Genomic DNA, 288,358 nt, shown 5'->3' with positions numbered 1-288,358 from the left:
GATTTTTTTCCCCCTCATTTTTGTGTTATGTTCTCATTGGTTTGGTGCAGTCTGGCCCTGCCCCACCCCCCCTGCAATAACTCGGCACTACATAATTAATATACACTATGCAACTATATTACTTTCTGTTGGGTTCTAGACAAGGCAGCAATGGTACACTCAAATTCTGCCCCTTTATTCAGATTCCTGAGGCAACTTACAGTTCCTTAAACTTGATAATTTACATGCAATATAACCCACAGGTGCTGCAAACCAACCTAAAAAAAATAAGTAAATCAGAGTTCGTGTTCCACACGTTAACAATTTAAAAATAGGCAAGACTCTACATGCTATCTTACTGAACATACACACAAAAAAAATGGTCCGACAGCTTTACCACCATTGGAAATCTTCAGATCTTGATTTCTAACACTGAAGCTTTGGTTCCTTGAAGGTTCACTGAATCCTCCCATCATTTATTTGTATACTGGTATTAGCAGTTTAAATTGTGATGGGTAAGCCTACTATCTCCCACAGACCTCAGGGCAGTGAAAGTGTGTAGGCTCCTGTCTTGTCTGGCAGTTAGTGAAATGGAATCCTCTCTTGTTCCCCGGGGAGCAGCAGGGTGTAAAGATTTGGTGAGTGCACATTTCCTGCTGTCACTGAGGGCACAGCTAATGTTTGTTATAAAGACAGTGACTCGCTCCCATCAAAATAATGAGCCTCTTACATGGACTGACCCCTCACCCTCGTGAGGAGAGCATTACGGGGGCACAGCTTTGATGCCAGTATGGCTGTAATATTTACCGGAAAGATGACTAAAATTAGGCATGGCATTTGAGATAGAGTGACGGGAATGGTGTGTTGCACTTTAGAAGCTGAAAGTTTGAAATAATTAGTTGACCTTGACTTATTTTCACCCAATCCAAAGGGAGACCTTGGAAGTCTGAGACATGCAGCTGGCACGCTAGTAGCACAAGATGCATCCCTGTATTTTTGTTAAATTTAACCCAAAGGGAAAAGCGGATTCTAAGATTTGAGTCCTCTAAAAAGTGAAAAAAAATTTAATAAACACAAATAACATTATTATGGGTAAATTATAAACCACATTCCTTCCTCAGGCACCAAGACTATGAAATTCTGTGCTTCCACAGTTCACCGTCTTGACTAACTTACTCTCCTGTTAAAATATTAAAGTTACACAGAAGGTCTCGCAATGGGATGTGAACCCTTTCACCTACCACATCTGATTGAAGTGCATTTGAAGTCACTAGAAGTACACTGCATTCAGTGTTTTTTCAAGGTCATGTGATACTATTGCCAGGTGAGGCTCTGCATACTACAGCACCACTACTTACACTCTCCTTCAAAAAGCAAATAATTAGACAAGGATCCCACTCATGTCCCTCACCTCCAGGTGACAGTTCCTCTAGGGCACAATGTATCTATTAACTGTAGTTATTTATTCAATTTGGGGTCTCTCATAAATCCCTTGAGCTGCAAGAACTGGTTTGCAAGGGGATCCCAGGAGAGATGGGAAGGGGAAACAAACATTTCATAGTGTAAAAACCTACAGTTAGAAATACATGGTATCAGAGGAGAGCAGATTGAAGTCCTGGCTGTGCGCTCCTGTCAGTGAGGGAGGCTTAGCCAGCCGGGACTGTTTCTCCTGTTTTCACCTGCAGAGCTGGCCTTTGTTCTCCATATGCTGGAAATTTGCGGCTATCCGTTCCAGTTCTTGGGTAAAAAAGAGGAAATTGGCCTGTTTGTGGGACCTGAAGACACCCACTGAACCTTCAGTTATCCTGAGCTGTGTGGGGACACTCTATACAAAGGCACCACCACTTTATAACAGAGGTGTTGCAGTTTGCCAAATGGCTCAATGCGAAGGGGTTGCAGCCAACAATGACAACATGCAAATCAACACCCAGCGACAAGGGAATGTCTTTTTTGTATAGTGGTCATTTCCTGCGGTTTAAGGGAGGGTAAATGATGTTATAAAATTGAATCTCAACATTTGGAATTGAAAGCTCCATGCCACAGTTTACATGATGCAATTTATTCGGGTTCTTCCCTGCTAAAAAGAAAAATGAGGCCAGGAGGTTAAAACGCAGGCATTATTTTCTTTATTATTTCATTTTGGGAAGCCATTACTGTAGGACTGAGCGCAGATGTGTCATAGCACAATTGTTAGCCTGAAATTCAACACCCACATCATAATCTAATTTCTGATGGACCAGAAATGGTCTTTTAGAGGTATTATGTTTTTAGTGATGTGAAATCGCTGCTGTCCATTTCTGGTCATCTTGCTAATACACACCTGTAAATTAGGACTCTGTCTCAATGTTTTTTTTTTTTTTTTTTTCACTGGTTAAATTAATAAATGCATTTTAGATACATGCAGCTTGATATTACAGTCCAATCTACTTTAAAAGACCACCTACCTATATTGCCCACTCCAGTTAGTAACTACAAAAAAATATGCCTCTCGTGCTTCTGAATCACTAGATAGTGAGGAACTTGTATAAAGTGCACCAAAAGATTCCAAAATTGTTTGTAACAGATACTGTATACAGTAAAACCTAAATATTCAACAGAACAGAGAACAGTGAAACAATATACAGTATATTGATTTAATAGTAAGCTGTTTCTTCACACAGTAAACACAAGATCATTATTTTCTTTAGAGTTGTAACAGTGCAGGATATACAAGGTTTTCTTCAGCTTTAAAGAGTAAAATAAAAATGCACCAACGTAACAACTGCATTGTTTACATGGAGTCGTCTTTAGCTCTGCAAACACACACTTATAAGGCACTGTGTGTAGTAAATGTACGACCAATTAAATTATGCCAATTAATTCATATTTGCTGATAAAAAAACAGGTGAAATATAATTGCATTTTCCAAACACTACTTCTAAATTGTTTAAATAAGCAAACACATACAGAGAGGGGTTATGAAAAACAGGGTGGGAAAAAAAAACAAACAGCTCAACACATCAGAGCAACCTAATATATGCCAACTTTGCATACGATGGGTCAAAGGGCAACAGGAATAAAGCATAATGCACTTACAATGCTAGTGGAAACTCATTACCAAAATGCACTCAGACATCACCACAATCAACTGCCCAACAAGACAGCAAGCCTTTGACATCTAAAGAGCTCAATTTTTAGTCATTTGAAAATGGATTGATTCTGGACTTCAACAGTCTATGTAATAGGATGGCAATTTTGAAAACAGAACAGGTAAGGATAAGTTAAAAAAACTAAACAATAAGCTTTCACTGCATTCCAAATAACATTTGCAATGCCTATTTTCATTAGTCTTGCTACAGAAGGCATCTAGAAGTTATAAACATTCTATAATCCCAAAACAGGATTATTATGCTAGTTTCATGCAGTTCATACATTCACATCTCATTTGCAGGACCTTATTATCGTAAATACTGGATATGATTGGTTATATTTTCAGTGGTAATATTATTTTACTATATTCATATTTTTTTCATTTTCTATAACTTAGTTGTATTTTAAGCGATGCAGGGATATACAAACTTGTTGAGTAAGCAAAAGATCATTTTTGAAATGCTTCTCAGCCTTAATCCTGAAATAAATGAAAAGCTATTCCTCGTAAATAAAATGGTGCCAGTGCTTTTGGAACCAAACTCAGCCATGCTAATTATACTTTAAATGAAAGAAAAGAAGTAGCTGTGCTGTGTAAAGAGATTTAAACAGTCATGGTTTGTTGCACTCTTCCACAGCAATGATAATATAGAGTTTCTCCCACTCTTCAGTCTTTGAATAAAGCACTGATCCCCATTGATACAGAACACGCTACCATTTGTTAGTTTGCACAGCAGAATTAAAACAGATTTCAACAGAATACTCCTAATAAGGGACAACCCCCCTTTTAACTGTGTGATTCTTTATACTTGAGTGCTAAACTAAGTCATAGAGTTACATTTTTAACTCCCTAATTAGTGCAAAAGTTATCCAATTATGTTGGGATGAAATAGTTTTAAGAAGAGCGTTATGTTAAAACGGAACCCTCAGATATTAGTATAATCTCTACTAGACTCTGTATTTCACTCTAAAACTGGGCAGGAAATAAAATAGCAAATATTCCTGCCTCTACTCCTTGAAGATTAAATACACCATAGCTATGAGAAGCTATGCTATTTTGAGATCAATGTGCACTTAAGACTGTGCCAAGCATATTCATATACTGTAAAAATAACTACTGTAATTCGACACAATTATTCACAACAGACAGCTCAAAATGTTCAGGATTCTTTTTTTTTTCTTTACTTGACCTAAATCTCAAATGAAAGGAATATTTACACAGAAAAAATATATATTATTGTTGGACTAAAATGTCACTATTGTGCTGTAAGATTTATATTCTCTGATTGGTCACTTCCATAGCTGCTTCCGGGCTCCTTTGTTGACTGCGCTGCTTCTGTTCCCAGGCCTTCAGTTTTAAATGTAGCACGCCTCCCGACCAAACAGACCCAAAAAAACTTGGGAATTTGAAAGCAAACCTAAGCAAACCCAAAGTATTGGCAGAACAAGATGTTAGCAAAACATATAAAATAAAAAGGAATTGCAAAAAAAAAAAAAATAATAAATTGGTAGTAGACTAGCAAGGGTAAATGCTTGGTAATCTCGTGAAAAGTAAATGCTTGGCATCCTAGCTCACATTTTTTAAAAGTATTCTGCTAAAATTTAGGTCACCCCTTATTGACCTAAATAGTGGCTTTGTGTTTCGCCAGTCTATGTCAGTTTGTGAGCCCTGTGTACTGACCCTGTAACGTCAGGGTGCAATACAGTAGTCTTGATCTCTGTCTTACTGCTTGGGTGGAGGGGTGGAGGGGTGGCTGGGTGTGTGGGGGAATCTTTGTTGCAAGCAAAATCTAAGACATCACAAGTTTACAATAAAAAGCTAGGGTTTGGAGTTTCCCCATACTTCTACCAGGTGTATACAGTATATTGTTATCATGGTTTACCATGCTAATAGTTTGCCATAGTTATGCTTTACCACACCTTTCTGTGACTGTCTATGCTTGGTCATGTTATGCTAAACTTTGGTATGTTTTTTACCATAGTAAATGTTCAGATGGGCAACTTTATCACATATTAGTCGGAACTTTGGTTAAAGCTACTGTACATCTGCTACTGTCTGAATAAGCCCTATAATTGAACCAGAGGATGGAATGAGGAGGGTCTGTCCATTAGTATTACATTTCAGTTTGCTAAGTGTTTGAATGGAAACAGATTAGAAAGAGTATCCTGCATCAAATATATACTTCCTGGTCTGACACCAACACACTCCTGTGAGCAGGCCCTGCAGCTATCCATATGTCACTCAGACCTCTAGCTGTTCCCAGACAGTACCAAAACATTAGCAGTGTCTATACTGGTGAACCAAAACAGTACCTCATTGTAAATTCCCAGAGCATGCTTCTAGGGACAGAAGGAAAGCTATCAATAGGAATTGTGCCCTCTAGGGGCTGAACTATGGATTAACTTTGCACTCCCCTTCCCACTGAAGACACTAAACTAATTTCATTAGCAATTTGGTTGCAATGCTAGGACTGGTATGATAGCAGTATAATAACCAACCGTCAATGATCTAAGGCCACCAGAGCTATCACCGAGTAACAACTTTGTTCTGCAGTTCTCAATGTTTTCACTTGTCAGCTGTCAGCGCCCCCCCAGCGTAGTCTGAAGATCGCATGTGTCTCTGTACTAGAAACGGAAATGCATCACTTCCTTAGCAATGGTCTTAACAACCACGAACCTGGTTCTACACAAACACCACCATAGGGTCGCCAGTTTGTTATTATTATGGCATACCTATGTCATTCGCTTCCCCTGCAGTGTGCATTGCTTATTTATTTATTCGCTCCTGTAGCCTTTAGGACCAGCACTATTATAAACGTAATTAAATCTAAAGGCACGTTTGATAACACTGATTAAGCACCTGTGTAATAAAGGTAAACTAAAACATTACAACAGAATAGACAACAAGTAAGAAATTCATTTATAAGAAAATGCAAATAAACGGCCATTAAAATTCACCATCATGAACTACAAGAAAATTATTTTGGCTCTTAGGGAAACAGAAGAATTTTCTTTTTGCTAACTATATAGATGGAAATGCGACTAGGTCTTTCTGAATGTGCTTCAAACCATTAAGTCATTGCATCCACGTTTGTGTTACGATTATTTTCAATCCATGCTTTTTTACAATACCAATCAGTGATTATGAGAATGCCACACATGAACTTTTTTAAAAGTTATATATACACAAGGATATTAGAGATAATAAAGGATTTTAAGGGTCAGTGTGTCTGTTAAAATAATCATACATTAGTTTTTATTGATTACAGCGACACTGCTAAAATTCCACAAATGCATGCAACACTGACCAAGTTTTAATTTGATCAGAAAAAAAGAAAATTTTGATCGCCTTTATTATAAGCACATAGCTTAACCTCTGCCGTAGCTCTTACTGTTGAGTCAAAAACTAAACTGCAGTCCTGAGTAACAAAAAATGACCATACGTTAAATAAATTCATTATCATTGGTTGGTACTGAAAATGGGTGGATTGAAGATAATCGTAGAGGCGGGAAATCCAACCTTGCAGTTAACACGTGTTAACATCCATTTCCATTTTAAGTCTTGTTCCCTTCAAACATAAGGAGAGATTCTGAAATACATTAACAATACGTTAATCAAAACTATGAAAGTTGAGCAAAAAGAAAAAAAAAAACAGGATGTGGCGCAAATATGATTGCCTGCCCCGGGCGCTAAAATGCCCACTTCTGACTCTGAAGGCCACCACACACATTAATTTGCAATATGGCCCCACATTAAAACAGCTAACAAAAGTTTAAATATAATGGTTTCCCCAGTCGCACTGGATCTAATGAAGTCACAATATGCAAAAGCAGTGGGTGGATTTTAGCTAGATATGCCTTTGAGCCTGCCCCAGGTTTTCTTCCCATCAAAATGTCCTCCTTCATTTTGTTCAGACAGTTCTCATTTTGTTTCTAATTATACTGCACTCCAAGAATCGGTCTGCTACACGTTTATGTATATCCCTATCTGCAGTGTCAGCTCTGGGGGAGCAATATATGAGCACCAAGAAAGAGAATATATACCATCTTAAAAAGCATTGCTTTAAAAAGGATAAAACATAGAATCCCAGAGGGTTTAGGAGTTTATTGCTGTGAAATTGCACCTACCAGCAAAGAGTGTGTTAAAACACTCTTCCCACAATAGGCATGACAGTGTCCTGAGGCATATTTCATCATTAGCTCTTAGCAGTTAATCCCCTGCTCCAGCGGTTTCTGTTCCTGAAACAATTTAAATAATCTGCATTGTGTCGAGTTGCTCCACTGCCATCACACATCAACAGATGAGCCAAGCCAGACTTAAGATTTGTAAAAAAGGAGGGAAAAGAGGAAAAGGATTCCTAAAAAAATGATAAACAGTGTGCCCTAAAAGTAAAACCTGTTCAATAATGCAGCATATCTTTATGGTTTTGATGGGTATATACAAGTTATTTCCTTCAGGGTAATATTTTGTTTTACCCTATAACACTTACGGGAAGAAAGGTAAAATGTATCTAATGACGTAGGTGGATGTCTTTTTTAAATTATTTTTATTAGGAACAATATATTGTACCGTGATACTTTTTAAACTTACATAAGATTTATATACCTGTATAACTGTATATAAAATCAGTATCTCAAGATGCAATTGTATATAACATACAATTTATATGTATAGTATTTCATTAATATAAAATTGATAATAATTCCTGACAGAAGTAACCATAAAAACCTGCAGTAGAATGTAAAGTTTACCCTAAAACTAGAAAAACAAATATGTAAAACAGAGATGCATTTGGATTGTTTTCTGACCCTCTGGCTAGTATTTTTCAGGCTCCGCTATCATGTTCCTATCCCCCTGTTTGCCTCTTAAAGCAATAGCTAACACCCATACTTCCTGTTTTGTTTTTCTAGGTTTACTGGTCAAATTAAACCTTGTTCCTTTGACTTCGTCAGTGCATTAGTAGACCAGCGTGACATCTTATTCAAGTTAGTTGTATCGTAGTCAAACCGATAAAAGTGTTCAGGCATTACTAATTGGGAATAAACTGTATAACAAGAACTGTGGAAATTGTCTCAAAGTTTACCCTGGGCACTAATGACATGCCGAGTGCAATTAGAGGTTTTCTAATGTTGGAATGGTCGATGGGTCACGAGGAAAGCATAGTAAGCATATTTTGCTGAAGTGTGGTGTAATAAAGATTAATGTTGTGTAAATGCTCATTCTGAAATATTCTCAATATTGAAGCCATATGTGGTCTAGGGCTAGCCGCAACACAGCAATTTGTTATACAAACATTGAGGTTTAAGTTGCTTACTTTACATTATGGTTTTATGAAAATGTAGCATTGCACATTTTCTCCTGGGATTTCAGAATCTATTAATGCGTATTGCTCCATGGTATAGCACCATAAAAAGGATAAAACTGGCACTACTGGAGCATATAATTGTATACATAATTTAATTCCCTTATGACTCTTACAAAACATGGTCTTTAAAACTTATTAAATTGATTACTTTCTTTCAGTAGTTATTTTGTTTATCAATGTATTTGTTTATTTCTTTGCTTGCATTAAATCATATACCCTTTTTGTTGAAGAAATATGCTCAAACCTATATTCATATAGCAAATCAATAAGAATCTGTCTTCTGGAACTTTGTCCTTAACTTAGTTAACTTTACGATTCATAACGGATTTAATAAAACTGGAATCTAAACTGACAGATTCATTCTCTTTGCATGACAGTCGGACTTCAAGGACATAATGGCATTATTGTTAGGTCAAGTGACTGAATAATGTGTTTCTCTCCTAGTGGAATAGAATGAAGCCAACAGAACATCCAAGAGGGGATTGACCACTAAACTTGGATCAGATGTTCTCCTTTTTGTAAAATGGTGGATGTCAATTTGTCATGATCTCAGAAGTCTTTGGAAACGGAATTGCCCCCAATTTTAAAACAATCTGTCCAACAAAAAAAAATATATATATTTTTTTTTACACAAATAATTAAAACACACCTACTGTAACCTGTCACTTTGAGAATTAGGCGCCTCAGTGAACAGACCGCACGTACTGTAGTATATCAAACTGAACTGTTCATACTGTCCTCTGGTATCAGGGCTCAAAGCAGTCATTAAAATTACTGCATTCCACCCATCGGATTGACTGCACTACATTTTTTAGATCTATATTGCATAGCAGTCTGCTAAGTTCAGTCGATCTGTACATAACCTATACTTGACACTTTACACAAACATCCAACTCCTGATACAGTAAATATGCTCCTACCTTTTTCAACTTGCCACTCCTGGTTCCTATGAAGGCCAGCGAGTGATTCTTGTAGACGTATGCAATGACTGAAGTCATTCTGTCTGAATCCTCCGTGAAGACGGGAATACCCCTCACCAACTCAGAAACTCCCAGTGGTGCATTCATATCCAACCCACAGAAATTGTCATCGATAGTTAAAAGCTGCAGAGAAAACAAAAGGCATGATTGCATTTCCATGCCTGTGTCTCAATCACAAAATTCCTCAGAAATATGTGACTTAACTGGAATTAAAACAATCTCCCCCACCAAATTCAACCAGACCATCATTAAAGAAAATAGCCCACTCAAGTCTTGAACTTCAGAAAATATTCACCAGTATGATAACTGTATCTTAGAGTGATAAGATTCATGGCTTATATACACACACAGATGGATTTATGTTTAAACAGGAAAAGACCAATTGAGACCAAAGCATCATTACAATAGTGACCTGGTAGACCACAATGACAATGCTGAGGAGCCAAAATGCAGCAGAACTTAGTTGTCCAAAATTCATGTAGTAGACCGCATGTGTTTGAAGCAAAAAGCTGCAATGACTTTGACATGACTTCTATGTTCCAAGTTAATTTATTGATACTAGATCAGCAGTACTCACTCTACGTATGTTTTCACTAACGTCAGTGTAATGAATGCCATGGTAAAGTTTTGATAGTCACGTCTAAGGATGGCGCACATAATACACAGTCATGGAAGAGATACAGTATGTGTTGTACAACAAATAAAGGGGGAATGGAAAGGTGGGAAATGAGGAAGGAAGCAGAATGGAATAATAATTTCAACTGAAAACAGGAACTGGCGATTTTGTTTTCAATGTCTGACCTTTACAAAATGCTTTGCTGTCAAACAGAGCTACGCCCAGTAGACACTGCGTGCCAAGCCAGACTAATGGCGCTCATTTGGGGCATTGTTAGAAATGTAGCTACATGATGTAGCTCCTTCTGCTATGTTAGTCTTTTTTGCTTGTCTTACATTATATGAGGAGGCTACATAACAGGACTCCATGCTAGTTGTATTACCGACTTTTTTTTTTTTTTTTTTTTTTTTTTTTTTTTTGAGGGCCACATTGATTTTGGTTCACAATACTACAGATTTTCACAAATATTACATTGAATTGACACACAAAAAGAACAGCATTGCTCTGAACCTCAGGCAAACCAATGCACTGATCCCCTATTAAGCTCCCCAATTAATGGACGAACTAGAGTTCCCACCTCTCTGAACTGTTGCGGATTGCCCAAAAGATCAGCGTCTTTCTACAACAGCAAAAATGTACTGACTGACCTAATATCAGTCTTAGAATGATAGGCTTTAAAGATTTTAGTTGAAAAACGCGAGTGCCTTGTTAGCATGGGCAAATTATTACATTCTCCTAATAGCACAAGGAGCTACAGCAGATAGAGGTGCTGACTAACAAAAGAACCAGCTCCACCTCACAAATCTATTCCATCATTCACAACATGAAACGCCCAATCTGAAATTTGAAGCATTTGAACATTAAAGCAGACAACTTCAGTTAACTTTACAAGGGAAACTATTTCATACACTGATCTTGCATATCTCCCAGTGTTTTTCAGCCAAACATAGGAAAGAAATTAAAAACTCATGAGGCGAGAGATCAAATATTAAAGGTATAGCAGGGAGTTTGTATGGAAGTATACAACAGTCCATGGTCATCGGCCAGAACTCTCCTGCCCAGCTCTCTACAAACATTATCCTGAGCCTTAATCTTTACAACACAGCAGCATAGTTTCTGTATTCTTCAGTGACGGTGTGAATGACACTATTTTTGGAAATGTGAAAATGTTTAAGGAGGTTTTAAAATAAATAAAGCTTGTTAGTCAGTGGGTACTCATTTTATCCTTGATGCAGCTGGCAAGCCCCAGAGTAACAAAACACCACCATTACTCCATTTACTGACAGCACATTTGTCAGTTTATGCAATCACAGAAGGGGTTGGGAGGAGGGTGGTATTTAGATTTAGAAAAGCCAACCTGCATACTACATCCAGATTACTAATCAGATTGGAAAGAGTTGGGATTGTCAATGCACCTTTTGTGTATTCACTTGGCTTTAGTCTGATTTGGTGCATAGTCATATAATCACACTGCTTAACTGGATTGTACTTTTGACCACTCACTTCAAAAAAATGAAAATTAGCTAAATCTTTATATTAAGACTCACTGTTAACTACAGTAGCCACCCTAGATGAAGTCCTTCCTTCAGCAAATGCTGGTACTGTATTTATATCTGATAGTTATACAGGATATCCAGCTTCAAACAGCAATTCTAGCAAAGGACATTTCTCTGCCAAATGAGGGTAATGAAAGACAGCCAGTGAAAATCAATTCAGAATGAGCTAAAAACTGATTTGTGTTCCAGAAAAAAAAAAGAGCATGCCCCTTAAGCATGTTCAGTCTGCCAATGATGTCATCTTGCACAGACATGCGATCATTCTGATTTAAATAGGGGCTGCAGTAACTAAAGCTGAAAAACCCTGGGAGTCGTCCTAGCACAATAGAATACATGTGTAGGTATCTGTTCATATACCGTATAATACAGTAAAAGGGTAATTTTTTTTTTTTTTTTTTAAACACACACACACACACACACACACCCCTGTTTTTGCTCGAGTAAGTCGACCCCCCCACTGCGAGGGCGAGATTCAGGTATAAATTATTTTTTCCTAAATATAGATATTAGATATCCTGACGGCAGCTGGGCAGCAGATTTGCAAAAATAACAATTTTATAAGCATTTCTACCTAGAACCGCTAGACGTGTCATTTTGACGCATATTACAATACATATGACAATGTTCTAGAAAAATAATGGTATAATGCTACAGCTGTTTAAATAAATGCACCTGTAATTTGTTTTCATTGTTAACATCCTGAAAACGTTTTACACCTATAACTTTGAAGTCTGTTTCAAAGCTCTTTTCAAAATGGACGTGTAACACTAGATTTTTCAGAATCCTGCTACTTGGACTCTTTAATGAGCTGCATGAACAGTAACCTTTAAAGAGGGGAATCTGAACTGAAAAAAATATAATTGTTAAAAAAAACCATGAACCTATTTAAGAGACAGCACTAGTTTTGAAATCTAACCTTTTGGATACTGAAGACTGACATACAGAATATAAAGCAGCACTCCATAAACAAACAATAGTTAGTCCAACAACAAGACCCTATTTAAGAGACAGCTGACTGTATGTCTTATATTTCGTCGTATAGGTAAAAGCAGCACTCCATAAACAAACAATATGTCTGGGTCAGACAGACCAGGTCTATATATTCAGAATATATATATATATATATATATATATATATATATATATATATATATATATATATATATATTCCTTTTTCTTGAAAGATCCTTGTGTTAGTTAAAAATCTAGTATCAGTTTCTGTCAACAATAATACTTAGCGAAGTAAATTTGGTAGACATAATTCAATTTATATTCAACTATTCAAACTAGTTTTTTGTGGTGCAAGGTTTTCAATTTGACTTCTGTAACTAAAACAACTTGAACCATATGCTGCATCTACTGAATCTGAATTCAATATTTTGAAATTGACTTTTCCTAGTAAAGCTCATTAACAGTTCATTTTTGTGACTTTTCTAATAAGCTAATCATTGTCTACTGTACTTTCATTAAGCAGGAAACATCACTAAGTCAAAATACTGAATATTTTTATTTCTTAAAACAGGAGTTACAAATACATTCTTAATACGTGCCTTTATTCCAAATGGAGCCCAGTCTGGGAATGCCTGACCTAAACTATAACGTAACAGAATATTAACCCTAACTATTCAAGTCGTCCAAGTCATGAACTCTACACAGCCCTAGAATTTTTTTGTAAAAGGAGGAAATGTATGATGAAGGGCAACTTACTGCACTGCTACAAGGAATATCCTTGACTTTAAGCCAGGCCAAATCCAAAGTTCCTTCTCCCTTGTAGCAAGACTGAAGCCTATCCTTAATTCGGTCATTAATGTTTTTTAGAACAAAGACACAAAGGGCAGATTCCTCAGGAGACTTGATCCTCCGTTTCTGCCCTTTGGAGAAAATGGTGTATAGGACATCATCATCAGGACTGACGCCCAGTGACCTGGCTAAAATAGAACCAGCTTTAGACAAGTAGGCAGCCTGAAGTAACCGGTACTCAATTCCATTCTTCTCACAGCCAATGGGAACCTCAACATATGAATTAAATGCTGTGTCCTCTTTGCAGAGTCGAACCAGTTTGGATGTGTAGACCTGTTCCTTGGTGATGGAACCAGTAGGACTGGTCATTTCCGGCTGCAGAGTCAAGAAGTAAACAAAGTTTCCACTGTTGAAACCATAGATGTAATAGATGTCAAAGTCTGGAATAATAGTAAAAGTATCTGAAGGGATTTTGATCATGGAAGCCACAAACTCATCATGAAACACATAGGCAAACATCCCATCAGCTTCAGAGTTCCTGGTTAATTTCCTACTGGATATGGTAGGGAAATACTCTGGCTTGCCATCAACAGCAGTGGCAATAAAAAGCTTATCATCCGAGTCCTTGTAGGAGACAATTACCCCAAACACTGAGGCACTGTCATTCACCCCAGACAGGTAGTGCTCCTTCTTATGGGATGGCTCCCCAAGCTTGAAGAGGTCTTCTAGTCTTAGCAGCTTGCAGATCCCCTGGTTAAGACCACCACACGCCAGCAACCTATTTTCTTTGTAATCTATCAACAGCATTTTGTTAATGTTGTTGGTTATGGTTAGCGGCTCATTGCAAGGCTGAACTACCCTTGGAGGATAACACTTAGGGTTGTCCTCATCTGGTCCAGTTTGGTGGGATACCTGGACTTTCAAGTCAGCTGAAAGTTTGTAGATTCTATTTACAGCACCCATGTAAACATTTCCATTTCTTACATCCACAGCCAAGTGGTTGAAAGTCCATTCAGAATTTTCTAAATGGAAAGTGCTGAATTCCTTGTTGACGTGCACAGATTGCCTAGAGGCAGACACAGTTGTTAGAAATGGCATGAAGTAAAAGGTCAAACAAGTCAATTTCCACAGAACAGATGCCATTTCTACAATTTCAATACAGTTTATTTTCCCAGGATGAATACTCAGTCCAATAGTTTTAACCAATCTTGACCCAAGGTTGTTCTTCCACTTGTAAAATTGTAGACCTACAATAGAGAGAAAAAAAAAGGATTAAGATAACATGTCATGTTTTAATTGTATTCTTATACACTATGCTCCCCGCATATAAACGTATGAGTAAAGAATCTGAATTACAGATTACCCAGTCTGTGATGGGGCGAAGTAGTGGCTTTTATTTCCCTACAGACCAAGTTATTTTTGTTAGATTTTTGTTGTATTATAATTAAAATAAATCTCACCCAACAATTAAAACATTAAGTGAGCACCAGAATATCTTTGCAAAAGGCTATCCAAGGTTAGTATTTCCTGAGTCAGTTGTCTGATAAACACCTGTGCTTTGCTTAAAGAATAAGAAAACTGCATCATTCAGATCTTGAATCTCTGCCACTCGTTTTATTTCATAATCTCAGGAGTACTACTCAATTAAGCAGGTATATCTTAAAAAAAATGTTGTAACCTTTATTGTCTAAGCATTGTTTATGAGCCAAAGTGGGCCAACATATTCTTCAAATGAATAACAGTATGTCAGTGTGACCCTGTTGTTGTATGGTGAGTATAGTGCTAGGGAGTGATTCAGGGGTTCATAGAGTGGATGGTAAATAGGCTGCTGTTCATGGTTCCAACATCTTTAAAAACTCATCACTGTTACTGAGCTGTGTAGTTTGTTAGAAGCTTTGACCAATGATGTTATTTTTAAGTAAGCTTCGTGATCATTTATACCAAAATAAGTAATTGTACAGTGGCAGGTTGAGCTTAAAGGTAGTTCAATGAAAGAGAATTGAGATTCGCTCGTTTAAATAAACATATCGAAGGCTGCAATTTGTTTCCAAAGCGGTTCCACCTCTCTCTCTTGAATTGTACCAGCTTGCAAAATTCATAAAAGCCAGGAAATGAAAAGTCTTATTGTATGTACTGTATGACAAGTACATTAAATTAGTTCAATCGAGTTATATAAATAGCTGGCAAAAACTGGGGCATGTAAATTCATTTGTACTCATTGCAATAGATCAGTGGTCCTCAAACTGGGTGGTGCAGACTGTATCCTCAGGGGGCGTTAGAAGGTTCAGGATTCTTATTTTATTTTGTAGAAGTACAATGCAAATCTTAACCTATACCAAATAACTGACAGATAACTTATTTTGGCGGTTTTGATTGGCTCGCCAGTAACACTTCCACTAATCAGAGGGTTGCATACTATGCTCATAGCGATCCTGCCCTCTGGTATACAGAACAGGTTAAAGCAGCGCTGGACAAAAGAATGTGTAAGACCATGTCAAAGTGGATATGAGAATGGCAGTGATGAAGCCAATTTGCTTGAAAACATTAAAAGTAAACCGATATTTCCATCAATTGATTAAAAAAAATCTGGAATTGATGCGACAAGAAACGCAGAGGCAGTGTAAACTGTGCCTGCTACTGTAGTAGGACTGTTCTTATGGTTTTTTTGTTTATGTTTTTTTTTTTTTTTTTTTTTTTTTTAATAAGGGTTTAATTAACAGCCAGCATTGTTTGTCAGATTTGTTATAAAGTCTTTAACAAAATAGTTGATTGTTTTTGTCGACGTTGTAGCTATGACTACTACTGAAGACACCCACCGTAAACAAAACAAAAACATTAAAATAAACTAGTTCTGCACCATATAAAACTGAGCTGATTTTGCCAGAACTTGTTAATCTATTAACCTGTTTGAAATGATTTCAAAGCAAATGAAAGCATTTTTGTTTCAGCTGTTGTTAGTTTTCCCATGTAGCAATACTGTCCTACAATTACTACATGATACTGTGATCATTCCACTGTGCTATGTTGTGAACCATAGCGAAGTTTTAAAATGGAGAGATAGCAAATGCTTATCATAAAAGTTTACTGGTACCTTAAAAATGAAGGGCCATGTAAGAACGATAAATACTGTAACCGATTTTTAGAAGGCCGCCTTCATTGTTCTCAAAGTTGCCACAGTGACATTTTAGATGCTATAATGAGTTACTGTAAATTACACTAAGATACGTTTCATTAAGTAAACCCTTAAAAACAGCAATTCAAAAGCTGTCAATCCCCTAAAGTACCAAATCCACTGAATTTAATACCAGTCAATTTCCCGTTATACGGTATTATCTTTCTGCCGACACCTTCAGGCATGTCAAGGTTTCTAGATGGTGCCGTGCATCTGACTGCTGCCTTTTAAGTTTGCATATTTTTGGATGAAGTCTGCTGCCATCTGGTAATGTATGTTGTTTATCAGCTTAGTACGTGGTGTGCTCATTAGTAAGCATTGGTCACAATCGGTAAACTGAGTTGCAGTGTTACGTTTGCCATTAACATGGATCAGTGGCTGGTTCATGCAAAAAAAAAAAAAAAATCAGGGGGGAGAGACAAGGTCCAAAAAGTTTGAGAACCACTGCAATAAACAACAGTATATCTGAAATTTACATTTTTGTATGCGTTCTGTATTTTATCGAATAAAGCAGATTCACCAAAATAGTGCAAACAAAAAGTACTATACATGTTAGTTAACTTCAAGTCTGTTCCATATGGGCAAATGCTTTTTCAATGGATTTTATCAGTAAGGAGGCTCTGCATGCCACCTTCTCTATGCAGCAAGCCTTTTTTTTTTTTTGGAATTGAAATGTGCATGCTACCATCTCTACGCAGCAAGCCTTTTTTCTTTTTGGAATTGAAATGTGCATGCTACCATCTCGAGTCCCATATTTTTGGTGCATCTGTGAAAAGCTGCTGGATAGAATGGAAACTGAAAGTTAGAACCTTTTATCCAGATCAAGACAATCCAAAAGCCTGATCTTGCACTGTCAATTTCACAGTGAAATGCACAACTGAAAAACTCTGTAGAATGCAGTAAAACAGCAAGAATTTGTTCTTGAATCATTTATCAAACCAAGGAAACAATCCTGCTGCATTCACATACTAGAAATGAATTTAATGCTTACTCACAGACAGGCTTGACAAGTATACATGGATTTGCTTCCAATCAGTTTTGCATGTATTTGATGAAACACTTCAAGTCTTCAGACTCTTATTTGCCAGGTGTAAATTGAACCGTAAAATGTCAATATCAAGGTATCAAGAAGACCAGAAGTCAATTCCTGTATCTGTTTTATAATTCATAAATATCCCTGAATGCATTCATTGTTCATCAGCTTCAAGCATCTACTTTACAACAAGTGTGGCGAGTACAGCCAGTCAATGCAGCAGGCCATATAGGAGAGGCACCCACATTTCATCAGTGGTGAAAAAAAAAAACAAACACATGTATTAAAATCAGCAAAGAAAATTCGTACTAGGTACTTAATCTTTGAAATGAACCACATTAGCTCTCATTTATCTTTGTACTGTAGGTCTATCTGTGTTGTAATTACATTCTGCACCACACACCAAACATGCCATTTCCTACAACATGTGTCTTGTTCAAACATAGTATTTATTTACAAAAACAAGGAGCTGACACTTCCAGCCTCTCTTCATGCTTAAACACTGGATAGGAGGATTATGCACCCCTGGCAGGAAAAGTAAATTTATCTATGATTGTCCAAGATTGTTTTGCATTACATTTCTTAGCCAGACATATCATTATGCAGCATTGTGAATCTGAATTAATTTTTGTTGTTGGTTTTTCGTTTTTGTGAAGGATATGCTGTTCAAGTAAGGCCAGAGTAAAATGCTAGTGAGCTACCTTCATTTAGGTCACAAAACTATGTACAGCCATATCCACTACCTTTAAAAAAATAAAGCTTAAATTAGTGATTTTCTTTTTTTTGTTTACTATGGTGGCATGTGTAGTTAAAAAGGAAAAGAAAGAAACCGGCTAAAACACAGACAACCCAAACAAATGGAGCGTTAGGAGTTACATCTCTGATGAAAGGAAATCCAAACCATTTGCATTTGCAGATCCATGCTTCTACCACACAACACTCCACCTGATATCAATGAAACTGTCTTTCAAGAACAAAATTACATTAACATTTCTAACTAGGATAAACCAAATGAGATGCATTATCTCATTTAGAGTGCTGGGCTCCTGGAGGCATCACAAATTATTGCAACATCAACATATGCAGAGCAAACCAGACCGACAAGAACACAAAAATATCGCTCTTAACTCAAACAGACTCATAAGAAGCATTCCATGAAGGTGGACACTCCTGCTGCAGTGTGCCTCACTGTGATGAGCTGGGATTCGAAGCCAGGATCTCCTGGTTCTTTATTTCATAATGCTCTGAACACTGGCCGCACTGCCCTTTTGTGGTGTGTATATCAACTTGTTCCATCTGCATTACCTAAAATCGCTTTAGGACACCATTTGCTCGGATCACAGCCTTGACATGATGTGGCTGGGTGCTGGAATGTGGCTCAAGAGATGTTAATTCCTTCAGTCAGAGGATCACAATGATTGAGATCCAGGAAATATGGTGTCATGCTCCTCAAATAATTTCTTCACTCATTTGGCACAGTGGATGGGTGCATTATGGGGTTGAAAGCAGACCTCACCATCAGGGTACAAGTGCAGCACTGTTGGCTGGACTTGATCTGCATCAATGCCTGAGTAAACTACAGCAACTTTGTAGTTCTACAGGGATCACATGCCACATTACATGAGCAACACAATTTGATTCTCTAATCCGGGGCGATATGAAACCTAGACAGGAAGACAGGTTATTAAAGTGAACAGGCAGCGTACAGAGACTATTGTATATAATGTACCTAATTACAAAAAAGCATTTTAAAAATAACCCACAAGATGAAGATTTTAGAATAAAGCCCAACACAGTTCATCTCCTGGTTTTTTGGGGGGTTTTTTGTGTGGTTGAAATGTACATCCGAGCCAATGGAATTACCCAAAATCCATCTGACAGAATATTTTGTCCAGCTGCTGTGTGCATGTCTTTCAGATTATCATATCTGATGGGTGATGAGTTCACTAGAATGTCCCCCCCCCCAGGTGGTTGTATCAATCCATCAACAAAATCTACAGAAACAGAAGCACAGAAAGCAAGCATGGCTTTGCATTTATAGGAGGCAGTGTGGTCCAGTGGTTAAGGTCCAGAGCTTATAACCAGAAGGTCCCCAACTCAAATCCCACACTGTGTGACCCTGAGAAAGTCACTTAACCTCCTTGTGCTCTATCCTGTGGATGAGATGTTAAATCAATGTCCTATTGCAAGAGACTCTGCATATAATGCACTGTTCACAGCCTACCCCTGTAAAGTGCTTTGTGATGGTGGTCCACTATGAAAGGCTCTATATAAAAATAAAGATATTACTATTATTACTTAAAATGCCTGGTAAAATACTACTTTGGATTAAAATCTAATATGATGCTAAATGTTCTACATTTTGGCAAAATTAAAATCAAATTGAGAGATAGCAGAAAAAGGACACCAACATTGCTTTTGTTATCCTCAGAAACATACTGTACAGCAATCTTAGAAACATACATCCCTTGCCTGCCAGGAATACAAATACAAAATTTGAGCCATAAGTAATATAAAAAAAGAAGCAGATCAACCCACAACCTACGGTACCTATGTGTACTTAAAAAGTCCCATATGGATGGGCGGGCAAACAGACCCCTTTCATCTCCACTCCAGAGTGTGTCACTCACACTCACAGGCACTGCCAACAGATCCCCTTTGGACAGGGATATGCATACTTAGTGGAGGATAATAATATTCTTACCATTGCATTATTTACTCAAAAAAAGTTTTCATTAACATACACTCTCTTTCCCTAAACATTTATCCCAAGCCATTTTAAATCTGCAGTGGAAACTCACTATTTGTTAAACACACTCAGTGATACATTACCATCAAATTCCAGCTCACTTCCATTCCTTGGTTTTATTTATATTGATTTTCTGAAATGTTATTCACATTACAAAACACTTAAATGTCTCTTTAGCTCAATATCTGAATTGGTCTTTAATTAGCATCCCCATTGCTGAAAACACATTCGGGTACATACAATGTCTATGCTTTATAAGTATTTAAATACAAAGCGAAGTTGTTTTTTTTTTTTTTTGGTTTTTTTTTTTGTTTGCTTTATTTTTTTATAATTTTGCATTTTTTTTAAGTTGTCTTTTTTTACTAGTCGTATCACCGGTTTTCAATGTATATCAACACCTCATCACAATACCAGTCATTAACTACACGAGCATCTATAAATAGCAAAATTCCAAACTTTTAGGAGGGAATGGCAAAAGTAAAAGGTACTTATTTATTTTATATATATATTACTTCTTCGTCATTCACACTGGTATTGCTTTAAAATAAGTTGCTTTCAGGAGAGCTAACAGTAGGGCTGTGTCCGAAGGTTCGTTCGGCAGCCAGGGATGCAAAAATGTTTTAAACCTTTGAAGGTTCGTAATGGACGGGTTCACGCACTGTATTTAATTTTTCTGTTAACAGAAACTATTTGACAATGTATGAATACTACAAATCACACGTTATGTGTCACTCAGAAGCAAAATTCGATCTTTTGATTTGTATAATGCATATTACGTAAACGAAAGCTGTCAATAAAATCCGCTACCAAACTGTTGCGTTGCAGTGTATGTGTACTGAATACCTACCGTACAAGACAGTGTAAGAGATGTGCTATGGTAGAATATGTTTGAAACATACAAAATATACACTAACACTAATAATTTTAATTTTGAAAACTGAGCACCGTCCGCCCCTCTCCGCTCCAGCTCGTGTTATCCAGAAGCAAACCTTTAACTTCCTTGGATTGTTGTAGCGTTTCAGGCATTCTAAATTGGGTGGAAAATACAGCAGCTTGGTGTCTTAAAATATCTTTGCAGGATTTTCCCGCCTGAAAGTTGCAGAGATGCAGGAGCAACTTGGAAAATGCATGATTCCCGCAATCTCACGCTGAAATTCAAGCCCTGATTAGCTGATGCTGTTTTCTAGTAGGGAGTCACTTTTTCTTAAGGCAGTTAAGCACAACAACAACTTGGATAGATAACCTAAAATCAGATGCAATGAACACAATCCTGCAATTATATAAAAGCTACAGTCCTTTTTTTTCAGAATGGGAGGTGGCGGGGACAGGTGTTAGATAGCTTACTGTGGAAAAATCAACTAGAAATCATACAACACATATACATAAAGCAACAAGACACATTGCCTAGCATTACAATCTAGATCTTGTACCTGACCACTATGAAAGGCGATAGGACACAAATGGACTGAACATCTTGTGCAGAACGACATAAATTTCCCAGTACAGCCAATGTTATCTTTTACTTTGATCAAATGTTAAAAAGGAATACTGTAGGGGATTGTCCCTAAGACGGCTGAGGGGAGACGTCAGAACCAGGAAACGAATACATAAAGACAGGACAGGAGGTGAAATGATGAAGACGCTTGCTTGCGCCGGTTTATTGCAAATAAAAGGTTTAAAACAGACAAAAGGCAGGACACGGCACTTTACGCCAAAATAAACAGACAAACAAAAACGGACTACACTAAACAAACACGGTGAGCAAATCGACACACTAACAAACACAGTGAGTTTAAATAAACAAGTATCGTGCTGGTCCCACCAGCACGCTTAGCAATTGATTTATAACTAACTTGGTTTCTCCTCCTCTCTCTCCCATTTCCTACTCACTGAACACCCAACAACGAGTGAGTAAAACGTGCATCTATTTATACTGTTGTGCTGGGATTCAATTACCAATTAATTATTCACTTGAATCCCAGCACGTGAATTAATTATGTGCAACCTTGTGCTCACATATTAAATACTTTAAATGCACATGAAGGGATGTACAATCCCGTGCCTAAATACAATTATACATTTTTAAACACATGTTAAACACAAACCCGTTTATATCCCGTGTACCAATGACTATAAACCAACATATAACAGAAAATACACACAGGGCGTGCACTCTGTCACAGGGATTCACTTTTAAGTAGCAACATAAAATGATATCCCAAACCACTCCATTTCTAAAAATCAACAGCAAGATCACAAATAGGTTACTATTTGCACTGGAGTGCATGGGGGTGGAGTGCATGGGGGAGGTCTGGGGGGGTGGGGGGGGGGGGGGGGGGGGGGGGGGGGGGGGGGGGGGGGGGGGGGGCTGGGGGGGAGAAAACGGAAAAAACACAGAAAGGCTGCCAGAAACAGAAAATCACAGAAAAACAGAAAATCCAGCCACAGGATGGACACTATACTCCAATACATTTACCTGATAAACAGAGTATTAATGACTTTAATCAAGGACATTGGACTCAGCGTTTTATTGTGTGGTTCATATGTTGTCACTCATTTCTAATTGCGAATGGTTTAAGTGTGTTAATTGCATGGCTTGTTACACAAGGGCTTTTTGTTGGCACTGCATCATAGGTTTGATGTGTGTTCATGCTCACATGTATTGTGTATGCCGAAAATTAACTACCAGCTATACAACGTTCTAGAACGCTATTCGCGTGCTGAAACCAACTTGTTAACAGTCGAAAATACTGCCATGCTGTAATTTGTATTCTTTTGACTGCGTAGTATAATATGAAACAATGCAGTGTGCATAACTGAACAAATCTATTGGTATTGCTAACACATTAATGTATTACTTTTATGTAAGAAACTGGCCATGTACTGTATTTGTTTATTGTACCTTTAAATGTATGTATATGTACTGCATTTAGTTTTAGTATATCTTTGTTCTATAAAATCATGCATTATATTATATGCAACAATTGCTGTTCATTAAATTATAAACAAGAAAAAAAAAAGGTCAACCCTGTTTCTCATTTGCATATCATAGCATATGTAAAGTCTCTCAGCTGAATACTGAATTTATTTTTCATTTCTGTCCAAATTCAACATACAGTATAATAGATTTGACTTGCATACCTTGTTACAATTTTTTATTTTTTTTATTTAATCTGCTTGCGTGTTGTTGCAATCCAGCAGTACAACAAGTTTGGGTCTATTCATTGCCCAACAGTAATTTTAACTTAATTATTAACCATGTGGCATAACACTTCTTTAAAACTGCATTTCAAAAGTGTTTATTCAGCAACCAGAATGTACTTGTTCAGTATGTGGTTTGTAGTTCAGACAAAAAAGTTACTTCATGTCTATACAAATAAAAAAAATAAAACAAACATTTGAGCGTGTGCTGCACATACACGAAATGGTTGAGGGTAACTGCTGTTGAATCCTATCTATATGACACTATGTCTAGACCGTCAAAGCAGTTTATAATACACCTGCAATTAAACTGAATCCTCTCTTTTAAACACAGATTGTAATCCGGTAACCATAACTCATACGATGCATTTTAAAAGGCGAGCTTTACCAAAATCAGTTGTGTTGATATTGAACATTACCAATCGACAATAGTATTATTTGACCTTTCAAATTAATACATTATACATTCCCAGGAAAAAAAAAACAAACACTACAGCATTTACCCCCCCACCCCACATTATGCTTTTGGATCAGCCATGTGCTAATAATCCATTTCTTATCCAGAGTGGTGCCTGACAATGCAGTGACATATCCTCTATGCTAAAGTACTTTAAAGGTCTACAGACTCTGTTATAGTATGCAACTACAGACCGTTAGTTCTCTTTTTTTTTTTTTTTTTTTTTTGGACAAAAGACAGAAGTATAAACCGAGAAAGTGCTGGATTTAACTGGACAGTGTCGCACCTCCAAACATAAAACGTATATTGTTAGCCAAGCAAGGAATATGTCCTTCCCGTCTGTTGAGTGAGGGTCTGTGCCTGCTTTGGCAGGTTTTCACGCATACTCTTTATAATGGCCTATAAATGGTCCGTTATGATAATATGGGAATGTCATTAGGCAAGTTAATGACTGTAACACTGTAATTGACAGTGCTATTATTGCTATATTTCAAAATGAACCAAATACTTTTTTATTTTATTTTTATTTTTTTTTATATATATAATTATACACACACACATACACGAGACAAAATTATCAGCTCTGCTGGAGAAGAGCTCTTTAGCTTATCTTGTAGGAAGCTCGTCTTCCGACCAAGTGGTGAGCAGTTCAGTTCATCTCCAGCCATACATTAGTCTTAATAAAGAATTCTCTCTGATTGTTGGCCTTGATTCGTTAATCATCCCAGTGCTCATTAGATTGGCAGGTCTTTTCCATCTGCCATCACTTTGTACCACCGAAGCATGAATACAATCTTCTGCTATTTTTGACGCTCGTGACACATTGCTAATTTACTTGTATTAAACCAACAAGCTGAGCTGCGGGTCAGATCCTATTTCCTTACATTGGCACCATGATGCTCTGAGGTCGTGAATCAAAGCAACCAGGCTCAAAACTAAGCTGGTTTTTCAAATCCACTGTCAAACAGCTGATGTGACCAACACAAACTGTCAGGTATCACGTGTGTGCCACCAGCTACCTGAACAAGATGCACGGTTTAAAAAAAAAAAAAAAAGGAATAAGTAATTTCTGCCTCTAAAGGAATATATTATATATTATTAGGGGTGACTATGAATATTTGTGTAATTAATCTAAATACAATTACTACTGAATACCTTGTTCAAGTTTCAAATACTCGTTAATTTCTAAAAAATGCACTGTCTACACCCGCTCAAAGTTGGCAGGTATTTGAGAGAGGAGGAAGTTACTACAATTATCACCTTACTTATACAGGAGGTGGACACACTTCATACCTAGCTCTCTCATTGGCTAATGGAGTACATGAGCAGTGAAATTGGTATCTTAAAAAAAAAACGTGGAAGCATTTTGAAAAGTTAAACGAGACCACCGTGTAATGTAATCTTTGCAGCAAAAGTATTTCATATTGTAAATCAACAAGTTCAATGCTCCATCATCTAAAATGCAAGTACCCATCTGCTACTTTGGAAGAAAACAAAGAATGTGACAAAAACAAACAAGCATTGCATCTTTTACTGTGTGCAGCGGTCGGGCTGGGGGAAAAAAAAAAAGTGGATTTTGACTGCAAACTACCTGGGCAACGTTAAGCCTTTTTGTTGTTTGAGTTCTGCTGTTATCGATCTCCTATCGGCTTGATTCTGGAATCAGACTTTATTTATTTATTTATTTTTTAATAAATATTTTATTATGGAATCGTCAGTGCAGGTACCTCTAGTTTGTATGGTCTATATTATAGCATAGGTGTTATTGAACAAACGTATTTTGTTGTGCTTTGTTAGTAAGGGGTTGGGTTGTGTGTCAAAGGGAGTTTTAAAAAAGCAGTTGAAAGTTTTGAAGGTCCATTTTATAGTTAAAACCCCTCTGCTATGTATTCTTATTTCTTACTTATAGTTTAAATCATTTTTTACTTTGAATACATTAGATGCCTTAGTTGTTTCTTCACTTTTACTGTTGATGCATTTATCTATATGTCCCAATGTTTGGTTGCTGCTGATACATTCTAAGGACCTCTGTTATGAGTAATTAGAGGTTGAGTATTCGGGTATTCAAAACTTTTATTCTTGGTATATTCGAATATCACCTTATTCGAAATTCCCACCCCTAATTATATATATATATATATATATATATATATATATATATATATATATATATATATATATATATAATGAGTTGTGTGACACAATCAATAGTTATAAGTGTTTTACAAATAACCTCAAATAGTGGGAGTTTTTTTTTGTTTTTTTTTGTTTTTTAATGCAGAGAAGAAATAACATTTATATAACAATATACTTAATTTGTCTAAATTTCTATTCTTACATATTTTCCTTTATTAGGTACGATCATATAATTGTGTATAATTAATATGTCTACAATATAGATTCATTCAGAAAAAACATTCATATTTTTTAATAAGCAGAAATAAACATTGTCATGTACTTGACAAACAATAGTTAAGGCACATCTCAAGAGCTACAGTTGTACAGTTGAGTGCACTGGAAATAAAGGAATTGAAGCTTCGTATGAATAATCTCAGATCATTCTTGGTAGAAAGTACATAAGACCATTTTATATCCAATCAGAATTCTTCTAATCACTCTGAGATACTGCAGCTCAGCAACACATTTCAGTGTAAAAATTTGTTAATCATGAAACCCATTATTTCATACCGCAGCGTCCTAGGTTCCAAATACATCCATTTGTGTTCAGTCATTCTATGAAACCTTTCATTTTCAACTTTTTATTTCATTTCCGAACTCAAGTATGAATATTTCCTAATCTAACTGCATATCTTTTAGCATTGCAATCTAACCTGATCTTCCGTTGCTTACAGTAAGGTAATACTTAGGTATTATTATAAACACGAATATCTTATTGTAGGCGGCATTCTTACTGATATACTGGATTATCATTGTGGTTGACTGAATGAAAAGGTTGCTGCAGTTTGAATCGACTTTAAAACTTCACCTGCATTACTGCACATGGACGAATTGCTTCGACGATACATACTGTCGCTACAATGGTCATTTCTTACCCGTTAAAATGGCTTTTCTAATAGCAACACTTTAAAAGTCAATAAAACAGGCCTGGATCTCATATTTTGGGTAATTTACTATTTCAGTACTAATTGGTGCGATTTTCATACAGTACCCTATGGTATGATCTATATTGTGCGTTGACAGGATAAATTATTATCGGTAAACATTGCTCAATTTCAGCCCACTCATGGGGAAAAAGGAAAATAGCAAATCTCACATTGTTTGCACAATTCTTCAGCAATATTAATCCATACCTTATACTCAATGGCCAGTGAAAGAATGCGCATTTTTCAATACTGGCAGCGTGCATGAGCTTTTCCAGTGATGTGCATTTAGCTTCATCTGTGTATGAATTGCAAGAACGTATTGCGCATTAAACAAAATCGCAGTACAAAAACCTATTTATTTTGATAGGTAAAGGTCTTCTATCGGGACTGTTCTAAAATATTCACACACACGGGAGTCACTGTACTTAAAGATTTAAAAAAAAAAAAAAAAAAAAAAAAACAGTCGCCAAATCAGCATAAAGTGGGTACAGTACGCAAAACTGCTCACAGCTACTTCTGAAATAACAGTTTGTTTGTGAAAATGTGCCTATTCTTGTGGATATTTAAGTCTAAATAATAATCACAATAATAATAATAATAATAATAATAATAATAATAATAATAATAATAACAAACAACAACAACAACAACAACAGTCTATACAGAATTGTGTTCATACCGACAGCAATACACACTCACCGCAGCATTGCAAATTATTATACAAAACAGTATTACGGTGTTACAAAGAGCTTGTTCACGAACCTTTCTTTAAAAAATAGATCCATTTAGTCCACGTTTAAAAAAGGAGTTACTGTGTTCTGTACCAAGTTAGCACCAATATAAACTGCTGTAAATGTACAATAACTTATCCCATATCAGTATCACCATTCCTCTGGGGACCTTACCCAGGTACAGTCCGTACCAGAAAATCCACACTTCAATATCTGACATTCATTTTACACACGGCTTTTCAGTGCTCAGATCAGATACGAAAGACATCATAAATTAATTGCAAAACGGGAGAGTATTGCTGTAAAATTGTCAACCGCCACACTGTACACTGTCAGATAGGAGGGAAGACATGGTGCAATAACACTACGTAAATACTAGGAAATGCAACATGACTGATATAACAATGATCAGACTAGCATTTGGTAAATTGTGGGGGAGTTTATACCTAAAAACTATACATTTTATTCCCAGTTGGTGTAAAATAAACCCCCCTCTGTCCCTTACCTGTAATTGCTGTTTTTTTCCTACTTCACTGCAGCCGCATTGGCACTGCAGATGGTGTGTATACAGGAATCCGAATTCACCAATACTCCAAAATTACAATTAAGATCTGTGAAAAAAACCAAAACGTTCTGAAAATAATGCAGCAGTTCGCTACATACACACCCCCTTTGTCTTTTCGTAATCTGTAAATTGCAAAAAACAAAAATTAAAAATACAAAAAAACGTGTCCGATACAATTTTAGCAGCAGATCTCCATCTACGCGCTGATCAGCGAGTCTTTCTTCCACAACTATACCGCGTTTAGCACTCTCAACCCCGGCTTCCTCATTCAGCTCCCTACCCTCTAACAACAGCTTTTCTCCTTAAAGAATTAGCAGTGCATAAAGATTCTGAAATTGTTGCGTTCGGGGCAAATTTCTTGGTATTTCGACTGGTCTGCAAGGTGCTGAGTAGCTGCGTAAAGTTTACAGGTTCACAGCTGACACCAAGTGTTGTGTTTTGAATTGATGTTTTGCCAGACCACGAAGACATGCAGCCAACCCGCCCAGCGCTCTCCACTGATTCTACTCAATAGTGACATCTAGGAACTAGAAGCTGATTGGGCTAATTGTAAAATTTCATTGCCAGCAATCAGAAACGCACTGTTTCAGTGAATGAGATACATATGCTGCACCTTGAAGACTGCAGTTCTTTAATGTTTATCTAAAATACTAGCTCGATATGTATTAATGATGCTAATCGAAGTTCTGATGGAACCAAAATCCAAGTCAGTTTTATTGTACGGTAAAAAAAAAAAAAAAAAAAAAAAAAAAGTATCGTATTTTTTTTTTTTCTCGAGAATGAGAAAAACTTGTTGCAAACATTACAGATGATTTGTTCCATTTATATGATCGTGATTCTTTTCCCAATCACTCATTAATGGTGGTTTATTTAGCCGACCTTTGCCTGCAGGACTAGATCACTTTCCTTGCTTATAAAAACCGTGCATGTGATTCGGGAATACTAAGGTTGCTTTTCAGATCAGAAAAACTCGTCAATAATAATACATAGAAAATATAAAACCAGAAAGAATACAATGCATTCTTTGGACAGTATGTTTCCTTTAGACTATACTGGCTAAAGCATTTTAGCCTTTGCAGTTGCCCGATGCACTTAAATATGACTTGTTGACATTTAACCCTTTGCTGCTGTAAAATGTTTTATTGGGTTTCCCCTTTAAACATTATAATATGCTTTTTACATAAGCTGGTTTATTTACGGAGCTGTTAAATAATCCCAAATAAATAACAGCACAATTAAATGTAATACTAGCTTTGACGTGGTGGCACTGAATACGTGATATTAAACATTAGCTAAAAGTGGTCAACACGTACATAATAATAGTACAAGGTAGGCATCTCTTTACTGTTTGAGAAAGATAGATAAATAGATATATATACACACACACACACACACACACACACACACACAGTATATATTAGCTATGCATGGAATATGGTGGGCATCTTACAAATTTATTCATACGCTTTGAAAAATTATTAGTTACTAGAAATGCAGAGGTTTACACAGTTTCAATATTCCATGCGGCGCATTGTCACCCTGGCTAGTTATTTACATATCCTGAACTTCAAATTGTGTTTTATCATTTTTGTATCTATTCCATTGAATCGACTTTGCATGGCTTGAGCCCACAGCAGCAAAAATAAATAAATACAAATAAATAAGTAAAAACCGAACATAATCATCGTGGAAGGTCATCTGCAAGCATATGCTGTAGTATTTTTCCTTAAACAATGGGAGACTCTATAATAAAACAAATGAAAACACCTATTAATCCGCAATTTATCATAGTAATTTTACCACTGCCCATTGTGTTAATTATATACATTCCATGAGCAATACCTATGGTTATTTCCTTTACTGACATGTATAGTAAAGGAAGAATAAAAGTTTGTTTTGATAGATGCTGCAGTCGGCCATTTCAAAACTGAGGATACAAGCAAAAGGAATAGACAGCAAGCTTCTAAACCCTGCATTGTAGCTCCACCTGCAGGTAGCTTGAGTATTGCAATGCAACAGGGTTCACTTTCTTCTAATTAGTTATTTTAGTTACTTTGTTCTGGAGTCATAACCCAAGCAAACTTCATTCACAGTATACAAATTACACTACCAGCCAAATTAAAAGGGAGCTCATGTATGGGGAAATTAAACTGTGCGGTTCTACTGACATTGCATGGATATGAATCCTTTACAGCCAATCAGGGAGCTTGTCCAATGCGTTTTATAAAGTACATCAATATATACTTATGCAGTAATGATACTGTTGTTTTATTGGTCATTAAATGGCATTGCTCCTGTCTAGCTACTAATGGCAAAAGTTGCATTCATTAGTCATACCTTGGTGTCTCTATGTTAGTCTGCTGTGTCATTTTCGGCTGGTCTCTCATTAATCGTTGCATGAGGTTAATTAAACTAAGGGTACCATTTTTAATGGGAACTCTTAAAAATATACTATAGGTTTCACAGGTTTAAATTGTAAATATACAACAATGACACCAACATGTAGACTATAAATAGAGTAAATGATGGCTTCTCATGTGGGGCATAAGAAGCAACGTGTACCAGATAATGTCCCATATTTAAGATTTTCCACAGACTCTGTTGTGCCCCCAATTAACCCTTTTAAACTCACATGGTGTAGACTGTAATGAGAGATGGAAACAAATTACATGCAGCTACTGAAACATGTGAACTGTGTTTTTGATGAAAAGTTTCCTTTACACCCAGCCACCAAGTAAAGCATTCATTGGTCAACAGTGATCGGCCTACTAGCATTAATTCTAATTAGTTTAGGGTTACAGCCCCTGATGTAAACAAGACCGCAGCCCCAAGCTGGACAGTGTTTGAATAGGGTCTTGCCCGGTCTTGGAACGGCTTGGAGAAGTACTTTACAGGGAATACAAAAAAACATAACACTTAATATCTGTTGACAAGCTCTTATACAAGTTACCAGTGGTACTGTGTGCCATAATAAAAGCATACAAAAGACTTGTAAAGGCATAACATGGTAAAGCACAGTCAATCAAGATACAAATGCTAAAGCATTAGTAAGAACCACAGGAAGTAAGGGAAAAGCATTGGTAAAGTGCTACAGTGCTGTGAAAATGTACCAGGGTATAAGAAATTGTCTGTTTGTTTTTTCCTTCAGAACAATGAATGTTGATTTTTTAAATGTATTTTTAGAAAACTTAATGCCATTAAAGTTGCAATGCTAAATGTGTTAATTTTGTATTGAACTTTAATCTACTGTAAGATGTAATTTCTTAACCTCCAACCAGTGGTCACATATGTGCTTGTTCAGAACCATGCAACAACAGCATCAATCTGCAAAGCCCCTGTATCTACAGTATCTAGGTAAGCCTGTGTGCAGCTTGAGGACGGCATGCAGTAGGTACAGTGGTTAAAGGGACCAGGGGGCTGCAGCAGACACAAGCCTTTCCTGATACACTTTAACAGGGGGTGTGGGAAATCGTTTTTTTTTTCTATCTTTTATGAACATTGCCAGCATTATTTCTGGTGTCCCTTTTCTTGGGCTTCAGGTAGCTGCATTAAAGGAAAATAGTATACAGCCTATACTGTAAATCCTGCATCCTCAGTCAGTCTCAATCCAATGGACAATGTGCATTAACACCCTATGATCTACAGATGTGATTAGCTAGCAGAAAGCAGCATTTAAAACAACCAAAATATCTATAGCACAGAAGAAATGGATCTAATATAAAGCTTCCCATTTTATTAGACAAACAAATCATATCCCCCCGCCTTATAGATTTGTTTGGTACACACATTCATCTTTTCTCATTAATCTGAGGAAAAATACATTTAAATATTATCTGAAGGGAGTTCACACCTACAAACAGCAATGCAGATGGACCATACTTAAATCAACGACAATTATCTTTACAAACAGAATACAAACAATTCTATTTAAAATGTTCCATATTGCATGCATAATTATATTTACATGAATGCTAAATTAGTGAGGAGTCTATGAAAACAGAATTAAGACTGTCAACATTCACTTCTATTTGACTTGCACCTCCCTGTTTAATCCTTTGATGGGGTTGTTGCTATCTGATGTAAGATTAGCAAGTCAAAGGTCCGACCTACTTTGAACATGTGTGTTGACTTATCCAGACTATATATTCAGTTACTCCAACACCCAAAAAGGAAAACTATACTATATTAACTATAAAAATTCTGATATTAAATTCAGAATTATTTATTTATTTATTTATTTTTGCTAAGCCTGCTTTAGTTTTCTACATTGTGTAAATGAAAATTGTCTTTAGAAGTCACATAATTAGTTGAATGGAGTCCACCTGTGTGCAATTAAGGTGTTTCACATGATTTCAGGCTAAATACATCTGTCTCTGGGAGGTCTCACAGTTGGTTAGTACATTTCCTAACAAAAACTACATCATGAAGACGAAGGAACATTCAAAACAAATCTAGAATAAGGTTCTTCAAAAGCACCAATCAGTGGTAGTATATAAGAACATTTCCAAGGGATTGAATATCCCCCGGAGAACAGTACAGTCCATTATTAAGAAATAGAGAGAATATGGCACAACTGTGAATCTGTATAGAACAGGCCATCCTCAAAAACTGAGTATCCAGGCGAGAAGGGCGAGAAGTCAAAGAGGCCACCAAGAGGCGTATGGCAACTCTAAAGGAGTTACAGTCTTCCACGGCTGAGCTAGGAGACACTGGGAATACAGCAACAATAGACCGGCTGCTTCAGAAAACCGGCCTTTATGGGAAAGTGGCAAAAAGAAAGCCATTGTTGAAAAAAACGCACATCAAATCTCAGTTAGAGTTTGCCAGAAGGCATGTGGGAGACTCTGAGACCAAGTGGAAGAAGATTCTATGGTTTGATGAGACCAAAATAGAGCTTTTTGGCCTCAATGCTAAGCACTAGGTTTGGTGCAAGCCTAACACTGCACATCATCCTGAGAACACCATCCCTACTGTGAAGCATGGTGGTGGCACATGAAGATAGAGGGCAAAATTGATACAGAAAAGTACAGAGAAACCCTTCGGGAAAACCTGCTGAAGTCTGCAAGAGACCTGGGACATGGGAGAAGATTAATCTTCCAGCAGGATAATGACCCCAAACATACAGCTCAAGGGGGTGAATACTTATGCAATCAATTATTTTCTGTTTTGTATTTGTAATTAATTTAGAACAATTTGTAGATTTTATTTTTCACTTTGACATTATGGACTTTTTTTTGTGTTGATCAGTGGCAAAAACTCCTAATTAAATCCATTTTGATTTCATGTTGTAACAATAAAATGTGGAAAAGTCCAAGAGGGGTAAATACTTTTGAGAGCCACTGTATACACACACACACACACACACACACACATATATATATATATATATATATATATATATATATATATATATATATATATATATATATATATATATATATGTTACCACAACCCTTGGGTTTCTTTTAGTTGGTTTGACCTGTTTTGTCAAAATTGCCATAACGGATGTCCTGCAGCATTGATTGAGACAAATGGTAGCTCACCAAAAAAAGTACACACATGTTGCAGGTCTTTTTTCTGTAAGACATAGACATTGCAGTGTTGTGTCAGTGTGCTAATCCATTGCTTTGAGTGCCCTTTTCAGAGAACACATCTTTGCAGAGCGGCTCCTTGTTTTTGTAAACCTGTCCCTCTGTGTAGATATCGCATATTTCTTTTTTCTAGCCCTTTTGTAAAAGTGAAATGTTTTTGATTGATTGATTTACTCAGCCTGCCAGAAAAGTATCCTTTGGGATACCATTAACGTTACCCTAACATAACAGAACTGCTGGCTCATGTTATCCCTTCTGGATTTGTTTCTACAGCCTCAGGATGTTCACTCCCCTGGCCTTCTGGTAAATGAATACTACAGAACACACAAACACAATATCCTAAAAAATACCCTAACATCTGTTTATTGTGCGCACACAAGTTGAAACATCACAAAATCATGGAGTTGCTACAACGACATCAAAAATGCTGTCTCTTTAAAGAAACCCAAACACTGTCTGATAATTCAAAGTTGATATAACAGGAGTTAAGCATCTTGTCTTACAGATTCAGCATTGCAATTTAAACCCGCGGAGGGCTCAGCATTACCAACAAAATTAAACGCAGAAAAAATAAATAAAACTATATTTTGAAAGGGGACGAAAGTCCCACAAGAAGCTATAAACCGTTTTGCTTTCAATAAATCTGATTTCAACAATAAAAAAGGTTTTTATGTATTTATTTGAAGGATTTGTACAAACAGAAATAACAGAAAATACAAAACATACGTTTTAGACACATCTTCATTCTCTGTACTTAGTTGTGTACACTGAATATTTGTTTGAAGAAAAGATTAATATTTCGTAACAAAAGTTAGTTGTTTTTTTACCTTTAAATTCTGCAGATGATCCAGCTTCTGCCAGTCACAGCACCAATCCCTATAGCTGGCAGTAAACAGATGAATACAGTCTCTAAGAAAGCATTACCACTGTAGAAAGAGACCAGACCTGTTTTCATGGGCATTTAATAGCACTTACGGTTATACCTATATGCACCTATCTGTTACCTAACCATATGTCAGTGTCACTTACCATGGTAGATTGCTTCCCAGATAAATGCATTTTATTTCCCCTGTCTCAAATCTTTTTTTTCCTGTATATTTACTGAATTCAGTGAGGTCAATAAATAACACCTACAAGAGTCAATGAAACACCTACTTACACAGGGTTAGTGTCCTGTTATTTTTGTTATACAGAGCTAGAGCAACTTGACTCCCCCCATCCCCCAATTGAACTAACACTGTGCCAAACTACATATTTATTAAACATGAAGTATGTGCACACAGGAACTTGTCACCATTATTTGCAGTATGCATAACGGATTCCAGCCTTGCAATCGTGTCTTTGTTGGTCACACACACATTTGCCAATTACCACAAGCAAACAAAAGCAAAAAATACTGTAGTATTCACTTTTTCCAGCACTGTAAGGGAGGAAATTGGCACAGTATCTCCACCGGACATCTACATCTGATAAACGCTTTGTATTAAAAATCACTCAAAAGGGGTTTAGGTATTATTGTATTTCAATGCAGGGTTTAGGATTTCAAATGTTTACTATACACATCTGTGAATGGAACTGTTTGAGCAGTGTATATAATAGGTATTTAATTGTGTTGAATAAAAGAAGGTCATAAAATGATTTAAGTCAGGAGGTAGCTGTTAAAAATGTGAAGCTTTCCTTTTAAAATACAGAGTAGTCTTAATATGTATAGACTGTGAGTGTGTATGTCTGCTCACCCCTTCCCTTACTTACTTACTGCAACTTCCAGAATACTAATGAGGATGGATTTCTGGCAATATGCATTGCTTTTCATAGCCATACAGTGGATATTCCTCTGGTAGTGGGGAAGTGTGTCTTATAGTGACTGCAGGGCACCTCTCAGGAAATCCAGTGCCTTTCCCATAAAGATAACTTTATCAGGATTAATAATATCCCAGGGGGTTGTGCCTTTGCCATGGATGGCTTAAAAAAGATCTGTCAAAAAGTCCAGCATGAGTGACATTAGGTAGCTGAACTGGAATGCATTCTGAACGCAATAATTTACATGATGGATGAATGTTTTCTAAATTTGTAAAATAGAGCCAAGGGGAAAGCAGTATTTCTCTTAGGGTGCTGAAACTAGGGAGAGCCGGATAGAAGTGGTTCATAATTGTAAATACATTGTTGTTTGTTTCTGAGACTGTATCGAGGTGTGTTAGGAGGCCACGTTCTGTATATTTATAATGTTTACAGTAATCTGAGTTTTGCCTTTAATGTCCTTGATAAAGTATTTACGGCCCCTAGTTAATGGCATTTATTAAGAATAGTGAGATGACTATTAGAATGTCTTGTTATTGATTGCAAAGATGGAACGATATTACGATCTGCTGAGATCATAACCTCAATGTCAAATAATATGGTGTTTGTTTTAGATGAGCCATCACTAGCTAGCCCTAAATTACTCAATAGTGCATGTTACTGTCAAACACGTGTTCTTTGTTGTTTTCTTTGTATGCTTGTATTCATTTATGTATGTATTTATTAAACTGTTTAATATGCCTTAGCATAATGTCAGTACAACAGAATAACTGGTTAGATATTTTAGGGAATGTTTAAAGCAAAGTCTGGAAACAGTAAATTGTTTCTAGAAAATCTAATATAAATCTAAAACAAATCATCAAAAAAAAAAACAAAAAAAAAACAAAAAAACACTCCAACTGGAAATCCAGTTAATCTGTTCCTGTGTTTTTTATTTTTTTATTTTCTTAGGGTGACATCTGCATACATTCTGTTGTATTTTAAATGATGTGGAATCTCATTTTATACAAGTTGAGAACAATCGGTTGACGTGGGAGCAGGTTGGTACCCTAGTTAACTGCATTCAAGCAGCGATCGCTCCTTTTTTTAGGACCTATTGTAGCTTTGGTTGCTAGGCACAGGGTGCAGAAGCAAAATTAATGACCCATAAAGAACACACTACCCTTTAAGGACTGTAATATTTCAGCACCTTTTCAGTTGAAAAGCCATTGTTAGATGTGTAGAACTGATTTTCCAAAGCCTTTCCCCTGTTAATGGCTTTGACATCTCCCAGTAACAACTGATAGCCAGCCTTCAATTAGACTGGCAATGACCCTTTCCAGTTGCAGCTTTTGACACTTGTTAGTTTTACAGAAGTCTATTTGTGTTCAATCATTTTTAGGGTGAACTTGTTGACAGGATTAATTTTGAGGGAACTGAGTTTGAATAGTTTATCCCATACCTTGTTGTCTAGTGCTCAGCAAAGTCAAGCAGTGAAACTTTAAATGAGAAAGATTAAAACCGACATCACTACATCATGTACATTAAATTGGCAATAAATGTTTTGGTGAATGTGACAAGGCAGGTTTGCTCAGAAAAATGGCACCAATAACGACCTTAAAAGTCTTGCCTGCGGTTTGGTTTCCAGGTTCTCTTTTCACTGTGGTGGACCCTTACAGTTTTATACCCTGCCACACAGCATTGTGTAGTAAAAGCACTCAGTTACCCGTGCCTCACACTCACTTTAAATGCAACCTCTTATTTGAATTCTACATTTACCAATAATTCATTTCCAGGCAATCTCAGCCCTTAACTTTCATGAACCCTTAGAAGATGCTATTTATCTGATGGGGGTTTCATCCATGGAAGAAGATGGTCTTTTGGAATCCGACTTACCTGTCCATGTTAATGAGGATAAAGTGGCATCACTCCCTGCTGCAATCCAGGTTGTTGCGAGCAATTCAGAGTCAATTGAGTGAGAAGAAATAAATAAGTAGATAATACAATTTACGCATGGCTGGGTCCAGCCTGCAGGCAGTGATTAAAGGAATAATGTCCCCTTCTCAGCCTGCAGCAAGAATATTTTTACACATCCTTCCCAACGTACGTTTAAGGTGAGTGATGAGGAAGTTTCGTTGGCAAAATAAAAAAAAAAAAAAAAGACAGCAATGAAAATCTAGATACATGAAAAGAAAAATTGTTGTGATAAAAAATAAAATTCTCCACTGTATTTGATTAGCCTTCAAATACAATCTGTTTTAAAAGTATGAGTTTAATGAATAGGAGCCCAACATCCAAGTTCATTCTCTAGGAGTTAAAAATAAACAAAACGTAAAAAAAAGAAAAAAAAACCATATCTTTACACATTAATAGGAAGATGCAATACAAGTTTGGTATGTACAGCTATGGTCAAAAGTTTTGCATCACCTAGAATTTTAGGATATTTTATTTAACATCATGTAATCAAATACATTACAAAATAATACTGCAAAAGTCCACCAGAAGCCTTAATAGTGGTATAGTATTTCATGTTAGATTTAAAAATGTCACATTATTCAATTTTTTGCGAGTTTCATTGTTAAATACTGTATATGGGAAAACTACAAAGCGGTGTGTAATTCACTATGTTAAAGTAACATTATTCAGCAGGTTTTCGTTCGACTTAATGAAGCAAACTTTGTTAATTCTATAGGGTGATGCAAACCTTTGACCATATCTGTAGAATTAGTTTATATAATTTCAAGATTTCTTCTTCAAACAGTTACATGATCTGTTACAAGTCGCAGTGTGAAGAACATTAAAATTATCTTTTATGTTACGTCTTGTTGTGTTGAGACAGTAGTATCATACAGTATACTTCATGGTCTATGTATGATGTTATTCCAGGCAGACAGTGCAATAAAGTTTAGGGCTAATGAGGGATCACAATTTTAGGGTTACATTTTAGCGTCCAATTTGATTTAAAGGTTATGATGGAACAGCTTTTACACAGATAAATACTGTAACTCCAAACCCACACATTTTTACTACGAAATATTAACATGTTCCATACATTTATAGACCTTTAAGGTTTTCTTCTGGGTCGCACATATAAAGAACACTTTTAGATCTTGTGCTTAAGAAGGGATGCTAGGGATTTCAATGTTAGTATTGGTGTATCAGTGCTTTACAGTAGTAAACCAGTCTTAACTGGTACTCTTCTTTATATGCATAATTTAGATTTCACTATTCATTTTATTTTGCTGCTCCATCACAATCCTGAACAATAACACACTGAAATATATCAAGAGTAGAGCTAGCTGCTGAGTTATCAACACTGTGCCAAAGTCTACACCGTTTCCATCTTCCTTCACTTACAACCAGATAAGTGAAATCCTTACGAACCATTTTGGTGGCATAATGTGGTTATTCTATTGTTTCTTTTTAACATTACAAAAATATGAATACTCAGAGAGGGTTTCGTACCACTTGGTAATTTTGTGTAAGTCAACACTCAATGTTTATAGTACATAAACAAACTAGCAATCGTTTTGCACAGTTCAACCATAAAGACCTGCAAATTAGAATGACGTTCATAATATTACAATAGAAAATAATTTTGTCTGGTTTAATAAATACTTGAAAACAAAAATATATGTTTGAAATATATCTTAAATGTTAAAGTTTCTCCATAAATCAATTCACTGAACATATGTGTCTTTCATTTGCATGTCTTTTGTTTTCTGTGTATGCTATTCATTCTGCCACATGTGACTTTAATGTGTTTTCTAAATTATGCAAAATAATGAAAAGCATGCAGTAGTTAAGGGAACAGAAACATTAATCTTAATCCTCTATTTTCTTTGGCTGGAGGAAAGTAGATACTTAGAAAGACAGTGAAAAAATGAATGATGACCTTATGTGGCTTATTAGGGCAATGAAACCCAGTAATACAATTAAATACATTTGTATGGTAGGCACGCCAGTCATTACTGTCCCTTCTTCAAGTGCAGTAGCAGATGTAGTGGAACAATCAACAATAACTGCCAAATACTGGGGCACAGTGCAGCTGGCCCTTCACTTCGAGAATAGGGTCTCACTCAACCCTTAAAACCAGCTGTCTCAGCATAGGGTGATCAGGTTGCATTGAGGTTTTATATGTTTTCAGTTCATGCTTTAAAAACAGCTGAGCCTGAGGCCGTTTTTCAATAATTTGTTATAACCAGCTTTTAAAATCTTTTTTCTACCTTCTATTAGCACTGTCATTGACCCCACACCCTCTCTTGATCTTTTTGGTTATTCTTTTAGTTATACTGCTATTTGGAATATGCATCTGGAAATGCAATGCTATAGATCAGTGGTTCTCAATCCTGGTCCTGGAGGATCACTGCCCTGCTGGTTTTTGTTCCAACCAAGCACTCAATTACATAATTGAACCCTTAACGGAACTAATAATTTGCCTAATCTGAGCTTTTTAATTATTTTAAACAGATAGAGATTTCAATTTAGGTATAAAATTGTTTAAAGAAAAATTCTCCCAACTTGTTATAAGCTACACTATTTAATAAGTCAAATTAAGCTAATGATTAGTTCAATTAAGGGTTCAATTAAGTAATTGAGAGCTTGGTTGGAACACTTTTTATGCACAGGTCAGAAATAGGGATAGTTTTCAAATGTTTTCTAAAATCTTGTTTCAGCTGCATTAAGGATGAATTTGTCCCCTTGCTCTTATTTGAACAAATCAACATTGAAACCAGTAAATTAACAACCATCCCTGCAAGTAAAGCCACCATGGCACATGAATATGCCATGAGATCTATCTGTATTTCTATTTATTTATTTAACTTTACAACTGTTGCTCATGATCCACAAGTGGGGTTATCACTTCAGTTGCTGTACCTAACCCACATTTTGCTAGGTTCTGGTTTACTTGAATATGAAAATGCAATGTTCCATCAATTTCTAATGCAGTTGTGCAAAAAGTTTATTCTACTGTACATCTGCTCTTACCTATGACCACCTCAAACCCGATACTGCAGGAGGAAAATAAATTAACAATTCACAAGAGATCTACAAAAATGTGATGAATATAACAAAATTTCAACCCAGACCAGACTTCATAGCCAGCGGGAAGGGCAACATTGGCTAAAACAAAGTCAGTGAACAGAGACAGCCAATACAGCAATGGATTTGCAATCAATAGTTTACAGTAGAACCAAACCTCAATAAACTTGTTCAGGACAATAAGAATGACCTCATTACTAAAAAATCAAGGCATCAAGACTGGTTGGTAACACAGAACTTAATGACTTAAAGGGGGAAAAGGATAGCAACTATTTTTAGACTATTTCTACAGTACCTTCACTAACTGTGTGTGTCCTTCCTGCAATACTTGCAATTAAAACATTTAATTGATATTCAAAGTATTACTTGTTTGCTAAATTTAAAAAATTTAACAGTCTAAAACTTATGTACATGAAAACGTATTGTATGTAAGCAGACGAGAAAAAAAATCTTTAAATAAATGAGTTAAAGCAAGCTTTGTGAATTGTACTCTCACACTATGTGCTTTTTCAAAATGGTTCTGAACACAAAAGAGGTACCACTGCTAAATCAGTAGTTGCTTGGTAACATCAGGAGTAGAATCAGAAGGTATACTTTCTTTGTGTTCTTTATGTATTTATTCGTTTCACTTTGGGCTCAATTTAATTAATGTTGCAGCTCTAGAGAAAATCAGATACAATTTATAAGTTCATTAAATAAAATGGAGCAAATGTGAAACAGTATGTTTTTGGATTCAATAAATACAATCACCCATTATCTGAGAATTGCATCTAAATAGCTACTGCTCTTCTGAAGTCACCCCTTTAATTATATGAACTTGCAATTTCCTTAAATGTTTCCCTGCAGCTTAGAAGTTAATAGAATTAGCCTTTTTTGTTGAACTACAAATTGTAATAGTGGCTTAAGAAGAAATGTTTTTAAAATGAATGCGGATGTGTGTGGGTGTGTATGTATGTATAACTGACTTGACAGTTACATTAATGTATTTATTCGTTCATCTATTTACATCACACTTCAAAACATCTGCAGTGTCCAAGGGTGAATGACCATCCAAGCTTTTACATAAATATTTGTATTAAAACATGTGGCAAATATTAACATACAATAAACAATCACAGACATGGTAGGGTAGGGTAGGTTTACATTTTTTAATTTGTTAGATTTTGAATGTTGAAGAGCTATAAATGAAATGTTTTTAAGGATGTTGCGGTGTGATGGTTCGAGACATCATCCTAATTGACTTTCAAAGAGGTTGCCATCTGTTAAGCCATTACAATAATGAACTATTTTTGCCAAATGGCATGCTTAAATAGCGCATAAAGGATTGAAGAGGACATTTGTTACCACTGAGCAAAGATCTAGAGCCATTTCAGTGTTGGTGTAGTGTAAACTACAATGCATTCAGCCCATAGGGCTAAGTGTTACTTGCTAAAAACTAAGTGTACAAAACAAGGCATAACCATGCATAGTGGATGTAGAAATTGAGTAAAATGGAAGCTCTAAAACCATAACATGGAACAATGCGATCTGAAGGTTCTCTGGTGGACAGTTTTATTGCTTACATTTACAATATCCCCTTTGGGCTAAACATATTATGTATACAAAATCCAGTAGAATAGAACCTGTTGAGGAAATGTGTATTCCTTGCTTTTGCTGCAAGGCATGTGCTGTATCATACATTTAGCCAATATACAATTTACAATAGTCACATACAAACAGGGCTTTTTTTTTTTTTTTTTAAATGTGGTTTTGAAAAAGCAGCTTTAAATATAGTAAAGCTTTTTAAACTATCTATCTATCTGTCGCATGACTTCCCTGGAATAATAAAGAAAAGCCTCCTCCAAGCCAGCTTTCACTACACAAAAATAATTTTTGTACTGCTGCATATATAATATCATTAAGTGTTCTACAGTTTTGATGAAGCTTTCCATTTAAAAACAAAACTGTTGGAAATAATTAACCACAGGATAAAAAAAGTAACAATATGGCAAATGCAGTTTTTTAAGGCTGTACAATAATTAGGGAAACCTAGTCCTTTAAATCAGTACACAAGTGGCTGGGTAAGTGCAATACATTTTCCCAATCAAGAGACATATATAAAGAGTAGGTGATATCCTGGACAACACATTTAACAAGCCAAAGCCATTTTCTCAGAGGTTTTCCAATTTACAAATGTTAAACTTAAACAGAACAGACAAATTGTACTCAGACTTGCTTATTCAGGCATCTGTTTTGGGGTGTTGTGGCAATGTTGCCCCGCCCGTGTGTATTTCTGTGTTGTATGTTGCGTGTAGTGTGTTAATGTTGGTGTATTGTAGTTGGTACACAGGATATAATGTGGGTTATGCCCACAAGTGTTAAAAAGGCATATTTGTATTTAGGCATGAGGATAGCACAGCACTTCACGTGCAGGCAAAATGTAATATGTGAGCACGGGAAATTGCACTAGATTAATTCACGTGCAGTTGTACCGAGACTCCAATTGAATGATTGATTAGCAATCGAGTCTCGGTACAGCTGCATAAAAGCAGTGTGTTTTCACTCACTCAGGGTTGTGTGTTCGGGAAGTGGAGAACGGGTGAGAGGAGATTTAATTTAAAATATAATAACAAATGCTACTCGTGTGAGAGGGCTCACATGATACGTGTTTAGTGTTCGTCCACTCTGTCTGTCTGTCTGTCTATTTGTTTGGCCACCATACCGTTTTGTTTTTCAAACCTTTTATTTTCTGTTTGTTTCCTAATAAACCGCGCAGCAGCGCATTCAATTCACCACATCACTAGTACTGTCTGTTTTGGTTTCATTTCCTGGTTCTGACGCACCACTCAGCCAGCCTTGGGGCAGGTATGTAATAAGATTTTCTGGTAGGCCGATTTACAGTCTGACTTGTATGTTTTTCAAAACCTAGTGTCTAGGAAACAGGTTGAACTAAACTGAAGAAATTACATGCATTACTATGGATGGACACCACATTGTGTTTTGGCTGCTGCTTATACATTTATTTTCAGTTATTCATGAAGTAGGCGTGGTCCTTTTACTCTTGTTCAATAGTCCACTAATGCAAGTTGTTGACTCAGAAATGTCTTCATCTAGACAATGTGGGGAAGCTAAAAAAAAGGCTAACAAGATGCTCGGATACATTGTGAAAAGTGTTGAATTTAAATCAAGGGAAGTAATGTTAAAACTGTACAATGTACTAGTAAGACCTCATCTTGAATATTGTGTGCAGTTCTGGTCACCTCGCTATAAAAAAGATATTGCTGCTCTAGAAAGAGTGCAAAGAAGAGCGGCCAGAATTATTCCGGGCTTAAAAGGCATGTCATATGCAGACAGGCTAAAAAAATTGAATCTGTTCAGTCTTGAACAAAGAAGACTACGTGGCGACCTAATTCAAGCATTCAAAATTCTAAAAGGTATTGACAGTGTTGAGCCAAGGGACTTTTTCAGCCTGTAAAAAGAAACAAGGACCAGGGGTCACAAATGGAGATTAGACAAAGGGGCATTCAGAACAGAAAATAGGAGGCACTTTTTTACACAGAGAATTGTGAGGGTCTGGAATCAACTCCCCAGTAATGTTGTTGAAGCTGACACCCTGGGATCCTTCAAGAAGCTGCTTGATGAGATTTTGGGATCAATAAGCTACTAACAACCAAACGAGCAAGATGGGCCGAATGGCCTCCTCTCATTTGTAAACTTTCTTATGTTCTTAAGTAAGGTTTCTTAATACACAGTGTGCCCCTGGTAACTCATTTGTTTGAAGAATAAATGTGTTGATACCATTTTTAATGTGCTAAGGTCGAGTAGTGCAGTTGCCCTTTTTTCAGACATCCACATATTGTGTCACTACCTAAACTGGACAAGTGCATTAGTGAGAAGGGACAAAGTTGAAAAATATAAATCTGCATTATGGCTACCATGTGGTCAATAATGCAAAAATATGTTTGTGTGTTACAGTCATAACACACAAACACATTTCATAAATCCATCCAGTGAGGCATACAACTTGGATTAAAAAAAGTTCAAATAAAAGGTTATTGAAGCTTAGACAAACCTCGTTTTGGGTTTGACTGTGAAAATCAAAATGACCCCAGGCTCAACCAAGCTTATCTGCAGATGTATTACAGTAACTGCCTTTTTTCTATTTTCTCTTTAAAATGGCTTTATTGGAATCATTTCTCATCACCACTGCTGGTGATTAAGTAAGTTGGCATTTGGATCTTAGGAATAATCTATTATTTCACCAAGCAGTTCAATCAGTCATTAAAAGTACATCAAATACTAGTCACATGGGAAAATTAAGTTCGTAAACTGTATTTCACTTTCCATTGCATTAATAAGCTCTGCAGGCCTAAAGATGCCAAGCGAAGGTGTAATTGTACAGAAGACAGACAACAACTTGTTATTAAAATATATTTTAGGTATAATATGTTCCGACACAGTCGTAGGAATCCTGCTGGACATATTGGACTTGGAGGCGCTCACATTTTACAACATCAGTGTATCCAATTCTTCATAACGCACATGCAAAAACAAAATGATCTTCAAACACTATTAATGTACTAGTGGTGACAAAACAAATACCTTTCTCTTTTTATGGATGCAAGTATCAGATTGCTATCCCTACTATAATAATCCCTGTTGTGATGCTGCTGCCAGGTTCCCATTTAAATAACACACACACACATATATATATATATGGAGTTTGTTTGCACTTCAAAAACAAGAATACTGTTTAACTACCATTGTTTAGGCATGTTCAGTTGGTTTGCTCTGTTACAATCTGTTACTTTGATTATAGTCAAATTTGGATGTGAATTAAATGTAGATGAATCTTTTTGGCTGCTGCCGTGTCTTTACTTAGTCCTGACTGTTATTAACTGTTTTGTTGCTCAGGATAAATAATGTTGCCAAAGCAGAAGATAAGGGTTTCTTGATGCACAAGTTAACCTCCTTTCCTCAGCATGCTCTGAAACAGCAAAAAAGAAAAAAAAAATGCAATTCAATGTTTCTGTTAACTGCAGTTACAAACCCCAAACATGTACATTTACAAAGTCAATAATAATTTGATATAGGCTACTGCATTTGATAGGGGGAATAAAATACCTATAAAGCCATCCAGTTTAATGGGAACATTGTAGAAAGGGAAATGAAAATTAGTTTGTTGTTGAAAACAACAACTGCAATGTAACTACTTAATGTATTAAATTTATCCAAGTCAATTAATCTAATGTTGTAATCATCCAGAAATCTATTTAATTTACTTAAGTAAACATGTAAAAGGACACAATGCAAAGCCCATTTTTATAAGAATCACTGCCTTTGTCTCATGGCAAATATAAGATTCAATCTTAGATAGCTAAAGGTAACAAACGACTACTGCTATCATGTGCCATGCTGGTGTGGAAGTATTAAACCAGAGGATAAGGGCTGTGTAAGAAATAGAGAATAGACAGGAAAAAGCACACAGATAAGGAGCTTTAAACTTTTTCAAGTTCAGCACTCAACACTGTATGAAGCTTGATTACATGGTACCTGTTCATCAACAAGTAAGGCATGACCAGATGCTCAAAAACAACTGTATTTAAAAGAGATAAGCAATAATGTGTATAGTGTATGTGTAAAACTTGTAAAATGATGCTAAAACAGATACATACAATGATTTCTAAAATAACATCATTAATCAATCAAAACCTTTATTTATACAGATGAGTCAATTGAGAACAAATTCTCATTTACAATGACGACCTGGCAAGAGGCTCACACCACCACAGCAAACAACATCAAACAATAAATAAGGAGTTAAAAAAAAAAAACTCAAATCACAAAAAAAACTTAAAACTCAGCAGCAACTTAGCAGGTGTCGGTCAATAATGAGTCGACCCTATGGCTAAAAGTTACCTCAGATGTGAATCATTCCAATTTGATCTTTCATAATATTATATAACTATAATATCTGACAAACACTCATTGTCATTAAGTTGCACTCAGAAATGACAACCACTGAGTGCGGACTTAAATGAAAAATGGGTAGTGGTACTGTATTTCAAATATTACATTTAGGAAAGAATGTAAAACCTTTTAAAGGACCTGGTCGTACCTTGTTGGTTGGGTGTTGGGATTATAGTTGGATATGCCTTAATGTTTTTAGCACTTATTTTAAATGAGAGCAGCACAGTTTTGACAAATACTTGTAACAGTAAAACACACTTTTGCTTACAATGTTTCAGGCATTCTTGGGGGAAAATGTTTATTTTAAAAACTCATTGTACCTATTTAGGTATTTGAATAAACAATTACTTCTCAATCATCCTGCAGTAGATTTCGCATAAAAAAACAAAACAAACAAACAAACAAAAAAACGGTTGAATAGGATAAATCCTGTTAAATATGCTGGCTTTACATAGGTCTTTCTTCTAATTAAAAGACAATTCTAATGGATCTAAGTTACTTTGACTAGGCTGGCATACACAATACGTCATTCCTTTGTTGTATACCACATGTAGTATGTTAGCCTGTGTTTGTACAGCTTACTACAGGTTGGATACTATCTATTTTTTATGGACTGCAGGAGAGACTGTGCTGGATTACAAAGTTACTGTAAAAAATCTAATATTGTACCTCAAAGGTAAAAAAAAAAAAAAAAAAAGATTACTGAACATACAATAATGTCTCAGAAATCTTTACAACACAACAATGCACCATCAAAATATTTACCTGCTATTAGCACAAGCCTGTTTAAACCATTCCCATATAAAGGCATTCACTTTTTCATACTGTACCTCCATACATTTTCTGCTGGAATTCAGGTTTTCTCTCTTTTCCTTTCAAGTACTGTAGGTATCCTCCCCCTCCCCCTCCCCCATAGGTAGAGGTGCTGGATTAATCAGGTTTTACTGTAGTATATTTATGTGGTCAACTATTCAGCAACAGTCATGTGCAAGCAGAAAGATCTAAAGGACTTCACAAAGGACATGGTCATGGGTGTCTGGGCAACTGGTTCATCCTTCATAGAGGGGATACATTGACCAACATGTACACCAAGACAGTCTCCCAAGCGTTCCTGGAATGGCAACATTTGCAGAAAACCACAGCTGGAATGCACAACAAAGGCACAAGAGAAGTAGCCCCCATTGCTGAAAGTTTCTCACCTGTTTAGCATTGTTAACGCACTGCAGGTACTGTCTAGCCAGTGCAGAGCAGCTGAGAGTCTGCCCATTGCTCTCTTGGTAACAGCGTAGGATCTCACCCTGGAGGTCAGCACACACAGGATGGGACTCATACCTCCTGAAATCAAAGAAGAATGTATCTATCAGTCATTGAGATCGTCTTATGCATTTTTGGTCTCTAAATGCAGCAAATACACATCTTTGGTGATTTCTGACAAACCAAAATAAATGTATTTAAAATTACCAATAACAATACATATCTCAAACAAAAAAAAATGTAGGTAATTCTTATCTTCAGCTATGGGACCAGGAAATAGTATTCCCTCTGCTTTGTCATAGATATAGACAATAGATATAGAAATGGACACCCTGCAATTCCCCACTTTACTACCCCCCTAATCCACTATTGACGGATGTTACATTTTAATGGAGGAGTAGTTATTTAAAAAAAAAAAGAGAGAAATAAGATTTTATTTTTATGTTTTTCAAAATCATATCAACTGCAGGGTAAAATAATAATCTTTTATGAAGTATCAATAGTTTCCCACTGTCCCTCATTTCTATTCTAACCAACAAACAACCAAAGCACTTTTAGAAGTGTGTGACAGGAAAGGTGATGTCAGGCCAGAAACAGGAACAAAAACAAAAAGGCAGCACTGCAGGGCGAAAGACGCTGCTGCACCGTTTATTTGAATAATAAAACAAAAATAAATATTTAAAACATAAAACACTGCTCACAGAGCAAAATAAAGGTTTGAACAAAAACAAATCACGAACACAATAACATGACCCTAAAAGTCCGGCTGGGAGGTAGCCTTCACGGATCCTATAAGTTTCAGTTTCGTTTTCCTCTCTCTCCAGTACTCTCCTCTGTATATGCACCCGGAGTGCAGAGAGCGGAGGGTTTTTATAAAGGTGACCATCTCCTGATTAGCAACAAGTTAATCACTTAATAAAATAGAAGATGGGCACCTTCTGCACAAGGTTTCTAAATAGTGGATGGGGCTTCCCATCCACACTACCAAACTGTACGGAACATACGGCTCTTCATTGTCGCATTTAATAAAACAATAACAAAACAACACGGCTACGCAGTCATATAAATATATAATAAAAATAATAATATTAATACAAAACAAATATACTTTATTATTAAATTCTAGCCCTGCTACAGAGCCCTTATCCACTTCCTAGTTTTCACAACCTTCAACTCACTGAACATTACACCAATGGGCCTTTTCTCTTCAGAGTAAATGGCTTTCCTTTTTCAAAGTTCATTTATATGGATTACTCTGCATAGGGAATTCTTGCAACGACAATATTGATCACTTTCACTTATTGTACATCCCCCTAATGCAGTCTTACTTTTGTGAAAACTCCTAATGAGATTACTACCATAAATTACAAGGCCATAAATTACTGGAACATGAATGCTCAGGTCTAAAAGGTTTCAAGAGTACTTCTCTTTTACAAAATGGCAAATGATTAAAGTGTTATTGTCACTGACTGAACAATACAATACATACGGTATATGTATTACATAGAACATTGCTGTAAGTTTATATATACCGAGCATCAAAAGAAACATATCACTATTATAACACATTTATTTTCTAAAAAAATATGGTATATAAATGATGGGCATTGACTAAATGTTTTTGGTTTCTTTTTAAAATCACTCAATCACTGCCATGTGTCTTTTGCAAGTGTATTGATACCACACGTGAACACCTTGTTGGCGAAAATAAAAATCGCTTCAGCAAGTAGATATTTAATTTCCTTCGTGTCATTGTGCAATACGTGTGTATACGATTCATAAAAATGATTCATAAAAATATATTATGAATGAATGACTAAAGAAAGGAAAACAAAACGAACATATAAAAAAAAGCATTTGACAGCAATAATGAGCCGCTTTGTGAAAGCTTATCTTGGATTTCACTAATGTTCACATCAACAGCCAATAAATAATTCTATGGAAAGCCCTGAACGCCCACTACTTCAGCCCAGTGTGTTCCTTCATGCCTTTGGCTGTGCTTTTTGACACCTGCCTTTATTTATAGTTGAAAATCCCAGCAGCCTGGCACAATTCTTCATTTCAAGAGGACACAACTAACTACACTAACAAAAGCTATTATAAAAACAGTGATGGTAGACAAGTCTAATTTCCTTGCTATTAGTGCCTGTAATCTCACAGTGATGAGGTAATACTATATTAATGACTTGGTCACATTATGACCTTGAATACAATTTGTTCTGCCCACAACCATAAATGAAACATTCCTAAACTAATAGATAGCAGGCAGCACAGGAAACTGACACAATCAGACTGTGCACAAATCATTTAAGTTGAAGTGACTGTGGAGAATTTTAACTTTGCTTTGGTGTTATTAAAAATTAAAATTTATGTTGATAAGATTTGTTTTACTATATATATATATATATATATATCATTAGTTATAGTAATCACACAGGATGTTTTACTAAAAAATGTCATTGTTTACAGTAACAATATCTATACATAGTGATGTCATACAGACATTATAAACACACACATATATATTATATATATATATATCTATATATATATATATATATATATATATATATATATATAATATATATATATATATATATATAACTTTTCGATTACATTCGATACATTGGTAGAGAGTTGTGTTTGAGTATTGCCAATTATATTGCGTTGTATTCTGAAAATGACTATTAATAATTAAATACCATTTAATTAAATACTGACTGGTTACGTTTGTGATTCAAAGGTGGTATGTGTTATGATTTATGTATGTTATTTATGTATTTAGTTCCCTTTCATTCCAATAGCATTTTTGAGGAAACAGTGTCCCCCTTTACAACACTAACTATTCTGTTTGAAGTGGTATTATAAGGACACTTTCACTGAAAAGCTGTCATATAATATCTGATGTTGCACAGATTTTTACCACTATGCATAAATGAAATTAACCAAGCAACTTGCTAAAACAACACAGCTCTGTCAAGCCATCGCATCCTTTTTTAATCACATGAACACATAAATTACACAGATTTTCAAGTCAAAGCGAGTCTCCATCATTCAGTGGGCTTATACTGCTGCAAGAATCTCTCTCAGGAAACATATTTAGGGAAACTTCAGGAAAATTAATACAAATTATGGTTTCAGATTGAGAAGGAAAAATGCTTAAAATTAGGAAACTTGGATTCAGTTCCTCTGGTATATGTAGGTAAAATGTTTGCAATTTTTCTTCAGGATACAGACTGCTAGGGAAGGACTGCATTAAGTGATTAGAGATTCTGTGTGCTATTACTACACATATGCTTTAAGCAAACAAATGGCAAAAGCTATGGTTTTTATATGATGTTTCTTCAGGAGAAGCAACTTTTCATATATCAATGCTTATACCAATTGAAATGATATTTAAAAGTTCACGATGAAATCCAGACAATGTCATAAATCTGACTGGAATTACAACCTCCTCATTGTTTCAGCTGTGGGTTATAATATTATACACGTTACCCATGAACGTAATTGTCTTGAAAAATAAAATTATAAAAATCATTCTTTGAATGGGTAGACATTCAAATGTAACTGGAATGTAAAAATAGGGAGTTGTCTGATGTCTTAATCTTAAAGATGTACAGCTAACACTGGATAGAAACATCACATATATTACGATATTTCATTCTCTGACTGTATCCTGGGGCACTTAAGAGCCACGACTGCCAAGAGTGGGGACGGTATGTTTTAATATTGGGACCAAATGTCTCATCTAATTTCACTGCTGTCACATCAAAATGATTTTTAGTTACACTGGTCTGGAATGGATGAAGATACAGACAATTGTGTTGATGCAATAAACTGTACATTTGTGTTGAGGCAATGAAATGTCATAAATCTGTGATATTATATGGTGACATTTACTTATTTATTGAAGTGTACTGTATCTCTAATATTTCTGTTGTGGTAATACGTCAATGAATGGATGGGTAGTCACAAGCCAACAACAATACATATTTGGACCTTTAACCTGTGAAAGAAGGATTTGGACCATTAAAAAAAAACGAGTCTATTTAAAGAATGCAATGTGTTTTGACAAAGCCTGGCCAGTGGAAACCACAGGTGTATTAGAATAATACTTATTCACAAGGTCTCTCAAGGTGAATACATATTATGAAACTGGTTCTGGGATCATTAAACTTCCCAAACTTCAGATCTGCATGGCACGATTCAGCCATTTTCATAGTAAAACTGCATCTTCAGCTTCACATCTGATGCAAATGGCATTTATTTTTGTCAATGAAAAAATGTGTTACTCATATGCCAGAGGTTTTCTACCTATAATAATAAATAAATAAAAACCATGAGACCCGCCCATTAGAAAAAAAAAAAACCACCACAAAGAAATGTACCCTTTTAGCAAAGCACAGCCCTGTATAGATCTGCAGATGCAGAAGAAAGCTAACCGCCATTGACGTAAGGTGGTAGACTGACAAGCCATCCCTTGTGTGATCCAAGGCCAATGTAGCCATAATAGGAACAAGCAATGCTCAATGGATCAATCAGAAAAGAAGTCCAAAACAAAATCAATATAAAAACAGTGCAGTAAAAGTAACAGTAACCCAGCTTCTCTATCAATAACCATTTTCCAAAAGGAAATCTTCATTTATCTATTTTTTTTTTTTTACTAGAGATATGCCATCCTTATAAAAATACATTCCACCCCCTACCTCTTTTCACATTTTAAACGCTTTCTTAAATGTAGTTTTCAAATACAGTAGCATGACCAAACTTTCTATGATAAATTACCACAGCCCATCTTTATTTTAGGAAGTCCTAAACCATGTGGTTTGGGAATTTCATCTAGTTACAATTTGTCAGAAAATAGAGCAAAAGCACAAAAAAACCCAAAGACAAATTAAATACACATTGATGTAGTAATGGAAGTTTGAGGAAAAGTATCTGATTTAGGAGTCAAAACAATCTGTGTGACTTTGTCTTTACATAACTAAAATATTTCTAATATGTATTTTCGTGGGTAGACTTAATATCCTTGGTAATCCAGATTAAATATGAACACATCAGTCATGGACTCCCGAACACGATAAACTGACAAATACTCAATTTCAGGAATACATTTTCAAGCGCAAATTAAATAAAAACTGAAAGCTTGTTTTCACAAATCAATAATAAAAGTTTAGCTGGGATGAATTACACTTTGTTTCTGGGCTGGTAGCATAACAATGCATTTTAAATTAATAAAGGATATGTTTGAGGGAAAATACTGTGTGACAGCAAAAATAAAAATACATACATACATACATATATACACAAGCAAGCAATAGCGGACGAAGTTAAAGCAGCACTAAGAAACACTGATCAAGATGGGTTTAAAAGAAAAATCACCAGAACATGGTCGTTGCAAGGTCTCAGAATGCTAAAACAGTATGCCTTAGTGTCCCATCTCTCTGTACTCTAGTGACATGACTCAAAGCCTCAAGAGGGCACTTAAATACGTGATAAAAATATCTATAATCGAGGTCTTTGTTGCAATGGCTTAGGGGTCACATTTCTGCGTAAAGAAGATAATGGTAAGGAACTGGTAAAGCCAATGCAAGCTACTAATCCAGGGGCAGTCAGACAGGTAGGGTCTGCTGCTGAATTCTTAATACAGAAGCTTCAGACTTGCATCTCCCAGGAGACAATACAAATAAGCAATACCGGTTCTAACTGAAAAATATCTACGAAATGGCAACAGCAACAACAAAATGTGAAATGACTTGCTCCTTCTTTGAATAAGGAGGCAGTTCTCTGTCTCAAATATGAAAATAACAACCCCCCCCGCTTTCCATTTTGCTCTGTGCTGGGTAGAGATGAAACCTAGCAGGTGTCAGCTGGAGGAAGGCCTTGAACCAACTGTTGGCGAAGGACAGTTCTGGAAATGGGACATGAGTTGAATGATGTGGTGGACAGGGGTGTGAACAAAAACAAAAACCTTTTATAAGAATAACCAACGGAAGTGGATGCTACTTCTCAAACTCTGTCAATTCTGTCTTGCTGACCTCCCATTGTACCAAATGTTTATTATGCAGATAATAAGACTGTCAGTTTCGTGCGATTGTAGGACTGTCAGGAACAAAAAATGGTTAATTGTATGTCTGGAGCAAAATGAGCTGTAATGAATGTAGATCTGTGCTATTTAATGCGGTGGCAGCAGCATCTGTGTATACATCTCGCGATGTAACGAGGTTGTGATGATGTACTGGCATCCTACTTTGATTGCTTCATCTTGCCAAAAGCTCTGCTGGGAAAACAATAGGGCAGCTGAACTGACCTCCTCTCTAGTGATTTACTAATGCAGAGACACGAATATTAACTGATTAGGGAATCAGCTACCACTGTCTCGCTGCTGAGTGGTTTATAAGAGGGGTGTCATGTCTAATCCCAAAGTAAAAGGCTTGCCTACTAAGGATCATAATGTACAACAATTCTCTTGGGATAGACAAAATAAAGATGTGTTTTAATTACAGTATTCATATGTTTAAGGAAACCTTTGATTAAGTTGAATTTTTTTTGCATTTGCCATCGTTTTGGGAATTTCATTTCTGGTATTTCAGATTTTATATCTTGTTGATTCGAGTCCAAGACCAGGTAGATTAAAACAAATTAATTCAAAGACCAGCATATGGCAGAAATGACTTAAACTTGACAAAACTTTTTTTTTTTTTTTTAACTGTACAAAAATGTAATAAGGATAACTACAAGTGTTACTTGAAATGCTTATACAGTAGTCTGACTTGGGACTGACAACAATGAAAGCGTGTGTATCACTTTTTGTTTTGTGAAGGAGAACATGTTCAACAAATAAAAAATTAATGCCTTTTTGTCTGCCAACAGCCAAAAAGAGATGCACCTGCCTTAAAATAACCCATAACAGGTTGTAGCTGTAACCTCGCGGGTCTTTGGCAGTGTAGTTTACATGCCCTTAGAAGAATTTATAGTATAAGAGATTTGTAAACATGGTTGCTATTCTGCAGGAGAATCAGCCTCTAACCAACACGCCATCAGCAAGTGCATAAAAGCTCTGTGTGTTACTCTCTCATGTTGCTTCTTTTGTTTCGGCAGCTCAGTCAAGCATTGGGTGGCCAAAACAGGAGTTGACCACTTAGAGTGAGAGGAAGGGCTGCACTCAGCCACAGATTCCTTGAGGTTTCCCCCCACTTCCTAGCTGCGGCAATGGGATGCATGTAACTGTTCACGTTTTTCCAGCCGGCCTTATGCAGGCAGCCTTTGCACACCCATGGATGAGGCCTCCGGCCAAATTTATTATTCACTAGGGCCTTGAGCACCCATCACAATTTACAATCTACAATTGCAATCAATAAATCTAACCCATGGCAGATTCTCAATGCTGAATTATGAAGGATCTTGAGCAAGATGGGATTAGACCATCAGAAACACCATCATATCTGATCATGTTTATTTAAATACTTATAAGAAACCAAATTAAACCAAATTAAAATGATAAATGATTTGACTATAAGTCTTTTTCAATGTCTTCAAAGACACTGAAAATTATTTCTAGTCTAAACTTTTGCAGTATTTCTAAATAATGCAAACTCTATTGAGTGTTTGACAATTATGGATGATGCTTATGTATTTAAACCAACTTATAATAAGTCAACAGGGAATGGCAACATTCAAACACAGCACAAGCCAGAACATTTAGGGTGTAATACAGGTATAAAAATTCACATACAATTCACATATGTGTAGTTCATCTTATCTTTTTATTTTATATATCTCACGAACAGAGATTTGGAGTGAGGTGTAAGTTATTTCCTGGGTTCAGCCAACAAATAGGACAATAGCATATATATGTACAGTGCTGTTAATCACAGTGTCAAAAAAGAAGGCTGTTTGCCTTACTTTACGTGTGGTTACATTTTAATCAAGTCACTCAAAAGAAAGAAAAATGTAATATCTCTTACTTGAACTTTGCCTCCACTTCAGTGACAGATTTTTGATACTGTTCAGTTGTGACTTTATAGAACTGGGCACTCTGGAAAAGAAAACACAAGCAAAATGGATGAATAACATGAAAATGAAATCGTTTCCACTCAAAAGCCCCTTCACAAGCAGCTATCTAAAAAATCAAATTAACGTCAGGAACAGGTTAGGGGGTTTAAATAAACTCAATAGGTGTGACTGGACAGCAGTATGAATCTGTATGCACAGGGGTAGGTCACTGAGATGATGAATGGCCCTCAATCAAACGGTCAACCAGAACACACTAACATCTGCTGTAATCTTATTTGGGGTGCGATTTAGCTTTCTTTTACCTGATCAATACAAAATGAAAATAACAGCTGTAAGGATCAATAGTCATTTTTGTATGGTTTTAGGGCTGACAGCCTCATTTGTGACACAGAGACTACACTTTCGAGAAAGCAGATTTGCTCTTTTGACTGCAGATGAAATGATCAGTCAGGCTTGCTTTATGCTGTGGGTTTATAATTTCAATGCTCTGCAATTTTATCCTCACGAAATCATTTATCATCTCGGCTTAGATTTATAATTTTGTTCTGGTATTACACTTTCACTATGAATTACTCATTACCCTTTTTTCTTTCACCTCTATCTAATTCCTTAACCCCATAATGAAGCAAAAGACTGTAAAAGACATGTTCAGTAGCCTTTCTCAAAGGATTTCTCTTATTCACGAGCACCATGGCAAATATTTGTTTAGTGGAACCCAGAATGGCTACTGCAACTTAACTTGGAGAGAATGCTTCATTTAAGACATATGCTGGGGCTGCAATCTCCATAAACCATGTACACTCTGCACAACGGTGATCTGAACATAGATTTATTAGATCTCTTATTTTAATATGTATACAGTAGAATAAACTAGTATAACATTGTGAGGGTTGTGTTTGTTAATATTATTGTTTTTCTACTGCTGATAGAGCCATGGGTTATGTACCGTACATGCTGGTGAGCAAGTGTATTTTATATATGATGGTATATTGACTTATTTAGATTAGGGCACTTACCTTATGAAGTTGCCATAGCTTTACATGTGGGACGTGTTTTGTTATAGCCATATGTTCGGTACTCTTCCAAGAGATGGGGTAATGCTAATGTTCAGTTTTTTACTGATAAGAGTTATGGACTAAAGAATAATAATACTAATAATAATACTAATAATAATAATAATAATAATAATAATAAACGAGTAAACACAGAATAATGGAATATCGATCGTCTGTTTGTAAACAGACGATATTCATGCAGGTTAAACAAAAACGTGTAAAGGAGAAGAAACAAGTTCATTGTAAAATATCTGAGTGTTTATTGTAAATGGAATGAATGTTAAATGTATTTTTGTATTAAACTATTCCAGGTGTTTACCGAATAATTGATCCTGCTAGAAGTAGGCAGGGCTGGGGCTTATTTATTGCCGTGTCTTTCCTGTGCTTGGGGCATTTTGGGTCATTCGTGATCTTGTCTTTGTGAACGTCAGTCATTTTGTGTACAGCTTGTTAGTTTGTGTGAATTATCCAGTGCGACAATAAATATTTATGCCTGTGAACACTACCAAGTTGGTTTTTCATGCATTCCAAAAACCTCAGCGTTCCTGAGGTGAATAATGTGATTGTGGGTGGGGGTAAGATCGGACCATCACTGTATTACAAACATTAATAAAACAGCAACTAACTATACTACTGACCTAAAAGTTTTTTGCATTCATTATTATTTTAATCTGTACTCAATGTTATTCAAGTCAGATGTGTTCGTGGCACCCTAACAGTCCCAGACAGGTTTCATAGTAATTTATAGTGAACTACATCCTAATTGGAATAGAGTAGCAGTCACTCCATGCTAATTTACATCAAGATGGAAAAATATTCTTGTTACCTTATGAAGTCTTATATACGGTATTCGGAGGCATCACATTCAATGTCCGACACTAAAAGTCCTACCACTCATCACAGTGCAATTTATTTTCATAACCTGACACTGTGGTATGGAATGACCCATTAGAATATTTGTTACACTGTGTCTCTACTTTTCCTTTTAAGTACTGCTCTTCTCTCCACATCAAATTGCAACCTTTAGCTCCCCAGGAGCATTTACTGGTATAAACTACCATGTTCACTTTAAATGGCAAGAGTAAATTTACCAGTCATGGATGTATGGACCTCCAGAAGCATCTTTATTAACACTGGATAGGCAAGAATGACCTTTACCATTTAACATTTGGATCCTCTATTTTGTATTTAAAACACACAAAGGTACTGGCTTAACTCAGGCACAAAAATGTCTTGCTCAGACACACATGTAGCGGTAGACTTAAACACAATACCCACCAACAACACCAAAAATCTCAAGTCATGTGCCAGTGCATTTAAATCGCATTACAATTAAGAATATTGTGTAAAAATAATTTTAATTATGGTACAAAACCATTTAAAAAATGTATTTTAAATTATTTTTATCTGATTATAATAATATAATCAGCCTTACTTGGAGAGCCATGATGCATGATTCAGCTGAAAATCATCATGTGTAACATCTGCAACAAGGAAATTACTCATATAACTCGTCCACGAACTGGACGGGACAAGTCATGAGTGTCCCATCATTATGCATTTATTCATTTATTGCAGATAGCAGGAATACACTAAGCGGGGGTAAAATTAATTGCTACCAGGTGCTTTTGCATTGTTACTAAATGGACATGTACTTGAAGATCAGGCGATCATCTTTTCAAGCTTACCAAGATATTTAGTATATCAACGGATCTGAGAGGAGTAAAATGCCCACTACCTCACAGTCAGTCATATGACCCAAGACTTGTTGGTTGGATTTCGCATAGAATGCCTGCAAGGAAAGCTACAATGCCACCACCTATCATCTCAGATTTAAATGTATTGTTTGTTTCTTTGTTTCATTCTTCACCATTTAGCCATTATACACCTTTTCTTTTTGGAGGAAGAGGCTTATTACTTCCTACTTACACAGCAGTTGGACACAGGAAGATCAAGATGGGAGTTTGAAAATGAAACCATCATTCTTATTTTTGTCTACAGTAGTGAGGGGATCATTTGAAAGAATCAAGCCATCGATATTTTAGCCCCTCTTTGCATTATTAGCAACCCATGACTCACTGTGCGATTTCCAAAGCTCTACAGGACTTTGCAGAATCTACACTTATCAGTTAACTGAGGCAGATCACAGCAGGTTATTGATTACAGAATTATGTTTATTTTAAAAAAGCAACTTAAAGTTTTCAGTACTTTGCCAAAAAAGGTAGGTGAGAAAACTGTCTTAGCTGTCTTTTTATCTAATATCTTTTACTTAAGAAATACATGCCTTTGATTTTTATTGTCAAACATTTTTTTGACATTAACGAGGATGGTAGCAAATAGCACATTTAAGCAGTGGCTTATCATAAACTTGAGGGCACAGCACTGTAAACACAGCAGCTAGATGCTGATACTGCAACCCTGCTTCTTGGTTGGAGACAAACAGTCCAGTCTGATAATGGGCCAAGTTATTAAGAAGTCATTTATCGTCTTAGATTGGATTCAGCATTTGTTTCTTGTGTTTCATTCTGCCATCATTTAGTCATTACACGCCTGTTCTTGACGGAAAAGGACTCCTATTACCTTGCTTTTTATCAGAATGAAAAACATAAGCCTACTGCTGGAAGTATTAGGGCTCAGTAATTTATTAAATAAAACATTAACTTTCACACTTATGATGTGGTGTTGTGTGTGTGTGTGTGTGGGGGCAGTATAGACAAATTGTAGGCAGATATTTGCTTCCAAAATTGGAGGCTGATTTGAAAATTGTGTACTGTTTAAAAAAAGTCTGTTGAAGCAGTTTAATACTGTTAATAGCAAATGGTTTTAAAAATAAAGAGGGCCCTTTTCACAAACCTTAAATCACACAAGCTATTTAAAGAACAATTGTGTCTTTTTTTGTATTCAACTGTTTTGATTGACTAAAAAAATGGGGGATTCAGTATGGGGTCCTTTTATTATTTATTTATGGAAATTTTTTCAGCAATGTATGTTCATGTGTAACAAGCACAATGCTGCCTTAACAAACCTGTTCTTCCACCTTGTCATCTACCCACCCCCCCAGCAACAACGCCTGATTTGAGTACCTAACATAATCCTATTTTTAACATGTGTGTGTACAAATGTGATACTAAATGCACACAATTCATAAAATGCATGTTTGTTTTTCCTTTTGTAAACAGAACAATTCTTGAATTACTTCTGCAGTGCCTGCCTTATGTGATGTCTGTAGCTGATGACAGATTGTCAAAGTGGTCTGGAAAGATTTTGATCTGTACATTGACAAGAACATGTACAACATTTTTTTTTGCTGTGTGATGCTCCATATACCGGATTACAATGCATTGTATGTCAACATTCAACAGTGTGTTTATAAAATCAAAACGTTGCTGAGATGGAAAAAAAATCCCTAACTGAACTGAATGACACCCATATCATATATGTGTCCCATTGAGGCCTTTTATAAATCCCCCTGTATTTTATGTGGTTTTCATGGGATAAACTCAAACAAGATCCCATAAACCAGAACAGGAAAACTGACAGTATACATTTTGAACTGTATGCAGCCCATGATTGAGCATGGTGACTATACTCCTAAATTGAATGGAGAGTTAAAGATAGATGGATGGCTTTAAGCGTTTTTGTAATGTTCATGTTCCGAGACGAAGCTTCTTTCAACAGACCACACAGGATGGGCAAGGGCAAGGCAATGTTGCCTTCATTGGGATTGAATTGAAAATTCAGGGACGCCAAGGCAATTCTAGGAGGTAAAAGAAATCCAACCCAAGGGCACCAAAGCGATTTCATAAAACAACAAAAAAGAAATACAGAGCCTATTATGCTGATGAAATTTTAATTCAAACAAAACAATGTTGTCTAAGTGATTCACACACTAATTGCTACAAAATACAATACAGGTCACTTTTCCATTGTCAAAACAAAATTGTATAAAAAAAAATCTAATTTATAAACAACAAACTTTCATAATGAAAAACATAAAAGTGTAGTTTGGCAAAAAATAAATATTTAGAAACCACTGACTAATACATGGATTAGACTAGAGGCTACATACAGCCTTAGTGATACAACAGCACAAATAAGCTATGTCAGTGAGGGAAAGTTTAAAAAAAAAAAAAAAAAAAAAAAAACAACAACTTCAGGCAGTCTGGCTGAAGATTTACCCATGGCTGGAGTTTTATAACGATAATGGTCAAATGAGTTGTTCGGTTTGCAGTGTCTGCTCTACTGTAATTTGCTAACCGCTGTTACAAAACCAGTACAAACAACACGGCTTTGAGAAAAAAAAAAAAAAAAATAGAAACTTCGTCAGGCAATGGAGAGTGCTCTGCATCACAATGATGAACAGCTGAATGTACATGTTAGATGTTTACATCCAAAAAGCTTTATATAGTTTCACAGTTCTTGGAATGTATAGGTTTTGTTATGGTGCACTGCTGGATACTCGATTCAGGAAAATAAACCGTATGCTGTTTAAGAATACACATTCTATCACTTTTCGTGAAAGCACGTGTTTTACTAGTTAAAAAATAAATAAATACACATAAATCGATGCACTTCAAGATTGTGTTTTGTTCACTATTATGTTATCTCTCCTACTCATTTCATAAACACAGAGAGCTGCTACTTGAACCATGTCACAGCTACTTGCTCAGTTTGGTTTTTTTTGTTGGTGTAAGAATTTGAGAAAAACTAATATTTATGTATGTATTGTGTGTTCATTTTTAGCGTCTGTGTTTTGGGAGGAATAACAATGAATAACAAAACAGCAAATGTCATTGAAATGTCTATACAAATTAGCGATTTATATTCACTGAAGAAATGAAAGGAGTCACAATGTGTATTGTACTGTTGCATTTTAAAGTATTGCAATGTTCTGTCACAATTCAGTTTCATACTGTCTAATCTCATCCTTTGTGCAGTACTGTATTTGATAACTGTAAGTTCACATTATTATTATTGTGGTCGGGGACGAATTGTGATGCACCCATTGCTTACCTGAACATCAAGTAAATCCTAGAACATTTCGCTGCCACTTTACAGCTCTTCTTCCTTTTTAAACTTTTTTGAGCTCACAGATGAAAAAAATCAGAGTGATTGAAAATTGCTGGAAGCACGGTCACACTGAGCTCAGTCTAACAGCATCCCTCCCTCTGTTTGCCCATCATTAACCAATGATACAGTACGTTTTTGTCATGGCTTAGTCCTGGGAGGTGCACAGTAAAAAGAACGACAACAATAACACATTATGAAAATGACTAATTTTCTTGCAGGATGAGATTAGACAGAATTAAATTTAATTGTTACAGAACAAGTTTGTGAATGGGTTGTAGATCAGATCTGCTGGTGCTGAAGGCCACCGGCAGCAATGGCAGGCAGGCTTAAAGGCAACTTTGCCAGAAGTCTATTAATAATTTGAGAGGCACCAAGGCAAGCAGCTTTGGCACTGCAACAATTGTTGCCGGTGTCGCCGGTTATTTCGTGCCACGGCCATGGCCAAAAGTTTTGCGTCATCAAATTTTAGGATTGTGACGTAATTAAAAACAAATAAATAAATAAATAAATTTTAGATAATTAATAGCATAATTTAGATATTTTATTCATCATGTAATCAAGAGAAACTGCAAAATTATATTGTAAAAGTCTACCAAAAGTCACAATAGTAGTACAGTATTTCATGTTATTTTATTCATTTCAAAATGTCACATTTTTTAATTTTTGTCAGTTTTTTGCCAAGTATATGGGAAAGCTACAAAGCAGTATGTAACATAATATGTTAAAGTAACATTATTCAGCGGGTTTCATTCAACTTTATGAAGCAAAACGTGATGCAAAACATTTCGCCATAACTCTACATGGAAAACAGTAATGTTTATCTCACAAGAAAATGGATGTGTGTTTACCTCCTTCTCAAAGGGACTGGGACTTAACAGGGTTTAGGGACGACTATGTAAAGAGGTCATCAGCAAATCCAGACTGATGCCATCATTAGAAACAATAGTGATTTTTTTTTTTTTTTTCTGTATACATTAAAATGGATTGAAAACTATTTCTTGCAGGGGTCAAGAAAGAATGGTACCTCAATCAACTTGGCCTATAAAGTTTTCTTCAGAAAATTAAAAAAAAATAGACAAATAGTTTAAAAAACTAATACACCTACAAATTTCTCACAGAATGTAAGTAAAAAGCTGCCCAAAACTGTTTAATTCATATTTCGAACCACCAGGCAATCACTGCCATGGCATAGCATTCTATCCTCAGCATACTATAAAAGGATATGGGTTGAGCTCATTAAATTATTCCATTGGTTGATTGTTCCCAATAATTTCAACCAATGAGATCAGTATGCAAGTACATTCCAGGAATAAACACCTCTGTAGTGAATAGTTTAGTTTAAATTGGATTTCTCTTAAAACCCTGACACATCACAACAGTGAAATTCTATTTACTGCGTCAAGCGGGATGAATAATACCATTTAATACACGCTACCACTGACTCACAGCACTGTGATCCAAGCTCACACAGAGGTTAGTAATCCTTGACATTCAAGATAATATGTAACAGAAGATTTACCTGGGGGGTGAAAAATACATTCAATATAACACAGTGTGATGTATGTGTGTGTTGTTTGGGGGGTTGTATGGCAACTACAGGGTTTAATGCGATTTTGTTTAGGAAACTAAAGAATTGTCATCCACATCGTACAAAATATCTTTGACAGAATAGCCCCAACCAACTCTATGTCAGGGAAGCAAAGTACTCTACTCTTTAACAGCTCAAATACACATATGTTTATAATAAGCTATTCATTTTCTTGTTTTTAGTAGGCAAACCCAGTTGTGTTTCTTAGATTTTATTTTCAAATTATTTACCATTCATGACGGGGAATCTCAGAACCTCTAATATAGTTCCAAACCTTTAGCCAAGATAAAGATTTGGAGAGAATGAAGCAAAGGGCAGGGGTACAGGGGCTTGAGCATTACTACCTACCTGCCTCTAAGATGTTGGATAGAAGCTAGTTTAGACTTTGTCACTTCTAAGCTATCAACACATGATCACAGGACATTGCACAGTATTTGGAAGACTGAGTTCTACTTTGCAAGCCAGCCACCATTAACTGCGATCATGTCAGACAAAGCAATGAACAGGTTTTGCAACACAAACAATCTAGCCAGACTTGTGGCCTCCATACACTCTTTGTTCTTTCATTTACTGCAAGACTGACGAGACACTACATTAAACTGCAGTCAACTACCCTTGGTCTGGTTGTCCATCTAGATCAAATGCTAGGCGGTTGTAAAGTCACTTGGAGGCAAAATAGCAATGGTGGACAAAAGGTATTAATGTCACAGAACACGGAAAGTTAGGTAGGTAGGTAGGCACAGTCTCTTGCTTCTTGTCATAACTTTCACTGTGACCTGACATTACAAGGGCCCTGTGGCACTCTTCGAATGTTAGAAGCATTTTTTAAATTAAAACAATACAAAGCAGCTCACCCTCTCCTCCAGTCTGGCTAATTGTTCTTTGTAATATGCATCCTGCTTCCTCAGATCTCGATCCTTTTCTTCCAGTTGTTTGGCCTGCAGGAGGGAAAACAGTTGTTTTTTTTGTTTTTTTCTTTTAAGATATCCTTCTCTGTGTAACATTACAAAATCTGTATGGAATAAGACAAGTACACAATGCAGGAATAAAAGATTGGGAAATATTAATTTGGACATGTACCGGTATGCTGTAGTGATCATGCAAGCCTTTTCTTTGTTATATGCAGTGCATGGTGGTTCTTTCATCATTCTAGTCTCAGGCAACTGATATATTCTTTCCCAGCTATCATTAATAAATAAGGAGAGATCAAAGCAACAATATAAAATGCTGCTATGAATTTGGGGAACAAAGAACTCTAAGTATTTCACCTCTAGCTTACAGCTGAATACCAGTCCATGTTGGTAGACTGGTGACCAAAAATCCATGTGAAGGCTGTACTGCAGCACAAGAGACACGTCAGGCCTGAAAAGCCCAGTTTCCAGGAAACCAGATTATATTTAAAAAAATAAACAAAAAAAAAACTTGACATTAATTGGCACTACAGGAGCCTGGTGGCTGAACTGTATTCGCCACTTGATTGAGGAACGGCCTTCTAGAGTAGACTGGAAACACACTTACTGATGAAGAACAATGTAAAGTATGTTTGCATTGTGGCTACCTGTGACTTATGGGGCTAGTGCTGTCATTCAGCACCTTAAAACTAGAAAGGAAATTTAACTCCATTCATTTTAGTATTCAAGGGTATGATTATTAAACTTATATTCCTACTATCTGGTAACGCATCAAAACATTAAAGTACAGCAAACAGGTTTACTATTATATCTTAACACACGGTTTTATTAATACTATCAATAATGGCTGTAATTTAGGAAGGCTTCCCGCTAACCACAACATCTGCAGCATTTTGCACATTTGAAATGAAAACATGTATTTTTAGTGTCATAAAGTAGTTTTATAACATATCAAAATCATTATAACAATACAAGAACCCTAAGAAACAAGATAGTTAAATAAATGTGTATAGCTGTATATGGAAAAAGGACAACTTAATTTGCTAATAGTTTACGTTTATTTATTCTTGCACACTCTATGAATTCTTAACAAAATTAAAATATTTCTTCTGTCCTTACCTTTGTTTCAGTTTCCTGAAGCATGCAAGCAAATAGATCAAAGTTATTGATCCTAAACAAATACATGTTCAGGCTTTGCACACAGATATTGATTCAACCAACTAGCTTATATTGTATAGTAGATTTAGTTACTACAGGAGCTCAAGGGCATGTCATTCTTTTTTTTTTTTTTTTTTTTAATTCAAGGACTACAGAGAAGCTGGGGTTACATTATGGAAGTAAAATCTACCTGACCGGCTTAAATCACTTGATAATAAAAACAAACATTTTTATTAAAATACCTATAAATATGCAGATTAAATAAACACAGACTGATTCAGTCTGGCTATCGACATGCTATACTGCAATTTTCTTTTCAATATTTAGTGAAAAATGTGGGCTTCTATGTTTAAACTATAACAGAGTTCATAAAGAAATAAGCAAATAGACATTCAGTTCATTAATAAGCAGGGTTTCCTGTGTAGCAGAATTAAAATACATGCTTACAAAACATTAACTCTATCTATAAAGTCTAGAAGTAAGTCTGGAAATGCATTTATAACAAACAGTGTCATTAGACAGCCTTCATGGGATTCCTGGAATCTGATGCAAATATATTTGTTTCTTGCATTAATTAGCGAGATTAGAGCACTAAATAAATACAAAATATTTAAGATCACAACTAAATCCTCCTTTTAAAGTTGTTGGCTTTTCTCCAGATACAAAATAACCAAAAACAACACCTTATTACAAAAATGACCCCACTGAAGCAGTGCATTAATCAAGGCTCTCCTGATGACAATTTCTAGCAATCAGTCAATAAGCTTTGCAATGGCACTGCCTTCCTTATTTTCAGAGATTGTGATACTACTGTGACCTTGACAGCTTTACTGAACTTGTATTGTGTTGTTCCATTATTGCCCGTTAAGAAACCTTTTACAATAAAATAAAGACTTAGAGACCCTCACATTATGCCCATTCAATAAAAGCACTAAAATAGCATCCACTGACTACAGTATTATGCTTTTACTATGCAGGACAGAAATGTCAAACTCTAAAATCAGGAACATTCCATCTTTGTAAGGTCCTAAGAATATTTCTGCTTTATAGGTGACCCTACAAGCACTGAGGCGATATTGACATGGTGGCTCTTCATATTTCCAGGTAGTTTTCTCTTTAAATTCATTCATATTTTCACTTCAGGGTGCCAATGCCAGCACAGCAGAATAAACACCATGCCTTCGACTGCTGATTGGGGAATGACTTACAGATTTGTAAAAATGTGCAAATAAAACAATATGCTCTTTCCTGGTTTATGCAAAACCATGCAGTTAGTTTTTAAAAAGAATTACACACCATTAAGAGAAAATGCACACCTGAAGTGTAAACTAAGGCGGAGGTGATGCATCGATTTGGTAACTATCGATATTCAAGCCTGTGCATCGTTTTTGTGTAAAGGGTTTAAGCAAAATCATTTTTTATGTGTTAAATTTGGAATCAGCAATTATTTTTTGCATTAAGCGCAGAGCTTCTCTGCTCCCCACAGGTCAGACTCACTGAATCTGCATGCGATTGAGCTCACCGTTTCCCCCTGCCCCGCCCCCTATTAATAGCATTGTGCTATAATTACAAATACTGTGCTGACCGAGCTACAATGCCTTCCGATGTTCGGCAATTATTTTCTAAAGACGACAAGAAAGTAATGTTTGGGATACTCCGGTAATACAACTAATTTGCGTGACCATATAATGAGATGGCACCCTACAGTAACGCTGGGCAGATTGATACTAAACTGCCGTGGACAGTGATAACTTTTTTAAAATGAGTTGTTTTCTCTTGATTGGTTGTTACTCTGACTTGTTATGGATTCAACTGGTTCAAATCAACACAAATAAGGTAAAAGAAAACTTTTTTTTACCTAGTGTGTGTGTGTGTGTGTGTGTGTATATATATATATATATATATATATATATATATAAAAAACTGATGTAATCAATTTAACATGCATACTAGTTTTTAAAGCGTTACTAGCAATGTTACACAGTAATCCACAGCTCCACAAGTATTACTGTATATTTTTTTTTTCCCATTTCATAACGTCGATGAATCGATGCATCAGCTTTTTTGTAGAACGATATATCGATAGTGAAGAATTAAGCATCGCCCTAACCTTAGTAAACTTGATGGAAAAATTGTACATGGTCTCTAACATGTCACAATTGTTTTACTAAACCCATAATTAGACAATTTAATAGGTTGGGAACAGATGAGTAATAGTGCAGAAGATAAAAAGATTTTTGGTCTTAGAGGTTTGGATGAAATCAATGTTTATTACATACATTTGCATACTTCCATTACTGGGTAGTGCAAACACTACAATGCCTGCATAAGGACTACAAGTCCTTCTGTTGAAAAGCTGAAAATAAAATCACAATGCATTTTAGCTAACTGAAGCCTAGGTTTATATTAATCCCCCGAGCAGAACTAAGCAATTCAGAACCTTAATCTGATACTAAACCTTTTTAAAAACAGAATAAAACTCATCCACCCAAAAGCGATTGACAATTACAGTATTGTTACATTGCGTCGGACGAATAGTTTGTTTTTGGTGTAAAGAGCCATCCAATTATAGAGTATCACTAAACCTTCATCAGATATTGCACAGTTGTCAGACTATTTTTAGGGTCATAATACAGTAGTAGCAACATTATTAATGACGCCAAAAGAAAACAGTACCCTTTGGTTCAAGGTGGCGATAAACATAACTTTGTTGAGGATTACATTACTTTTGCCAAGATTTCCAGTTGCTATCCCAAATTAAATTTGTAGATTTCAGCAGTGGAAGATTAGCAGATGTATGATGGAAATGTGTAAATCCCTTTAAAAGTTATAATTCTGAACAAGCTCCCTCTGTATTCCAGTCACAGAAACTCAGAAATTCTGCACAGTTGCATAATTTTTAGATCGAATGCTGTAATGTAATTTTTATAGACTTTTGTAAAAATGTGCTGCGTTTATGTAATACAGTTGCCATCTTAATTAACAAGTTTATTACAAATGTCTTGAATTGTTGGCACACGCAATCTGAGAAAAAAAAAATTAACCAACACTAAATATGAAATTCCTTCTATTTACATATGTAGAGATAGCAGTACTATATCAATGTGTCTTGATATAGTCAGTCTTCTGTGATCATAGCGAAAAACTACATAAGCATTTACCAGAGCATTTGCCTTTGATAACACAATTTCATTGATGCAGTGCATCAGACATGTGCCTAAAAGGCTAAATAACTCAGAGAATTAAGGTAAATTAGTACTGGCCACATATGGATGATACTGGGAAGGTCAGCTTTGCTACAACAATATGGGTCACTTGTTACTGAGTGATCTGCAAAAGGTCAATAAGGTCTTTGGGAGATGGGCTCTATTCAGGGAATTAATCATAAATATAGAAAATGAAAAATGACTGTTTAAGGCAAATGGTACACAGATTTAATCAGCGTTATAAATCGAGATTAAATTAATTTAAAAACACAACTGATTATTTTCGGCCAAAGTCGCGAGATGAGAAAGAATGCATTTTTCAGAAGATTTGTGTTCCTGAAACTATAGTAGGATAGCATCTGAAATGAGATTATGAGAGAGGCTGGAAAGCTGCAGTGAAAGCATTGTTGCACACATTTAGTAACAAAATAACACAAAAAACGGGAACAAATGAAACAAGCACAAGGGCCAAAATACTGTAAAAGTTTTAAACAAAAACACTACAAAAGAAAAAAACTACTGTTCAGGCTGGTCAATGGCCTTCACTGAACAGTCTCTAAAATAGTTTCATAAACCCTACATTCCTTCGCCAAACAAAGGATTCTTCTTCCTTTATATACATGTGGCCATTCCCTAATTAACACTTACTCATATAAATTAGAGAATGGCCACATTCAACCCCATCCCTGCCAACCTTACACCCCACCAGACACTATTTACACATGTAGGACTTTCACTCTGCCAGAAACCGATATCATTAGACTCACAAATGTGTCACATGGGGTCAAAGTACAGAACGGGGTCCTTTTCTCTGCACTACTATCAAGCAAATACATTCCTCAAAACACATCTTTACCTCTAAAAGGAGCAAAGGGCTTACAGTACATATACAACCTCACAGCAGGATTATGGTGAACACACATCCACAAAAACTGATCATAACTCAACCATGCTTTTCTTTTCTTCACATAGAATGGCTACTAGAAAGGACAGTATTATAATGGTGTGAGGAGATTAGAAATAGGCTTTTTTTAGTTTTAAGTTTCAGGTGACAAAGGCAAGATGATCAACATATTTAGCCTACTTTCTGGTTCAAGGCTAAATGATTCCTGGTTTTATTTTATTTTTTGATAGACACCTGACACTAAATCTGCTCCTGCTTTACAGTATAATCATAAATCTCTCATAAAAACTACTCACTTCTAAATCTTTTGTAGTCATTTTTGTATTACTTTAGTATAAATACATGTTAATTTGGATTCATATGTTGTTTTTTTCTGACTATGTGAACGAAAAGACACACATTTGCCCGTTTTACCATTGGAAATAGTGATATTTTGAAATATCACTGTCCTGGTCACAAAAGCAAAGTCTGTGGGGAATAATAGCCATTTTCTGTACTTTTGAGGCATAAGCAATTAGGAAATAACACTTACTACCCAGGAACAAAAAAATAAAAATAAAATGTTACACGGTGTTATCTACTAGCTGGTTGTGCCAGGACTGACAGCATAGAAATTGATAAGAAACAGAATATTCTCAAAAACAGCTAAACCAATTCCACAACTGCTATGAGAAGCTGTGGACTAGCAAATGGACATAAACCGCGGGTAAGGTACACTTAAACACACACTCGGAAACTAAAGTCTACCAAATTTCCCATCCTCAACCTTTATTATATTAATATAAAAGAAAAAAAATGTGAAAAATAACAATTATAAAATTATTTACAAAAATATCGTAAAACAAAATACAGCTGTACCATACTTACAACTACGGCTCTCGTTGCGCTCGCACAGCTTTAAAAAAAAAAAAAAAAAAAAAAGCACCCAAACAAAAAACAACTCTAGAAAAAACAAAAACTATCCTTAAAATGGGGTATCTTTGGAAAATCATTTTTTTAACCCCCCCCCCCCCCCCCCCCCCCTTCAACAGAAGAAACTGCAATATAAATCAGTAAAATGTGTGGACTATAAAGAAATGCCTAAATATATTTAAAACATATAGCAATATCAGATACAGCTGTATCGTTGGTCTATTAATTTTTGAACACCATTTGTTATCGAATCTTTTGGCAATCTGAGATAATTAATAACAAGAACTGTCTTTCGTTGCATGTGACATCAGTAGCACAGCTCGGCTCTGCAGTGGAAAAACCACCCAGGACCTCCTTAACTGTTTGTAATTTGACTTGAGTTACATGCATTCTCTTAACGACATGTTTAGGCCTACAGTGGTTATTTCTATCAGACTATGTGCACTTTGTGAATGATTTGTTCTTTTTGAACGACTCATTGCGGTGAATCATGGAAATCGGATCAGAGTCACGGCCGAATCGGTTCTTTTGATTCACCCAATGAACGAATTGTGTGACACGCACGAGTCAAGTTACCAGACTATCAAAACCCATGAAATGACTCAAATGCTCAAATCTGGCTGATTCGTTGTAACAAGGAAACCGGGTTGTCTATCAGCTCGTTGGAGTTATGAAACTGAACGGTATACACCATACTGTCGTGTGCAGAGGATTAACGGTTTTGTTTACCATATAGTTCATATTTTATGTAAATCTAAGTATAGTACTGTAAAGCCCATAACAAACAAAAAAAAAGAGCAAGATCATTTCAAACCGCAAACTGAGGTTTTGCCATGCTTAAAGTTTTTTTTTGTTTTTTGTCAAGGTGACAGAGAGAGAGAGAGAGAGAGAGAGAGAGAGAGATTTAAAGCTGAAGTAATATTGAATTGTATTTTGTGTTGTATTTATAAATAATAAATTCAAAATCAATTGACTTATTATTTATTTATAATTTAAAAAAAAAAAAAAAAAAAAAAAAAAACAGATCCGTTTTTGTAAGGTTGCAGATAGTGCTTAATTTATAAATAAAGAGTTGCCAGGGCGCAAGCAATGACAATAATACTGTTCTTAAGAACCGCACGTTCAAAATCATGCACATTTATTTGAAAGAGTATAGTATGTACTAGTGTTAGATGTTACAACCATGTATTCTACATTATTCATATATAAAGTAGTAGTACGTGCAAAAAAAATTATTCAAGGCAACCACAGGACAATAAATACATAAATAAGCCTAAATAAATAAAGCGCTTGCATACATCGTAGGGTTGCCACCTTTGAAAGGGCTACATGTCTGATATGTATGTTAATAAACAATATTTACTTATTATGCCAATTATATATACTATAACAGCGACTTACAATAGCACATAGACATGTATAGATAAACGGGTAGTGATATATAGATACAGAAGATAAATAGATAAGATTTGACATTTTTCTTAAAAGAGTTCTAGAACTTGAATGTGAACCGATGTTTCAGAACATTGTAGCCTACATTATATCCTTTGAGTCTATTTTTTGAATTTGTACTTGCCGTTTGATTTTGCCGTTTCCAACAATTTATTATTTTAACAGTGACATTGTAGAATTCCACAGGAACAGCTGAGGTTGCATTTAATGCAAAGTTCTCTCTTGACCAGTCCAACAAATTTTCACTTCCCTCTTCCCTCGCACATCTCCTCACTCTCGCATGATTTTCAGACTCACACGCGTGGTGCGCTTGCGTGTTGGTGGACAGACAGACAGTCAGCTGCTGTATTTTCAGCAGTTTTTAATCTGTTATCACTTAAACCGGGCAATTGGCAATACTGCAGCAATTATCTTAATGTTCATATTGAAGTAGGCTACAATATTTATTTCATTAAAACTTGTTATTTGATGAAATTAATGGTCAACTTTCATATTTTGTTGTGTACTCATTTAATCAAACAGAGTAGTTTAAGAAGATGTTTTTCAAATCAAGTAAGCTTATTTGTGAATAAAAAACACCTGTGTCACAATCCTTGTTGTGCTGCTGGTGTCATTAAAGACACTCAGGTAAAATCGTAAAGTATAAAAGTACGAACTTGGCAGCAGACTGCCCCTCTTTAGTGCGGACGCAAGAACTGTGATGAGAATTTTAAGAAAACGAATTTGAGAGCAAAAAGTTGTATGAGATTTTGAACTTTCACAACTGAAGAGGTTCCAGGGCTGAACCCGGCACAAATTAAGCACTGGTTGCAGGCTATTAAATTGACTGCACACTGTTGACTAAACAATGTTAAATAGTTCATACTCTTATGTTTCACCAGGATTCTTACTAAAATGTAGTGTTGTTTGTCAAACTAGATTTCATTTCATGTTTAAGAACCCAGACAACCAACTGTAGATTCTAGCTAGCTATTTCTGATAAGTGATGTGCAGTTCGTGAACGATTCCTTGTTTTCCATTCAAATAAAGCTTTGTAACCAAGTGATTCGGTCTACATTGATTGGTTTTGTTTCATTGAATCAGTGAATCAAATGAACAAATCTTTTGAATCGACACCAAACTGAACTGAATCAAGTGAATCGAGTCATTAAAAAGAATCGAACTGCCCAATAGCCTTCATAGATGTATAAGTTGCACAGTCAACACATCCTGGATAAATTACAAGTACTGCTTCTCGATTTTACACTAACTCAAACCTGGCAGACCAGCTAGTAGATAGATTTTATATATATATATATATATATATATATATATATATATATATATATATATATATATATATATATATATATATATATATATATATATATATATATATATATATATATATATATATATATATATATATATATATATATATATATATGTTTTTTTAGTTTTTTTATTTATGTATTTACTAATTTATTTCGATTATGTATGTATGTATGTATTTATTTATTTTTGGCACAAATTATCCTCCATAAAAAAATCAGCTAATGGGAAATCCGGTCACACTTTTAAATCACTCAGTGTGGAACGAATTTGCCATTGATTTGTACTCGATTGTAAAGCTGATGGAAAGGCATATTTTCATGTTGTGCAATTAACACTAAAATTAATAGGGTTATTTGGTTTCATTTAATGCCTGCCAACAAAAAATATTATAGGGAATTATTTGGAAAATACAAGTAACTGCACACCAGCACTTTCTATAACCTCCTGCAAAAGATCTAATCAAATTACTGTACAATTATTTTGAACAACATTTTGCATTTCACTTAACGAATTCTTCTGAGCTAATAAATATAGAACAAAAAAAATGGCAGATACATCATTGAAATGTTCGTCTGTCTTCACTATAACAATTTTTGTAAATATTAAGTCTGAAGTTATGGAACTGCAAAACAGACCTTACTCGAGTTACTATACTGTTTATTAGTGTTTTGTTTTTTATATATATGTAAACAAAACAAAACTGTGCTATCAACAATAAATGCCTTTAAAAATTAATGAACACCAATAAAAAAAATCACACAAATAAATATTAAATTGTACATACACTAAAGTAACCAAACCATTTGTCAACACAGACCTGTGCTACAAGATGTCACATTCCACATAAAAATACAGCTTCACATTGGCAGACAATGGTAGGCACTACGTAGGAAATTATTTTAGTTGTCTACCGATTTAGCTGGGCGTTAAAGTTTTCTAAATGGAGCATACGCATTTTAAATTCACCACAAGCACAGCTGTGCTCTTGCTTGCGTAGCAAAGATGGTAATTTATTAAATATATTTCACCAAAATCGAGTCCCTGACAGTAATTTGTATAATTGTGGTAGCCTATTACATTTATTGGAGAAACAAGTCATTGTATTCTCAGACTATAACATCTGCAAGGGCATTATATGTTTTTAAAAGTATTAAAATGCATAAACATTATACAAATCTGAAATTTGATTTATTTATTTTTTTCTTTAGAAATGCTTGGAAACTATCTTGGTTTGCCCTAAAGTTGTTAAATCTTTGTAAAATAAAACGTAAAGTGGATGTGTTGTGCAGTTGCTAACTAGTGAGCTTCCACATGTAGGGAGTGTTCTTTATTATATTTATTTATAAAGGAATAAAGGAACACAATTTGGAAGCTGGCCATTTCATTATTTATTACTGTATATTTTGAAGGTATGCTTAACCCCCTTGTAATTATTTCCATTATAATACAAAGTAGCATTACATGCCTGTAAAATTTTTCCCTTCGAAAGGCATGCACCCGATGCCTAGACAGGCTGGAATTCATGCACCCCCACACGCACAAATTCACTGTATTATTATTATTATTATTATTATTATTATTATTATTATTATTATTATTTCACACAGGTGTAGGCCAGACATACAGGCTGGGAACTGTTTCACTTCTGATAAGTCACGCATGATGTGGTACAAAAAGGTCGTGTTTTTGGTAGGTGTGGTCCATGATCAACATTAATCACATTTTACTGGCCTATAAAATGTGTTTATTTAAAAAAATAAAAATCTAATATTCTTAAACATTGCTGCATCCATTTCAGTGATTAAAAAAACCCTGCAGATACACTTCCAGTAGAAACTTCTAATATATAACCTTTGGGCTTTAAAAGCTCTAAGAAGAAAAAGAATGGATTAATCATGCATGGTACAATTGTTGAAGTTACACTGCAGAACAGTGCTTTCTTTAATTGCCTTATTTGTACCAGTTTTTCAGATGAGATTTACACCATGCCAAATGTTGCTTTTGTTCTGCTGATAAACAGTTTCAGGAAGAACTATATAATTTTAAATTACCTTACAAATACCTAAAATGAGAGAGAATTCAGGTCTATAAGATTTGAATTGAATGTTGTTACTGTTGCCTTTGCTTTACTTAATATCTGTTACTTAATTAATTACGCTAAACCATCCCCCCTCCATCCCCCCCCACCCCCCCCCCCCCCCAAAAAAAAATGATGTGTCAAGTTAAAGTAATGGTTCAGGCGGGCCGTCCGCAGCAGCAGCGGGGCCCCCCCCCCCCTCCCTCCTCTCAATGTTTCCCTCCTCTCATACAAAACAGAATGACGACTTTACAAACTGAAATTCAGACGAAGAAGGATGCATTAAAACATGTTTTATCCCCCCCTTTCTCAGTTGTAAATTGACTGCCAAATGCAGCTTTTCTGACTGTATCTAACGATCAATCCACTTCTGCTATGTTTCAAGGTGTATTGGCAGCAGCCAGTGCCAATTAAGAACCTAGATAAGCACCCCTCTCTTCCAGGTTATGGCACTGCCAATTAGAGCACCTGCTTTACTTCTTTTTGGGTCAGGCTGACAGAAAGGAGCAAACTCCATACACATATCAGCTGAATCCAAATGTCAATGAGTACTGTAGATATTTTATTTAAATAAATATTTAGGGTTAAAACAGTAATTTGGTATGGGTCTGAAATACCAGTTACAGTAGCTTGTTAGAGATTTATAGAGGCCACAACTTATTAGTTTTAAAAGTCCAGATAACAGTTAAGATAATTGCAATGTTTAAGAAATCAACATGTCAGTATTTTATACCTTCTGCCATGTCACAGTATACATGGATATATGCACAGACTGGTGAAATGATACGACTTGAATTTTAGCTGAACTTTATGAAAGACTGATCACAAGTAAGAGTTGGTTTGCTTGAGCACAAAAGTTGCTATTTTATTTTAAAAAGAGAGACAATCTATTCTAGAGCCTATGTCAAAGACACTCATCCTAAATGGCTTTCAATGTGCACCCCTACTGAGGAGAGCGCTATGCAAGTTGAACTTACGCTGCTGAACACCTGAGTATTTTAAAGCTACAACAATGCACTGGAAAATTATCACTGGTAAATCATACATCTTTTTCTATTTGTTTTTTTTACACATAACCCCCCCCCCCCAGAAGTAATGTTTTATTTGACAGGATTCTTGTCTGTTGTTTGTGCAAAAGGCTCTGAAGAAGCCTGTACTATTATAAATTATTTATATTGATTTATGCACCCTTTTGCAAGCAATTTTTACTTTTTATATCAATTCCTAATATTAAAAGGTCCCTCAATACATGGGTCTACATCACGCTTTACTCACTTCCAGTAAAGCATTAATTGTAATGAGATTGGCCGAGGTTATAAATGTATGTATAATGCAATTCCCCTATTTTGACATTGATTTAAATATGAGCTTGCGCTGGGTGTTGCTGTAGGTTTCTACTGCCACTATAAATTAACTACATTAGTTAATACAATCTATACATATGAACAACAATTTACCTCTAATATGAACGTTTTGTAACAATGGAACTACATTATTAATTGACTTGGATATAATGAAAGAATAGTATGTATAAAAAATGTCTACATTATGAAAAAACTATTAAAATAATAATAAAAAAACATTTATGTGCTGCTTACTGAAAAAACACAAACAAATGCTTGTGGACAGTTGTGAAAGACATGTTTTTGCTTGTAAGACTTTTAAATACATAAAATAAATAAGGTGCCAACCCCTTACCAAGTTTTATCAAATGCATCTAAAAATCACCATAGTTTAGATTAATAATAAAATGGACCCTTTGCGTGAATACATACATTTCCAGGGAGGGTCCGAAAGCAATTTAACAATTAAAAGAGCAGTGTTTACTGTAGTTCACTTACAACAGCAAATTTCATAAAGGAAAAACAACAGGTGTAAAATTAGGTTTTTATTTGTCAGTAGTGTTACTTCACGTTTCTGCATAGGCGGTCTATACTTTTGTTATTTTATCAACAGCAGTAGTAAGCAGTCAAATACACCCACTAAAATAAAGAGTTTGAAACAACGCTAAACTTATTGCAGATTTTGTAGCTGGGTAAAAATATGCTGAATAATTGTTTACAAATCCAGAATTTCAACTATGCTTTTGTAATTAGTGCAAGTTCATATTTATGGCCTACTGTAAACCCCACTGCTTCACTGCTTCTTCTGAAATCAATGAAGCGTGTATAGTAGGGCTCCTGATTTTCCATTCTAGGAATGGAAAATTCAGTTTTTTCAAAATGACCAATTTAGTTTTTTTCAGTTTTTCAAAATTACTAATCCCGTTTTTCAGTATTTACCAATTTATTAAGAATTAACAACGTAACTTGAACATAAATAATATTTTTACACTAAAAAATCAATTGAATTTGGCGCATCCAGTAAAGGTGCTCTGTGTGAGTGCAGGATGCACCCTACAGCCTGGACGTCGCCGTTTCAAGTCTGGGCTATTCCACAGTTGACTGTGGACAGGAGTTCCCAGGAGGCGGCGCTCAATTGGCTGACCGTCGCTTTGGGGGGGGGGGGGGGGGGTTAGGTCAGCCAGGGTGTCCTCGGCTCACCGCGGACCAGCGACCCTTGCAGTCTGGCTGGGTGCCTACGGGCTTGCATGTTAGCTGCCCAGGAGATGCGTTTTTTTTTTTTTAATTTAAGAAATTGTAGTTTGCAGGAAAAATCTCTTAAAAGCAGTCCACTAGTAACAATGTACTGTAGGTCAATCAACAAATACACAGCTTATTGCTGGCATTACATTATACAGACTAGTTGAGGGGTATTATTACAAAAATATACAATTTTCATAAAATTACAAATTAAATACATCGTTCTCTCCCATCTGTAGTTTCATCAGCAACAACGCAGACTGGTTTATTTGCTGTAAAACGGCTTGCATGTGTTTTTCATATACCCTGGACAGACAGAGTTGCCTTAGAGCAGGGCTCTTCAACTTGTTTTTTTGTTTTGTTTTGTTTTTTAAGGGGGCCAGAATGGAAAAAGTTAGGAGTAGGTGGTCCTGAGTATTTTACTCTGCACATTTTTTAAGCAATAATAAATATTACATACCTTAATGTTCACATATTGAACAAGACTTACACATTTGACTAGACACTTATTTCCAAAAGCTCCTTGTTTGGTTTCAAAATGCCTTTTCATATCGTATTCCTTAATTACAGACACACATTCATTGCACAATAAACACACTGGCTTTGCGTTCAGTACAGTTGGTAAAATTAAGTTTTTATCAGTCCACTCATTGTTGAATCTACAATTTTCACCATTTCAGTTCTTACTAGCTAGAGTAGAGAGCCACGTTATAGCAACACGTAAAAAAAAAAAAAATCACCGAGTACGTAGTATTAAGGAGTTAATGATAAATTACAAATAAGAAGTTATAAAACTAAAGGTTTCACCTCAACCACATGTCGTTTCCTTGTGTTGAGCGAGTGACGGAGAAACGGATTTGCAATAACTAAATAAATGAATACATAAATTCAATTAAGTTTTTTTTAGATCGGTTGACGATCATTTTTTTCAGGTACTTTTCACTTTTCTGTATATACAACTCCAATAATAATAGATAATATCTGTTAATACATTACTTTATTGTTTTACATTGTGCCTAACTGTATAATACATTGGTATGATAACACTGTATTGAGGTTACTTGTCAACAATGCGTGTAATAATGGTATGTCCCGTTCATGTGGCTGCATAAATGCAGTTCTGTGTGGTGTATTATTTTGTATTTGTATTTGTTGTATTACTTTAAACTTATGGTTTAATTTGTAAAAACACAATGTTTGTTATTGTTATTTTGCAGCATGGATGGGATTAAAATTCCCCACCCATGCTAAACTCATGTAGAACGTGACCATCTCCAGATTCATTAATGTATTGCTAATTTGGAAACGGCCACATGTACAAAAACCTGCAGCTTGGCTGAGTGTGGTGGTGTGTTCAGAGGTGGAACGAGAGCCGCGACTTAGAGAATTAAAACATAAAATAATAACAACTGCTACCCATGCAGGGTTTACAGCTACTGCATATTGATTTATTTGACCTGTTTGTTTTGGCCATTGTGTCATTTTTCTTTGCATCAGTTTTCTGGGTTTTTTTTCAACCCTTTGTTTTGTTTATTTAGAATTAAAACACGCAAGCAGCGCATTCATAACCCAGTGCTGTCTGTGTCTGTCTAATTCTAGGTCTGTGACATCACACCACCCAGCCAGCCTTTCGCAATGCCCAAAAGAGAACGTCTATGCATGCAAGGGTGAATAACACTTTTTATTAAATGTAAACAAAATGTGTTTATCAAAAATCTTTTCATAATCATACAGGAGTAGCCGCCCGCCAAACTGGATATGTTTGTCTGACATTAGGTGGTGTCAGGGTTTAGAAAAATAAAAATAAAACATTCACACACATGCATTTATAATGCTCAATGTATTTTAAATATATAAGTCATTACTTAACAGGAGGACAGTCAATTCTCGTTAATACGAATTTCAAGGGACCCGCAACACACTTAGCATTATACCACTAATTTGTATTATCATGAGTACACTATAAGCCAAATGTATACTGTCCGTTTTTATTTAAGTTAGTCAGTGGTGCAGTGCTAAATTGTGCACAACTACAAACCACCTGCACATTAATAGAAAAGATGTGTCCTATTCCTATACAGATATTCAGAATGAGCTGGAGGGGTTAGAAGCACATACGTGCAGTCTATTGCTCCTTGTTTTTTATAGGTTTTAAAATTGGTATTTCACGGTTCACCTCAAAAATGAATTGAGCACAACTGGCAATGCATGAGAAAAGGTGGACTGGGAAATGCCAGCAACAATTGCAACTGTTTAAAACTGGTTTGTGACAGGCACAACACTTTAGTAAACCTACCCCTATATGGGTATAAGAGAGAGTCTTTCTCAGGCAGGTGCCACTGCTAAAAACATTTGCAACAAAAGGAACTCAAAAACCTTAGCTTGGCTGAAGCATATTCATATTTTTTTGTAATACTGTAAAATTCTCTTTTGCTTAAACTTTTACTGATACACACACTGATTTTTGTGCAAGTGTTTTCTACTGCATTACAACACCTTTCTTTCTTCCACAATTACCACTGCTATACTGGCTCTTAAAAATCTGTAAAGTATGCTAATAACTATTGAATGTGACAGATGCTCAGGAATCCACTTATTTTTAGCATCTTATGCCCATTAGCCGATTCTCACCACCAACAACTATCTATTGGCAATGTATAGTACTCCAAGGCTACAATGTTACCAATTGTTCATGCTGCTCAACATTACCTGCTGTGTCTGCACAGTAATCAGGTCAGCTACCTGTAGCTAAGAAAACACCAGTGGGGTTTTTAAAACTGGATTTTTTTTTTTTTTGATTGAGACTGCATTGGAAATCATAAAGCTCTCAAAATGATGTGAGGAGGAATTCCATGATGGACCAAGAAACGTGCTTAATATTTTTAATGAAACTTTTAGTAAGCTTTAAAATTGGTGGTCCCCTCCCAACTCCAACATAAAAATAACGTAGAAATAAATATTATATTACATATTGTACATCAACAAAATAAAAATCGGAAATAAAACTAAATAACTTATGGAACTTAATAACATGAAAACAACCCCCATTACTGACAGGAAAATTGTATGGTCTTCTGTTCATGCAAATCATTTTTTAGACCGATAGTAAAATGCACACAGAATCTTGATTGCAGCACAAACAATATTTCAGTGGATCAAAAAACAAAAAGCACTCCAGAACACTGTAGAAACAGTGCTCTGGAGTGCTTTCTCACAAATTTGTATTGTGTCAATGACAACATCCAACAACTTTACTTTCAGCTTTTGTTGTAATGCTTGACAAGAACAATTTCCTAACAAAGCCCCAGTAGTAATCTAAGTAAAGACTTGTGCAAGTGTCTTACACATACAATTTATAGCATACTACATGCTCAAATTTAAATTTTCAGTTGGACCAAGGCGGTATGTATATATATATTATATATATATATATATATATATATATATATATATATATATATATATATAATATATATATTTTAAAAATTTTTTTAGATTTAAAAATAATAAGTTCTTAAAATATTTATGAAATACTTTATATAACATCATCAATATATAAGTGATTTAAAAAAAAAAAAAAATGAAGACGCAAAATTGTACATTTAAAAAAAATAGGAACTCCGAAGTCAATATCTGACAAAGCATGAAGGACTTCACATCAGAAAGCAGCATACTTTCAATTAAAATGGAGAGAACTGACAGCTTTGCCTATTGCCTTCTATTGCCTACCATGGTGATACTCTTATCCAATATATTTTAACTATATTTTTATCCAATATATTTAAACTAACCCTTTAAAAAGGTAAATGTATTAAGTAAAATCTAACAAGTTGACTTGTTATACCAAAAGTGTACTATGCAGGCCTCTGATTTACATTTATTCTATTCATGTTCTTTCCTCTAGAAAAAAAGCTCTGAAGTGCCTAAATCCCACCAGAGACCTTATTATATTTGCTTCAAATAGTCAGACAGAGAATAGACTTAAGAAAAAGTGGGATTTTATTTCATATGCCGTCATAGTAATGGGATGCATTCACAACACTTTTGTAGATCCCCATTCTGTTTGTCCTAATCTGGTAACTTTATACAAAAATAAATAAATAAATAAATGTTTGTGTGTGTGTGTGTGTGTGTGTATGTATATATATATATATATATATATATATATATATATATATATATATATATATATATATATATTTTTTTTTTTTTGTTTGTTTGTTTTAATATACATAATCTAGTGCCTTTCAACTATTGAACATAGGTTATTTGCTACATATTTGATGAAAAGTATGCAACACGCCAATACATTATGTGTGCAATGGATACAGGCTTTTAGCTTGTTCACGTTTTATTTTCATCTGTAATACTTCCAATAACTGTATGGACTAGCTACTAATTTGATAAATACATACGTTACTTAATGCTATTACTAGACGATTTCAAGATAAATTGCCATGTAAGCTGCCAATAAAACAACAAATAATTGATGGTTATGTTTACACTCACAGATAGTGAGCTGAAAATGTCTACAGTAATTCAATCCACAACAAACTCCAGTATTGTGTGTGAGGCAATCAAGATGGGGCTAGAGACTTGCTAGCATGGTTTATTAAACCATAATCAGCCACAAATTATTAAATTAACATAATCCAATAAAATACGTTGCAGGCTCATGCACCTCTGCTATATAAATAAATGTAACGACAGAATGCTCATTACTTAAGTCTGAAGGTGCTATTCCCTTAGATGCACACGACACAAAAATATTACAGAGCACTTTCCACCTCAGTCTGTGGGCCTGGTATTTCAGCACCATCTAAAATCTATGTAATTTTTTTTGCTATTAAAACGATGAATGAGCGAAATGAGGTATGTAATCAACACTCTTGTAAAAACACTGAACTCTGCTCTTTGTCTCCTCTAGTAATTCAGCCCCCTAGTTTAGAAAAGCTACACTTGACAATACAACTTAAAAACAGGTGTCAAAACTTCAACTTAAAACATTACTGAGGTACTGTACACCTTTTATACAGTAACTTGGACTGGAGTGTCTTACGGTAACTATATTTGTTATTACTACAGTGAGACCTATCAGCCCTACTTTGACCTATTAATAGTCTACATCTTGGCAGATATTTGATCTCCAAGGGTGAAGATGATACGTCAAATCAGGCTGCTGCTCCAGATTAGTAATGTAGCTACTCTATTAAACAGTAATTGAATTAGCTTCTCTTGTTCCATACATGGTCTTGTTCCCGCTTTAATTCCTTAATACCTACTGCATTACAAGTTTTAAACTGTCTTTATTGTTTTTTGTATGCACTTTGTAACTTGTAACTAGCCTAGCATTTGATACTATATATGGATCACATGCTGACTAACAAAAACACATTCAGTAAAAACTCAATTACAGACAACTAAAAAAAAAAAAAATATGCATCAACTTTTTTCGCTACTTCTTCAAATCAGCAAGTCAGCTATTAAATAATATCACCCAACCTGCCTTAATGATAACTCATTTGAAGCCAGTGCCTGAAAGTGCTGCTTTACCTGTTTATGCCAAGCCTTTAATAGAAGTTGGTAATAGAACTGACCCTGTGTCTCAGGTATAAATTTTTTACTCACAGTCATGATTCAAATAATAACATGCCAATAAGCTATTTGGGGCCTGGTAAGCGTCAGATTCAGAAAATCTATGAATGACTGTACAGGGAATTATTAACAATTTGTAGATTTTATTTTTCACTTTGAAATTATGGCCTTTTTTTGTGTTGATCAGTGGCAAAAACTCCTAATTAAATCCATTTTGATTTCATCTTGTAACACAATAAAATATGGAAAAGTCCAAAGGGGGGGTGAATACTTTTGAGAGCCACTGTATATCATCTACATTTACATACCCGTTAATGTTTTAATGTTTGGGCAGACCTTCAATTGATATTAAACAAAGCACATATTAAATACTGATGGTACACATTACATTTGTGTGACTAACTTGTTTTGTGTCCTCTTTGAATTACAGCATCAATAGCCAACAACAATGACAGTTAGAGAGCTGGGAAGGAAGATAGAGAGATCTACTGAGGGTAAGCCAGGTACAGTATCATAGGGTACTTACAAAGCGCTTGGTTTTCAGCCGCTCTTCCTCAGTTGTCACTGTTTCCCGTAGTACAGCCCTGGAAATGCTCTCATTGGCAGCAGCTCGCTCTCGCTCCAGCACTTTACTGATTTCTTCACGTACAAAAGCCTTATCCTGTTCCAGCCTAAGGGGAGGGGGGGAGGGAAAGAAAGTTAAAATACAAAGTTTTATTAGAACAAAATAAGGTGTAAAGTATAATTGGGTATGAGCTGTACATATCCAGTGTTTGCTCCAGGACTTACAGACTGAAGGTCAATGTGGCCCCCTCTCAAATTTTTAAGGGGGCATTTTCTTCAGTGAGGATGTCAATATGTTTGATTCAGAACCAACCACCATTTCTTATTTTTGTTTGTTTATTGCCCTTTTGTTTCTGAAGAACAAAAAATAATACTGTAAAGCTGTAGATACAACCAAGGTGTCTCTACAATACTCACTGTCACTTCTGAGGAAAATATGGGGAAATGTGTCACAGTGATGCTGGTGTTTCACTGAGTAAAGGATATTCATTGTACCACTGTACAGATGGAGGTAATTGTTTTGCATAATGTGTCTTTGGAGAAAACATGATCAATCGCTATTTATAAATAGCGGTCTACTTAAATCATGGTAAATTTACGTATTTTTCATGGGTAGGTTGCGGAATAAAATTAGGATTTTGCGGACCTGTTTACACATTAAATAAACCTAAGTTGACAGTATTTCAAAACACTATAAAGCCTAAAAATAGTGGTACTTGCTTCCTTACTAAAACAGAGTGCTATCATTTGTTAAAGGCATGCAGCATCTCCCTGAAGTTGACTTGCCCATAGATTGAGACTGCACGTTCTGCATCCACTGAATTTTTTGGAAGTTAAGGCAAAGGTTTGCCAAGTTATACAGATGTGGATATCGATTAGAAACATCCCCAAAGGCATCTGGCATGCTTTAATAAAGGCAATATATGCATCATGTTCATCGTTATTTTATTAGTACCAAGTCAAAACAAATAAATTGTGGGTATATGTGTCTAAAATTCCAACTGCGTAAAAGTAAGCAGCAGGCTGAAGCGAGGTGGCTGCGGTAGATCGTTGTAGTACTGATTTAACTTGCCGACAGGAATACTTCTTGTCTGCACTGACTGGTTTCTGAAAGCTGTTTATATTACATTCTATTCAGCAGCCTCTGTAGTAACCTTTTGTTTAATGTGTGATTCTAAAGCTAACCAGACCCAGCACACTTTCATTATAAAGCAGTATTTGGGAGACATACTGTAGTTAGCTATAGAATGAGAATGACGTTTGCATGTGAAATGGCATTATGGGGAAGAGGGTAACCACAGCCAGACTGCCAATAAGAACTTCACAATATAGGGTTCTATATTGAGCTGTTTAGTATCATATTGGTATTCACCAGCTACATTTGGTTCAGAATAGGTTAATATTCATTAAAATGAATCTCTCTCTCTCTCCTTCATGGAGTAAAGGCAACTGTATATTACTTCATAGTAAGCATGCAGTTTACTATAAAAAAAACACCCACTGCTACAACCTTTGCTGCTTTGTAATGATAACACTATGTAACACAATTTTTGTAGTTTTTCGAGATTTACAATTATACTGTATTTACAGTATAATTGTAAATCTTGAAAAACTACTCACTTCTAAATCTTTTGTAGTCATCTTTGTATTACTTTAGTATAAATACATGTTAATTTGGATTCATATGTTGTTTTTTTCTGACTTTATGTGAACGAAAAGACACACATTTGCCCATTTTCCCATTGGAAATAGTGATATTTTGAAATATCACTGTCCTGGTGACAAAAGCAAAGTTTGTGGGGAATAATAGCCATTTTCTATACTTTTGAGGCATAAGCAATTAGGAAATAACACTTACTACCCAGGAACAATTTTTTTTTTTTTTGTGACACAGTGTAACTGACAGCTACAGTCTGAATTACCAAAGCTAATGCATCGCTAACCACTCTTTTGTATCTACTCAGATGCATTAGGGTGACATCGACAGCATATTATCATCTGCTTGCCACAGCTGCATTTCAAGGCAATGAAGGCATTTTATATACAAGTTACAATTCCTTTTTGAAAGCAGCATCAATCAGCAATACATCACTTTACAGAAGGACAATAATGTCTTAATGGATTGAAGTCTAGTCCCCAAAGCTTGAACCTGCTTCCCAGTATTATCCTGGTTTGTGTTCCTTTGGGAAGAGAGGAGGATGGAAATTGAGGGTACCTCTTTAACACGAAACATTACGCCACTTTGCAGCTACTGTATGGATTCAGCACAGCATGAAACTTGTATGCTAAAACTAACAAAATTAATAATTCGCCTTGGCGTCAATGTGGCTGCACCTCCTGTATAATGTAACAGGTTTCTATCATTGTTCACATCATATTTAAACTGTCATCTCTTCTTAAAACTTTTATATATCTTCAATGTCATGAAAATATTGAAACATGGACTGGTCGCTGAACACTCTTTAAACAGTAATCACTGGTTATACATTTATAGTAGGCTAACTAAAATATTAATTCCATGGGGACATTCATATTTAGGACTATACTTAAAACACATGCATGCTTATACTTAAAACCTGCATTTGAGCATTAAATTAGGAAAATCTTGAGTCAGGTACAGATTATGCAACAGTGATCAATCACACCCACATACCGCCTGCAATTGTTATCAATGATAAAAGGATGACTGGCTAGACACCACCGTCTCCATTACAATAGCATATCTGTACACTCCCTTTATTTTACAATACAGTTCTAGAATTTAACATATATTGTAGCAACAGCCACATTACACATCTGTTTTACAGGCCATGCACAGGCAGATGTCAACATTGCATTTTTATTTTGTTACTGCAAGTCATGGCAGCAGGATCAATAATAATAATAATGGGGCCACCCCATATTTAGGTCTACATCCCCCTGTTCACATTTTTTGTTTTTAAGGCGCATTTGCGCATTCACATGTGACTGAAAAGCAGGCCTAAAAATGTGGCAAATTGCTTTTTTTTATTTTTATGGAATGACAGCCTGCACTCCGAATGGAAGTACCGGATATACAGTAATCCTTTTAAAGTTTTATTTTCCAAATGAGCAGATATTAGTGTGACATTGGAACTATATTGCATTGAAAACATGTCTTTACTAAAGAAACGCAACTTAAGGTAATGCATGCAATAAATAAATACATAAATAAATGATAACAATAGCTTGAAAGAAACCATGCTGCTACTTTACAATAACTTAAGACACTGAATGCATCTCGGGAAGGCAGCAAGTATAGTGGGGCGGAGTGTCCTGCCGCTTTATGTCTGTTAAGTGTTTTACGTTGTACGTAGTGTGTTAATGTTGGGGTGTTTATGTATAAAATACACGGGATATAAATATGGGTTACGAGCACAAGTGTTTAAAATGTATATTTGTATTTAGGCGCGAGGATTGCACAGCACTTCACGTGCAGGTAAAATAATATGTGAGCACGGGGAATTGCACTTTTATTAATTCACCTGCAGTTGTACCGAGACTCCAATTGAATAACTGATTAGCAATCGAGTCTCGGTACAGCTGCATAAAAGCTGCACGTTTTCATGCACTCTGGGTTGTGTGTTCGTGCATGGAGAACGGGAGAGAGAAGGAGATACTATATATTAACAATTGCTATTTCGTGCTAGAAGCTTCAGCACGGTACTTGTTGGGTTTGTCCACGTTTGTTTTGTCTGTCTGTTTGTTTGGCCAACGTGCCCTTTGTTTTGTTTAAACTTTTTAGTTTGTTATTATTATTACAATAAAACTCTGGATGCCATAGCATCACAGATTCACCACCATTAATCATTGTTTGGAGTCTGCATTTCTGGTCTGACGTCACCCCTGCAAAGCCATCCTGTTCACAATAGCTACTTAGTTGTGTGCGGTGATGTGCTGTAATGGAGCTTGCAGTGGTGGCCTGTCGCTGTAAAGGTGTCTCGCGGTGATGGGGTTGCACTGCACTGGGTCACACGGTAATGTCCTGTAATTCCCTGAGCCGCCTCAAATCACATGTGTGAATGGGGTCCTAGACTTACAGTTGCAATTTTATCCCAGATTCCATGACTATTTAATCATTAACCAAGCACAGCTATCCACATCTTTCTTGTTATTAAGTACAGTATTATATTTCAATATGAGCTACATAGTAATTGGAATTTGACAGACTTGCATAACATGCACGAATGTTTTGAACAAAGCAGTTTAAGGGTCCATGCAATATTAATGGTTGACTAATGTTTCTAAATGCTGGGGTTAAATAATTAATGAGGCAGAGTGCCTCTTGGATGCAATGCCGAGAGTTTAAAATCACAGCTGCTGACATGGGTTTCTGCGTGGGGATATATCTTTCTGTGAAACATTTAACCTCAGTACAGATTCACTCTATTCGAATAAATCAAGAAAAAAAAAACAATTTTATCTCTGTAAACAAACTCATTTGTTATGATTTCAAAGAAGTATTTGTATAAAAGATGCAATTAAAATAAAGAAATTGAAAATACAGGTTATTAGTTCCAATTTGCAAACAGCTTTGAAACAGACTTTAAAGTTATTTGTAAAAAGTTGTCAGGATGTTAACAATGACAAAGATTAGTCTTTTGTGGTGTGCATTGGTAATGTTCATCAAAAATATTGTGATCTTTAAAATGCACTTGTATTCCTTTAAAAGGAAATACAACAAACAATGTTAAATACATTACACTACAGTTGCCTTTATTTATGCAATGAACAAGGAATGTTCAAGCATTGGAAATATGCAATTCCAAACACTTACACAAAATGCCTTAAATCTGTTGGACAGTGCAGGTGAGGAGGCAATACAGTCTTTGCACAATTGTTTTCTAAATAAACGATTAAATTTGCACTGCTCAATTTTATTTTATTCCTACAGAAATTGGGTTGTCAAAAATCATTGTTCCGTTGGTCATTGTTCAATTGGAGATGGAGAGGCGATCCTTCCATGGGGTTATTTTCCACAGGGACAGAACAAATGATCCCCTGTAAAACAAGAGGAGGGGGCTTCAGGGGCAGAAAATTAATAATCTTTAGCTGTCAAACAGTGCTGGCCCTTCCTAATCCAGAGCTACAGTACTACTGGACAGTACTCAATGTGGTGAAACCCAATCTCTCATAGCATGATTAAATATAGCACAGAATGAGGTTCAAAATGCCTTGCAATGGTACAAATAGGGTGGACAGGACAATATATTGCAGTGGAGGGTGAGAAACAAAATCATATATTCTTTTTCTGTGGATAAGCATTTAAAAGCCATGACATGACGTCTTTGTCTGAGACAAAGAATCTTTTTAAGTGGTTATTGCCCTTTTTTCTGCAGAGCAAGCTCCCATGCCGGCTTAATTCTCGAGATGAGCTTGTTCTGCTCTGCTGGCTTGAAGAGCACTCTTCAGCACATCAACAGCAGCAGTTTACAAACTAGAAAAAAAAAAAAAAAAAAAATTCATTCATATATATATATATATATATATATATATATATATATATAAACAAATAATGATTTGATTTCGAAGCTTTAATATAAAATTAATGCTATATTACCCGTGGGATGTGTCCAGGAGTCAATTATAACACGATTAAGAAAAGTAAATTAAACCTGGTACTTTAAATTGATAGAAGTGAGAAATGAGAATGCATTATAGCCAAGACAAATGAGTTAGCCTATATTACACTAAAGTAACATTCAAAAGAGCACATGCATATCTTTCAGGTATCGATTGGATTAATACAGACCGAATATGGAATGATTCTCATGTCTAGCCCATAATCCCTCTTTTACGCCATGCATACTATTGCACTTTTTTAGTTGAGTATTTTTGGTATGTTTGTGGTCTAGCTAAATTATGCAGGGGTTTTTTTTTTTTTCTGATTTCTATAGTATTAAGCTGAACATTTGGCCAATACAAAACATAACGTATTAACTGATCCATTGCTTTGCATTAGTTTTGTCTCATTTCTTCGAGCATGGGCCTTTATTTTTTGTTTAGGTATATATTCTTCTCCTCTCACAATAACAATGGAACTTTTCTATTCAATACCACATACAAGACAGGTGTGCAGAAAGCTCTACTGAGCCGAGACCAATTCCACAGTACAACTCAACAGAGCAGCGGCACAGAGCTGACCAGAAGCAGATTTTCATCTCAAGTTCATGAGGCATGGCACCATCTGGCTCTGTATGCAGCCGCCTCTGCAGTACAAAGATAAATGCTGTCTATTACAAGGAATCTTTCAGCGACATTTGCAAAGCTGCGAGTCTCTGTGAAAACGTAACCCCTCTAGCAAGCGGGTAATTGGGTTGTTGATCATCTCCCGGGAAGGCCCCCACACTTTCATAGCAATCCATGTCACAGATGGAGCTAGCTGGAGTTACCCCCACTTTCCTTTCAAAATCTGAAAGAAGTCTACATTTCTTGTATCAAAGTACCTTCTTTAAAAGCTTTTTTTTGTTTTGTTAATTGGTGAAATGTACTCTCATCTCCTCACTTCACATAGCAAAGGATGTATCACAGTATTCATGATAGTCAAAGACCTTTGCACTTGTTACTGGCACAAGTAAAGCTGACTGGCTTGATGATTTCCTGGCCATTAATTACACCATCAAATTTCATTAAGATAGTGTTTGACTCAGCAACCAGAGTAAAGGCCGGGGTGCCAGGAGATCCATCTCGTTACATTTTTTCTATGACCCTATCACAGTCAAATCAGATTTACATACTGTACTTTAAACAAAAAACAAAAACAACCACAACCTGTTTTTTTTTTTTTTTTTTTTTTTTTTTTTTAATAACATTGTGGTTTAAAAACAAATCGGACAGTAAGCAATTAGCACATCTTCATGGAGTCTAGGGAAAACTCATTAGGGAAAAAAGTCAGCAGTCATCCACCCTACTTTCAGGGTTTTTCCCAATCCACCACCTTACGGTATCACAGCGTACAAATGAATTTCCTTCTGCATGGTTCAGCTATCTTTAACCTGGTAAGATTTTGAGGTCCACTAATGCTTGCCGATCATGGCACCACATGCAGTATAAGACTGAAACATTCAGATGTGAGGCTTTTAATTAAATATGTAACAGGATGTGGATTGCACTGTCTTAACACATGTTAGAGACCGTAGCCCTTATAGCTTTTAAAAATGAAGTTTCCTGGTATCCATGGCATATGCTCGTTTTTGCACAACATTATGAGCACCATGAATAACAAAAATATGACTAAAGAGCAATGCTTTCCCTTCTTCCCTTTTCTAACATCCTCTTAATATTCCCATCTAATAAAGAAAGACAAAAACACAAATAAAAATATCAGTAGATACAGTGTTGTAAATCCCTAGAAAAAAAATCTACAGCTACCCAGTACTTGTGAAGACAGCGTAACCTAGTGGTAATAGCCAGCCAGGAAGCAAGCTGGATGACCTAGGATCTCTCAATTCAGCAACATGTGCCACCCTGTATAACCAACTTTTAAAAAGCTAGAACTAATACATTGTATTTAAAAAAAGTAAATTCAAGTTATACGATTTCCTCCTTGCATTGTAATGGGGGCTCCTGAGTGGCGCATCCCGTAAAGGTGCTCCACGTGGAGTACAGGATGCACCCTATAGCCTGGAGATCGCAGGTTGGAATCCAGGCTATGTCACAGCCAACCGTGACCGGCAGTTCCTGGGGGGCGGCACAAAACTGACCATGTGCCGCCCGGGTAGGAGGGATTAGGTCGGCAGGGTAACCATGGTTCAGAGCGCCATCAGATCTGTGTTGTTCACCAGCACTATAGGTCTGGTGGAATCGCTGTGGATCCGCAGTGTGAAAAATGACGGATTTGCAGGAACATGTTTCAGAGGAAGCGTGTTCCAGCTTCCGTTCCGCGAGTCGCCAGAGGTCTACAGCGGTGAACTGGGATTGAGGAGAAAACCGGGGTATAAACCATTGGTGACTAATATATATATTTATATTTTAAAAAAGCAGGTCATACTACAGCATTTTTCTCGCTGTAGTACGATTCCTCACTGACACTGTACAGCTGCATTGTCACTGAGGAATCATACTACAGTGAGAAAAATAAATTTAAAAAAAGACAAGCTAAGTGATAACATTACCAAAAATATAGGTTTTTGTTCGGCCAAGCAAAACACCATGGTCAATAAAGCTCCCTGGGCTCCTCTACACTGTTACCAAGGAGACACGATAGGCGAAGTGTTCAGTTCTATGGCTTCAAACAATCCTATAAAAATAGATGAACACCCTAAATGTTTTATGGGTGACGGAAAATACATTTGTCAATAGTAATTTGTTTGGGTTATGGAGGTGTACCAACACTAGCCAACAAAATTGAATAGACAGTATGATCAAGCCCACACACTCAATTCAATTTCCCCTGTATGTATTTATTTTTATATACTGCATAGGCCAAGCAGAAATAAAAAATAAATTAAAACAGGTAACCTGGTTGCAAATCTAGTCCCTTATAATTTAAAAAAGTCTGAATATTCTTTGTTTCCATCAAATGCCTAAGAAATGCTTAAAGCTTGGTTTCTTATGAATTATGCAAGTACAAAGGGAAATCTAATTGTGTATTGAGTTACCAGTGTGTTCCAACTGGCTCTCCACCAGAGGCTTTCAATTGATCTAATTTTTTCTCCTTTGTATAATTGTGTTTTACAAATACCTTTAGGTGACCTAAAGTGTCTGTTACTTTCAAGGTTTACTGGGGAAACAAATTAATCCAAGCTTTGCAGCTTTGCCCAAAGCACTAAGTAGAAAACAAAGACAATCACAGATGCCTTTTTTCAATTTAGATTCATATTTTTAAAATGATTCAAATCCTCTAGCCTTTAACTGCTTTGGCAATACAAAAATAAACCCCAAGTATAAGGAATTAATTTTATTTTGTATTTGGGCTGTGTTTTACATGTATAAGAACAATGTATCTTTCAAATGCTATGAATGCATGTCTACTCACATTTATTCTTGTCAAATGAATTTATTGTATTCCACTAGAGGGGGTTAAAGTCTTTACTAGACATTTTATTATTATTATTATTATTATTATTATTATTATTATTTGTGATCTAAATGAAGCAAAACACTGCCTGTCTACTGTAGCATCTTTTGAACTGATCACAGAATCATTCAAGTTTAACGGTTTGTGGATCATGTAGTTCACTTGAAAACCCTTTAAACCTGGTTTAGTGACCGTACTATAGTATTCTGAGGCTTTGGGTAACCAAAGAAATGTTCACATACTAAACCTATAATATACCTTAATGGATAGTAGTACCTACGTGTCAATGTTCTTTTTTTTATTTATAAATGACCACTACTTGTGTACTTTGTTCCAGTATTAGAATCAATTAATTGCAATCATCTATAGAAACCAGTAACTTGCTTGATGGTGTATTATTTGCCTTTGCTTCAGCTACAGGAGCATGTGGCCATTTTGTACATTTCCTCCAAGGAGATACCATGAAACATATTCCAAGATGTTACACTGCTCGGGTAAATGAGCTCTAATTTAATGGGGACTAAAGATGAATGCACTCGATGTGCTCCACTATCCCTACAGATGGCCCCTGTTTAATAATGGCTAGATGCAGATGTTCTCAAGATAGTAAAAGATGATTGTATTTTCTTTTCAGAATGGGTTGGCAATCATTATAATGAATTAAAATACGACAGAAATTAATAACATAAATTTTATAGTCTGCATCAGTCTTCTATAGACCTTCAATTCGGAAACCGGAAAGAGCAATACCCTTTCCAGAACATACTTAAAATACAAAATGTGTGTTAAAAGGTTATTAACCTGTAAATATAATAGCATGTTATGTATTAAAAGGGGAATTGCACTGAAAATCATTTCAACCTCTGTAAAATCTGTCCAATCCTATCTGGTTTGGCACCAGAAAAGCATGTCAAATTAGACAGTGTGTTGGATTACAGAGTTTGTGTATAAAAAACTAATACCTAAAAATGCTAAAATGACAAACCTATCTGAATGCTATTTAAAAAAATAATAGTCAATTAGCACCACCTTGTTTAACCCTGTGATTTTGAATTTTTCACTTAGATCTTTGTGTTTGTTCGGTACTCAGGAACTTTCTGTTGGTATTCAGTTCTCTTCTCCCCCATGTTGCTTTAAGTAGGCATCCTTTCAGAATGTCTGAAAAGGTTTGCCTTGTGATTTTGAACTTTTCACTTAGATCTTTGTGTTGGTTTGATAAACTAGTCAATTCTTGTTATAGAATCTCAAAATTTCCTGTTACTGCAAATTACTTTGGAGCCCTCCCAGGAAGAAAAATGTGAATAAAATTAAAACGACCTAGTTCAAACTGCTGAGCGCAAAGGACATTGGGAAATGTCTTGCGTCCACAGTGGCATCTCTCTACTATTTTGGTGCTGTTTGGGGACTACAGATGCTACCATAGGCGCCGACTACGGGGGCTCAGGGTCCCCAGCCCCCACCAAAATTTTAAAAAAGGGACTCAGCCCCCCTCAGATTGTGATAGGATGTTGATGAACTTGTGTAGTGTGTGACATTAGGACCACGTGGAATGCAGGTTGTAGCTCCCTTTTTGCAACCACTAATTAAGAAGCTATAAAAATGAAAACGTTAGCCCCTTCATCCGAACAGCTGGGGAACAGCAGTGGTTTGTATTAATTAGCATTCAGATAATTACAAAAACAAAAATACACGTACATGTATTGGACTCTAAAGGTTTATTTAAAAATTTGTATTTTTCTGATAACCCCTATAAAGTCTCTCTGCAAAGCACATCTGACAGCGGTATTGATACGTGTAAAACTGAGTCAAACAAGTGAAGCACTGCTGTTTTATTTGTATGCACATACACATCAATTAATTGCTTTCACATTTTTTCAATGTTAAAAAAAAGGAACTATAAACTGAATTCAGTAATGAAAACAAGTTTCAATACTATTCTCAAAACAGCAGGCTGTATTCCAGAGTGCTGCTGGTATTAGTTTTCCACTCACATTTGTGTGGATATTTCCCCCAAAACAACAAAAATTGACAGTTTATGACGTTTGAAATTAAATCAGTAACAATACAGTATCATGTGTTTCTGAACAGCTTATGTACAAGATTAAATTCTAAATGAAGTTAACTGGGGTTCTATTTTAACAGTATTATCTCTTCATACAATGTAAAACTTTCATGAATAAAAAAGAAAACTCTAGTGTTGCTCAAAATTGAAGATTACATAACATGCCTAGGCAAAGATCTGCATGCAGCTCCCAACAATTAGTCACAAAACCCCAGACCAGGCACATACAAATAAAAACTTGAAAATGAAGCATATGTGGAAGCAACTGGCAGCGTAAATCAACACATACTAGCATAGAAACAAAAATGATATCCATCTTCCCACAGTATACAATGAGTAAAAGTTAAACACATTTTTTTTCTTTTTACATTTGTTTTTTGTATCACTGTGGTATAGTTTGGCAAAATAAATTCTATGGAGAGTCAATGGAAGTGGAAGAAATTTTGCTGGTTTTCGCTATGTCAAAAAAATGCATCAAACTTTTGAAGTAGATTTCACATTTGCCCAAGGCCTTTTGAAGAAAACAGCAACATTAGCAAATTATGACAATACATAATTATTATGAAAAATGCTCTTTTCTGAGCACTGTCCTGTTCCGCCGTGCCTTTTGCACTGTAACTTGACAACAAAGTGCAAACCCACCACGGCCTGCATGTACTGGAGATGCAGGAACTGGTCACGTCGTTTGATTTTACTCGGGGATTTGATATTTGTTTTCCCATTTATTTTGCATATTTGTTTAATTTTGCATTTTGCATTTTTTTAGTTTTATATTTATTGGGGGGGGGTGGAGTGAACATTAACTACCCCCGCCCGGGAGTTTCAAAACTCTGCTCCTATGGATGCCACGATGCATTTCGAGTTGCCGTAGTACTCATTCAACATTCCCACAAACACTTTGTCAACCATTTGAAAAAAAATGGGATACAATAATGCATGCTTATGAACAGCAAACTATGGATTATGCAATTGAGAATGCCTTGCTTTTGTGGTTTAAAAATGGTTGTAATTGGGGGACATGATGAATGGGACATGCAGGTTTCAAGTGCAGTTTACTTGCAATGTATCCTTTTTTTTTTTTTTTTTTTTCACTTACAGCTGTATTTTCAATAAAAGGTACAGTACTTTTAAATGTATAATACTTTTCATTGTTTTGTAATTTAAATTTGATTACAGTGTTACTGTAACTTTAAAAAAACTGACAGGATGCATTTGGTTTTACATTCCTGACTGTATATTTAGTTTTTTATATTAGTTTTAAAACTAATATAACACAACTTGGTGCCAGATTGCACAGTCAGATTTACGTAAATGTCAGGCAGAAGAGAATGAACCATGATGGATTCCAAAATAGACAAGTTCTGGATTATAGAGGGTATCTCAATTCAATCGGGATTTGGTTGGGACCCAAAAATCATGCTGAATTATACAGCTGTATGTAGAGGGGTTGGATTAGACAGGTTTTCCTGTATAAACTCAGTAACTGCACCCTTAAAATGCTCATATTACTTTGAGAATTATTATTGAATATTGACAATTTGTTAACAAACAAGTTAGTTAATAAATCAGTATTTTGTCTGATGTTTAGCAGTGTTCCTTGTATATAATTCACATGTTGTAACGGAGTAGCTCTATAGACAGAATAAAAACAAAGCAAAACAAAAACAAAGCATCCCTGCTAGTAAAATCTAAAGGGTATGCCATATCAAATCAAATAGTTTTTAATATAGAAATGGGCAAAAAGATCTGTATCACAGATATGTCCATAAGTTAAAAACAATGTGACAATGAAAAGCTTTAATGGCTTGAAGGGGTACATTTTTCTTGAACACACACACAATCAAACTTGACTTAGAGAAATCAAAGAATACATACAGTATGTGCAACAAGTATGATGACAATATCTTGAAGCGTTAGGTCTTTATCACTTGGAAACCAAAAAGTCACATGACCCCTATGGCATCCATCTTAGGTCCCAGGTCTAAGTGAAGGGTATAAGTAGATCCCCCCCCCAGAGGAGTTTTCAAAACACTAAAAATGCAAATGTCAGCTTAAATAAGATATTAGAAGTAGCAGGTGCAGCTAACTTGTATAAGATCCCCTTAAAGGGATGCTTAATTATTCCCCTTTCAAAAATAATGCTGATTGATTTCCATTATGTGAGAGTAGATGTAGTAGTTATTGCAGCTACAATACATTTAGTCAGATAAAAAGCTGAAAACTTTTATTCTTGCACAAACAGCCTCTCTATTATACCAGATTCATTAAGTATACACTCACTTCTTATGCAGGTCAGTGTCTCTCTTTGCTCGCTCAATTTCCAGTTCGTCAGAAATTCTCTTTCTCAGTTGTTCTTCTTTAACTACATAAAAACAAAAATTATGTATGCAAGTTTACAGTAAATACAATCAGGAATAATTTTATATTAAAATGCAAAGATGACATGAATACCAAGAAACAGCACCAACAGCAAATACTTCAATGACATGCTCTATATTCATGTGTTCTTCATATTATGTAAATTGTTCAGGTCACACCTGTAAAAATCCTAACAAGTCCACAAAGCTTCTAACAGTATGTATTACAAGATACAGTACCTGCAAGAGGTGCCCTGCTATTAAACATTTGTGTCTCAATTAATGTAAATTCAAAACACAGAACAGTTCAATTCTTGAAGCAAAATTGTTTAGTATGAACAGTTAGTACTGAAAAGAGAATAATCTGCAAGACTTTTTTAAAGGACAGGTTACTTTATGAAGATACCTATTAGAGTAGCGAATAGCACTTTCTTCCCGTGGCTGTTCGACATTTTCTAATGTTTATTAGGCTAATGTTAGTACTGTATACCTAAAATTACCTAGAAACTTTCTACCTAGATGCTATCATTTGTTTTGCTACAGAAACAATAACTGGCATCAGCTTGCTGTGTTTAGTGGGAATGTACGATTTTACCCAGACCATTTTAAACACATGCTTAACAGAAGCAAATCGCTACTGTTTTTGTTTTTTAAACTTATGAACAAAGCTCTATAACATTTTGCTGCAAAACAATGCACTATAAATAATTTTTAGTTTAAAATAAAGTGCACTTGAGAATATCTTAAACTGGGTTGATGTTGTTTGTTCAGATTATGCGCATTGACAAACCCTACAGACCTCCACTATTTTCGTCTTTTCTGCCCCCCCGGTTTAAATGTAATCAAAAAATCTCTCTTTTAAAAAAAAAAAAAAAAAAAAAAAAAAAAAAAAAAAAAAACAAGGTTTCATATTGCATTTGACATTTACAATTGAAGCTTTAGAAGTCTTTAAAAATAAAAATGTCAACTTTAAGTGTGGTGATTGACGCAGTCAGATTTCATAGTATCCAACCTGCAGGAAGTGTATAGACTATAATGAAAATTTTTAACTAAAGTGTGAATCGAACTGTTACTATATATATATTATATATATATAATATAATATATATATAATATATAAATATATATATATATAAATATATAAAAGTATAAGAGGTTCAGACATTTTTTATTTTCACCAATAGTCTGTGTCATACAGAGTGATAGGAAGTAATCCAAATTGGGCAAAAGGTTTTGAAAAATGTAAGGACAAATAGCTGCATGGGATGAAATTGTGAAAAATATTTACAGAAAGAGGCCCCAACAAAAGTTAATGGGTTCAAAACTGTCATGCCATGGTGTGTTACGATTAACATACTGTAGATCGCACCATTATGATTTATCAATTTCTTTTTGCTGGAGTGCAATTAATGACATTGATTTGTAAATGTTTAAGCTAGGCATTAAAAAAAAAAAAAATCTTTACATCAACTCACAAATTGAATTTTTATGGTTTTGTTTCTCATTTTGCAACAACAAAACACTCGGTAGTAAAGATAAATCTGTGCCTATGTATATCTTGTACATTGTACATAGTAGATTGTGACCATGTTTTACTGTTCACTGAAATGTATGAACAAAAACAATTCACACAATATTTCAATTGTAAATTAAATGTTGGGATTCTGAGCAGTGTCTCACTAAACTTCAACCTATAAATCTCCTCTAAAGCTATTGAATTCATGTTTGCTGTTATTTTAATATGCAGTCTCATGTACAACAGGTCACAAGTTAAAGTGAAGCATTTTCATTACAGGAAGCATAGGTAGTCCGCATCTCAAACAGTTTGATGGGGCAGCGTAACTAATTATTATATAAAAAAGATCATTCAGTTACCAACAGGACACTTACTATAGACATGACTATAAATACTGAATAGGTAAGTATAACCTAGCTGTACCGTCATGACTTCGGACATTAGCTAATTTAGATTTTTAATTGGAATTGGGTGTACTGGAATCATCTGCAGTATGTTCCAAACAAAACAAAAAATTCTATCTGGAATACTGAGGTATTGCAGCATGTCTTATGAAATTTAATGACAACTAAGAATACAGTAACAGAGACTTAATGTACTTTTTTGGGGGGTACAAATGTGGTACAAATACTGAAACACATATGTTTGTAAATCTCCTGAAGCAAATATAAAGAAGTTTATTTTATAAATCTGAATGGTTAGAATACCTCTACACCTGTGCAGCGAGAGAAGTTGAGAATTCTATTAAAAGAAAAAGGTTAATACTGGTTGGCAATTTAGTTAAAGTAAAGCAGCAGTTTTTACATCACTTTCTCTTTTGATGTTAAGATGCTGCAGTAGATAACAATATTTCACTGGGAGCTGATGCCACATAAATCAAACAGTAGGCAATAAGGGCAATGAAATGGATTCGAGGTAGTGGCTCCATGACTCTTTTAAGGCACAATGAAATTTGATAAAATGAATTAAAGATAACTCTTGATAACAAAACAGAATACACAGGTGGCATACTTGATTTCTCATTGTAATACAGGTCAATCCAATGTCTTTCTTTTGTGCAACAAGACACTTCTTGAGACAACTCATTAGCAGCTCAAAATACTGCAAAATCTTTTTTTGTGAAGCAGACAGTTTCAAATTGCCCTTCTCATGAGAAGTATGTGCTGAAGAAACTTGTCTTATCCACCTCTGTGGGAGGCACAGAATTCAAAAGATATCAAAACCAGTTTACACTTCTGGACTATTACTGTAATTATTTCAGTTGCATAACACCAACTAAAAATAATAATACATTAAACAGTTATTAAAACAGTTTGCACTTCACTATCACTGTAATAATTTAAGTTGTGCTATACCATTGATATAACCAGAGGTTAAACAACGTGGGACTGAAAGAGTTAACATCCATAGAATACATGTGTGTACAGGTGCCAAAGCATGTGGTTTTGTAACCTGGCCACTGACATGGCCAGAGTTTAATGCAACTTGGCAGCGAAAGGATTAACTTTTACTGGACAATACTAACTTCATTTAAGAATATCACAGAATACAGCTGTGTACCAAACATTATAGCAGTAATTGTGCACTACCTCTAAGCAGCTGTACCTTAAACGGTTTGAAGAAAAAACGGAAAAGGTTAATTTTTCTTTTACGACAACCACGGCGAAACCTGACACTGTATGGAAAATCAGGAACACACTGGGTGTGCCATGTATGAAGCCAGTATCTCGACGCGTTGTATCATCCTGAAGCCCAAAATTCACAAGCTATAGGGATGCTTACATTTTCAACAGCAACCATAACCACATTATGCAGAAAACTTGTTCCTAGAAAATTAAAACCATCAGAATAAAAGTTTAAACACACATACCAGCAAGCTAAAACTCCTATTGCAGATAACAGTAACGTCAGAGTTACATCACAGATGTAACTTAGCACAATGCAAACAAACAAGAAGGACAAGTAACAGGTCTGCAAAGTGATGCTGTTTTTGAAAAATACAAATAGAAAAGCGGTCCTGAGAAATGAGCCACTAAAACAAGCACGCAGAAGGAAAAAAAAAGTTTAATGAAAGAAAATTTCCTTCCTTCAGAGCGTCAATGAAAAAATGTGAGTTTTTTTTTTTTTTTTCAGGACAGCTTTGCATTTATTTGTTCCATATTTTGATATGACCTGGCAAAAAATGCTGAAGATCCTTTAATACTTTAGTATTATTACACTTGCATACCATATGGTTCTGAAGAGCAGATCACTTTTTATGCTTAATCAAGAAACATCTGTGCCATAGGCACCATACAAACTGTATGGATGATATGCTGGAAAGTTAGTTAATTTGTGTGTGCTACTGTTCACTTTAACTTAAATGAATCAAATTCTTCTTTTGACAACGGCCTCAAAAAGTCAGCCCACATTTTGAAGAAACATTCTGAAGTGCTGCACACTGCCAACATCTCTTTATAGTGAGTTGAAGGTAAAGAATGTTTCTCATTTTATTACTGAACAAAATCCAATCATGTTATTCACATTCTCGTGTTGATTGGTTACAGGTAATTTAAAGTCTACTGATAATGAAGAACCATGGGTAATTTCTGAGTAGGAGACCATAAGAGTTTTAAAAGACAGCGGCTACAATCTCCAAATTACTTTCCTCCCCACTTAAAATCTAATGAAAACTAGATGGAGAGATAATGGGCCCAAGCAACACTAGAATTACATGCCTAATCAGAACTTACATTAACCTTGGGAACCAGAGTGCAGAAAATCTGACTTATTTTTATAATGTTAACATTTTAAGGCATGCCCTAGACAGTCCTTCAGTAATCCAATTTATACATGTAAAAGAAAAAAGTAGCAACATAATTTGAACACAATACATTGCTCACGATCCTTTTCAAAACTATTTCTAGTCAATATCCAATTCTACTCCACTAAAAACACAACTCTTTCCCCATTAGAGCCCGCCATGCATTTCTTTTCACAATAAACTTGACAGAAGCAAAAAATGCCAATTCAATTTGTATTGTATAGCTTTGAGAATCTAGCCCAGTGATTTAAAAAAAAGTGCAAGCACCAATATAAAAGTAAACCACTCAATAAAATAGCAAAATAACAATAAAATTATTTAAAATTACTATAAATAATGCAGATACATATACTTCTCTTATACTAAATCTTTTATTTTGAGGACATTTCAGGCAAAAGCCCTTCTTCAGCTGTTCTTTTCTTTTTAAAACTTTGTGTACATTTTTAAAAAACCTTTTCTTTCATATATATATATATATATATATATATATATATATAATATATATATATATATATATATATATATATATATATATATATACACACACACACACACACACACACACACACTTGTGTAGCAAAAATGTTGCTTTTGTGGATGAGGAAAAAAGAAAAGGATGTCTACAATTACTTATTTCAGCAAAAAAAATTTATAAAACTACTGTAAAAAATGTTGCATAAGTCTATTTTCTAGGCATTTTTGATGGGCCACTAAAAGGGAGGAGAGACTAATACATTGGTGCGACGTTTCCGCCGGTGTGTCTAATACTAAACTACTGTACCAGAGCCACAGTGGGATTATTACACACAGCCACGGTTACTATGGCTCACACAAACTTAACTGTCAACATCCCGGTTATTTTTTCAGGATCCAATACAAAACCACTGTTCTAGTTAAAAGTTTTAATTTGTAACTCTCAATACCCTAAAAGTCACTTTAAAATGTTAAATGGAAGCTTTCAGACTCCTTCAGACAAAGTCACAGCTATACAGGTTCTCTGTTAACACTAGCTGTCAATCTCTATGAATTTCTTCATTCCCACCCTCCCGAGCCATTGATTTGTTAACTTCCAGACTAAACCTGCCCTTGGGATCCGTAGCAAACAACAGTTGGTTAGAAAGCCAAGTACATTTATCAAGCTTGAGTTTGTATAAACTGCAATGCTTTTTGAGACTGGATAAAGTAGGACAGTAGGATAAAAAATGAAAATGTTACACAACAGGTTTGAAAATGCATGTTGTTGAATTTGTCGAAATGCATTGAAGTGCTGAAAAAACAGTATTTTTATTAGAGACGAAACAAAGACAAACTTACATCTGGTGAAAGCACAGCGAGCTGTGATGGTGCAGGAACATGTTTATGGCCCAATGTAGAAAACATCGTTTAAATGAAGTATTTTGAATGACTTTACTACAGAACATACAGGGCCCGATCTTCGATCTATCCCGTCGCTAAATTTGTGCCTTTGGCACAAAATGAGAGATATTCCAAAATGGCACAAAGCAGTTGCGAGACATTGGACTATAGCAGTTTTTTGAGCAATTCGCAAATCTGTTTGTGCCTCGCAAAACCGTCTGCGCATTCACTACCAATATAGTAACTGCACACAACAGCCAAGCGAGAATGCAGAATGATGGACAGTCACCATTAGTAATGCGTCAAGCTGCTATCAATGGTGTTGCTACAGTATTTACCGACATGACAGCAGACGAGACCAAACAATATATCGTGCACACATACATACGGACCATTCAAATACACAATTGGCTCCATAGCTAGGCGCTGAGTTTTCAAATTAATATACTGATAACGCCATTGTTTTATTGAATACGAACAGTATTGTATCACAAGGAAATATTAAATAGGTTTCTTTAAAGGCCAGCTGATCCAACATAACTGTATGTTTTTGAAGTAAAATTTTAAAAAAGGCTTTGGATACTTTTTTCTGAATGATGATTTTATTTATTTATTTATTTATTTATATAAGTCGTGCCGTGACAAAGTCTAACTGTGGTAGCACTCTCTCCGATTTGTAAATATAACAAGGTCATTTCACCTGCAAAGTAAACATCAATCAAGCATTTTTATATACACAATACACAGAAATGCGTTACGTTATTCATTCTACTCACCCATTTGAACATCATGATTAAGCCCAGTTTGTAAAGTTTTGAGTGTTGCCGGAATGGATTTTTTTCATTATGCCATTTTTTTGTAAGAATCATAATTCATTCTAAATACACTCCTAAAATGTTAATTGTAGCCTACTATGATTTCTCAATAAATGAACAGTCTCTGTATAATTAGCAACTCCGACATTCAGCAAACTGGACAGCTGCATAAAAACAGCTAGAAATTAGTGACTACAGAACTGTTTGTCCCGCTTCAGCTAACTTATGATTGGACTGCTGCAGAGAAAATACAGGTCTTTGATTGGTTGATCGTATCACCGGTCTGATTTTAGGAAAACGTTAACTGCAGCTGCCCACCCCTCACCCGTAATGCACAGCAACCTACGGAATAGCCAAATAAAGCAATGGGCCACAAGATGGGTGTATGACATATTTATACAATTAATTTACAGATGTGTGGCAACACACAGCAAAGATAACAGGCAGGACCCCCCCCTCCCCTCTTCATCCTTCTCTCAATCTACATTTCCATACTTTGATGGTACAGGTTGGATGCTGATATGCTTGTGGAGCAGTGTAGAACACATATAACTGTATATGTAAACACATTGCTCTGTCCATCACAACAATACAGTGGTAAAACACATAACTGATCAGTCTATCCGCTGTGTGCAGATGGGGTGGGGGGTGGGGTTCTGTACTATTGTAGGTTTGTACCATTGTACCCAACTCCAGAATGGACTGTTACTCTGACACTATTTGAGCCAGCGGTGCACAGTTATTGGAACTAGAACATCGCAATTATCGCACAGATATTGGTATATTCAGACGAATTAGGGCTTTCACCCAATTCAAATTTAACTGCGCCAAGTGCATATTGAATGACCACCTAGAATACATTTGCATCTCATGTTTCTATTTACCGATGCATTACCATATGCTAATAGGACCGTATTAAAGGAACAGAAGGAAGGCAGTGCGCTGGACAGAGATGAGTGCATGTTTCCACACTCGTCTGTTGGGCATGGGAATATGCTATAAACGTCACTATGATATGTAAATGTTATATATGTTATGGAAGCAAAAAAAAGAGGCTTATTGCTTGTATGTTTTTGCCGCAAATTGATTACGGTGAGGCAGTATATAGGTTTGCATTACCATCAACTTTAGGTAAACTGACCTTACACAGGTTGAAGCACTGGTATATAAGGCTATTCAATGTAAATTATATGAATATACTTATTTAAATGAATACCTTATAGCTTCCCATAGTAACCATTGCCTCAGATCTCATTCTTTTTTGCGTTTTAAAATCCCAAATGTATGTACTGGGGCTGGTAAAACGATCCTTTGCTTATTATGCCTCATGGTCCTGGAATGAGTTCCAGTCCAGACTAAAGCTGCAGACCCAGATATCTGTATTGCAATTTAAGAGTAAACTGCATGATTTCGTGACAGAGTTGTACTTGTTTTAAATAGTTGACTACTTTTGTGTATTTTGATTATTGTTTTAAATGTGATTTGTCTGTGTCTTAATTGTATTTTATTGTGTATTTTTCTTGTTGTCCGACTGACTTGCTGCTACCTGCTTGGCTGGGTCTCACTCGTAAAAGAGGTTTTAATCTCAACGTGGCTACAAGGATAATAAATAAATTGTGTGTTTGTGTAATATATAACATATATAAAATAATTTTTCCAAAGGCTTTGTTGGGCACACAAGCCATTGTCTTATATATTATAGATTATAAAACGACAACCCGTGCGTCTAGGAAAAAAAAAAACTGGTTTTCTCAATAAGGTGTCTAGAAGGGCTAGTATTCCGCTAATATTCGAATACTAAGAGGGTATTCAGCATCACGTTTTCGGAATACTGGTTTCCAGAATACGGACAGATTCATTCGGAATTCCCTGTTTACATGACATGGAATAGCTATTCAAATTTCCCACTATTCCGAATACAACTGGAATCCTGACAGAACAGGACAACTGGAACAGGTACCCAGATAGCAATATGGGTGCAGTCAATTGCACCTACCACACATGGCAGGTGCACGACCTCCCCCAAAAAAACAAAAACAAAACAAAACAAAAAAAAAACAGCATTATCTCCTCACTGTTTGCTCTGGTACTGGGGAATTTAATGTTCCTCACCACGTCGCAGCAACGCGGTTATGAACCGGTCAAGGTGGCGGACATGGCTGAATGTGTGATCCCCACTGTATCACCTGCTACAGGTCCCTTTAGCCAGGATACACATATATACAGACACTACGAATTGCACAAACAAGGCATGATGGCGCAGGTTTGTTCTAGCCAGGTCATCGTGCAGTATGTGGCATAGATGAGTCGAGACGATACCTGGACACGATTTGAACATTGCTGAGCTCCTCATGTGTGTGCCGAGGCCGGAGCACACTTTCAGCATATCTTTGCCTATGTTTGGGTTGCTGTTGCTGGGTGTGCCTTGCATCATTCACATCCACATCACGACGGACACGCTGCATGCTGCCCAAGTTTCCCATTGTTGCCCGTTTGTAGTCAGTGCTGGAATGGTAGTGTGCGCGGAGTTAATGCAGTCCTTTTACAATCCTTATTCTGTGCGTCACAAACCTGGTTTTGTGCTTGGCGCATACCTTCGAATATACCAGGATCACACATATTGTCGGCACTCCCCCCATATTGCACGATGCATACATTTTATTTCTGCACAGCGCAGAATGGATTGTGACGGGCAAAAGGACGTTTCGAACATGGCAGCTTGGCACAATTTCGGCATAACGGCCATTTGCGACGTGCATACCCCTCTGCGCGGTGCGCAAGCCTTTTGAATATCGGGCCCACTATCTTGTTCTACATGTCACTGCAACACTTATGAAGTATGTGTATGGTTCTGATTAACAAAACAAAATGAATGTATTTTTACAGCTAGAAATGTAATGCTATTGTACAGCACCTTATGCAACACTAAGATGTTTTGTTTAGTGGTTTTGTTTACAAATGTGTAAAAGTCAATGCAGCTGGAACTATTGTCTATGGTTTTGAAAAAGAAACATTTAATAAAACAAAGATATTTTCTTCAACTTGTTTGCGTAGTTGATAAGCTAAAATACAATAGGTTAATTATTACTTTTTAAATCCATTCTCGTACCACTTGTCAGTGGTTTACACCGTTACTACTGGAATTCAGTACTGTAGTAGTATTATATTGTAACGTTTCAACAGGAGGCAGAAAACAGGAGAGTTTGTTTTTATTCCAAAAATTATGTTATATTATATTATTTTCGGACGCTAGTCAACTGCTCTGTCCGCTTCTCTGCATTACCACACAACCACCACAAAGTGGCATCGCAGCCCTTCTTATAGGGAATACACACACAAAAAAGTCTCAAAAAAAAAGGGGGGGGGGGGGGTGGGGTGGGGGGTGGTGGTGGTGGACGACCTATATTTTTACAGTAATTCAAAAGTATTCATACCCTTTGATGCTATGATAGTGTTGTCTACTAGTGCTAGAAATTTAAATATAATAATGCCTAATTGTAGAAAATTTTGGATTGTAGGTGAACATTCTTAGAGATTATAAAAAGGGTAGGCATAGGATGATTGCTGTCATTACCAGTAAGTCAACATGGGGAAAAAGTAAAGTGCAATCTGAAGACCTTAGGCAGAAAATTCATAAAGCTGGAGAAAGACACAAGAAGATTTACAAGCACTTGAGTATCCCAATTTCAACTATTGTTTCTATTATCAAGAAGTGCAAGACTGATGGTACTGTCACAACGCTCCCTCTGTCTGGAAGAAAGAAGCTTTTTTCATCAAGAACAAGTAGAAGAATTCTGAGGCAGGTTAATAATAAGAGATTGACTTCCAAAGATATTCAAAGTGAATTAGCTGCAATTGGGAATGGGGTTTCCATTTCAGCCATATATCGAGTATTAAATGGTGATGGTCTCGATGGTCACAGGCCAACGAGAAAGCCACTTAGAAAAAAGTCACAAGGACAAATTGCGTAACATTTGCAAAACGGCATTTGAATGATGGATATGAGTTCTGGTCGAAGGTTTTGTGGAGTGATGAAACAAAAATCGAGCAATTTGGCCATGCTGATAGTCGTTGCGTTTGGAGAAAGTCTGGTGAGGCGTACAAAGAACACCATAGCATGGAGGTGGTAATATCCTTCTATGGGGCTGTTTTTCCTCTAATGGCACAGGGAATTTAGTTCCAATACATGGTAAAATGGATTCCATAGCATACCAAAAGATACTGGCCAATAACCTGAAACCCTCCGTAACAAAATTTGCTTTAATGCGCAACTGGACGTTCCAACATGACAATGATCCAAAGCACACATCGAAATCTACTTCAGAATGGTTAAAGAAGAGTAAAATCAAGGTTCTGGAATGGCCTAGACAAAGTCCTAATCTAAATCCGATTGAGAATCTTTGGAGAAGTCAAAAGCTCATTGACAAATATCTTAATTATTTAAAAGTTTATTATTGCTAAAGGTGCCTCAACTAGCTATTAATGTCATTTTCCTCTTCAGGGTATGAATACTTTTGAATTAGCATTTTTTGAGTTCTGCAAACAATTGCTGAAATAAATAAATAAATAATTGTAGACATCTATTTCTTGTAACTTTTTCCTCATCTACAAAAGCAAAACTTTTGCTACAAAAGATTTTTCCTACAATTATTTGTTTGAGAAATTTCTAGAAATTATAACTTTCCACTGAGGTATGTAAACTTGACTACAACTGTACACAATGTGTATATACACACACACATACATACATACATACATACATACATATATACACATATATATATATATATATATATATATATATATATATATATATATATATACATACATATATACACACACACACATATATATATATATATATATATATATATAAATAAATACACACACAGATGCTCAATATCAAACTGATGCTCAACATTTTAAACGGACATCAAAAAGTGTGAAAATGTGAACAAAAATACAGGATCAACGAATCATGATAACTGTTCAGTATGAAACATGACACAGTCAAAATGAAAACATTACAAATACCAGGTATGACCTCCCTGAGCATTAACACAATCCTGGCAGCGTTGACGCATACACCTCATCAGCCTCTGGATAGACTGCTGTGGGATGTTCCACCACTCTTCCTGTGCAGGTTGTCTCCTGTTGATGGCACTGGCAATTTGGTCCCACATATGTTCTATTGGACAGGAGAAAAAGCTGACCACGGCAAGACCTCGACATTGTTTTCTTGAAGTCATGCAATTGTAATCCTACCACTGTGCGGGCTTGTATTGTCCTATTGGAAAATCGACACTTCTGGATTGGCTTGCAAGAGCGGAAAAACTGTTGCCTCAAGGACTTTGTCAATATTTTGCTGAGCAGTAAGGTTGTCAACAATCTGCACCAAAGGCATTCTTTTATTAAAGGAGATTCCTCCCCACATAATCACACTTCCACCGTCCCACTGTTTGGCTTGAACAATGCAACAGTCAGCATAAGACTCACCATAACGTCTCCACACACGTTGTCTTCCGTCAGGTCTTTATTGTGGAATAAAACACTCCACCACTCTCTCTCTGGCCCACAGAAGATGGCAATTTCATCTCTCAGCTGTCAACGTTACCCTTGAATGGATTCCGAGCATGCAAATCATTTTCATGCAGATGGCAAGCTAGTCATTCGGCTGATGTGCAGGTTATTTCTTCCTGGAATTTCTCGTGCTGTAGCCATTGCAGTCTATAAACGATTACACAGACGGATAAGTCGGATGCAACGGTCCTGGCCCGGTGTGGTGACCCTCTGCCTTACAGGATGTGGCCTGTCCCTCACAGAGACAGTTTCCTGGTTTCTCTGGACCGATTGTTGAAGCAGAACATCTCATTCTCCAGGCAACTTCTCTCATAGACAGGACACCTTCTTTATGTTTTGTGTTAGTTTGTATTTGTTGTATTATTATTTAAAAGGTACTGCCTGGTGTTTGAACGTTGTTTTGTTAGTTATTTTACAGCATGGATGGGGTTAAAATTTCCACCCATGCTAAACTCATGCAGAATGTGACCGTCTCCAAATGGATTAATTTATTACTAATCTGGAGACGGTCACATGTATAAAAATGATCAGCTTTGGCTGAACGGGGTTGGTTTGGTTCAGAGGCAAAATGGGAGACGTCATGAGTGAAATTAAATACTATAGAAAACTATTTCTACTGGTGCTGGCTTTAAACTAGCATGTTACTTGTTTTGTGTTTGTTCACCTTTTGTTTCTTGTCTGTTGGTTTTGTTCATCGTGCCTTTTTATTTGAAAAGTGTTTTGTTAAATCTCTTTATTTGTTATTAAATCGTGCACATCACACCCCAGTCCTGTGTGTCTCCTTCCTGATCTGACACCTCCCACAAGCCACCTTATTCACATCAAGTTAAAAACTAATGTTATCACTTTATCAAAACATGTCTGATCACATTGTTTATTGCGAAAACACAGCAATGGTAGGGATTATTTATATTAAAAATAATAAATAAAGTTTTTAATTGAAATGCACACAAGATTGAACTATTGAATTGCTTTTATTAGTTTTGTATTTAATTCACGAGTGTAAAGACCTTTCTTACTTTCGGGATATTTTCAACTTTAATACAGCGTTGCATATAATGACTTTGATAACGTTTTAAAAACAAATATCCACACAGATATCTCAACATGAAAATGACATGTTTGTCCCAGCACTAACACACATACACAACATATACATGTTAAAAGACCAGACCAACATGGAGGAACTGTTAAAAGTTGATATAAACTATTTGAATGCGAGGCTTACCGAGGGCTACAGTGATTTGCAATTGATTACATCCAAAGCCTTAGTTACTAGAGCTGGAAATGTAAAAGTATTTTTAAAAACTCTGCACGTGATCCAAGATAACATATCAAGACTCAAATCTTTTGTTAAGTAAACAGTCATCTTCTGTGATTCAGCCTCCAGAAAACTACATGTCAAGAAATTTTAATTTCACAGTTTGCCATTTAGGTGGGTTCCACTGTTTTGCATTTCTGACTTTTCAGATAACGAAACTAGAAGGCACAGTGGAAGGTTGGTAAAAGCACTATAAGACACTCAGCATGCCTGGGTTGACAGCTGACTGAGTGCTTCAGTGACACCTGCTTAAGGCAGCAGCTGCAGGTGTGAGATAATAAACCTTGTCTCTTCCTTTTGTGCTGATGTGATGGAAAGCAGATCTGGACCACTAAATCTTCTTTAGTGCATTAAATTATACTGCAATAAGGAGGGTTGTCGTTGAATAACAATCATCTCTAATGCGAACCTCATTAGGAATACTTAAGTATTCTTATTAATGCAGTACTGTCTTGTTACTAAGAAGGGATAAAAGAGAAGGACTAAGAACCCTTGAAGTACAATGTCATCTTTTGATGTTTAAAGAAAAGTGGTCTCTGCATTAAGGCACAGACTTCTGGATGATTAGCAGCACCCTGTTGAAAGGATTTGTAATTTTAAAAATTAAATTTCAAATAATATATATTTCTCCAATATAATTACGGTACTGTACATTATTTCAAATAGTTATGCAAACCACAAATAAACCAGATGTAAGAGAAATGTATTAAATATAGCCTGCTTCTTGTAAAGATGCCAGCATGTACCATTTGCCTTATACATTAAACTATGTGAACTTAATGTTACAAAGTTTTGAAAGAAATTAAAACAGAAAACTGTCTAAAAATGCTAAGTGTTTTTATAGTACAATACTGGCAGTGACATTGAGCTGTTTTAGTCAACAAAATGGAATAGAAGCCATGTTTTTTGAATAATTTGGCAAAGTATCAGTACTTTAAAGTGAAATACAGTAATTCCATAAATCCTACATGTTGTGTCTTGCCCATGTTATACCAAAATTGTTCACCATTTTCATGCCTTACTTTCAGGTAGTCTTGCACTTCCTAGAGCATGAAATTGTCCCCAACCTCTTTCCCGTCATTAACGAACAAGCTGCTTCCCCCAATGACTCACATGCTTTGCAGCTGGTAGTATGCACATATATTGTAGCAAATGGACTCAAGACATAGTAATTTGAGCTGTGCAGCATTAGAATGACCCATGGTGTCCTGATTTGTAACATAATGACCCAACTGAAATCTACTATATGCAGCGAATGGAAGTACAACTGGAAATATTAATGTAATTACTTAATTAGATAAAACCCATTTACATTTTTTTTGTATGTATAATCATAAAAATCTCAATATAAACAATACTAACACCACAATTGAAGTCACACTGGTATAAAAGAAAAAGCTCTTAACCCTGGCTACAGATGAGTTAAGCTTTTCATTAAATACAAACAGCTTTGCCTTTAGTCAATAAAATGCTTGAAGTAGCTTTATTTTCAATAGTTCTAGAATGAGTTCTCTCCATTGATTTATTGATGCAAGTCATTAAAGCTCTTGTAATCCAGCAATTCTGGGAGTCCACCTTTTCAGACTAACACAAATATTCTCCAAAGAGAATTCTTTTCTCCAGAATTAGCTACCAACACAAAAAGCAGAAAGGAAAAAAAACATTTAGCCAGTGACAAAAAAATAAATAAATAGTACAAGCACTTAGTTGTTGCTAGTATGATCCTTTCCAAATGTTGTTGTTCGTAACATTAGCAATTTGTTTTTCCATTTCCAAAGAAACGGTGCACACTTACAGTACTACTTGCTTTGTACTACTACTTGATGAGGCAGTGTGTTCCAGTGGTTAAAGTCCAGGGCTTGTAACAAGAAGGTCACTGGTTCAAATCCCACCTCTGTCAGTGGCTGACTCACTGTGTGTCCCTGACCAAGTCACTTAACTTCCTTGTGCTCCATCCTGCGGATGAGGTGTTAAATCAATGTCCCACTGTAAGTGACTGCATATAATGCACTGTTCACAGCATACCCCTGTAAAGTGCTGTAAAATGGTCCACTATGAAAGGTGCTATATAAAAATACAGATATTATATTATTATTTGTGAACATCACATATTTTGACAATATATTTCTTCAATGAAATAAAACATCAGTATGTAAGCACAGAGGGAAAATATTTGGGTGAAACCATTACAGAAATTAATTTCGACCAAGAACCTCACTCCTCATCAGACTGAAAATACTACACAACTTTTAATATAAAAATAAAATTCAACGAGGCTTGGATGGTTACTATAAAAGTCACTCAGTCCAATGAAGAGTTAATTTTAATATTTCAAATCTTAGACAACAAAATATACAGTTGCCGTATAAAGGTTATTTAATTCAGATATGTTGGTCTTAAATGTAAAAAATAAATATATCTTTCCATGAACAATTATTTTGCAGAATGCTGCTGTTTTTGCAGAGCTTGCTGTAATCTACCTGGAAGAAAAATCTTTACTATTTTCTGTTTGAAATCAGATAGCATTGATTCTAAACAGTTAACATTAATTTGTGTTCTTGCAGATCATAAAAAAACAAGCGTAGCAAACCTCCAAATCCCTCAGGACAATTTAAATCCTACTTTAAGTGACCATAAGGTGTACTGACTTATCACAGAATGACCAATATGAGATCTATAGAAAATGGAAGCATAAACAAGTCCTCAAGCAATGTTTTTTCATTTATTTATGTTTTTTTTCTGACTTGCAATATCCTGAGTAACACAATGTGCTGTACAGCAAAGGCCTGCTCTTCCCATCATTTCCCCAATCCTACCTACAGAATTCTCCTCTTGCTTTAGAATATCCATTGCAGAGCAAGTCAGTGGACAAATAGCTTATACAGTACTTTACTACATGACCAGCACAAGCTAATTCTTACAACAGATTAGTGTTATGATCAGTAGCAAGGGAACCGTTTCTGATCCACTGATTCTGGCAATGTTAGTGTCATTTTGAAGCTACGCAGTCCTTATTGTTTTGAAGATGGTCTCCAAGAAAACACAGATCATGAAATTTCTAATGTAGGACAAGTCAAGTATACCTATAGGTGCCACAAAACAAACAGTAAGTTTGCTACACCCAATAAAATGAACTGCTAACCATATTCTGTAATGGCTTGGAATCTGACCTCTATTTTCCTTTATTACTTTTCACATTCATTTGACAAGAGTAATATGTAAAACAAAAAAAATGGTGTACAATATTTGGATACAAGTGTACAATGTACTGCAAAAAGGTAGAATATATGAGCTGGTATAGGGAAGTGGCATGCAATGTAATTGGCAAAGTATTTTCAAGCTTGTGTAAGGTTGAGAGAATCAAATGTAACAGCTGCTACAGCATGCTGGAAACTTCAATCAAAGGTTTAAATTGGAAAAAATGATTTTTGGATTTATACTGCTCGAGAGAACTGTCAGCTACTTGTTTTACCTGCAGGAGAAACTGAAGATTCCGGAATTAATGGTGGGCTGGTTGGACTTGGAGCAGGCTCCCTCATGCGATTGATAACATTTTCTGAGAGCTGTGGAATAAAAGTACACAAGCGTTTAGGAAAATTCAATATTTAGCCCACTGCTTGTTATGTGTGTTACAGTATGGAGCCCACCCTCCTGCATTGTAAAGTAGGCTAATATTTTGTGTAACAAGGTTATACAGCCAAATGCCTTCCTTAAGGAACATTTTCTTGCTTACATTTTAAAAACTCAAAGAGTGATTTCCAGAGTCCTTAATATTGCTGTAACACACAGCGTAGAATGGGTCAGTTGCACAAAACTAAAAACAAGGGGTTCCCAAGTGGCTCATCCAGTTAAAGCGCTGCCGCAGGGAGCGCAGGAGGAGTCACACAGCTTGGACGGCGCCAGTTAGCGTCAGGGCTGTGATAAAGAGGCCAAACTTCGCTGGAGACCCCAAGGGAGGTATCACATTGGCTCTGATACTCCCAGAGTGGGGGATGGGAAACCAGCAGGAATTGCTTCTCGTCATTGCACAACAGCAAACCCTACTGGCAACCGAGAACATTCAGAGTGAATAAAAAGCAGGGCTGATCTCTGTTCTCCGGGATCAGTAACCCGTCCACCTCTGCTCTGGAATGCTTGCTGAATCTGGCGTTAGGCTTGTGAGATCGGAGGATGCTTCCAAATTGGGGGGGGGGGGGGGGGGGAATAAAATAAATAATTGGTTACTAAAATTTATATAAACTATTGCAGGGCCATTTCATAAAAAAATATATATATTTATACCAAACTTACAGTAGGGTTATACAGACGGACAGATGGATGTACAGACTGACAGACATACACATACAGTCAGCGCTGCAGATAAGGTTTTGGGTTTGGGAGTCACTTACCCTCTAATTTTAACACAGACAGTAAAATGTATTTTCTGGGGGTAAAATGCAACATTATCTTGAAGTCATCTCAATAAATACTGTATAATCTTTAATGGTAATGGGGTAGGCATTAGAAAGGAGCATTCCATTTTAACTGCAATGTTACTTTGAACTACTGTACAACCACACATGTGGTTGTACAGGGTTCTTTATCGGCTCAGCGCATTTTTTTTCGAGGTATCACACTGGCTCTGCAAATCAATTATATTACTTATATTTTAACATGAAATTCTTAAACTCTGTGAACATGTTAAAACTTCAACATAAAGCCATACAGATAAATAAAATAAGGAAATGCATTAATAGGTTATAAAATAGTTCATTTAATATTATAGGCACCTTTTTTTTTTTTTTTTTTTTTGTGGTTGCCTCCAACGATGGTTCTAGTTGGATTTGTAGCTGAGCTGGGGTGTTTACGGTTCAATCTGTGTAGCTTCGAATTTCTTATTCTTACCGCGATTGGCTACAAAGACAACAGGGCTAGCCAGTGATTGGATAATATTTGTTGGGTGGGTTTTTCTACTAGTTTCCCAGTAACTGAAAACATTGTATTCTGGGAGATGTAGTTGTTAATGGAAGTTTCAGGGGAGGCAAACAAGCTGTGCAGCAAAATTGTTTTATGTATTTTTAGGCATTAAATAAAAATTAGTGCGTATTTCTGATTTTTTAATGTGTAAAAACAGCAGGTATGCAGCTTATCTTAACCGCTGCATATAATATTTTGCAAGCCAAATAAATGTTTGCAGCAAGTTCCATCAAAAATGTGCAATTGCTTTTCTAGATGAATGTAAAATGTGAACACATGTACATATCTGTGCACATATGACCACCTCCACTATATCCCTGTTGCCTAGAATTTCATCCTCTGCGAGCGATAATAAACACTGTGCTATTTACATGGAGTGTCACCTACATATTATTCAATTTTAGATATTTAAGGAGTAAACAAAGATTATCTCCTTCCTGTAACTTTTAAGGTGAGCACTATTAACATTTATCTGTTTTAGGATTTCTATTTTGGGGGTTTCACCCCATGGTCAACAGGCAAAAACTTTTTAAAGGGGTAACTTTTACATTGTACAGACTTTGGAACCCTGAAGCAGTTTCCAATAGCGACACCTAACACAAGTCTCTACCTCAGTTTTGAATTAAGGCCGAGTCACCCATCAACCAACTTTACCTCTCAATAACTTTTCTTTTGGCCTGGAACAATCCCAAGTGCCACATTTTGTGTAAAGATGGTACAGTTTTAATATCCAATATGTTTTCAATAATTCTCATGGGATGGCCCTGCAGGAGTAAAACACACACTCCACCTCTGGTAATCTTAATCTTCTGAAATCCCATGTTTCTAGTAATGAAAACATCTCTTAGATATGATATTTTTGAGCTCTTAAAGTTTGAAAATCATGGCAGTGATCACATTTTCAATATTCAATACAATGGTGCAACACACTATTAACAAACTTCATATATGGTAACACCTGCAGTCTTGACCTTCAGTCAACAACAGAGGATGCACTTTTTAAAGAACAAATAACCTACATTTCGTTATGAAAGCAACAATTTAACCATTCCCAAAACTCTACCGTGCCATTCTAGTAGTTACAATAAATAAATAAATAAAAAAGTGTATGCCAATTCTGGATTGTATTACCCTCTTTTCTGTTTTGCATTTATTTTAAATGAGACTGATACTGTGATGTCATGGGTAGGGGAAGTGTGTGCTTGAAGTACATGTCTTGACTCCATGACTGCTCTATCGCTTATTAAACTTCGTGTTGTTACTACTAACCCGAACAAAAGCAGTCAAATGATACAACACACAAATAATATCATAACTGAACAGTCCTGGACTAGAATTCAAATTTGTTTCAAATGGTGGGATGGGTATATTAATCCGTGTTCTAAATTAGTTAGCCACTCACCCTAATGCCCTTCACCACTGTTATGTTGTCATTCTCGTCCGCTTCAAAGGAGACCCGCCGAGTGCTACTGTTGCCTCCCATATCTGGCGCAAGCAACACCTGGTATTCTATCTGCTTTATCAAACCGCTATTATTAATCCCATATAAATCGAAAAGATTTTGAACTGATATTAACTACTCCCCATCTCCACAAGGCCGCACGACAGAGCAATACACACTGCACGATTTCTCAGCGCTGCTTGCCCTTGACACACCTACTGCCTATAACAAGCGTTTTGATTGGATAATGGTAACCCCTCTTATTTAAAGTTCCCTGCCACTGGCTGGCGATTACTATGGAAACTGTGAGACAAATTATATTTGAAGATAAGTTTTGCTAGCTATAAGCAGCACGCTGCTTTGTTTGTTTTAGTTATTGTGCGTGCATTTGTGGTGCACGTACAAAAGTGGGAAGCTGGTCGTCCAACTCCAAGTCTGTCCGCCAAGTTTCACGCTGTAACCGCGATAGGGGCCTTGATTTTGCACCAGTCTTCATCATTTTATCATACATCCCAAGCCTCTTGTATAAATATAAGTTTCAAGTTGCATCAGGCTATATATATTCAGATCAACTTTATATTAGAACCAGGGAACGGGAATTTTAGTAGGAATGGTGAATTCAGTACTGCGCCGGGAAATGGGAAATGTGGTAAGGTACAGACAGTACCTTTGTAATTCTAACAGCGTTTTGAAGTTATGAATTATATTAAAAAAAACAACAACAAAAAAAAAAAACATACAAAATCTAATAATCATTAACTGAAACAAAGATTGACAATTAATACTACATTTATTAATAAAAATAGTTCTATACAATAATACAAAATATTGGCCAACTGAGAGAGCGGTCAGAAAAGTTATTAAAGTTATTACGTTCGGTTCAGTAAACTTTATTGTTTATTACAGTCAATACACATAGATTACTTTTATTTTACTGTCCTAGCCTGTAAAAGGTTTAGAATGCGTTTCACTGTAACCTTGGCTCACCAGTTTCTGAGAACATTCTATGCCTGCAGACAGTGATTATTATCAGTGACACAAAAAAGTTCACAACTGTTAGAAATGTATATTCCGGGAGTTGTATGTTAAATGGGGATTCTGGTGGTGCTGTTGTAAATATGTGATGATTTAGCATTCATGTTTATCGCTTCAGATTCGCTGTTGATATTCTGTGTTCCATGCTTATATGTACTTGTAAAAAACAATTTTTAAGTGGTACTGAACCAAATTCGTTGCCGTTCAATTTTGAAAATTTCTGAAAAATTGCATAAATATATGGTAACTGGTGGTATCTCCTGAATTTACAATATAGACACTGAAGAAAACTCTCAGGAAACCAGTGCAAGGATTTGGGTACTGGAGTGATATGGTGAAATCCTGGTGAAAACAAAATAATGTGCCTGTTGCAGACAGGACATTCACAAGCATCTGAACAATTAATTACCTTGCATAAGTACACTAGGTGGAAGGAACATGGAAGATGTTATTGATAATAGTGCTAAGGCACCTCTTTATTTGTAGGCTCTGCATATTAATAGGGGAAAGCGTGTTGCGGACAGGACTCACAAAATCAGTTTTTTGTTTGTTTTAAATATGTAGATCAACATGCGATTTCGTGTGAATTCAGAGATCTGAGGTGCAAGACAACTTTATACACGTTATCAGGATATCCATGTTTAATAATATAACACAATAAACTGTAATATTTTGCATGAACGGCAGCAAAAATACATTAAATGTTTTTTTAAGATAAACACCGTGGTGTGAGGCTATTGAAATAAATCCTAAATAGAATACATAGCATCCCAGCTCCATTAAAGGATACATAAGGACCTTTATATTTTATTGTGTTACATGCATTCCCTACCTCAAGATGGAGTCTCATGCACCAGCATGGACCTCTCAGAACTACATTTCCCATCATCCTCCTGCTCACTGGTAAATCCATCTCAGTTACATATGTGAGCAGGACGATGATGGAAAATGTAGTTCTGAGAGGTCCATGCAGGTACATGTGGAGGTTGCTGCAGACTCTTCTCCGGGTGCGCCAGAAAAACTGAAGCACCCTCAAGTTCACAGACTTTTTGATGCAGCACAGTGGTCGTAGTTGTTGGTTATACTTTCAGCCAGTCTGCGGTACTGCTGGTGTTGACTTGTGACTAGGGTTCCCTACAGGCTCCATAATCCCGCAACACTGAGCCAGGATTTTAAAATTGCCCGTCTCATGAATGAAGTGACTGTGTAAATTGGCTCATATATATTTCTATGAGCAGCAAACAAGAAAAACTGATCAGCTGTTCTCCATACTGCCTCCGATCAGACGCACCGAACAGCTGAGCAACGTTACTGATTTGATGGGGAAAGTAATTGCATACAGAAAATAAATAGCGGCGTTAACGTATTAGTGACTCAGATATACAAAATAACAATACAAATAAAAAATACATTGTATGCATTATTATTGTTGTTATTATACAAGTGGTTGCTGGGTATGGTAGCCTATGTAAGCACCAATATTAATTTGGGCAAAGGTTCATTACGCTTTAATTTAATTCAGTTTAGAGGCAAGTTAAAAATCCTGCTCTGTTTTTCTCTTGTTCTATCGCGCTTCACTGGCTTCCAGCGACAAATGTTGGATTTTTTTTGACACCTTCCGACCCTGTGCGTTTTGCGGTCGCAGACACACAAGGCAGTACGACTTTTTAAAAAAAGACACAGCTCGCGGCAGTGCGGATGATGTCATTCCGACCGTTGGTGACCACTGTCTGAGACCAAAAATTAGGTCGCAGTCGGAAGTATAAACCAGTTTCTCACCAACATTGGCAAAGGGCCAAGCTCAATCTGTAAAATATCCCTATAGTTGCATTCTCTAAAGGCTCTTTCCTTTTCATGCCATTCGCCCGGTAATTCCACACTCAGGTATAAGGACACTGCTGACTTTTTTTAAAAAGTATTGTTATTTCTCATTGATATCAGGAGAATACTTTGACACCCATGATCTGCATTCCATGCTATTGACTATGCCATACAGGTGTGGTAGAAGCAGGGGGCGTGTTGAATGGGGGCAGTTGGAAGGGGCTTTCAGCAGGGGTATGAGTAAGGGATACACATGTGCAGACTGCATCCACAGGCAGCGTTCTTGGCTGGCTCCATACTGAGATTCCTGTGTTCGGGGCTTCTGAATAGTGTTTTCAGCTTTGTGGGTTTGGTTTACAGTCCACACTTCTGTAAATATGTTTATGTATAGTGTAAGGAGCAAGGGTCAGAGCTACTCAGAACACCAGCTGACAGGTGTTTCTTTAAAATAGAGTGCAGTTTGATGCTACAGAGATATTTTGTCTGTCTCCTTCATGTTGACACTTATCCAGTTAGCAAGTCACTACAATATATTTTTAATTTATATGTTGAATAGTCCACACTATCCTATGGTCCATTGGTTCATTTCTCCATTTAGTAGCTCATTTACATATTTGTAGGGGTGGGCATGCAACTTCGGGGGTGCCAATGCTACCGATGTTGAGCTTTGATTCTGCATTCCATGTGCAGGTCACATTTGAGTGCAGACTCGTCTGAAGAATAATGGTATGTACTGTACACCAATGATAGCTGCTTGGCAGGGTATTGTTAGTAGTCCATTGTTATGTAGTATTCCAATTCTGCGCATTCCCGTGTAGCTCTTGTGCATTTCTGCTATATTGGTATTGAATGCGTAGGTGGTTTTGCGAGGCACAATGACATTTGTGAATTTAGCAAAAAACTACTATTTTCCAACTTCGCACAACTGTTTTGTGCCATGTTGGAAAATATCAATTTTTGTGAAAAAGCATTTATTTTTACAAGGCACAAATTTTGCGAGGGTATTGCTCATCGCTTTTAATAGCTGGGCCTAGATCTTCATACTGTCCAAGTTTAAGGACTTAAAAATCTGGTCACCTTACTCTTATTAGCCTTATTGACATTATTACTGGTCTGACTTTTCATGTTGATTTAGGATATTTAAATTGTGCAAACACAATGCAAGATAAACTGCATCCTGCTACCTGTGCTCCAGGTCAGGTGATCTGATTGCAACAAGACCAATGGAGTGAGTCTGAACTACAACACATGTACAAAATAGAAGCAAAGAAACACAAAATCTTCAACAGAATGAAAAAATAACCAGTGTTAATATTTCCAGTGCTAATCAGTGGTAAGAAATACATTTTAAAAGTTAAAAAACTTACAGGATACAAGACAGGATGCAACTGACATGATACAAAAGGAGGAAAGAAAACAGTGGAAGGACAGGGGCTGATTTTTGAAGAACAGAAAGCATATGATCTATAAAGATAATTTTTGTAGGCTTCTTTTGTCACGTACACAGTAGGGATCTAATAACGTGTGGCTTAATCATCCGTTTATAGAAAAATGTGCACTGTACAAGGCAGACCCACATAAATGTACACAGATTGCTCAAGTAAATCCAGATTTCTATTGTTTTTGGTAATAGGTTTTCAAAAAGTATACAAAGAAGTGTCTGTTACAATCTTAGCAAACAGCATGATAAATTCAACTAGGAATATATTACATCCAGAACAGCACTGTATGGCCAGATATAATATAATACAATGTTTACTGAGCACCAGAAAACTCTAGGGAACATAAGTTTAACAAAATGAGTTGGTACATGAGTACTAGTGCTGTGTGCCAAACATATTCACAATATTCAGGCTTTTCTACACCTCATACATCAGAATGTGGAATAATTGAGATACAGTACCAATATTTACGCGTAGGGTGTTTATTAGTGCTTTGTCAATCAGGAAAATGTCTTCAGACTGGGCATTTTAAGTGTAGTCAAATTATCAAACAGTACACAAATTATAGCAAGTAAATCATTTACTGAAACTTAAAATACTCTGGCTCCAATTTTGATGAACGCTAAAAAATGTGCAAACACGAGCACGTCCTGCCATGTCTCCCATGTTGTGATTTTAATCAGAGAAAAGGCTGTATGCTAGCACTGAGCAATGCATTGCACGTGGGAGGTAGAAATGGTTAGCAAATCAAGAGAAACCGACTGCCTTGATGTGGAACACTTCTTACATGCATGCCTTTTGTGTTTTTTTCCCCGATAATAATAAAATACACATTGTTTCCATTATACAGTAGTAAACATCCCACCACAGAAGCTTACTGAGGTACAGTGCAGAACTTGTATCTGTACGATTTGGGGCGTAATGAACATTAGGCTGTGAAAAATATAGATTTGTAACAAACTATATATATATATATATATATATATATATATATATATATATATATATATATAATAAAATCACACACCATACTTCACTAGCAGCTTTGATGGAAAGTTTGCATCTGGTTGTATTTTATTGAACTTCCAATAAAAAGTGGTACAGCCCAATGTTGATCACAGGGTAAGGCACTAACGCTAAGGCAGAGGTCATTAGTGCCTGATAATGTGGCGCTACGTGGGCATAAATGGACACAATCAGACTTTGTCTTGTGAAGCCTGGTGATTTTAGTACCATGCTTGCCTTGAGTTTTTATACCTGCACTTCTGCAAGGTGTTGGCTAAACATTTGAGAAATGTTTAAGTTGACTTGATGTAACCCATCCAACCCATTATTTTAACCCCTACATAAATATTTGTTCATACACTTTAGAGTACATTATTCTTTTCAACAGATAAACCTGAACAGATAAAAATTTAATCAGGAGAGAAAATGTACTCTCTATGAGCTGTTTCCGGAGGAAAATAAACTAAGTAAATGCGTCTTATGTTTCTTAGCCAAATAATAATTTCAGTTTCACATGTAGAGTACAATGCTGTGCAAATCCGCTAGTATTAGAGACAAAGCGACATACAGTAGCACGTAGTAAACGGTAACCAATGTTTGTAATTCAGTGGAGGAGGCCAAAACCATAAACAATAATGCAATAGTCAATAACAGGCATAATGTATTGCTGAGCCACATTTTCCTTCACATTGAAAGATAGACCCTTCTTATTTCTGAAGAGCATGGTTAGTTTTTATTGATCTGAAGCAAGGTCGTCTATATGATCTGTAAATGAAAGAGACAGATCTAACTAGAAGCCAAGGTGTATTTTGTTACTCCATTGGATTCCAAATACTGTTACCTGTTTCAAGGAAACCATTTATAAATTCAGATTACAATGTATCTTAATCAAGTGCCACAAAAGCTCAGTAATACAAAATAATGTCTGTGTCATCAGTGAAGAGGCATATGTTGCCAGAATAGCAAGATGTCAATAAAAGAAAAAAAGAAAGGAGTAAGTATTGATTTTCGTGGAATACCATTAATCAGAGTCAAGATGAGAATTCACTTTTTCTAAAAGGAAGCTTCTGAGTCTGATTCAGGATAAGCTTTTTTCACACATGCAGATTTAAACAGTACATTGGCTACTGTAAGTGTAAGTTTTCAGCACTTACCATAGAGTAGTTGGTTTACTCGTTGATTAACAGTCTACATGTTCTTATGGCATCGATGAAGTCATTTTGGTTAGGGAGATAACTTGAAGACAAAGACACCTTTTTTTGCCTTGAAACTTTTACCATGATAAACTTGCATAATGATTTTGCAGTTTTACTGTACTTTTCCCATTCGTATTCTACACATTTATCATAGTTTACCACAGTTCTCTTACTCTTGTACATGCTTTCACATATTCTTTTATGAGGGATAAATCAGCCTTACCTCCTTTTGATGTCGGTCAGTTATTATTTATATAAATAATGTATTAAAAATAAAAAAAAAATGTGCACGAATATACCAGAAGAAAATATAACTGTCAAGACTCTAACATATGACCTTTACAGCTTATCACTGCAATGATGGCTGAAAAAGGAAGATAACTTTAAAATTAAAATGGGCCAGAGAGCACACTGAACAGAAAATGAGGCCTTAGGCCAGGGGCGCAACCAGGATTTTCCTTAGTGGGGGGCGGGGGGCTTGAACCCCCCCCCCCCCCCCCCCTTAGGCAATATAAATTACAAAACAACATAATTGTTTCTCTTTCACAAAATACACAGATTGACCACAATGTTATCTCTTCTTTCCTCAGAACACATCAATCAACATTTTTGCTGGATCACACTTTTCTTAAAATCAATGTTATTCTATTTAGAAGAGCAGGAGTTCAGATAAGTTGCTTCTGTTGTGTAAAAGTACAAAATTGTTTTAATGTTGCTACATTGACCCCGCGTGATATTAACCACTTAAAAGGGACTTTACTGAAGTTTAAAAGCAACTTGTATCATGAGTGAATACATCCTTTTACCATGTAGACAGATGTCACTTCCCATCATGTTTCATATATACACCAAGATGCATCTTTGACTCATGGCTGTTGCAACTCAAATCTATTATTAGTTCAATATTTCTCCCAAGTGGGTGTGGCAGAGATAGAATGATTCTTGGTGATAAATCTCCCTCCTGACCTGTGAGGGCACTGTGTAAAGGGAACAAAGTGCCCCGGACTGGATGGCCAGACCATCTGTTCCCAGGGTGAGGCGGAAGGTGGCCAGCTAGAAACGGGGCGGAGCTACGATACACTAAATCATCGACCCGGAAAGGAAACAATGTGGCAGCTGCAGATTGGAGGAGCGGCTGCAATCGTTAACCAAGGGGACGTGATTGACAGTATATAAGGGTGAAGCGAGGTGATCTCTTCCTTTGTTATGAGTAACACTAACTCGGAAGGATAACCGTGTTATATATTGTGAGTGTTTTGTTTGTTTTGTCATGGCTAATTATATACTTGTTTGTTGTTATTAGGTGGCTAACACGATCCTGAGCTGTCGCTACAGGCCAGCACAAACCCGGACATCACTGCACTTATTTCGCGATTAATTGTATTTGCACCACTTGCACTACAGCACTCACTTTGGACTTATGACCGTGTTTGTATATTCTGTGTATTAAGGACTGTTTTTATTATTTCAGGACTGAACCCCTTGGTCTCACTGAGCAATATGCATCGTTGTGTATTGTCAGTTAACTTTATTATTCACTGGTCTCAAGTGACTTTGGATTGCAAAATAAACCATAATTTCACCAGTAACACTGATGTTGTATTCTCTTGAGCACTGCTCACTATGGAGTATTTTATGCATGTACACGCTGATTTTGGCTATGAAGATTGACATTTTCGAAAGTTCTTTTTTTTTTTTCAGGCTGATATTTCCGTTTGATTTTTCGCTTCATATAACAGCTGAACTGTTATAATGAGCGCTTTGATTAAAGTTTTTTTTTTTTTTAAAAGCTATAATAACCAAGGATTTAAAAAAAAAAAAAACTTCCCAAGCTGTCAGTGATGACTGTTTTCCTCACAATGTTTTTGCCGTACTTTTCAGGGCATGTGTTGCTATGCTGTTCTGATTTAGGAAACAAAGTTGGCCGTACCAAAGCAGATAACTCAACTCATAGTAATTATGGGGTGGGGATATTTAAATGTCAGTGTCTGCCTAGTATTAGAAAAATAACGACTCTGAATATCATTCTTTTGCTGTTCCACAATGTAGTCACATGACGACGTCACAGTCATGACTGTGGAGTCGATTTACACGTGCATGTAAACCCAGCCACAGTTTTTATGTTAGTTTTGTTGTTGTTGTTGTTTTTCCAGACTATCTTAGGTTAGGAAGGAACATTGGCTGGGGATAGTTTACTCCATTATGATATAGTGTCCTCTACTGGCATGATTCTTGCCCCCAGGTTTTGTTGCTTTTTGTAGGTGAAATAAGACAATTGACTTAACATTGGAAACAGAGGTTACCTGTTGATCTTCAAACCTCCTGATTGGTATGAGGGTTGAATTGATAATCTAAAATGTTGAAGGAAAACAAGATTAAAATAAGATTTAAAAAAAAAAGATCAAAAGAATCTATAGATATACACAGGTTGCTTCCTTGTTATTCTGTTGCCTGTACAGTATGTCACACATATACTTGTGCATGCAGTATATGTGGGTCACAGATGACCAGCTAGGGCCCTTCCAAACCAAGTGTGTGTTAAACGCCCATTCCAGTTATTTCATTGAATCAATTGTACGTTCATACAGGTCCCAAGGCAGGTTCCTGTTAAACCTGGTGTAGAATGACCCATCTCTGATGAGCTCCCCAATTAGGTATATTTTCATCCTCTAAAAAGAAAGGCTGATCTTATTACTGCTGGTCTAAAACTTCTAAAGCGACTCTAACACAGATCTGCCATTAATACGGAGTTAAACTGGCGGTACTTAAATTGTAAGCTTAATTGTAACTAATGACTAAACCAGTTTTATTTGAACAGTGCATACTGTCTATTTAAGAAAACAGCATGAAATATAACTTTCACTATTTTTCATTAAAATATTAACAGAATCCAGGTACTCGACATGAGCATATGTTTGAGATATTAACTTACTAAAAGGTGTTGTGACTGTGGTATGGTTAGTTATACACAATTTTATCTGCGGCACACCACAAAATAATTCCACAACTATTTCACATTTTGCATTTCCATTAGCTCCATATTTAAAACATGCACTACACTAGGTTAAAGAAATAACACTTTCCTTTTCTTTTCACTTTAGCAGTGTAAGTCAACTTTCTGATGTATTTTAGTCAAAGAAAGCATGTGGCACATGGTTACACTTACCCTTTCATGTACCCATCATAACAGATGACAGCTAGGTTTAGAAATACACATAAATACATTAGAGGCAGCAATGGTGACAGCTTGTTCTAGTCCACTGTAATTTCATTCAGCAAGGAGTGATAGCCAACTGTGTCAAATTCACCACCTGTGTACTTTTGTGCTTGGTCTACTACAAAAAACAAAACAAAAAAATAAACCAGTTCTTATCTCCAGGGTAGATTTTAAATTCACTTAAGTCATCAGGAGTGACTGTTATGTGGAGTGGGTGTTATACAAAGTTAATAATAATAATAATAATTTTGGTCTACTTTTGCTAGTCTTACTTTACTTGAAAAACGTCTTAAATGGTGCAAGTAAATTCCTACTTGGTTTGACTGAATGAGCACAAAAAGCTTTATATGAACTCTGAAAATAAATTTTAATAAAGAACGACACGTTTTTAAATAATAAAACCATTCTAGCGTACTACACTAAAGTGAAACCACGATTTTTTAATTCTGAAGTACCACTGCTTCCGATTATTACTAGCGCTTAATAATACTAACATCATTTTATTTAGAATTGGTGTTGAAGTTAAACCCGTTCATGGCCCCGCAGCAACACAAACTTAATTCCTTATAAAAATAATAATAATAAAAAAAAACGTCTGGTTCTCTCGTCTTTTTTTAATGACCATAACTGAATTAACACTGGAACTACCGGGCGTACATACATACTTGCATTACAACTACCGCAGCGTTCTTTTTTACGTTCTATTAAAATGCATGTAAAACTACTGCACCGTCGGACGCTGCGAGACTGTTCTGTGTTAAATGTAGTCAAAACAGCGTGTTTATTTTAGCGTACCAAACATAGTGTTTACCTTTAACTCCAATTTCCTCACGTGTATTTTCCCATAATTTCTTCGTAAATCAGAGTTTTGATATTATTGTTTGTTTTCTTTCAGGATTTTGTCTGCGACATTGTTTTTCCTGCTTGTTTTACACGTGAGGGAAACCTGTTACAGCACGAGCAGTGACACGAGACTTGGGTGTGGGAAGGGGATTTAAGATTGCAAATGGTGGGCTAGAGTGGTTTTAACAGCTCAGAGATGACTTTTGACATGCTGCGGGAGCTTACGACACTATGAAGCAATAGATAATAGTGGCCGAGATTTGTTTGTTTGGCTGTTTTACTTTGTTATTTATTTTGTTTGAGTGTTTTCTGTTTACCCTTTTATTTTGTGCCTGAGTTCGAGACGGTTAGCTATTCAATGGTAATTTCCGTTTCCAAGCAATAGCTGATTTGATAAACTACTATTCAGTAACTTAAGACTTGCTGTGCACTACTGCGTTGTATTGGTCTATTCATTTAAACTAGAAAATAAGTATTTTAAAATAGAAAATAAGAATTTTTACAACTGTTGATGGAAAATTGACGTCTGAAAATGTCTCCTTTAGCTATTCAAAACAAGCCCGAAGCTCTCAAGTTCAGCAGCGCTAAGCCAAACCCACTGTTTTACTATGACAGTCAAAATGACAGCTGCGGTTCTAGGTATAACGTATTATATCTCCAAAAGTTTCTGCAACCCTGGGTCTACTGATGGTTTGAGTTGTTAATATATATATATATATATATATATATATATATATATATAATATATAAAACAGCACAGGTGCCTAACTGCCAAAACAGCGGAGAGAAATGCATTTTAAAAAAAGTGATGCGCCAAAAAGACCGCTCCAGTAGTTCAAGTGTTAATACATAATAAAAACAAACTAAACTGACAACTACCTAGCCTATATTATTTAATACGTATTTGTTTTGTAGTCTCCAGATCAAAACTGCCCAACATCTTGTTGCAGACACGCTGCTGCTAACGTCAGCTGTAAACAGTGCAGTCATCGCAGACGGGTCAAACCAATGTTCGTGTAGGGTGAGATAGTTTTTTTTTGTTGTCATTACATTTTAAGCTTTTTAAAGGCAAAACCATAAGCAACATAATACTGTCTACTGAGCAAAAAAGTTAAGCGGCAAAATGTATACCGATATTGCCTCCACTCTGCTCTATGGGTTAGGCGCCTACGGTCTCAATCAAGTTAGTTAAAAAAATCAAGTGACTACAAAAACATTTTTGCGGTTTTCCACCATATAAATACATACCCCCTCGCTTTTCTGGAAATGGTTAGGCAATAACGTGCATGCCTTCGTACTAAATGCGTTAATTAGCAACCACCGACAATAGAAATACAATCAGCAGAATCAGACAAGGAAACAGACAGAAAAAAAAAAAAACCACGAAAGTCTTAAACAATATATGGTGCAAAGTTTTTCAAGGCATTTTTTTCCATGGTCTGGAAATCGCCGTTTTAAAATCCCATGTCTTTTCCATTATTAGAGTTTTGTCCTTTCGCCTGCAAGGTCATTGTGCCTAACATCTTAACGGAACATAAACAACCAATTACCAATTGGTTAGGGGGGGTGGGGGGTGCGCCACTGCCCTATACTAATTGAATAACTCAAACACCACTGAAATACTCCTTTTTGAATTGACCAACAATTTTAATATGGCTCGTTGAAAGCTTCTGTTTTACAGGAAGAACCACAACTCCCAACATGCCTTGCAAAACGACACCTCAACCAGGCTTGTTGGGCAAGACTACAGTAACATTTCATTGGACAGGTATTCTTTGCTGATTGGTTCCCTGCGTAAAGCAGGGTAGCTTGTTTCTGTGTTTGGGTGCAGCAGCTGTAAAGATGGCTGCAGATGCAGGGAAGTACAGGAGTGCAATGAGCAAAAGCAAAGACCCTTCGGGGTTACTCATCTCTGTGATCAGGTATGGCAGATAAAATAGAACAATGCACACCACCGTGCAATGTCTGGTAGAGAAAAAGTCAGCTTCTTCAAAGACTATTACGCGCAACGTTGGCCAGGCTGTAATTCATATCCTGTTGGATCATAATAATATTGCATGTCACGAGTGTTGTGTTTATTTCTTGTTTCAGTAATGTGTTTTAACAAAAACAATAAATAATAATAACTCGAAATTCAGTCGAGAAAATATTTATATTAGACCGACTGATTGTTATTGTCATTATAAGAGTCTGTTTTGTATTGTTTCCTGTTTGGTCCTTCAGTGGCCTATAAAGTAGTCGTGTGTCACAACGGTAAATTGTGCATAAAAATTAACAATGGTGTGTACCACTTTTCTCATGTAAAATGTTATTGGCATTTAAACACTACTTCATTTCAGCAATTGGTGGGACTTAGTAAAACGAAAGACAAAAAAGGAATGTCTATTGAAAACAATTGACGAAAAGTAATGAAAATATATATCTTTTAAACTGATCTAAAACAGCTTGCACCTCAAAGGCTAGAGCCTCTGAATATCAAAAGGGTCATCATTGGGTGTCTTTTTGTCTATAATTTGGAAATTTATTAGGAACAAATATTAAACATCTGTTAATATATCTAAAGTACTGTTATATGCTATATATTTTTTAAATCCCCAGTATAGCAATACTAGTATTAATTTATAGTTGAGATCTTTTGAAATGTTGTTAAGTTCACAAAAGTGTCTAACAAAAAAGCAGCCAGTCAGTTGGCAACAATTTAATCCTCCACACATGATCAATTGGAAAAGTATTTAAAACGCAATACAGTTAGAAAAAAACAAACAAAAAAAAATATCAAGGTTCCCGCAGGCAGGCGCATCACTCAGGGCGAGGAGGGTATATCGGGCTTATGTCTTTGTATGTGATTACATCACCTACCAGCCCTGCTTTCTTCCCCCGTGCATGCTACGTTATTATTACTCAACATGTATAGGAAAATATGGACTGTATGGAGTACATGTATGATTATTTTACAGAAATGGCAAACAAGACACACCACTATTTTCCTATATGTAAAGGTATGCTTTGAATCTAATTGATGGATACGGGTGTGATGAAACACAGAACTTATCTGTTAACCAAATGATGATGATGATGTTCTGATTCTATGTGTTTTTTATATGTATTGTCATGTTTCTTTGTTCATAGTTTGAAAGTTACAAGCTGTCATTCCTGATCCTTACTGATTTTAGTGTATGTTTTTGGTTTTCTGCTGTTCCACTTTTATTTTGTGTGTTATACTTGCTATTATAGGGGTAAAGGGTGTTCAGATCAGTTCATGGGTTTTAAAGATGTAAGCTGTCATTGTTTGGTCTGTTGTTTTCAATAGGCATTACTTTTTTTGTCATTCGTTTTAGTATGTCCCGTACCTTAGCAGTGTTTGTTTAAAAACACTGTGACAGTCATGGTTTAGATTAATATGTACTGCTCTGTAGCAAGGCTTTGGCTTTCACACTGCACCTGCTTTCTACTACCTGATCGTTGAGGATTTTGTAAAGTCATTTCATTCTTGTGTGGTTGCACAGTTTTGGGAAATGTACAGTAGCAGCCTGCCCAAGGATTACTACACACCTACTGTACAGGACTGTCAAGTTAGAAAAAATGTCAATATACCTATAAAAGGGGGCAAATGAAACAAGACCAGGTTTAGGGTTGTGAATCTCCAATATGCATGCCTGAAAAAATAAATGAATAAAATCTACTTTCTGTGATGGAATTTAATCAATTTTAAATGTCAGGGCAATAATTTAGACTTTTCAAATTTGTATCCTTTACAGTTTCACACTTAATTTATGTTATTACACAATACTCTTTTAAATACCTTTTAAGTTTTCACTCCATATATCGGCACACTGGTTTACTGATTAATACTGTTTACAGAGCTTTTATAAAACATGAAGCTACATTCACCTCTGATGAGACAAAGTGACACTTGACTGCAGTAGACTTTCTTGGTTAAGAGTCATAAAACGGCTTATGTAACCAACTTTTTCTTTAACACTTTAGTTAAGTAAAACAATGAGATAGAAGCTTTGTACATTTTACAATCAAACAACTACACTGGTAGCTCAAAATTACAGAGAACAACATAATGTATAAATGTGGGCTTCCATGTTACCCAAGGTCATTTCTACAATGTGTCTGACAATGTGCCTGTCCATGAAGGCTATACCATGTGGTCGTTGAATGTGACAGGAGTTATGCATCCAAAACCGTTCCTCACTAAAACAATCTGAGAGCTAAATTTAGTGAATGGCATTTCTTCTACTACAGTCATTTAAGCAGCATTGAATTTAATTTAATTCCCTAAACATTTTTTTCTTCATTTACTTCAGTAGCACGAACCATTGATCTGGCTATTGGTGTCTGGGTTGGCATACTCTTTGCAATAACGTAGTCCCTAGCACTTGTGTGTTTTCTTCTTTCACCGTGCTTCTTCACAGACTCTTTCTTAAAATGGTTAGTTCCAGAACTAAAATCAGCTGGCCTTACTTTATTGCAAAACTCAATACATGTTTTGTTTTTCACTGTAACGTAACCAGGGAAATTCTTGAATCCAAGAAGTCTTAATTTGCCGCACTTGCTTTTTTGGCTGTGAAGGTGCACATTCCATCAGTTCATTGTCTCAATCGTCTTTCATTACAAACAGAGGGTGTGTTCAATTTTTTTTAAAGGAGACCGTCAATGTTGACTGGTTGATTTAGTCAGTGCACAGTATATTGGCTGGTTTTGGTGGATAATAAAATACATTTGGACCGATTTTGTCTTTGTTTAGTGTTTTCTGTCCAATTGATGTGAACTGAGTTTTCAATACAGCAAGTCAAGATGAAAAAGCTGCCATGCGTGCAGATTAATGTTATGTTTGATTCACAGTTGATGCTGTGACGTTCCAGTGGGCATCTACTGTCTATTAGAAGCCCCCTAGAGCTGGAAGCTGACTGGCTGATGAAACTGAATCATTGTCTAACTAATGCTTGTATTGTATCTTATCTTTGTTAGAACACTGTCTGCAAGTGCCGATGTTCATGACAGGGAGGTAGAGAAGAGCCGTCTGGAGGAAGCGTATGAGAAATGTGACCGGGACTTGGATGATCAGATTGTGCAGCATTACACTGAGCTGACCACTGCCATCCGCACATACCAGAGCATCACAGAGCGCATCACCAACTCCCGAAATAAAATCAAACAGGTGAAAACGTGCTTAAAAGGTGTCGCCAATTGGGATGTGGCTATAAAAAAAATTAACCGTTTCCCCGCCACATTGTTTTAACCTCTGGCTATATGAATGATCTTTGCAGGTGGTACACAACTGTATTCTGTAACAGATTTTTAAACAAGTTCCATTACAGGTGGTGATCCCTAAAAAAAAAAAAAAAAAAAAAAAAAAAAAAAAAAAATATATATATATATATATATATATATATATATATATATATATATATATATATATATATATATATATATATATGTGTATGTATGTATGTATGTATATTAAAAACCTGTTTCAGTGGCACAAACGTTTAATCAATGATGCAGTCTTTTACACAAACTATTCGATCTGAATATGCCACTGTCCTCGCATTAGGCCACCAGAGGTACTTTGTTTTTATTCACCAAAAATTTCTATTTTTTTGTTACTTTTTTTTTTAATGTAGTGTAATGTAATTTGCTGGGCTACAGTGATTTGCTTGCCTTATCTGTAACTTAAGTGTTTGCTTTGTAATTGCACGCATACTATTATAGTCTTCTTGAGATCAGTTTTGCTGAAAGTGGTCCATAATGATATGTTTGCTTAATATTTATAAATTCCTGGAGTCTTTTATGGCAAAGCTGTATAAAGGCTGTGCTCTCCATCATTTCCTACTCCCTCTGGCACTTCATAATGATGGTGTTATACAGTGGTCAGGTAGCACTCCTTCCAGCATGCCATTAACACAACCAAAATCTAAGTGAGATGCTTGTTCTATTTCTGATAATGTTAATGATTGTGCCTAAGGGAACCTAGGCTTTATTGTTACTGAATATTTCATTGGAGACTGTTTACTGTTTTAGTTTTGGTAGCGAGACCTTTTTTCTTAGTTATTTCACTTAATGCTGTCTCAAATAAGATATTAAAATTGGGGCTCCCGAGTGGTGCATCCAGTAAAGGTGCTCCGCGTGGAGTGCAGGATGCGCCCTATAGTCTTGATGTCTCCGGTTCGAGTCCAGTCTATTCCTTTGCCGATCAAGGAAGGGAGCTCCTAGGGGGCGGCGCTCAATTGGCCAGCTAGGTTGGCCAGGGTGCCCTCGGCTCACCGGACACCAGCGACCTCTGTGGTCTGGCCGTAGCACCTGCAGGCTTGCCTGCAAGATGCCCAGGACTGCGTTGTCCTCCGACGCTGTAGCTCTGGGTTGCTGCTGAGGGCACATGGTTCGGAGGACAGCGTTTGCTTGTCTTCGCCCCTCCCGAGTCAGCAAATAATTGGCGACCACTAAAATAATCCCCCCACCCCCACACACACAGTTAATGGAGTAAGTACATAAGGAAGGTGACGTTAACCTGTCCTTTGTGCTTGCAGGTGAAAGAGAACCTGCTGTCCTGTAAGATGCTCCTGCATTGTAAGCGCGACGAGCTGCGGAAGCTTTGGATCGAGGGGATTGAACACAAGCACGTCCTTAATCTTCTGGATGAGATCGAGAATATTAAACAGGTGCCTCAGAATCTGGAACACTGCATGTCAAGCAAACACTACCTTCGTGCCACTGATATGCTGGTAAGAACTGAGTAGTCTTGATATTAATAACGATTAATAAATGTATTTGTTTTAATTTTAGGAGTGATGTATTCTCCTTTTAAATTATACTTTTTAGTTTTCCATTTGTACCTTGATGATGGTTGCTACCGAAAGGCCTTGATTTTTAAGTAAATATCAACTTGCAGGGTTTTCTTTTCTCCATAGTCCATGTTCTCTATCTTCGGATGTATTCAAAACACCTCTGTTGTCCTTTTTATAACAAATAGCCATTCTTAACTAAAATGAATCTGAGACAGAGAGTTGGGGAAGATTCCAAAATTGAGCCCAATGTGTGTGGAATGACCCATTTGTATTTCACATTTTTATCCTGTTTTCTGTTTTAATTAACCTAACTGCAAATCTGTATCTTTCTAATGTCTGTGTTCATCCATCATTTGGCAAAATATCCTGAAACTTGCTGTGAAATCAGACAGAACCCTATTGAAAAGCTGTTGGATTGGGTAAAATTGAAAACACATGGGGGCCCAATTTTGCTAGCAATGTCGCTGTGCCAAGTCTGTAATGTTGTGATTTTGTACAGAGCAAACGGTGGGACGCTGGCGTGATTTGGTTAGCACTGGCCAGTCCATGGAAAGTAGAAGGCAGAAGGGGTTAGGAAATCAAGATAAACTGACATCTAGATTAATGTGAAATGCTTCTTACTGAGCATGTGTTTTCCGTGATTGTTTTATTTTTTTTCCAGAAATATAAAATAAGCGTTCATTAGGTATAGTAAACATGATGGGAGTTTATATTGAGAACTATGGCCACTCTGTCTGTATAATATATAACAAGAGTTTATTGTCGCTGTGAAAAATACAGATATCATGAAATAAAACTTTTTTTTTCTTCATAATCACTAGAAGTAATGTATTGCTAAGCATTTTAATTTTGTTAATGTAGTTATTATTTTATTGGATATGGCTATGTGCTTGTAATAAAATTAATCGGTTTGGGATGAATTATTACACACAGGCATGAAGTACAAGCTTTATCATTACAAGAAGTCTCTAATTGTGACAGGTACAAAAGAGGCTCTTTTATCAGAAATATTATTTCGATATTGTATTGAAACTGAATTATTTTACACATTCGCACTACATACTACTTTTTTTTGTACAATTGAGAGATTTTGAAAATTTTTATTAAATCCAAATAATAAACAGCTTTAACTAAAGTTACATGTTAGTTTTCTCTCTTTTAAACTTGTTCTGAATTGGAGAGGCTGTGGCCTTTTTGGTCTGGTGAGAAAGATTAGCCCTGCTACACCCTTTCATTGGAGAAAGGTACCCCTTATCGAGGCTTCCTGAAATGAATACAATTGATTAAATGTATCCCTCCCTCTCTAATTAATGCAGACACATAAAAACATCCCTGCTAACTGGATCACCATTCTTTAATATTATCTTTATATTCCATTCAGATTAATTGAAGTAATTGTGCCAGTGATGCATGCTTCAGATTTCTGCATTTAAATTGAAATTATAATTCCCTCATTGTCTTGATATGCTGGCAAAAGATGGCAGGTTCCAGATTTCATTATCACTCACAATACTCCAGCTGCTGTTTCTAATGCATAAAGATTAATTCTGGATAGAATTATTAATGCAACAGTGGCAGCTGATCTGTTCAGAAATGATGTGAAGTTTCAGTTGAATTATAGAGGTGGGATGAAAGTTTATTGTGATCAGTTGAAGATTATTGGATCTTTTATTTCTAATACATGTGGCAGTGGAAATTGCACCTTATTGGCCAACTGTCTGTTGATGAAATGTATCTGTTTTGAAAAACATTGGCTGTCACACTGAACTCCCACTGCGTGTTACCAAGTACAAAGATTTTACGCAATCAAAAACATGTTTTAAACCATTTTCTGAAATGAAAAGGCCTCTTGGGACACAGTTGGTTAATTTACTGGAGCACCAAGGAAGTATTAGTGAGTGTAAGCAAACTCTGCTTACACATTTGGGTATTAAATAATGACCTGCCTGTCTGTCCATTGGCACTCGCGTACATTATTCATCACTATTTATTTTTTTTATTTATATAAACTGTTCTTCATTAAATGTAAGTAAGGCAACATATGTTTCATTTTTACATTTTAAATGTGCTTTTCATGTTAATTTGCAACAGGGCTCTGCCACTCAATGTGGTATTGTATTATTTTAAGCTTTTTATATGTGCCTTTTGAGGAAATATTTATTACAGGCCACTTTTTCTGCATCACAGGATATTTATCATACCATCCTGTTCCTGTCACTACAATACTTGATTATTCCCTTTTGTTTGCCATCACTAGTACTTACTTTAATTGCTCTTCACAGCTGTCATTGACAACACTTTTAACTGTCACCCATCATCTGAAAGTCACGAAACAGCTGCTGACAGGAAAATAATTTTTAAATATCTAAACAGCCAGCCGAAAAAAAAAAAAGTAAAACTCAACTATAACAATCTTCTCTTAGAAGGTATTGCTCTGTATCCTTTTATTGTCAGTACTACCAAAATATAGACTTCTTTGTATGTGTTTAGCCATTCTGTCATGGTTGACTTTCTCCTAACAAGGACAATTTGTGTATCCCATTTGTAGCTACTGTATGTGGTGTTCTCATTTTTTTTTTTTTTTTTTTTTTGTTGCTGTGGACATTTTCTAACGCTTATCCCAGTACATGTATTGAATTTATTTTATTCTATTAGCTCAGAGGTGATATCACATTAGTCTATTACAACTAATGCTGCTTCATTTGCATTGACATATACTTGACCTAGAACCATAGCTCTCTCTCAATGCACCAACAAGCACTGATCTCTCTGTGGAGCATTATCATTTGGCCATTAGCTGAACTAATGAAAACCATTCATTTAGTTTGAAGAATTATTAAATATAAACATTTAATAACTGAGGCGTTAATGAAAGTAGAGTGTAATGGTGATGTGATGATGAAACAAAAAACAGAGTTCACGATCCAAACAGGTTTTGTCTCTATAATCCTGTCTGGCGACCACAAAAAATAATCCTAGGCAATACACAGCAATGTGTATTGCACTGTTCCAAAACAACGGGTTGCACTCCCCAAACAAGACACAGTGTGTAAATAATAAACACAATAGAACGCACACACAAAGACACAAATTCACAAGTCCAGAGTGAGTGCTATAGTGCTTGTGGTGAAATAGAATTTATCCATGTGCAATGGTGAAGTGTTGTCCGGGTTTAGTGCTGGCCTGTAAAAAACATCACTCACAATAAATCACAGTACTCTTTCCAGTTCAGCTTAACCATAACAAAGGAACAGATCACCTTACTACGTGCCCTTTTGTACCGTCAGTCACGCCCCCTTGTTTAGCGAATGCAACCTTTTCTCCTCCAATCCGTGGTTGCCACATCAGTTCTCTTCCGGGTCGATGGCTTGGTGTACTATAGCTGCACCCCCTTTCTAGATGGCTGACTTCCATCTAACCCTGGGAATGAATTTTCAGGCCATCCAGTGTAGGGCACTCTGTTCCCTTTACACAGCACCCTCACAGGTCGGGACCAAGATTCATTCTTTCTTTGTCACAGTCGTGTGTAATGATAGGGCTTGGTTGAACTTAGTGGACTGTGGCTTCTTGTTATTTTATTGCTCGGATGCAAATGAGAAGGGTAGTGTGAAGTCAGGCTGGTGGTGATGTCAGGCCAGGAAGTAGACAGACAGGACTGGTGAGTGAGTGCGCTGTTGCGGCGGTTTATTATAAATAAAAAGTTTAAACAAACAAAACACTTTACAAAACAAAAAGCACATTGGCAAAAAGAAACAGACAAACAAACAAATCCTGACAAACACTGTAACAAGTAGCGGGCCAGTGTAGAACCAGCATGCATAGCAATTGTTAATTTGTTTTTAATTCTCCTCCTCTCTCTCTACTCCTGTTTTCCACTCTGAACACCAACTCTGTGTGTGTGAAACACTGACTCTTATGCATAGGGGGATTTGGGCCATTTACATGCAAATGTTTCTGTGAGTGATAATCTCTGGATGTGGTCTTGGTAATGGTAATACTTTTTTTTATTGTATCACATTGCAGTATCTCCCCTGAGGCAGGACGAAAAATGTGTAAGAATTGAAAGATAAGGACTAATGGACTAAGGACGGGCAGTATCATATGTTTAAGACTAATAGAACTGTTCTATTCTTCTGCTTGGCAACCAATGCAGATTTACTTTTTGATGCTCAGGATATCTCTGTGGTGTAGTTTACATTTTCTTTTATACAGTTTATTTTTTACTTCTAATAGGGGTGGGAAGATTTGGTTGAAAGCTAATTAATAATAAAAATAATCTAGCTTGAGTTAATCACTTAGATAGCTGGGTGCCAATGGCCTACATTTATCTTATTTATTTAAAGATCCCACTAACGGCTTCATCAATGTAAAACTGGCCTATAAAGTGTTTGCTCTAAAACCCTGTAGCAGTGTGTGCATGTGTTGGTGTGGGGAATATGGGTTGGCAGGGAGGGGGTTACATTTCTCCCTGTCAAAACACAGGGAATGTGGCTGGAGCCTTGAATTGAATAAATCATGAAATGATTAACTAAGTCTCTAGCCACAGGTGTGGCTAGAGGTGTGGCTAAATAGGGTGATCATGGGTGTTAGAGTAATGATTAGTTGATGTTGGTGAGAGGAGGTAGATGTTTCGTATTCCGTGCTGTCCCTTCCTGTGTTTTTATTTTGGCCCTTGTGCCGTTTTATTTTGTTAATGTGCTTTTGTTCATTGTCTGTTCTGTGTTGTAAAAATATGTGTGCAGTTAAACGAGGCAGTCTTCCCAGCGACAGCGAGTGGGAGTAGTACAGGCGTGGAAAAGTACAGAGCAGTTTCGAAGCAGAAAGGAGAAATTGCATCTTGAATTGCTTTAATCAGAAAAGAGAGGACATTGGGGAAACACAGCAGCAGCTCAAAGTCAAACAGCCGAGTGTGTTTTTCTGATAACAAACAAGCTGAAACTCGGAGCAGCTGATTCAAATTCAGCGCCGTTTTGAGACATGGGCGAGGGGAGGAGCCAACAGCACAGCAGAACAACGCAGTTAAACGAGGCAGTCTTCCCAGCGACAGCGAGTGGGACAAGTACAGGCGTGGAAAAGTACAGAGCAGTTTCGAAGCAGTTTGAAAGCAGGTTGACAGCTGCAGAAGAAACTAAACTTCAAAAAAAAAAAAAAAAAACCCTCAACATGGTCTTCAAGCCAGTAATCTGTGACACCTGCTTGATGTGGGAAATCCGAGAAAACCCAGCGGAGCTAAACCAAGTGTGCGTAAAGTGCCGCACGATCCAGGATTTGCATAAACTAGTAAGTATGCTAGAAATGGAGCTGGAAGAAGTGAGACAGCAACAGGATCTTGAGGAACTGGCACACCCACAATTCATGGAAGTCTGCATCACCCCTAACAGACTGAAAGCCACCAGGGAGATAGAAGGTCAGAACAGCTGGGTTCAGGTAGGCAGAAGCAGGGAAAAAAAGAAACTTCGTCAAACACAACCACCAGAAATCAAAACAACCAACAAATTTGAGTCACTTCAGAATTTTGATGAGCAGAACCAACAACAAGAGAATGAAAGGAACAACATCCAGGACCCTATTGACAGTGGTGACCAGACAGCAAAAAGAAGGGAGGTCATGATTGTTGGGGACTCCATATTGAGAAACACAGCAAGTTCAATTCGCAGTTTGGACCCCCTTACTACAACAGTGTGCTGCCTTCCGGGAGCCTCGGTCAAGCACATCACTGAGAACGTGGACAGGCTCCTAGAACGAACAGGAGACGACCCGGTAGTAGTCGTCCACATCGGTACAAACAACATTGGAAGAGACAGACCAAAATCCCTGCAAAACAAATTCAGAGAGCTAGGAAGGAAATTAAAAGAGAAAACCAAAACTGTGGTATTTTCTGGTATACTACCCGCACCTTGCAAAGGACCATATGGACAGCTGGAAATAATTAATCAAAACGCATGGCTGAAGACGTGGTGCACACGGGAAGGCTTCACCTATCTTGATCATTGGACCACATTCTACAACGAGGACTATCTGTATAGACGGGATGGACTGCATTTAAATAACAAGGGAACTAGTCTACTTGGAGAAAAGATCCTCGAGCAGGTTCGGAAGCATTTAAACTAGAAAGGAAGGGGGGAGAAATCAACAAAAAAACAGAAGGGAGACCGCATCAAAACAAGAACAACAACTCAGGTAAGACAACCATTAAATGTATTTATCTAAATGCTAGAAGTATCAGAAACAAAATTCTAGAACTTGAAGCTACTGCACTAACAGGTAACTATGATGTGATAGGTGTTACAGAAACGTGGTTATCTGAGAGTGATGGGGACGAATATAATATTTGTGGGTATACACTGTATAGGAAAGACAGGCAGGACAGAAGAGGAGGAGGGGTAGCGCTATACATAAGAAACAGTCTTGAAGCCCAGGTGTTAAACCTGGACAAAGAAAATAAAACCGAATCAATATGGGTCAGAATAACAGACAAAAATTCAAAAGGCATAATAATAGGAGCATGCTATAGACCGCCAGATTCAGACGGTGAGCAAAATAATCTGTTATACAATGACATTAGAAATGTGTGTAGCAAAGGAGAAGCCATACTAATGGGGGATTTCAACTTCCCCCAAATAAAATGGGAAAACCCGGTGGGTAGCGCGAAGGATGAAATAGAAATGGTGGAAATGACAAATGACTGCTTCCTAACACAATTTGTCAAGGCACCCACTAGAGGGGAGGCATGCCTTGATTTAGTCTTTTCAAATAACGAAGATAGAATAACTAAAACAGAGGTCAGAGAACCACTGGCAAACTCAGACCACAACATGGTCTCATTTGAAGTGTTTTTTAAATCCCCAAAAGTAAAGACTAAAGCTAAGGTTTACAATTTTAGAAAAGCAAACTATGAAGGTATGAAACAGAGACTAACAGAAGTAGATTGGAGTAAAATAGAGAAAACACCCACAGAAGAAGGATGGTTGTTCTTCAAAAATGTAGTACTAGAGGCGCAAAACAATTACATCCCTAAAGTAGACAAATCTAAATGTAAAACTAAATTGCCAAAATGGTTTAATAGATCAATTAAAAAAAATATTCAGCGAAAAAAGGCACTTTACAGAGCATTAAAAAAGGACCAAAAAGAAAGTACGCAGAAAGAGTACACAGAACTGCAAACGCAAGTCAAAAAGGAAGTTAGAAAGGCCAAGAGAGAAATAGAAATAAACATTGCTAAGGGAGCTAAAACCAATTCCAAAATGTTTTTCCAATATTACAACAGCAAGAGAACATTCAAAGAGGAGATTAAATGTTTAAGAGATACAAATGGCAAAATCGTAGAGGAAGAAAAAAAAATAGCAAATATGTTAAATGATTACTTTTCACAAGTTTTTACAAAGGAAGATACTGACAACATGCCCCACATGTCATCCAGTTCCTATCCAGTTTTAAATAACTTTAGCATAACTGAGGCAGAAGTGTTAAAGGGACTAGGAGCTCTTAAAATAAACAAATCCCCTGGGCCGGATGAGATCCTCCCAATAGTACTCAAAGAAATGAAAGAAGTAATTTACAAACCGCTAACCAAGATCATGCAGCAGTCTCTTGACACAGGGGTGGTACCGACAGACTGGAAAATTGCAAACGTAATACCGATCCACAAAAAGGGAAACAAAACTGAACCAGGTAACTACAGACCAGTAAGCCTGACTTCTATTATATGCAAACTTATGGAAACTATAATAAGATCCAAAATGGAAAATTACCTATATGGTAACAGGGTACTGGGAGACAGTCAACATGGTTTTAGGAAAGGGAGATCGTGTCTAACTAACTTGCTTGATTTTTTTGAGGATGCAACATCGATAATGGATAATTGCAAAGCATATGACATGGTTTATTTAGATTTCCAGAAAGCTTTTGACAAAGTCCCGCACAAAAGATTAATTCTCAAACTGAACGCAGTTGGGATTCAAGGAAACACATGTACATGGATTAGGGAGTGGTTAACATGTAGAAAACAGAAAGTACTGATTAGAGGAGAAACCTCAGAATGGAGTGTGGTAACCAGTGGTGTACCACAGGGATCAGTATTAGGTCCTCTGCTATTCCTAATCTACATTAATGATTTAGATTCTGGTATAGTAAGCAAACTTGTTAAATTTGCAGACGACACAAAAGTAGGAGGAGTGGCAAACACTGTTGCAGCAGCAAAGGTCATTCAAAATGATCTAGACAAGATTCAGAACTGGGCAGACACATGGCAAATGACATTTAATAGAGAAAAGTGTAAGGTACTGCACGCAGGAAATAAAAATGTACATTATAAATATCATATGGGAGATATTGAAATTGGAGAAGGAATCTATGAAAAAGACCTAGGAGTTTTTGTTGACTCAGAAATGTCTTCATCTAGACAATGTGGGGAAGCTATAAAAAAGGCTAACAAGATGCTCGGATACATTGTGAAAAGTGTTGAATTTAAATCAAGGGAAGTAATGTTAAAACTGTACAATGCACTAGTAAGACCTCATCTTGAATATTGTGTTCAGTTCTGGTCACCTCGCTATAAAAAAGATATTGCTGCTCTAGAAAGAGTGCAAAGAAGAGCGACCAGAATTATTCCGGGCTTAAAAGGCATGTCATATGCAGACAGGCTAAAAGAATTGAATCTGTTCAGTCTTGAACAAAGAAGACTACGTGGCGACCTAATTCAAGCATTCAAAATTCTAAAAGGTATTGACAGTGTCGACCCAAGGGACTTTTTCAGCCTGAAAAAAGAAACAAGGACCAGGGGTCACAAATGGAGTTTAGAAAAAGGGGCATTCAGAACAGAAAATAGGAGACACTTTTTTACACAGAGAATTGTGAGGGTCTGGAATCAACTCCCCAGTAATGTTGTTGAAGCTGACACCCTGGGATCCTTCAAGAAGCTGCTTGATGAGATTTTGGGATCAATAAGCTACTAACAACCAAACGAGCAAGATGGGCCGAATGGCCTCCTCTCGTTTGTAAACTTTCTTATGTTCTTATGTTCTTATTAGCGCTTCGCTGCAGCTTTTCTGTCTGTCTCGCTTCCTGGTAAATAACAACCTTGCCAGAATGCTGTTCTGTTGCAGGTGAGGTCAGCAGTAGGATGGCACTCCTAGTGAGTTGGACCAGAAGAGTAAGTTTTGAAAGAGATGAAAAAGAAATGGTGAAAGAGAAGAGTGGTCTGTCCCGGAGGCAAGCGAGGGAGGTGCTGCCTTCCTGAGTGCCATAGGAGGAGGGCAGCGGGGACATCAGTGCTTTCGAGGCCTCAAGCTGCTGCCTCATCTGCGGGGAGTGGGGGAACTTTGTGCACAACTGCCTGCTCCTAGAGGAGGAACAGCTACCGACTCGAGTGCCAAAGAAAGGGAGGAGTGGTTGTTCCCGGAGGCGAGCAGAGAAGCCGGTGCCAGCTGCAGAGCCAAAGAGGGAGTCCACTGCTGGAATACCCTGCGCCCCTGCCAGCTACATGGCAGAAGGGCAGCTGGGTTGGCTACCTTAGTGCTTTCGAGGTCTCAAGTTTGTGTACCGCCTGCGGGGAGTGGGGGCACTTCCCAGTCAACTGCCCCCTCCAGGAGGAGGAGGAGTAAGTACAGCTGCCGGAGTGCCCCGCGCTGATGTCGGCATTACCGCTGCCAGCACCACCACTGCCGGAGTGTGAAGCATCTTCGCCACAGGGAGAGGCCCCGCTGTCTCCTTTGCCACAGGGAGAGGCCCCGCTGTCTCCTTTGCCACAGGGAGAGGCCCCGCTGTCTCCTTTGCCACAGGGAGAGGCCCCGCTGTCTCCTTTGCCACAGGGAGAGGCCCCGCTGTCTCCTTTGCCACAGGGAGAGGCCCCGCTGTCTCCTTTGCCACAGGGAGAGGCCCCGCTGTCTCCTTTGCCACAGGGAGAGGCCCCGCTGTCTCCTTTGCCACAGAGAGAGGCCCCGCTGTCTCCTTTGCCACAGGCTGTCTCCTTTGCCACAGGGAGAGGCCCCATGCTCTCCGGCGTCACAGGGAGAGGCCCCGCTGTCTCCTTTGCCACAGGGAGAGGCCCCATGCTCTCCTCCTTGCCACAGAGAGAGGCCCCGCTGTCTCCTTTGCCACAGGCTGTCTCCTTTGCCACAGGGAGAGGCCCCATGCTCTCCGGCGTCACAGGGAGAGGCCCTGCTGTCTCCTTTGCCACAGGCTGTCTCCTTTGCCACAGGGAGAGGCCCCGCGCTCTCCGGCGTCACAGGGAGAGGCCCCGCTGTCTCCTTTGCCACAGGCTGTCTCCTTTGCCACAGGGAGAGGCCCCGCGCTCTCCAGCGCCACAGGGAGAGGCCCTGCTGTCTCCTTTTCCACAGAGAGAGGCCCCGCTGTCTCCTTTGCCACAGGCTGTCTCCTTTGCCACAGGGAGAGGCCCCGCGCTCTCCGGCGTCACAGGGAGAGGCCCCTCTGTCTCTGGCGTCACAGGGAGAGACCCCGCTGTCTCCTTTGCCACAGGGAGAGACCCCGCTGTCTCCTTTGCCACAGGGAGAGGCCCCGCTGTCTCCGGCGCCACAGGGAGAAGTAAAAAAAAAAAAAAAAAATAATAATAATAATAATAACAACACAATTTTATCTTTTTTAGTAGCACTTGTTTTAATACTTTTGATTCAACAAAAAAATTGAATAAAATGTTTTAAATGTATGTATTTTTTTTTTTGTGTTATGTTCCAGACTATATAGTCTTTCCAGTTGTTGCAGATTGATCTTTTCATGCAAATTTGCAGCTTTAGTACCTACTGTTACTTGAAACTCAATTCTTCCGATCTGCTCTCCTGCTAGGTCTCTGCAGTGAACTCTTTAGAAGGCCCTCTCCTTCAGGTGGAGGGTCTCAGTGACCTGCGACTGGAACTCCACAGGAAGAAGCTAAACATGCACATGGTCCTCATTGATGAACTACACAGGCATCTGTATATCAAATCCACAGGCCGTGTTGGGAATAAGAACAAGGAAAAGGGCAGGGTGAGGTAGGTGGGATTATTATTATTATTGTTGTTGTGTTGTTGTTGTTGTTGTTGTTGTTTTGGCGGTAAGATCAAACCAGTTTGAACTGAGACACTATTGTTAAGCTGTGCTCAGACAAGGCTATAAAACCATTAGCGATTCCAGACCTATCTGACTGTTCACACTAACCCTCAGATCAGTCTGAGGCCAGTTCAGTTTAGACCGGCTGGGGAACAGGTTTGCTCAAGATTGGTTCAAGTAAGCCTGAACAGACAGATTGATTCTATTGTCCTGGATAAAGCCACTGATTTACGTAATACATTTCTGCATATTCTCTTTCATAAAGAAATGCAGGACTAAATACACATCAGACTATATTGTAATATTTGTGTTGAAAGGATTTTATAATTTAATTTTTTTTTATCAATTTCAGACTTTTTTCATAAATTATAAATTGTATAGCAAGGTATATATTTTATCTGTAAATGATCTCGACATAATTATATATTGGTTTCGGTCTTTTCAGATCTGTTTTCTGGTGAATTGGTCTGAGATCGGTTGTAACACCAATTATATGGCATTATACACTATTGTATAAAAAGCAGGGTTCCGAAACAAAATTATTCCTTATACTGGCAATACAAAGCAGATCTTATTCCCATTAGGGTCATTCCACACCAACTCAACCAGAAAAGTGTACCCCTACAAGGTAAAGGGTTGGGCTGAAGTTTGAATAAAACTCATCACTTTCCACTCGTCTGGCAACTTGTCAAAAGTGTGTTCAGTGCTCCTGGTATTTTTTTCTCGAAAGCCCTATTCATTACTAGTTGAACAAGGTGCTACACATGATGGTAGCATCTAAGTTGAGCCCAGGGTGATTTTTCTGGTCCGGGGTCACTTTTTCACTTTAGGTTGACCTTTGCCAGGTCGCAGCTCGAAGGGGAAATTAAAAAAAAAAAAAAAAAAAAAAAAAGAAATTAGCATTTCTGAAGTCAGCGGGCCTGAAAACTCCCTGGTGAATTTTTCTAGCAAAATCAGAGATGGGCAGGCAACGACTCTGGTTGAGTCGTTATAGAATGACTCATTAGCAATAAAGGAATAACCACCCCAGAATTAAACTGTGCTTTGCTGTACTGAAATAAACTGAAAAAAATGTGGTGATTAAAGTTGAGGCCTTTAACTTTATTAGGCCCTTGGCTTGCATCATTGGATTTAATGTGTTTTCTAAATGAGTTAGAATGTACATTTTTATTGATAGTTTTATCATCCAAGGAGCATAAAGAATTGCCATTTGCAAGCCATTGACCTCTCTCAGTGCAGCGGCTTGCATTTTTACTAGTGTTATCAGGCAGTTGGTTTATTATTTTGCTGCTTTTTTATTTTGTGTATGTACTGGACTATAAATACTGAAGTTGTTAAGCCAAATTAAATTTAAGTGTTAGTTTCAGCAATGTAAGGGTACAATATGAACCCAATCGGTCATGTAGAGTTGATTGAAATATATTTTTAATTAAGGATGAAAACTAATGTAACTAATTAACTAATTTGGTTAAGGCAGGAGTTGACAGCAAGGATGTTCAAAGTTCAAGTTCATTAGTGCTTGCCGTGACAGCTGGGCCCTACTCTTCTTATGTCTTGGTCTAAAATCTAACCTCTTTCCTAAGCCTGAAGGTTTCTAGGGCAGGTACTGTAAAGAATGCTTTTTCTGAGACCTTGGCAAATGCATTGATGGCACAGCTAGTATTGCAATGTTTCAATTTTCTCTGTTTTTGTTACTCTTTTTTTAATTGCTAGTGTTTGCTATTGCTAAAAAAAAAAAAATTAAAAAATACAGGTGTATTTAGGAACACTGTATGAGCGTGTATCAAGAAATGTATCTTGTCATCACAGTTCAATTCAGTAAGTGTCTGTGGCAAAGTAGTTTGTAGTGTGCAGGTGTAGAGGAGATGCGTTGCTCAAGTAATGACAAACAACAACGTTCACGATGCAATGATGATTTATTTATAATCCAAAGCCACTTGACAACTGTAAACAATAATAACTGGCAATACACAGCTATGTGTACAGCTCAATAAAGCCCACACGGTTCAGTCCCAAAATAATAATTATAGTAAATACACACACACAGAACACAGACACAAGTCCAAAGTGAGTGCTTTTTAAGTACAAGTGGTGAAATACATGTATTACTGAACAGTAGTGCAGTGTTGTCCAGGTTGGTGCTGGCCTTTAGCGACAGCTCCTGGTACGTGTTAGCCATCTAACAATAACAAACGTTTACAATTAGTACAACAAAACAAACAAACAAACACTAAGCACTAGCGGTATATCGCAGTGTTAAACCATCCAGTCCGGGACACACTGTTCCCTTTACACAGCGTCCTCACAGAATGGGAGGGAGATTTATAGCCAAGATTCATTCTTTCTCTGTCACAATGTCACACGTCATTTTTTGCTTCCCTCCAGGCTGCAGGGATATTTCTATCTTTTATGTGCTGGTTGAAGAGAGGCAGGGTAGTGGAAAAGTTCTGAACATTAAATGATGCAGCTGTGCTCGTTCTTCCTACCCTTGATGTAAAATACACTTGGGGTTGAGTGCCAGTTTGACCTGCCTTCCATGTGCGCTTTGTTCTGAATATGATACATTTCTATGTATTGTGGTGTCAGTTCAGTTGTTGTAGTATGGGAATTTCATAACTGTATACTTAACTAATATAGATGCATAATAAAATGATGGCATATGAGTCATTGCTTATTGTTTTACAACTTTCACTTCAGCTGTAACATCTTGATTTAAAAAGAAAACATTTTGTCTTTCATTGATCAAAACATATTAGTGTTTTAAGGATACTTCACTATCCATTTTATTTGTATTCTATAAAGCTCGTCTGCAAAAGACACCTCTCCAGTTCCCCTGATTGATGTCACCAACTTGTCAACCCCCCGGAAGGTTCTGGATGCCTCACAGTACAACACTCCTGGCGCTGTGAGCGGTAAGTAATAGCCTGCACCAAAATTACTCATTTTGCTTTCATATGAAGTGCGAAAAAGAGGTGTTCAGTATCTAGAGACCAAGATCTGATTGTTATAGTTACATTTCTTACACTGTTGGTGTACTGTATAATTGGAAAGGAATTTTTCAGTGAAGTTTCATCTTTGACGTCCTTTGTCAGTGCAAATTGTAAAAGAATAAACTCATATAAAATGGTCAAAGCATTATATGCTTTTTGAAATACAATAAAATAGTGATACAGGTTTAAACAATTGAATACCGTTCCACACAGTAACAAGCCAAAATCTGTTTCATGTTGGAAAAACAACATGGAAAATGATGCTGGAAATTCTTATAATCGTGACATTCTTGGTGTTTAATAAAGGTCAAGAGGAGTATTTTGATTCGTAGCAGTTATTTTTAAGTTCCTCTCTTGTATTCATGTTGTTATAGTAATGAAATCATTAAAACCATTAGAATAATATTATTATTTGTTTATATAGCAGAGGCCTTTATCCACGGCGACTTATAGAGCCTAGGGTGTGAACTATGCATCAGCTGCAGAGTCACTTATAACAACGAAGCACAAGGAGGTTAAGTGACAAGTCAGTGGCTGAGCTGGGATTTGAACCGGGGACCTTCTGCTTATAAGCCCTGTTTTTTAACCACTAGACCACTGTGCAGGGTTTTATCTTTCATACAGATAATGGAGATGCAAATGTGCCTCTGTGTAGACTCCTTTTGGATTCAACTTGTCAGCCTTGTCTTTGCTATTCCAGGTCAAAGGCAGAAACCAGCCCTTCAAAAGAAATATTTGCAAACTGTAGGAATTTACATGTTTTAACTAAAGGTTTACTTTATACCAGTGGGGTCATCAGCGTTTAGTTGAATAGAAATGAAGCTAAACCCTTAGTATTGGTTTGATATGCTTATAATAGGCTTGTGCTGTCTTTCTTTTTCAAGCCAAATAAGATCCTTTCAGTTTCCATACTGATAGTTTGTAAGTTGGCACCTTTTCTGTCACTTTGTATGCTATTAGATCATCTTAATTGTTTTTGTTTACAGGAAATTTTCAATAAAGGTAAAAAAAAAAAAAAAAAAAAAAAAAAAAAAAAAAAAAGATAAAACCTACAGCCATTTAAAACAGGGTGGAAGTAATTTCCTGACTAATTGCAAATCTCCAAACATTACCTGAAAAGCTTGTAATTAGCTGTCACTTGATCTAAATGTACTGTAATGACAGTAAGCTTTTAATTGAATTGATTTATTTTCAGTTGGCAAGCTTCTTTTCTTTGTAAATGGAAGTATGCGTTAATGGCCTGCACGTACCTAATTTGTTGTGGGTAATTGTAGTAATTACTGTACAAACTGCAGTTGATAAACTAAAATCCATTAACTTATCCTAACAATATGGTCATTTATTATTCTGCTGTTTGAGCAAATAAAAAAATTATAGGAAAAAATCTGTCCCACTGTAAAACAAATGTAAATGTATCTGAGGTGAGCCTTGGCTGGATGCTGTTTTTGTGGGTCATTGACCCAGTGCTGGGTTTAATGACCTCTGTCTATATATGAAGGCAATACCTTGGTAACTACTTATAGATTGCAATTTGAGACAAGTAGTTATTCCACGTACACGTACGTTTTCATAATACTAAAACCTGAGATTGTAAAGACTACATCTTGGGAATCGCTCGTCTTATTTTGTTCAAATGGGCATCTGTTAAGACATTCTATTTCACTTGCTATTGGTGTAAGCCATGATACATGCGTATTAATGCTTATTAATGGAACAGATTATTCTTGTTGAGCCTTTAAAGGCTTTATATTGAATACAGAGAACACATCTAAAGTGCTTTTTTTGGCCGAACCCCAGTTTCAGTATTCTTATTAAGTGAATAGATCACCATACCTAAATCAAACCCAGTTTGCTTGTGTGTGTTTTAGACTGTGTGGATTGCACTGGTAATCTGCCTCAATGTTTTCTAGTTCGAGAGATGAGTCTGCAGGAGATCAAGGAAGACCTGGATGTGGACCCCGAGGAGAACAGTGCCGTGTTCATGGGCATCCTCATCAAGGGCCTGGCCAAACTCAAGAAGATCCCAGAGACGATCAAGGCAATCATAGACCGCCTCGAGCCAGAGCTGAAGCAGATTGTCAAAAGGTCCACCACACAGATAGCAGACAACGCCTACCAAAGGGGAGAGAGTCTGTCTCAGGACAATAAGCCCAGGTAAGTTGCAGAAGACCACAGTTGAATGAAATAGCCATAATCATGTCATAGTTGACAGTTGGTGGATTATATAAAGCATTTGTTAATTGTCATTTTTATTTTAGACATGGACAGACCGTGGTTATATGAAACAAGTGAAGTGTTCTTTAAGACGGAGTTGACCACCAGACACACTATGAATCAATAAATAAATAAATATTTTTATTGCTTGTCATGACGCACGTGCATCAACATATGAAATAAATAGAATAAGAGAAAAGCAATTGGCAAGTGTATGTTAATAAACTTCATAATAAAGTAACAGACAAATTAAAGTTAATAAACCTAACAGAATTAACACAGCACCCCCCTACACACATTAAAAAATGCAGCAGCAGCTCTAGATTAATTCTGAATACCTGTACAGGAGCAATATTCAAGACATGCACAAAAATATTTAACAGAATAATGAAGCAACTTACCAGAAGGGAAAACACCAATTTCCTTGGCGACTTGTGTCTCATTTAGGCTTTTTTAGGAGCTTGAACAATTTCCCACTTTTTGTAGCGAGAGTAACAGCTGCACTTTTCACTGTTTGTTTACATGCCATTTTGTAGCGATGAGATGCACTTGTGAAAATCGAAATGCAAAACGAGGCAATGATATGACTGCGTTTCTGGAGTGTGCCTCAAAACACTCTCGCGATGACAAGTCACTTTTGAAAAGATTGAAGAAACCATTTGAATTTAACTTTGATGATGATGAGTTATCAGGTTACAGAATAGTATTGTGTAAGTTGTGAATGAATTGCTACCGATGCCAAAAAGGTATTCTTTTAAGCAAAGTTGCTGTTCATTTAGGTGGAGCATTTACAATGGGAAAAATCTGTTTCACCACAAGGGTGTTCTCTTAGGCGAAGTATTCTCTGAGGAGGTGTTCCTATATGCAGAGACTATTGTATTTATACTTTTATAGTCTGTTTTTGAAGCTGTACAAGCTTTTTTAAACATATTCTTTTAAGGTCAGAGATCAAATCTACTTTCATATGATGTCAGAAGTGGTAAACTATGAATACATAGAATAGGTTATCAAGCCAATTTATTAACTTGGCTTCCTTTATTAGAAATAATGGTGATACTAGCACTTATGATGAAGACTTAAAGTACATATCCTGTTTTAAGTTTGAAATGTGGTATTTTTCTTTCTTAAAAGTTTGGCTAACATAGCAATATGAGTGGTAATGGTGGCTAATAGCCCCAGTGCAGAAGTTAAGTGACAGATAATAATGGAAGACAAGTTAAAGTAGCAATTACTTTGCTTTTAAGGAAATGTGTGTCTTTACAGAAAAGCCATGCAGTTACTACTGGGTGCCTTTCGGCATAACAACACCTTTTCCCAATAGTCAAGTGGGTGGAAAAAAAACATTTAAGTCAGAAACTAGGAATATCCTTAATCTTGCATAATCTTTTAAGATTTAAACAACATGATGTGTAATTCTTTTTAAAAAAAGAGACATTCTGTTTACTTTCCGTGGTGTACTTGCAGTGTTTTTCAGATGAGGTATGATAAGGCACTGTGACAATAGCTGACTTCTCTGCCACTGCTGTCTCAATGAACCTTAAACTAGTGTGTCTGTGCCGAAGTAGCTAAGAGTATAGCAACATGTACTTTCAAGTTCTTATAGAGTGAATGCAGTGAAGACTGTATTACGATAACTTGAACTTCGACATCAGGAAGTATACGCTGCTTCTTGTCAAGAGACTGCTTCATATACTGTTGGTATTAAAGGTTATCGTAGTGTAATTTAGTTTTATCCTTACACTTCTTATGATATTTAATGATATGTGGTTTCTTCAACATTGAATTTGCACTGTATCTGAATTCTCTACCATTCTGAGCCTGTGGAATACTAAGCCCCTTTCACACTGGCATGTTCTATCCGGGTCAGACCCTACCAGGGCAGGACCCGGTGTCATGCAGGTTGGGGATGCGATTTCAGACTGCTTTTGATATAGCAGGGTTGACCTGGGTGACAGACGCAAGAAAACAATACGTGTATCAATGCACCAGAAGCAGCTTGTTACTGACGTTTCCTTCCAAGCTTCTCTGCATTAAACCGACGGCCAAATTTTTAATTATAGCAACTGCTTCTACATCCCTGCTGCAATCTGATTCATGCTGTGTCTCAATCAACAAAAATATGGCTAAACATAACAAACAGAAACGTTCCTTGCAGAAGTGAAACTTTCACACAGACGTGGCTGTTTGTTATTGCGTCTGCTCACAAACAGCCATCGAGGATTTTATCTCGCTCAACCCGGGTTAACTAGCACGTGGTTTCACACTACGCGGGACTGTGACCCGGTTAGTCAGAACCCGGGACCGGTGTGAAAGGGCATCTAGTTGCTGGCACCTTTTCAGTACAGATTTAGAATGATTATAGAAGTGAGAAAACAAATGACTACTTCCCCTTTAAAGCAAGTCAAATCTTGTTTCTCGTATCATATTTTATTTAAATTAGTGACGCAACAGATATGAAACCAACATTTTCATAAAGTTCCAAATCGAGCAGTACTGACAAAGGATAAAACTGAACCTTAACCACGTTTGTTGTTCAATGAAAAAGCGTTGGCAGCCTCAGCACTAAGCCATTTTCAGGAGCACATCACACACTTTTTTCATATAGATGGTTCCTATTAACATCCCTTAATAATCAATATAGTAACATAAATGAAAAGTTTATGGTGAGATTTATGTGATTGTTTCTGACAGAGAACTGTGGCTTTATACATAGTCCTGTGTCAGATGTCTAGTTTTCACCTTCATGAAAGGTGCTGCTGCTGGCACTAGCAAACACTAATCCTAACCCTAACCTTAACTTAAACCTTTGTTTAAAAAAAAAAGCATCCTGACAAGTGTCTGTTAAATTACTCTGTGTAGACATGACTAAAATAGCCAAATGCAAAAGTGTTGAAAGAAAATAAAATGTTAGTTGAGTTTGTGAACCATTGTGAACCTGGAATCAGCAGTAAATGGTGCTAAGCTACAAAACAAGCGAAAGGGATGCTGCAGACACGAACCAGTCTGACAGTAATTTGAGGAAGACCGTGCTTACTAAGCATCTGGATTCAAAGGGGGGTTTGTAGCCTAACACTTGGGCAGGCAGCATTGATCAATCAATCTGTAGCACAGAAAATGTTTGGCAGAAGTATCTGACTGTTCAGTTTAAGATGCTTTTCTGTTGTGTATTTACAGGTTGTTGCTGGAGTTGTTGGAATTGCTGTTTGACAAATTCAATGCAGTTGCTGCAGCACACAGCATAGTCCTGGGACATCTTCACCAGATTGTAGTTTCCCCAACTGGCCCTAAAGAGGGAGCGATCAAGCTGTACGACATGGCCGATGTATCAGCCAAAATACAGAGTGTGTTGCAGGTAGGAGTAAGACACGAGTAACTGTGTTTTTTTATTAACTGCACGATCTCCTTTACAAAACAACTGTTAATCACCTTGAGCACATATGTGTAGCACTCCTGCATAATATTAGTCAAATTCAGTTCAATCTGAATTTTTTTTCAGAGTTGGGGTGTATAGACGGTTCGTTTTTATATGTCTAGATGTTAGCTGTCGGTTTTAAATAAATGTAATGGATGGAAACACTGTCATTCTGTTGGGAACTTAGAAACAGCACGTTTCAGTACTGATAACTTAATGCTGCTGGGATAGACATTTGGAGATGGGCAACATGACAGAGGGGGATTAGGCTCATGAATATGCATGATTAACAGAGGCTGAGATTCGCATATGGTTATTGTAACATAATTAAGGGACATTAGTTTTGTTTAAAAATGTGTATATTCCAGTTATGAATTACTGGAAATGTGTATTTTATATAATTTAATCATTTAACATTGTAGTGTAGTGGCATGAACAATTTATACTATTAGCAAAATACCTATATTAAAATAGAAATAGTATTTTCAGAGATTACTTGCATTTTAAATTAAAAAAAAAAAGACCTGTTAAGTTAAAAATAAAATAGAACTGTTTTGCAAAAAATTTTTATATTTTATATATATATAATATGTATTTAATATATATATATCTATATATCTATATAATATATATGATATATTATATATATTATATATATAATATATATATATATATATATATATATATATATATATATATATATACTATATATATATATATATATATATATATATATATATATATATATATATATATATATATATATGTATATATATATATATATATAATTTAACTTTTTAAAATTGGAATAAAAATTTAACTTTTTAAAATTGGAATAAAAATCACATGCGATTCCATTGACTTTTGTTGGGTGGTGGACGATGGAACAGGAAACGGGCATGATCAGGATGAGCTCCCACCTAATCTGGGTGAAATAACTGGTTTGATAGAAATAGCTACTATTGCTGGGTCATGTGGTATATGCAAATCTTTAAATATAGATGTAGATCGCAGATTGGACATACTGTAAATGTAAGAGGATTGAAATTTACATGCATAATTCTTTTTACGATAACTATGTCATTTTATTTCTTTTTTTGCTGCTAATTGTTTGGGTACATACAGGTCATATAAGACTTGGTCATCGACTGTTTTGTCACACTGAGAGCTCGATTTTCGCATTTATAGCTGTGTTGGGGGATTTATGTTACTGACGTGCTTGCTGTTTGAGGCAGAGCTGACTTTTTTTTTTCTATTCTGAAGAGAAAAAAATATATATTTTTGGTGAATACCACAACCAGTAAATGTACTATTTGCAAATAATGTTCTATTTAAAATATATTACTGACAACTTATTTTCTATTTGTATTTGAAGCAGTTTGGGTTTGTCATCTTGTGTCACTGTGATCAGAGTATTTTAATGCCTCAGTCCCATCTTGTTGGTAGGCACAGTGTTAAGCAAAATGTTTCTTCTTTTCCTCTCAGGTGTCCTTGAAGTATATTTTAGATTACTTTTCATGGTTTAGATAGTTTCATATTTAGCCATTAGCGATTTGCTCTGTTTTTTTCCCCTTCTCAAAGCTTGTATGTAATGTAATATGGAGAAAGGCTATCATGCAGTTAGCGTGGTAACTCATTTGTATCAATCTACTAAAATGACAGTCAGGAGGCGCAGGCAGCAGATGCAGGAGTTTAACAGCTACCCCCCCCCCCCCCCCCCCTTCAGTGTTATCACAGAAATAACACATTCATCCTCTTTACACTTGTTACATTGGCTGAGAAGGCAACCCAATATCCCTCCATAGAGGTCTGTTTATCACAGCATCTCTGACAGCCTGCTAAATTTGCAGGTATTGAAGTTTAATATTTCAGTCTGCCTGTGCTGGTGGTCTTCTTTTTATAAGTAGCCTGGAGCTTCTTAAAAAATGTCCTTTGTACCTTCCCATTTATGAAGTACCTTCACTTATTAAACATTCCATAAAGAGAAGGGGTGGGGACGTGTAGGTGCACTTTAATTAGGGCTTGAATATTTTGTTTTTTAATTTTTGTTCAGGTTGGCAGGGTTTTATCTTTGTTTTTTATTATTATTATTATTTGGCGAAATCAGTTATTTTCAGTTATTAAAAGTAAACCCCACTCAAACACATAATTTTCAGTTTCTATAATAGCTTGAATATACGTTTCAGTAATACATGTACAAACGTGACATGCTGTGTTGAAATGTCCACATTACGATTCTGGCAATGTAGAACTCTGCATTCAGTTTGAATCCGAGGATTTTGTTGTACGCCCATTACCGCCCGCATGTCACACTACAGACACATTTCATTTTTTTTTTTTCTGCCCACCCCATGGTATGACTAGAGGACTGTAGTAATTTATCTCAGCATACAAGAAATTATTTACATTTTTTCCTACAATTAAACATTCATCATGGTACTCTGATTAAGGTATGATATTTATGTAGCTATAATAATAATAATAATAATAATAATAATAATAATGTTACTCGTAATAATACTAATTAGGCAGTCGTTGTACACAAGATAAACTTTAAATGCATTAGTAGTAGCACAAATGTACAGCAGTTTTATATTTCTAATAACTTTTTCAGTTCATTATTTGAATAAAACTGTAACGGCAAAAAACCAAGTGGCGACGCTGTTGCTGGTTTGTTTGGGTGGGTTTGCGGTTGCTAAGACTGTTGCTAAGCAAATGACACATAGACTCAAATTACGCGCAATACGTAGTGCACAAAGTTGATGATTGGTCCTCTGCAATGTCTTTGCACACTGCCTGAATTCTAAAAGCTGTTTTCTTTATGTAGAGAGACAGTAGTGCATGATTGACGTTATTTAAAATATGTTGCCAAACCCACATTTATCGGTTTAAAAAAAAAAAAATAAAATAACAACTGAATCTTCTAAATAGGTCTCGAGGGTGTTTTTTTGGTTATTTTCGGTGAAAACCAAAAACTTCAAGCCCTAACTGTAGTGGATATCAGTTCAGCTATGTACAGGTTTGCACACTATGATGGTGACCAATAAGAATACAATTTGTTTGCTGGTGGAGATGTTAGGCAGCGCCAGTCATTAGAGAAACTACTTTACCATGTAAGCACGCCGACAGGATTAGAGTTAGTGATGACCATGAAACATGCCCTTTCTTTTAATTAACTGTCAATAGCCTACAGAAAGCCCAATTCATTTGACAGACATTTTAAGGTGAAAAAATGCCATAACTCTCAATCTAGCCACTGGGGATCAACCACTGGGGATGTAATGCAGGGGTATACATGTTGCTGATATGATATTGGCAGCAAGTCCTTGGTTTTTGGCATGGGAGTATTTCTGTCTAACTCATAAGGTGTTCACCACCATGTTTCTCTTGTTTTCTTTATATTCACAAGCCCACACTTCAGCCATGTCAGTTGACAGAAATGGCAGCATATTGGAACACCTCACTCCCTCTATGCAACAGGCTCTATATGTTAATCACTGCCTCTTTGAAAGCTACCTGTGGATGACAGCTGTTGCATTACCTGAATATCTGATGACTGACAGATTGTGTAAGACCTATTGTATCAATTCTATTTTATTTTGGAAGCGGTACCAGGGATTAGGTAATAACAGCACAAGCACTCCCCACGTAAATGTTTCAGCTTCTCTGCATCCCATTGCAAACATCTGCTCTCTCAACTACTGTATGTCTCAAAACGGGAGAGTATTGCAATGTCACCTACTTTCTTTTGTGTGCTTATATTCTTTGTCTCTACAGGTGGTATCCACAGCCATTGTGTAGTCTATGGACCAATACCATGATGCATTAAACTGCCCTTTGATTAGTGTTTGAACAACACCTAAAATATGATTTAATAGTTTAAATAGCTAAAAACTGGTGCTGGTAGGAAACTGATCTTTTCCCCAGCATTCGCTGAAGTTCCTGAGGTTGTCTCAGTATTACAGTTTTCAGACATTATGGCATACGATGGATGACAATTATTTGAATAACTTTGTGACTGACAGCCCAGAGATATGCTCATTAATACAAAAATGCATTAAAACCAACTCTATCTCAGCAGTGAATATAAATTAAGAAGATAATGTTGTTTCATCATATGATCAGTGTGACCCCAGCTACCCTTGGGTATTTTTCACTCCTTTTCATGGCTGTCACTTATGGCTGCACTGTCAGTTTATATGACTTTTTCCCCAAAGCTTTCTCCTCGTTCTCTGAGAGACCCGGTATGTCAGTCTCTTGTTTTATCATGCTGTTAGATTGCAGAGAGGAAGAGACAGACAGTCAGAGACTCCAATTGCATCAATGACTTCTGATGGCTGGATCGGCCAAGTTAACTTGACGATTAAATCGTAACTAATACTTAACTGAAAATGCTAGTGTGTTGCTTTGGATGTCCATCATCAACCCTGACTTTTGGTTTTGTCATTCCTGTCTTTGGCTCAGAAGAGCCTGCTATTATAATTTTGTAAGTGCACTGTGCATTTTGTAGAAGCAGGATAATCTAAAGTGAACATTCAATACAATTTAAATAATATATCTAGTGTTTTTGGGTAAAAAAAAAATTACCAACACAGTACTTGCTGCTTAAGTGGTCTGTTGAGGGATTATATCTTGAGAGCGATTCATAATTATCTTTTCAGCGATCAAGAATAAATTCAGAAAGTGCGAACTGATACACGTTATACCATTTAATCTGTAAAGCATATCCAAGTGCTGTTAACAGTGGGACTTTGTGCTGTTGCATCATACGTAGAAGTCCAGAGTAAACTTCAGAGAAAAAACACTGTTACAGTCGAAACATGCATGCATAAGAAAGAGAGGGTATTCCCACAATAGCAGGAGAGATTTAAAATAATTGATCATACGCTGCACTCACATAAATGGTCGTTTGATCATTTTGAGTTTTGATGTTAAAAAGAGGTGGCCTGGAATTTTAACCATGTTTGGAAACTCCTGCATAAATGGAAAGTTGTCCTTTTGATTGCAGATTCTCCGTATTTAATTATCTAACTTTGCACAATGCATTCAAAACAATGCTTAATGTTGACCCTTGTGATTACTGCTGTGTAATTGTGTAGAGCATCTCTGCAGCAAATGACCTGCCCAGCCAAAGGGGTGCAAGTGGTCAGCGAGAACATAGATGGACTGCATCCAAAATCATTCTATAATAGACCTTTAGTGTTGAATTCCTGACAGGCATTGTTGCTATTTCTAAAGTAAAGTCAGTGATGTTGCCAGCAGCTGAGCTCTTTTAATTTTCACAGCTGAGATGCGCAACAATATATTCTCTTGATTAGAGAATTCATCATGCGAGATGGGTTTTTTTATTCAGTCGTTCATGTTATTATTTCTTGTAGCTGATTGTATCAGTTGAATGTGTATTAGGATGAGTGAGAAATCTAGGACAGCAATATTATGGCTGATGATCATACGCAGCTGTTTCCTGTATATAGCAATTGTAAGGATGTCATGAAAAATTACACACACACACACATTTTGCTTTCTCCTCATCTTACCACTTGTTTTTTGTAAAATGTTATTCCTGAGCTGTAACAGTTTGGAGGTGTAGTTTGTAACCCCCTTCTGCTGCATGTTGTTACTGAGCGTAACTCCTGACTTGGTCTACGGAATTGCATGTGACAAGCAGGAGTTATGTTTCTACAGCCAGTTGTAGCAACATATAAACACAAGGAGACGGACCCACAGGGAAATAAAACCAGTCCAAATAAAGACTGAATAAAATCAGTTGAAGATTGAAAGCTCATGTCACGGAAGGGTCACGACCGCTCCCCTTTTTAAATTACCTTCAACAACAGGGAGCAGAAACTAAAGTAATAAATGTATTTTGTCTGCCATCTGTGCCTAATATCTAAACATTTTTGTGGCAGAGCAAAGCTCTGCCCTTTTTTAAATTGGCAGGGATGGGGTTAATTTCCCCTACCTGTCTGAGTTTATTATGTTCAGGTGGCTGGGGTTGATTAGTTGATTAGATTATTAGTTTAATTAATGATCAATCAGCACCCAGCCACCTGACATAAAAGGAGGCCTCTGCTTCTCATTTAGGAGGAGGGAGCTGAGGAAGCAGGTTGGTGCTTGTGGTTTTTTGTGATTTGTGAATTCTACATCCAGTGAAGGCATTGCCCAGCCTGGAAACCTTTATTTTTGTAAGTCTGTTTTTTGTACTGGTCTTTTTTTTGTGTTTAAATCCCTTTATTTTGCCCTTGTGCACTTTTATTTTGTGTTTATTTATAATAAAAGTATATTTTTTTTGAACTGCAGACTGTCTCTGGGCCTCTATCCACTCACCAGCCTGTCACATATGGTGTGAGGAGTGGGATAGCGCCACCTAGAGGCTCAGAGCAGTATATATATTATTTTTTTTGGAATTTTTGGGATAATTAAAAAAAAAAAAAAAAAAAAAAAAAAACATGGGAAAGAAGACCAGACAGCGGCAAAGGCAGGACAAGCAGCAGCTGAAGAAATGTAAGCTGCTGCAGCCACCACTGGAGGACCCGGCCAGCCTCTTCCCCTGGTGTTCCTGGTGCGGGAAGGAGGACCATCATTGGCGGTCCTGCCCAGATGTGCCACCGGCAAACTGGTGTGGCCGGTGTGAGGAGGACGGCCACAAATGGGCAGGATGCCCCTACAACCAGGCCCAGGAAGAGGTGCAGTGTTCACCCCGGGCATCAGGAGCCACCCCACTACCTCCAGCACCACCACCTTCACCACCTTCCCAGGAGATCTGGGACTGGTTGATGCACCCTGAGGCAGACCTCGTCCACGATCTCCCCATAGTTATCAACACGCTTTGGCGTCGAGATGGGGAGAGGTGGGAACAGTGGGAGGAACAACACCACCCGGCGTCCTTCCCAGAGGTTGCCCTCATGGTGGTTAATTGCCTGGCGGTAGACATGGGAGATGCCCCGGTCACTCCAATAAAGAGGGGTGAGCCGCCTTCCCGAGAGCCAGAGAGGGGTGAGCCGCCTTCCCGAGAGCCAGAGAGGGGTGAGCCGCCTTCCCGAGAGCCAGAGAGGGGTGAGCCGCCTTCCCGAGAGCCAGAGAGGGGTGAGCCGCCTTCCCGAGAGCCAGAGAGGGGTGAGCCGCCTTCCCGAGAGCCAGAGAGGGGTGAGCCGCCTTCCCGAGAGCCAGAGAGGGGTGAGCCGCCTTCCCGAGAGCCAGAGAGGGGTGAGCCGCCTTCCCGAGAGCCAGAGAGGGATGAGCCGCCTTCCCGAGAACCAGAGAGGGGCGAGCCGCTTTCCCGAGAGCCAGAGAGGGGTGAGCCGCCTTCCCGAGAACCAGAGAGGGGCGAGCCGCTTTCCCGAGAGCCAGAGAGGGGTGAGGAGCTGCTGTCGCTCTCAGAGCCCGAGAGGGAGGAGGAGCTGCCGCCGCTCCCAGAGCCCGAGAGGGAGGAGGAGCTGCCGCCGCTCCCAGAGCCCGAGAGGGAGGAGGAGCCGCCGCCGCTCCCAGAGCCCGAGAGGGAGGAGCTGCCGCCGCTCCCAGAGCCCGAGAGGGAGGAGCTGCCGCCGCTCCCAGAGCCCGAGAGGGAGGAGCTGCCGCCGCTCCCAGAGCCCGAGAGGGAGGAGCCGCCGCTCCCAGAGCCCGAGAGGGAGGAGCCGCCGCTCCCAGAGCCCGAAAGGGAGGAGCTATGGCCCAAGGATGCCTGCCTTGCACCGCCCAAGGATGCCACGCCCGCTCTGCTCAGGGATGACTCATTTGGATCGCCTGGGGTTGCCTGCTGCTCCGCATTGCCTGGGGTTGCCTGCTGCTCCACATCGCTTTGGATTGCTGGTGTCTCCTTTTTGTTTTGTAGGGTTGCCGAGGGTCCGCTGCCATCGCCGCCTCCGCCACCAGAGGGAGCCGGGCCACCTCCGCCACCAGAGGGAGCCAGGCCGCCGCCTCCGCCTCCGCCACCAGAGGGAGCCGGGCCGCCGCCGCTGCCTCCGCCACCAGAGGGAGCCGGGCCGCCGCCACAGCCTCCGCCACCAGAGCGAGCCGGGCCGCTGCCGCCGCCGGGCCACCAGAGGGAGCCGGGCCGCCTCCGCCACCAGAGGGAGCCGGGCCGCCGCCTCCGCCACCAGAGGGAGCCGGGCCGCCGCCTCCGCCACCAGAGGGAGCCGGGCCGCCGCCTCCGCCACCAGAGGGAGCTGGGCCTCCGCCACCAGAGGGAGCCGGGTCGCCGCCTCCGCCACCAGAGGGAGCCGGGCCGCCGTCGCCGTACTACCTTGGAGATCCGGGGCCCCCTCAACCAAAGAAGGCTTGGGGGCTCCGACACCATTCCCGCCCACCACCACCCTCCATAACAGCCCACCCAAGGGACATAATTTGACTCTTGGGGGGAAGGTGGGGGGGGGGGGGAGTTGGCCGATTGCGGCCGGTGTACGTTAAACATGGGGGGAGGTGTGTGGCAGAACAAAGCTCTGCCCTTTTTAAATTGGCAGGGATGGGGTTAATTTCCCCTACCTGCCTGAGTTTATTATGTTCAGGTGGCTGGGGTTGATTAGTTGATTAGATTAGTTTAATTAACGATCAATCAGCTCCCAGCCACCTGACATAAAAGGAGGCCTCTGCTTCCTCATTGAGGAGGAGGGAGCTGGTTGGTGTTTGTGTTTTTTTGTGATTTGTGAATTCTACATCCAGTGAAGGCATTGCACAGCCTGGAAACCTTTATTTTTGTATGTTTGTTTTTGGTACTGGTCTTTTTTTTGTGTTTAAATCCCTTTATTTTGCCCTTGTGCACTTTTATTTTGTGTTTATTTATAATAAAAGTATATTTTTTTTGAACTGCAGACTGTCTCTGGGCCTCTATCCACTCACCAGCCTGTCACAATTTTATATTCCTGGAAATCAAAATAGAAGCTGCTTGTGCTATCTAAGATACAGCTCTTCCCTTTCAATACATCCACTCCAACAAAAGTTTAGGTGGATGTTACATCTGGGTGCTATAACTTCAGTTGAAAGGGAGGGGAGTGAGCAGAATAAGAAGTATTACAGTTTCCTCTGTGTCAACACATGAAAACTTGTTTACAACATTTGTAGTTACCATTTAGGAAAGGATGAAGAACTTTTGACAACAGAAGAATCAACCAGCAGTTAACACTTACTGTATCATGGCCTCCGCAAGTTGTACATTTTGTACAATAAACATGGAAAATTAAACTACGGTTTTAGAAATTAAAGCTTTTATTGGAAGTTATCCACGTCAGGAAATTTTCAAGCCAGTAATAGCGCTCACAAAAGCTTTTTCAGATTAGAAATGTCTCTTTCAGGTAGTGAGATGACTTGTCTTTCAGACTTTTGTTTGCTTCTCATGCATAAGCTGAATTTAAGAAAATTTGAAGAACAGGGCCGTCTGGCAGAGAAAGCTATTTAATGTCATCCTTATTAAACTGTTGTCATGTGAATGTGGCAGGACTCTAATGATGTGATTTTTCTGGAACACATTAAAGCACTATGAAATGTATTAACGCAGGATGGCGTTAGTGAGGAACGTGTCTTTTTAAAGTTATCTCTGTTATTCAAATACAAACAGTAATACTTGTTTAGAATTCAGATTAAGGGTTTCTTTAGCCATACAAAGAAGCCTAGGTTTTGGTTTACCATGCAACATGTTGCTGAGACTAACCTTGCATTTATTTAAAGTGGTTTTAGCTAATTCCTAAAATATTACCAGTCATGCACTTCCTTTAGATATGTACTGTAGATTTTGCAAGACTCACCAGGTAAAGCAAACCTGTGTTTTCATTTTAAAATAAGATCACCTACCATACTTGGTTAAGAAAGCTCTCACTTTGCATGCGTTATTTCCAGGTAGCCACTTGTACTTCCTAAAAGTGTCTCCACTCCATCAACATAATGTAAAATTTTACGTCAATGCCATAACGTACCCCAAATATAACCTCAGTCTTGAAACTGACTCAGGTGACAACATTTTGGTCGAAATGGAGTTGAACTCAGCAATGATTCTGCTGACTAGATAGCTGAGCCATAACCCATGCACTGTATCTCGCTGACAGTTAGTTGCCAAAGGTGGTTTACCTGTCGTTTTTTTATTCAGACATGGTCCTAGAGACACAACTCTGTTTATCTGCCTATCAATCTGACAGTTCCGTTATCAGTGCAATTACTTTTTAAGCTCTTGCTATTATTACTTGTTCAAGCTCAGTATGGGCTGTAACCTCCTCTTCCTTGGATACCTTTCACTGCAGTTTGGCTGTCATACACATCTGGCCAAATCACCTAATTAGCACCAACCTGCAGTGTAAGTTGGTGGGGTGCACTGTATACAGATACTGTAATTGGTTGCATGAATGAAATCAGTTCTGAACCCGAATATCCGACCAACTTTGCTACTGATTGCTCCAAAAACTATTTCCTTTCCTTTCCTTTCTGTAGATATGGTATGTTACAATTGTCCAGAGAATGTTCATGAAAAATAATAGCAACATTGAAAAACTATCCAATTGCTGGGTTTTTCACTGAAATACACTGTTTCTATAAACATGTTTAATATATGATCAGATTGTTTATATGTACTATATAACAATGTGCACATCTTTTCCTGATAACCAAGAAAGTCTAAAGGATATGCGCTTAAGTCCTCAAGAGCTAGTAAAATTTGCTTTCTACAGACAGCCTGAAACAAATGCATTGTCGTCTTCTGTAAGACATTCTATAATTGTTTTTACTTGTGCCACTGTGTTAATCTTCTTTCCACATTGGGCTGCCTACTCATTAAATAATGCCTGTGAGTGATGGAAAGCTTAGGGTCTTGTTTTCTGCAGGCACCACATCTGCTGCGCTGTCCCATAAACCAAAAAACTGCAACATCTCTGGAGAATTTTATGAATCCTTGAGTAAAATCTTAAATGCAATACAGCTTTACTCACAGTTTTTAAACATTGAACCACTTGCTCCAAATATATTGAACTGTAGTTAATTATGTTATTTGTAAGTACAGTAAGTGGACAGGTTGAACAGGTTTAATTGTCCCGCACCCTAAAAAAGTAATGCAAAGGCCAGCCAGCCTGCAAAACCCAAACTGATGACTAACGCATGATGCCAAAAATGTGACTACAATTATTAGTTCCAGGTAGTGGGCCAGTTAATTAGCAATTAAGTTAATAGACCTTAACAAGTAATGCTTATTTAGTATCTGTTTATCAGAAAGGGTTTGAGTCATGGCGGGGGGAGTTTATTTTAAAGGTCTGCAAACTGGCCTTCGATTTGAACAGTCTCAGTCATAACCCAGATGAAGGCACTAGCTGCAACGTTTGTTTACTTGAATTAAGTATATGTTTTAACTTAAAATTCTGATTAATAGTTTTAAAGTTATGCATGAATATAGTATCTGATTCTTTTGATAATGTTAGGTTAACTTGTTTTGCAGGTAATAAGGGCTAAACTTGTACACTCCCAAGCAAACTTTGAAGAGCCTTGATTCTCCCATCTAGTGAAAGTTGTGTTGAAGTCTATTGAAAATGAATGGTAAAATAACAAAACATACTAAGTTGTGTGCAGTAGGCACTATAGAGGTTAAATGTGTGTGAAGTAATTAAGTAAAGAATAACACTGATTTGTCCATTTTTATATTTTGCTGGGGTCATAATCTTATTTTTAATGCATACCCTAGCAGCATTATTTAAATGTATTATAAATTTGTCTTGGATAAAAAAAAAAATAAAATAAAAACCTAAGCAAAAAATAAAATCATAAGTAACTGAGGACCCTCGGGTAATCTTTCCTTGAGAGCTGCTAAAATAAAGGATAAATTGCAGAGCTCAATTTTAACCTTGGGCAGTGACATTAAAAAAAAAAAAAAAAAGTCTGCAGACCTGGCTTAGAGCATAATTGGTTTGAGTTATGAAATGGTTTTCCCATTTACACATTTTGAAAGTACTGTACTTTAAGCCAGTGGAAAGTTCTTCTATCAGCTGGGGTTAGTAAACCAAACTTGCTGCAGTGATTGGTTATGAAATCACACTGTTAAATAAACCAGCTGTGCGTAGTATTCTAGAATGGATCTTATTTTGGCACTTGGGAATGTGGGGGGTGGGGGGTGGGGGGTGCTGTAGATGATAGTTCCAGGGCTGGTAATTTGAAGGAGCAGCTGAGGAATAATTTTAGCACTTCTCTGGGTACTTGTGTAAGCTTTGGATCTGCACACCTTGCCACGTTTTAATATTCAGTTTTGTTAAGATGACATTGATATGCCTATCAGAGCCAGGAAAGGTTCTTAACAAAGCCCTCTATTTACATAAGTTAACTTGAATGAGAATATTGGTGTCTATTTTTGTTCACATCAAAATACATTATATTCTTAGATGTGTTATTCTCGATGTGTTTAATTTGTTAGTCTTTCAAGTTCTAAACTAAATATTTTATATTCATCCTTGCTATATTTTATTTGTGCATTTGGGACATGTAGGGGGGCAATGCATTCATTATTTTAAATCCTTTGTTATAATGTTAGTTGCAGCGGGAACATACATGGTTGTCTACTTGTTCTTAATTAAGCTTGTAGGCTACATTTATTGTGAATAACCCTCTGTACTGTAATTTTTTTTTTTTTTTTTTTTTTTTACATCAAACCAGATCCAGGGTAAGACAAATGACGTGACCTTCGGAAGAAATTCCCATGTGTTGTATCAAACTTTGTCAAATGTATTACATTGATTGAAAAAGCCATGTTCTATTTTTAATTTCATGAACTCTTATCAAAAGCTTCTGGCACCTCTCTTAATGAATAAATCATAGGTTCCCTCAAGATTAATAAAGACAGAAATATATACCCTATGGGTTATCAAGCATGTGAAAAGTAACTCGGAGATTTTCAGAAGAAGAGACTGTGATCTGGTGTTATTAAATAAGATATGCAGAACTTTTTTTGGCAGTTTAATCAAGATGTCACTTTTTATTGGTGTTATAACTTTGAATCTCTGGAACAAAGGAGATGCACTGATTGCATAAAAGCAATAATAGATGCCTGCTTTTCCATTTGTATTAGTCTTTTTGATGGTTAAAAAAAAAGATGGAAAAATAATTGTTTGTTTTTGAGTTTTCAAAGACTGCAGTCATTTCATGTTATATTCAGGTACCTGTGGATGCATTTCAACATGATTTCACTTCTGTTGGGGAAGTGCAGGCTGTCAGGTTTTTTTCCATTTTTCCAGGCTGTCAGTTTACCTTCCATTTAGAGACCTTATTGCCCCATTGTCGTGCATGTTTACGTTGTATATCTAGAGTTTATGTCCTCGCCAATTACCATTAAAGAAAATACCCATTGTAGCTCATAATGTAATTATTAACCGTAATAAACACAATACCTCAATAAGAACTAGTGATTCTGGCTTAATTATAGATTCATGATGAAAAGAGATTAATATTATGTATGTTTAAGTATTTCAAATCTATCATAAATTTGTATTTGTTATAAGACAAAAAATAAACCTAAGAATCCAAATTATTACATTTATTCATATTCTCAAAGGAAGAAGAATAAAGGTTAGGCTTCATAGTTAAAAACATATGTATAAAGAAGAAATAAATTAAAACATTAAAGGAAAAGTAATGCATTGTTAAATGTTCATAATAAATCCTTGATGTGCTCTCTGGTCAAAGAGTTCTGCATTAGTGAAGCAGTCTTAATAGTTCATCATGCATTGTTCGGTTCAGTCACGCATTACATTTATATTTATATATACATGTGCCAGCTTCCACGTGGCTAAGTACGCATGTACAATGTTCAGCATCAAGTTGAATAGACGCACATTACGTATTGTTATGATATCAGTATCATGGCTTCAGTTCAGTTACTTGTAAACGCACAATATAAGTTTGATACTTATTCTGTTGGTGCGATGTTTAAAACAAAGTCTTCTTAATACGGCCGTCCTCTCTGTAGAAGTTATCTGTGTAGCAGCACAGTGCAGTATCTCTGTGAAGTCTGTACTGTAGGCAAAAGCTTTCGTCGTTCCGGAGACAGCCCATCTTCTCCGGGACAGCTTTGAAGATTACATCATTGTGTCTTTGTTGAGAACTTCAGCGTTTGATGACTTGAGCTACGAGATATTTTGAAGATATTTTCTCTCTGTTACATTAATTTAGCTGGGTAGTTTACAAACAATAAGCATTCACTCAAGCAATCAGTACAATATCTCAGATTTCATTATACAAAGTATAAACCATTTTAATTTTAAAAGGGATAGGATATTTCTAAAAATGATCAGGTCATACACAATTACACACTGACATTTCTTGTTAATAATCAGATATATTAGACAGTGTTAACAGCTTTTACAACTCATTTTCCTTTCCAATTGTAAAACATTCAGGTTTCCATCTATTCAAAGAAAAAGCTGGAAAGAAATTTTTGAAAAAATTTCTCAACACAGTGTTAAGATTAGTTTCACTAGTAACTGCAAAGAACAAACTAGTATTAGGATTTCTAAGGTTCTCAAGCAAACCCTTGTTAGAGATTAGAGATTACAAGTTTTCTTCCAACAGTTTTCAAAAATTTGAGCAGTGTTCACAGGAAAGGGTAGTTTGGTCCTCAAAACAAATGGCCACAGATAGATGGAATGTTTTAGACATCCTTCTAGTGCACAAAACCTTTTCTTAAACTTTCGCCAAAGGGGTGTGTTTGCACTCTCAGCCAATCACTATCTTTCTCAAAAGAAGTTATTTGATTGGTGGCTGATATCAGAAAGAGGTGTATTTTAACTTCAAAGGTTTTTTAAATTAATTACCTAAATTTTAAATGAATGATGTAAAACTTGTTTTTCTCATAACTTCCTTAATCTGACTTGGATTTTCATTAGACCTGTACGAATAGTTTGATACCAGATTGGATATACACAACCAAATCTGTCATCTCAATACATTGTTTCACTCTTTTAACGTAACTATAACATTTTAAGAAAACATTTTACTAACAGTCTTTATTACAATACATGTATATATTTAGTTTCATTTAAAAAGTTGTTTTACAATATTTCAGATCACTGTTTTCAGTATTTTCTATCTTTTCAGTATTCTGTTCACTATCAGTTTTCAGTATTTTTAGATTCTTTTCATATAAACAGTTAAATCATTATAGTTTTCCCTCAAATTGCCAAGTTACAGGTTTGTTTGTAATAGATTAATCAAACTTTATTGATTAATAAGATCTTGCATCAATATCACGTGTTCTCATATAATTCTTAATTTCTTTTAAGAGAAATGCTTTAATCATCAGAGTATGCTTGCCTTGCAATTCCATTGTTCCCTTTGCTTAGAACAGAACCATAAATTATTCAGATCTCTCCAGACCATTGTCACCTTTTGGAGATGCTTAACTTCAAATAACTTGTATCTTCCAGGACCAGATGCGTATCTGTTCCAGTGTCTGTTTCTTAATCTAATCAAGAATTACTTTTAAATTTCCAAAGACCATTTGCCAATCATTGTTTATACAAAGTTCTTAAACCTTAAACCTAATCTGCCAACTAGTCTGTAAGGGAGAGGAATTGAAAAAGGGGGAATCAAAACACAGATACATTCCAACCATCTGTATTAGTAAAATGATAAATTACATTCAATCATTAATTTTCTCCACACCATGTACTTTCAGCTGGAGGACGTAGAATAAAAATAGTTGAAATAGCTGTATTTGCTGTTTGATGTCTCTAATATGGATGCTTAAGTCATTGTTGAACTCCAATGTTTACACCTACAGCATAAATGCATAATAAATGTATAGAATATTTATCTCCAGAATAATTCAAAACTAATTAACTGCAGTATATATTATGCCTGTTATCTGTGTGTAATTTAATAATTAGTATTTCAAAGTCAGTTTGCTGAGAAGCTGCATGCAAGTTCCTCTTCCTTCACAGATCATTGTGAACTCCATCAGCAGTGCTCTTGTTAAATTGAGTTGTTTTGGTGTTTCATCTCATTAGCAAATAAAGCGGCTGAGAGGGCACAAGACCTTTGAGTCACTCTGAGTAATTTTGACAAACAAGAAATACATCTCAAGAAGTAGACTGCCTGCAAACGCCGCCCATGCTCTTTACACCCACATCACTGCGTTGAGCCAGAGTTCTGGAAGTCTGCATAATGAAGCAGGGAACGCTGATGTTTTTATCAGCTCAAACAGGCTGCTGTACCTGTTTAGTATCGTGCTCTGTTTGGGAGCTTGCTGAAAACTTAGTTTTTCACTTTTGATTTAAGTTTAGATTTTCTGGGATGTACATTAATGCTGATTTGAAAGGGCACTGCAGGCCTGTAAAGCAGCCGTCATAGGGAAGAGTGATCCCCCCCCCCCCCCTTACTGGGGAAAAATAAATCAAAGCTGTCAGATATTTTTTAGAGGTTCTGTAGATGTTAAGTCATAAAATGTATTATGGTGAAGACCAGTGAAATGTCTGTGACAGAAATTCAGACGTTCATGTGCAGAGCAGAGCTCATTTCTGACAGGTAATGCTGGCCCTCCTTGTAAGTTAGGACAGCCAGTATAATAACGTAATGACCTTTGCAGCCAGAAGGCCAAAGGTTTAAGTTCTAAGTCTGCCGTTGAACCTAACAAGTAAGCCCCAGACCCTCACTGGCCTTTTTGCATCTGTACCAGATCAAATCCATTAACTTTGCATTCACCTCAAACGTTTTGATCAATTTAGAAAACCTGGCTGTATTTTATTTCCACTACACAAATAGATACATAGTTATTTCAAATACATTTCTCATTTTAATTTCCATTAAAAAAAAAAAAAAAAAAAAAAAAACCTTTGACACCTCACTGTTTTCCTTGCTTTTGGAATCCTCAGGAATAAACCTGTTCCACTATGAGTGTATTTGTTCGCTTATGTAAATATATGTAAAAAAAAAATATGTAAAGCACTTTCTAATGCGATACATTACAGTAGTAATAACATACATAAGAAATAGTTAATAGTTAAGAAGTAAAAGAGGGCTTCTGCTGAGTTTATCATTTAAATCAGTGTGCAACAATGTTGAAGATTAATAACTTGCCTGTGTATGTTGAATGAGATATGGTGATATTGATGTAACCACAGAGGGTACCTGATTGCTGCCTATGGGATGCCAAATTAATCTGAACTAGTGTTGTGATCTCGTATTTCCACATTAGTGTTGTATCCTCCTTTTCCATTATATACAGTACTGTTTTTATAAGAGGGGAAAACTGTGTTTCAAGGCTAAGAAGGCTGACAAAATGGCTGCAGGTAGGAGCAGATAAGTATATAATAATAGTGTTTCCATATGCGTTTTCTTTTCTTCTCATTTATAAATCTCAATACACAAAATGCAATGATGTCAGCTAACACAGATTAGTAAGGTGATAACCAGTGATCCTAGGAATCTGTTTACTGTGGAAAAACACAGATTTTCTAGGTTTAGTTTTACACTTGAGGCTTTTTTTTCTTTGTTTGATAATCAAATCAATACACTTATCATATACAATCATCAACACAGGCAATTTTGCTTCAGATTTATACCTTCTGGTGCTGAGCGAGGCACACTGTCACATCCATGTTGAAACGTAGCTGCAGTTTGCTTCAGTATCCAGCACGATGTTACTACTGGACAGGCTGTTTAATGATACGGACACGATAAAAAAATCACCCCTAAAGATCGGGTCAATGAGTTGGACAGTAGCTATCCAGGTGACAAAGACTAACATGGAGATAAACTAATATGAATACTATTTTTTGTTTTTTATTACTACACATAAGTATTTGTAATGTTTCTGGGAAATATTTGTTTATTAGTGATTGATGGCATTGGTGAGCTTGCAACTTCCTTAGAATCTTATGTGATATGGGGGGGGGGGGGGGGGGGGGGGGGGGGGGGGGGGTGGGGGGGGTCAATTTTCACTTTTTATTTTAATTGCAGAATAACACAGGTTTTTATCTTTATCTGAGATTTTTTTTTTATTGCGGAAAAATAGGATTTTGGTTTTATTTAACAGTGAACACAATCAATCAATTAGTGATTAACAGGGGTGGATCTAGGCTTGTGGCTTTATGGGTTAACTAAATTCTTTAAGATACAAGGTTCCCTGTGACCCCACCTCACCTCAGCAAATGTATAACATACTTTAAGGAAATGTTCATTTTTTCCCCCTTCACTTTACAAAGGCATTTCCATGATTTTGTTTTATTTTAAGTAAAATTTTAGTTTTTGTTCAGATCTGGGGGGAGCCTGGGCTAGGGGCATAACCTCAACAAGGACTACATACATCTGTAATAAGATGAGAGAGGTACATTATGAAGTCCTGCATAGAACTCATAGGACACTATATTCTTAATTTGTTTAAACCACAGATACGATCAATATGTATTCAATGTCAAAAGACACAGGTACTTATATTCACTGTTTCTGACCTTTTAATAAAATTCTGGAACATGGTCATCCAAGAGTTAGGACTAATGTTTCATTGAATTAAAAAATGATCCTTGGATGCTTCTTTTGAGAGTGCCTACCGATGGGTTAACTTTGACTCCCACCCAATTAAAATGAGCTGGAAAGTTGTTAATTCTTGATAGAAAATGCATCTTATTGAATTGGATCATGGGTAAGCCACCCACTATAATGCAGTGGTATAGAGAGGTTTTTAAAGTTCTCCCCGTGAAAGGTTGCGTGCCATTTTAAAAGGTGATGAAAACTTTTTTTTCTGACTGTGTGGCAAACTATACTAAATCGCCTTCCAAAGGACTTGGCAGATATTGTGCAAGAGGGGTGGGCTGCTTTGGATTGGAAGTGCCCTGTTTCCTCTTATTCAACCTCTTGGGTGTCTCAAGCTGTTTGTATCTCTTGGATTTTGTGATTCACTGATGATTGTACTTATAGCACTCCCTTTTTTCTGTTTTAAAAATCAACACAAATTCATAAAAAAGAGCACGTTGAACGTAGGGATGTAATAGCTTAAACGATTTAACGGTTAACTGATAAATAAATTCATACCGTTTTTACATAACAGTTAACATATAATACAAATTGATAATGTATTTGACATTTTGTGTTTTAAAAATAAATTTCCCACAAAACATGAGCTTTTTACACACTGCCTCTGAACTCTGCAACTTGCCTGCCTGTAACTTTTTTTATTTGGCAACATATGTAACATAGTAAGAGAGAACACTTATATTTGATTTGTTTTGAAGTAGCCTTCACAATACACTGAGGCCGAACGTATTATGGACTTTTAACTTTAAGCACAATGTTCATACCACTTGCCCCACAAGTCGTTCAGCTGTGATAATTTGCCATTATATTGTGGTGATTTTAAAAAGAAAGTGTTCATGTGAGCAAAAAATGTAATAATATTTCAAGTTTATTTTACAGGCCATTTCATCTTGGGTCAATGCAGTATGTACTCTAAATGCTATAGTGCAATCAGCTCTCTTATCAGAAAGGACTGGGAATGGCAGATACATTTGTAATACTCATCTCATCCCAGTAAATAAAGCAAACTGTGTTTAATCTTTTTTTTTTTTTAATATTCATTCCTTTAAACATTTAGTGTAACTGAGAATTTCATTTACTTGACTAGAGGAGGAGTTTTGAAAGCAGCTAGTTACTATTTCAGCTGCTAAAATGGTGTTCTTCATTGTAGTGTTCATCCTCTAACAGCTCCATTGGGGTATTAAGCTAAGCTAGGGGGGTGGTTTTAGGTGTTTGAGCCCCCCCCCCCCATTCTCGATCCATCACCCCCCATCCGGAACGAAATCCTTGATATGCCAGTGTTATTAACCATCATCAAAAAAAAATCCTGGCTACGGCGCTGTAGTACAGTGATTGGTAAAACAAGAGAGGAGAATAATTTTCAGGTTCCTCCAAAAATTCCTCTGGAAAGAAACCAAATCTTAATCTTGTCTTTGTTTAGTTAAGGCCTAGTAGTGTAGCTTCAGGCTTCAGCTCGTTTTCAAAGGTGTCCTGTTATAGCAGAAGGTTACAGGTTTCAAAAACAAAAATAATAAAAACACATATTGACAAGACAATACACAAAGTACACATTACATTTACACAGTACATACCCATGGCCTATTTAAGTTCTGGAACAACAGTTGTTTAAAATTACAACATTTAAAATAAATAAATAATAATAATAAAAAACTTTTCAGAAAGTCTTAAACCTGTTACTGTCTCCTTGATAACAGTATGTGGGTGAATTTTGAAGACCTATACTTAATCTGTCATAAGCCAGCCATACTTTTTGTCTTTATGTGGTTAACTGCTTCAAAAGTTCAGTAGTACTTTTTAATGCAATTTAGATAGGTTGATCTCTCCATCAGAAAAAGCTGGCACTTAATTGACGTTACACACTCTGCTGCCACAGTCAGGGTCTCAGATTGTCATTACAAATTTAATACGCTGATGACATTATCAGTTCACTTGGTTTGTAATGCATAATGATTGTAATGAAAATGTATTTTTTCTTTCTAGTTTAAATTTAACATTACATATACTGTGGCTTGCAAAAATATTCAGACCCCTGACCAATTCTCTCATATTACCGAATTACAAATGGTACATTGAAATTTCGTTCTGTTTGATATTTTATTTTTAAACACTGAAACTCAGAATCACTTATTGTAAGGTGACATTGGTTTTATGTTGGGAAATATTTTTAAGAAAAATAAAAAACTGAAATATCTTGCTTGCATAAGCATTCAACCCGTGTGCTGTGGAAGCTCCCAGTTTGCACCGATGAAAGAAATTGCCCTAATGAGGACACAATTACCTTACCAATGGCCTCCACCTGTGAACCATTAAAGTTGCTGTCACATTTTCTGGATAAAAACCCCACTGTTGAAGGATCATTGGTAAGGCTGTGAATCTGAAGGAAAATGAAGACCAAAGAGCATTCTGCAGAAGTTAGAGATAAAGTAATACAAATGCATAGATTAGGGAAAGGGTACGAAACAATATCTAAATGTTTGGATATCCCAGTGAGCACAGTTGGATCAATAATCAGGAAGTGGAAGCTGCATCACATCACCCAGGCACTGCCAAGAAAAGGCCGTCCCTCAAAACTCAGCGCTCAAACAAGGAGGAGACTTGTGAGAGAAGCCACAGAGAGGCCAACAATCACTTTGAAGGAGCTACAGAATTCAGTGGCTGGGAGTGGAGTAATGGTGCACCAGTCAACCATGTCAAGAGCTCTGCATAACACTGGCCTGTGTGGGAGGGTGGCAAGAAAGAAGCCATTACTCAAAAAGTACCATCTGAAAGCACATCTGGAGTTTGCCAGAAAGCATGAGAGTGACCCAGCTGCGATGTGGGAATAGGTTTTATGTTCAGATGAGACCAAGATAGAGCTTTTTGGCCAAAACTCAAAGCGCTATGTGTGGCGCAAACCTAACACTACCCATGCCTCAAGACACACCATCCCTACAGTGAAGTATGGTGGTGGCAGCATCATGCTGTGGGGATGCATCTCATCAGTAGGAACTGGGCATCTTGTTACAATTGAAGGAAGAATGGATGGAGCAAAATACAGGAAAATACTGCAAGAGAATCTGCTTCAGTCCGCTAAAAAACTGAAGCTTGGGAGGAAATTCACCTTTCAGCAGGACAATGATCCCAAGCACAAGGCCAAAGCAACACTGGAGTGGCTCAAGAACAAAAAGGTGAGTGTCCTACAGTGACCCAGTCAAAGTCCTGATCTCAATCCTATTGAGAATCTGTGGCACTATTTGAAAATTGCGGTCCACAAGCTTCGTCCAACCAACCTGAACAACCTGGAGAAAATCTGCCAAGAAGAATGGGCCAAAACCACTCTGACACTGTGTGCAAAGCTGGTACATATTTACCCCAAGCGAAAGGTGGCTCTACCAAATATTAATGTGTGGGGGTTGAATACTTATGCAAGCAAGATATTTCAGTTTTTTATTTTTCTTAAATATATTTCCCAACATAAAACCAATGTCACCTTACAATAACTGATTTTGAGTTTAAGTGTTTTAAAATAAAATATCAAACAGAATGAAATTTCAGTGTACCATTTGTAATTCAGTAATATGAGAGAATTGGTCAGGGGTCTGAATACTTTTGTAAGGCACTGTAGTATCATTATTGTATCAGTATGTTAACATGCACTTAGAATTCTGTATTCCATATGTCACATGTTGTTTTAAATAAATCAAAACACTATTATTTATGAATGCATTGATTTCAAAACAAGAACGCTGTCCTACCTTCATCTTTAGAATTGGCTTGATTAACTGTTGCATTGAGTGTTTTAAAAACAGATTGCAAATGTTGCCATACTGCATTACTGAGGCTGTAAACTGACAGTGAAATTATGTTGCAAAACTATCAAATGCAGCTAGTTCATCATGTAAACCCTGAACTTTCATTAGATTTAACACAAGCTACCGCTCAGTGGGATTTGTATTTATTTGTCAAGTTTAGTCAGAGATAACGCCTTTCCCTCTACTGCAACACCATAATTCACTGTAGAGATGATGCATTTCTAAGGAAACTAAGGAAAGTGAAAAGAATATTTCATAACAAAAGGGCAAAAAAAAAAAAAAGGGGGAGACAAATTTTGACCACGTTCTCTATTAAAAACAGTATCAGCTTGTTACTGATTGATACTCAGTAATTGTGTGCACAAGGGAAACTAAGGAATTAACACGTTTTATTTCATCTTAATAATGCCTAACAATTTTAGATTTCTTAAAGGCAATTACTGAGACAATGAGTATAGGCACAACATTGTCAAACTACTTTTATAAAAGTGTACAGAATATAACTGCTAACAACCATTGTGATGTTTGATTCTTGGATAACAACATTAGAATTCTACAATGACGTTGTAAGAAGCTAACTTTCAAAGCCTTCATTGAGGAATGAAAATTGGGGACTGGGGGTGGAAATTTGTAAACCGGAGAACTAAATATTGATCATTGATTTGATGCAGGTTCTGTTAATGGATTACCTGGATGTGAAGAATACACGCAGCGCAACCGAACCCTCATCACAGATCAGCTACGCTAGTACAGGGAGTGACTTTGCTGCCTTCTTTGCCAAAAAGAGGCCCCAGAGACCCAAACAATCGTTGTTCAAGTAAGGAACAGTGTGTGTTTACATTCCCTATCTGGCTCGCCACACTTCCCATCAGTGTTTTGTTGTTTCTTGTTTCTTTACTTTTTTTTTGTTTTAGTGCCTGGGTAGAAGTGCAGTAGCAAATGATACACAACAGAGTGTTTTTTCTTTTTTGTAAATGTCACATTGATAAATATAAGAGAATGAAATTTGTGGAAAACAAAATGACATGCATTTTAAATGAGTTACTACACGGAAATGTAATGGACAGACGCTTTTAATCTCCTTCTGAGGAATGACATTTACCATTTCCCTTACTGTGCAGTAACCTTTATGTACAGAAGCAACCTGACACCTATTGATTCTGTATACATTAAAAAAAAATAATAATAACTTGATGCTTTTATAAAAAAAAAAAAAAAAGACTTTCTATAAATGTGTGTTGCTACTATATTCAGTACCATGCTTGAGATGATAACCATTACAAGCTTGTCTGATCCATGATACATAAAATTCGATCAATGGACTTAAGTTTGCTAGAAACAATGAGATTGCCCTTGAGTAGTCCTGGTTTTATCAATTTTAATACAGTAACATGAAAAATTTATCCAGATCACAAAGCAGATTGTAGACCAAACTAAGCTTGTTCAAGTGACATCAGTGTTTGCTGTGAAATGGGTCCTAAAGGTCCACATTCTATTTCAGGTTTGAATCGTCCTCTCATGCTATAAGTATGAGTGCTTACCTGCGAGAACAGAGAAGGGAGCTTTACAGCAAAAGTGGAGAACTACAGGGTAAGTAGAGTCTACTTAGCAGAAGGGATAGGACATTTATAACTCACAATTCATGTTAGGCAAAAATAAGCTCTCAAAATACATAGAACAAAATCAATTACATTATATTTCTTTTAATGGTTTAAGTGGTTTGAAGTTGATACAGCAAACATTTCTATTAGGTAGCGATTCATAGGCTTAAAATTTAAATGCAAATTATGCTTTTTGAAATAAATTATAGTTTAAAATTAAGAAAACACTTTTCAGTATCTTAACATTTTGAAACTGTCAGCCCATTTAATAGTTATATTCGGTTGTTCAAGTCTAAAGACCTTTTATTAACTAGAAATGGGAGTAATATTTAACACAGTAAAACCAATGAGACTTATAATGACATCCTGGTCAAGAAGTGCCAACAAGCCTCAGCACAGCTGTTATGTAGTCTCCCAGTTGTTTCGGCAGAGAGATGCGCAGGAGATATAATATTTTCAAGTCCTTTGCGAGGAAGACAAAATAATAAAATAGAGGAAAAACTTGTGGTTTCACATTTTCCAGAATTGTATAATACAACATTAAGTAGGTTTGAAACTCATCAAACCAGAGCTTCTGTATCAGCTGATGATGTTCGCTGTACCTTTTTCTTTTCTTGAGGATGTCATGGACCCACAGCAATCTTACATTTTTCTTTCTCTGGTAGAGCAGGGCGATCACAATTATCTTATTTTGTTTGCTGTTCATTGTTCCAGGTATTGTGTTGTCGCTCTTACAGACACCCCCCCCCCCCCCCCCCCCAAAAAAAAAAAAAAAAAAAAGTTTGATATGATGGTAGTGGCAGTAGTTGCATTTTTTAATTATGTATACGATAATGCGCAATAATATCAAAGTATAATAATGCCTTTAACCCACACTCTCTTTGCATATACCCAGCAAAGCAGACAAAACTCACAAAGAAAGAATGACCATATCTCAATTTTTAAAAGCAACATGTTTTTATTTTATTTTAGAAAACAATTGCCTGATATTTTGGGTAATTGTGGGGGATTTTGATGGTGTGTGTGGGTGGTTAAAATTAGGTTTTATAAAAAAAAAATTGTTGTATCTTCTGTATAAAAACAGTTTTCTTTCCCGCTGGCATTTACTGTTTGTTGCTTGTACATGCAGCCGTGACGTAACAACAGACTGCCCACTGACTTTCCCCTGCAGCGTTCGGTGTGAACAGTGGTCTGCGGTGTCTACAAAGCGACGCGCAAGGAGGCAGCATGCTTGCCACGTTCGTTGTGAACGACCCTTTAGTGTCTGTCTCTGCATTATCTTTTCAATTCTGTTGTGGGCAGAGATACAGAAGCACAAAGTTTCTGTATGCCATTCTAACAATGTGTAGACTTGGCTGAAGCGCACTGATTTTTTATTTTTGTTTATGCTGTACTTTCTTGAGTTATTGTCAAACTACCAATTTTATCTAAAAAATATGTTGAAATACGTGTTGTAATCCCTTGAGTGCATCCTAATTAGTGATGGCTTTGTTTAGTGGTACTTACATTACATATCCATTTGATAATGGGTTTGGAGACAAAAAAAGCAGTTTAGTAGTTATTGTGTCTAAGTAGTTTATATATGTATCCAGTGTACAGTTTCTGCTGTTGTTTGATTGGTCTATACAACTTACAGTCAATGTTATGTTCAGTTTACAAATGATGGGAAAACTGTTAATTAAAAATCTGTCCATTTTTTTTTCTCCATGGTCCTGAGAAAATAACGTTGTCTTGTTCTGTTTGAATTAATCAGAGTCCTGTCCATGAAGACAATAACTGTTCTCAGATGATGAAAAGTAGCCCTGATATTTTTATAATGGAAGTTCAGCACAGCATCTTGCTAAGGTGTGTGTGATAAGATATTGTCATTCAGAGAGTGAAAAAGCAAATTCTTTGGCTTATTAAAACTGACTTAATGTCACAAGCAGGTCCCACCTATAAAAATGTCACAGGCAGAAATGAAATTGTTTGAGAATTTGGTCAGAGAGACCAATTTCAGGAGTGTTTTGACTGTGCTTGTGAATGCGGTCAGAGTAAAGCAGCTTGTGCTTATTTGGTGCCTCGTTATTGCATATCACCCTATTTAGTTCTCATGAGTCCACTTATTTCCTCTACGTGTGTTTTTGCTAGTTTAACAGATTAGCAATGATTGCTCTGCAAAGCAAAATCCAATCAGGAAATTGTGTGCTATGTGTGAGTGTATAGGGAGGAGGTGATGGAGGTTGGGGGTCTCTATTAACTGGATCGCATTATGCCTAAGAATTCTAACAGGGTATTCGTGCACAATATAAATTTTTTGGATTAGCTGCAAAGCATAGCTACAGGTAGCATTTTAAGGAAGCTTGCGGTTTTAGTTTTTGATTTATAATGCCAGGGGTCATGGGTACTTGACAGCAAGGGCATTGCTTCAATGAAAAACGCATTTGTGACTCCATGTTGCTTCTGATTTTACCATTATTATAGTCATGAAAACTGTGCTTGTATTTATGTGTCTACAATCACAGACAGCTTTTTAAATAGACGTGCAATGGCACAGCAGTTCATATGCTTAATTTCAAGTAGATGTTTGTAACATCGCTATACAAGTTTCAAACACAGTGGCTTAGTGTACTACCTTTCTAAACTCAGTGGGCTGTCCTCTGCATCCCAAAACCACACAAAGCAGCGTTTGGCCCAAGAACTGAATAGCAAGCGTGGTTGTTAACTGTATTCTGTATTCTGCAATTTCTTTGTTTGTAGTTTCAGGTTTATATCATTTGTGTGAAATTAATAGCATGTGTGTGTGGTGCTTGGTCTTTTCAGATATTTTTCTTTAAGTGCAGTATTCTGAAGTTAATATTGCTGATATGTAATTTACAGTGGACAATTAGTGTTATCTGTTTGGTGCAGATGAACACGCTCACAATATAAATCTGGTAATGCTGCCGTATCTGTTGCATTCCTGTTGAGTAACAAATGCAAATTATTTGCTGAAAACAAGGGGTCAATGAAACTGCAGTCAACCCAGTTTCTGGATGTATTTTTGTGCATGTCTACTGAGTGGAAGATAGTCTGACAAAACAATATGATAACTAAGCATGAGTGAGGATGGGAATCTACCTGGTTGGGTTAATTGTGACCAGGGGTGACATTCTGCCGGTACTCTATAAAGGGACTTATTTTAATGCAGTACCAGGATTTCTTTTATCTGCTTTTCGTCCAATGTGCATGCATTCCATCCACTCTTACTGTTGTGTATTTTACACAGTCCACCAGCATCGTCACAGAAACTAAACAATCACTAAAGTATTCTCAAAATGAACCAATGACAATGGATGATCTGTTTACCTTGGCTCTTGGCAACAAGATCATGAGAAGTTATTTGGCAGCTTTGGTGCCAATCATTTATTAAACCAATTGGTCTCATCTGCCTATGGATTTATATGACTGGGCAGTAACATTGTCGGTACCCTCCCATGATTGACCACTACTACTTCTTTAAGAAATGAAAAGTAAGACGGTAGTTCATTGAATGAATGACATCTGAAGGATGAGTACTGTTATGCAATATTTAATTTCTTTTAAACCATCAAAATAATGAATATGATAAAATTTGGAAAATGCAAGTGTTTTCTGGGGCATGTGAAATAAAATACATTTAAAAGTAAAATACATGTATCAATGAATACTGGGAACCGTTCTACAGAGAAAAATAATAACTAGTACGTTACTGAGTTTTTTAATGTTACTCCTTTGAAGATAAAAATTAATGTCGTGTTAGCCACAAAGTTGTGTTGTTAAATTAAACTCTCCATAAGTCCATTTGGTTAATGATTCAGAAGTTGACTGACCGTTCTGCGAGAGAAAAAAATGACACTTAAAGTAATTCATTATACGATAAATTGTGTTTGTATATCTGAAAGCATTCGATTACAGTAAATCTTTATTTCACTTCCCCAGTGTTGATGAAGGCTGTAGCAGCTAAACACACCCACTGTTCTCCCTTGCTTAATAAACTAAACATGTTGCATTTTGTTTTATTTTTTTGTTTAGTAGTCGCCATTTGTTTTTATAATTTTCTCCGTAATTTGGGTTCGCCAATTATTTTTAGACTCGGCTCACCTCAACCACCCCCGCGCTGACATGGGAGTGGCAAATACAAATGCACGCTGTCCTTCGAAGTGTGTGCTGTCAGCCGACCACTTCTTTTACACACTGCAGGCCCACCATGCAGCCACCTCAGAGCTACAGCATCGAAGTACAACGCAGCTTACAGGCAAGCCCACAGGTGCCCGGCCAGACCACAGGGGTCGCTGGTGCGTGGTGAGCCGAGGACACCCTGGCCGAGTTTACAGAATAGGCTATACAGCGTGGTAGCTTTCTCTAGTAGACTGTATATAGTTTAACATTGTAACATATTATCTATCGCTTCTTACTTTACTATAAAATACCTGTCACTTCCTTTCGTGCCACCAGTTGAAAGGGAGCTACACCTGTGCTTTCGCAGAGATGGTTTACCAGTTTTGTGGCTGTTATTTACAAAACATAATAATAAGTTTTACAAGCAACGAATCCAGTCACATGTTCATTATTTTCATTCGCTATGATTCCAAAAGAATTCCACACTTGTGATTTACCTCTCGAAAGATTATCCACTACATGAAATAAATGCTGCGCTCTCTTTTGTTTCACCTTGTCCACAGGCATTTTTAATATCACCAAGCAGACGTGATAAAAAGATCTTGCGACTTATCAAACAAGCGACAACAACACCTCTTAGTCAGCTGATTCCTCCCTAATCGCCTTCTGCTTTAGTGCAGGAAATACGGGTACATTTACCTTCTAATACATTATCTTGGAAAGGGTTACAGACGAGTACACTGAAAGGACAGAAAACGTTTTTGGTGATTATTATTATTTTTTTTTTTTTTAAGTTTTTTAGATATTTAGCTCAGGTTTTCTGCCAGTTGAGTGGCATAAATGAAAGATTAATCATTAATTTGCTGTTTCATGACTGTATATAAACTATATTATTATTATTTTTGATAACAAAATAACTTTCAAAATATGAGCTAAAATAGTCTTAATGGTCTTAATAGGGACAAAATGTACCATTAAGCCCACATGTGTTCCTATTAAGCCCAGTGTTTATTGTGTCCTTTAATTTAAAGGTTGCAATTCAGAATTATCTTTTAAAATATGAAAACATGATGTTTAGATGAATAATTTATTTCCCTTTACACACTGCTTATTACTACAGGTTTTTTTTAAATAATACAAACTGTTTTCACTTATCAAATTGTGTGCCTTTAAAGCCACATCAAGCACATCCTTCAGCTTGGATGGAAAATCTTTCTGATCATGTCACGACTGACACGTGCATGACATCGTAGCGTCTTCCTCCCCTGTTGTTTTTACCTCTCCAAACACAGCTTTGTCCTGGAGTTGTAAAATATGAGTTAGATGAGATGGGAGCCTCAAGAGGAGCACATTTTTTTTCCTTTGCTTTTAGAGCTAGTTTCAGAGAGACATGTGAAGTATGTCCATCAAAAACAAGGACTAGGAAACTTCACATCTGAGACCTTGGAAAACAGATTTCAAAATAATCTTCAGTGACCTCTCCATCCAGCCATGATCATACATAGCATACATTGCTAATTCTGGACTATGCTGACACCTTGTGCTATAGAAGCGTTTGCCTTTGTATGTTACGTATGGAGGCAGACTTATCCCATCCGCCAGTCATCCATACGGTTATTTGTTCTCTTCCAGTAGCCAGGGATTTGGTAGATCTTTTTTTTTATCCTCTTGGAGCCAGGATTTGGTCAGATGCAGAGTCTGTGATGAAGCCAGTTTCATCTACATTAAATATGTTTTGTGATTTGTCATGGACTTTGTTTTCATTCAGTGCATTTGTAAGGATTTCATTAAACCAGTACCCCAGTACAGTAGGATCTGACATTGCAGAAATTGTTCAGATTTTCTGACTGAGCTCTGGACTTACATAACATGAAAGGAAATTTTGTGGCCTTTGATATGTTATATGCATGCGGTACAAACTGTCCAGTAGTTAAATATACATAAATGAAAACTGTGAAAAACAGGCAGCTATAGGGCTGAGTGTAAAGAGTTAAAAAATAAATAAATAAATAAATAAGAAATGCACCTTTTTCTTCCGATGCATGCAAAAACTTCACATCAGGCAATGGCAAAAGCAATGGAGATTAATATGTCTCACCGTGATGAACAGCTGTTAGGTCTCTTGCAAGCAGCTTATTTTAAAGCAACACCAGTGTGAATTATAATGCAGTAAAAAAAATAAAAATAAAACCCTTATATATATATATATATATATATATATATATATATATATATATATATTATATATATTAAATATGCAAAAGTGCCTTTTTTTTTGCCATTCCCCGTAAAATTTTGGAATCCCCCCGATTGGCTGCAGCATAGGGTGGAAATTCTCCACCCAGCACACAAAAATGAAACTCAAGCCCTGAAATGTATGTGTGCACGGGTGTTTTAGGACGGCAGAGAAGGTTTAATTGCCTTCCCTACCAAAACAGTTCACGTGCAGAATGTGCCTGAGTTCGATGAATGATTACCAAGCAATCAAGCCCAGGCTCAACTGCATTAAAGATACAGGGATCTCTCACGCTAGGCTGGATTGTGTTCAGAGGAGGAATGTCAATTTAAAGGTACAAAAATATAAACAGTTGCTACTTGTACTGGAGTCAGTGTTCGTTGTTCACTTATTGTCTGTTTTGTTTTGGCCTCCGTGCCATTTGTTTTGGAAAGTGGTTCAAACCTCGCAGTGCTGTGTGTCTCTCTTCCTGGTGTGACATCACCACCAAGCCTATTCGTGACAATAACATTAACATAATTCCATCACATTTCCTCTTGTTCAGCTTTGAGAAGCCTTTTCAAAATCTTTTTTTCTGGATTAGTTCATATTAATAATATAGATAGAAACACTCATAATATATCATTGTGGGATAAGTAATAAGTAAAATAATATTTAAAACAGGGATATGTTCTAATCTAAGGCTGTCATTGTAGCATGGCCAGCTCCTGTTGTAGGTGAGTACCCAGAGTCTGGAAAGTATGGGGATGATTTCAGTGAATACTATGGAGATTAAAATGGCCAAGTCAAGTACATCCTTTTTTTTTTTAAATAATAGTGCCTGTTACATTAAAAATGTCAGCCTCCATTGTGCATTGTTTGACTAAGACTTTTTGTATATATTTTTTGTTATAGCAGTTTTTTCTTTTTTTGGAATATCTTAAAACAAAACTCCCTCTACAGCAGTTAATGTCCAGTGTAATATTTCTTAATACTTATAATTTAAGGTTTAACTTAAGTGTTCTATTACAGTACATGACTGAGTGATGCATGCAGAGGGTACAAAGCTTTCAGTATTTTCAGCTTCTTTGTTTATAATGAATTACTTATATTGTATCATTTATTTAAGCTTTATTTTGTAGTTTAAAAAAGTGATTGTTTACCAGTATCTATACATTTTGGAAGTATTTATTCATTGGCACTCAAATTGGCAATTTTCTTTTTTATGTTTACACCTGGCTGCACATATGAGTACCTGCTGATTGTGACATTTGGGATTAATAGCAATCACTTGCCATTCTCTCAGCCTGTGGGGAGCCTGAAGTCTGCAAGGAGAAAAGCACAGAGGCTGTGCATGTACTGTCATTACTTCTCTTTACGAATATTATTGAAATGAGGGAATGTAAACTGAGTGATTCTGTATAGGTGTTATTTGTAGTATTGTATAAAAAAATCCTTGTGTGAATGGGTTTATTGTCTAAAACCCCAAAAAAAACAACAAACAAAAAATGACTGGCAGACTGACTGTGTGTAAAAGCACAAAGCCTTTCCTTGGAAACAATACAAGATTTTGTAGAATTACTGGGAAAACGTCTTTTACTGTCAACAATAAACTGTGGAAAATATTTTTTTCTTGTCTTTTTTGATATCCCCATTTGTGATGCATATACAGTTTTGGTACGGAAACACTGTATTTAATACTACAGCCCCATGTGCTCAAGGAAATTACCCCCCCCGCCCTGTCCACCCTGTGAGTCACCTGGTAAGGAGCATGTTGCGTGGTGTGCAGGGCGAGTCCCAGCTAGGGGAGCACAGGCTCACATTCTGGCTGTGCAGATTCGTCAGTGTTCTCTTTGGCTCTGGTTCTGCGGGTTAGGGAGGCAGAACCGTTCGGGACTGTTGCACCTTATTGCCTTACAGCAGACCTTACCAGCCAGGTGCCTAGTGAGCTCGGACGGAGGCCAGTAGCTTGCTGACAAGTTCGCTCTCAAGTTCCTGAGTGTAAAAAAGAAAATTGGCTTGGTCATGGGATCGGAGGACATCCACTGAGCCTTCACTTCTGCTGAGCTATAAGCTTGTAAACTTTTTTAACAGTATTAGACTCCTCCTTTTATTGTGCTGAAAGACTTAATGTACTTTTTATGTTATTTAAAATACAGATACTTCATACATCTATGGATTTGATCAGAGGATTGGGATGAGTGAACTACAACACATGAAGTTATTAGAAACAAGAAAACAGCAACAACTTGTTATCAATAACCAGATTGCTCTCACTAACGTATTTATGTGAATCTGAATACTGCTTAAGAATTCTTGTAGGTGTAGAAAAATGCAGATTGTCTTGTTAATTGTGACTCAGCAGAGTAGTTTTTATTCAAGCAGAAATCTTCATGGTATTACAGCACGTTTAGCATAACATGCTGGGTAGACTCTATTGTACAGAGAATTACAGAATAGCACCCTTTTCATTTGATATTTATAGCCACCAGCACACAACCTCCTCCAGGCTCCCCCAGTGGTTACCATACTTTATTATCTGATAACATGGGATGCACCCAACAGAATGTTCAAGGACACTCTGCTATGGAAGAAACCCAAGTACCTCCGGCCCCGAGCACGTAGGAACTCATTTCAACTGTGATTGGAATTTTACCCAGTCCTGCATTCCCCCTTTTGCTGTTCCTTATATAGAACACACACGCTACAGCAGTTAATACCCCCCCACATTTACTGCAAAATAACTATACAAGCTTCATCTTATTGCAAGCTTTTTTATCAAGGCCAGGCTTATCTATATTAACACTCTGTGCCTGCGTATCTGGATCAGAGTCGACGCCAAGAACATTTAGATAGACCAGCTAACCACAATTTGTGTCAGCATTTTTCCATTCCTATTGTCAGTCTTCTTTTGGACTTGGCTATAAAGCTTAGTCATGTATGATAATTTGTAACACTATAGTGCCAGTGTACACAGTTGTGTGTATTTCTTCACTGTTTTAATGAAAGCAGTTGATAGTGTTGTACACAAAGATGTATGTACTTTCTAAGGCTCTCACATCACAGCTTCCGGATTAGTTTGCTAGGGAGTGCACAAGGTTCTTTTTTAATTACCTGTCATAACAATCAAGTCAGTGGATGAACTGGAATTAAAACACACTGTCTACTGGCATGAAGTGCTCCTGAGTAAGAACAAATAAATATATATTTCACCAAGGATTTTATAATCCTTTCTTTGATATATATATATATATATATATATATATATATATATATATATATATATATATATATATATATATATATATATATATATATACACATACACACTAGTCAATTATCCAAACTAATTAAGATCGATACAAGTTTGCATAATCGATTTGTATGGATAACAATTACTCTACCTTTGATCATGTATAAAGTTGACATACACAAGTAATCACTGATGTTATAGCTTTACAAATCATTAAATGAATGTGATTCAGTAAAACTTCAGTTAAGGCAATGAAATACTGTAATTTAATGAACCATATTCCAAACTTTGAAAATTGTCAAAGAATTCACTGCCACTTTGTGTATGTCTGTATTAGTTTTTACAGTACATGCTATGATCCCATGATGAAATATTATCATATTGTCTCTGGGTGAAGGTTATGGTAAGGTCTAGAAGTTCACCTCTTTCAATCTAATGGGTAAACCATGTTTGTGTTGAACAGTATGTCTACAAACACCACAGTACAGTGGGCAAGAGTTTTTTTTTCATTCTGGGGTCCTGAAATAGTTTAAATTATTCATGTAGGTTTTATTTTTATTATGAGCAGATTGTCAGCTGCAGACTGCTTTTCTACAGCGGGAGACGATTGTTCTTAATTCAATTTTCAATGCAAAAAAAATATCTCGAGCAATATTCTTAAGAAAAAATTATATTCATATGAATTAATTGTCATTGCATTTCTCCAAATAATAAAGCAGTAATATATAATCGATCACATAATTTCTCATCATTTATGCCTTGAAGAGAGAAGTAAGACTTTTTTTTAGTTAAAGCAGCTAATTCATATTTGTTCATCATTGCTGGATTTATTTGGTAAGTAATTATCAGCCACTGTTTTTTCACCGTCTGTCTTTTTTTAATTACATTTTCAGGTCAGTGTAAAGTGTCTACTAGTGATTGTTCAAGGATGGCTTCAGTTCCAGACTTAATTGCTGCCTCGGAACTTGGAAGCGAATATTGTAGAACCTTTGCTAATTTTAATCAGCGAAGAGCTGTCGTCTCTCTTGTCAATGTCATATTTACCTTTAATCTGCACTGCCTGATTAGTAAAGTGGATGAAAATAACAGTTCTTTGTTTGACGGGATCACTGCTCATCAGCTGGCGTTTGATGGGACAGGACAGCTCCATATGGGGTCTAATCAAAATCTTGTAACCCTGGCTGATCTACCTGTTTGCCTCAAGAGATTTTGATCAAGTGTGAAAATTTCTGCAGCTAGATTTATTCAAGTATATTATGCCAGCAAAGTCTATATTTTACATAACAAGCACTGCAATGACTACAATAAAAACAATAAAATTATAATAAAAAAAATACTTGCAATATGGGCCAGTCTTTAGACTCAGTCACACACCCAATCAGAGGGCTGAACGGGACTCTCAAATTGTATACATCAAACTGTAGCCATCCGAAAATGCTTGTGTAAAATCAAGAGCATCTTAAAAGGAACATGCTTCTCTTCTGCACTCCATTGATGGCCTTTTGTGAGGCTTTTAAAACTAAATCAATTGTATTTTTGTTACTCATGATGCATTGTTTTTAAAATATGCCCATGACCATGACATACCATTAAGTACCATGAAGTACTGTACTTCATTGATTCATTTTGTATGTTTCCTAACAACATCTGGTACCTGTCATTTAAAAAAAAAAAAAAAAAAAAAAAAACAATACAGAAGTACGTTCTCCCTTGAGACACAATGCTCTGTCCTTGACTGGCATATTTCTAGGAAAAAAGCATTAAACTAGTATATTATTATTATTTATTATTATTATTATTATTATTATTATTATTATTATTATTCAAGCTCCTCCATTTTAACAAACTCCTGAATCTGAACAAACCCTGAAATATTTGTCTGCTGGAGAATGTTTTTCTTTATTTATTTATTTATTAATATTTATAGTGGAAGTTATTTTTGCACACACATGAAACAACCTAACATATTTAACCTTCACTAGACACTGTAGTCCTTTCTCCTGATTACTTGTTCAGTTTTTACATCTCAACACTTTGATAAGACTGAGACATGCTTACAGGTTTAAATCGCTACTATATCTATCAATGAGCACTCCATGTATTTATGAAAAGTATCATAGTTGCACGGAAATAACATTTAAAATTGGGCTTTAAATGCATGCTGTATGTGCATGCAGGAGGTTATGGTTCCATCTCTATTGCTCTGTAGCAAAGAAAGGGTTAGACTGTAGTTCCATTCAGAAGTTTCATTAGAAGCCATCATTATACAGGCATAATATAAATGTGTTTCAGTCTTGCATTGCTAAACATCTTATGCTGGAAGCTGTTTTTCCTTCAGCAAATGATGGATCACTTCTGTGCTTCTTTCATATACTCCAACTCACAATTCTTCTTTCTAATGAGTTTTGCGCCACATGATAAAATATTCATGCTAAAATAAAGTTATAGACTAATTATCTGCAGCTAACAGTCAATTGCTCTTTGCGAGGGCTTGTTTTCATGGCATGTACCACAAACAATCACCTCTGGCTCCCTTCCCTGCTTTGGATTCTTATCCTAAATTACTTGTCTGATATGTTCCATATATTTCATCTGCTGGCTCCAACACTTCGGTTTCAACACTTCATATCTAATAAAAGACTTCCTAATTTCAATTTTATGAAAACTCCTTGAGCAAAATCAAACCTTTTGACCTGTGATGGATGCCAAGTTGTGGTCATGTGATTTGTTTCAGGATGATACAACACAAACACTTCAAGATACTGGGTTAATACTCAGATTCTGTGACTAGTGCAAACTCGAGCAAGTATCGTATAAGAAAATGTAATCGTTTTGTGGCACTTATTTTTTAAAATCGATTTTGTTTTCCTTTAAAAACCTGACCATAAGCAAGTTTTGAATATTTAAAAAATGGACACTGCTTAATGAATTATGCTGTTCCAAGTACAAGTGGTAAAGAATGCAAATATATGCAGTTGTGCTTCAGTGAGTATGTGACCTACATGCTTGTGAACTTTGACTGTTGAGTCTGCACTTAAATTCCAATGGTAGCTGGCAAGATTATGCATAATGCTTACGGATAATTTCCTTTCGGTTGGATGATGAAATTATGTGTGATATGGCATAGAAGGTTGAATCATGATTTAATCCCCGCACTTTACAGTAGGGTTCTGGTGATATACCTCAAATCTAGGCAGGCAAAGCAGAGTTCAAGGTTACAGCAGTTTGATTTTGACATGGAAATGAACAAAAAAAAGGTCTGCAAGAATGGGCCTAAATAAATTCACATTTAAGTCCCGTATGCATTTAGTTTTGTCATTTTAAGTAACTTGACATGAGTTTGATGTTAAACATTAAATGCAATATTCAAGAGAAAAAAATGACAGCAATTTGAATAAACCTATTGACGCAAGGTTTCTATTCGCTGAAAGGAGTGGGTGACTCAGAACCAAGGAGGCATTCTTTTGAAACATGTAGTCTAACACTCAATTATTAATCCACCTTCATTTGCAAGATTTTGTTACCTGTGTCATCACTTTTTTTCAGTTCACTACTTCTGGTTGAAACGGTGGTGGTCCCAATTAATTTTAGTAATAGAAGGAACTCATTATGAGACAAGAAGGTGATGCTTGAATTCTTACAGGTCTCCGTTCATGAATTACTCACCTGATCTTACTAGTGTTGGAAAGTATCGCTCATCAAGTCTTGCTCTTTGCCTCCAGCAGCTTTGTTTTTCACTCGTCCTTTTCTTGTTGGAACAGTTTCTTTAACTTCTTGACTTTTCTACTTCTGAGTAGAAAATATTTGGGGAGCAGGTACATCGCATTACTGTTGTATCTGGTTAAATGTTTAATGTTGTACAGTAGTTGATGCAAAGTCCTTCTCTTGTAACCACAATACATGAGCTGATCCAACGTGCAATGGTAAAGACGGAATGGCTGGTTTTGGTTTCTGAACATGTTTCCTGCACTGAGGGTCGATGTGTTAGGTTCCTCATTTATTGCACCAGTTAAAAGGCAAACTGACAAGGAACGTGTAAGAACACAAACATCTGCAACAGGGCTTAGTAGCCACAAGTCTGGCTTTTACTTGGGGGTGGGGGGTGCTTACTTTCGTTCAATTAATGCAACACCAATGTTTTAAAAAGAAGAAAAAAAAGAAAAATGTACTTAAATAATCTGGCTCTATCAATGAGTGGAATAATTGAGGCTTATTTCTGTTACACACTGCTATCAGTATTAGTATACAGCCTCATAATTTACTGTTCAGTTTACTGTAGTGTCCAGTTTGTTACCTGCTCTTTTGAAATTTTGGTTTGAAGTAGTCACTGCAAGTAAAAAGTGTATTCAGGTTTGGGTGAAATGTGTTTCTATTGTCACACATTGACACGCGTGAATTCGGACGAATGTATATTATGAATATAAGTTATACAGCTACTAAACCAGACCCCAAAGGATCTGAACATATATGGCTATTTATTTAAGGTATCTCATTCACCTAAAAATGAATATATTCTTAGGTTTACCGGCTTAAGGTACAGACTGAGTTTACTGTATATATTATGACTTAATATTATTCTAAAAGCACACCCTGTACTAAGTTAACATTTGTCAACTGCATTTAAAAATGGCTTTAAATTAAGTCACTGTAGCACACACAGGAAATTCACTATTGTAGAGTAGACGTCTTTAGCCCCAATAACCTCTGCTTGTCAAGCTCTTATAAACAGCCAACACAGAATTCTGAATACATTCTAGTACAAATCCTACAACCCAACTCATAAACTATGCCAAATGCAATTTCACAAATTCACACTGTATCTAAATTATCTGCTGAAGATTTTCCTGCATAATAGGAAGAACATATTTACTGAGTGATCTTTTTCCAGCGTGAGGGCCCCTGTAAAAATAATACATGAGTCAGTCTAATCCAGGATTATCCACGGCAATTGAGGAGATTTCCTACTGGCTTTCACACAGGGAGAGGAAATGCACTAGCTTGTTGCAAGCCACACTCAGCCTCACTCCTGTGGCTTCGTTAACGGCAGGCCACTTGTGCCTTGCTGTCCTCAGGCTGTCTCCACTGTATCACAACTTTGACAAGCCACAATGTCATGGTAAAATGTAGAAACTGGAAACATTTTATCTCCTTCAATAATAAAACAAAATTAGAGATTGCCATGGATTCCATATCCGATAGCTTCTGTAATGTTTTCTCTGTATTGGCCAGATAAGCGTGTGGATACACCAAGTCAAGTCACTTTTTTGCTAGCTTAGTACCAGTATAGTAATTAATGTAAAAACATGTTTTGATACATTTCTTTTTTTTTTTTTTTTTTTTTTTTTTGATTTGATGATGTGAGAAGTACTCAAATTGACATTCACACGATTCAGTTAACTGGTATCTTATTGCTGATGGCAGAATTGCACCTACAGTAACATAATAATATTAACAGACTTCCTGGCATAGGAAAACCATGAATACTAACAGGGATCATTTAAATAATAATGACTGTCATGCTGTTTTGGTATGTATTCATATGCTCACTAGAAGGAGATTTCTTGAAGTTTCTGCTAGGAACTGCTGAAAACTTTCAGGATAAAATTGCCTCATGGCATCGCTCTTGCCATTAGAAGTTAAATAAGTCGACGTCAGAACTGGAAAGGAATGGGAAACATAAACATGATGAAGGGTCAAATGTATCAGATGTCCGTCGTTGTAAGAGAAAGTAAACGACACGTGGTAAAGATGGCTGTCTCTTCTGTGAAAGAACCACTCTGTAAGCTTCATGAATTTTCAACATTCCGTGCTGATCAATCCCTTAGGCAGATGGCTACTGACATGCAGGATGAAAACATCATTGCTAAAATAGCAGGTGGGGATTTTATTGCTTTAGAAGGCAAGTACCATCTTGCTTGTCTGACACAGTATAGAAATCGTTATGCCCATTTATGGCAAAGTGATACCCCTTCAAATATAGAAGGAGAGAGAGCTAGAGCTTTGACGGAGTTGGTGTCCCATGTTGAGTATTCAGTAGAAGAGGGAACCTACATCTTTAAGCTATCTGATCTCCATCAGTTGAATCAAAGTTGACTGAAAGGGCTTGGGCAAGACATTTCTGTCAATAAAACATGTTTCAAAACAAAACTTCTCAAATACTTTTCTGTCATGGGTTTGCAGGAGCAGTCAAATGACAATAATACCATTCTTGTCATTCCAGATGGCCTGCAGAAGATGATTAAAGATGGGTTCCTTGTACATAACTATGAATCGGAAGCTCTCTTGTTCGCAAAAGTAGCAAAGATCTGCAGAAAAGAGATGTTCCGAGACATCACATTTTTTATACGCTTCCCCCCTAACTGTCAGTAAAACATGTTGCCCAGTACAAAACTGCTAACATCAGTGGTTCTCTATAGTCCAACGAAGATTCCCACATGAGAAGGATGGGGGTGGACAATGGCGCGCAACCACTGTCAGCCTGTCTGGATGACTCTTCCTGAAGCGGCTAAAACTTGCAATGAGTTGATCAAATGCGCTTGCAAGTCTGAACGAGGTTGTCTAAGCTGCAAGTGCTCCAAAGCCAGACTGCCGTGCAGTGAACTGTTGCACCTGTCAGAAACAGTTGGTTGTCATAGCTTGAACTGAGCAAATACCATAACCACATTAACTCTGAGTGAAATACATATCCAAGTTTTGAAACTAGAAACCTGGTTTTGGCATTATTGATGAACGGTTTTGTGCTATTTTTCTCTGTTTAACTATTTTTCAGATCTTTTGGAGGTAATCCCCTCATTAAGATGACATCATGATGCCGTTATGACCCTGCCTTACCAATTTTTTCAAAAATTTGTTCTCAGACCAACTATTACAGTATTGACACCATTCAATTCTAACCCCTAAAGATCAGAATGGCGTTTTAAATAACATTTATTTATGATTATTTATGATATTTATGATATGATTTTGATGCTAGCCCCATGCTCATCTGATTTTTTCTGAATATTAGACAACATTCAATGCTTGTGTGAAAAAAAAAAGTGCTTTTGTTTGATGAGTAATGGTCATGTCACTAAGCCACCAGACTATAAGGCCCTGTCCACACCACATTACCAATCTCGAGAACCGTACTCAAAACTGTTTTAATTAATCCATCTCAAAGCGTCCACACTAAAGTACCGTTTAATGTTTAGTCAGGCTTAATGCATACAAACACTAATAAAATAGTTTGGTTGCAGTTCCTAGCAGTGCAATGGACTGTAGGGCTTAATATGACATTATCCCACCATGCACTGTATTTTATGTTTACAACCCGGCAAATAAGGAACCCGTGCCCACGGAAGACATAGCGCTTCTTATCATGAACATTATGGCTTTGTATCTTGAAAACACACAAGGTACATTTTATCATAATGTGTGCGTTTCGTTTTGAACTCTGAAGTTGTCCTTGACTAATTTAATTGCTCCAGATATCAATGTGCCTTGATTTTGACATCTGATCATGTCGCTCCATGAGCCACCATTTTACAACAGGACTTTAAAATGTTTGTCAGTTATTTTTACGTTTTTTTAGTATTTGTAAATTCAGCACCATTGAGTGTTTAATAATTATGGATAATAAAAATGTAGTATAATGTAGTAATCATTTTAAAATAATGCTAACTAATACTTTACACTTGCTTTACACTTTTCTTACCTATTAGCTTTACGAACATTAAAGTACGGCTCTCATTTTGCTGACTATCTTTAGTTTTTTCACTTTGTTAGTTTAGTATATGCAAATATTTCAAATATAGTGCTATAAATAAACATTTGCATTAAGGTAGCTTAACTCTGGGTCTCATGGTCTGATTGCAGCTAAACCATTGTTGTTAGCTTGAACTAAAACACATTAAGTGATTGGGAACCACGAATCAGCTGGAACGTTTAATATATTTAGCATGGTCTCTGAATCTGTGTACAGTATCCCCAATTGATGTAAAAAATATAAACAAAAGGCTTCAACAGAAGAACATGGGGACCAGTGTAATATTTCCAGTTCTAATACTGTAGTGATTGCTGTGTAACATACCAATGTTTTCTTTCTTTTTAAATTAAAAAAACCTGTGCATTGCTTTGGATGTTGATTAACAACAATGTTAGGGTCATCTTGTGGAATAACAAGGTTTCCAAGTCCCTGCTCATGTGGGAGGCATGGTGATTAAAGCCCTGGCTGTTTTCCTGATTGGGCTAATATCCGTTGGGGTTTCAGTTACCATGCCTGTTATCAGCATTTGAATTTCATTGCACCGCAGCGACTGTTTCTCTGAAATGCCAGGCTTGTTCTCAAGAGGAAGGCTGCTTTGTCTTGAAGTTTAAGGCACGGAGAGAGCTAACAGAATTAGTGCAGGGGAGTTAGAATGTCTCATTAGAGCACAACCAGTGCACCTACTGTATTGTTTTTGAGGCATAATTGAGTCTTAATTGAATTGGCAGCGAAGGATGGCTGGAAAAGATTAGAAAATTGGACGTGGGTTTTGTTCCCACTTAGCAACAGGAATCAGTTTTCAGAAAAGTGAATGCCCAAATGTGGAGAAGTTTTTTTTTTTTTTTAAACAATGCGTTGATGTTTAGCATAAAACTTGACATTACTTTCAAAGAGGTAGCTATTTAAGTCATAGATCAGTTCTGGATGTGTCTGTCTTCACTTTTTGTATTTTTTTTTGTATTATGTAGCGAATAGTCTACTGGTATTCTGTTTTGTGTCATTTGTAAACTCCCTATTTGCACAAAAAAATTACGATTCCCATAAAGGTTAAGAACACCAACATTTTGATGAAAACAGTTCTATAATAAAAGTTTAGTAACTTATGTTATCATGTTATGTTATCTATTTGATTTTTATTCATGATTTTGCCCTTGTCTTTTATAAAGATTCCCCACAATGTACACCAAGCATTTAATCCTTAACCAGCCTTCCATATATAAGGAGAGACAAAGAAGTTAACCCAGACTTGAATTTTCCTTTTTCTTTAATACAAATAATGGACAACTTGTAGTAATTTCATAGACAGTGAAACCTTGATATTTTGGTACCTGTCTTGCACATAAAATATTGTGAAATATTGGACTGCGCATTAGTGAATGGCCCTTATGCAGTATTGTAAATGTACAATTTAATAACAACATGGTCTAAGCATGAATAAACCACATTTGTGAATTATTGAATCGTGAAGTAACACAGGAGCTATATTTATATTCATTGGTGCACCAAGGCGTACATAGTTTTACCATTTTGGAAACCTTTATTGACTGTCTGGAATTCATTCTCTGTCAATTATATTGATTAGTTCAGGGTGACTTGACGTAATAAGGAAGACCGAAGGTTTACACTTGATTTTCTAGTCTATGCCTGAGTGATTTCCAGAGCAAGGATTTCCTTATTAACACAGTTAGTGTCAGGTTCAATTCCAGGGACTCTAGGAGTGGCTCAGTCTTTGTAACAAATTGGGCAGGCCAGGTTTGTTAATCAACTAGGGTCATTAAACACTGATAACACAGTATCACTTGTACAGAGCCTTGTCGTAATTGTGGGCAAAGGCATTGGTTTTTATTAAGATAAGAGTTACACATTTTAATTAAACCAGGAACAGTTCACCTGACACTACCAGTACATAAAACGCAGTGTACAAAAACGTTGGTGGGATCTACAATCTCCCGACTCCTCTTCTCTGTTCAATCATAAACGAACTCCGACTACTCACCCAGCTGTCAACGGTTTCTCCTTGCTTGCTCATTCTTCGGTATCCAGCCCTGGTTCACACACACACACACGTTGGCAAGTTTCATCTTCTTTAGCCCAGCTGGGTCTGGTTTAGCAGCAGCCCTGAGGTGAATAAATGGAATCTTTTTATACGTGATGACCTGCTGGAACACCCCTACCTGCTGATTTAGGTTCAAGTAATTTGAAAAGCAAGAATGCCTACTAGCCCAATAGGGTGGTTGTTTGGGGTGTTACATGCCCTCTACCAGGCTTTCACTGTGCATGAGTTTAGTTTCAAACAGCCTTTGGCTCGTTCAAATGGTCAGCTATTTAGCAGGTATTTCAGCTCAGCGTTTGGGTATTTGTTTAATTATAACAGACCCTCCTGCCTGGAACTAAGTTACCAAGATTTGTACCTCAACAGGTTTTAACAACCCTTTTGTTCTTCTGATGACTTGATCTCTCAGCCGTTTAACTACCCCATTTATAAAAGCATTACATTTTTTTATTGAATTATTGATAGTATTTTATAATAGGACAGCCTAGAAAAAAATCCAAAATCATCATTCCACAGACAAGTCTATTTGTACAAAATATGTTCTCTCCGGACCAGAAGACAGGCACTTGCTGTTCAATAGCGCGATGGAGCTGTTTCAAAACGGGATCCTCAGTTTGTCAGTGTTGTTTCTACAGGGTACTGTGTTTTTTCCATTAAAGTGGGTAACGTCTAACCCTGGGAGATGTACTTTTGTAGCTGATGTGGATTTCACATAGGGAGGATTGGATTGCTTCTACATGCAGTAGTGTATTTATAATTTGATCAAGAAATATGAATTTAATTATGTCTGATAGGATTTACATTGCTCATCAGCAGCCATAAGAAATGACTCGGATTGCAGATGTAACATTTTTTTTTTTTTAATTAGGTGGTGCTGATGACAACCTTATTGAAGGAGGAGAGACCAAGTTTATCTGCAAGCCTGGGGCCAGAAATATCACTGTCATTTTCCATCCTTTGTTGAGGTATGTATACAAATTTTGTGTGTGATGAGTCACACAGCTCGGACGGCGCCAGTTCGTGTTTCGGTGTGCAAAGAGGCCGAACTTTGCTGGGGACTCCGAAGGCAGTGTCAGATTGGCTCTGATGCTCCCGGGGTGGGGGATGGGAAACTGGCAGGGATTGCTTCTCCTCATTGCACAAACAGCGAATGCTGCAATATGTTGAATAATTTATGTTTTGTAAGGTGTTCTTAGAGGTGGTGTGTGGGTGTCTGGGCATCTGTCACTGCATTCGTACAATGAATGTCTGCATCTAGGGAGACTTCAAAACACATAAACCTGTTTGTTAACATAGAAAAGTTTTATACACTTTAGAAGTGATTTAATCTTTATACAGTATAGCCAAAAACTAAACTTATTTATCCAGTTTTAGTAGAACAGCAGGAAAGCACAACAGTTGTATTATATTGATGTCAAATACTGTAATGTGTGTGTGTGTGTGTGTGTGTGTGTGTGTGTGTGTGTGTGTGTGTGTGTATATATATATATATATATATATATATATATATATATATATATATATATATATATATATATATATATATATATATATATATATATATATATATATATAGAAACACACATTCTAGTCCTGTCTCACCCTTGATTTAGTCAACTAAATCAGTCGTTTCGGGTTATATATATCCTCCGACACACCAGGTCACCAATTTCTTTGCCCGGACATTGTAACCCAGGTGGTACCCGGTTCAAATGAGTCTTTGTGTGACCCCGAGCAAGTCACTTAACCTCCTTGTGCGTCGTCTTTTGGGTGAGACGTTCTTGTAAGTGATGCTGATGCATAGTTCACACACCCTAGTCTCGTGTTTTGTAAAGCTCTTTGTGATGGTGGTTCACTATGGAAGATGCTATATAAAAATAAAGATTATTATTATAATGCATATAATTCTATGGTAAGCCTTTACACTTGAATTCAACCAAAATGTCGATAGAATGCAGCAACAAACTAATGAAACAAAACTCATTGCAATACATGCACAGTATAAATGAAGCACCCTTAATAAAAATAAACTGACCTGCCCACAGAAGTATCTCATTTAAAGCTTCCAGATATTTGTCCACAGCATCCGTTTAACTTGTTTTGCAGCTTAGTCCAGTTTCACAGTGGTTCAGTACTTCAATTAACATTTTATTTTCTTTTATCGTTTTTCCATTTAGTAAGTTTGGCATCATTATTACATTTTTTTATTCGGCCTACACTGAGTAATTTACTTATTTTTTTAAACTAAAAAACTTCCAGTGTCAACTTTTCACTTCTTGGGATGTACCTTTTTAACAAAAGGTTTAGGCTGAATGTTTGTGTATGCCTGCTAGCAGTAGCACTAGCACCAGCACCTTTCATCAACAAACCTGAAAAGAAAACAGCCTTAGACATGTGAATATCCAAAGCAAGTATAACACTGTGGTTATGCCTACTGAGAGCAAAGGCTTGTTATAACTTCTGATGTATGTTACCATATTAAAATGATTAAGGAATGTTAATATGAGCTGTCTGCATGGATTAAAGCTTGTGATGAGCTCCCGAAAATGCCTCCGGCTTCGTGCCGAGGCTGCCAATGCTTTTTCATTGTATCATTTTTTTGGTTTAGTTTTATCTTTCGTTGGTATCATTTGGTTTGGAATTTTATGCAATTGTTGCCTTCAGTTCGTTTTTTTGGTTTGGAAAAATGTAACCGTTGGTTATCATATTACACAGAACAATGCTGTTAAATATATTTGAGTGCTTTGTTGCTAATCGGCAGTCATTTAGCTAACAGACTGAATCTGCTCAGGTACAGTACCGTGAAAAAGTGTTTGCCCCCTGTCTGATTTTCTGCATTTTTGCTTATTTTTGACACTGAATGTTATCCGATCTTCAACCAAAATCTAATATTAGATAAAAGGGACCCTGAGTGAACAAATAACACAAAATTTTGATATGTATTTCATTTATTTATTAAAGAAAGTTATGCAACACCCAATGACCCGTGTGAAAAACTAATCACCCCCTTCGACTCAATAACTGGTTACGCCACCTTTAGCAGCAATAACTGCAACCAAACACTTCCTGTAGTTATTGATCAGTCTCCCACAGCGCCGTAGAGGAATTTTGGCCCACTCCTTCATGCAGAACTGCTTAAACTCAGTGACATTTGTGGGTTTTCGAGCATAAACTGTTCGTTTCAGGTCCTGCCACTACATCTCAATGTGGTTTAGGTGTGGACTTTGACTAGGCCATTCCAAAACTTTAAATTTCTTGTTCTTCAACCATTCTGATGTAGACTTGCTTGTCTTGCTGCACGACCCAGCTGCGCTTCAGCTTCAGCTCCAACTCCAGCTCACAGACGGATGGCCTGACATTTTCCTTTAGAATTCTCTGATACAGAGCAGAATTCATGGTTCCTTCAGTGATGGCAGGTCATCTAGGTCCTGATGCAGCAAAGCATACCCACCACTATGCTTGACCGTTGGTATGCGGTTCTTACTGTGGAGTGCAGTGTTTGGTTATTGCCAGACGTAACAGGGCCCATGTTGGCCAAAACATTCCACTTTTGACTCATCTGTCCATAGAACATTGTTCCAGAACTCTTGAAGATCATCCATGTGCTTTTTGGCAAACTTGAGACAAGCATTCATGCTCTTCTTAGTGAGCAGTGGTTTCCGCCTTGCTACTCTGCCATGAGTCCCATTTTTGCCCAGTGTCTTTCTGATGATGGAGTCATGAACACAGACCTTAGCCGAGGCTAGAGAGGCCTGCAGATTCCTGGATGTTTTTCTAGGGTTCTTTGTGACTTCCTGGACGATTTTACGCCTTGCTCTTGGAACGATTTTGGCAGGACGGCCACTCCTGGGAAGACTCAGTACTGTCCCAAACTTTCTCCATTTGGACAATATGGCTCTGACTGTGGTTTGGTGGAGCCCCAGAGCCTTAGAATTAGCTTTGTAACCCTTTCCAGACTGATAGGTATCAACACCTTTTTTCCAGAGGTCTTCAGGAATTTCTTTTGATCGTGGCATGATGTGCCTGTAGAACCTGTGTGCTGACAACTTACTCTGATGATAAGGGACAAAGTTAGTTTATATTGCAGGACTGGCCCAAATCAGGCCTGATTGTTAACCAAAGTATTCGAACAGCTGACCCTAATTATCCCTTTAATTGAGTTAAATTAACTATTATTAACTAAATTAACTAGGAGGGCAATAACTTTTTCACACCTGAAGATTGCACATTTTATGACCTTGCACACCAAACAAATGAAAGAAGAACTGAACTTTGGTGTTTTTTTTACTCTCTGACACCGTCTATATACTACTATAACCCACAACAAGGTCTGACCAAATTCACTGTAAAAAATGTGCTAAAATGCAGAAAACCAGACAGGGGGCAAATACTTTTAATCAGTACTGTAAGTGGTAAAATTATTTGACTGGTGGGCCCACATTTGACATCTGAATGGTAGTCAAACCAATTTTCGGCCCTGACTTAGCTGGCATTTTGAAAGGCGCATGGCTCTTCAACTCAGTAATCATTTTTTGCATATGCTGAGCTGATCTGAGGGCAGGCTAAAGTAGAGTGTATTTATTACAATCCTGTTTGGGAACAGATGCCATAGCTGGGGGGGGGGGGAGAATGGTCCCATAGAGCAATGGTTTTAATCGTTGGTGAAAATGCCAGTGATCCTGATAGATTTTGAACACTGTTTGGCTACCGGATGTCAAAGCCTCTTGGATCTAAGTTCTGTAAACGCTGGTCATTCTTCATTAAAATCAATCTACAATTAAATGGTTTCACATGGCACAAACACCAAAAAGCACATCGGCACTGTGAAGGAAAGAAGGTGTTAATTTGATCCCATGTGTGTAGCTCTGGCCGCTCAATGAGGAGGCACAGATCAACAAAACTCTTCAGCACACACTTCTTAAATGGTTACGTGCATACTTGGAGTTTGTTAAAAAAAAAAAAAAAAGATTTATGTACCCGTGCTAGGACAGTTTAAACTCACCATCTATGTTTAAGACGTGGTTTCAAAAGCATTTTGTGAGGAAAACGTTTCCAACTTCAAATTCCCTCCTTCCTGTCCCTGAAACTGGACTGGCTACTCTTTTTAAGGCCGTGAATAAAAGCTTACAGCACACACACACACACACACACACACACACACACGTTTTAATGAACGTGTACAGCATGCACACATGTTTTGAAGCAGGAACACAATTCTAAGATTTACACAAACAACAGTAAAAAAAAATAAAGCAGCATTCATTGAGAGGAGATGGAAAAGAGATCATGGAATTCTGAGATTGTTTTAAAACCTCGACTGACACTGCTGCTGTTGTCAAGGAGACATCCTTTTTAATGTTCTTGATTGAAATTCATGTAATGTCAGGGAAATTACATTCTTACAAATATTTGTGTTTTTATAATCTTGACTATTTAAAGATTTGTTTTAATCTATTGAATAAAGGTGTAAAGGTACAGTATTTAATAATAAGTAATGAGTGTTTGAAAGTCTACCTTTGACAGGGACTAGCATTTTAGAGAAAAGGTTTTATTTTTTTAAATTTATTTAAGTATTTATTCATCAACGTTTTTTGGTTTTTGTTTGCAATATAGTTTTCAATTCAAGACACTCTGGTCATCTGACAATTGCCTACTATTTGGTACTAGATATTGCCACCCAACATGGCCTTTATATAAAGTTTGCTTGAAAGTTGACTTTTTTCCATTTTCCTTCAAGACCCACAGTCAGTGATACCTGTTGCCTGTGCATTAAAAATATATATATTTTAAATGTTATTTTTTAAGATGGTTGACTTTCCTTGAGGAGATTTTTTAATTTTTTTTTTTTTATAGGTCAGTGTAAATGTGAATGGAAAGTTGAGGTTTTCTTCTTTCTACATTTTAGTTGCAGTGATGGTGCTGGATTGATTAGGAATGACAGACTTTAAAGACCTTTAGGAAAGACAGTTCTCTTCCAATGACAGACAAGGAAATGGCACAAGCAGTAGTCCTGTATTAATAGTTAGTGGCAAGTAAGTCATATTAAATAAGCAAGCTGGTGTTTATCTGTTTAAAGATGTAGCAAGCTGTTTTGAAATAGATGTGTTAGCATTGTTGAACAGCAACAGACTCATAACTACCTTCACTGAACTCTTTTCAAGACTTGAATATTTTTGTATCTAGAGTTCCAAATGCTGTTCCTCAACATATTTTACATTTCAGAGCTTAATGGAAGATCTGTGTCATTTTTTATTCAAACTGCAACATGCAACATTCCAATTAAGTACTATATATTCAATATTTCCTTTCCTTTCTAGAAATATAGGCTCCTTCATATTTTACTGCTTTTGCCAAAACAAGTTAGATGGCATGTGCTTGGCATCCATGATCTCAAGTCTAAAGTTTCTTAAAATAGGCTACTGACAGAATTACAGAAAAAAAAGCCATATACTTTACATGCATGTCCTTGTTAATGACTTTTTAAATTTTTTTTAAATTTTTTTGATTACAGGCCTGTGTATATATATTTTTTTTTTCACAGAGTTAATATTCTGTATGTTTTATTTTTTTGCAAGTCATTCAGAATGATTTCATTTATGAAGCGCATTTGTTGCCACAAACCAAATAATCTGACATAATAGGAAACGACTGCAGAGCATTGCGGATCTGCCTGTGATTAGCTTCAGACAGAAAAGCATGCGAATGCGATGGGGCTTTGTCAGCAAACCTTTGAGAATGTCACACTTTTATGGCAGGTCTGTGTCGCCTACAGGATACGAGCCCTTCACTGTCAAAAAACATAGGCATGGGTTTTTGTTCTAGTGCTTGTAACTATACTGTGGCAGACTGGAGACAATGTGGTCCAGTGTGTATAAGCAGATGCTATCTTTTAAGGTGTCAAACCTTAGACAGAATGCATGTCATTTGCTTGTGCAGTCACCTTTTAAATATGTGCTAGATTCAGGTCATTTGTACATATAATGTTGTTTCATTGTTATTTGAATTGCAATGCTTGGCTGTGACATTTCAGAATGCTCATCAGCCCCTGAGCTTGGTTTATATAGGCCTACTGTTTTTCTTTGTTTTCTTTTCCGTTGGAAATGTCTTCTAAATGTACTCGCAAAGGGTACACATGGTGTGTAACGTACTTCATCATTTTCAGTAGGAATTCATAATGATTTCAAAATACATTTCTCAAGCCTTTTGTACTATTTTAAAATATTTTAATTGCTATCTTATCGATTTTGTTGAGACATTTAAAGGTGTAGTGGCCCACATGGTATTTAAAATATTATTCACATTTTAAAAGGACGAGTAGCTTCAATTTTTTTAATGATGTCCCCTTACCTTTTTATGGTGTTTGCAGTAATACCGAGTGGTAGTTATTGCTCAGATGCTGCACAGGGGTGACTCAAAAGACATGTTTGGCGACAGTGTGGCCCCAGCATTGCGTTTGGTGCCAAATGGGAACACAGCTGAACCATTTTTCTACCATATAATTAATATATCCTGCACAGTTTACTGGAAAAAAAAACAAACAAAAAAAACTGACCCTTGCAAAAAAATAAATCTATACATTTATAAAACAAATAATCTTGCAACCGTTTTTTGTAAAAACTTTATGTTCTCAATTTGTTTTTATCCAAACTTTAATAATACTCTTTCTAGTAATCTTGTGACAACATTGAAATAATGAATACAAACCAAGAGTTAACAATGGGTTCCACTGGCACACCTCCCAGGCTCAGATATTAGTAATGACAGTTTGCCTGAAGGTTTAGTATTGGAAGAACAATTTCAATGTCCTCTTAATTAGAAACACACTGCAGGGACAGTTGTCATTAATGCTGCTTAAGTTACACCAAAATAGTTTTACATTCAAATTTTATAGCAGACACATTTTTCATAAAATCCCTATATGAAATTTAAATTAAAAGCTACCGGTCTACCCAGTTTTATTCCTTGGCCAACAAGACAGTTCATAACTGCCATTAATGCCTGAATGTTTTGTGTATTGTACTGTTTAAAGAAAACATGTGCTGTGTAGGGTTCAGTTCTTGTTTTAAGGAAAAGTAACGTTGGAGGCATGATGCGTGGGTAAGGTAACTAGTTTGCATATTTTCAGAGAAGTTCATTTTGTCAAAAGTCTACCAATATGTACAGTAGAACACCACACAACCTTACTGCACAAGCTGCCATAAAGAGAGTATTCACTTTATCAGGGCTTGTATTTACAGCTTACGTCAGAACTCAGTAATCCACAGCCTTGTCACATATCTAAGTCAATTTGTTTTTTAACATAATAGCATTTATTTTCATCTTTCATGCTCTTGAACAAACCGTGTTCTGGAACTGTTATCTCAATTTAAAAAAAAAATGCAAGTACAAAATACATAAGCCTGGTACGGCAGTTTCTTTTCTATCCAAGACATTATGAAAAGAAAAAAAAAGCTAAGGCAATCCACTACAATGGTGCCATCACTGTCACATGCTATTAGCGTTTATCGTACTATCTTTGACAGTTCTGTCTGTCCTTTTCCTAACGTGCTTGATGTAAAGGGGATTTGTCTTCCAGTGGCACCCGTGAGTACACAGGTAGAGCCTGTCTTACTTGTATTACATGTCAGACAGCCTTGTGTTAGATTGTTTACTTTGGAATTGAAGTGGCGGAGCCTGGTAGATATGTCACTTTGTTTGGAACAAGCTTTAGTATTAAGAAAAACGAAGCAGTGGCTTTTCCTTGCCAGGCAGCCCCGGAGACACAGAGGCACACTTGGTGCTAGCCCCAGACATCCAAGGTCGCAGTAACTCATAGAAGCACGGCTGGAGGCTGTTCTGAGGGTATCAACTCTTCACAGAACTACTACATATTGTCCTGCAGAGGTGCACGAGCGCCCTGTTGTTTGATGTGTTTCGGTGCAGTTTGTTTTATTTTAAAGATTTCTCTAGCCAAGCTAGAAGCTGGTCTGAAAACTTTAAAAGGTGCAAAGCGTTACAGTTTTTACTTTATTTGCTACATTTATAACGGCAGCGAACTACTAATGGTTTGAAGTGCCTGTGTGACACACTCTTAAGCAGTCACAGTTTTAAATCCCTATCAGTGTCTTGCTAAGCACCCAGTACAAAAGTATGCCGGCTCTGGGTGCAAAGGCTGTATTCTGTTGGATGCTGTCATTTCTGAGAATCTCCACTGACCTGTGCAGAATCAACCCTTGACACTTGATAGCCCTCCCAGAGCAAGAGGATGGTGCTTCTTCATCACAAGTGAGCATACTTGCTCAAAGGCTGGTAGTGATAAATTCAGGTAGCGACCTGATTCATAGTCACAGATATCTGCTCAGGTATAATTGCTGAGCTTGTTATTCTGTGGCTGGTCATAGACTCAGCCAGTTGCTTTCAGAAGCAATTTGACAGACCCTTTCTTAACAATTTGAGGACAGAAAATTGTTTGAGAATTGGGGTTGTGTGCCTGTACTTACAGCTGTATAGAGTCCCTGTAGTGTGACACTGTGTTTGAAAGCGAGCAGTGGTTACCTCGTTAGCAGCTTTCAGTTTTTAGTTTTTCCCAGAAATCTGTATGTCAGTGTGTGCCTGCGTTCAGTTTCAGAAAAGTCTGAATGATGTAAATGATATTTCTAGTATAGAGTAGTAGGACTGCCATTGCGATGTGTCACATATAATCCATTCCTAGTCTGGTCATACTCATTAAGCAGAGTTAGTAATTCTAATATTTTAAAATTGCCAACATGCCTAACTGTCATGTTAGTCATGTGTTCTTCAGTTATTCTGCATTTTAATATATTTATTAAGATAGCTAAATTCCACTCGCTTTTTATCTTTAATGTATCTGTTAAGCAAAAACGTCAATCAGTCTGACCCGTTGGTTGAAAATGAAGCTGATTTGCATTACCATGCTCTTCAGCTGCAGTCCACTTAAAACCACAGTTTACTTGCATCAGGACACTGTATCAGTGTCACTTCAGGATCTTTGTAGTTCATGGTAGTACTTTATCCCCTAGTTTGTGCTGCTGGGAAGGACTCTATTCCGAACAACAACGTGTATTTGCTTTATTAGATTTTAATTTGACAAGTGTTAAGAAGGACATCTTGGCCTTACTGGAATATGTTGTGCAACCAAAACTCCTCTCCATAGGGACCTGCTTCTGCTACTGTATAAGATAAAAGGCCCAAGCAGCAATGACATGTGCCACTTACAATGTGGAACTGGAATTGGAATGGAATGCTAAAGGTGGTGTTTGACGCACTAGCTTGACTGTCCAGAAGCGTGCATATCTGAATTTTTAGAGGATTAAAATTCAGGACCCATTGGCTAGTGTCTTTCTTGCTTGCTCTCATACTCTCTTTTAGTTCATTTTTTTCTGTTGAGTCCCGCTGGCATAATCGCGTTCAGTCTATTTATCCATTTACTTAATTTTATTCTTCTATATGTTGCATTGTCTAATTTTAGCTGTTCTAATACTACAAACTTTATGTAATGTCATTTACTGGTGAAGTGCTGTACTATTGGTTCATTCATTTGTTTAATTCTAATTAAATCAAGTCAAAGTTTATTTGTGTGGTGCCCTTCATACAGGTGTAACTCAAAGCACTTTAAAAAAAAGCACTGTAAAAACAAAACAAACATGCCAGATGAAAAAAGCTAAAGAAATATATAATGTAAACACCAGTAACTAAATAAAAACAGATATGTACATACATATACATATTATAAAAATGCCAGCTCAAACAAATATGTTTTTAGTCTGGTTTTAAAAACAGATAAAGTCTCAGCCTCCCTCACGTGTGTTGGTAGCTCATTAAGTTCGGGGGCTCTATAACAAAAAGCCCTTCCTCCCCATTTAACATACTTTGTTTTAGGGATTACCAGCAACCCCATATTCAGGGATCTAAGGTAACAATTGGGGAATTATGGGGTAAGCAGTTCTCTTAAATAGACTGGGGTGATCTGTTCCCTTTTTCTGGTTTTAGTCATGATTCTAGCAGCAGCATTTTGAACCAGTTGCAAACAAGACAATAAACATTTCAGGATGCCAGAAAATAACACATTACAATAATCAATTCTGGAGGATACAAAGGCATGTACTAGTCTTTCAGAGTCAGATGTAGAGATTATAGTCTAAGTTTTGCAATATTTCTCAAATGATAAAAAGACGATTTTGTAATCTTTTTTATATGTTTCTCAAATAAAAGTAGGGTAGAAGATCGCACCTAAATTTCTCATTTCTAGTACAGGCTCAAAAGGTAGTCTGCTGAAATCCATGCCAAATGATTCAGGCTTATCTAGCTGGTTTGATGAACCCACTAACAAAACCTCAGTTTTTTCTGCATTCAACATTAATACATTTTGAGACATCCAACCCTTAATGTTAGTAAGACAAGATACTATGTTGGTCCCAAAAGAGGTATCACCAGGTTTTAGAGACAAGTACAGGGTGTCATCTGCATAAAAATGGAAATTCACTCCATGTTTGCTTATAATATCACCCAGAGGGAGCATATAAATAGAAAATAATAAAGGATCTAAAATAGAGCTGTGTGGAACACCACAGACTAATTCAGATAATGCAGATTTTTCATTCCCAATTAAAACAAATTGAGACCTATCAGAAAGATGAGACTTGAACCAGGATATAACAACTCCAGATAAACACACACAGTTTTGCAGGCGATTTGATTAAGATCGAATAATCCACTGTATCAAAAGCAGCACTTAAATCTAATAAAATTAAAACTGATAAGTAACCAGAGTCAGTGCCAATTAATAGATCATTTAATACTCTAACGAGAGCTGTCTCAGTACTGTGCATGGTGAAAACCAGATGGAAATTTTTCATAGATCTTGTTTTGTGTTACAAATGGATGCAGTTGATTTGAAGGTCGGTTTGAAATAAGGCCTATAATTATGTAAAATTGTTGGATCCAGGTTATGTTTCTTGATCATTGGCTTTATGACAGCTAAAGAAGAAAGTGAACCATTAATAAAATTAAGAATATAGGTATTAAGAGAACAAAATAGTTATTTCAATACTTTAGCTGGAATACGATCAAGAATGGTAGTAGGTTTAATATGCATGAATATATCATTTAAACCTATTAAGGTCATTGGAGAGAAGGAATCAAAAATAACCGGGACAGGTCTGGTAGGTTCTACTGGGGTTAAGTCTTTCATCACCAAAGATATCTGTGAAATTTTCAAGACTTCTTCCCTAAGCTGTCTGAGGCAAAGGTCAAAGCCGGTGTCTTCGTCGGACCACAGATAAAGAAGATCCTGGAGTGCAGTGAATTCCCCAAGAAGCTCACTAGTAAGGAGAAAGTGGCTTGGAACAGCTTTGTCGCAGTGGTTTGGGGCTTCCTGGGCAGTCACAAGGCTGAAAACTATGTGGAGCTGGTTGAGACTCTGGTGAAGAACTACGGCACAATGGGCTGTAGGATGTCCCTCAAAGTCCATATCCTTGATGCTCATCTTGATAAATTCAAGGGTAACATGGGAGCGTACTCGGAGGAGCAAGGCGAGCGCTTCCACCAGGATATACTGGACTTTGAACGCTGTTACCAAGGACAGTATAACGAGAACATGATGGGAGACTACATTTGGGGGCTGATTCGTGAAAGTGATTTACAGTATAATCGAAAATCTCGAAAAACTACTCACTTCTAAATCTTTTGTAGTCATTTTTGTATTACTTTAGTATAAATACATGTTAATTTGGATTCATATGTTGTTTTTTTCTGACTTTATGTGAACAAAAAGACACAAATTCACCCGTTTTCTCATTGGAAATAGGTAAATTTCAAAATATCACTGTCCTGGTCGCAAAAGCAAAGTTTGTGGGGAATAATAGCCATTTTCTATACTTTTGAGGCATAAGCAATTAGGAAATAACACTTACTACCCAGGAACAAAAATTGTGTTACATAGTGTTATGAACAACCTCATCCGTTGTTTCAGAGTGCAAAGGTAATAAAGAGCCAAGAGCCTCTGAAAACTTAAATAGTTGAAAGGTTAAGTTCCTGAGTTGTAAAAGTGTGTGTCACCTTATTTAAAAATACCAGCAAAAATGATCTGAAATGGTAAGATCAGTAATTATAAAGTCCATAGACCGTGAGAAATGACTGAATCTAACGTGTGTCCATGATTATGAATAGGACCTGGACATAGTCTAAAGAGTCAAGTAAATTTAAAAAAAGATGTGTTTTTATCTACATGATATCTACATGAATGTACCCAACAAAAGAATTCTGTTATAGTTGGAAGATAGGAAAGATAGAAAATCACCAAATTCAGATAAAAATGAAGCATGTGGCTTTGGTGCACAATATACAGTACCAATGTACACAGATACTAAAATTAATGATAATTCAAACGATGAATAATCGTCCATAGTTCCTTATTTAATATTAAGATCAGAATTATAAATAATAGCAAGTCCACCTCCTCTCCCACTGGTACAAGCTTTCTGGATAAAGGAGTAATCTGGAGGGGAAGCCTCAATCAAGGAGACATTATCATCTATCCCAAGCTAGGTTTCGATGAATGCCAACATATTAAGCTTTTGATCTACAATAAAATCGTGAAATAAATGTGGTTTATTGGTCAGTGATCTAAGATTAAATAATGCCAAACGAAGATTGTTAGACTGATGTAGTTTTATTTGGCCACAAATAATTGAGATATTTATAAGGTTATTATAACAAACTCCACAGGGTCTATTCAAAGGTAATACTGTGATATGAGAAGCTGACGCATCTTCAATGGGGTACACCTTTTTTAGGTTTTCTGGAGATGAATTAATTGGGATTGTCTTTGCTGAAAAATGTTTCTCACTAGCACCTTGCTCTTCCCTAGGTCTTAATCTAAAAAATATTTTAGGTAGTTTTCAAAATGTGCAGCGAGCCTACTTGCCCCAGTATTGTTCAAATGAAGCCCATCTTTACGATGTAGAGATTTAATTATTTGTTTCATTATTTCTGATTTTCTTTTATGTCATTGGTACCTACATGCATAATTACTACTGGCCCCTTTTTTTTTTCTAATATCAATGTCCTGAATTTTTGCTTCTGGAAGGCAGGTTACAGACCTGTTCAATGGATCTTTACGAGTGAAATCATGATCAACATAGTGAATTATAGAGTCACCTACCAATAAAACATCCACATTGCTTTCTGTATTGTCAGGTTTTTCTATACTTAAGTCTTGATATTTGTTGGCTAATACAATACCCTCTGGTTGTTCATTTTTAGGTGTTCTATGGCTTTTCCTAGCTGTCACTATTCACGTTAACATCCTCTCTATGTAACCCTTCCATAATAGGTTATGCAGTGTTTGATAATGAGTTTGGTTCCTCATGAGCATTTGAGACCAATGAGTTATAGTGCTCATCTACAATATCTGAAGTTAACCAGGAGTTGTTTATCTCATGAACACTGTTTTCTGTAAACTGCTCACTTGTATATATCTCTCTGAGTGTTACGATTTGATTTGCAAGTTCAGCGACTTTCTGTGTTAATGTATTTATAAGAGAACATTTCTGACAATAAAAGACTTTAAAAAATTGTGATGGATCAACAACTATATACATTTCGCATGAGCTGCACTCCATAGCACGCATTGCAGATTCCATATTTATTATAATACTCGCCTGATAACCGTAAACCTTGAGTGCTGCGCACACGCACAGCGCTTGCATGCGCTGTAGTTGTTATGAAAGTTAAATTCTGAACTGTCCCACGAGGTCTCCACTGTCACCAGAGGTTGCAAGTAGTATTGGGAGATGGAATTGATTCAAACTGTAGTTTCAGCGAGAAGTATAGATGAACAAAAAGTGCGTGAGGTACACAAGTACACTGAAGACAGCACCTAATTTGAGTTGTACGCACAACAGTTACAGTCCAGCACAGAATCAAAAAGAAAGAACAACTGAAAGGTAGTTCTGAATTATTTTATATAAAGTTGTTCCAGTCTCTCCAACATATTTTATTTCATCACATTTTTCACAGGCTATTCCATAAACAACATTGCTATTTTTACAGTAGGTATTAGTTTTTAGTAGATATGTGGTGTTCTTATTTGTAGAAGCTATTCTGTCAATTATTCATTTATGTTTACTGTGAACTAAAATTAGCTTCTCTTTTGAGTGCTACAACTGGAGCCTTAAGAAATACTTTTTTCAATTGTTTGGAATTATGTAGAATCTGCAAGTGTTTCCAAACTATCTTAGAAGTATTGGGCAAATGTTTAGAGTTACTAATTACTAATGGGACTCTTGATCTTTTTTATCTCTTTTTATAATCTAGTAGATCATCTCTTTTTAGTTTATCCACTTCTCTTAACACTGTCTCTAATTATTTATTTTTTGTATTCTCTTTTTTAAGATTTGTTTTTAATACATGTCTTTGTTTTATATAGTCACTTTCTTTTGAGCATGTTCTTCGTGTTCTTATTCTTAGACCCTTTCGGATTGCCCTTTTAGTGTGTATTGGATGTGCAGAGGACATGTGTAAATACTGGTGCATGTCAGTAGGTTTATAGAAGAGGTCAGTCTCAATTGAACCTTCTTCAAGTTTTACTATGGTATCTAAAAATGTTATTTCTTTTCTTGTCCTCCTTAATATAACTGTATTTAATTTGCCATTTTATGAAATGGGAAAATACATTGTTCTCCCGGTGTTAAAACCCCCAAAATATCATCTACAAACTGAAAGTATTCTAAAGGTTCTCTTTCCGATTTTCTAAGTAATTGTTCTTCCCATTTCCCCATGTATGTACTGGCAAAATGCATTCCTAATTTAGATCCTATTGCTGTACCATCGTTTTGTTTGTAATTCTTATCAACAAATGTAAAATAACTGTTTTCTAGAACGTTGGTCCTGTTCAGCACCTCCGCTGTTGGTATTGAAGAACAGGAACTGTATGCCAAGGCTCATATTTTAACAGCTTTATATTTTGCATGGTGTATTCTTGTGTGATATTGCATTATATTGTTCATTGTAACTGACACTCTTTGTTAGTTTTACTTGAGAGATTAGAGAGCCGAATCACTAAAGCTTTTGATTCTACCCTTTCCAGGTCAGTGGCTTTATTTCTGATAATAACACTGTTTGATTATTGAAGTGTAGATGTAATTGATTGATCAGGATCCAGACAGGTCACTGAGACATACAATTGTGTTGAATTAACTTGGCTGAGCTCATTTATTTTACATTACTGCTTTTAATAGTGACACAGTTAAAGATATTGTGGGTAAAAGAAAAAATGGTAACCATGTGTTCAATGTGTTAAACTAATGATTTTTTGTTGCATTTCCTCTAGTGTTCTCACTGCATGCCTTTTCAACCAAAGCCACTGTTCTGTCCCATTCTGAGATTATTAAACATCTCTATACAGACAAATCCGGGAGATGTTCTATAGGTTGGACTAAAGAACAAAACATTTCTGTAGCAGTGGTACGCTACTTTTCCTTAAGCTTTAATTGACTGTCACGGTTATCTCTTCTATTTTAGATTATCAATAATAATTTTTCAGTTCAATAAAAAAATAATTTAATTGTTCCAACCCTAAATTAGACTCAAGGATTTCTTAATTTCTTTTAGCATTTGACAATCTTTAGTAAAATGTACATTTGAGACTCTGATCTTTTCAATGTGGCGACAGTTGCTCTCTGTCAGTGAAAAGGTGGAATCAAGACATCTAAAATCTCTTGTGGGCCCACCTTCAATATTTTAAACAGTAAAGGACCCTTATTTCAACCATTTTTTCATACAGTTGCCTCTTTCATGCAGTCTGATCGATGAGCAACTAAAATTGTCTGCTGCAGACAATCAGTGAGAGATTTAATTGACTTCTGCCTGTGTCTACATGTATTCAAATGAACCTTTTAGCACAATGCCTTCATTTATTTTAACAACCAGCTGAATACTATTGGCAATACAATAGACCAACCTTTATGTAATTTCAACAAAGTGGAAGAATATCTATTAAAAGGTACTTGCTGCTAAATAAGATTTAAATGCATTTACAAATATTAAGAGAGTTACGTGGAGGCACAGTCAAAGGACAATGAGCACATGGCTCGGTCAATCTGTGTGCATTTCGATTGAGCTTAAAATCCTGAAAGAAACACATTCAGCGCAATTATCTGCTTTTACTGAACTGTTTCCATGAAGCCGCAGTACTGATCGATTAAGGAGCATGTTTTATTTTTCAGATTTAAAAATCAATCAGGTGCTGTAATAATTTCTCAAGTACAGTATTGTATTTGGGCTGTTTCGTCTTACCTGGTCCTTGAAAGCTCTCTGTCTACTTACTTTAGAAATCCAAGGACGCACATTCATAAAAGCTTTTACCTTTTGTAAATATACCGTAAAACTTCAAATAAATGCCCCAACGTTTATTTACAATAATTGCCAGTAGCCCCGGTGCTTATTTGATACCGGCAACTATTTGAGACTCAGTGTTTATTATGTATGATCACTAACATCTGCAAAAAAATTTGCCTCCACACAACCTTATAGAAAAAACATAAGTAAATTACAACATTCCAGCAACGTCATTAAAGGTTGTGTTAGTGGGTAGTAACAGTTTGTATTGTAATAATAATAAAAACAGTAAAATCCACTAAAGACAGCCCTGGAAACACACGCGTGTATTAAGGTAGGCTTGTAGCACAATAAAGAAACAAACATGGTTTTAAAAATAATGAAAGCAGTAAGTATCTTTATTAACACATTTATTTATTGTTCACCCTCAAAAAGTGTGCATTGGTAAACATGGACAATCTAAATATTAACCAGCAACGAATCCTCATTGCAAAACAACCACATGAAATACTATGTTAATATGAAAAATATGTTCATACTGTTGGCACACAACACACTCAGAAATGCTTCAGACTGTTTAAAGATTAACAATAAAATCAATACAAGTACCAGTTTTATCACTAAATCAAAACAAAAGTGACTAATTTGTTTTTATAATGTGCACATTGATAAATAAGAACGCTGGAAAAGGAGCAAAATATGAATATTCATTGCAAGACTCAAATGCACGCAATACTGTTAATACAAAAAAACTAAAATAAAAACACGTACACATACACTAAAAGGCAACCCTGTTAATATCAGAAACAAGTTTGTATTTTACTCAGCACACTCAAAAAAGCTTCACAGCTGATTTTGAAATGAATAATGTCATAAAAAAAACCTGATATGTGATCTTATCATTCATCCTGAGCCTCAGGGTCTTTTCATCGTTGTTGAAAAACACATTGGTAAGCTCGCCATACAGCCATGTGTGTGTATTGGCTGGAACATTCAGTATGACGTGCATTATATTATTATTCATAACCCAGCGTTTAAAAGAGACCTTATTTACCATATTTCCCAGCAGCCCCTGCACTTCTTAGAGACCTGGCTAGTATTGGAGACTGCCTTACAAATTGCCTTTCTATACAATGTGACAGAAAATCTGCCTTTTCTCGTAAAATAAATAATTTGCTTCACAGCCAGTCTAGTTCATTCTAGTTATTATAAAATAAATGTATTGTTAAATAAAATTATTACTGTGTAGGATTGAGTTCTCCGGCAGCCCGCTGTATGGAAACAGAAGCCCCTGCTAGCATGTACAAGCCCATTGTCAAACACCAGACTAAACATACGGTATAGTGCCTCAAGCCTTGCTGAATGCAATGCTGTTCCTTATATTAAGTTTAGACTTGGTTCACTTGATGTTAGACCTTGGCTGCTGTTCAGAAAATGTTGATCAAATCTGCTTTTTTGTCAAGGTTTTTCCTTTGTGCTTTTGATTATGAATTGCAAGCACATTAGTCAAGCTCTCTTCCACTCCCTTGTAAACATTTAATGGATTTAGGATCAACATTCCTAACTCTTCATGTTGAAATATATTTTCATTATGCATTAAAGGATGCCCCCATTGATCCAGAAAGGTGAAAGGGCAGCATCTGTTATGTTCCAGAGTGGTTTCCAGTAATTATATTTTTCTGCAGCTCCCTTTATTCACGGCATGCTATCAGCATTTTGATCAGCCAATAACAAAATATTGTACGTGCAGGGTAAACTACATGCCAGAATTGAAATGTTTGATTTTTAGGAGACCTCGTGGGAGGGAGAGAGAGAGAATACAAAATAAATGTTGTTTGCATCAATTGCTGTATTAATCACTTTGGAATTTTGTGCCATTATTTTAATTTCAGTATTTTGCATTTAGATTACTATGAGCTTGAATAAACTTGAACATTTTGGGAAAAATAAATCCATAAGGTATTAAAATGGATATGTCAATAGTCAGAAAACTCTTGTTTTGAGAACAAATATATATATATATATATTTATATATATATTATAATATATATTATATATATATATATATATATCTCTATATATATATAATAGAGGTCGGGTACCGGTGTTCCTCTCGACAATCTACCGTGTCCAAATTTTACGTAACATGGCATTATTCGTTTTCCTTTACACGAAAAAGTCAATAGTTATTGTATATGTCAATAGTGTTACTTCGTGAGGTCAAAATGTAGTCCTTAATGTGGTGTAAAGTTTTACGGAGGCTTGTCAGGTCCATTAAACATTACCAAAACAAGATTCAAGATTCGTGATGGTTTTGTGGGGTTTGCACAAAAGTAAAACCAAAAGGGTAAATACTAATAACTACAAAAAATGTTTGTCTTACATATGAACTATCACTAATGGGTTAGTCCCCTTTAAGAACCCAAGAACTGAAGCATGTACGCCAACAAACTCTCATGAGAGTGCATGACGCAGTGCGAGTTGCCCCAACAAAAGCACACTGCGGCCATTTGTAAATTCTCTTTTCCTTTTTCACTAAGAGTGAAAGCATTGGAGCTAAGTTTTCGTACTCGATTTGTGCCTCTTATTAAACTGCTTTTTGCAGGTTTCTGTCTTATAACAGTGTTTTTTCCTTCAGTCGATAATATCTACTGTGGTTAAAAAATTTTTTAAAAAAGGTTTCTTTATCTTGTGTATTCAGTAAAGAGGCTATCTTTGGCTGGAGAGAGCCTCTAACTGTATTTGAGTGCAGTATTCGTACTGCTCATTCTGCAGTTACAGTCTTCTTGACTGTACAGTTAGCTGGCGTGCATCTTTTCATGAGATTTCCTGCTTTTGTGGGATTGCCTTGCTACAGTTGTGCTTTAGCACAAGGTTGACGTCTTCTTTGTGCCTCGGTACCAGAGAGGACGCAACCTTAGATAGGTACTCAGTACCGACTATATTGACGCGATACAGTCTTGTAGAGTCACGGCGGTCCTTCTAAAGAAAGCCTACTCCACTGATGCCTTCGTTGTGTGTTTGGGCAACTATAATACGGGCCTGGTGGCTTACTAGAACCACATTTCAAGCTGCGCTGCTGAGGTGGGACTCACCGCTGATCAGCGGGATGAGGTGTAGTTAATCTCTTGCATGTTGCTACAGCTGGCAAAGCTCCTGAGCCAAGCAACAGCGTGGAGTATGGCAGCATTGGTAGCAGCATGCTGTCAACTGTGGCTTTCTCAAGCCCGGCTGACAGAGGGTAGTAAGGCTGCTCTGCTTGACATGCCCATTACACCAGGGCATATTTTCGGAAGGTGCAGATTGGAGACTCCATCCTGAGGTAATGAGCTTCATATGGGAGCGGTTCGTGACAGCGGAGATTGATCTCTTTGCCTCCCGGGAGTCGATGCACTAGCTCACCAGTGGCCAGCATTACCACTGTATGCGTTCCTGTCGTTAGCACTGCTACCACTGTGTCTAGAGAAGACGACCAGGGACAGGGCCATGGTCCTACTAGTAGCACCTCACTGTTCCCAAGAGAGCCTGGTTTGCCTTGCTGATACAGCTCCTATGCGGACAACCATTGACCAGTCACCGCGACCTGGTTAGTCAGGCACAGGGCTCTGGCACCATGACCCATCGAGCCTGCAGCTCTGGGTTTTGCCTCTGAGTGGCTGCATTTGAGCTGTCTCGGTCTGTCTAATAGGATGATTGACACCCTACAGAATTCTAGGGCTGTCTCAACTTGATCCCAGTATGGTTGTAAGTGGGGCGTTTTTCAGACTTGGCGTCTGTCACGGGGTGAAGATCCCACAACATGTCCGATGACGGTAATCTTGCAGTTCTTGCAAGACCTATTGGATGAAGGGAAAAGCTCTTCTACTTTAAAAGTTTACCTGGCAGCTATTTCTGCTTGCCATATTAAGACTGACTCAATCTCCCAGGGAGCACATTTCCTGGCAGGACAGTTTCTGAAAGGGGCTAGGAGGCTTTGTCCCCCAAGAAGGGATGTTGTTCCTCACTGGTGGTTGAATGTCGTGCTGAATGCACTCACAAAATCACCTTTTGAGCCCATGCAGTCCGCAGAGCTCGATTCTTGTCTTTTAAAACAACATTTTTGGTAGCTGTCACTTCCGCAAAGTGAGTAAGTGAGCTACAGGCCCTATCCGTGGCTAAAGCTTGTTTGTCATGAGTGACTCTCCGGACCAACCCTGCGTTTTTACCAAAGACGATTTTGTTTTTTTATGTCAATCAGTTAGTGGCGTTGGAGGCCTTTCACCCTCCCTCTTTCCAATCTGACAGAGACGGGATGCTCCACACATTGTGCCCAGTGAGGGCACTGGCGTACTATGTGGAGAGGACAAAAAGTTGGCGCCAATGGGAGGAAATGGCCATTCCACTGGAGGCAGGCCACTATTTGGGCGATGTTCCAGGTCGAATCTGTCGCAGAAATATGTAATGCAGCGGTATGGGTGACTCCCCATATGTTCACAAGGTTTGACAGGATGAACATCGTGGATCCGCTGTATCCTGGATCACAGGTGCTGAGGGCTGTTTTGGAGGCCATCCCCTCAACCACAGATTGATCGGTGGGTAACCTAGTTACTTTAGGACAGCTAGCGCCATTAGCTCAGAAGAGTCTTGCGTCTGTCTTCACGACAGATTGGGTATACTTACCCATTAATGATGGTTCATATTTTGTATTTGTAAGAGCACATTAGGTTATTATCGTAACCTCGGTTCTCTGAAGTAGACATATTAACCATCAGTCTTCTCGGTTGCTGCGGAGGCACGAGACTCAAAAGTAAAAGAGAATTTGCAAATGGCCGCAGTGTACTTTTGTCGGGGTAACTCGCATTTCGTTATGCACTCTTGCGAGAGTTTGTTGGCATCCATGCTTCAGTTCTTGTGTTCTTAAAGGGGAATAACCCATTAGTGGTGGTTAATATTTCTATTTCAGAGAACCAGGGTTATGATAACGTAACGTTAGCTTTTCTAAATTATTCTCTTCAAAAACAAACTTTACTTTTGTATATTAAATATACCAAAAACAAAAGTAACCTTGCTTTGACTCAAAATAGTCACATAAAAAACATATTTGGTACTTGTGACTCCAAAAAAATGTCCAATCCCATGATTCAGGAAATATATATTCCTGGTATTTTAGAGCCAGTGCATTTTCACAATCCCTTTTGACCGAGGCCTCTGTCTTAACCCCTTATTTTTAAGAAGGCTTGAATTATTGTTTTAATTTACAATGGTTACTTGGAGCTACAAACACACTTCCCACTCTCACCAAACACAAGATGCACCCCTTAGTCCAGCAGCACTATAATTAGTGTTGGGCTTTTCTTAAAGGAACAGATTCCTTAATTAAAGCAGGGCTGGTATAGTGTGCTCTGTGGTTGCTATTCATGTGCAAATAGAAACTTGCCCACTTATTTTCTTTCTGAAATCCAAAAATCAGAAAGTCAGGATACATGTAGTTCAAGTGGAAATGGGTGCACAGACATATACGTGTTTTTTTTAATGTATTTATTTTCCACCCATATTTGACTTCCAGTGAATTGATGACAGCATTTTCCATTAGCAACAACTGTGCCTAGTTGATTACTGTTCCACAGGGACCAGCTTGGTTGGTAATGGCATTGCATTAGATTGTTTTATTATCTTAAGAAATATAGATTACAGGACACCAGACACACACACACATACAGAGAGCTTGAGGAATAAAAATCCATGTACACTGAAAAGTTTACATAACTGCTTTATTTTAAAACACACCTGTTAAGTAAAAAAATACAATTGTTGTTTAACCCTGTGTTTGAATAAAGCCACCCACGAATATATATATATATATATATATATATATATATATATATATATATATATATATATATATAGCTGCATAAGAGCCAGCTGCATAATATATATATATATATATATATATATATATATATATACACATACACACAAATATATATACAAAAATTGTAGGGCGGGTCATATCAAGCATTTTTTATTATGGCTTAAGGCCATGCGAGCACATGCTGAATTTATAGAGAGGCTGGAAGACAGAAGGACAGCAACTACATCAGGAAGCCAAGCCAACAAATGAATTATTTTTTGGACAGAAGTTTTCTAATTAAAAGCAAAATACTAATCTGACCATATGGGGACTGGCAGCAGTGTGATCTATAAGGCTCAAGTTCTTTGGCTTCCTCTCTCCACATTGTGCCTCCCAGCTGTCTCCAAGTTTCTCTTGAGTGAAAAGGGGAAAGCAATAAGGATGCATTTCCTCTTCTTTTTCTTTCTTTTTTTACTGACAATTTTTTTTGTTTTGTTTTTTTTTTCAACCAGTGTTTCTTGTTACCAATGTTAAAACTAAGTTAATCTCCCTGTGTGGCTGAGAGTCAGCTCTAGAAAGCCTGATTAGGTTGAGGCTATTGGTTATAAGTAGGCTTTCTACTATTCGATTTTTATTTTTTTGCCAAATCGATGATTAATATCGACATTTATTTTTTAAAGAATTTACGGGTTGTTTTTTTCAATTCAAGCAGAGCATGGGTGAAATCAAACTTTATGCTTAAAAAACAAACAAAAAAAAAAACACATACTTTTTATTCCATTTTAACCCCTTTATCATATTCAGCATGCAACAAAACCATGGTTGCCACATTCTAACTGAAATAATGTTTGGTCACAGCGAAGCTATGCCTTGTATAGATATAGATCCTACACAAATTAAAAAAGTCTCAAATAAACTGTTGAAATCTCAGCATATAAAGTCTATTAAACAGACTTTTATAGCATACATATAAATAAAAACAATATGCACAGAACAAAACATTAGATAGTTGAACAGAACTAACTAGCACTTATTATACTGAGCTCCGCCCCTCTCGTTAAGCACCGCTGGACTCACTGGAGGCTAGGCAGACTGGCCCGCTTCGTCCTGCCGCAGAGACTTCTGCTGTCAGGTTATTGTGCACAATACTCATTAAGTGTTTTCCTTTTACACCCCATTTTCAGATAAAACTAATAACTATCACTGTGTATACCTATAATAGCAAACGCTTACCTACACCTTAACCCGCTAATTTCAAAGTGGGCGCTTTGAATGACAGGTTATAGCTGGCAAATGAAAGTGCACAGTCGGCCTGATGATTGACAGTCATTTAAACGAATGAGAGCATTCTAGCGCTGCTTCAGCCAACGAGATCTGTCAAGACAGGATGAAATGACTGACAATGAAAATACACTAGCCTCTTAAGGAACCACTGATTTGACTGACAGCGACCCCTAGCCATTCAGAGCAGAACAGAGATGGGACAGACAGCAAGCATAAAAACTGCACAGGCGAGATGATTTCTTAATTTAAGAATTTCTAAATTGAAAAAAATAGCGAGTGGTCTTACCGACGTTAATCCTATATAAATTTATTTCAGTCGAACTATTTTTTGTGAATTTTATATTTAACAAGCTTTACCGATTACAATAAAAAAGTAGCAAGCCTAGTTATAATGTTACCTTAGTTACAAATTCCTATATTGTCCAATGTAAAATAGTCTTCTTGTGAGAATCAAGCAAACTGCTTATAAGAATCATTTTGCGGCAACTGACTACATGTAATACGGTACTTGATCAAGTGCAATGATGTGTACAGCCAATAAAGCTTTTTTTGAATTTGATCACATCTCTCATGATTAGGCATGTATGCAGCATGAATTGTGCAGTGATGCAGGAAACACTGCACTGTTTGTAATCAAACGGTGACTGTGCCATTGGATTGTAGGTATGTTTTTTGTGTTCTGTGTTGGTGAAAATTTGTTTCAATAAAGTGAATACACATTCATTGAGTACATGCTGAGTATAGCACTGTTTTTGTAGAGCGAGGGGGTATTGTATTGCGGCAAAAACTGACAATTACATCACAACAGACAATAAGCCACAGATGCTTAAAATGCAGTAGTAGTCCTGACAGTAAAATACTGTACTGTAATGTCATTTTAATTCAAAGGCCATTACACGTAACACTGCAGGGCAGTTAAACTAGGCACCCTCAGGAAACGATCACTTCTCAAGTATACTGCAGTAAAATAGGATTCTGCAGCCTTGAGTAAACATAATCGTGATCATATAACAAGTTGCTTACCCACGAGGACTTGTTTTGATGCATTGTCCTCAGTGGTTGAGCACCATTGACACTGTATAGTGCATTTAAATTGCTAATGCGCGGAGGTGCTTTGCTAATTGCAATGTGACGTGGCCGAGGGCAGTGTTAATGATCAGGCTGGAGTCTTGATTTACAGTTTAAAACCGGTGTTGATTTTATTTTTCTTACAGTGCGGTGGGGAAACAACCGCTAATAAAACAAACAAACAAAAAGTAAACCTTGCTTTCAGTTGGAGAACTAACTAAACAATACTTTGTGTGGTCCCTGTGCATACATGTGGGAGTCATATAGATCATATCGGTCCGCTTTTAAGAGTCAATCACTTATCAGAATCAAATTATTCGGTACAGACATTTATTCTTATAAATGGAGTGCACTGTATTAGCATTCGGTAGGTGCTTCACTTTTTTTAAATTCTATTTAAATTGTTTAAGTGTATGAATTGTTAAATGCTTGTGAGTCAAGATGACTGGATGTCATTAATAAAGTTTTATTTTCCTTGAAATCTTTACTGTTTTCACTTCTTTGGATGGAGCAATATAGTAATGCACAGCTGTTCCTGACAGAATTTATGACCTCCCATTGTGAATGTAGCCTGTAGTTGTTTAGTGAGGTGTTGATGAAGCAGATGGAAATACATTCTGACACAACCAGATTCATTTATAAAATGTGCTGTATTGGCCAGTATTTGTTTACAGGGCAGTTCTGTCATAGATTAAAATATTTATTCTGGTCATTTATTGTTTTTTTCATACTTTTTAGTGTCCAGTTTTTCTTCCTTTACTTGGTGCAGAAAAAATAACGATGTCAAAAAATCACCTGTGAGAGCAAACGCCAGCAGGACATGTTTAGTAATTAAGCCTTAAGGTGTGGAAATGCACCCCAGCGAGTTTAAAATGAACCTCTCTTATGACTAGGAAAAGCTCTGCAAAAGTCTGGTGGGGACCTGGTAAGATATGAGGGCAATATGTATGTATGTATTTATTTATTTATTTATTGACTCAACCATATTTTTAGACATTTTGTTTTTTGGCTGGAGCAAACCGGCTTTTATTGAAAGCATAGTATTTGTTTTATACTGCGACTGCGTAGTGCAGTATCATACTGAGGCCTGCACTGCTGACAATTCCTGACAGTTCTTCATTGTTGACAAGTTCTTTGTTTCAGCTTTATTTGTATTTATTTGCAAAGTTACCATGTGTAATAAAAACTTTTTGTTTGTATTTTTTTTTTTTTTTTTTTGGTATAAAATAGTGAGTGAGTGGCACTTACTATAAAATATGCAGAATGGAAAGTGATTATTAACTATTGCTGGGACGAACACATGATTTCCATGTTTGGATATTCATTAGTTTTCAAAATAATAAAAGCCATAATATTACTCAGAACGCAGTCAGCGACGGCATAGCAGCAAGGGCGGGGGAGGGCGTGGCCCATGTGTGTGTGCCTTTATTTTACAGCAAGACGTTACAATATGTAACATGTTAAAGTAGAAAATTATAACACTAGTAAATAATAAGTTATGTATGACTTACTTTACCCCAGTGAATTAACTACAAAACAAAGGATGCCAAATAGCAGTTTAAGTTAAACGTTGTTTTGTTTATTCCCAAAATAAACAGTACATAAAGTTGAAACCGCGTTTTAATTTTTTTAATTATTTTTTTTTCATTCCTTGCCATTGCCATTTATTCACAGTAAACAGTGGCCATCGACGCGTTTTCATAAATTAATAACACGAGGTTTGCTTGTGGCTTTTTGTAGCTGAACAAGCAAATGAAAGCTGAAACTTGACTTCAAACGCTTCAAATAAAACAGACGTGGAAATGGCGTTAGAAAACGAAGGGGGAAAAAATTAATTGGTTCTCATTTATTACATTCCACATAAGACATATGCAATCTTTATAAAAATAACTTCAGCATTTCCAGCAAGTTGGGCACAGTTTAAGCAAGGCATTTCAGAATGACCTGCTTGCTTTTTTTCTGTCCCATTAGAGCCGCTCTAAGCAGCGCATCGCTTTTTTTTTTTTTTATCCAAGTGGCTTTCCATAGAGATTACTATGCGTGCGCGCACATAATCTGGTTTGTTTACTTTTTGCTGTCTAAAAGAGGCTCAAACTGCTGTGTTGATCCTGTTTTTTTGTTTTTTTTACTATTAAATCTCACATCAAACTGAGCTCTTTTTCATTTGCCATTTTTTAAACTGTTGCAACTTCTGGTGAGGTGGTAAGTAAGTGCAATGCATTTGTGTCATTTCTAGCGAATACGAACATCTGATTTTTGTATCCGAATGCATGTCAAAAAATGTTTGTTCGAATATTGGGATGGAAATATGCCCCATTATCAACTGACTTCTCAACATACTGTAAGCAAGAAGAATACCTGCGCCCTGCTGGCATACTATACCTTTCTCCAGGTTTTACTTGGGTTTGTAAGGCTGAACTGCATTCTGTTATTCTGGAGCTGGATTAGGTGCACCTGTTGCTTCAGGCTCACAGCCATGCTGCTGGATTTCATCTTCTCTGATTTATGTTTACTCCATTAGCAAGTGCTGCTGTAAACCGTCTAATTCACATGCTCAATAAGCAACACAGATGCAAGATTCACCTATGCTACCAGACCCCTTTACTAAAATTGGCACACACGTAATTTCAGCAAAGCAGCCAAACAATCCATTTTAGTAAGTTCATGTGAAATATAAAAATCGTGTTGTATAAAATATATAAATATATACTGTAAAAAAAAATACAAATCTATATACTGTTTGTACAGTATAATGTGTGCTTTAATATCTACACAATACTGTATATTAAGAGATTTTGAATTGATTCATTGATTTAATGATTCTGTACTATAAATATGAAACATTACAGAGTGTGTAAGTATGAGCTCACGGAATGTTCTGGTATTGGTTACACAAGGTTCTTTTGAAAGTCCACCTGTTCCTACAGAAATGCATTTTTAAAGTAAAAGCAGATAGTACAATTCTATTGCAAAATGTAATTGAAATCAAATATGAAGAAACTGGAAAATGCATTATCTTTATTACTGGAGCTACTGTATGCATTAGCGTAGCCATATAAATTGCATTATATAGCCTGTAACATCTTTGGCATTGATAAATTAAATTCTAATGGATTTTAACTCATTACAGTAGTTTTTAGCTCTACTATTTATTCATATTGGTGGATATGTAAACTGGATATGTACAGTTTGCAAGCATAACTATTATTGTATGTTGATCTTTTCTGTTAAAATTTTAATCATTCAAAAAAGTCACTGAATACAACTATAATTTTCACTACTCATTTCAATTATAAGGTGTGTTGGCTTAGTCTCTTATAGCTATTTGAAGATTACCCCTGCAGTGAGGCCTCTTCTGGCCATTTGGTAACCCTTTAACAATGTCAACGTTTTAATAGGCTGAGCTATTTTAAAAAGCAATTAGTTCTGCTGTTTTAAACTATATGTTGGGCATGTTTACATTTCTGATGGCAGTTTAATTAAACACATGCTGTCACTGTCTTTAGAGATTGCTTTACCATTGAGCACTTTATTTCATTTTATATTTTATAATGTTGTAACCATGTAGTGTTAGCAGTGAGACTCAGAGACCAGAAAGCTAAAGTTTATTCAGAGAGCGCATTTTATTCACAATACAAAACACCACAACAGACAACACCGCACCGCACAGGATCTTTACTGTCATTAATTCTAAACTAACACCCGTGATCACCTTTTTTATACACCTGTGGCTGGAGTCTAATTAATCATTGCTTCAATTTACGGCTCCAGCCACATTTCCACAAGTTTTACAGGGAGGAATTTACCACCCTTCTCTGCCACCCAATATTCCGCACACACACAATATACCGGCAGGGCTTCTGCCCTGCCACAAATGTACAACAATAGAGAGAAGATGTTTGATTTATTTTTACTTGTTAGCCACGGACTGTGAATTTATATCCATTTTGTTAAGTACCTTTACACTCAACAAGTGAATTGATTTGCAAAGTCACAACAAATGAAAAAGGCAGGTTTAAATAATCAAAGTCTAATTAAAGTGGGGTATGTTCTTGATTAGGTAAAGTATACATGCTAGAGTGTATTCAAAATTGCCTTATATTAACAAAAGAAAATAGATTTGGTGGCATTCATTTTTTTTTTTTTTTGATTAGCATACAAAGTGTGGCTGTTCCTTTTTAAAAGTGAATTGAAAAATAAAATATCTGCTGAATGCTAATATTGACACATTTGCATGCGCCAATTACATTTGGAAGATGTTTTCTAAACCTTTGAACTGGAACAGAATGGAATCTGTTACTTAGATAACTTTATTGCACAGGTATTTATTAACAGGTATTGCGTTATCATGTTATTCTTTCATTATGTATCATCACATGTTAAACTTGTTTAGGCTGTATTTACATTTTGAAAAATAAACCCTTAACAGGACGAGGAGAAAGACGGACGCTGTAGTTTTTAAGCATCTCTCTGAGGGTAGAATTCGCAAAGCTGCCAGTGTCATAGCCTCTTATCTTAGAAGTCATTTAGCTAGTGCTTCATATTAGCAGGGTTATAAATGCATTGTTGTAAATGTTGTGATGACCTTGACCTTTTCCTCTGATATTGAGTGTGACTTTTTAAGTTTCAGCTGTATAGAAACTGTTATTTTCTAATTCTTAATACACCGCTGTCATTTGGAATTTTCTAAGTAAAGTTCAATTGCATTTTAGCCATGTCTATGGTACAGACCATACACTTTAACATAATACATTTAAAGTTGGTGCACAGCTGTATTCTATGAGTGAACGTTGACCCTTTAAGTGCTACAGAACGCTGTAGACACTTTCAGCTTTCTGACATTGTTTGTCTATGATTCTCTCAATAAAGTTCCACTAGAGAGATAGAAATTGACATATTCGTTAACCTCCAGACATTAGTGATACCGATTACAAAGCATTCAGTCTGATATGACACCCCCTTAAATGATGCCCTAGGCATTCTTTGTTTTTAGTCACCAAAAAACACCCCTTTCTATTTTTTTAAGGAATAAATCCATACTGGCAAAGGAAACCGCAGAAGTTGATTTGACACATTATTTGAAGCCTAGAGACCACAGTTGTTCCCAAAGCCTAATTTGCAAGACATGTTAATAATTTGTTTTGATTATCACTGTTTTGTTTGTTATTTTGGCATATTTCAACATTGCAGTTACTGTTCATTTTTTTTTTTTTTTCAAAGAGCTGTGCGCTGTTGCTTTTGAAAAACACTACACTTTAGAGAGAGTGTGAATGTGAATCTAAAGCAAGGGCTATATCCTTAGAAAGTATAATTGGCATATATACAGTTGTAGTCAAAAGTTTACATACCCCAGTGGAAATTTATAATTTCTAGAAATTGTTTGAGAACCTAATTCTAGAAAATGCTGGATTATAGGTGAACATTCTTAGAGTATAAAAGGGTTAGGTATAGGATGATTGCTGCCATTACCAATTCGTCAATATGGGAAAAAGTAAAGAGCTATCTGAAGACAAATATTGTTTCTATTATCAAGAAGTACAAAACTCTTGGTACTTTCATATAGCAATTAATAAGATTAATAAAGTCCTGCATAAAAGATTAATTCTGAAACTGAACACAGTAGGGATTCAAGGAAATGCATATACATGGATTAGGGAGTGGTTAACATCTAGAAAACAGAAAGTACTGATTAGAGGAGAAACCTCAAAATGGAACAAGGTAACCAGTGGTGTACCACAGGGATCAGTATTAGGTCCTCTGCTATTCCTAATCTACATTAACGACTTCTGGTTAGTTCTGGTATAGTAAACATACTTGATAAATTTGCAGATGACACAAAAATAGGAGGAGTGGCAAACACTGTTACAGCAGCAAAGGTCATTCAAAATGATTTAGACAAGATTCAGAACTGAGCAGACATATGGCAAATGACATTTAACAGAGAAAAGTGTAAGGTACTGCCCGCAGGCAATATAAATGTGCTTTGTAAATATCATGTGGGAGATAATGAAATTGAAGAAGGAATGTATGAAAAGACCCAGGAGTTTATGTTGACTCAAGCTATAAAAAAAAAGGCCAACAAGATGCTCGGATATATTGTGAAAAGTGTTGAATTTAAATCAAGGGAAGTAATGTTAAAACTGTACAATGCATTAATCAGTCAATTGTTAATCAGCACAATAAAAAGTCACTGCACCTGCTCTAAAACAGAGTTTGTCATTTTTCGGTTGCATCTAGTGAATTGTATCCAAATATAAGTGAGAAGTTTCTTTTGATGCTCAAATATAAATAATATGTTTATTTTGATGCTCTGTATATTTAAAATAAATATCAGTAAATATGTACATTTTTTATATTAAATCAATTAATTCATGGATTATTTTATCTGGCATATCTTTCTTTTCATTGGCAACACACTATGCTTTGATGCAGATTAATGTTGAACCCTGTTTATGGCCTCTTCACAACCATCTTTAGTAGAACCTTGAGCTCGGTCTGTCAAATTACATCCTCTCTCTTTCCTGCCTTTACCGGCTTATGAAGGGGCTGCAGGCTGCTCAGTCAGATGCAGTCACATCAGTAACTGGCATTTCTTCACTAAACTCGTTCTCGAGGAAACCGGGAGACCAAATCAAAGCAAGAGTTATTTCAGACATTTTAAAGTTGTTATAAAACATGTGTAGGTAGCAGTATTGTTTGAACACATCAGTGGATCGGAATGTAAACAGACACGTTGAAAACTAGTCTCGGTAAGCATGTTATCCCACTCAAGTGAGATAACAAAAATATATCCCACGCTAGATATACCCACTCTTGCAGTGTGTCTGTGTGTGTGTATGTCTCTCTCTCTCTCTCTATCTATCTATATCTATATATATATATATATATATATATATATATATATGAGAGAGAGAGATGTTTTGCTTTCAGAAAATGTCAGGGTAATTCGCACAGGAAAATTGCATTATAAATGGGAGTTGGTTTATATAGCAAGCTTGAAATTTATTTTATTGTTTTTTTGTTTATTATAGGAAACCTGCACTGAAAGAATTATTTGAAGTATACAATGCCAGGGGTTATTTTGATGATGGGCTGGACGTTGCATTGCTTCATTGTAAAACCACAGAGCATGTGTATAAATGTTGTATTACCTGCCATGTTGTTATCTGACAGAAATATTGCATCATGACCAACATGCCACCAAACTGTTTCAAGGATAGTACTGGTGTTATTTGGTGCTATGGAATCCTTTTGACAAAATGTACTGCTTAAATCTGTAAGGTAACTAAATGGCCCACTAAAGCTATTGTTGAAGGAGAAAACATATTACATGCATTGCAATTACTGCATTGACTTATTTAAAAACACTTTTTTTTATGTACCTGTACACCTTCTACTGTAAAAGTTCAATTTGCATAGTTTTTGTGCATTGATATCCAATACAGTTACTGCTGTGCTTACACTTTATGCTTTGATTCTTTTATATGACCATATAAGTTTGCTTTTTTGTGTTAAAAAATATTTTAAGGCAATTCAACAATCAAACAAAACTTTTACAGCTAGTAAACCGTGAGCTTGGGTCCAAGTAAAGTGACTATAGACTAGAATGACGTGCCCTCTGGAGCCTTGGGACTTTCATCTGAGCTGATGCGCGGGCGGAAACAATCGACTTCAACCCTAATCAATTAAAACTGCCAGAGCCAAAAAAAAAAAAAGTTACAACCGTGTCTCATGAGTCGACAGGATTTTTTTGTATAATAATTAGGAAGGTCAGAAGAAGTCGATATAGCAGCATCTTATTGTGTGGTGCCCGACATATTGATTAACTTAAAGCAGGGTGGATTAGCTCATTTTGTATCAATTAATTTAAATTGTCATGATATCTATAGTAATATGTAACAGAATGACAGGAAGCTGTATAGCGTTAGACATTGGTGTGCAGCCTTATTTACCTTAAGTTAGTCACAATATCAAATGGCTATTAATATGCAGAGGATTTACAAGTACAGTAGGACTGTATAACATACTGAAACAGTGATCTCATATTATTAACATATTATATATTATATTATTAACAGTTTGTGCACATCCATAATTGTAAACACTGTCGTATTAAATATAGTAGAACACAAAAGAAACATGGCTATAAACTGTATATCATTAGACAAAAAACATCTAGTTTTATAATCTGGTTTCTTTTTAGTGCTACAATCTTATTAGTTTTATAACCTTGCTTCCTGGAAGAAAAATCAAGCTGGTATTTGTATTGGACCAGGTTTACAAGATTTAGGACAGTAAATCAGGATCTGCTTCTGTGTTTTATTTTGTTTCAAAGGGCTTAGTACTGGAATAATGTTATCAGTAGAGCCCCATGGGTCATATTTAACTGCCAAATAATAATTTTCCTAAAACCTGTACCTTTCTATTGGTAAAATAATAATAATAATTATTATTATTATTATTATTATTATTATTATTATTGTTTTTAATGACAGACATGTCAAACTTTGCGTGGAGGCCTGAAGGTCCCATTAGTCCTACTTCAATTCAGACTGCAGCTTTTCTGTGCCTTATTCTAACAGAGTACATTTAGTTCCACTTTTGTCCAAGGAGACCTGATTCTTCCACTGCAACAAAGTGCCTCTTTTCTTTGTTTAAAAGGTAGATTAGAGTGAGGGTGAACCTTGGAGATTAATACCCTTTTAACACTAACCACTGTTAAGCAGGCTTTGAGGCAGCTTAGCTCTTTTTGTGTAGTGTAAATGCAGCCATCCTAGCTGTTGTAAAAATGGCCTGCTCTAGAGGGGGGCTCAGCGACTGCGTTGGTCTGCTTTTCGATCTACTATGAATGCAGCGGTCACTGAGAGTCGGGTTACATTTGCCAAGTACACAAATAATATTGTTTACATTTACATATAAGAACAGTTGTCAGACTGATGTGTAAATCTATGCAATAACACATGTTTCTTTAAATGTCCACATACCCTTGAAGAAGAGACTTTGGAAGTTGAAATTAAAAGAAACAGCTGTTATTTACATATCAGAGCAATCTGACAAGTAAACGTACTGATATGCAAGTTTTCAAAGGTTTGCTCCATTTCTGTTGTGCCAAAATTAAATCTTAATTAACATGGAACGATCACCTTGAAATGGAAACACAGAAGTGACACAAATGACGCGCTTCTTGTAGATTGAAACACCTCCGCCACTGTTTTTTGTGGAGGGGAAATGTCTTCATGCAAGGTGTGGTCGATATGATGTTGTCGGGCATGCTCTATAGTTCAGGGGCTATGAGCGCACATACAGGGCTGAAGCCATCTTAAGACTGTGCTTGGGTGTTAACAGGTGCCTCAAATGATACAAATCTTTAAATCTGATCAACCCTAAGCCAGCTCAGGTCTGAGCTGTACTGTAAGTGTAAACACACCTTAAAACCAGTGCTAAGCTCAAAGCAAACACTAATACCAAAGGCAGCACTCTGAAGGACCCTGTTATTGTGTCTGGTGTATTTAAATGGTCAAGACCTACGAAAGACATTGATATGATAACTACTGTATTGTCATTAGTATTTTCATGTACACATATAGTCCATAATATTTTTACAAAATTAAAAATGGGTTTAATTTCAAAACAGTACTCAGTAGACCCAAGTCTTTTGTACTTGCCCTATACAAGTCAACGCAGATGCAGCTTGTTGTCAGGAGAATGTAAACTTGGAAGGCTTGGTCTTGTTGAGACTGCAGTGTATGGTGTTATAGAGGAGCACATTTTGTACATACCTTGTTCCTGCAATGTAATAGTTCCCACTGCATTTATTTCTCTTCTGTCTTTCTGCTTCAGACAATTAAGATTTGTCTGATTTGGAGTTTTTGTTTTATGGCTCAGACTGAATGATACAAAAAGTCTTTATACACCCAGAGATACATATGGTGCTTCATACATTTGTTCTCTATTGATCACACAAATATCTCTGGCTTGCCAGAGGCAAATGCCTTTCTCTTTCCCATTTTTTAAAACCTTTAATTGAAGCGTGACTTAGCTGAGAGAATGGAGCTGCCTAAGACTGAAGACCCATCAGAAATTCACTAAACTGGCTCGAAACTAAATAGCATTATTTGTTTCAGAATGGTTTCTCCGCAAAGGCAAGAAAATGAATAGCTCTATTTAGATGGTGCCAGCTAAAAGAGGTAGCTTTGTATTGTTTGCTTTATTGTCAGAAATTTCTTAGAAGATCAATGTGTTATATTGAAGCACATTCCTAACCCGGTACTGTGGAAGAGTGAACTGGTTGATTCATACATTTTACTATTAAAATCTTTCACATATAGAAAACAAAATGTATTGGATGGCTTTCCACTATATTACAGGAATTTAAGACAAAGTAGGTTGATGACTTTTATGTAGTTGCTATTCATTGACCTGATTATATGAACTAGGTTGTACAGTAGCAGTATGTATTACTGCAGTAATGTTTTTCTGTAACTGTTTTACAGCAAAATATCAGTCTGTGCAGTATTAAAATAGCAAAGGTTGATTATTATCTCATCATGTTTAAGGATATCGTATAGATTGTGATTTCACGGGCTGCGTGGAAATCATGAAATTAGCCCAATACTGTGATTTTTACAGTATTCTTAAAATAAAGTGTTTCATAATTATTTCTATTTCATACAAAAAAAATCACATTAATGAAACTGTACAGCTCCGCAGTGTGCCAGCTTGTACTGTTCGCCATGCACATAGTGCTGTGCAGTGATTGTCATGTGACTATATGCAATGTAGGCGGGAAATTAAAATACTACAAACTGTAAACAAGAAAATGGATGTCTTTAAAAAGACTAAAAATGTGTTTGCAGCAGATTACATAAAGCAGTATCCTAAGCTCTTCTGTACATCCTGCATCGGCTGTTGACAGGCATTTAGATTCAAGTATTCACCGAAAGAGAAGAGCGGGAATTCAGAGCAGTACTGCGACTGCTTTACTTGCAATTAAACAAAACATGGTGACTTCTATGTTCCAAAAGTCCACTGAAAACCATGAAGCACGTAAAATGTTGACCTGACATAGACGTCTGTTTTGCGCAAATATCCCTCTTGAAAAATTGGACAACCAAAAGTTACGTATGTTCTTCAGACAGAGTGTAGCAAATGGTGGAGCGATTCCTTCATCAGCCCAGCTGAGATGTGAGTACTTGCCTAAAGTTGTCGAGTATCACAAGCAACAGATTATGGAATTGGTCAAACGGGCTGGTTGCTTGTCAGTGGTCACACTGTCGAGTCCACCGCTGCCCAAGATCAATATGTGTTACAGATTGTATTTGTTTTGCAAGACCTAAATGGTGAACATGCATCTGACATAGTAGAACTGAAAGCTGTCCTTGCAGATACACTTTACCTACAGGCTGTTAATTACAACACCGGTTGAATAACTTTGACTGAATATCTTTGACGTTGATTTTTATAATGTCTGTGCATTTATCTCTATATTTGATGATTAAAAGAAAAAAAATTCTATACAGATAAATTATAAAATAGTTACACATTCCATGAAATATTATACTTTACCTGTGATGCTGCCGTGAATTTTAAAGGTAATGTCTGTGATTTTCACAGGGCTCTACTCATGTTAAATGCAACAAGCTGGTGTTTAACACTGCTTGTACCTGAAAGTAATAATAGGGTTTAACATTCAGTTTTATTTGTGTGCTGACTTTTCAGAAAAAATCATTTTCACATCCAGAGAAAATAACCAAGCGGTGCTTGTTGCCATGTGCTGTGCCATATACAGTAGATGAGGCTTCTGTTTTTTTTATTATGTTCAGAATAAACATTGAAACTCTTTGCCTCTACAGTAGATGAAACCATTATAATCCATTTTCTCTTCTTGCCGAAGCTCCATTTACTTCTCAGGCAAAACTCTCCTCCCTCAATTTTCTTAGCTAAATGGTATTTATTAAAATCACAATGGTTATTATTTGTAATTGCTTTGCTCTTCCTAATGCCCAAGTGATATAATTAAATCATTTCACTCTCTGGTTACTAAGCAGCTGCATTAATTTGCCAGCCAGTACGTATGTTGGAAATATGCTATTCTAATTAGCGAGATATTAAGTGAAAAAGCACCATTCAAGATACAGTAAGTGTACTATTTCAGTTGTATGAGGTACAGCTGTCTAGCTGTTATTGTAAATAGGATTGTGCTGAATCATCAATGGCAATGAAAGTTGCAGCTAATAGTTATATTAGACCCTGGTAGTAACAGATTCATTTGGGGACCAAATAGGGATGCATCGATCATCAGGCGTTTCCCAGTCATTATCACTGATTTATTATTATTATTATTATTATTATTATTATTATTATTATTATTATTATTATTATTATCATCATCATACACCCTTTTCAATTACACAGCAAAGCTGTTTACTAGTAAACATGCTGTATGGAGATGTGCTTTTATAACAATAGATTTCAGTGTATCAAAAATTGATTACTGTCTGATGTAGTCACTGCACAAAGTGCATTACTGAGTGCTTGTAACTTTCTTGTGTGTTGTTCCAAACTGTTAGTCATGTTAACGCTGCATATTTAAGCATCATCACAGTTTGTATGCTTGGGGTTCTCCATTTCTTTTCATACAGTTCATCATCTTTGCTTTTTGGACCTTCATCTCAGGTTAGGGTGACAAGATAGCAAAAGTGAAAAATAGGGACACTTTCAGTTGGTGAGGGGAGGAAAGAAACCTTGTGAACTACTGCACAATGCAAGCGACGCAAACTAGGTATCTTTCTTCTGTAGATAGGCTTTTTTATTCCTTTGCTGTCCTGTGTGCATTGCACTTAGGCAAAAACTTAGAGAAATGTAATTAAAAAAAAAAATACTCCAAAGCAGTTAACTTTCTTGTTTACTGTTCAGATGACAACAATGTTTTGTTCAGCCTATCAGTGCATCTGTATTGGCTCTTCTGTGACCTGCTGTACTGTACAGTAGAGGGTGGGACAAAGACAGAGCTGCATTATTTTGATTTAGGTTGCTAAAATCTAGTTTTCAGCATTAGATGTAAAATACCAAAAATGGACAACAAAGCAAAACAAGCAAAGCTGAGGATTGTGTTTCAACATTTACTCTAAAAATTGTGACAAAATGCATCCCGACAGTACCTTGATCGGAACGCGGGACAAAGCCCTTAATATCGATTTTATCGGGACATGTGGCCACCGTATCTCAGGTACCAGTGCAGTAAATAAAAAAATTAGCCCCCCCTGTATGCGATAACCTAAAAGTTTTTACATTTTTAACTGTAGTCTTAACACAAATCTACATAAGGGTCTTGGGAAGAAATTATTCTGAATAGTTACCAAGTTGTGTTTTTTTTTTTTTTTACTGGAAGCCAATAATTATTTACCTTTTCTTTTAACCCCATATTATTGTAATATATTTATGCACTAAAATCTAAAAAAAATAAAAACATTTTTCAATGTAAGGGTGTCTTTTGTATTATTTATAGTAGTATGCCAGTTTGTCATAGTAACTACACTGTATGTAACAGTGCAATATGAATATAATTTGTAAAAAGCAGATTTTAAGCTTGAAAAAGCAGCTTAATGTAGGCCTTTATAAAATGCAGGTTTTAGTGTAGCGTGATGGCTAAATACTATTAATTTAGTAAATCCTCCCATCAGTGCATGTATATGCATTTTTTAAGTTCAGTAAACATGTCACATTTGATTTATTTCTGGCAGAATGTATATTACTATTAGTTTATTTAGCAGACCCCTTTATCCAAGTCGACTTACAGAGACTAGGGTGTGTGAACTATGCATCAGCTGCAGTCTCACTTACAACAACGTCTCACCCGAAAGACGGAGCACAAGGAGGTTAAGGGACTTGCTCAGGGTTACACAGTGAGTCAGTGGCTGAGCCAGGATTTGAACCGGGGACCTCCTGGTTACAAGCCCTTTTCTTTAACCACTGGATACTGCATACAGTAAGTGCAATATCTGTGTGGTGTGTTCAGTTTAAAACTTCAATGCATTTTCAAATACAGAATGTACATTTCCTTATCAGAATCATTATGTGCAAATTTGTAGTATCGGCAATCAGGATCACATTCTGGGCATCCCTAGAGCCAAAGCATCTTCGTCAACCCTTCATCTTCCTATTTCTAATTTTGAACCCTGGTCTGTTAAAGACTACCGGATATGGTGTCCATATAGTGGAATTTATTTAGATTAATTAGAGGAGTTTACCCAATGCTGATATGTTAATTAATTCTAGTTAATTCACTATATCAGTTATAGTTCATATAGTTACAGGCATTATTTGATGGAAGTGCTATACCCTTTTCAATCTTTTCAAATATTTTGAAGCACAGTCCATATCACCAGTGTGCTTGCAGCTCCAGTTGTGGAACTAGAGGTTTTAGCTTCTGACCAAAAAAGAACTGTTTGCAAAGGTTTTTATTATTCAAGTACAGTAACAGTGGTGTGAATAGTTATTTAAATGGTAAATACCTTCCATAACAAATTGTGTTAATCTTGCGCTGAACTAAATTAAACGTATAAAATTAATTGGCTTTTACCCTTAAGAGTGAGATGAAAAACTTGCTGCTTCAAGACATGAAGAATGGACATGACTGGAGAGTTGTTTGACAGCTAGTAGGCTGCCATCTAGTGTACTCATTAGGAACTGGTCTTTGTAGTGGCACGGAGCCTTGCAAGTTTGTAAGGTGCATAATTCCTTGCTCTTGCCACATACTGTACTTTCCCCATGCATATTTCTGTGAACTGATCAAGACAAATGAATTTACACCTGCAAAGGCTTACGAAGGAGTTAGTAAAAATAAATAAACTAACAAAGAACGAGTGAGGCATATGTCTGGTTTACTGTACAGTGGTTAGTTGCCTAAAAAAAGCACAAGGTTTAGGATTGGTTATTTTTGAAGTCAATAGAAAAAACCTTTTAAAACAAATCTAGGTTATAGGGAAGAGAGGTATATAGGTAAGCTGTAAGCAGGTTGTTTCAGTACAGCCACTCACTGTCATCTGTGAATTACCTGTAAAATAAAATATTAGTGAAATGAGGCCATGAGCTTTTTTTCAGCCAGTTGGTTTGTCCAGGCCATTCTATAATATGACTTGAAAGGATGATCGTTTCTTCTCTTTGTATCAGCTGCTCTCTTTCTCAATAGCCTAAAGCAGTTTTAAATATTGGGTGCTAAATTGCACCACAGGTGCGGAATATCTATATTTTAAAATTTATTTTGAATGTTATGGATTCTAGTGCTGCAAATATTTCTCTGTGGGGAAAGGAGGACAAAGAGATTAATTGAATTCCAGGTGGAACCAGGAGATGATGGATTGCTAAGTTGCTGTTATAAATACTGTAGCTTATTTTCAAACTAAAAGTACAGGTACATTTTCTTTCCTGTTGGCTTTGTTTTTTTTAAGCTTTCTGTTGTAGACATCAGCAGGACTAATATAGAGCTAAAGAGATTGAGATCTGCCAGTATAGCTCATTAAAAAAAAAAAAGATACTAAAGTGAGTATTAGAAAAATATACTAGGCCAATGCTGCATCTGAATTTCAGTGTTTCTGTCTCTATCTTGGCTTCTGGTTAACCATGCCAGAACTGAGCAATATTTCAGTCAGTGAAGTCAAACATATGCACTGTTAAAATGAAACACATAACTCTGCATGCGTTCGGTAGTGACTAAGTGGACATATGCCACCATCTGACATGTTGCCATGGATTGTCAACGCTTCACTGGTAGTAATGGTATTAGCTATAAAAACTGTATCATGGGGGTTTCCGAGTGGCGCATCTGGTAAACACGCTCCACGTGGAGCACTATAGCATGGAGGTCGCCGGTGTGAGTCCAGGCTATTCCACTGCCGACCATGGACAAGAGCTCCCAAGGGGCGGAACAGAATTGGCCGAGCGTCGCTCAGGTGGGGAGGGATAGGTCGGCCAGGGTGTCCTTGGTTCACTGCGCACCAGTGACCCCTGTAGACTGGTGCCTGTGGGCTTGCCTGTAAGCTGCACAGAGCTGAATTGTCCTCTGACGCTGTAGCTTTGAGGTAGCTGCATGGCGGGCCTGCAGAGTGAAAAAACAAATGGCACATTTGTTCGTCTTTGACGCTTCTGAGTTAGCGCAGGGGTGGAAGCGGTGAGCTGAGCCCATAACAATACGATTGGCTATTTCAAATTTGGAGAAAAATGGGGTAAAAATCAATTGGCAACTTCTAAATTTGTATTTATAGTGGGAGGAGTCGTTACCCTTTGTCAGCAGCAAGAGGTGCAAATGCACCTGAGCAAGTTTAAAATGTCCATATCTCATGACTCCTTGAAGATCGCGGGATATCCATCCATGCAGTTTAACTTGAATCGCTTACCTTAATATTCATACCAAGAACATCCTAGTCCAACTCGAAACAAGAGAATACTTCGTCAAACTCCATGCCTTTCCGCTTTCCGAATGTGTGTGAAAATGATATGTCTTTCATATCCGTAACAACACAGTGCCAATGCAGACTGAGAATACTTTTTTTTCAAATTGCATTCTAATTTCAGAATGATGAAAGCATCAAGCCTTGTGTCTACATTTGTATATACATTGTGTATGTGATAGGGAACAGACAGAGAAATTGAAAAGGCAGTATCTATGTTTGTAGTGAGCATGGGCAATGCGTGCCTTCATTGAGGCACTGACAATTCTTCTCTTGTTGGCAAGTTGTTTGTATCATGATTTACATTTATGTAGTATTTATGTGCAATGGAAATATTTTCTCTGTATTTAACATTTTTTTGTATATAATACAGTTGTGAGTGAACAGCACTGACTGCAAAATATGCAGGATAGAAAGTGTTTATTAACAACATGTTAATTTAAAAAGCATTCAGGAGGTTCTAAAAAAATAAAACTGTTCAAGTATTTATAAAAACGTGTTTTGTGTCAGCAGCATGATAAATCACAGTGTGACATTTAAGTGTTCTAACACCCACAACATTGGCTTTTTATGATGGAAGTGGAACCAGTGAAATGTCAAGAATTGTGTTTCTTTCTCCAGTTGTAAATTACACACCCTCCAGACCATTCAGACAGTATATTAATTATGTTACTCATGTCATTTCCAATGTTTGCATGAAAACACCAGCAAAAAGTTTCAGTGGAACAATAGTGTTCTTAAAAAGGAGAAGAGCACAGTAAGAAGTTTTAGAGCTTGTGTCTTTTTATTACAATTCTTTTTATTGTTTTTTAATTAGTGTATGTGTTGTTGTTTTTAAATAGATTAACAAACAGAGCTGACTACATTGTAGCCAGGCTTTGTTTTGTTATACTTGTAATTAAAAAACAATTGTAGGCAATGAAGGCTACAATAATCTTTCTTTCATGAAGTCCACAGTATACACGTATCGACTTTTAATCTTGAAACTGGTTTATTTTAATGACTAAGCCAATTTGGTCATATTGAAACCACTGTACCAACTGTTATCTTAACATAATCAGTTTGATACTTTGAGTGGACTACATTAAAAACACTTAATCAGTTTTGTCAATTACTCTTGCTAAATGCAAAGGATTACCCCCGCCCCCGCACACACACATTTATACATTAATAAAACTAAGCTGTATTTTAATGTTATGCTGAGTGAAAGAAAAGAAAAAAAAAAGTAATTTACGCTCATGGTAGGCACCTCTAAGCAGCTGTTCTAGCCCACAGACCTAGTGCATTTAACAGCATCACTGTGTTTAGTGTTTGGTACTTCTGCTGCGGCGTCGTTCATTTCCACTGCCCTATTATACACCTATGGAAGCCAAGCAGCAGTGCTTATGTTTTTAATGACTCCCACACTTTTATTCATTCCATATGTTGTTTTGTGAGATGTCCACCAGTGTTCATGCTGCAGTTTGCCAGGAGGAGTCCAGTTCCCAGCTGCACTGGGATTTCAATCTGTGTTTTTTAATTGTTGATGTTTTCTACTGATTTTCTGGCTTGACGATTCAGATATAAATAGCCTGCCCCACCTTTACAGTGGAGGACCTTATTGTGTTTTTGTGTAGTTTACTATAGCCTTTCCTTAGGCTGGTCTGCTGGAGGCACAGTGTATGAGGAAACACCTGAGTAAGTGGGTGTTTGCAATACAGTCAGTCTGCTTTGACGCAATTTTCCATATCTGGAGTTTAAATGCCTGGTGGTTATTTCATTGAGAGGTCACGGGACCACATTTAATGTTCTATCAGAATTACAAATTAATTAGCTAACTGTGACAGATTGTAATACTGTTTTGTGAGAATATTTTTATTGATATGGATTGTAAATTCTGTAGACAATTAGATTTATAGGCCTCAGGCTTCAACATCTGTTTTCTAATGATGAATAATTAGATGCTGTCTACAATCATCACAAGCAGTCATTCTTAATAAAATTAAATTGTCTGTGACTTAAAGGGTTGCTGTTTGTTTTGAAATGTCACACGAGCAGAAACAACAGTTCTTGACATACAGTAAATATCCCAGCACATGTACAAAATGCCTTGAGCTAATTATGCTAATTCTTTCCTGGGTACCCTGAAACACTAGATTCTTCCGTCCACATGCCCTGTATAACCTTCATACCAATGCCCTCCCATCATCTGTGACTGAAATAATTGCATCCAATAATGCAGTTCATAAAAAGGGTTTTAAACCTGGTGAGACTTACTCTTGCAGGAGGATGGTTTTTGTCCATCAGGGAACCAGAGTGTTCTAATCAACCTGCTTTTGGGCTATTGTATCAATACTCTCAAGATGCAGAGAATTATAAAAGCAGCAGGTGTCATTAATCTTAATCTTCCTTCATTGCAGCATCAAACAAACTCTCTTGGGACGATATGATAACTAAATATTCTGTATGACTTTACTTCCTAAAAAGAAAAGTGAAGATTGCTTCTCCGCGAACAATTAGGACAACCTACTGCTGCTTGTTACCATCATGCTGTTATTCCTGTAACAAACTAAACAGACTTAGCTCCAATTATCTCCTGTAATCCCTTTATTGAAGATGAATCGTGTTTCCTGGCCTATTTCAGGTTTTATTGAATTGTTAGCGCCTGCAGATCCTGATCCTGCAGAGGCTGGTAGTCAGGTTTCGTAAGCAGATTGTCATGGTGTTAATTACGATTACACAGAACGGCCAGTCGGATGCTGTGCTTTGTAACAAGTAGCCTACTAAAGTTTCCTCCGATATCTACTCGTGTACTTGAGTTTTAGAAGATTTGGTGTGTTGTAATGAAAAAGAAGAGGCGATTAAACAAATTGATGATGCAGGCGGTTCACTGAGTGTTTTAAAATTCTGTTTTGAAATGTCATTAAATGCAGTCTGTGTTTCAAATGAGAGCATAGACACAAATTGTGGTTTAATTGCTGGAACAGTGAAACTTTTAATGGGGTGAATCGCAAATACAGTATTTTATTTGGTGGTTGTTTTTGACATTAATGACATTTTTGGACATAGATTATTAAAATAGACATCTGTGTATACGGAAATATATATAATGCATGTGTGAATGTATGAATTTTGCATTTCCAAAATGCAAAGTTGTTTTTTTCTGCTACATCATTAAAATGTTGTTGCAAATCATGATAATGTTCCCAAATAAAATGTAGTTTGCATGAAGCTAATTGTCATTCATAAGGCTGTCACTGGACAGTTACTGTATTAAGAGAGACATTTCAAAGATTTATCATGCAGTAACAGTGTACAAGTGCAAGGTTTTTTACTGATAAAAAAAGGCAACCCAAAAGGGTCTACATACAGATTAACAATTCACATGTACCTGCTTATGCAGTATCACATAAGTAAAACAAGTACATTATTGAATACTGTGCCTATGGTTCATTCAACTGGGCATTTTGTACTGCTTGTACAACAGAAAACATTTCCTTTAACCAGTGCTACTTAAATTAAACAAATATAAGTTATTACTTTCATATATGTATATATTATAAATATTAGGATTCACAAATTTTTTTTTTTGGTGTACGTTGTACATTGTGCACAAGTTAATTTTAATATTATTTAAAATAGCCACACTCTATGTAAAGGTTGTTTGGTGTCTTTCTCCATTGTGAAATCTGATGTTAAGCCACCAACTTTTTTTCATTTAGGTCTGTTATGCGGCATGGAATGGCTAAACTAGTGCACTCCAGTTCTCCAGTGCAAAACAATATACAGTTGAATAATATATTATTATAGGTTATGGAAGTGCAGAGATGCAACCCCATCACAGTATGTTTCTGCAAAGTCTGCCATGATGTTGCTACTTCCATGCACGAAGTCTAAAGACAGTTCAGTCATTGTCAGTATTGTTGACTAATTGGATTATAACAGTGTACTCTGAAGCATTAATAGCAATGCAGCACATGGAGTATAAACTAGTGTATACTAAATCACATTGAACATATGGTCTGTGGATATTTTCCATTAAACTTACCACACCCATTGACAGGAGTAAATAATGTTTTTCAAACCAGGGCTTTTATCTTTAGACTTGTCATAATTAAACTGCTTTAGTGAAGACGTTCTAGATTTGGTCTCACCTAGCTGAATCAGTTTTTGCTTTATTGCCTTTGTTGAATGCATTCCACCAGGGTCAATTCTAGGAAAATCAAATACCTCTACCCATACTCTGTATATAGGATTTCAATAGTCTGTTCATCCAGTCGGTAGTTCACGACCATTGAATGCGATGGCCCCAGACCAAATGCTTCCAGACATTTTAATAGTCTGCCAAACTGCTGGACCAGGTGGCTTTGAATACAGCAATACATTGTTTTGATTTTGACCAAATTGAAGCTGCATATCTCCCCTATTCTGAAGTCTCTACACAAGAGTTTTGTTTAATTCAGAATTTTCTTTTATTGGGCATTGGGATGTTCATGTGCAAAAATGCATAACATCTGCATGCCAAAGGTTGCTCTGAAATACTCGCCGAACAAATCTTTTGTACAGTATATCTGTGTCTTGAAAGTCAACACTGAAGATGAGTAGAATACATTAGAGATTAATTTTTATAACAGTGGGATGTCCATTGTTTAGTCAGAACAGCTGTTGCAACTATTCCCTCAGTTTCTACAATCTTCCTAAGCTTTATTTATAAATCATTTAATGCCAAGTTGCTTGGTTCACTGAAAGACTTTAAAATGTTGTATAGAGGGTTTAAGTACTGGATTGGACATTATATTACTAACAACCATCATGAGAAGTGGAGCCAGACTTTTAACAATGGATGTATGTTGTTTTTAAATGATATAAATGTTTATATCGTCAGTATGTTGTTCGCTTGCATGTTTTATTTCTACCAAGAAAGATTCAACACACTGCCATTTATCCTTGCAATAGACCATATATTTGTGCATCCAAATGAACATATAAAACATGAAAAGATTAAGTGATTTTAATCAAATGTGAAAAGGGTACCAGCAGTTTATGGTTTATGATCATCTGTAACTATATACAGATGATTTATGTAAACCGAATGCCCAAGAGAGCATTTATATTAAATGTTATGTTAAAATCAAGCAGATTGTTCTGAGAGCAACATATTCTTTTAACTACCTTTCTCTCATTGAACTTAAAGCATTTACAGTAAATGTTCCGATTTTCCTACATAGTGTTCTCAAAATCCTTTTTTTATTTTTTTGCTTAATATGAAGTGCAATAGCCTAAAAGCCAACCTTAATAATTGTAGTGCTTTTCGTTTCTAATCTGTTTACAACTACCTTTAAAATTAGCAGTAAAACAGATAATTGGATGTCAAGATAGTTACTATGTAGTGTGAAAGTCATCCCAATATATAGGCTGCGTTCTGTACTTTCTTCCCTACATTATTATCTACGATGGGATTCTCAGCCATTTTATTGCATGTGGTCTTCAGACGTTGGCTGGAGACCCCATATACACCTTAGGAGAGGTCAGAGGTGTTGTTAAGTAATAAGACATCCCAGTGTGTGCACTGTTGTGAAATTGCACATTACTAGATGTGGTGTTAAGCACAAGGCTAAACAGTGAAGTGTCTTATTGTGGTTATAAAATTCCATAAGACAAAACTGAGTAGAGTAAGAAGACAAATGCTTAATAAAGTACACTGCTTTGAATCTTGTTCAGCCAATTGGGGTGTTTTGTTCACCCAAGCCACTACCGCACAATTTGATTAATAAGATGCAGTTGCATAATCATTTGAGAACCACTGGTCTGTATCGCGGTACACTGATAAATTACACGGAATTTGGTTTAGGAAAACCATAATTGTGACCAACATTGTCAGTTTATGTTGCATATGTTTGTGTGATGAACCGCTGTACTGACTGGTGTTCTGTCATCAAATCCCTGAAAGATAGATTTGTTGTTCTTACAGGTTTATTCAGGAGACGGAACAGAACATGGGACCTGGGCCAGCCAAGCAGTGCCAGCTGCGAACATTCCTCACTTATTACATCAATGATTTCTTCCTCAACCAAGTCCGGATTGAGATTAACAAAGAGATTGAGGCAGTGACAAAGGTGACCGACCCTCTGAAGATTCTCGCCAGCGCAGACACCATGAAGGTGCTTGGAGTGCAGCGGCCCCTTCTGCAGGTAAACACAATGAATTGCAGATACTGAACCCAGCTTTTCTTGTTGTGCACATCCCTTGTTTGACACAAGTGTATTCTCCAGAAGAATTGACAATACCTAACAGTGTATGTGGGCTGTTTATTGTAATTATTGAGAGAATTTAAATGTTAATTTATTCATCCACAAAAGTTACTGAATGAATTTTACTTGAAATATGTAAAGCATGAAATTTAACTCGATAAACAGATGTATGTAGAACAGAGACAGTGTGGATTTGTGACATGCTATAAAATCAGTTCTACAGATTTTAATTAAACGGATTAACAGAAGGTAGAATTTCTTACTCATGCATTGAGTCATAACCTGATTATACAAAGAAACCAACACAGCTATTTATTAGTTTCACTGAGTCGTTAACTTTCCTGATCCATAACTAACTGTCACTAATAATCAGATCTCAGGATACTGTACACTGTACTGCTTTCAGTTGTCATTCTGGTATGAAAGTGTGAGACGATGCTGTTGCTGCTGCTAAATTGTATTTATATTCTGTGATTTTATCTCATTTGTCCTGTTGTGTAACAGTCTGGTTACAAGCTGTGACGACTACAGTTTAAGCCTCTGAATTCTTTGTACAAAGTCTAAAAATTCTAGATAAAAAGCCAACAAAATATCATCATTGTTATATACTCAAGAAAAAATTAAGTTTTGATAATTACATAAATTATTCATATGTATGTTTGGATTTTTAGTCTTTGCAGGATTTAGCTTTAGTCTGTGATCATGAACTGTATTTTTATTTTTAATACAATAGCAATGTTTATAGCTTTGTAATATATTATGCATTGTAATGGAAATTATGGAAGTTTTAATATATCTAAGATAACATTTGTAATATATAATATTTGTAATTGGTTTCTTATGAGCCCAGGAACTCCCAATGTAAATTAGCTTATAGCTAAGTCTGGGTACAATACATCTTGTGACTTGTTATGAATGTTACAAATTGTACATTTTCCCTGTTAAATAAAACATTTGAATTCTGAATTTGAATTCATACGGTAGTATTAGGTATTTTATATAAAGAGGAGTTCCTTTGTACACCATCATTTTTGTGGAAGACTGGAGGATCAGTAGGTTTTACAAATATTAGACAATGTTGGCAAGTTGCATTCCACTTCTATTAGCTGTTTAGAAGGTGCTTACATAAATTGTATGTACAGTACTCACCTAAAAAGACTACTTTCAGTTTTGGAACAGTACTCTTTCACCTTTAAGTGCCGGCAGTTGATTGTGTTATAAAGAGCACAGGGCTGTTTTTACCCAGCAGCCAGAGTTCATTGCTGTTTGTTGATGACGTTTTATATAATTAGGTACCCAAATGTGTTTAATTATCCTGTGGGGATAACGAGTGCCTTGCTGAACAAGCAATGTAAGTCAATTCCAAGAGAAATATTTTGGGTAATTATTGTACCCTCTTTATGCTGATTTTAGCACCCATTGACTTTATGACCATAGCTGACACATTTGGCTTAGTCATACACATTCTAAAACATCAATATATTGGAATAATCACCTTACTTACTTCATGTTTGCTGATGATCTGACTGATCAAAAGAGGTATATTTAATTTCTGTCTTTGAATTTCTTAATTTCAGAGAAAGTATTTGCTGGACAATACATTCCTGTTGGTTGCACTGTGGAGAGATCTAAAAGAAGGTTGAGATGGTGTTAATGATCAGAGATGGCATTGGTCTTGATGGTAGAGGTGGATCCACTGTATTTATAATCAAATAGTGAAACAATTTGAGCAATAAATAAATACTATTCTAAATTGTATGTGTGTGTGTATATATATATAAAAGTTTGTATATGTATTACAATGGTGTTTAATTTGGCCGTTCTCATTTTTATTATTAATGCAACCTTAACTGTAATATTCAACAAAAACAGGAGCTTACAATATTTACTTGACAACAACAGTGATTGCAGTAATTTACACATTAATCATGGTAAATGCTGTAGGGTACTTGTTTGTTTTTTTTGTTTTTGCAACAAAAAAAACAAACCACACTTTGTTTTACTTTCGTAGCGCACATTTCATCTTTAGTTTTTGTTTGCTTTGTCTATGTGTAAGAAAGTTAGCTGGTAACCTTCTGGTTCTGTGCTCTACCAGCGCAGTTAAACTAATGCAGTTAACCAGTGATTGCTGTGGATAATCTCAGTGTGTGTGTGTGTGTGGTACTGTATTCTTATTTATTACAAATTAATTATTTAACAAACATTTAGTTTTGCAGGTAGGGGTTACCAAGCATCTTTCCACGTCTTTTGTCTCTCAAAAGCATGAAACAATGATTGGCAGTTGCAAAACAATGGACTGTTAAGATCACAGTGTTTCTTTGTTGCAGCTGTATTGTGCCATGAGAGACTCTTAAGCATTAAGCATGCTATGATAATATGGCTGTGCATCTCAGCTAAATTTGTTCACGAGAAACCACTTGGTGAAACTGGTTGGCTATGTGACTTCAGATTTACATAAGTGCTTTTATGTGTAAGTCTAATATATGTGGTGATGTGCATGCTGAAAGGTACCCAAGCCACTGGCCACAAGGTAACGACCACAGTGTTCAGAGTTATGTTTGCGCCATGATCGTCACTATGCTTTTGCTTATGTCTGATGTTTAATAGTATGTGTAAATTAATAAGTAAGAATTGATTCTATTAAATAGGTGGTTGAAGAAACTGTTGGCAGATAACGGTTTATGTAACTGAACTTGCCTAATTGATTTGTAAGCTGATGCAATGAAGTTTCCTCTTCGTCTCACTGGTAGAAGAGGGGCCGTCACACTAGAGAGCAAGGTCCTTGAGGATAGTGGGCCAGCCACTGAGCCAGACAGGATGGATAGGTGCTGAGTAATATCAGACGAAGGCACAACCAAAGCAGCTTTATTACTTTTATTTGAGCCTACAGGGTAAAGCAGGTTCCAATCAACATAATGCATTATATTATATCGGTACCTAATTTCTTCACACATCAGAAATGCTTCCCGTTTCCAGAGTTTAGCTCTTACATTACACCCCTAAGGGTTGAAGCGCTATCTCTTTCTGAGCTTACTCACTACCTGACTGAATATAATCATTTTAAAAAGTGGTGTTGAAATATATAAAACAGTCCTCTGCATCCTGCTAGTACAAAACCATTACACTAGTTAGTTCAAGGTACCCAATATGTTTTTTTGCAAACTTCCCATTCTTGATAAATTAAGGTCTAAATAGATACAATGTTAGTCATTTTGAAATCCATCACCATCCCACACAACTATTAAAGCTTTTATCAGAATGTATAAATTTGTTATGTTGTAAGGTACAGGAGTTTCTGTAATGCTGTTTGCTCCATTGATCTTAACAACACACAGCACAGTTAGGCGTTCTCTGAAGGCTTGGCTTCCTCTCAGCCCAGAGCACACTGACGGACAGCTCATTTGCAGCAGATTTCAAAGTTGATAGCCTATGAAAATATTATACCTGCTGGGGAGTTTGGGGTGCTGACCTGGAACAACATTTGGAGGTCAAGCACGACTCTATAAAATAGAACAAAGTTGAAATATGGATTGAAAAAACAAACTGAAAAGGGACCAGTTTACAAACTGAACAAATCAGTCACCTGACCTGACTGGTAACCACCAGAAAGGGTTTTGTGCTTATTCAGTTTAATTTTGCAAGAAACTCGATTTTTACTACAGGAGAATGTTTTTGTTATAATTTTATTTATTTATTTATTTATGACCAATTGATCTGTCTTTGTCTGAAGATCAGGGATTAAAATAACTTCTGGCCTTGTCCTATATAAAATACATCTTTTGAAAGCTGTACACTATTTTACATTTGTCCATTTTTCTATCTGAATTCTGTAAAGCAAATACAAAAATATGCAGATTGAATCAGGTATTTTTATTGTTTAAGACTAGAAGTCATTTTGGATCAATAAACTAGTGTCATATAATGATGAAGCCAAAATGTTTGACTAATTGACAGAGTTTCTTGTTAGTTTTCCTCTGAAAATGTTATACAGTAGTTGCTGTTTTTTTATTCTCTGTTAATGAAAAAACAGGACATATTCTAGAAATATAGATGGTGCACATTTTCCAATTGAACAAACATGAAATGTAATGTTTGTCAAGGCAGTTTCTAAAGCCCCTTTCACTCTGGCATGATCTACCTGTGTCAGAACCTACTCTGGCAAGACCGGGGGCCATGCGAGTCGGGTAGGCAATTTCACACTGCTTTTGATAAAGCAGGGTTGACCTGGGTGACAGATGCAAGTACACAATACACGAATCAATGTCCCGGAAGCAGCTTGTTATTGACGTTTCCATCCAAGCTTCTCTGGATTGAACTGTCGATCCAAATTTTGATTAGAACAAATGTTTCTTCATCCCTGCTGCAATCTGGCTCATGCTGTGACTCAGTCAACACAAATATGGCTAAGCAGAAATGATCCTTGCAGAAGTGAAACCTTCATGCAGGCGTGGCTCTTTGTAATTGCATCGGCTCCCGAATGGCCATCAAGCATTTTGTCTCTCTCATCCCTGGTCAAAGCGTGTCAACCCACATCCTGAGGTGGGTCACTGGGACGCAGGTTAACCCGGGTCCGGCCCAGTTTCGTGGTTTCACACTATGCAGGATTGCGGCCCGGGTTTGGACCCTGGTAGGAGTGTCAGTGTGAAAGGGGCTTACGTTTTTGAAGGTTGGGTTTCCTCATTGCAGAGATACTCAGAATTGACAAAACAGGAGAGCTAGAGCTCCAAAATATTTGCTGCTGTGATCATTTCTGATCTTGCCCAGATGGCCTGACCTCAGATTTTTTAATGGAGAAAGAGTTATACAAAGTCATATTAGTATTTATTCATACTGAGGAAAAATTGCATTTTATTTTTCTCTTCAGTGTATTCAGTTGTATTCCTAGCTCTTCACCAGAGCATGAAATGAAAGTCCAGTTGAATCCTGATGTAACATAGATTAAATTACCCAGCCGTATGCGCAAATAAAATATACAGAAGGCGCATACATAGAAAAATCACATCAAAGTAAAATGGAGTTTGTGCTTTTGTAATTCTAGCAAGGCTGAAGGTGAATATTACAGTATTTATTGTCTCCCATTTGTTAGTTGTGTTGCACTGGCCCAACTTCAGTGTTGGACTTTTGTGTGTGTGTATGTGTTTTTTTATTAAATCAATTTTTTTTTTCACGTTTTTAAACTCAGTTTGAAATGTCCAAATCAGTTATCATCTCACCACCGCTACCCAAGAGGCATTGTGTTTACGAGGTGAGGAACCCAGGGTTTACCATGTCTTCGCTTTCAGAAATATGTTAGCACTTGTCATCACTTTCACCAACATAGTAATAGTTCTCTCACTCTTCCTTTGATTCTACCCCATCAACTGAAGCAATTACTTAATTGTAACTATAACATAGTAAATAAAATTTGAAAAATGAAACATACACAGCTTTATATATTTTGGCATTCTGTGAGCATGTTATGTAGTTAATTGTGCTGTCCCGGCTGCCTGGAGGCTTCTTTGCAAGCATTAAAGATCAAAAGTACAGAAGAAAAGCAGAACAATTCCTGCATCTCAGCTTATGGTTACTAACTATTTATGGACATGTACTGTGTAGCAGGGTAAATGTTGAGTCCAATAGATTATTTTTCTTAAGAGAAAACATTTTGTCCTTAAATAATCTACTCTTTTTGCTGAATATTAGTGCAGTTAGTGTCACCGGCTGCCCTGCCCTGTCAGCCTAAGGACAAGCTGTAAGTGTAATTGGCAGATGATATAACATTGAGAGGGCATGAAGAGATTTCCATTCTCTCGCTGTCACTTCCTTTGCAGGGCCCGTCTGATGCACAGCTGTACCACAGGCATTCGGGGGGGAAAAACTGTTTAAAGTATCTTTTCTCGTTCCTAGCTGAAACGAGGTAGTTGCACAGACCAAAAGAGCCACTGATAGAAATGGCTTATCTTAGTTTGCTCTGCACTCGAAAAGAATGGAGTTGATGACTTTGATGAAATCATTTCCTTTTGGGAGTTTTCATTTAGGAAATATAAAGTACATTTAGGGTATATTGAAGGATATTTTGTTGAATGCTTGGGTAGTCCCCCTTTTTTAGTCCCTAATGGAGTAAGAGTTTGTTTAGAATTACTACATACTTCATACGGGTGGTCTGTTATGAGAGTACTTGTTGTACTCTGCCTGTCTTCCTGCTCTGTGAATTATATCATTAGTAGATAACAAGTACTGTAAGGGACCAAACACTACTCAAGGAATCTCAGATCAACAATGTTACCCAGATAATGGAAGCACAATCTCTTTGGTAATTACTATTTATTTATACAGTTCACAATAAGGGGAAGCTCTGCCTTTTGACCAACACAACTCTGATAGCCCTTTCTTGATCGTAGGAAGTCTAGTTTTAAATGGAAATATGTGTGTGGGTTCTGGGTATATGCTTGTATTTTTATTTTTAAGGGCAAACAGAATGTCGCTATTGTCATTTTGAACTTTTGTAGTATTTTTTTTTAAATTTATTTTTAATGACAGTTGTTTTAAGTTAAGTGAACTTAAACTGAACACTGTGATTTTACTTATTTTCCCTCCAAAAAAAAGAAAACCCTAGGGGAAATGTCTAAGTGATGCCATGACAGTCATTCTCCTATTATTGTAGGCATCTCTTCCACATTGTAATGTGTAGTGGTGCACCTCTTCATTGTTCTCAGATCCTCTGAGTGGGGATTTGAATGTTATGACCTGTGTACTGCAATTGCTGATGTCTGTTGAAATGCAGCATAAAGGAACTTAATAACCACTATGTCAGATAATATGTAAAAATGCATTGTTTTTGAGGAGGGGATAAACATACATACAAACACATTTCCATATACCATATGGGTGTAATGAACCACAGCAATGAACAAAAAAAGCTGTTGTGCCCTGGACTATGAAATACACATCCATTAAGATGATGGTAATGTTTCCAAGCTCAATACAAACCAGTGATACCCCACAGAGTAACAGGCAGTAAACCAATAGATCAACCAGTCAAGTTCTTCCTTGCAATTTTTTTTTGACACGTCCAACATATCTAGAAGCCCTATGTATAAACAATTGGACAGAAAATAGGATTGACCTACTGAGACTGAAGCCTAATTTACAGGAGTGGACTGGCGAGATGATCATCTGCAGGTTGCAGTAGCTGTAAACACACCACCTAAAACACAGGTCACATAGCAACCATTCTAGCAATTCAACATCAGGTGCTGTTGATTGAGACCATAGCATTCTTAACAGCAAGAGTGACAAATAGCATGTAAACGAAGCAGTCCATCTGTGTCACTGCCAAATGTTTAGATTATTCTTTACAATACAGACCCCCCCCCCCCCATGCAGGGTCTTACCTTGAGTGACTGGGTTTTAGTTTGAAACCCAGGTTTACTAGGTTCTGAGTCCCAATTTGGGTTAAGACTGATTCTTTTAACAGGATACTGTACCTTCAAATGCAAAATCCAGCCCTTTTATTGCCTAATCATAATAAATATTCAATAAATATTCAATCTGTTTTGAAGAAGCAGAATCTTAAAACATATTTGTTGCTTTGTTTACCAGAATGATTATCATGGTTGGTCACAGGGATATCAGCAACAGCGACTAACTGTAGATCACACAATACCATCAGTTAATACTTTTTGTTTTATTATAATTATATTGTTATTGATATTTTACATCTAATTATGTTTTACTTTCCAACATGCATTGGTGACAGTTGATGGATGGTGCCCCTCTGGAAAGAAACATTAAAAAGCATGACAGTATGCAGTTAGGTTCATAGCGTTGACTTTGATTAATTAAAACCGTAGGCTTGGTTTGGGCCATCTTGTCAGTGCTTAGTCCTATATTATTTCTGATTGATGATAACATTGGTTAAAATGAGCCAGGAAAGCAGAGCACAGTGTGTAATAGTCGTTAAGATAGAGCACTGGCTGTCAGCAGTCAGAACGCCCTGCATCAGACTTAAAGTGAATAGGCAGAATGGTCGCCATGCGGCTGAGGTTAAGTGTCCTCACCCAGCTCTGATGGGCTCAATGAAAATTAATGGAAAAGCATTTGACCCGTTTCATTGGTGCGCCTGAACCTCAATAACCACACTGCAGAGTTTCTATCCTATCAGGGCATCAATCTTGGAACTGCTTGGAAGAGCAGGAGAATCAATAGAAATCGTAGTTTTGGTTGTGTAATTAAAACTAGGAAATGTTCATTTTCATTCATTTAGAGGCATGTCTGCCTAGTTCCCTTAACTCAATGGTATTATAAGTATTTCTAATTCCAGTTAGAGCTCCACTTAGCCTGTGCTGTGTCATCCTGTTTTACTGACTTTGTGAAACTGGTGTTACAGAGGTTGTATTCACTCTAAAAAGCTAAACTGTTTGTACAGGAACAACATCACAGTGCCTATGGAAAAACGTGCAGGGCAGCTTGATAGTGCTGTGAAAGGTTTCATGTAAAAGAATATCATTTTTAACTTAAGCTTTTCCTTAGATGAATAAAGACAATATAAAATACACATTGCTCAATGTTTGCTATTGCATGTTGTTTAAATTGCATCTGTGAGTTAAGAATTTTATAAAATAGACAACCATAGGCGTGTTGTTTTACATTCCATGTTATTCACTTACATGTTGTCTATCATGTCAATCTAATCATATTGGAATTTGTCTTTTCTTCTATTTAAGCAAGTTCTGTGTTGAATTTAAACTGCAGTCTATGAATTTGTGCATTTTGTTTAAAAAAACAAAAACAAAAAAACATTTGAATATATGTTTTGAAACAGTACTTTGCCCTATCTCTCTTGTGACAGCTAAATAAAACACAGTAACGTAACTGTTTGGGTATCAAAAAAGGTTGAGTGCTGCTAATTCTCTTTTTTCTTGGCCTGATTACTTTTTAATGATTCCTTGGAAAGATGAATGGCGGCATTGAGTGGCCAAAATTAGATAGATTGGAAGCTGCTGGAGTATTTGGTATAAGGTTAATGTACTTCAGGTTCATTCTTTACTGTGTCAGTCATTTCTGAAGTTATTGAGCTGAGACTATTCAAGAGTGTAGAAGTAGACAACCAGATTAAATGTTTTTTTGTTGTTGCTTGTTAAGACATTGTGATGGTACACAGTAGAGTTATTGAGTTGGATGGTAAAAGGGAAGAAAGGGCTTGGGCAGTTGCATTTTTGCTTGGTTTTACGAATGTGAGGGACAAAGAAAAAAGCCAGCAGTTATAACTTCCAACAATCTTGATGTGCTTGGATGCATTACCCTCAGTGAACACAGTACTACTAGTCTCAGAACAACACTATTCCTGTCCCACTCTCTGACAGTGCCTTTCTCGTCAAAAAGGCGAGCTTTCAATAAGATTGAGTAGGGCTGGCAGAGCTCCGAGCTCACAGATGACCTTAGCAATGTCAAGAATGTGAAATACATGTTGACAAATGGTGCCATAAGTGGGTATTTTTTTATTTGACATTTACAAATATTTTGTGACATGTTTCATAGAAAAAAAAAAACCTGAAACACTTATTGTGGTTGTTTTGATGTCCTTCTGCCTCTTCATTGTAATTTGAATTGAGCTCTTTTAAGAAGCTTGAAGCAGAGAATCTAGAGCATCCGAGATCATGCTGGGTAGGTTCTTTGAGTATAATTATGTTACTGTGATCTGTAGTCATGTAACTAGCCTGCTTAAATAGAGCCTACAGTGCTATTGTGATAAGCTATTTGTGATAAAACATTTGAAAAGGTAGCCTGATTGTTATTTAAATATGTTAAGGAAAAGGGGAGTTGCTAAATAAACTTTGTGACAGTACAAAAGCAAACCTGTGCGCAGAAATGTACGTTAAAGGAGATTACAATGTGATTTGAATTGCTTTTTAAAATGCACCTTTCTATTTTATTGCTACAATCATTGTGTGTTTCTTGGTTATGTTGCTCCAATATTCAGTTATTTAACCAGCTTTAAATAAACCTAGTGTACAAATGTATTCATTTTTATTATCAAAAACGGCAAGCAGCAGTATTTTCTGCTCTAGACTTGTCTGACACATCTAATCAGGAAAGAGAAGGATTCTACAGACTCCAGCCCAAGGTCTAGTCGTAGTGCAGGCCTTGATTGTGCTTGGCAGGAACATGGCTTACTTTGGTTGCAATCACAGTGGTTGTCTTCATGACAACTGATACAAAGTAGCAAGCCCGGATTAACCAACTTGCACTAGGTGCACTTGCACGGGGCCCCGGTTACTGATAATGAAAAAAAACTACGCTTTCAAGCACCTTTCCGTTTGGCTGTCGGTGTAGTTTAGTCCTGTGCATGAAAATAAAAACAAAGGCAGAAAAAAAACAGGATTTTTTTCCACTTATCTTCATACCATACTCTATACTGTTAAGGAGAAAAAAGTTTTTATTTAGAAAAAATGTATATATTTAAAATACAAAACTGAAAGATCATAATTGGGATAAGTCTCCATCCCCCCTGAGTTAATACTTGGTGGAAGCACCTTTGTCAGAAATTACAGCTGTGAGTCTGTTGGGATAGGGCTCTACCAACTTTGCACACCTAGACTTGACCATAGGCAATATTTGACCATTCTTCTTTACAAAACTGTTCCAGCTCTGTCAAGTTCCTCGGGGAGCGTTGATGGACAGCAATCTTCAAGTCATGCCACAAATTTTCAATTGGATTTAGGTCAGGGCTCTGACTGGGCCACTCAAGGACATTGACCTTTTTGATCCTTAGCCCCTCAAGCTTTGGCTGTGTGCTTTGGGTCATTATCATGCTGAAAGGTGAACTTCCGTCCCAGTTTCAGCTTTCTTGCAGAGGGCAGCAGGTTTTCCTTAAGGACTTCTCTGTACTTTGCTCCATTCATTTTCCCATCTATCCTGACAAGTGCCCCAGTCCCTGCCGATGAGAAACATCCCCATAACATGATGCTGCCACCACCATGCTTCACAGTCGGGATGGTGTTCTTTGGGTGATGCGCTCTGTTGGGTTTGCGCCAAACATAACGCTTTGCATTTGTTTCATTTTAGTTTCGTCAGACCACAACATTTTTTGCCACATGGCTACAAATACTTCAAATGTGATTCAAGGTGGGCTTTCTTGAGTAATGACTTCCTTCTTGCCACCCTACCATACAGGCCAGATTTGTGGAGTGCTTGGGATATTGTTGTCACATGCACATTTTGACCAGTCTTGGCCAAAGAGCCTGTAGCTCTTACAAAATTACCATTGGCCTCTTGGTAGCCTCACTATTCAGTCTCCTTCTTGCTTGGTCATCCACTTTGGAGAGATGGCCTGATCTGGGCAGGGTCTTGGTGGTGCCATACACCTTCCATTTCTTAATAATCGTCTTGACCGTGCTCCAAGGGATATTCTAGGCCTTTTATATTTTTTTATAACCACCCCCTGATCTGTGCATTTCAACAACTTTGTCCCAGAGTTCATTTGGTGCCCATGGTTGAGTATTTGCTTTGAAATGCACTACACAGCAGAGGGAACCTATAGGAACTGCTGAATTTATCCTGAAATCATGTGACTCACTACAATTTATCACAGGTAGAGGCCACTTAACTTGGTGTGTGATTTTGAAGGTGATTGGCTACACCTGAGCTAATTTAGGATTGCTATTACAAGGGGGTGGACACTTATCCAACCAAGCTGTTTTAGTTTTTATTTTTAATTAATTTTATACAAATTTCTAGAATTTTTTTTTCACTTGGAAGTTGAGGGGTAGGATGTGTAGATAAATGAAAAAAAAAACTATTTTGATGCATTTTAATTCCAGGCTATAAGGTAACGGAAGGTGAAAAATTTGAAAGGGGGTGTAAACTTTCTATAGGCACTGTATATCTTGTTTGTGGACTCCCCCAGATGTATTGTTATCCCATGTGGTTAGCGTGTTGCTACTGTTATTTTGTTGTTGCTGCAGTAGCCAGTCAAGTGTGTATTAAACCTGACCAGGAGCCAGGGCAGATCAGATGATGGCTTGGCACCATAATTGATTATTATACATAGCACACAAGGAGGACAGGTTCGTGCATATTGTGCATTCCCCTACAGACACCAACACAGTCTCAGACTTCTGCCTCTGACATGTTGATTTATGTATTTGCAACTCTTCCCTAATGAACAGTGCCCCATCATGGGTCATTGGAGCCCTCTGCTGAATAAACACTGTCAATGCTGCAAGCCAGAATGAGTGATGTTTCAACGCTTTTTTTCACAGAGGATTTAACGGCTCTTGGCTACAATAGGGAACAACCATGGAGCTTTAAATAAAAGTTACTGAGTATTCATACTGGCTTCTTTAAGATTTCACTTGTCATTATTATGATGTTCAAAATGGCTGGTAGCAGAGTTTCAAGTTTGACCTTGCTGTTACCTTGTACAAATGAAAGGCTAAAAGAGTAACCTTTCTACTAAAAAAGGTGCTTTTTTTTTCACTATTCTTAGTATTTGAACTGCATAGCTGCTTTTTTTTTTTTAACTGTCTTACATGGCTCATTTACTCAAGTCACAACTACAGGGGTGTGCAATTCATATCGCCCGATGCCCAGGAAAACAAGATTTGTGTGAGGGACAAGAAGTTTTGACATTATACTTTGCCCGTTGGACAAATGGTTTTTATTTATTTTTCCTGTGTTCGTTTTGTTGCTAGAAAAACACTCCGGGTAGGGATGGGATGGTATAAAATTTGCACAGAATGATAACTGTTAAAAAAAATACCATGGTAACCTTAATATCACGGTATACAGTACATCATGCAAGCTATCAAATAAAGGCTCAAAAGAAGAAAGACTAACATAAATCACTTATTACCTAACTTACCACTTAAGTTTTCTAAAAACAAAGAAAACACACTTCCTTTCATGGAATGATTTAAACATTTGGTATTTAGTATTTTACTAAGCCAAATAACTTGGTACGTTTCTTTTTTATAAAGACAATCAGAATAATTAAACAAACAAACAAAAAAACTAGTTGTACACTCTCAACGTTATACTACAACAGTATTAAGATCTATTATTTGTTCAAAATGACGTGAGGCTGTTTGTTAAAACATTTTAACGTATAAAATTAAACAAATAAATAAACAAATACTTTGTTTAGCTGATGGCAAATACAATTTTGAAATGATCAGCCTTTTGCTTAAAACACAAACATGTACATGTACAGGTTATAAAATCTGTATACCAAAAAAAAAAAAAAAGTGCTTCAATACTAAAACGTGTTATTGGATTTACATTTACGACATTGGACAAGTAAGCTTCCAATGATTATTACACATATGGAGTTTGTTTGGGGGAAAAAAAAAAAAAAAAGATTTCTTCTCTTACCTAAGAGAATTGGAATACTGTTATAACTTGTTTAAACAAAACTACGTTGATAATAAGTAGGCTATCGTGCTACAGTCGTGGATCTGTGCTAATTTTAATTGAGACATTGGTCGTGTTCTTATAGCGCAGATTTCCGCAGTTCTGCATAGTGCTGCACAGAATCGCTGAGATGCGCTGTAGACGTCACTCAACACCCACAGAAATCTGCAGATTCTGCATAGCCCAGCGCAGCTTTTAAATGTTACTGCGGGAGGCTGGCTGCTGCTGTGAACCAAAGGGACGATGTAAAGATCACGAGTGACCTGCTAATCGTAATGCAAATAACCACTAAAACTACTGCTGCCACCTCGTAGTGGAGGCGTACAACATTTTATCATTTTGCAATGAAGACGTGAACAGCCTTGTCAGTGCTATAATAAATAAATAAATCCATTATGTAAACACACATAATGTACTAAATCCATGATAAGTGGTGTATAATTTTACAATAAAGTTACTGTTAATCAATTACATTAAACTGACTGTTTATAATCCAGACAAATGTAAATATAGCACGTTGAAAATGTGTGATGTCAGAAAGACAGCAGCTAAGAGCAGCCGGAATAGCAAGCTCTGAGTAATAGAACGCAGCAATTGAAACGTGTATTCTCTGTTGTTGACCGTTTCTTTCAAAACCATTTTCAAAATACAGTATCAGTTCACATAAAGATCAAAACCGTCTGACCAACAGACTTCAAACTTGGTAGGCATCGTATTGGTGACAGTGGAATACAAATATTTCAAAATGGTGATGTTTCGGAAAACAAGATGGCCGCCGCACCTACATTTTCTTCTTACATTTAAAACTGCATCTGTTGGCAAACAGTTTACCTGACTAACTCCAAACTACACAAGTATCTTCTCTGACGCTGTATCAATACAACTGACTTAAAAAAAAAAATTAAAAAAAAATGGTGTTGACCCTAAACCAAAATGGCTGTTTGATGCGTTTTTAGAAACTTTTTGAAATCTTCTTCTTGGGAACCGGTGGTGACTGATGTAAAACTTGGAATATATCAGTAGCAACTAAACATGCTTCAAGTTTGCAAAGCCGAAGTTGCTGCGATAAAGTTGAATGTCAAAATGGCTGGCAGTAATTTTACTGAAAAGTGCCCTTGACAGTAAACTGTTTACACAACAGACTTCAAACTTGGTAAGAACTGCCCCGGTCACAATAGAATACAAATATATCAAAATGGTGGTATTTTAAAAAATAAGATGGCTGCCACACCTACACTTACTTTTCACATTTAAAATTGATTCAGTTTAAAAATGATTTACTTGAAAATTATCATGCCTTTGTCAGTACAATTGAGTTTTTCAAAGTCTTCTGGGGAAATATTATACTGGCTTGTGATCCTTGTGCTTGTGAATTCCAAACTGTTAAGCCTGCAGTGCGTTTTGCATACAGCTGATTTTAACGTAATTTAATTCTGTATATCCCCAGGTAGATTACAATTCTAAGGTATGGAAATCTTTTAACTGCAAATTACTTTTATTTACAGTGTTTGTTGTATACAGTGTTGGTGATTTAAATCAAATTGGGCCTGGACCAAATGAAAACTTTGACCCACCTGCTAATAACAGCAAACTGCTATTATTTGAAAACAGTTTGACCAGCTTCTTAGACAGTTTGACCAATTTCTTTGTCCCAGTGACAAAAGAATACAAATATGTCAAAATGGTGATGTTTTATAAACCAAAACTAATGTTTGTGCATCAAACAAAATGGCCATATGAGACATCTTTGAAAAAAAACCCTGAAACCTTCTTCTGGGGAACTGGTGGTCATATTTGGCAAACTGAGAACTCATCTCAACGCCTCTGTTGGTACTGTTACAGGGGCTTGGGAGCCATAAAACTGCCTGGCAGTTCTAGTTGTTGTTGTTGTTGTTGTTGTTGGTCGTAGTAGTAGTGTCATTATCAAACATATAATTTTAGTAATACTCTTAAAGTTAAACTCTTTAAATGTTATTATTAAACCTACAGATCCTCAGATGTATTTGTTTTCAGCCCACATACACACTGCAGTGAAACCTCTTAATATCACTGCTGTCACTGTGATGGGGAAAAGCTGATATTGCCTTGTTATTTTCACACTTCGGTTAATATCACTCAGTCATTCTTTTAATGTTTTACTGAAAGCATGGTTCAGATCTTTTCCATTGCTGCTGTCTCATGCAAATACAGTTAATTTTTATGTGAAGCAATACTGTCTGCAGCTCACCGGAGTAGGCCTTGATCTATTCTGTACCTTTTCTGACTGATAGCCACTGTATCAGCTTTCTAGAGTTCAGCTCCATTATATACCTTGACCAACAGATACATGCTTGACCCTAATTAATCGTTACAGGTTGCATTAGGAATCAGACTTCACCGTTGTCATTGTTTGTGGTATTGATGTTTCCTTTTCTCCCGTGCTTCGTCAGGATGTTATTTTTTGTGTTGTGCTGTGCCTCTGTTTTTGACGTGTTTTGATCTTTCTCTCTTCCAGAGCACAGTGATAGTGGAGAAATCTATTCAGGACTTGATGAACCTAATGCATGACCTAAGTGCTTACTCCAACCAGTTCCTTGAGATGGTGTGTGACAAACTAAAAGAGTACAAGGAAATCTGCAATACTGCATACAGGTAACTTCACAAAAGTGAATGCAGAATCACAAACTCTGTTAACTACATTTCAATCATTGTGTCTGTGATAGGGTAGCATCACGGACCACACTGGCTACCTATATTAATTAGACCCAGAGACAGAAAAGCTACAGTTTAAGTGCTTTTGCACACTTTTATTACATAAAGATAGGAACAAATAAACAAGCACAAGGGCCAAAATAAAAGGTTTAAACAAAACAATACAAAAGGCGACTGTAGGCTGGTGACGCTGGGCACTCCGGGAGTGGGTGATGAGTGGGGCACTCCGGCGGTGGCGACGCTGGCAGCAGCGATGCTGCACACTCCAGTGGTGGCGACGCTGGCAGCAGCGATGATGCGCACTCAGGCAGTGGTGACGCTGGCAGCAGCGATGCTGCACACTCTGGCGGTAGGGAGCCCTGCCACTGTGTCTTTAACCTAATTTTAAATAATTTTGAAAAAATAATTGTCTGTTAACACAAATGTTTGAATGAACTCTTTAACGATATTGTAACAGTATTATAAAAACTCATTAGGCGTTGTCAGTGTTTTGTAAAGCCACAGTCTTTCAGGAAGGTCATTGGACCAAAGCATGCTATATATTAACACTGCTCCCTTTGTGGTATTTTAAAATTCTGTGTTAGTTAGTTAGTGCTGTTGAAAAAAAAAAAAAAACACATCCTCCAGCGGAGGCTTTATCAGCTTTATCAGCTTTATCAGAATTCATTTATTTATGCTGTTAGAATATTGATGTAAAAGCTAATCTGTGAATCCTCCAAATTTGTTACAACTTGTATTGGCCCTTTTGAAAAATCCTTGGATTAATCAATGTTAGAAATTCAACTTGAATACTAAATTGCAAGTCAAACTTTGCATGATTTATTATTTCCAATCAAAGGCAAGATGTGACTTCTTATTTAGAGGGTTTATGTATGGCAGCTGTTTTTAGAGGTTATGTATTGCTTGTATTTTGTGTCCTCTTTAGCTTTATGGTTGCATGTAACGTACGGTATTACCTGCCAGCATCCTTTAAACTTCTATGTATGGATGTATGTATGCATGTATGCAGGGATGGAAATAAGACTCATATTGCATAGCAGTTTCAGGTTTAAAATGAGACTGATTAGCCAGAGTGTATTACTATTTATTTATTTCTTTCTTTCATTCTTAGCCGGCGCCCTTACCCAGGGCGACTTACAATTTACAGTATACAAAAAAAAAAAACATCAAGAATGACAGTACAGTATAGGTAACAAGCTCAGGTGTGTCTTATTAAACTCCTAGTAAACCCTGGAATGGATCAAACTGCAATGCAACAGGAGTCTTATTTCCATCCCTGATGTATGTATGTATGTATGTATGACTACATTTATTTAAAAGCTGCAAGATGTGTGACAGCTATGACTGGTCTTTTTTGATTGATGTGTCTTGTATATCAAAATGGTTTTACATGAAAATCAGTCAAGCTTTGAAGTGTTACTGAACAAACTGTGTAAGGTTTGAAACGCATTGCTTTCCCAAACTTTCTGCTTTGTTGTATGTATTCCAGCAATATCTTTTCCAATATAATCGCGGTTGTTTTGATATTTTTTGCATATCCATGATCATAAAAAAAGTTTATTTGTTAGTTATTTTTGTAGTTTTATGTCGGGTCACAGAATCAAAAGACAGTATTTGGGAATCTCTTAGGACACACACGTATTTGCTTTTATTGTTTTGTAGTTTCTTTGATTACATGATGTTAAATAACAGATCTAAATTATGTTCATATATAATTTTTTTTATTTTATTAAAATGACGTCTCAATCCTACAATTCTAGATAATGCAAAACTTTTGGCCATAGCTGTACTCTATTGAAGACAGATATTACTGTTAATAAAATCCAACCGCACCTAATAAAACAAAAATATAGTAGAGTGTTGAATATAAATAGGGTATTGTGATTATTATTTATGTTTACCTGAGCGTTTATGCTTCTAAAAGATTCTTTCAAATTGTGCTTCACTGATTAGTATTCAATTATACATCAAGTTGAAAACTGCAGAGTTTATGAGTACTTAGGGAGAATCGCTAGACGCCCGCTTCACCCAGCCTAATAGTGGATGATAATTTAGAAATATTACTGTACTAACCTTTGAGCTGCTAAACAAACACATGATGCACAGTGGTTCAGAGATAATATATCTAATACCATTAAAAAAAATAAAATATATAGTATTTTAGTATATTTTTGAGTCGTCCTGCATACCCCCTATGAGAAGTACCCCCACGGATGAAAATCCCTGCCCTAACCGGGCGGAGGTCTGTAAAGCAGATGTTGTGATTGACCAGGTCGACCATAAGAAACAATATACCACCATGTAAAATGAATTAAAGGCCTTTTCTACATGTTTGCCTGTAAGTAGGGGTATTGTTCAGTCTGAGGAGAAGCTGACAATCAGTGCATCATGGGCCAAGGATGAAGACATCAGCAGGCTGCTAAAATCCCTTCCCAATTGGTCTAACATGGCACAGCCCAGACAAGTGAGGCAAAAGAGAGAGGACGAGGAAGACTTTACCCGGTAAGATTGAAAAAGAAAAGACAAACACAGGAATTCTAGATAAGATAACTGACAGGGAGGGAGTGATTATCTGAAAAGAAATGTCAGTGGTCAATGTCTCCGGTAACAGCAACACAATTGTACTCGATTCAGCAGTTTGTCCATTGGGAAGATAATAAATTATGTATTAATCCATAATTGGGATTGATACCTTTCTGTTTACTTACTGACTGTGTTAAATGTCATCTGCCTGGAGATGTGATTAATGGTATTTTTCTGGGTTTACAAAATCAGGTGGCAACTTAGGTTCTCATGCTGCCTAGTGGCTATGAAGTAATTTTACAATGAGAGCTACAGGACTGAGCATCTAACACAGTGGTTCCCATGTGTGTTTCAAGTAGAATTTCTGCACCCTTTTGGTCAAGCTGTCCCAGTGTCAATCTTGGCTGTTGACCCAGGCAATCAACTCTGATAAGCTTTATTTCAATTAATAAACATAAAATGTGATAGGACTTTTGATAGCCTATACGAAAACAAATCTCTGAAGGTTATATATCATTTTTTAAATACTGATGGATAAATGGGAAAAACCCATGGTAAAATCAATATTTAGGCATGCGTATTCATTTGAGTAAAATCTCTTTTATATGTGTCAAGAGGTTATCAGTTGGTTATTTATTTCAAGAATATGAATGCCCATGACTTCCATCTCTCCTTCAGAGTGACTCTTCAATTTATTTGCAAGTCAGACATACTAAATGGAAATTCCCTGTGGCAGTCCCCCTACAAACAAAGCTAAATATGATTAATTTGATGTTCCTTCGGAGGTCATATGCAGCCCATTATGTAAGAGGTTCCAGGTTAAATGAAGTGATGACCCTGTCCAAAAACGAAGGATTCAGCATTATAGAGTAGTCCTTGTTAAGATAGAAGATTAAGGCACTTCTGGGGCTGGTTGCCACATAGTCTTCTGATAGGGGAGAGAAAGGACAAGAGGTGAGAGGGTGGCAAGGACAGATACTCCACTGTATAAAACCTGTATCGCAAATCTCCTTGACAATATTTGTTAATTTGAATAATACAAAACAATATATAAACACGTTTAGGCTGGACAAAAGACAAAAAGTCTGCATCAGTTCATATTTTGGAGACATAAATAAGCAGCATTGGGAATACTGGGGCAATCTGCTAGTACCACTTCCATATCTTACCATTTTACCATAAGAATATTGGAATTGTGAAACCCACTTTGATGTAACATAAACACATTGCTGATTGTTAAAGTAAAATATACCAGTGTAGATTATTGTGGTGATGTTTCTTCTTCACCATTCTTTATCTTTTCTACTGCACATTGTAGTTATGTGATCAAAGCAAAGACATTTTGGATTTGAAGTTAAAGTTAATTATGTATGGCCACAGTGGCAGATGCTTATCTTCAGTTGAAATCTGCTGGATGGAACAACTTCTGCCTTAATACTGAAATGCAATATTCATTTTGAGATAAAAGAATATGGAAAAAGGTTCTGTTTGGGCCATATGTCTCTTAACTGTCCAGTCTGGAAACTGGCTATGCATTCTGTTCCTGTCTTCAATACTAATAGCATTGTCTGAGCCCCAAATGCCATTACGTGCAGTAAAAGCTATACCTATTTACTGGGGACTTTTGTGTCGATTTTAATGAACTAATTTCCTAGTGAAGTTTATTAATGGATGTGTTCTGAGAACCACAGGCAGTACTGATGGCTAAAGTTCTCCTCATTAGGGAAGTAGCAGGACAGCATTACCAACACACTAGCCTTGAGAGGTTAAATAAAGAGAAGATGAATCTGTATGGAGCTGAGGCATGCAAATCTTATTAATCATGTCTAGTACCTACCTTGTTAATACTTAGAGAAACAGACATAAATCAGCCTTATTTCTATATTTTAGTGTTTATAGATGTATTTAACATATTTTTTGTGTTGACTGTAATGGTGAATAAAACAGCCTCCTCTAGCTATAATAATATACTTGTGCAGCAAATATTTTTGAATAAGGAGGGTATAATTTAAAATGTTGTATAATCAATATATGGTCATCCTATTGTTTTAGAATTAAGAGTTAACATTGGTCCTGGTGACTCTTATTTCAGAGAAAAATGGACTGTGTGGTAGAAAAGTAATCAATCATTAGATTAATTCTCATCTGATCTGTTCAAGAGGGATTTAGGCAATTTAATAGGCTTGCTTTTCCTACATATTTTGAGCAAGTATTTTTCTAAAGAAAAGATATAGGCAAACAAGACCTGCCTCGTGCATCCTATTCGTCTGTTCAAAACACAGTTAAAGTGTAAATATGGCAGTGAGAGGCTAAGTGGATTATTACTTGACAGTGAGAACACATGAGGCTTTACTGAAATGAGTGGTTACTTTAGGTATTTTATTTGTTGCTTTTTTAATTCAACACCTAATCAGTAATGCATACTAGAACACAGAGGCGTGAAAAGCCCTGAGCCAGGTTGTGTTGTTAAGTGAAGTCAATGGTAAAGATTTTTCCTGCTCAGTATTCCCAGAGTGCCAGACTGTAATCGGTCACTGGCTCCCCTGAGTACACGCTCTGACAGCCTCTCTGTCCTGCCCAGCTCCTCTGCCACTCTACCCTGGAGCCTGATTCATATGCATAGTTTGCTTACAGGATAATTGGCGCTAATTTTCCCGGCGGTAACGGGGAGAGTGGCACTAAATGAACGTGAAACCTCTGTCAAGGGCATGTGGGAGGCCTCATTTAAATGCTAGCTGATATTGATGTGGACACTTGGCTGTTTTCCCACCTTTATTCAGACATGGACCTCTGCCAAAATGTCTTTATTCAAGGGAAGCCTATCTTGATTTATCACATATGCCCTTCATTTACACCCACTGTCCTCCTCGTTCACTTCTGGAGAAGGACTGCCTCCTGTTACATTTTATACACTGGTCTGATGTTTGACAGATACTGTTTAAAATGTACTGGTTCTGTATCAAATTTGCACATACTGTATTGCATACACTGTTTACTACCTTTTGGTTTTTTAAAACATATTTATTTGAAAATAAGTATTTTAAAAAATCACATACTTATGTATCTATGGTAGAGGGGACATAAAAAGAGGAGCAACACTGTTAAACTGCAGTCCATGTAGAAAGTTATTGTTACCATTTGCTACAAAAATGTTTCTCTGAGAGTCAAACTCATATCTTAACTTGATCCCAGCTAAGAAGTGCAGCAGGTCTCTGGGGGAACCATTTCTGTTATAAAGTACCCTTTAATGTTATTATTCTAGGGCTGCCTTTGCCAAGGAGTCGGAGGTTCTAACTGGTAACCTAGGAGACAAGCTAATTCCTCCAAATGAAATTTTGCGTGATGTCAGCGACCTTAAGGCTCTGGCCAACCTACACGAGAGCCTGGAGTGGTTAGCAGGGAGGCTCAAAGGCTTCTTCTCCAGCCTGCCAACAGCACAGAGTAAGTACTGGTCATGAAAGAATAGTACAGATTTAATAACAGATAGGCTTCAGAAAACAAGCAAAAGCAAAGCAAATCCTTGGTGGAATGTAAAGTTGTATATTGGATTAAACTGTTTTGATATCTTCTAAAATGTGCCGCAGTGCCATCTGTCGCATACACTGCAGCTGAAGATTTAAGCAGGCTGAAGATGTAAGATGTTCATTTACCACAACAGGTTTTGGCAATAGACAGATAACTGTGGGCACCGAAGTGTCTCTTAAGGAAGTTGATTTAATAGAGTGTTCCCAAAACCTCCGTTTTGCTGATATGTTATTTTTATAACCTGGTTTTAGAGGTTGTTTATAACTCAGTTTTAGAGCTGGAGATAGAAGGAGAATTACAAATGAGCTGGAACTTCATTAAAAAAAAAAATAATAATAATACATCTGAAACCTGAGGTGAGCCTGATTCTCAAGTATTGAGACTTGAGGAATCTGTGCTCTGACTATTGCAGAAGGTCTCATGCAGCTCAGATCAGCTGCACTCTAAACCATGATGTCAATATCATTAAAACATTAACAGAAAACCTTCTGAAGTTTGCTTTAGCTATAAATGCCAATAGCACTCAACTGTGAACATGTCATAATTACCATTCATTTAAAACAGTGCCATTAATGGAGTGTTTTATCACATAGGACAGCCTTGGTATTGTTCATTATTTAGTGTTTGCTAAGCTGATGGGACATCCGTAGCTAACCCCTTATCTTAACTTTTTCCAAATTGGATTTCATATTACAGAACCAGTCAGGTATGAAAAAGTCATTTTATTCTTTCTTGTCTTTCAAACTAATACAGATTTTCACTTCTAGTGTAATATTCATAGATTAAGGGTGCTTATTCCAGCCGCTGAACTTTGTAGTTCTGTGCTGTGAAGTTTTTAAAGCTGACCTTGAGGCATATGTTGTAATATTTGAAAACGGAAAGACCTTAAAAACGTCACTTGAAATAATGTGTGCGGCTATGTTTTGTGAGTAATACTGTATTATTGGGTATGCTTAGTCTTGTATCTACAGTGTCTCATTGAGGCCATCATAAAAAGAAGAAATACATGTTATGTCGAGATCATGAGGTAATTGAGCTCAGGATCTTGATATTACCGTTCCATTGTCTCGTGATCACAAGATAATTTATTTCAGGATCTCAAGAAAACGGAAGTCATTACTTCCGTTTTCCTGAAGACAGAAGGCATCACTTCTGTTTTCACGAGATCCAGAGATAAATTATCTTGTGATAAAAAAAAAAAATATATATATATATATATATATATATATATATATATATATATATATATATATATATAATAAAAAAAAAAAAAAACTGGTTATATGACCTCAACGAGCTGACGTATGCATCTTATTGTGCTTCTTCAAGGTGTTTTTCCGGGAAAATTTATTACTATGTGTGAATTCGTGTTCATCAACACCTTAAGTCAGAACTATTGGGTTTGGATACAGACTTGTGAATAGTCATGCAACAGTGTTCTGACGTCTTTGTCAAAAACGGCGACCACTTTTAATCACTGACTTAAATTAAGACTGATTATGAACTGTTTACAATCAGGCAATTGGTCTGAAGACATATCGTGGTCATAGTGGAGTCCCAAACACAACAGGGTTCGTGTGCTGTACCTTATTGGCTGGTATATTAAAGAATTAATTTATCAATACTGACCTTTTATTTCCCATAAATTTAAAGAATAAGTAGCGGCGTTCCGAAAAATATAGCGTTACACGTCCCCATATGTTGCTACATCTGTTTAAATAAATGTAGGGAAACTTTAAACAGCAAGACCACAATACAGTATCTTGAAATATAGTGAAATGACTAGGAGTACGGTATTTTTCCTGGCAAACATCCTGGAGTGCTTTAAGGGTCAGTGTTTGAGCTAAAGATCTTAATTTATATAAATGACCTAGATCAAGATACAAAGTGCAAGATTGTGCAGATCATACCAAACTAGGACTCAGAAACATTGAAGTGTGTTTGGTTAAACAGAAATTGAATTTCATCTGAAGCTGTGACCCAAGTTATTTTAAATTGTAGAAAGAAAAAAACAAACAAAAAAAACATTTGATTTGCATTCATGCTTCCACTTACTTTGTGACATTTTTTCAATGAAAGTTTGCATAAACATTTAACTCTAGTCCACACACTGTGAAAGCTTTTTCTTCTTGTGATTCACTTTGTGTTAACCATACCTTGTTTGATTTGTCTAAATTACTGTATACTGGTTTATATAAGCATTATCAGTGTAGTCATACAAGACGCCCTAGGTGCCTATAAAATTTGCATGGTACCTGACTGCATGAAGACAATAAAAAGGGCTTAAATTTATTTATGATAAAAAGCCACATTCTCTTGTTTAGATTTTTTACAACTTTCATTGCATTTAAAACTGACAGGATTATTTTCAGAGTAAAGAAGTGGTAGTATTTTTCAGTAGAATGGAAAGTGACATACACTGTACCTTTGATTAACTCATACACTTAGATGCTGCACAATGAAACTTGTTATACATTTTCTCGCAGTTCTGTGAAATTGTTTTTGTATGCATACAAAAAGGGTTGCATGTATCAAGGTTTTACAGTAGTAACATATCTGCAATGTTTCATCATGTCTAACACTGTGCTTCTCGTGTGTCAAATGCAGTTCATTAAAAAAGACACACGTTTCAACTAACTCCATCCTCTGTGTTTCCTACTTGTGCCACTTACAGCACAGAAAATAGATGTAATGTATGAGAAAGAAGATTAAACACTGCAAATTATATTTTGCTAACTGCTGTTTCATTAATGACAGGGAATTTCAAAACCAGTCATTTTAAAAGTTTTTTTTTTAATCCTGTTATCAGTTGTTTAATGTCTGGCCTCAATCACAAGAAGTCACAATCTTTGACATCCACAGACAGACCCCCGAATCCCTGTGATTGTGTTTTGATTGTTTGCTTGTGGATTATCAACTACTGATTGATTAAAATTGTCTCCATACAGGTGCATTTTGAACAGCTACGCTGGCATTGAGATTGATTAAAATGAAAATAGTTTTCTGGAAATTAAGTGTAATCATTCGGCTGATAGGCACAGTTAGCAGTTTGCACCCAGCTGGGCGTTTGTTGTAATTCTAATCCTTGTTGCCAATATTTGTTCTAGTCAGTTTCTAGGGTTGAAGCAGTGGGAGAGCTCCATCTTCCAAAGCCAGCTGGATGCAAGTCCTAGTAGGGTGATTTTCAGGTCTTCTGTGTAGTTTAACAGGAGCCTCTGGCTGTACTTTGGGATTGCCTGCTGAAACTCCACTACCAGGCAATGAAACACATATAACGTTACCTGCCATTTTTTTGTATTAATGATACAATGTTAGTTTTTTTTTTTTTTTAAACATCCAATGTATAACCCAAAATTCCACTGAGACTAGACATAAATAGAGAATAATATCTGAAGGTTTACTTGTATGAATTCCTTCCATGTTTTATTGGAAACTATGTTGTGTTTCTGAAAGGAGAATCCACCCATTAATCACATATGTAGCCCTATCGCCTACGCCTCCTTGTCGTTTCTTTGTTTGGTCCTCCTCCCCTGCCTCCACCTTGCAGTGCGCCTTGTCTAGAGGGAAGGTGGCCCAGAGTGCCACTTATCCTGCCCACTGGCATTAGTTATCATAGTTCGGCCAGCGTATAGGGGTGGCTACCGAGCTCCAATGGACAAGGCCATGGGTCAAGTTATATTACATAAAGTTCAAATGCAAATGCCATTCACTCTTGTAACACTGAATGATTTTAATAATGCTATATTTGTATCCTGCTATATGCTGTTACTGTACTGTATGGTGTTAGGTAAGAATTTAATACTGTTTTTAATAGAAAGTAGAAACCTTTTTTTTTTTTGGTCTGCCAAAGTTTCTGTATTCTTTTTTTTCCCTAACTGTTTTTTCATCCCAGCCCTGTACAGATGGAAATGAACAGAAGGTTTTGCAGATAGGATTAGAAAATAGTTGGAATAGCGCCACAAAAATGTAAAAGAAAAAAAAGGTGTCAGAGCTGGGACTGTATTCCAATACAGTCTGTTCAGCATTTTAAATTGGTCACCACATACTGAGACTTGAACATATTGATCCCAGTACTTCTCCAAAGAGAGATTGGACTACTGTAACTCTCTCCTTGCTGGTCTCCCTGCTTCGGCTATCCGCTCATTCAAAGTTCTGCTGCTTGTCTTCTGTTCTCCCATACTGTCATGCTACACCTCTGCTTCACACCCTCCACTAACTACCTATCTCTGCTTGCGTTCAATTCAAGGCCCTTGTTCTTGATTACAACCACACTGTCCCCTCCTACCCCGTGGACACTGGTTTTAAACTGTTGTTAAAAATATTGCTGCAACTTTCAAATCTGTGTTTTCAAGAGAGATATTTATTAATTTGTTTAAAAAAAAAACAAAAAAAAAACATTGGCATTGATTAGGGAAGAAATTGTGTTCTTGTTTTTAATGAATAAGGCTCCAAAGCCTTGTTAGCTTTTTGGCCTCCTGATATTTGACTATGTGGAAGCTCAGTAGCATTTGTAACGTGTGTAGGAGGCTTGGCTTTTAATCTGAGCCTCCCACGCATCATTACTGCCATTTTAACACTACAGTTTCTAATTAAAATACAGAACTATATAAAGTGAGTTGACAATGGGTATTGACCATCATTCTTCATATAGTTTCTGCTGGGAGTAGGACATCAAAAAACTGAAATCATACAATAAAATAAACACATCTTCCAAATCTTATTCTGAATTCATAAAGTTAAATTAACTTGCAGCGGTAAAATGATGCTCTCCTCCTCAGACAGTGCTGCCTGCCATTTACTTAATGAGACAGTTCATTAACCAGTAAGTGTATACACACATAAAGAACATTATTTCCGAAAATGAAAAACTAATAGAGTGTTAAGATATCTCTTCATCACCACTGACTCTCTTCACTCCCTTCATTATTACTGTTTACTGAACAGAGGGAAGTCACTGCCAGGCCTGCTTATCAAAAAACTGCTCTAATGAGATTTGATGATATTTGTCTCTGTGTCCACATGATAGTGGTGTGAGTCAATGTTGATTAAAATTATTTGGAAGATATATAATGCAGAATGCTGTCTTTGTTATACTGTAGACGGTAGATGTACTGAATGCCGTTTCCAGGGGTTCAAGATTATAGTTAAGTTTTATATATTTTTTTTGTGGTTCACGGATGTGTGCATTTTACTACACTCTTAATATCCACTGATGCTTAAAAGTGATACTGTGAAATAAGCATAAAACAGACCTCTGTTTGAGAGTGGAGCACACATTTGAGAGCTGCCTATTCTTAGTCCACTTCAAGTCCAATTCCCTTCCAATTTAATTTTGCATACGTTCGACTTTCTTTGATCATGTGCTTCTTGGGAAGGAAGAAGTTTCGACCGCTCACAAGCAATTAAAAAAACAAAAACTGAAAACAACACTTCAAATAGGAAACTAACAAGTGACAAAGTAAATGAAATATTTAGTGCTGATAGGTAGTGAGAAGAATGTGGTTACAGGTTTAGTCCCACTTCTCAACAGACACTTACGTATTCATTGTATGCTATTCATTTCAGATATTCCATATAATATATATATAATATATATAATATATATATATATATATATATATATGATATATATATATATATATATATATATATCATGCCCATTTATTATCACGATTTTTAAAAAACTACTCGCCATGTACCGTAAGTTCTTACCTCAGTTAATATCATCTCATAAACCCGCTTACTCAAGTAGTACTAGTACTCAAAGAAATGAAAGAAGTAATTTACAAACCGCTAACCAAGATCATGCAGCAGTCTTGCAAACGTAATACCGATCCACAAAAAGGGAAACAAAACTGAACCAGGTAACTACAGACCAGTAAGCCTGACTTCTATTATATGCAAACTTATGGAAACTATAATAAGATCCAAAATGGAAAATTACCTATATGGTAACAGGGTACTGGGAGACAGTCAACATGGTTTTAGGAAAGGGAGATCGTGCCTAACTAACTTGCTTGATTTTTTTGAGGATGCAACATCGATAATGGATAATTGCAAAGCATATGACATGGTTTATTTAGATTTCCAGAAAGCTTTTGACAAAGTCCCGCACAAAAGATTAATTCTCAAACTGAACGCAGTTGGGATTCAAGGAAACACATGTACATGGATTAGGGAGTGGTTAACATGTAGAAAACAGAAAGTACTGATTAGAGGAAAAACCTCAGAATGGAGTGTGGTAACCAGCGGTGTACCACAGGGATCAGTATTAGGTCCTCTGCTATTCCTAATCTACATTAATGATTTAGATTCTGGTATAGTAAGCAAACTTGTTAAATTTGCAGACGACACAAAAGTAGGAGGAGTGGCAAACACTGTTGCAGCAGCAAAGGTCATTCAAAATGATCTAGACAAGATTCAGAACTGGGCAGACACATGGCAAATGACATTTAATAGAGAAAAGTGTAAGGTACTGCACGCAGGAAATAAAAATGTACATTATAAATATCATATGGGAGATATTGAAATTGGAGAAGGAATCTATGAAAAAGACCTAGGAGTTTTTGTTGACTCAGAAATGTCTTCATCTAGACAATGTGGGGAAGCTATAAAAAAGGCTAACAAGATGCTCGGATACATTGTGAAAAGTGTTGAATTTAAATCAAGGGAAGTAATGTTAAAACTGTACAATGCACTAGTAAGACCTCATCTTGAATATTGTGTTCAGTTCTGGTCACCTCGCTATAAAAAAAGATATTGCTGCTCTAGAAAGAGTGCAAAGAAGAGCGACCAGAATTATTCCGGGCTTAAAAGGCATGTCATATGCAGACAGGCTAAAAGAATTGAATCTGTTCAGTCTTGAACAAAGAAGACTACGTGGCGACCTAATTCAAGCATTCAAAATTCTAAAAGGTATTGACAGTGTCGACCCAAGGGACTTTTTCAGCCTGAAAAAAGAAACAAGGACCAGGGGTCACAAATGGAGTTTAGAAAAAGGGGCATTCAGAACAGAAAATAGGAGACACTTTTTTACACAGAGAATTGTGAGGGTCTGGAATCAACTCCCCAGTAATGTTGTTGAAGCTGACACCCTGGGATCCTTCAAGAAGCTGCTTGATGAGATTTTGGGATCAATAAGCTACTAACAACCAAACGAGCAAGATGGGCCGAATGGCCTCCTCTCGTTTGTAAACTTTCTTATGTTCTTACTGTCACGTTATGTGCTAGCCTTTCAAATGCTGCGTCTTCAGGCTTTACTAAGTAACCACAGGATAGAATTATTTTCCAACGCAACTAACAACCAATAATCGTCTTGGCTGATAAACTGACATTTTCTGCAGTCTGTCAAATGCTGCGTGGGCGGTCTTAACGGGATACAGTTCAGTTACAAAACACAGACGTCACCATTTTTTCTTTTTTTTTAAATATAGTCTTATTCACAAACACCAAGTGAAACGCCTGATTGATAGCTCTCATCAGTCAACATTTCATGCGCTTTTAGATCATGACATAAAATGTATTTGTCTTGTAGTAAACTATGCATTTGTTTAAATGTAAAGAACGGCTAAACGTACAATATTAAAACACCGCTCTTTAATTCACCGTTAGTTTTTTTTTTTTTTTCTCTCACTCGTAATGTGCCGTCATAGGCAAACGTGAAACTCGGTTTATATCATGACCTGCTTTATATCACAAATTATTCCTGCACGGCAATCGTGATATAAAGCGGTTTGATTATATATATATATATATATTTTACATTATATTCCCTTATAAACTTTTCCAGTAGTAAAAGTTTAGCAAAGTGTAAAGCACAGTGAAAGCTTGGTAAAACATAGGTAAGCATTGTAAAGCACAGAGAGGTATGGCAAACCAGGGTAAACTGTGAGAAAAGTGTAAAAATACGGTGATGAACTTGTATAAGGGTTCTGGAACTGTTCAGAATTCTTTAAAAGTACAAATGAGTTCTGTTGTATTTCAACTTTGTTTTAAGCAAAGGTTTTGAATACACAGTAAGTCATCTAGCCTCAATATGTCTGTGCTTGCGGGTCTGCTGTTATATATTGAAAATGAAGAAATAAATAGTCATCTTTTTAAGATGTGAAGCGAGTGCTGGTCGTCATCTTCCTACAGATTATATTTTCCTTGACCAAGGCACCCGGAGTGAATGTTATGAACTGAGATTTCGAGGGTTTCTTTGGAGTTCAGCAGGCTCTTTTGATCATTTATTAGCAAAGGTTTCCAATAATTGCAAAGTAGTAATAGCTCAATAGCTCTTGTGGTTAACAAAAGGATCATTGAAAAATAAAACAAAAGTTTGCAAAACTGTCTATTGCTGCATGCAAGGCAGCTGGATTGTACTCCACAATCGATTATCTTGCCAGCACCATTAAATCAGTCACTTATATTTCATTAGCAGTCATTCTCTGTCAGCAGGAAGTGAGCTGCACAATGCATTGTAGCGCTTCATTGACTAAATAGATTTGTGTATGAGGGACATTGCTGAGTTCTTTTTTTCAGAAGGTTTTAAATCTATTACCATTGATTTACAGGATGCAATCTTTCCATTAGCACCTCCCTGTTATTGACAGCAAAACACAGGGATTCACAAGTGACTGCTTAAACAAAAGTGCAAAAAATAATGATACATTTTTTAATCATGAAAGGGTTTCCTAATAGGAACGTGTCAAGGAAATAACACATTTGTTTTAATACTATACATACCCCTTTAAAGAAAGGAAGCGTGTTTCATATTTAAGTGTATAGTTTTAAAGTGTATTCCGTGTGTTTTTATGTGATTGTAATTTGCTGCTGTTTATCGTCATTGTAAACAAGCTAATTATGGCTCATTTGGCCTTTCTACAATCCTTTTTTTTTTTAAAATGAAATGAAGGCACACTGCATCAGTTTTATCTTCACAGAAACATAATTTTTGGGAAAAAAAAAACTTTTTCTAAGTTGTGTAATTTTAACTGAATAGTATGTATTCAGTGCTGTTTCAGCTTATGTATTTGTTTGCCAGTTTTCTGAGCACAAGTTCTTAAATCTTTTTAGTGTTTATGGGATGATTATTTATTTTCACTGTCATGTTTTCCAGCTATGTCTCCAGGTTCTGACTCCCAGGTTAATTCAGACAACACTCGGACACGTGAACAAATCATGCAGACTCTCAATGACCTGGCCAGAGCCTTCCAGGAAATGGCTGACCGCTGCTTACTAGTGCTCCACCTAGAGGTCAGGTAAGTAATCAAGGCAGAGGTATGTTATGCAGTTATACAGTATATGTATAATATGTTGATATGTAGAATATGCTCACACAACCATATTTAATTAAAGCTAGGAATATTCTATAAAATGTATCTTAAACATTAAAATCCTGAACATCATTAAGTATTTTCTTATTGTTAGTTGATTATTCAGTTAAATTACAACTTTTTTTTGTTAGAGTAATAAAATAAATAAAACAGACTGCTACATTCCTGTATGTGATTGACAAGCATATTATAGTGTAAAGTACAATAAAAGAAACATAGGCAACTTATATTTATTTTTGGTATGTAACTTACTTTGGCATTTGCGTTTATTGCTTGGCTGCTATGCAATACTTTTGAAGCTATGGGGAGGTGCAAGATAGCACGTTCCTAGGCAGCACTGTGAGGGCAATTAAATATCAGACCCAATTAAAATACTGTTGATGGTGTCTGTTTTGATTCGCAGTGCAGTTTACATAAAGCAAGGGTGAAGGTTCTTGCTTTGCAAAAGATGAAGAGGTAGCTAGAAGGTATTTTAGCAATTAGCAGTACCAATTATTGGTCTCAATACTTGTTTAACTTAGGAAAGTATTCTTGGGTTTTATGTTCTAATACATTCTCATTTTACCTTTACAGAGTTCATTGTTTCCATTATCTAATCCCCCTGGCTAAGCAAGGTAATTATGCCATTGTTGCTAATGTGGAAAGCATGGACTACGACCCCCTAGTGGTAAAATTGAATAAAGACATTAGTGCCATTGAGGAGGTCATGGGTGCCAGTCTGCAGCAGCACAAGTTCCAGTACATTTTTGAAGGTATTTCACTTTTTATTAATTCAGAATAAAAACATATTTTGTAGGGTAATAGGTTTGCCAAAGTTTCACATTTCGCTGTGTTGGTAAGCAACATCACCATTTTCTACACCCAAGGTGCTTTCAACTGAATTCAGTGAGAATCTTAGCTGCCCCTGGGTCATTTGAGAAAGTTGTGAGAGGCTGTGTTCTTTCAACTTGCTCTGTGGCAGCGGAGTATAGTCCAGGATTGTACTGAGCAGGGGGAACCACAAAGCCTTGCACGGAAATGAAATACATAGATAGATACAGCTATGGGAAGTATAATTAATAACACTCAGAATAGTTATACATAGGCTTGCAACTGTTCGATTTTTATTTTTTTGCCAAATCAACGATTAATATTGACGTTTATTTTAGAAACAATTTACAGTTTTTTTCTATCTTTTATTTTTCCATTCAAGCAGAGAATGGGTGAAATCAACCGTTATGTTTAAAAAAAAAACAAACAAACAGACTTTTTATGCCAGAGAAACGTCTCAAGTAGCGAAACCCTTTTATTGTATTCAGCATGCAACAAAACCATGGTTACCAACATTCCAATTGAAATAATATTTGGTCACAGCAGAGCTATACCTTGTAAAGGTAAAGATCCTACACAAATTAAAAAATGGTCTCAAATAAACCGTAGAAAACACAGCATATAAAGTGTATTACACAGACATTTATAGCATAAATTTACAAGTAAAAATAATATGCACAGAACAAAACATTCGGTAGTTGAACAGAACTAACTTGCTGTTATTATTCGGAATCTGAGCTCCCCCTCTCCTGCTTCAGCACTGCTGGAATTAGAGTCACTGGAAGGTAAGACAGACAGGCCTGCTTCGTCCTGCCGTGGAGACTTCAGCCATCGGTCAGAATATTGTGCACCCCATTTTCAAATCAAACAAGTAACTGTCATTGTATACCTATAGCAAAAGCCTACCTACTCCTTAACCTGCTAATTTCAAAGTAGGTGCTTTGAATGACAGGTGCCGTAGCTGGCAACTGAAAGTGCACAACCTGTGTAGGTCTTAATGATTGACAGTCATTTAAGCGAATAAGAGCATTGTAGGGCTGCATCAGTCAATGTGATGTGTCAGAACAGGGTGAAAATTTCACTGAAATGACAGTGACAGTGAAACTACAATACTAACGGACCACTGAAATTGACAGCGACCCCTTGCCATTCAGAGCGGAACGGAGACGGGACAGACAGCAAGTATAAAAACTACACAAACTAGAGATGATTTCTAAATGGTTATTTTTGGAAAGAAAATTAAAAATAGTGAATGGTTTTACCAACGTTTATCCTATTTAAATTTATTTCAGTCTAACTCATATTTTTGGGGAATTCAACGTTTAACGAGCTTTTTACCGATTAATATAGAGAAGTAGCAAGCCTAGTTATAAATCCAAATAAAAAAGGAAGATTATATATATATATATATATATATATATATATATATATATATATATATATATATAACCACATTTCTTTCTTTACCTATTACTGATACAATATATTATCTAGAGATTCATGTTTTATTTTTACTTTTAATTGTTTGTGTTGAACTTTTCTTAAAACTGCCTTAGTGAAAGTATCTGTTTGGTCATTTAATTCAGGTCTCGGTCATTTGATTTCCTGCATCTTGATCAACGGGGCCCAGTACTTTAAAAGGATCAGTGAATCTGGAATTAAGAAGATGTGCAGGAATATCTTTGTCCTCCAACAGAACTTGACCAACATCACCATGTCTCGAGAGGCAGACCTTGATTTTGCCAGGTACTGTAAATAGAAATCTGTGACACAGTTGGGTCTTGATTTTCAAGTGCTGGATAACTGTATTTCTTACATGGATTGAATAAGCACACTGCTGCATATTATTTTGAACTAGGTGTGGTGGGTATTTATTGAAAGGTTGCAAAGCTAATATATTTCTAGATATTCAATTGCATTTAAAATGTATTAGCAGGCAGATCAATTCCCCAACTGAGTCACACAGGTGGCTAGACCAACACATGATCAGTTTAAGTGGTTGCATTTTTGAGGGCCTTAGGCTATAAAGTCAAGATGATTACTGGAAATCATTGTATTGTACAAAAAAAAGAATTGCATTAAATATTGCTCTGTCTAACACAGGGTGATTTGTATAAAGAGGCACATTTGCTTTTTAATGGGTCAATACGATAAAACAGAGTGCGGCTGATTAAAGTGCACGTCTTTTGCTATTTGTTTGACTAGCTCAGAGACTCCTACCACATTTCATGCTTTGTTTCTGGTTTCCGTAAATGAGAATCAGACAAATACATTGAGTCCAACAATGAGAAGCTGCAAGGCAGGATTTTAAAGTGTCTTGCATTTACATTTCATGTAATACATTACAATTCAAATTTTAATAATCTGTCACCAAGCATCTTTCTTGGTTGTTTATTATACATGAAATCTACAAGCTGTTCTCTTATTTATCTTTCTTGAAACACAAAACCGTGTTGCCATGGTGAGCATTTGACTGAAAGTTCCTGCTGTTTATTAACAATAATACCCTCACTAGTGTTCAGTGCAGTTTACTAAATATCAACAATAATAATCTCACCCACCCAGCCGTTCCATGTTGTACAGTTTGTTAATAGTATGTTGTCTTACTCTGAGTTCTTTAATGTATGTAAAGCAGAAACAGCTTGCATTTATTTATTTTATTTTATTGTTGTGCTGATTATTGATGATAGCAGACCACGATGATTGAATCTTTAGCACATCACTTGAACGTTGTTGTCTGATTACCAAACCTGCTAAAATATGCATACAAAGGTATCCTTTGTGTAAATATAATCAGAACAGCTAGGCAGCATATGCTTATTTCATTTGGTATGCATACCTTTGTTAAGCTAGTGGGAAAGAAACAAAACTGTACAGATCCCCTGGGACTCTGGAGTGCTACACATTATATTTAATAGTTATTTTAATCTGTGTATCAGTAGGTTGAGCAATCAATGTTCCCCAATCACTCCGAGAATATAGATGTGATCACTGAACAGCTCTATTATTTTCTGCCAATGTCTTGCCTTTGGGACCATATTTAAATGGATGTTGATTTCATGGGTACTCTTCCAACATGGTTTAGATTAAGAAGTAAGAAGCTATGCATATATATCCCTCTTTGTGTCGTGATACAGTATTACTGTGTGACTTTAAACACGTTTTAAAATGGCACTAAAATATCCCTTCCAGGTTCTATAAGGCAAGTATGTCAGTTAAATAAGGGCACTGCACATCAGTTGGCCACAGAGTATGTAGTGGCACCTGTATAGTTAATGCAATTACAAATTTAAGTGAATTGTATAGGAAAGCTTTATTCAACTGAAATGAATTTAACCCTATTTCCAATAACATTTACAGACAAATGAAAGTGTAACGCTGTTGTTGAAATGTCTTTGAAACTGTTTGAAATGCTTACTGTGTTGTTGTGTACATATTTTAAATACAATATTATAGTACCTAGAAACAGCTATCAGTGTACAGTAGAGTAGTATAGGCATGGCTATGTGGCATAGATTTCTGATAATACAAAATCCTTAATAGCAATTGTTTTTTTGCTGGTCCCTTGACAGAGCAGTTTTATCACTGTTGGGGCAATGCACATGCAACAGCAAGTTTAATATGTTAAAAAAAAAAAAAAAAAAAAAAAAAACCTTGTTACAAGTAACCTTTCCACCTAGAAACTCCATCCAAGGATATTCCTGTTTTCAGCATGGGAGAAGAGAAGTGATTTTGTGAAAGGAACAGCTTGAATTCAAAATAATTCCAGCAGAGCATCCTTCCAGTGTTAGAATAATTAGGATTGATTTTAGTTTAAATTTGACTGAGAGAAATGACCACCACATCTTTAAACATTAACTGAAATAGCCAAATGTATACAGATTGGTAAATGAAAGACTGCCACCTTGTGGCAACATACTGTATAGTAATCTAATGTAATGTGCTGCAGTTGTACCTGATGCAAGCTGCTATGTCCTCAGCCTGTAGGTCTCTCAGTGCCATTATACAATTACTCAACAATAAACCATTAAGTAATGGCTTCAGGCATGTACACATATGCAGACTACAATTCCTATCTTTTATTTTAAATTATTGTATCCTTAATTCTGTTTCTTATTGTACACCAAAAAAGAGGCAGTAGTGATACTACTACTGCCACACATAATACAAAAACAAACAAAAAATACACTAGTCACAATCTAGTACAGTCTCTCAGGTCTTTACAAAATAAACGATATTTAATAAAAATGCTATTGATTTTTTGATGTCAGTAAAGAATTCAGCTCCACTTCTATAATGTGTAAATGTTGTGCAGCGTTGTTTACCCAGATGAAAACTGAGAGGAGAGCGTTTATATTGATTTTCTTACCTTGTGTAGCATTTCACAAATCAATGCAATGAACTTTACAAAAGTGTGCTGAAAACATGTTTTATATGTATTATCATGTTCCATAGACAATGCATTTCAAAACCATTGAATAAACCTCTTTATAAGTTGAGTGCCAGACCATTATTACTGACAGCCTACCAGACTGACGAAATCTTCCACAAAAATGAATCTATGCAGAACTATTAACCCCCCTGAGTCTATAGGGCTTTGCTGATCTGTACACTTTTTATTATTTATATTACTATTGCAGTAGCATTTATTTTCTGTGTAAAATATAAAGAATTGGTGTACTGCTTTAGGCACCAATGCAATTAAAATAGTAAATCATTTCATAATGCATTTATTTAGAAAAAGCCCAGTTTTAACTATCTGATCTATACAAAGTCAGACTGGATGTTACTAAATGTCGCAAACCTTTTTCTGATTATTTTTTATTTTTATTAATGCAGTTAAAAAACGCCCCGCTATAGCCAAACTGTTTTCTGACTTATCAGATCAAAAGACAATGTACAAGCTGATGAATTAAAACATTAATAATAATAAAATCATAACATTCCACCACCATTGTATATTATATGTTGCCAGTGGGATTTAGACAGCATCAAGTAATGTTGTACTGGAACTTTCTTGGGTTTTACGTAAGGGTATTGAAAGGGAAGTTACAAAATAGCAACAGAAGCAGATCCGATGTATGTATTTATTTTCTTTTGTCCTGGTTGATGGCTGGACTGACTTCTGTACAGGCAACACCAAGGTTCCTTGACTCTACAATACACCAGGCCTCTATCTCCACAGAGATCTGTAAGCTTTACATATTAGGTTTTTTTTATGTTTTATTTACATCATATACCCCCATTTCTTCCAAAACTGGAACTTTTTAATCTTATAAACTGCTGACTGTTTGCATTGTAGTCATGTCCGTCGGTTCTTTTTTTCACTGTTGCTGCTGTCAACTGTGGGCATCTGTAAATGAGACTTTGTATCCCAGAAGCTATCGCCTGAATATTTTAAATAAATTAATACTTTACTGAGCAGTAACTTTCAGTAACTCTTGACAAAGCCCTTTCATCAGGGGGAGGTAGTAATGCAAAAAGATAAGGAGACTTTATTATGATTTAAAGTGCTACGAATTTGAATACTGTATCGAACCACTACCGAAGCACCAAGAGGTAATGTGCATGCTTTAAATTGTCAGGAGTACTGTTGAAGAGGAAAACCTAGATGATCATTAAGAGGTGATGTAGATGATCGTATCCTTTGTTAAATATGGTCAAAAAGTATATACGTCAATTACTTCAGGATTTAAAAGGTATATATTCCTATCCTTTAATTGATTATAGCTAGAGGCAAAAATGAATACATCTTAGATGTTATCCACTACAATTCCTTATGTACTATATGCCTCACGTGAAGTTTTGAAGGAAGCACATATTACAGCAAACTTAGAAATATATATATATTTATATATTTTATATATATATATTGGCTACCATACAATGCAAGTCAACAGGTGATGTACTGTATGTGATTATTTCATTATCTATTGGAAATGGTGCGCACATTTCCATATCAGTTGAGGTGTTACTCACCTGAAAGTGTTACCCATTGCCACTCTAGGAGAGAATAGAGAAGGCTGACACGCGACATACAGGAAGAACAATGGAAAGGAAAGATACCGGTGCTCACTGCATTACTGCAGGTATTGCATATTCATCTAGTGTAATCATAGTCATTGAGATCATGTCCACCCGCACGGTGTACATATCAATGACTTTATCATAGTCTAAGCCCTGGGAATATTGTCATCAGGAAGGATGAGGCACATATTTGGAGAAAACTAAATGAATGAAGGAGACAGGTATTCTAAAAGACCATTTAAAATGTTATTGATCTGCAGGGGCAATGTGTAATGCACTTATGCAAATAACATTGGGAGGAAATGCTAATAGAATGAGTTTGTCCTTCATAGTTATCAAATGTTTAGAAGTGTAAGCCAATTTCCATCAAAATGAAGGACGGCAAAAGGAAGATAATAAAAAATTTACTCCAGATAATGATGTAATTGCCCTTCTCCTTTTCATTCTGAAGTGTTTACACATGCATAGGTTTCATCATTTTGTTTCATACTAAATATGCATTCTGTCATTATTGCATAGAACAGTTATCAAGCATACCTGCTAATTACATTACAAATGTCAAGATTTCTAAAAAGGTTGCTTTACTTTATGAATTAAGTGAGTAAGTATATTTAGATCATGATTCATAAATTGACAGCATAACTTGTGAACACACACATAACAAGTGTATCTAAGAGGGTTATAAGTTTAGTATGATCTCCCAGCATCTCATCATTTTTTGACAATACATCAATCAATGACTATTCTGCTAGATTTGTTAGAACTGTTTCATTTCAGTGTATATTTAATTCAGGTAATTCCTACAACATTTTACTATTGTTATTACAATTCCCCAGTCACTAGGTAAAACCTTGCCTGCTGACAGAAGCAAATTGTAATGCATCTGATGTTTAAAATTAGAGTACATGAATGCTGACAGTTCTTTATGACTGCATTCATTTCATTGTCTCCCTAGTTTATGCATCATACATTTGCTTAATATTATTTCCGCTGGCATAACGTACAATGAAGGGGTTAATTAGAAATGTATGGTATATACCGGTATAAAATATTTGCAGGTGTTTGTGGGGTATTAAAAATTATATATAATGCTATTGGTTATTTTTTATAGCCTGGGAAGCATATGGGTATAGGGTTTAATCTTACTCTGCTAACTCTTAGGTAACATTTTCTGATACTACTCAAGGTAGTCTATTGTCAGCTGTAATCGTCTCAGTAGAATGCCTGTGTTTCAAAGCTAACTGTCAGTAGTCTTTGCACTCTGAGTTTAGTATCTGCCCTCCTCTGCTATGCAATGGGAGTCGTATTTCCATCCCTTAGTTATGAATACTTCCAAAACCCTACATGGAAGATGAGGTGATGGGATATGAACTTAATAACTTATCTATGGAGATCAGTCCTTTTTTTCCACAACTGTATTGTAGAATTGTTGCATAGAATTGAATTGAGGCAAATGGCTCTTTCCAGGGTTATTTATACAGCTTGGTCTTAAATTACAGGCGATGACTGAATGTAGCTGTCTTACTGCCTCACATGCTTTTTAGTTTCTAAATACCAGAACCAAACATTTGATTCGCACCTATATCTTACAAGTCAAGTTTGATTACATTAGAGTGACTGGCCAGCTGTAATTGAAATAAAACAGTATTTTATATGCCATATATGGCTGGACATGACATTTGCTTTGTTCTTAGATTTATTTAGTAAGTTAGTTTCTGCAATTATGTTAAGATTTAAAACAGTCACACATACGGTGGAACTTATTTACGGTGCTGTCTGCATAATGGTGATAATCTTTGGGGGGAGGGGTAATAAATGACTAAGATTTATCCTATTTCACAAGTCATTACCTTTTTGAGGAAAACAAGCAGGACTCTTGAATCTGCAGCAGTAAACGATACACAAAAACAATGCAGACAATGCTCACATCCAGGCTTAGTTAAATCTGTCAATATTAAGACACCAGCTAGCTGGGTTATTATTACTAAAAGATCCTACAAATAATAATACATAATTGACCATCCATGCTCTCTGTGATCGAACTTAAATTAATTGAATTAAAACAAATGCCTGAATCCTGGAAGAAGATTTAATGCAGCTTTATATTAAAATAGGGAAATAATGTAGGTCAAAAAGGTGACTCCTCCTTTGTGTGGTGTGGCTTTCTCTTGAACCCTGTTTTAACTCCTCCTTGCAGACAATACTATGAAATGCTGTACAACACTGCAGATGAGCTGCTGAACCTGGTTGTGGACCAAGGAGTGAAATACACAGAGCTGGAGTACATCAACGCACTGAGCCTCCTTCATCGCAGCCAAACTGGGGTGGGAGATCAGACCGTGCAAAACATGCGACTGCAGCGCCTGAAGGAGATCGTCTGTGAACAGGCTGCCATGAAACAGGCCACTAAAGACAAGAAAATAACTACTGTGTAACCACACTCTTAAACACTACCCAGTGTCCATGTATTCTCAGAGCACTGTTATGAAAAGCAGAAGTACTATATATGTAACATGAATGTGCAGCTAATAGTTGGGCATTGTTAAACAGTACAGTACATATTAAAAGTAGTAAAGAATTGCTGTGCTTGCAAAATCAACTTTATCTCAAGCATGACCCTGCAATCAGAATGCAACTTCTCATATCATAACTTACTTAGAGCTTGTGATTTTGTTATATTACTATTCATAAATCTTCACTAAAGATTTTCAGTTTCTCCAATTGTATATTTCTGTCCTGATTTAAAGTTGGAAACATTTTAGAATGTAATTTATAATGAATACTAACCCCCGAAACCTTACCCTAACCCCCCCCCCCCCCCCCCCCCCAAACCTGGTGGTGCAGGTGATACCCCTTTTTGTATGAACTTTTCTCACCATACCTAAAACAGAGAATCTTAAATTTAATGTAGTAAGCACTGTGGCTGATTATATACAAAGCGATGTCTAAATCAGCCAGCCACAATGTTTTTTTTCTTGTTTTCTTTCATTTTTAACTAATAATATAAATGTATTTTGTTTGTAGTTTTCACTATGACAACTCATTCACAACATAAAAAACCCTAGAAAAATACATTTCTTTATGGCTTGTGTATTATCTCAAAATTGCCAAACATACAATGTGTTGTTGTTTAAAGGTTATTTATATACAGTTCTTAAAACTGTAGAGGCTAATACACCAGAATGACTTTGGAGTAATATTATGGTTTATAGCTTAAATCAATACCACAGTGTTGCCTAGTAATGTAATCGTTTTGCTTTGAACTTTTATTTTTGCAGCATTCAGATATTGGCTTCAAAGCAAATAATCAATAATGCAAAGTAGGGTGGTTTTCTGTCAACATCGTTCAAGGCAGAACTCTGGAAATGTGATACTGTTTCAATTTAGATGCCTGCTTAATACAAAGAAAAAGGTTTGCTAACTGCTAGCAGTTCTAGTGGGTGTAACTCGTCAGGGTGATTTAAAATGAATATGGAGCTGAGTTGTTTATATAAGCATATATTATCATCCTGTACTGTGGAATATCCCTCTGTTGGCAAAAAAAATAATTATATGGTACCTTTTAAGGTGGCAAAAGCATTTTACTTTCCATTAAACACACTGTAATGTGTAAAAACACTGACTATTATTCTGTTGTTTAATAAAGGTGGTTCCTGTTAATAACTGACTTTGATTCTTCAATCCTTGAACTCAAAATGGGCCTTTCATTTCCTACTTTTTCTTCACTGATTACCATGTTAGTGTATGTTTAATTACACTATGTAACACAATTTTTATTCCTGGGTAGTAAGTGTTATTTCCTAATTGCTTGTGCCTCAAAAGTATAGAACATGGCTATTATTTCCCACAAACTTTGCTTTTGTGACCAGGACAGTGATATTTCAAAATATCACTATTTCCAATGGGAAAATGGGAAAATGTGTGTCTTTTCGTTCACATTTTTATTACTTTAATATAAATACATGT

General features: G+C 36.6%; 3 protein-coding genes across 7 annotated transcripts in view; 1 reads left to right on the top strand and 2 right to left on the bottom strand.

Annotated features, from left to right (window-relative positions):
• LOC121318240 (plexin-A4-like) overlaps nucleotides 1–28,844 on the bottom strand; it is a 239,976-nt gene extending 211,132 nt beyond the window's left edge. Inside the window, exons 1-3 of one of the 3 annotated variants that reach the window (XM_041254697.1) lie at nucleotides 28,316–28,844; nucleotides 13,331–14,610; nucleotides 9,392–9,574 (exon numbers count right to left, since the gene is read on the bottom strand). In XM_041254697.1, the coding sequence (XP_041110631.1) occupies nucleotides 9,392–9,574; nucleotides 13,331–14,506 (1,359 nt within the window). In that variant the 5' untranslated portion in view covers nucleotides 14,507–14,610; nucleotides 28,316–28,844. Of the gene's footprint in view, nucleotides 1–9,391; nucleotides 9,575–13,330; nucleotides 14,611–27,984; nucleotides 28,110–28,315 lie in introns of those variants that run through there. The other 2 variants (XM_041254698.1, XM_041254696.1) reach the window with 2 other exon arrangements.
• Nucleotides 28,845–45,181: 16,337 nt separating this feature from the next.
• Nucleotides 45,182–117,852, bottom strand: chchd3a (coiled-coil-helix-coiled-coil-helix domain containing 3a). 2 transcript variants are annotated; one of them, XM_041254694.1, is made up of 9 exons: nucleotides 117,598–117,852; nucleotides 114,712–114,802; nucleotides 97,772–97,853; nucleotides 84,355–84,499; nucleotides 65,748–65,762; nucleotides 64,572–64,655; nucleotides 55,956–56,026; nucleotides 47,934–48,069; nucleotides 45,182–45,751 (listed from the first exon to the last, which is right to left on the bottom strand). In XM_041254694.1, exons 1-9 carry the CDS (start codon nucleotides 117,676–117,678, stop codon nucleotides 45,728–45,730), a joined length of 729 nt encoding a protein of 242 aa, XP_041110628.1. In that variant the 5' UTR covers nucleotides 117,679–117,852; the 3' UTR covers nucleotides 45,182–45,727. The 2 variants fall into 2 exon arrangements, with proteins under 2 accessions (XP_041110628.1, XP_041110629.1); XM_041254695.1 differs by lacking the exon at nucleotides 65,748–65,762.
• A 12,160-nt stretch (nucleotides 117,853–130,012) lies between these two features.
• On the top strand, nucleotides 130,013–287,219 carry exoc4 (exocyst complex component 4). Of its 2 annotated transcripts, none has more exons than XM_041254693.1 (18): nucleotides 130,013–130,117; nucleotides 133,176–133,365; nucleotides 134,735–134,929; nucleotides 145,793–145,977; nucleotides 148,838–148,947; nucleotides 150,936–151,179; nucleotides 154,414–154,591; nucleotides 177,597–177,742; nucleotides 178,427–178,515; nucleotides 198,779–198,875; nucleotides 245,828–246,047; nucleotides 261,994–262,130; nucleotides 264,537–264,692; nucleotides 267,976–268,154; nucleotides 277,339–277,480; nucleotides 278,129–278,307; nucleotides 279,952–280,111; nucleotides 286,590–287,219. In XM_041254693.1, the coding sequence occupies exons 1-18, from the start codon at nucleotides 130,038–130,040 to the stop codon at nucleotides 286,825–286,827; spliced, it is 2,925 nt and encodes a 974-aa protein (XP_041110627.1). In that variant the 5' UTR covers nucleotides 130,013–130,037; the 3' UTR covers nucleotides 286,828–287,219. The 2 variants fall into 2 exon arrangements, with proteins under 2 accessions (XP_041110627.1, XP_041110626.1); XM_041254692.1 differs by having other exon boundaries at nucleotides 264,534–264,692.
• The last annotated feature ends 1,139 nt before the right edge of the window (nucleotides 287,220–288,358 follow it).

The sequence above is a fragment of the Polyodon spathula genome, chromosome 7, assembly GCF_017654505.1.
Source record: "Polyodon spathula isolate WHYD16114869_AA chromosome 7, ASM1765450v1, whole genome shotgun sequence".
In the NCBI taxonomy this organism is placed as follows: Eukaryota; Metazoa; Chordata; class Actinopteri; order Acipenseriformes; family Polyodontidae; genus Polyodon; species Polyodon spathula.
The sequence above is the reverse complement of the archived record's forward strand: the minus strand, read 5'-3'. Positions and strand labels throughout refer to the sequence as shown.

Bases quoted from the DNA above. Each gene is read 5' to 3' on its own strand.
- chchd3a (XM_041254694.1), bottom strand. From the start codon at position 117,678: ATGGGAGGCAACAGTAGCACTCGGCGGGTCTCCTTTGAAGCGGACGAG. The intron at 84,500-97,771 runs GTGAGTGTATAC...CCCTCCCCTTAG, and splicing joins GACACTGACCTGCATAAGAA to GCTGGAACAGGATAAGGCTT. The intron at 45,752-47,933 runs GTGAGAAACTTT...TTGCTGTTTCAG, and splicing joins GCGTTAACAATGCTAAACAG to AGCATGCTGAGGAAAGGAGG.
- exoc4 (XM_041254692.1), top strand. From the start codon at position 130,038: ATGGCTGCAGATGCAGGGAAGTACAGGAGTGCAATGAGCAAAAGCAAA. The intron at 148,948-150,935 runs GTAAGTAATAGC...AATGTTTTCTAG, and splicing joins CACTCCTGGCGCTGTGAGCG to TTCGAGAGATGAGTCTGCAG. The intron at 246,048-261,993 runs GTAAACACAATG...TCTCTCTTCCAG, and splicing joins TGCAGCGGCCCCTTCTGCAG to AGCACAGTGATAGTGGAGAA.